General features: G+C 43.1%; 5 protein-coding genes across 7 annotated transcripts; 3 read left to right on the top strand and 2 right to left on the bottom strand.

Moving 5' to 3' along the window:
• Window positions 1-2,010: 2,010 nt before the first annotated feature.
• On the bottom strand, window positions 2,011-29,556 carry LOC103190298 (basic leucine zipper and W2 domain-containing protein 1). 3 transcript variants are annotated; one of them, XM_042336465.1, is made up of 12 exons: window positions 29,368-29,556; window positions 21,544-21,615; window positions 20,269-20,445; window positions 13,899-13,993; window positions 13,238-13,303; window positions 12,744-12,879; window positions 10,606-10,715; window positions 9,231-9,401; window positions 6,638-6,784; window positions 3,347-3,485; window positions 2,769-2,891; window positions 2,011-2,107 (listed from the first exon to the last, which is right to left on the bottom strand). In XM_042336465.1, the coding sequence occupies exons 1-12, from the start codon at window positions 29,408-29,410 to the stop codon at window positions 2,079-2,081; spliced, it is 1,308 nt and encodes a 435-aa protein (XP_042192399.1). In that variant the 5' UTR covers window positions 29,411-29,556; the 3' UTR covers window positions 2,011-2,078. The 3 variants fall into 3 exon arrangements, with proteins under 3 accessions (XP_042192399.1, XP_042192401.1, XP_042192400.1); XM_042336467.1 differs by lacking the exon at window positions 29,368-29,556 and adding an exon at window positions 24,599-24,650; XM_042336466.1 differs by lacking the exon at window positions 29,368-29,556 and adding an exon at window positions 24,376-24,429.
• A 15,312-nt stretch (window positions 29,557-44,868) lies between these two features.
• On the top strand, window positions 44,869-70,119 carry LOC103176865 (protein mono-ADP-ribosyltransferase PARP12). The gene is made up of 12 exons (XM_007890697.2): window positions 44,869-45,441; window positions 51,227-51,362; window positions 53,812-54,067; window positions 55,379-55,486; window positions 59,197-59,317; window positions 62,232-62,400; window positions 63,977-64,094; window positions 65,534-65,630; window positions 66,150-66,246; window positions 66,845-66,975; window positions 68,426-68,577; window positions 69,592-70,119. The coding sequence occupies exons 1-12, from the start codon at window positions 45,104-45,106 to the stop codon at window positions 69,852-69,854; spliced, it is 1,986 nt and encodes a 661-aa protein (XP_007888888.2). The 5' UTR covers window positions 44,869-45,103; the 3' UTR covers window positions 69,855-70,119.
• Window positions 70,120-75,888: 5,769 nt separating this feature from the next.
• Window positions 75,889-186,316, top strand: nbeal1 (neurobeachin-like 1). Its single transcript, XM_007890696.2, has 55 exons — window positions 75,889-76,016; window positions 105,165-105,256; window positions 110,841-111,002; window positions 111,243-111,324; window positions 112,896-113,023; window positions 117,921-118,003; window positions 126,893-126,978; window positions 128,728-129,034; window positions 129,776-129,882; window positions 133,219-133,299; window positions 137,048-137,131; window positions 138,833-138,931; window positions 139,518-140,098; window positions 143,440-143,572; window positions 144,924-145,043; window positions 145,965-146,268; window positions 146,836-146,921; window positions 147,808-147,897; window positions 148,576-148,759; window positions 149,988-150,121; window positions 153,302-153,461; window positions 154,663-154,765; window positions 155,406-155,562; window positions 155,726-155,884; window positions 156,797-156,956; window positions 157,294-157,382; window positions 159,128-159,772; window positions 160,525-160,700; window positions 161,358-161,517; window positions 161,736-161,864; window positions 162,535-162,840; window positions 163,485-163,634; window positions 163,919-164,076; window positions 164,986-165,110; window positions 166,446-166,566; window positions 167,648-167,796; window positions 169,045-169,178; window positions 169,612-169,713; window positions 170,082-170,177; window positions 170,788-170,912; window positions 171,466-171,606; window positions 173,196-173,326; window positions 174,084-174,193; window positions 175,188-175,305; window positions 176,556-176,653; window positions 177,610-177,726; window positions 178,949-179,038; window positions 179,376-179,485; window positions 179,853-180,025; window positions 180,725-180,819; window positions 181,984-182,100; window positions 182,202-182,363; window positions 182,848-182,996; window positions 183,947-184,082; window positions 185,935-186,316. Exons 1-55 carry the CDS (start codon window positions 75,966-75,968, stop codon window positions 186,037-186,039), a joined length of 8,250 nt encoding a protein of 2,749 aa, XP_007888887.1. The 5' UTR covers window positions 75,889-75,965; the 3' UTR covers window positions 186,040-186,316.
• A 43,272-nt stretch (window positions 186,317-229,588) lies between these two features.
• LOC103176927 lies at window positions 229,589-266,693 on the top strand. The gene is made up of 23 exons (XM_042336219.1): window positions 229,589-229,612; window positions 229,866-229,973; window positions 231,939-232,061; window positions 232,847-232,954; window positions 234,910-235,032; window positions 235,818-235,925; window positions 236,865-236,972; window positions 238,452-238,640; window positions 238,724-238,837; window positions 239,767-239,877; window positions 243,707-243,856; window positions 244,089-244,151; window positions 244,357-244,482; window positions 245,763-245,942; window positions 246,026-246,130; window positions 253,431-253,544; window positions 254,088-254,228; window positions 255,052-255,135; window positions 260,041-260,193; window positions 261,061-261,255; window positions 261,975-262,388; window positions 263,905-264,318; window positions 266,004-266,693. Exons 1-23 carry the CDS (start codon window positions 229,589-229,591, stop codon window positions 266,490-266,492), a joined length of 3,744 nt encoding a protein of 1,247 aa, XP_042192153.1. The 3' UTR covers window positions 266,493-266,693.
• Window positions 266,694-268,911: 2,218 nt separating this feature from the next.
• On the bottom strand, window positions 268,912-283,070 carry stradb (STE20 related adaptor beta). The gene is given in 12 exon segments (NM_001292680.1): window positions 268,912-270,275; window positions 270,845-270,887; window positions 272,348-272,586; window positions 273,398-273,502; window positions 273,979-274,150; window positions 275,345-275,468; window positions 275,872-275,980; window positions 276,959-277,080; window positions 277,247-277,334; window positions 279,875-279,946; window positions 280,196-280,251; window positions 283,000-283,070. Coding segments are annotated over 11 exon segments (1,236 nt in total). The 5' UTR covers window positions 280,208-280,251; window positions 283,000-283,070; the 3' UTR covers window positions 268,912-270,125.
• Window positions 283,071-288,358: the final 5,288 nt, after the last annotated feature.

Below are 288,358 nucleotides of genomic sequence, written 5' to 3' on the forward strand. Positions count from 1 at the left end.
GATGACATCGCTGAGGGAGCATGTAAACAAGGAAAGGGGGGGCAAAGGATGAAGGTTTGGGGTACACCACAAGCAGAGACGGGGAAAAAAACATTGGTGGAGAAGTGTTTTTTCCAGTTAGTTAATTAAGACTAACCAGATGAGTGCAGTCTCATTAAGATGGATGAGAGCTGAAGGACGATGACATGATTGACTATTGAATGCAGCGGAGAGGACAAGGAGGCAGAGGGAATCCTGGTCAGAGAGAGAAAGGATTTTGTTTGTGATTGTTGCACAGTTCTCTGTGCTGCGGGCAGGGTGGAAACCAGAATGGAGGGGCTCGAGGAGGGAGAGGTGTGGGCGAATGTGTTGATTTGCACATTTCTGTACTTTAGTAAAGAAAGGAAAATTAGAATGAGTTATGAGAAGTTAGCACCCTCTGGTGCACAGACCAAATAAATGCAAGAAGTCAAATTCCTAGGCAGGCTGGTTGATAGTTGTTTAATTTTTGGTACATATATAATCAAAGTTAACCAGTTATCTTAGTTTAGGGAAGGATCACCATTAATATTTCTCTGGAGAAATTTGCTACCCATGATTTGAGAAAATTCCTTCAACCTACAATTCCTGGTAGTTTTTACTTCAGTTGCAGTAGATGGTAACAAACTCAAGGAAATAATGCCAGCAAAGTTTATGTCCAGAACCATTTCCACTTTTATGTATGTTGAAATGGGAAAGATAAAGCACATGAATATGCTTAAAACCAAAAGCCAGGTTTTATCTAATATCCCATTGTATATACCTTGATACACAGCTTCTTGAGAAAGTAGGTTTAAGAAGTTGAACTTCTTTACATTTGTAAAAGGACATTAAAATAATTTAATCTAAAACCATTTAATGTATTGTATGGTTACGTACCAAAAAATACCATGGTCTCTTTCCAATTTAAATTAAAATGTTACATACTACTAGTTCAAACTTCATAAAGCACTTCAGGTTTAAAGTTTTTAGTCAGATAAATAGTCAAAAGATATGAAAATGGTCCTTTCCGTTTTCTGCACTTCACCGTCCTGTAGATTCTGAGTTATTTCAGTTATAGAATGAATACACGTCTGAATTATCCATCACCAGTTTACTTGGAGACCAGCGTAGGTGATGGCTTCACTTTGGTTCTAGTGCTTGTTCTGAATTAATTACAGTGAAACTCACATTAATCTTATCTTTATAAATCGTTTTACATGCATTCAAATCCCATTCAGGTACCACTTAAGATTTCTTTGCAGTAATCGTATTAATCATTTAACTATTAACGCTGCTTACCTATCCTCCATTACTCCCATTTACCGGATGCATTGAATCTCAGAAATGGGGTCCTGACCCATCGATGCATGTGCACGTACTGTATTGAATCACGGGAAACGTAGTCTTGATCTTTCCCCACATGTGCAGAAGGAATACATTTTCCGTGATTCAATGCATCCCAATGATTGCCAATAAGTGTGCTTGCATTGAATTGCAGGGAACAGTCTTGACCCTTCACCGCATGCATACTTAAAGCATGCATTGAATTACACATTTGGAGGGTAGATTATTGATTCAATTGGATTTTGTACAATTTATACAAATTTGCCTGCAACTCAGATTTCGCACAAGTCATATTAAATGTTATGGTCCCAAACTGATACGACTTATGTGAGTTTTACTGTATTACGAATTGTGACCTCTGAGAACATACAGTTCTGGAATACATCCTCATTATATACCCAAAGCATTTATAAAATGGATACTTTACTGATGAATAACTCCCTTTATTCCCAATACCCAGTTCAACTAGTCAGAAGTAAATGTGCAGCTGACTCAGTTGATATAAATTTAAATTCAGAAGATGTCTGCAATAACTGTTATAAATAGAAACACTGAATTAAAATGAACCAGTAAGATCACTGTAAAGCCCTTAATTTACATTTAGATATTATGGTAGAAAATACAGGAGGTAAGAGGCCCAATGAAGACAATTTATGAACTCTGAAATTCAATTCTACAAACCCTGTGGTTTATTAAAAATACAGAACATGATTTCAACTGACAGTCTTCCACCTTCAGTCCTCTTCACTTTCAGACTCTGATTCTGTGGAGAGGAGAATACATTTACCATATAGACAAACTTCAGGCCTTCAATATAGAACATATGAGCTAATAATAATGTTAGATGTGCGTCTTGATTTCCTCTTCATTCTGATACTGACGATTTCATTCTACTTACTCAAAGCAAGCAAAATGTAGCCTCGTGTCTAACTGTAGGCATTGGCATACAATTAACACGTTTTATATTGTCAAGAAGTCCACTGCCTGATCCATAAGAAGGTGAGCAATTACAATTGAATTACTTTTACACAGAGGTGATAAATCTGCAAGATGGCAGAGGGGCAGAACGTGTAGCAGTTTTCACATGTCATTTTTAGTTTCCAAACAGCCAGTTAAATTTGTAATGAGAGATTAGATAGTAGGCAACAGTATGCCAAAAAGGACAGGAGGGGTAGAAGATGCTTTTTGGTCTTGTGCACGGCTATATGATAAAAACTACCAATCATATCCAATTTAGAGAAATTGGCAGACAACATACTTGTAGATATTTCACAACCGGCCTGACTGTATTATCTTCACCATATTCAATGTCTCATTTTGGACCAATAGGTCTATGAATATTTTTAAGTGTATCTCAACTGTGTCCTTAGAGAAAGTATACCATCTTTAATAGTACAAATTTAATCAAGACTGTCCAATTTTACCTTCTTCAGCATTCTTGAGCCACTCAACAAATTTCTTCATTTGCTCAAGGAAGATGCTCCTTCCTTTTGCTGTACTGGGTTCTTTGTACCATTTCAAGATGGCTTCTTCACTCAGAACATCAGCTTAAGGAGCAAAGGACATGACAATCATAATACTGTCAAAAGAAAAACATTTTTCTCTAATCCTATTTGTAACGAGTAAAATTCCACCAAATAGTTACATTTCAAGCAATTACATCCTAATGTTTCCGAATCATGCTGAGGTTTACCTCATTCTCAGAACACAAATTTTAACCCCAAAACTTGCATGTATATATAGCCTTTCATGAAAGATAACAAGGAATAGAAAGTCAATCACAAAAATAATCAGCGCTCGGAATGGCCTCTAATTACTTCCAAGCTAAGAGGAGAAAAAAACAGCAATCATATTTAGATGTTCAAAAGATTGCTTTTGATCTGCTCAGATTGCTTAGGTGTTAATCGATTGCTTTCACTCTACTTATTTGTCCAAGAGTTCATCTGATTAAATTATTGCCTTTTAGTTTCTTTCACAGTATCTGCGCTCCACAAACATATACCTTTGTAGAAAAGCACCACAATTTTCTGAAAGGTCTTCATAAATTGAATGTTGTCATAACAGTATTCTTGAATCTTCAGCAGCAAAGTCAGCTCAGACTGACCTTGGGTTGTAAAGGCAGCTAGAAGAGGGCTGTATTGCTGAAAGATCAAAAGAAAGACAATTAATACATGACGATGTATTTTATATGGAATCTGGTTTATCACATATGTAATAGTCAAGACCATCTGTACTGATTTCACATCGCTTACATGTTCACCCTCAAAGCAGAGTTACTGCACTTTATAGTGCTTTGGAATGTCCTACCATCATCAACAACATGTGTTTATATAGCACCCTCCACCCAGGGTAGCGTCTCAGAGCGCTTAACAGTGGCGGAGCCTGATTCCAAGCCTGGGGGAGGTGGCCGTAAGCATGGACGGGAAAGTCATCATTCAGGGCTTGAAAGAGGGGAGAGAAGGGGCAGGGGATTGAGGGGAAAGTGTTCTAGAGTTTTGGGGGTTAGTGGCTGAAAGCACGACTTCCGATGGTGGGGCGGAGGGTGTGAGGGAGCCGGAGGTCGGTGCCAGTCAAACGTACGTGAAAAGTGCTATGCCAAATGTAAGGATTAATTTTATATGGCAAATAAAATTTAAATCTTTCAGGGTATTAGCTTGTTTAAAAGATTCAAACACTAATTTCCCATTAAAGGAATTCCAAACCACTCCCACCTGGTTGAACATAAGTGGTCCAGGATTGACACTTTCATACAAATTACATCCCATGATATGAGTCTTCCCAGGACAGTTTCCCCACACAACCTTTATCCTTGCCTGGTAAATTAGGAGCATCCTATCAGGATTACATATCATCTCTTGCACTCTTGGATGTATTCTAAATTATCTCTTCTTGTTCAATTTGATGCAACAGATTTCAAAAATGGGCCACTAGCACATTTATTTCCCTTTGTGCGACATATCGTGATCCAGAGTGCTTCCATTCCAACTGCATCCATTTCAAGCGCTCTGGGCACTACCCCGCGTGAAGGGCGCTATTTAAATGCAAGTTGTTGTATCAGTTCCCACATCATCTCACGGGCCACTTTTCACGTTTTTCACGTTTTTCAAAACAACAGGCCTGGACTCATAAATAAATTCTATATGCTACAGGGAAATTATAGTTTAGGTATTACATTACATCTTTTGTCTCTTGATTCACCCAGTTTTTCATGTCTAGTTTTCATAAGTCAAAGTGAGACTTGAATCTTCTGCCCTGAAAGGCTTATATAATTTTTTTTTTGAATGAGGCGATATTCTATACATAAGTAATCCGGACCACCGCATTACTAAGTTTGAAACTTGAATAGGAATCCTCTAGTGCGGCCTCCTAGCTCTACTATACCTTGTTTGGAAGATCAAACACAAAAATACCAGAACTATAAAAATGTATTGAAATAATTGAACTTTTCCAGGAATAATTTAAGCTCAGTGATAATATCCAGACAGGCCATAATAAGAATAATAGCCCCCAACACCCAAGTGTCCATGTCCACAATCTTTCCCCAGTTAAAAAATGCAGCCGCTAAAACTGAGAGCTTATAAATTCATAGAGGAAAAGGACTGGTCAAAAAGGAAATAACCTAGCAGGAGAATTTACCTTCTCCACATTAATAATAACAACAGTATTAATCCTCACATTTGTTATAGCGCCTTATCACTTTGTTGAGATGATTCAAAGAGCTTCACAGTGAACCGTTACTCCAGTAACATTCAGGCGTGCAGACGTGTGCATTTGACCACCACAGTTGGGAACCAACAACAAGATTTCACTTATAGAGCGCCTTTTACGTCGAGAGGACGTCCCAAGGCGCTGGACAATTGGGTCGGGACCCGAGCAGAGGGGAAATGGTCAGGTTGAGGGGTGGGAAGGGAGGGAGCGAGGAGGGGGTAGAGAGTCGAGAGGGGAGCTGAAGGCACAGTCAAAGAGAAAGGTCTTGAGACCGGCCTTGAAGGAGGAAAGGGAGGAGGCGGCGAAGGCACTGGGAATGGAGTTCCAGAGCCTAGGGGCTGAGGCTGAAGGCCCGGCCGCCGATGGTAGGGCGGTTGGGGCGGGGGATGTGGAGAAGACAGGAGCCAGAGGAACGGAGGGTACGGGCAGGTAAGTAGGGGGATAGTAGGTCGGAGAGGTAGGAGGGAGCGAGGCCGTGAATGGCCTTGTAGGTGAGGATGAGGGTCTTGAATTCGATCCTCTGGGGGATGGGGAGCCAGTGGAGGCGAGCGAGGGTGGGAGTGATGTGGTCCCGAAGCCTGGTGCGGGACAGTACACGAGCTGCAGAGTTCTGAATGACCTGCAGCTTGTGGAGGGAGGTGCCGGGAAGGCCGGCGAGGAGAGAGTTCCCATAGTCCAGCCTTGAGGTGATAAAGGCGTGGACCAGAGTTTCAGCAGCGTGAGGGGTGAGGTAGTGCCGTAGTCTTGCGATATTCCGGAGGTGATGGAAGGCGGTGCCAGTTGTGGCGCGGATATGAGGGAGAAAGGACAGCTCAGGGTCGAACCGAACACCGAGGTTCCTGATGGCTTTGAGAGGTGGAGAGTGCAGCCTTGGATGCTGATGGTGTCAGTGCCAGAGGTGCGGAGGCGCTGACGTGAGCCAATCAGGAGGGCCTCAGTTTTGCACAAGTTGAGCTGAAGAAAGTTGTCTCTCGTCCAGGACTCGATGTCGGACAGGCAGCTGTCAGGACATTGGTGGTTGTGGAGTTGAGGGTAGATGAGGAAAGGTAGAGTTGGGTGTCATCCGCATACATGTGGAAGTTAACCCCATGTCTGTGGATGATGTCACCAAGGGGGAGCATATAGAGGGTGAAGAGGAGGGGACCGAGGACAGAGCCCTGAGGGACACCGCACGAGACAGTGCGGGGGCTGGGGAAAAGCCGTTTGTGGAAACAAAATGAAGACGGTGGGAGAGGTACGACCTAAACCACTCAAGGACAGGGCCTTGAAGGTTGAGGTGGGAGGACAAGCGGTGGAGGAGGATAGTGTGGTCTACCGTATCGAACAAGATACAACTAGTAATTTACAGTATCTGAGCAACAGCACTCATGCTCAGAGCTTAACACCAGTACTTAAGAAAGTCAAAGTAATATCTTTTGAGCCAATTCTTTAAGCCTTTGGCTAATTTGAAACAAGTACCCTTCCTGAATAATTTGATGCAATTGCACAATCAGTGTGACTTGTAATTCTCCAAAGGCTACATTACAAATCTGACTTTTGCAAGATGGATTTTGCATGATGGAAGATGTATTACAAATAAAGTTACCTTTAAGTGCTTAATGGCTTGTTCCGTTATTAGTTCTTCCTTCTTATTCCATTCCACCGCAGCCATCACACTGACCCAGACAATACTTATTGTGGTCTGCTCAGAGATGCCGCTTTTCTTCATCTCTTCTTTGGCATATGTGATAATCTGTTAATTAATTAAGATATTTTAAGCACTTTGTTCGTTTTACGTCAATTCTAATCCCTCCCCTCAAATTGTCCTATTTTTATTTCCTCTTTTAGATGAGTTCATATCTGAAATGGCCTGTGTACATCCCTGCTAAATAAGCAGTGTGAGCTGTTACTCCTGTAACATTCAGGGAATTGGCTCCCCACAATGCATCTAAATACAAGAGAACAAAACCCACCGAAACAATGAGTAATTTCTGCGAACTTGTGGGTTGCACACCATTTAGCATCCACTTTAAGCAAACCTCCACAAAAAACAGTAAAATATATTTGACAGACTCAGATTTTCCATTTTAAGATGAAAATCTATAGCATTGCAAGGATTCAAATTATACAACATTTTCCTGAAATAAATAGTATTCATGAAGGAATAGTTTTCCAAGAGTAATAATACAATAGTGTTAGGGTTATCAAGGTTAGGGTTAACAAGGTAAACAAGCTCTATCTTGCTACAACCTAAGAACAGTAGCAATTTCATGAGAAAAATTATAATATAATAATCCTTGCATTTGATACAGTGTCTTACCACATCTTCAAGGCGTCTCAAAGCGCTTCACAGAATACACTGTAAAGTGCAGTGACTTGTGTATTTTATGGGTGAAACGAGGCAGACAATTGCACACATCAGTTGTGGAGTGAGTGACCAAATTATTATTATTTTTAAGGGATTAGTACCCCCTGGAAAGCAATCCGCCAATCGACTAACATCGGGTTCCTACTTACTGCTAGGTAAACAGAGGAAAAATACCTGAAGCAGCACACTGATGTTGTTGTTTTACGTGGCTGTCAGCAATAGAGCAGGGCTTTCTGTGATCAATATATAAACTGATGCTAGCGGAAATTTAAAAACAAAATGTAAAGCTGCAGCTTGTAATGACAGCAAGAGAAAGAAACCTTTTTTACCAAAGGACACAGTTAATATAATTATCTTGTTCCTATAATTTCTGCATGGTCAAACTCAATCTATTCATGGTATGTATACTGAGTAGAAACATAAATATAGTATCAGTTATAGGTGGGAAAGACAAATTTATTCTCAATAAACAGAAGTGTGTGTGAACATCTGTTTGAGGGCTCACTGTCTGCAGAACAACTTTAATTCATAATTGCGCAAGTTGAGTCCAGGCCAGTGGTTACCAGGATTCCGCTGGAAAACTGGTATGCTATTAAAAGGCACAGACTTTAGGCAGGGTCATCGGTTCAACTGGAAAAAGCACAATCTACCTGAAAGAACTACCTCAAGCAGAAAAAATACAGAATTAAGATTCATAAAGCATATGATGAATGTGACCCAATTGGCATATTAAGCCAAGTATGCGTAATACATAGGTATCAAATTCACAAGTTAGTACTGCAGACAAATTATAGCAGTTTACCACTCTGTCTTTTTTGCTCCCATAGGCTGCTCAATTGAAATAATTGTACAGATAAACTTCAACTGAAAGCTCAACTGACACTATTAAAATTGATTTTAAAAGTTGCCTTTGTGTTTCAGGATCATACCTATGGTTAGATAACTTCGAAACATTCAATCTCTTCATTAGTGTTAGCCAATACAATGGGAAATTGCACACTCATTTTGGAGCTAACAGTTTCTTGACAAGTGCCAAATGGGTTGCTTGGATGGAATGGTAAAAATGCATCTTTACATTTTGTCCTTGATAAAATGGTTTGAACTATTCAATGTAAGCTAGAGAAATTTCCATGTATAAGGTGGCTTACAACTCTCAGTCTGAATCCTCTTAAACATGGTAATAGGTTTCCACATAAATTACCTAGCTGACCAAAAAAAAGGTCTGATGAAAACATTCAAATCGCTCAGCAAGCTCAGTATGAGTAGAGAAACCAAATTAAAGAGGAGTCTTACTTAAGAGAGGTATCTGAATCGATAGTGGAAATCTAAAGCTTCCAGGGCTTCAAACAACTTGCCTCACAGTGAGGGCCTTGCATTTCAAAACAAAAAAAGAGTAACACCAACGAATGTTTTCAAGCCTAGACAAATGTGAGTATCTATTAAGTTGGACTCTATACCATATAAAGGAGACAAGGGAAGCATCTAGATTTAAAACTTGATGCTATCCGTTCCTGTCGTAGAACATGCCATTTCCATCAAGGTGTTATAGCAAGTGGCCGATTCCAGAAATGAAAACATAATTCAGTAAATTCAAGTTTAAAACTCAACTAAATTAAAATCCTGTACCATTTACAATATATTTTATAAGCTTTACAAAATTAACTGATTTGGAATTAATTGAGATAAAAGAAGTTGTGTAATGCTTTTAAAATATTTTGTACAAAATTATTTTCCAAATTGCTCTGATATAATCTTGATAAAAGGTTTACTAATTCCAAGTTAAAAATTGCATTTGGTCTAAGTGAAAAATTGCACTAACTCATCCAGTTACCTCTTTGATAGGATCACCACGAGCCATTTGATCTTGGAGCTCCTTCTGTATCTCCTTCCGTGCTCCAAGAGATTGTTGGCCACGGACAAAGTCTGAAAGTTCCTTTAAGTCTGCATCAGTGAAGTACTTAACAAAATGATCATAGTTCTGCTTGTTAGGCGGGAACAATTCCTGTAGAACAAAAACATTTAGAGGGCAATATTTCAGAATTACATTATTGTTTCTCTTTATCAAGTGACAAAACTGTACATTTTAAACGTCTCAATAGGTCAAATTGAGTTCTCCAAAAGAAAACATCCAAATCCAGATTAGGAAGGTGCTATATTGGACGGAATACACTTAACACTGTGTTTACTCCTTACCTCTCCCACAAACTATAAATTTTAAAAACCCAAATACAGAATCATACAACTTTTAATCTGTAGCTGTAGCTTGCTTAAAAATAGTCACTACACTTTACAATAAATCCTGTAAAGCACTTTGATATCTTCCCATCATAGGAGTCATATCAAATGCAAGGATTATTATTATTTATAATTTCACACTGTTTATGTACTCAAAGCCTTTAACCACTGCAGAAAGTTGAGTAGTATCAATCCAGATTGAACAAAATGGGCAATTCAAACAAAATATTACATTTTCTACTTATTTTTTTCCAAAGGTTACTACTGTATCTACTTTTTAATCTCTCCTAGAAACTATAACATTTTAAAGCGCAAACACCCACAAGCGAGAGACCTGGGTTCGATTCCCGGCATGGCGAAATGTTGGGCAAGTTTCCTTACTCCACACGCCTGTGTTTACCTAGCAGGAAGTAGGAACCCGGTTGTTAGTCGATTGGCGGATCGCTTTTCCGGGGGTAATAATTCCTTCAAAAAAAAATAATAAATTGGTCACTTCAATCCATGACTGTTTGTGGAACACTTCTGTGTGCAATTGGCTGCCACATTTTGCCCACGAAATATATAGTCAATTCCACTTTACAGTATATTCTGTGAAGCTCTTTGCAACGCCTCAAAGACATGATAAGGCGCTATATCAAATACAAGGATTATTATATTTATTATTAACTATTTTTTTCTCCTCTCTCTACACTCCCCTCTCCAGGCCCCCATCAACCACCACTTTAACAATATGTTGCAGTATGACTTTGCCCCTTCAAACAGCTTTTCCAGAGACATTTTGTTTTACATGCAACTCTTAAAAAGATCAATCACAGATTGGATCTGCCCATCTTTACTGATGTGGCTGAACATTAAGCTATGGATTTTGTCCAAAACTTATCAACATAAGAACAATCATTGTAATACTTTCAGATATATACTATTTTGAGTCTTGAGCATTGTAGTTTTAAATGGTTGATTTTGGTACTCACCAGTAATCTGCTGTTCATGCCAACTTTTCGAAGGCTTCCTCCAACAGCATTAATGTCTTTCTGTGATATCCAAGATTTGAACAATTTCACAGCAAATGCTGCCGAAACACCTGGAACAAGCGATAGAACAAGGTTTGGCAATTAATTCATTCTTTTGTTTGTGCCAGTTATGCAACCAAAGTCAGTTTTTTTTTTGGAGGTACTTGCAGTTATAAAAATGGTTAAATCCTTATATTGATCAGAAGAAAATGTCAAGGCAACAGATTTAGGAACCCAAGTCACAAGATTAATATTAACTGACTATAGTTCAACCTCTGCATGCAAAAAGCTATATATATATATATATGCCATCCATTTTAGGACATTGGTCACGTACAAAATCCCACTTTGCCCAGTTTTGAATAGAATATAAACTCAAATTTAACAGCGTCAGTTCACAAAGATATTCTATGGCCATGTTAAAAGCAAATCCGAGGTTGAAGTACATTCAACTAAGAAATATTGTGCCTATTGCAGGTAACCTAAAGCATTCATCTTCAGTTGATCTCAATACAAACAACAGTACAGAAAATTGACACTCAAGACGACAAGATCTACATTTTAGAAAAGCTTGGAGCAATGCAGTGCAGATTTAGAACAAATGCTTATCAAAAGCACAGCTGCCTTACACATACCAGGGAAACCCTCCACATATTGAAGTACACCACCACATCACAAGTAAAATGGGCAACAACTTTTTATGCCCAATCACGCTACAACACAAGGAGATACATTCCAGTCAGAAAAAACACTGAAAGTGGGAAATGTTTCAGATTTGATCTGAGGAAAGGTAAATTTCTGAACAAACCAACACATCCTTTTAGTGAAATAAAACATTATTTGGTAAGAATCTACGCACACAAATCAGGCAACTGAATGCAAGAATAAATAAATAAATATTGGAAGGTAAAGAACATCAATTTAAATGGGATTAAAGTACAGTAAAACTCACAAAAGTTGTGTCAGTCGGGACCATAACATTTAAGATGGCTTGGCCAAAGTATGAGTTCCAGGCAAACTCGCATAAATCGGATTTTATATGATTAACCCATGCGGGGACAGGTTAAGACTTCATTTCAATGTAATATTTGAAACAAGCGTGGCCAACAACATTCGGTAAGCAGCACTGAGTTAGGAGATGATTTGCTATTCATCCAATTTATAAAATACGACTCATGCAAAGAAATCTAAATGTTTTTTGGTAGGAAATTAATAGCCAATGGTGCATGTATGACATATGATTATACGATTTAAATAGATAAGACTTGTGTGAGATTTATTGTTAAACATTTCATTGGAGGAACTGTGCAGGTATGATGGTGCATATGGCCACTTTTGTATTGACGTTCTAAAGTTCCACTGAGAACTCCCGTATCAAACATTCATTGTTCAAGTTTTACTCTTCTTCTTTGAAGCCATTACAAGTATTATAAGAACAATGGTGAAAAAAGGATCAGCAACAAAGTACCCTAGATCTGGTTGTCAAGAAGATTGACTTGCGCTTCTGTTACATCGTATTTCTTAAAAGGATAAAGGACCCAATGGGAGGAAAAAAGGAAAGAATGTTCTGTTCAAAGTAATTGCCCTAGCTATAGAAGAAACATCTATTTAAAAAAAGTATTTTCCCTTTAGCAACGAACACTCCCCTCAATCCATCTCCTCAGGAGATGCAGCGACATTTAACAAATTGGTGCATCTCAGAAAGGTTGAGTTTAGTTTTAAACAGACACACTTGAGACCAATAATACCAAGCCAGAGCAATAATTTACAATGATCGGTTGATGGTCATATGGCTTCTAAATCACCCTTCCTGAGCCCAAAGTAACCACTTCTATATGTGGCCAACTCCTCCCTGCAACAAGTCAAGGGACCAGTCTAGCAACCAAGGCTCAGTATTCCTGGGCTATAAATGAGGTTTCTCAGCACTACCCAAAAATATTGGTAGGGAAGTGGTTTGAAAGAAAGTTGGATCTAAATTTTGATTAATTAGTAGTATACCCAGCTGTACATCCTCAATATCTTTAACCAGATATTGAGGATATACAATTATTTATTCTGCAAACAGTGGAAACCTTTGAATGACAAATTGTAGAGTTTACCTTCTTTGACCAGGTTTTCATTGAAGAGGCTGCTCAGAATGGAAGCAGACAGTGTTCCATTGCTCAACAATATTCCAGTCAGCATGGCCAGCTTGGTTCGCTCAGATTCTGTAAAACCTTTCAGGAATAGCAGCAGCTGAAACAAATCAAATTTGGAACATCGTAAATGCAGCTGTAATGACGGTGTAATAGTCTGCATTTTCAGATTATTTTCTTACTCCTCTCTCTCCCACCAGTCATCTGTACAAGCATCAAATCCCACCTTTCACTTCTCTCCCTCTTTCCCCTGGCCATCTATACATGCCCTTTTCCTTCACCCCCGCCACCCCTCTGTTTAGTCTATACAGGTAAATAGTTCCCCAGTTTTCTCCTCTTCCAGTTATTCTGCAGGAGACAACTCATAAATAACAAATCAAATTTGACACACACAAAAAATATGATGACACAATTTGTAAATTTTAGTTTTTGCAACAGTCACTTCAATAAATTCAAACCTTTTTGATTTCCTCTTCAAATCCTCTCTCCAGGTATTTATAACGCCTGATCAACTTATTAAAAACCTGTAAAATAAAATTAGAATCACAATAACAAGCATCATGTGTGGAGGCCATATAACTAAAACTACTAATTGATTTACAGATTACTACCTTGCACATTTCCTAAAGCAAAGAGAACAACAACAAATTACATAATTTACAGCACCTTTCATGTCGTGAGGACGTCTCAAGGTGCTGGACAGTCAACGATTTGGATTCGAACAGGGGTTGGAATCAGGAGGGGTGAAGGGTAGGGAGGGCATGGGTAGGAGGGTGGCTGAAGGCACGGTCGAAGAGTAGGATCTTGAGACATGCCTAGAAAGAGGCAAGGGAGGGAGCAAGGTGAGACTGTGGGATGGAGTTACAAAGGGTGGGGGCAGAGAGGCTGAAGGCCCAACCGTCGATGGTGGGGCGGGCCAGGAGGGGAACGTGGAGCGGGCCAGAGCCTGCTGAGTGGAGAGATTGAGTTGTTGCTTGCAGGTCACAGAGGTAGGAAGGAGGAAGGCTATGGAGGGCCTTGAAGGCGAGGACTAGGATTTTGAAATTTATCCCCTGAGGGATGGGGAGCCAGTGGAGCCGGGCGAGGGTGGGGAAGACCATAAAAGACAAGAAACCTTACCAGAGCATAAGCACGTATGGTCTCTAGGTTTTCTTGTGCAGCAAATACACAGACATCGGTGCGTGTCACGTTATCAGCAAGGGTACCACCTGGAGCTACAAAGTGGAAAGAAATGAGCAAAAGTAGAAACATACATCTTTTGTAGTACAACCTACTCAACTAAAGACAAAAACCAAACAACAAAAGCATAAATGGATTATAATCCATTTAATGGATCAATTGATCCATTAAATGGATTATAATGGACTATATTTTTGTCAACTTTCAGTTAAGGCTTTCCCAGGACTTGATGTCTGATAAGCAGTCTGTCAGGACAGCAGTGGTCCTAGACTCGCACTTGGTTATTGCTTACCTGTTGACCCAACCTCATGGGCAGCTGAAATATTTTGCTGGGAAGCCAGCTCCACTCCAATTCCACATAAGAAATTGAAATGGATACTCAGCATACAGCATTTTATTGTATTTCAAAAACTGTGGAGCTTTTTCATCTGCCTTATATTTTCCTCCAAATTTAATTTACACCCAGATTCAAATGCATTGTCTACACCTAACTGTTTATAGGATGTGAAACAACAACACCAACTTGGATTTATATAGCGCCCTCCATACCGGATGGCGACTCAGAAATGGCTTTACTTCTAATTAATCTCATTTATAAACTACTTGAGACATTATATGTATAAAACACTATATTAATGAAAGGTTTGTGGATGGGAGTGAGGGAAACTTCTCAGTATAAACCGCTTAAACCAGACACATCCGGGGCAGACATTTTGTCCGCCTTAAACAGCATCCGAGGTTAACCAAAGTCCCTCACCTCTTCCCACCCAGCAGAGGAGCGGAGTCAGCACCTCCTCCCTCCCATTCCCATTGGGCGCAAAAGGGACCAATTAGCAGTGGCTCCAAGGCGATTGACAGCTGGAGTCGCTTGTGAATGGATTGGCATCAATCATGATTTGACTCTCCCCATTCACACCCTTGTTGCTTCCCCATTCCTCTTCCCCCTCACTGATTTGACAGCCCATACCCGCTTGTGAATGGCTGGAGTCCACTGTCAATCAATCATGATTTGACTCCTCCCATCCCCAAGCTGCTCGAGACACAGAGTAAGCAGACGAAAGTGGTGACAATCAGTGCGGCATTTGCCCAAAATAACCAGATTTTGCTCAACTTAACCATCGTAATTAAAATAAGTGTGCATACTTAAGCGGCTTCCACTGTATATAGAAATAAATATATGGTAGTTTTGATCTACAAGGCCATATTACTCATTGTTTTGAACCTAAAGCAACCTCAATTATAAGATAACCACCACCATTTTCAAATATATAATGGGGGAAGAAAGTAAAGAGTATTATATGGTAATTATAGAAGTTAAAAAAAGAATAGGTACATTAAAATGACCCTAATAAACATTTTCCATACAAATAATTCTTCACGGCTGTCATGTCATTGTATTGCATTCTATTATCTCTTTCTCCCCCACTCCCCTCCCCCTCTCTCTACCTGTTCAACATCTACTTCTGTCCTTCCTCCCGCCCCCAAAAAAGTTATGTGCGTGCACACAATATGCGACTGACTGGCACATGCAGAGTCACTATAACTTTGTACATGTGTGCAAGAATGCTAAAAAATTCCACAAAACAACTTGCATTAAATAGCACCTTTATTTAGGATAATATCTCAAGGATGTTAGGGACTCAATTCCCTTACCTAATAATTCCACTTGTGCTAATGCCATTATTTGCCTGGCATCATTAACTGGACATTATTTTGGTTCGTTCATGAACACAAAGAAAATAGCTTTTTTTTAAAAAAACAAAATTAGGGAAAAAACCTCACCTTTACATTTGGAACAATACAATTACCATTTTAAGAAATCTCAGTGGGGGGGTAGGGGGTGGAGGAGAAAGTAGGAGAATTTGTGAAGATCAGCACAATAGACTCCACCCCCCATTTGTCATCCAACTCCTATTCATCTCCAATGCAAGAGTCTTGACTACAAGTCAAGAGACTTGACTACAGTAATCATGACTTAAGATAGAAAGTTACTGGAGAGTCCAGCAGACAATATTAGGTTGTGCATACACATGCACATACAGGATGGAATTAGATTTATAAAAGAGATTGCCAAAATATCACATAATAATGAATCACCACATCAATCAATCTTCACAGCAATGCAGTGAGAATTTTTTTTATTAAAGAACAGGATTTCTTCTATTCTCAATTTGTTGATGGCCATAATTCTAGTCATACTGATTTTCAAGAGAGGATTTATGTTCCAGTACAATTGCCATAGTTTCATCAACATAGCTACTGTGGTACCTCTGCCAAATTCATTCATTCATCCTTAATTATGATGGATGACACAGGTTTCATTGGAATGAATTTTGTAATCAGAATATTAAAATCCTTAAAGACAAAAGTTATATTTGTTTTGGTAAAACGATGGACAAAGACATGGGCTGCAGAGTTCTGTATGATCTGTAACCAATGGAGGGAGTAGCTGGGGAGGCCGACAAGCAGGGAGTTTGTGTAGTTGAGCCTGGATGTTATGAATGCGTATATGAGGCGGGCGATGCTGCAGAGGTGGGGAATGGCAGAGCGGTTCATGGCATAGATGTGGGGTAGAAAAGGCAGTTGAGGGTCAAACAAGACACAAAGGTTCTGGACTGGCTCGGTGAGGTGGAGTGTGCATCCTTGGATGGTGATGTTGTGAGATGTGGAGGCCTGAGATGTGGAGGCACTGACGGGAGCCAACCAGGAGAGCCTCGGTCTTGTTGACATTCAACTGAAGAAAGTTAGCTCTCATCCAGGACTTGATGTTCGACAGACATTCTGTCAGGACAGCAGTGGTACTGGAGTCAAGGGTGGAGGCAAAGAGGTAGAGTTGGGTTTCATCCGCATACATGTGGAAGTTGACCCCATGTCAGTGGATGATGTCATCAAGAGGGAGCATGTAGATATTGAAGACGTGGGGACCAAGGACAGAGAGAGCCTTGAGGTACGCCGCACGAGACAGTGTGGTAGCTAGAGGAGAAACCGTTTGTGAGTGAGGGGTCAATTTTATTTGGGCGATTGTTAGCCAGGACACTTCTTTTCGAATAGTGCCTGGGATCTTTAGGGTCCACCTAAACAGGCAATCAGTGCCTCAGTTTAAGAACAACAACTTGGATTTATATAGCGCCCTCCACGCCGGACGGCGTCTCAGAGCGCTTCACAATAACGGATCCCAAGGCTGAGCCAGGGGGAGAGGGAAGAAGGTGGCCAAAGGCGCGGTCGAAAAGAAAGGTCTTTAGTCGAGATCTGAAAATAGGAAGAGGGGGCAAGGCAAAGGGAGTGAGGAAGGGAGGTAGTGACTGAAGGCACAGCTGCCGATGGTGGAGAGGAGGATTCGGGGGACAAGGAGGAGGCCAGACCCATTGGAGTGAAGGCAACGGGCACTGTTGTGAGGAGAGAGGAGGTCAGAGAGATAGGGGCTGCAGAGGTGTGGAGGGATTTGAAGAGAAGAGTGAGGATCTTGAAATCAATCCTCTCTGGGACAGGCAGCCAGTGCAGTCTGGCAAGGACTAGGGTTATCGGGGAGCAGAGTTTGGTGTGGTTAAGAATAATAATAATAATCCTTGCATTTGATATAGCGCTTTTCACATCTTCTACACATTTCAAAGCGCTTCACAGAATATACCATAAAGTGTAGTGACTGTATATTTGTGGGCAAAACGCGGCAGCCAATTGCACATGGCAGGAAAAATGCGGGCAACAGAGTTCTGGATGACCTGGATTTTATGAATGGTAGTGGAGGGGAGGCCGGCGAGGAGGGCATTTGAATAGTCCAGCTGAGAGGTGACAAACGCATGGACCAAGGTTTCGGCTTTTGGGGTGAGATATTGGCGGAGACGGGTGATGCGTAGGAGGTGGAAGAAAGCGGTGCTGGTGAGGGACTGGATGTGGGGAAGAAAGGATAATTGGAGGTCGAACCTGATGCCTAGGTTGCATACGGGTTCGGAGAGTTTTAGGGGGAGGTCGGGTAGGTGGAGGAGGTGAGAACCGTGCAATTTAAGACGTTGACGAGAGCCAAAGAGTACGGCTTCTGTCTTGTCAACATTTAGCTGAAGGAAATTTGCGCTCATCCAGCGCCTGATGTCAGGCAGGCTGTCAGAACATCAGGGGGTCACAAAGTGAGGTGGAAAAATAAGTTTAACATCTAATCCAAAGGACAGCACCTCCACTAATGTAACATCCCCTAACACTGCATCGGAGTGTCAGCATAGGCTATATGGGTTCCAAGTCCACAACCTTTCTGACTCAGGGGAGTGAATGCCATCACCTGAGCCAGGTTAACACATGGGATCAGTTCCATACTTTGCTTCACCAACTGGGGGACAAGCAAACCAAGTTAATGAACACCCCTGTTGGGCTAAGAAGATGCTTGAGTATTTCTTAACTGGACCAAACATAGTGGTTCGAGCACTCGCCTCGCAAGCAAGAGACCTGGGTTCAATTCCCGGCAGGGTGAAACATTGGGCACGTTTCCATACTCCATACACCTCTGTTTCCCTAGCAGTAAGTAGGAACCTGGTTGTCAGTCGATTGGCAGATTGCTTTTCCGGGGGTAATAATTCCTTCCAAAAAAAATAATAAATTGGTCACTTCAATCCACGACTTTTGGCGGGACACTGGTGTGCACAATTGGCTGCCGCGTTTCGCCCACAAAATACAGTTAATTTACTACAGGATATTCTGTGAAGCGCTTTGAGATGTCTAGAAGACATGATTCGATGTTACATCAAATGCAAGGATTATTATTACTAAGTAACCAAAATATATAACAACTTGAATTTGTATAGCGCCCTCGACGCTGGACGGCGTCTCAGAGCGCTTCACAGTAACAGATCCTGGGACCGAGCCAGGGGGAGGGGGAGGAAGGTGACCAAAGGCACGGTCAAAAAGAAAGGTCTTCAGCAGAGACCTGAAAATAGGAAGGGAGGGAGCGAGGCAAAGGGAGTGAGGAAGGGAGTTCCAGAGCCTCAGGGCATAGTGGCTGAAGGCACGGCCAGTGAAGGTGGAGCGGAGGACTCGGGGGACGACGAGGAGGCCAGACCCGGAGAAACGAAGGCATAATAAGCCATCTATAATAAGCCATCAATAAGGCATATAAATAGCCATCACATTTTATTAAGCCATTACATTTTGGTTCTGGAGGCCTGCTAACCATTGACCAACGTCTCAAACTTAATAATGTTACAATTGCCAGGATACAACTCAAACGACAGGATAAAAACCAAGGGAGAATTAAATCATTCTATGATTTCATTGAATAACTTCACATAAAAAATTATCACTAAGAACACAAAAGCTAGTCAATGGGCTTCGTTTTTGTGAGTTGAAAATGAAATCCATATAACAACGTACTTCAAGCCATGACCCGCTCTGCCTTCCCTTACCTCCGTAACATCGCCCGATTCCGCCACTGAAACACTTGTTCATGCCTTCATCACCTCCAGGCTCGACTATGCAAACGCCCTGTTTGTCGGCCTTCACAACTCCTCCCTCCACAGGCTGCAGATAATCCAGAACTCTGCGGCCCATGTCCTCTCTCACACCAAACTCCGTGACCCCATCTCCCCCATCCTCGCCTGACTTCACTGGCTCCCTATCCTTCAGAGGATGCAGTTCAAGATCCTGGTCCTCACATACAAAGCCCTCCAAGGCCTCGCCCCACTCTACCTCTGAGACCTCCTAATCCTCCTACCAACCCGCCCGTTCCCTCCGCTCAGCTGGCTCCGGCCTGCTCCTCGTCCCCCGACCCACCCGCCCCACCATTGGCGGAAGAGCCTTCAACCACTTTGCCCCCAAACTCTGGAATTCCATCCCCCAGTCACTCCGCCTCGCCCCCTCCTTAGCCTCCTTCAAGTCCCGCCTCGACCATGCCATCGGCCAGCCCTCCCCTACCCTCCCCCCTCCCGACCCCAGCTTGGTTCTGAAATGCTGTACTCTGTTCAGCGCTTTGGGATGTCCTTCTAACGTTAAAGGCGCTATACAAATGTAATGTTGTTGTTGTACTTCAATGATGTAAAAGTAAACTAAACACACTGAATTCCAAAATTCAATTCCAGGCAAGAGACTCAATATAGGGGAGCTCCAGTAAGCAGTTGAAAGAAATTAAAATTAAAAGGATTAGGTTACTGTCCAGATAATTTTACCTGAAGAGGTAAACATTTTAAAGGAAGGAATGTACTTCATATGTCCAGAATTCCTTCTACAGCTATACCAAATATTGCCCTCTTTCAAAACAAGGACAATTGGCCTCTAAAAACTGCAAAACAAGATGTCAAAGAACCGTAAGAGTTCACATATGAGTCCTCACCCAGCATACCACCAGCAACCAGGATATCAAATAGTGTCTCAGCATAGCGACGATAATCAAGCTTTGCTCCAGAAGCGTCAAGAAATCTTGCTACAGCTTCCAAATCACTGCCAGTTTCATTCAGACCCTGGATGATGGAATCTTGAAACTGAGTAGGCTCGAACTTCTCTTTTTCATCTGCAGAGACATTGTGAACAACAAAGTGTATTGGTACAAGTACTTCCATATTGTAAATTACATGCAACCCTGAATCCTATTGCATCGACAGCAATATATCCCACATATAAAACTTGAGTCAAAGTAGTTTACAGTTATCAATTAATGGCAATGTCAATCACAGTGCAAGCTTATTGTCTTGTTACAATACAGCAGCCAACAAACTATTATTGTGTAGAGCTCCACCTTGCTAAGGTGTTGATGTGAACCATTGTAGCGATGTGGTGGAGAGAGTGGAAGAGAAAGACATGGAATAGAGTGTGGGAAAAGGCAAACAAATTAAAAGACTCCAGGAAGCTTACAAGCTCCCACACAGCCCCCTCTCCCGCACAGCTATCCGCTGATGATATAAGTGGCTAGGGAGATGGATACAAAAATGGGCAAAGGGAAGTTGCTCAAGTAGAATCCAAGGCAATCTATTTTCTGATAGTAAAAGTAGCTTATACACCCGCAATCATAACTATTTGTGAGAAAGCAGTTAATACAGTAGAACCTCACTAATCTGGTCACCCAAGGGACTGGGCAAAAGTGACCTACTTCGTGAGGTGACCTGATTACTGAACAGGTCGGATGATTCAGGTCACTGATGTAATGTTAAGGGCATTGGTAATGGGCAAGGGTGATGAACATTCAACAACCATACTTTGCAATCTTATTAAAATAAAGACATTGTCACATTTGAAACAAAAGCCGTCATGTATTCAGCCTTCCTTTTGAGAATGCATCCAACTTGTGTTCTGTCAATGCCATAGATCACAGCTAACAGTCTATGACTTTTGCTCTCACTGTTTTTGATTAAGTCCAATCTCTCACATAAGGACAACTCCTTCCGTGGTGGCATGTTTACAGCACTAACCAAAAATTGCCCACAGGAGCCCAGGTTAGGCAATTGTGAGATGGCTGGATTACCAAGATGACTGCAAACCGGGTTTCTACTGTATATCCATAGATTTACAGTATGCAACAAGAAAATCTACATTCAACAGGAAGGTAGAAATGATTCAAAACAAAATTTGTGACAATTTAATGCTTCAGTAACAATGCTTCCAATAACATTACCTCTTTTCCTTGGTCTATAATGAACGCCAGTTAGTAATGGCTTTGGCTGCTTTGGATTATTCATAAGACACTCTGAAATGTAGAAAAAACGGTTATAACTTCACACAAAAATAATCTAGGGTTAATTACAGAATTCAGGACCACTATTTCTAAGACTAATAACATAATTTGAAGTTAGAACAGAATATGTATGCTATTCCATAGCAGCAGCAATTTAGAACATCTGCCAGCATAGTGATATTTAAAATAGCCAATTTGACAAAATGAAAGTAAGCATAACGTAATCATGTTTCCTCAACGCTGCTACTGAAAATTAAAGTCATGAATACTTTATTTCTAACAATAAGTGACTTTTTTTTCAGATATATTATATACATGATGCTCCAAATCAATAATATGTTTGGATGAGAGAATGCTTTTACTAAACAAATGCTCTATTAGTGGTGACTGTCTTTTTAAAAAAAATCTTCTACAAAATGTGCTGACTTAGAACACGTCTATTTTAAATGCTAACATCAGTTCAGATATAATACTGGGAGGAATCTGCAGAGCCTTCACTTCAATCCAAACATCTAGTGACCCAAACTCAATCCAGGAGACTAATTTCTCTTGGTTTGCTTTGCAATTCTATTCAGGAGGCAGAAGATTTGTTTCAATGTTACCTCGCCCCCAGCTTTTTCTCCATCTTAGTTCCATTAATGAGCCAATTACAAAGGAAAACAACAACAAGATTCCATTTATAGAGCGCCTTTCACGTCGGGAGGACGTCCCAAGGCGCTGTACAGTTGGGTCAGGACCCGAGCAAGGGGGAAATGGTCAGGGTGAGGGGAGGGAAGGGAGGGAGCGAGGAGGGGGTAGAGAGTCGAGAGGGGAGCTGAAGGCACAGTCAAAGAGAAAGGTCTTGAGACCGGCCTTGAAGGAGGAAAGGGAGGAGGCGGCGAAGGCACTGGGGGATAGAGTTCCAGAGCCTCGGGGCTGAGAGGCTGAAGGCCCGGCCACCGATGGTAGGGCGGTTGGGGCGGGGGATGTGGAGCAGACCGGAGCCAGAGGAACGGAGGGTACGGGCAGGTAGGTAGGGGGATAGTAGGTCAGAGAGGTAGGAGGGAGCGAGGCCGTGAATGGCCTTGTAGGTGAGGATGAGGATCTTGAATTCGATCCTCTGGGGGATGGGGAGCCAGTGGAGGCGAGCGAGAGTGGGAGTGATGTGGTCGTGAAGCCTGGTGCCGGGAAGGCCGGCGAGGAGAGAGTTCCCATAGTCCAGCCTTGAGGTGATAAAGGCGTGGACCAGGGTTTCAGCAGCGTGAGGGGTGAGGTAGTGCCGTAGTCTGGCGATATTCCGGAGGTGATGGAAGGCGGTGCCAGTTGTGGCGCGAATATGAGGGAGAAAGGACAGCTCAGGGTCGAACAGAACACAGAGGTTCCTGACTGGCTTTGAGAGGTGGAGAGTGCAGCCTTGGATGCTGATGGTGTCAGCGCCTGAGGTGCGGAGGCGCTGACGTGAGCCAATCAGGAGGGCCTCGGTTTTTCGCACGTTGAGCTGAAGAAAGTTGTCTCTCGTCCAGGACTCGATGTCGGACAGGCAGCTGTCAGGACATCGGTGGTCGTGGAGTTGAGGGTAGAGGAGGAAAGGTAGAGTTGGGTGTCATCCGCATACATGTGGAAGTTAACCCCATGTCTGCGGATGATGTCACCACAGGGGGAGCGTATAGAGGGTGAAGAGGAGGGGACCGAGGACAGAGCCCTGAGGGACACCGCACGAGACAGTGCGGGGGGTGGAGGATAGGTGGCATATGCTTATGCGGAACTCTGTTAGGTTTGTATACTCTTGAGTATGGCTATGATTCAACGAGGTGTGTGACACACGGGGAAACCTACACATTTAAAAAATTCCCCACGTGAAAGAGTACTCTCTCCCTGGAGGGATGCACACTGCTGGGGTGGGAGCAGCTGGGTTGGGAGAGGTGGGAACGTGCAGGGAGGCAGGGAACAGGCAAGGGGTGGCAGGGAGAGGCGGGCAAGTTGCCAGGGAGGGGTGGGCAAGGGTGCCAGGGAGAGGCAGGGGAGGATGCCAGGGAGGGGCGGGCGGGCTGCCAGGGAGGGGCGGGCGAGGGTGCCAGGGAGGGGCGGGCGGGGGTGGCAGGGAGGGGGCGGGCGGGGGTGGCAGGGAGGGGCGGGTGGGGTGCCAGGGAGGGGTGGGCGAGGGTGCCAGGGAGGGGCGGGCGGGGGTGCCAGGGAGGGGCGGATGGGGTGCCAGGGAGGGGCGGATGGGGTGCCAAGGAGGGGCGGATGGGGTGCCAAGGAGGGGCGGATGGGGGTGGCAGGGATGGGCGGATGGGGTGGCAGGGAGGGGCGGATGGGGTGCCAGGGGGGGGCGCATGGGGGTGGCAGGGAGGGGCGGATGGGGGTGGCAGGGAGGGGCGGATGGGGTGCCAGGGGGGGCGCATGGGGGTGGCAGGGAGGGGCGGATGGGGGTGGCAGGGAGGGGTGGATGGAGTGCCAGGGAGGGGTGGATGGAGTGCCAGGGAGGGGCGGGCGGGAGTGCCAGGGAGGGGCGGGCGGGAGTGCCAGGGAGGGGCGGGCGGGAGTGCCAGGGAGGGGCGGGCGGGGGTGCCAGGGAACGGGCGGGGGGAGGGACCGATGGGGTGGTAAGGAATGAGGGGGGGGGGGGGGGATGTTTGTGCAGGACGGGCACAGTTCGCCAGCAGCTGATCCCGGTTGGTGGTTGGCTGAGGGGGAGGGCCGGTGGGAGGGGTGGGGTGGGCCGGGCAGTTGGTTGGTTGGAGTGGGGGGGGAGGGCCGGAGGAGGGGTGGTGGAGGGTGAGGGAGACTTACCGATAAGAAGCCCGCGGTGACAGCCAGTGACGCGGACAGCACAGCACAGCGGCGGGCACCGACTGACTGTTATAAGGTGTAACTGGTCGCCGGCAGCGAGAGGCTGTGCGCACGCGCGGCTTTGGGACCGCTCAGACTCTCCCACTGGGGCTCCGGTTGGGGGGGGGGTCTGACAGTGGGAAACCCCGTGACTCAGTGAGCGGCGGCGGGAGGAGAGACTCACTCGGAACTGCAGCTCCACCACCGCCTGAAATCGACGCTCCTCACGTGACTCGGGTCTCCGATCGTCCGTTATCGCGACGATCCTTTTCAAGGTTTGAAAAGCAGAACGTTCTGCGGGGCCCGAGCGGGTGACTGTGTTGACCTCCACGTATGTCCTGCCCGCCGCACCCTGGCCGCCTGACTGACTGACTGACTGACGGGCTGTCGGGCCTGGGCCGGGCCCGGGCCTCGCCCTCACGAGGCTGGTGTCGCCTGACGTGGTTTTGACTGTTGACGCGGGAAAAGTCACCAAAAACCAACAGCAGCCAATGGGGGCGGCAGGAGTGGCACAGAGGGCAGGGCGGCATCGGGCTGGGGAGGGGAGGGGGGCACAGAGGGCAGGGCGGCATCGGGCTGGGGAGGGGAGGGGGGCACAGAGGGCAGGGCGGCATCGGGCTGGGAGGGGGGCACAGAGGGCAGGGCGGCATCGGGCTGGGAGGGGAGGGGGGCACAGAGGGCAGGGCGGCATCGGGCTGGGGAGGGAGGGGGGCACAGAGGGCAGGGCTGGGGAGGGGGGGGGCACAGAGGGCAGGGCGGCATCGGGCTGGGGAGGGGAGGGGGGCACAGAGAGGGCAGAATCAGGGTTGGCAGTGACAGACTGGCACAGGTTAGGGCAGCATCTGTGGTGGGCAGCCTCCGGGCTGGGGAGAAGGGGGTGTTGGCTGGGCCTGGGCACGAGGCGGGTTCAGGGGGTGGGGAAGCGGAGGCGGTTAGGGACGGGGTCGGAAGGCACAAGTGGGAAATGGATAGTCGGCAACAACAGTGAGGAAATTAAACCGGTTTGACACTGGTTCACAGGGTCTGCGCCGCCGTGTGCAGTGCATCAGGTTGAAAGGTGTGCTTTTTCACTGCTCATTTTGCAAAAAGGGTCCGGATGACCGGTGCCCCCCTTTTTTTTGTCGAAATGGGACAGAGTAAAACTGGGTTGATAGTACTTTTGAAGCAATTTCATGCATTGCATTTTTAAAGCACTTTTAATTTGAGTAGATTGATTTTGGTAATATAGAAACAGGACCGGGACATCCAGCCCCTCGAGCCTGTTCCGCCATTCTATAAGATCATGGCTGTATGTGTACCTCAAGTCCAATTACCCGCCCTTGCCCCGTATCCTTTAATACCCTGACCTGACAAATCTATATCCACCTCAGTCGTGAAGATGTGAATGGATCCAGCGTCCACAGCCTTTCGAGGAGAGTGTTCCAGATTTCCTCTACCCGTTGGGTGAAAAAATGCCATCTAATTTCACTCCTAAATAGCCAAGCTCTAATTTTAAGATTATGCTCCCTTGTTCTACCAGAGGAAATATCTATCTACCCAATCCAATCCCTTTATTATTTTGCAAATGTCAATCAGATCACCCCTCAACCTTCTAAACACAAGGGAATAGAGACCAAGTTTATGCAACCTGTCCTCATAATTTAACCCTTTTAGCCCTGGTATCATTCTGGTGAATCTGTGTTGCACCCCCTCCAGAGTTAATATATCCTTCCTGAGGTGTGGTGCCCAAAACTGAACACTACTCCCAATGAGGTCTGACCAAGGCTCTATATAGTTGAAGCATCATTTTCTCATAATCCAGCCCCCTCGAGATGAGGGCCAACATCCCATTAGTCTTTTTGACAACTTTTTCTACCTGTGAGCTTGTTTTTAGTGATTTGTGTACATGGACACCCAATTCCCTTTGTTCTTCCACAGTTTGTGCTTTTAGTTAGAAATCGATCTGCTGTTTATATAATACAAATGTACTCTGATATAGAGCCTTTCAGGTCGGGAGAACATCTCAAGGCATTTAAAAGTCCAGGCTTGGCCCCCCGAATTGGTTGTGGGAGCAGATGCCTGAAGGTGTCAACGAGTTAGGTCTTGAGACTGACCTTGAAAGAGGTGAGAGTCGGAGTAACGCAAGGATGGAGTTCCAGAGAGTGGGGACACCGAGGCTGAAAGTCCGACTGCCAATTTAAGGGTGGATAAGGGGGTGGGGGCGTGAAGTAGGCCGGTGCCCACTGAATGAAGGGAGTGGCTGGGTCTAAGTATTTCTAACCTTTCTGTTTTATTTCATATTTCCAGTATTTATTAACAGTAATTTTTAGGCAGGAAGGATTTTAGTCCATCTAACTTTCCATACAATTCATTTGATATATCATTTAATAACCCAGGAACCTGTAGGTCCTTTGTGAAATCTTGTTCCATTACATATGATGGTGGTTCCACATGCCTGCCACTCCTTTACAAATAAAAATTCAATACTTTATATCCTCTTATCATAGTAATTTGAGTTTTTTTTTTCTTTTTATCTTCATTATAGGAATAGCTGATCCTTTGGACCAAGTTTAGTAAAACCTCAACATGAGCTATGTAATATTTTTGTAATACTTGAATTTAATATAGTGCCTTGAAACAATGTCTCAGAACTCCACACCATTAAGCTCAGTTACTTATTGTAGGCAGATAAGGCAAATAATTTACATTTGATGCATACCCAAGCAATATTGATACCAGACATTTAACAGACCATAATGAGGGCTTTTTGGAGGATTCAGATGAGGGAAGAATATTAATCATGACTTCCTCAATATAGTGCCTTGGATATTTTTAAATTGGGGGTCAATGATTTTAGGAGAGGAGATTGTGTTGCAGTGAATGTGTTACAAAAATCTATCAATGAATTAATTCAGGAATAACTAATCTGTCTTTGCTAGAACAATTGACCAGAGTTTGAAATTGGTCACTAGGGGCAAGATTTATCCCACTCAACACCCCATAGCCCTAATGGGTAGGTCGGTCATAGCTGCACAAGCAGTGGGAAGGTCATACAGTCAAAGATTTTGAATGGTTTGGTTGTCATGGTATAACTTATCAAACAGAATATTGGAAAAGAGCCACAATGAGCCAATGATTTATTTAAAACCTCAGGGATTTTGTCTGTGACTGAATTCTTGATGGAAGGTAGATTAGATATTGCTTCCAATGCTTGTATAGTAAAGTTTACAGCTGGAGACTTTTAATGTACTTCCTTTACTAGAGTTCTCAGAGAGCATAATTTAATGCCACGCCTGCCATCCTTAAATTTCTTTTTGAGTGAGATTACCAATTTAGTGCCAATTACTGTTCAATTATTGGAAGTGTGTGGTGAGAAATTGTCAGATACACCCAAGAGTTATGAGAGCACTAGGGAGGTGTTTTGCAAGTCCCAGGCTTGTATCTTCAAAAACTCCCTAATAATGGGTGACATTCCTTGGAAGTGACTGGAGAGAAGCCTTGTGATGCTTATCTTCAAGAAGGGAAACGTGGAAACTCATGGAGACTTGCTGAAGCATGGTGCAGTGGAAAGAACTGCAGCGTGGGGATAGGAACTTGTGCTGAACCGGGTTCTTACTTACTGCAAGAAATCCAGTCCGTGTTGAGTTTGTTCTCAATTGGAGTTGTATGGGAGGCTAAATTAGCCCCAGGAAAAGGAGGGAAGAAAACTCCCTGGGGTCCATGCTTCTTGTCCCTCTTCATCACCCTCTGCTGGTTTGTGTGTGCAGCAACAGGGTGGGGAGAGGTCAGGATGGGTGTGATTCCATGATGTAGTGTTCTATATAATCATCTTAAATCTTAACTTGAATCATGCCATTTGTTAAATATTAAAACACTTCTAATGTATTTTAAAGAGGTGTTTTAATGTATTTTAAAGACGGTGCTAATCTGCTGTATAGTCAGCCTGGTGATCCATGTAATTAATCAGATTTTATAAAAGCACTAATGAATATTCTGTATCTAGAAGAAGTTAAACCAGGAAACATATTTAGATGGTTAAGGTACCCAATTCGTGCAAAAGCATATCCATTGCCATTGCTTTGGCAGCAGGTTTGCAGTGATACTGCAAGGCTTGCCACTCGCACTCTGACCTCTCCATCCATGTTCTCCTACACTGTTCCAATAAGCCACAGCACCTCATTTATCTGGTTAGGGACCTTACTGCATTATTAACACCTCTCTAACCCATCATTCCCTGTCTTCTACCCCATTTTCTCCTTTGCCTTCCTTGCCCTGCCTTCCCCCTCTCTCTCAGCCCTTAAAATCCTCTCCCTCCCAACATGCCCCAGTTCTGACGAAGGGTCGTGGACCCGAAATGTTGACTCACTTTCCTTTCTGCGTAGATGCTGCCTGACCTGCTGAGTGTTCCCAGCGACTTCTATTTTTGTTTCAGATTTCCAGCATTTGCAGTATTTTGTGTTTTGCAGTGAAGTCTTTTCTTTTGTGTGTCTCACAGTATCAACACTTTGCCTGGCTCCTGTGTACAAAGACACTCTTTCTCCCTCTCCTCCCACACTCATTCATTCCAACTCCAAGATTGCTCATTTTTAACAGTTTTATACAATACACCTGCCAGGAACTGGATTGAAACTTTTATTTCACCAACATAGGCGGGATTTCAACTTAGGTGGAGTTCCACTGTTGTGCATGTCACCTTTGAGACATCTCAATGATGTATTAAGACACTATATCAAATGCAAGGATTATTATTATTTACCTCAACCCCAAGGAGTCCCTGACCCCATTCTCTTCCCTTCCCACCCCCCTGTACAGAAAGGGCACTGCTTGCAGCGAACCTCAAATCAAAATTAACAAATAACGATTGCATTTAGCATTGCTCCTTTTGGGCCGGCACATTGCTGAATATACGAACATCCATCCTACTCTCTCATTACAGTGTAAGCAGCAACAAGTTAATGAAAGTCTTGCACTTACTCTTCAGTTTTTTCAATGAAGGCTTCAGCTGCTTTTGGATCATTCTTCAGAAATATTTGATAAGGGCTCAAAGATTTTACAAATCCTAAGGCCCATGATATTGGTATCTTGCGAATGCTGGAAACATTGTCAACTCTAAAAGAGAAAATACAAATAAATATCAACTTTGAAGCACACTATTGTGGAGTCCTGTAGCTCAGTGGTTGGAGCACTCACCTTGCAAGCAAGAGACCTGGGTTTGATTCCCAGGCAAAGTGGACCTTTGGGCAAGTTTCCTTACTCCACACACCTCCACAGGAGCAGGAAGTAGGAATCCGTTTGTTAGTCGATTGGTGGATCACTTTTCTGGGAGTAATAATTCCTTCAAAAAAAATAGTAATAATAAATTGGTCACAAAATCCATGATTGTTTGCGGATGTTTTCCAATTTTTTTGCAGAATCCGCCACAAACCCCTCTGCTACATCTGCACCCATCCCCTACACACACCCTCTCCCCAAATGAGCCACTGCATCAGAGTGTCGACCTAGACTTTCAGGTCAAAGACACATTATGGGGCATGAGTCCACCGCCTGAATATGAGCAATTAATTATTTACTCGACAGATTGAAGACATCATGGTGCTAGCAGGCATACAGCAAATCACAAGTGGTGGGAAAACGTAAACTGAAGAGAAAGATTTCATTTTAAATTCATCTGAAAGTTATTATTTAAAGAGCTCAGTGGATCCATGTAAAACCACGATTTGTGAACGGAGAAAAGTTAATAAAGAACTAATTTCTTCTTTCCAAACCTCCCGTGATTGTTTTTTGAACAGATTTTTTTCTCATGTCACAGTTTCTATAAATTAGTGTAAATTGATTCTGAGAGAATTTCTGTGCTGCAATTTACGGGCAAGGTCCCAGCAGTCAGAATCTGGAAAAGGATCAAGGCATTTTGAAGCATTTTATTACTTTTAATCTGTATCAACAGAAACTCACAATTGCCTTTCTAAATATTTTGTCTGATTCATTTGAATCCACAACTCACTGATTCAGAGGCAACTGAGCCACGCTGACACTTGATTGATTTTATGCTTACTGACTGTGAGAAGCAAACACTTTCTACACATCACCCGGTTGTATCTTATTACATTAAATGCTCACCTTTTTCAGGAGATAGTCGAGGATGAGGTTCCGGATTGCTACAGGAGGAGGGAACCTGTACTTCTGATACAAGGCAACATGTCTTTCTCCTTCAAACAATCGCATAGACATAGTGATTGGAAAAACAGCAATCCTCTCTCTGTCTGACAGATCCCTGCTTCTGTGAGAAGTTGCTTGGTGAGTCAATAATTTAACTTGCAAAGGACAATAATTACATTATTTTACCATTATTATTTTATTTTACCATTAAAATATACAGTCAATTCACTTTACAGTATATTCAGCGAAGCGCTTTGAGACATCTCGAAGATGTGATAAAGCACTATATCAAATGCAAGGATTATTATTATTTATTATTATTCAAAACAAAAGAGATATATCAATGTTGCACTATATTTTTTGACTATGTCCCAGCACTGCCTGACTCATGACAGTACACAAAATATATTGGTTTAGTTGGCAAACTTCAGACACTGACTTGCACTGGCCATCGGAGTAATTGAATAGTAGAATTCTAACACACTCCTGCCCTCTTACGATGTCTGAATTGTTCCTTTGGCTTTTTGCTGCTATTATATTATTTCATGGCTGTTTTGTGGGACTTTTCTGTGCATAAATTGGCTGCTGTGTTCACCCACAAAATGTTTATCGCTTTTACCCTGTGAAGAGATTTGAGATGTCTCAATGACATGATCAGTCTTTATATCACATGCACAGATTATTAATTATTATAATTTTCCTAGTTTTTAAAAAGAGAGCAATATTTGGTATGGATGGTATGTTTGAGAGGCTGAAGGCTTGACCACTGGTGGGCCAGGCAGGGTATATGGAACAGGAGCCCGCTGAGCAGAGGAAGCAGAAAAGTCTATATGGACTACCTCCAGAAAAAGGTGAGTGTTTAATGGACAGAAGCGTGATGATTGAACTGAGAGGAGAGGTGAAGCTGGAGGATAGAATGGTCGACAGAGTCGAAGGTGACAAAGAGGTCAAAGAGAACAAGGGACGGGGAGATCTGGTCACAAGTGGACAAAATGTTGGTTATCAATTTGACCAAGGCTTTTTCTGTACTGTACCTGTACTGCCTTCCTGTTTGGCCGTGCCTTTGGTCATCTTTCCCCTCCCATCCCTCTGGGCTCCCACTCTCAGCTCCGGTGATAGTCAGGACTATCAAGTGCCTCCGGACATGAAAATGCAAGGGGGCCATAAATGTAAATGTGTATTGTAATTTGCATTGTACTCATTAAGCAATGTACAATACTTAACGTTTATTTCTCATCAGAAAAAGGCTATACATTTACAACTAAAAATAAAAAATCAGGGGGTGGGTGGTATACTGCATCCAACAAAACATTTAAAGTTTGAAAAATAGGTAATTGCCACAGAGGAGCCTGAATAGCTTGCATGGTGTGACAAAATGTGAAGTTAGAATCAGCCAAAAAGGACTTGCCATTCAATATGCATTATCCCCAAGAAGAAAAACTTAACAATAGACACAGGTTGGTCCAAACAAGTTTCCTACTAGAACAAGAGTTCGATCAATCTAACTTTACTACTAATTTACAGATTTGTAATGAAATTATTTTTAATATTTTGGCTATTATAGTCTTAGAGAATAGTATAGGTATTAGTGTTGTGTTTTCTATATTACATAATCAAATTTCTTTTGACCAACAGCAACTTGCACTTATATAATGCCCTCCACGCAAGGTAGCGTTCAAAATGGCAGAGTCTGACTTCAAGCCGGGAGTGGGGGTGTTGGGGGGGTGGGGGGAAGTGGCCGTTTTCAGGTGGGACTTGAAAGAGGGGACAAGGCGGAGGGATTGAGAGAGAGTGTTCCAGAGTTTTGGGGGCGTAGTGGCTGAAAGCGCAACCTCTGATGGTGGGGTGGAGGGTGCGAGGGACAAGCAGGAGGCCGATGCTAGTCGAGCGGAGGCGCCAGGTGGTGGATTGGGGAATGAGGAGGATGACAGAATGACAGAAAATAAAATCAGGAAAACAAATACATAACTGAGGAATTATTTAACAAGGTCCATTTGTACTGATTGTCAGAAGGTGACATACACCAGTTGTTTGTATTTTGTTTTGCAGCATTTGCTCACCTTTTTCTGCAGATAGTCGAGAATACAATTTCAGATTTCATCAGGAGGCGAGAACCTGTACTTCATGTTCCATTTCCTCAAAAAATTGCATAGACATGTTTGTCTGTAAACGAAAAATCTCTTTTCTGACAAGGAATCTCCAGTCGACAAAGTCCAAGAATCCTATTTCTCTTGGAAAGAGACGGGAGCTTGAGAATGAGAAATAAACACTTGCTTGTTTTTAAAAATAGCCAATCAACAAAAACAACAACAACTTGCATTTATATAGCACCCTTCAAACACGTTAGCGTCTTGGAGCACTCAACAGTGGCTGAGACTGAAGGGAGATGACCATAAGTGCGGTCTTCAGGCATGATCTGAAAATGGGAAAGGAAGTGGGGAAGGCGGAAGCTGCAGAAAAGGCATTATTACCTAATCCGGAGAGATACAGTGGCTTCATCTCATTAACTTATTGAGTCCGCTCTCTCAAAACAACAGGCACCCTGGGCTGCATTTGTACCCAACATGATTTCCACATTCATAACTTCATTTTCTTTTCAATCAACAACAGCAACAAAATTAAATTTTTATAGCACCTTTCATGCCAGGAGGATTTCCCAAGGCGCTGGACACTCAGTGTTTTGGACCTGAGCTGGGGTTCGGGATCGGGTAGGGTGGAGGGCAGGGTGATCAAAAGCACGGTGGAAGAGGAGGGTCTTGAAGAAGGCGAGGCGGAGGCCCTGCGGGATGGAGTTCCAGAGGGTAGGGGCAGAGTAGCAGAAGGCTCGCCCACCAATAGTGGGGCGAGCGAGGCGCAGGATATGAAGTGGGCCGGCAAGGCCACCGAGTATCACAGGCAGACACAGTTTCTTTGGCTTCTGCATACCCAGAACATCTTGCTACACATCCCTTTTCTTACATAACTGCACCAGACAAAAGCAAGGACATTAGATAAGGAAAGCATCTAGCATAGTTAAGAAAGTCACTTGTGTACAATTATCAACAGGATTTCATTTAAAGGTACAATAACAAAATTACATTTGTAAAACGCCTTACACGTCGGGAAGATGTCCCAAGGCGCTGGACAGACAGAGTTACAGAGCTGAGCTGGGGGTTGGGGTGGGGGTGGGTGGAGGGCAGGGGGGGGAAGCAGGGAGATTGAAACAACAGTACAAATATTCAGCAATTTTTCATTATAGGCAAAATGCATAGCAATACAACAGCACAACTCAACAGAGTTTCATCAGGGATCCCTAACTTAAGGCGTCTAACAGAAATACCTTTTCTTCTTCTTCTACACTGGAAATATACAACTCTGATGGCCGTAAATACTTATTTCCATAATATTTATTTTCATAAATTATCTTCTGAATATAATATTTCAATCGGTCTCTCTCTGAGCTGACTCAAGAGGAGACTTCGTAGAGATGTACAAAAGTTGAAATGGGATTGAAAAAGTAAATCCAGATCAGAACGTTTATCAAAGCAGTAGAACAAGAGAGCATTTAGTGTTGTAAAGGGCAATATTAGGACAGACACCAGGAAGCTGTTCTTTACCCACAGGGTAATCAACAACTGGAACAGGTTGGCCAGGAAAGGTGGTAGAGGACAGACACTGGACTCATTTAAAAAGCAGCTTGATGCATTGTTGTGGAGGATGTTCTGGAAGGCTGAGATTTTAAACTAAATCATCAATAAATACAAACATAAGGTTTGGAGACTGCGTAGTAAGTTAGAACACTGCACATTTCACTACTTGAACTAGCATTTCTATGTAATGTAGGATAGTGGAATTAAAGTTTTTTTTCTTTCTGCTCCTTGAGGGACAGAACTTGCTCTTTGGTATCAGAAGTACTTTTTCCCTCCTGCTGCTCGAATCTGAAACCTCATACTCAACTTCATTACCTATACAACAACAACAACAACAAGATTCCATTTATAGAGCGCCTTTCACGTCAGGAGGACGTCCCAAGGCGCTGCACAGTTGGGTCATGACCCGAGCAGGGGGGAAATGGTCAGGGTGAGGGGAGGGAAGGGAGGGAGAGAGGAGGGGGAAATGGTCAGGGTGAGGGGAGGGAAGGGAGGGAGCGAGGAGGAGGAAGAGAGTCGAGAGGGGAGCTGAAGGCACGGTCAAAGAGAAAGGTTTTGAGACCGGCCTTGAAGGAGGAAAGGGAGGAAGCAAGGCGAAGGCACTGGGGGATGGAGTTCCAGAGCCTCGGGGCTGAGAGGCTGAAGGCCCGACCACCGATAGTAGGGCGGTTGGGGCGGGGGACGTGGAGCAGACCGGAGCCAGAGGAACGGAGGGTACGGGCAGGTAGGTAGGGGGATAGTAGGTTGGAGAGGTAGGAGGGAGCAAGGCCGTGAATGGCCTTGTAGGTGAGGATGAGGATCTTGAAATCAATCCTCTGGGGGATGGGGAGCCAGTGGAGGCGAGCGAGGGTGGGAGTGATGTGGTCCCGAAGCCTGGTGCGGGACAGTACACGAGCTGCAGAGTTCTGAATGACCTGCAGCTTGTGGAGGGAGGTGGCGGGAAGGCCGGCGAGGAGAGAGTTCCCATAGTCCAGCCTTGAGGTGACAAAGGCGTGAACCAGGGTTTCAGCAGCGTGAGGGGTGAGGTAGTGCCGTAATCTGGCGATATTCCGGAGGTGATGGAAGGCGGTGCCAGTTGTGGTGCGGATGTGAGGGAGAAAGGACAGCTCAGGGTCGAACAAAACGCCGAGGTTCCTGACTGGCTTTGAGAGGTGGAGAGTGCAGCCTTGGATGCTGATGGTGTCAGCGCCTGAGGTGCGGAGGCGCTGACGTGAGCCAATCAGGAGGGCCTCGGTTTTTCGCACGTTGAGCTGAAGAAAGTTGTCTCTCGTCCAGGACTCGATGTCGGACAGGCAGGCTGTCAGGACATCGGTGGTCGTGGAGTTGAGAGTAGAGGAGGAAAGGTAGAGTTGGGTGTCATCCGCATACATGTGGAAGTTAACCCCATGTTTGCGGATGATGTCACCAAGGGGGAGCATATAGAGGGTGAAGAGGAGGGGACCGAGGACAGAGCCCTGAGGGACACCACATGAGACAGTACGGGGGGTGGAGGAGAAGCCATTCGTTGAGACGAAGTGAAGACGGTGGGAAAGGTAAGAGCTAAACCATTCAAGGACAGTGCCTTGAAGGTTGAGGTGGGAGGACAAGCGGTGGAGTAGGATAGCGTGGTCGACCGTATCGAATGCTGCCGATAGGTCGAGGAGGACGAGGAGACAGAGGGAGCCCTGGTCACAGATGGTCAGGATATCATTGGTGACCTTGACCAGGGCAGTTTCTGTGCTATGAGCAGCACGGAAACCTGACTGAAGGGTTCCAAAAAGAGAATGGGTGGAGAGGAAAGAGCGCAGTTGGGAGGCGACAACTCTTTCCAAGACCTTGGAGAGAAAGGGGAGGTTGGAGATGGGCCGGTAGCTTGATAGCTGCGACGCATCAAGGGAGGGTTTTTTCAGGGTGGGCGTGATGATGGCAGTTTTTAATGGAATGGGGACAGAGCCAGAGGAGAGGGACAGGTTTATGATGTCAGTGATATAGTGAGCATGTAAAATACAGTGAAAGCCTCTTTAACTGAACGCAGTTAACCCCTGAACCCAGGTAAACTGGACAACCCTCCCAGCCCCGATTCAGTTGTATTCTTACCTAATTTAAATATGCTGGTTAATTTGGACAAAATGCCACACAAGCTGCCGCTGTGTCAACTCGTGGCTTCTGTGTCTGAAACGGCTCCATTCAGCCATGAGCGGCTCCAGGATGGAGATGAGAGGAATCAAGTTGTGATTGATTGACAGTGAATTCCAGCCATTCACAAGCAATTCTAGGCTGTCTGGAAAAAGCCTTCATAACGCCCCGGCTTTGGTCACCTTCTTCCCCCTCCCCTGGCTTGGCCCCAGGATCGTAACTGCATTAGAGATAATAAATGTAGAAGGAAATCCAAAATGCACATGAAGGACATTGAGCAAAATGTGGAACAAGCGATGGAAATAGATGAACTGGTGAGAGAAGGAGTTGGCTCCATGACTCAGAAAAGGAGGTATGTCTGGCCATATACTGGCCTAGACAAAGGCCAAATCAAAAGGAGATCTGTGAGAAAAAGAGCACGCTTTCTGATGATGTCCAGCGGGGAAGAAGGAATGCTATACTTGTAGTAGAAATGGACTAATGAAACAATGGATGGAGGTTTTTTTTTGTAAACCAAGTTGAGAATTTCATGCATCCCAACTACACACTGTAGCACCTTCTGGCAGCTGGAGCCCCAAGCCTCAGTTTCCTCATCAGCTATCTGGTGGACATGTGGACATCTTCAAAGTACCTTTACCGGACAGCTTGCGACGTGCCAGCTGCCTTGATGTTCTCATGCAGCCCACCTACACATGGAAATCCCAGAGATAGATTGTTGGAATGGAATGTGCATTCTCTTCCTTCTTACATAATTTCGATGGCAGGAGCCAAGGCTTGGGGACCCGAGAGTGTGCGTTGGGAGTACTGCTGTCTAATCAGGCTCCACCTCCATCCTTGCCTAGCTCCACTGGCTTCCCAGCCCCCAGATGATTGGATATGTTAAAAAATCGACAGAGAGGAGGTACTAAAAGAACTGTCGGTTCTCAACATATTTAAGTCATCTGGTCTGGATGGGATGCATCCTAGGTTACTGAGGGAAGCAGTGGAAATAGCGGAGGCTCTGGCCACAATCCTCTTTGGACACTGGGGTGGTGCCAGAGGACTAGGAGATTGCAAATGTTACTCCCCTGTACAAAAAGGGGCAGAAGGATAAACCTGAGAACTGCAGGTCAATCAGCCTAACATCAGTAATAGGGAAACGTCTGGGAGACTATAATCTGGGACAATACAAATTCTCACTTAGAAAAATATGGCCAACAAGGATTTGTTAAAGGCAGATCATGTCCTATAAACTTAATAGAATTTTTTGATGAAGTCACTGAAAGGGTGGATGAAGGTAGTGCAGTAGACATAGCTTATCTAGATTTTCAAAAGGCATTTGACAAAGTGCCACGTAAGAGACTTATAAACAAAATAGAATCCCACGGTATTAAAGGGACTGTGGCAACATGGATCCAGAACTGGCTAGAGACAGAAAGCAGAGAGTGGTAGTAAATGGTTGCTTTTCTGACTGGAGGGAGGTGTGTAATGATGTCCCTCAGGGATCGGTATTGGAACCACTGCTCTTTCTGATCTGTATTAATCTGGACCTGGATATAGGGAGCACAATTTCCAAATTTGCAGACGATACTAAGCTAGGAAAAGTAGTCAATGCTGAGGAGGATAGCACTGTTGTGGAATAAAAACTATAGACCACACAACAATGAACAGTAATCAGTACAGGTTTTATTACGAGCTTTATTACAAGCTTTATTACAAGCTTACCGGTAAGGGGAAGCACCCAATCAGGTTACCAAGTCACCCGAGATGGTACTTTTTCTTGACAGATTATGTGGCATTTTACAACCAATGATTATTTCTTACCATGACCCGTGGCAATTCTGCAGCATTTTCACATCCAATCATAGCAATTAACAGTTTTTCTTTGTTTGCTATAATTTCACATACTCATATCAGAGTCATGTGATCTTACCTGACCCTAAAGAGTGGTACCATTTGGTTTTAACAATCATCTCTTCTCGTCTGGAAAAGGGTTGGAATGTCTAAGACTTTGTGTAAAGACCTTGAGGAAGACCACCGTATAAGGCTATGTGGCAACACTGTGTACGTGCTTCAATTATCTACCACGTGAACCAACCATGCACGTTGTCAGGGTTGTATAACCTCTGTAGGCTGATGATACTTTTAATGTCACCTTCCACAGCACCAGACTCCAAGAGGACTTAGACAGATTGGTAAAATGGACAGAAATGTGCCAGATGAGATTTAATGTGGAGAAATGTGAAGTGTTGCATTTTGGTAGGAAGAATGAGAAGAGGCAGTATAAGCTGATGGTACAAACTTAAAGGGGACAAATGAACAGAGAGACCTGGGGGTCCACGTAAGCAAATCTCTGAAGGTGGCAGGACAGGTAGATAAAGCTATTAAAAAAGCATATGGGATACTAGGTTTTATAAATAGGGGCATAGAATTCAAGAGTCAGGAGGTTATGTTGAATATTTATAAAATGCTGGTTAGGCCAAGGTTGGAGTACTGCATTCAGTTCCGGGCACCGCACTTTAGGAAAGATGTTAGGGCACTGGCGAGAGTGCAGAGGAGGTTTACCAGGATGGTACCAGGAATGAAGGACCTTAGTTATGAGGAGAGGTTAGCGAAACTAGGATTATTCTCCCTAGAGCAGAGAAGATTAAGAGGGGATTTAATAGAGGTTTTCAAGATCATGAGAGGATTTGATAGGTTGAACCATAAAAAACTGTTTCCACTGGCATGTGGGTCAGTAACCCAAGGACACCGATTTAAGATAGTTGTTAAAAGAAACAGAAGGGAGGTTAGGAAAAAATGTTTCACCCAGCGAGTTGTTCCTTGTGGAGTCCTGTAGCTCAATGGTTAGAGCACTCGCTTTGCAAGTGAGAGACCTGAGTTCAATTCCAGGCAGGTCAGGGCGAAACCTTGGGCAAGTTTCCTTACTCCACACGCCTAATAATAATCCCTCCAAAAACCAAAAACAATAATAAATTGGTCATTTTCAATCTACGACTGTTTGTGGGACATTGCTGTGCGCAAATGGCTGCCGCGTTCACCCACAAATATACAGTCAATTCACTTTACAGTGTTCTGTGAAGCGCTTTGGGATGTCCTCCCAACGTGAAAAGCGCTATATCAAATGCAAGGATTATTATTATTATTATTATTATTGTTTAGATCTAGAATGCATTACCTGAAAGGGTAGTGGAAGCCGATTCAATAACAACTTTTAAGAGGGAAGTAGATGAGTATTTGGGGAGGACAGGATTGCAGGGCTATGGAGAGAAAGCGGGCCAGTGGGATTGAGTTGGATTGCTTTTTTAGGAGCTGCGCAGACCAATGGACCAAATAGCCTCTTTCTGTCCTGTATGATTCTATGATTGAGTTTAGGATCCACGTCGTCACCTTTAAGACCCTCCATGGTCTTTCTCCTCTCTATCTCTGTGACCTACTAAACTTTTATCAAACTATCCGCTCCCTCAACTCAGTGGGCACTGGCCTGCTTCATGTCCCCTGCCCGCTTCACCATTAGGGGTCGAGGTTTCTGCCTTTCATTTTTTCATGCACACGATACAGCAAAAACCCACCCAATTGGGCGTGAATCTGCTAAATCTAGCCAAGTTGTATAAGTTCCGTTATTTTGAACTACTGGATATGATTGCAGAAGCGGTATTAAATAAAACCAAGGAGATTTCCAGTGTGAGCTGGGAGGTAGCAGCAGAATAGGGGTCCCGGGGATCAGGGCCGGCAGGTAGCAGTAAACAGGGCCAGGGATTGAGTGGGAGCGGTGGCCATTACTGGGCTCAGCCAAGGAGCCACCATTTAAAGATCTCCCGCCTAAACCAATGGCTGAAACTCCTGCGTGACATCACTTCCGCTGCCAGATTTCAACCACTGAAACTTGGTGTTGTATAATACCCTTTGTCTATAAGTGCCTGTCTCCTTCTCCTTCTCTGTCTGTCCCCTGCAGGCTGCTTGGTGTTGTTTCCCAGGTTGGGCAACCTGGCCAACAACACAATGAGTGCCCTGCCCACTTTCCTCCCTCTGCGCTACCTCTGCTCTACTCCTCTGCGTTGCCTCTAGCCCCCGCTGTCTCCACGTCTGCGGGCTGACTATGACCCGCTAACCGCTTGCCTCACGTCTTGGCTTGCGCATCTTGACTGCCAACCCAGACCTGTCCTTCCCCAAAAATGCCCCCATCCCTGCAACTCTGCTGCTTTGTCCTCCTTTCTCTCCGTCCTCCTCGCCTCCTATCCCCGCTTGACAGTCCCACAGCCTCCCTCTGCTCCAGTTTGGGAATCCTCCACCTGGCTCACTGTTGCATTCGGCGTTGGCTGTCCAGCAGCAGTCACACTGACTGCCCCATTCCCCACCATCACCGCAAGCCCCGCCGGACACAGACCCCAGGGGCCTACCTCTCCTCCCTCATCCTCATTCCCACTCTCCCTACCAATCACTCTATCACCCTTTCCCATCTCACACATTCCCCTGTCAACTGTCCCCTCTGCACCGGCCTACAAATTGTCCACTTCCTCTGCAACAAGACTCAGTAACCTCATTGTTGATGAAAATATCGACATCATGGCCCTCACTGAAACCTGGATCACCCCAAGTGACACCTTCCCCCTCACTGAGGCCACACCACCCGTCTATACCTCCCAACATACCCCACATCCCAACCGCCGTGGCGGTGGTGTGGCCCTCATCTCCAAGTCCTCACTTTCTCTATTCCCTTACTCCTCTGGCTCATTCCCCTCATTCGAGCACCTTACACTCTACCATCCCTTGAATCTTTCCCTCAAAATTCTCCTCATTTACTGCTCCCCCCAAAATCTCCCCCACCTTCATCTCTGACGTCTCCGCCCTTCCTCCCCATCTCCCACCCACACGCTGATCAGCACCCATCCCTCCCTCCACATTTTCGAAACTGTCTCCCTGTCCCCTCTCATCACCACCATATTCAGCATTAAACACTCCACCTGTTCCCTTGACCCATTCCCCACCCCTTTCCTTACCTCCTCGCCCCTCTACTCTCCAACACCATCAATCTCTCCCTACCATCTGGCACCGTTCCCATCCCCCTAAAAACAGCTATAATCATCCCCATCTGAGAAAACCTTCCCTGGACCCATCCCTACTTTCTAACTACAAGCCCATCTCCAACCTTCCTTTTTTTTCAAAGGTCCTTGAAAGAGTTGTTGCTTCCCAGATTCGCTCCTTCCTCTCCTACCATTCACTTCACAACCCCCTCCAATCGGGTTTCCATGCTGCACACAGCATGGAAACTGCTCTAGTCAAGGTGACAACCTTTCCATCAGTGACCAGGGCTCCATCCGCGTGCTCATCCTCCTCGACCTCTCTGCTGCCTTCGTTAACGTTGATCACTCCATCCTCCTCCACCACCTCTCGTCTTACCTTAACCCATTCTGTCCCTGAATAGTTCAGGTATTATCTCTCACACTGCCTCCAATTTGTCTCCGCCAAGGGTTTCTCTTCCAGCCCCTGCACAGTCTTGTGCATTCCTCAGGGCTCTGTCCTCAGTCCTCAGTTCCCTCCTCTTCAACTTCTAAATGCTCTCCCTTGGTGACATCATCCGCAGACATATGGTCAATTTCCATATGTATGTGGATGACAACCAACTCCATCTCTCTGCCTCCACCCTCGATTCCAAGACATTGACGGAGGCTAATGAGTATGGCTTCCGTCTTGCCGCTATTCAGCTGCAGGAAATTTGTGCTCATCCAGACCTTGATATTCATCAAACAAGCTGACAGAACATCTGTGAGCTGGGAGTTGGTAGCTGGAGAAGTAGATTTGGATGTCAACCGCATACATGTGGAAGTTGATCCCATGTCTGCGGATGACATTGACAAGAGGGAGCAAGTAAATGAGGAAAAGCAGGGGATGGAGCCTTGGGTACCCCACAGGTGACTGGGCGGGAGTGGGAGAAGAAATCGTTTGCCATGATGTCTTGTTGGCGGTTAGTCAAGTAGGACTCGAATCATGCAAGTGCAGTCCCACTAAGGTGGATGAGAGAAAAGTGGTGGAGGAGAATAGTGTGATCAATTGTGTCTTCTTTCCTGCAGGTCTGAACTCCTCAGTCTCCTGGGCTCTCCCTCAGACTCAGCAAACCTGTGTGCAACTTAGGCATCAGGTTTGATCCCCAGCTTTCCTTTCTACTCCACATCCATTCTCTGACCGGAACTGCTTTTTTCCACCTCCGACACATTGCCCACCTCTGAAGAAAAACAGCCGAAACGTTGTCCACACCTTCGTCACTTCCCGGCTGGACTGTTCCAATGCCCTACTCATTGGTCTCCGGAGCTCCACAATACACAAACTACAACCGATTTAGAAATCTGCTGCCCAGATTCTCACCCGCAAAAAAAAACTCTGTACCCCCATCATACCAGTCCTTGCCAGGCTGCACTGGCTTCCAATTACTGAATGGATCGATTTCAAGATTCTCAAACTTGTTTTCAAATCCCTTCATGCCCTCGCACCTCCTTACCTATCCGATCTGCTTTCCCCTCACTCCCTCACATGCTGCCGCCCCTTGGCTGGCTCCTGCCTCCTGTTTGTCCCTCGTCTCCTCTGCTCCACCGTTGGTGGCCGTGCTTTCGCCCACTATGCCTCGAATCTCTGGAACTCTCTCCCTCAATCCCTCCACATTGCCCCCTCCCTACCCAATTTCAAATTGCACCTAAGCACTTTTTTTGATCGTGCTTACTGTCACTTCCCCACTCCCTCACCCCTGGGTCGATGCTACCCTGCATGAAGGGCACTTTATAAATGCAAGTTGTTGTCGTTGTTGAATAATTCCATAGGACTTTTAACATTGCACCTAAATAGGCAAGAAAGATGGTATCTGAAAGATGGCTCCTCTGACAATGTTCCTTAGCACTGCATGATGTCACCCCCTTACGCTGTTAGCTCAAATTCCCAACACAGTTCCAACTCAAGAGGAAAGAGTACTATTACCTAAACCAGGCTGAAGGCATGATGCAATACAATACAAAATTATATTTGTACAGCACCTTTCACATCGGGAGGATGTCCAAAGCCGCTGGACAGTCAGAAATTTGGACCCAAGCAGGGGGAGAGGGTTGGGGTATGGGAGGGTAGAGGGTAGGGAGGGTGGCCAAAGATACGGTCGAAGAGGAGGGTCTTGATATGTGCCTTGAAGAACAAATGATGACTTTAATAATAATAATAATAATCCTTGCATTTGATATAGCGCTTTTCACGTCGGGAGGACGTCCCAAAGCGCTTCACAGAATAGACTGTAAAGTGAATTGACTGTATATTTGTGGGCGAACGCGGCAGCCAATTGCGCACAGCAATGTCCCACAAACAGTCGTAGATTGAAAATGACCAATTTATTATTGTTTTTGTTTTTGGAGGGATTATTATTAGGCTCTGTGTGGAGTAAGGAAACTTGCCCAAGGTTTCGCCCTCTGCCTGGAATTGAACTCAGGTCTCTCACTTGCAAAGCAAGTGCTCTAACCACTGAGCTACAGGACTTTGGTTAACTCACTGTGTTCTGCTTTCATCAACAAATGAAAAGTGATTGCCCAAACATTTCACTTTGAAATGGTAGCTTTCTTTTCATTACTGTTATTCTTTAAGAACATAAGAACATAAGAATTAGGAGCAGGAGTAGGCCATTCGGCCCCTCGAGCCTGCCCCACCATTCGAATAAGATCACGGCTGATCTTCTGGCCTAACTCTAATTACCTGCCCTATCCCCATATCCCCTAATTCCTCTATTTTTTAAAAGTCTATCAGTCTCAGCCTTGACGATGTTCAAGGAATGAGCATCAACAGCCTTCTGGGGTAGTACCCTCTGAGTGAAGAAATGGTTCCTCAACTCTGTTCTAAAAGGCTGACCCTTAATTTTAGGATTGTGACCCCTGGTTATAGATTCTCCTACCAGGGAAAGTCCCTCAGTGTCTACTTTATCAGCCCTTTAAGAATCTTATATGTTTCAATAAGATCTCCCCTAATTCTTCTGTAATCTAGAGAATACAGCCCCGGTTTATTCAGCCTATCCTCATAGATCAGTCCCCTCATCCCAGGAACTGAATGTGAATCTATGCTTTACATACACTTATGTTTGGGTTCAAGCCCCACGTTGACTTGAACTCACATCATCTAAGCTGACATTCCAATGAAGTGCTGGGAGTGTGTTGTGTTGTCGGAGATGCCGCTATTCAGATGAAATGTTAAACTGAGGTCCCGTCTCTGCCTGTTCAGACTGACATTAAAGTTCTCGTGGCGCTACACGAAAAGAGAGGGGAGTTTCTTGCGGTGTCCCGGCTAATAACCCCCCGATAAAATTGGGCAGCCACATTTGCCTACAAACATACAGTCGTTTCACTCCACGTGAAGTACTTCGTGCGAAATACTTGGCGACAAAGTCCTGATGTGAAAAGTGCTGCACCGAACAGTGATTATCAGAGACGTATTACAAATTCCTTCAATGTACTCCGTTTCCTTTTATTGCGATCTGACCAAGAAGCCGCTTTGGTTGAGCAGTTTGGATGTGACCTCCTGTGTGCGTTGTGCAGAATAACAGCACTATTGCGGTGAGTCGGGAGCCCCGAGGAACCAATCCCGCGGAACAGACCCAGAGAACAGGATCTGGGTCCACCCTCCGAGTTTCGGTTTCCATTTCCTGGAGTGCGAAGAATCGAGAAGAAAGGGGAAGGGCGACAGATACGGCGTTTACATTGGCGATAAGTCTGGAGGAAAGGGGCATTTTTTTAAAAAAAATAGCAGCAGCAACAACAACAACAACAAGAAGAAGACCGAGAAGCGGTGGTGGGGGTTAAGGGAAAAGAGCGATGGACGTGAAACGGGTGAAAGATTACACCACGAAGGCTGTGTGTGCGTACGGCGGCGCTCTGGAGTACAGCGCTCTGCGGAGGGCAGTGGCCAAGTCCGTGACCGTGTCGGACACGGCGCTGAGTCGGGTTGTGGCCGAGGCCCAGAGCTTCGCGCTGGTGCCGCGCTCCGGCAGCGCAGTGCCGGGCACCCGCATCGCACAGGACACCCTCGTCCTCGCCGTCACCGCGGTCCGACTCTGCAAAGAGTACGTGAGGAGGGGCTGCGCGGGGCCCTGTGGGCAGCTCCACCTCTGCAGGTATTTCGTCTACGGCAACTGCAAGTTCTCCAAAGGAAGGCAAGTGAGTGCGCGGCGCGTTCTCCCCCCACACCCCCTCCCCACCTCCCCCCGTCACCTCCCGCCCTCCCCCTCCCACCCCGCCGTCACCCCCGTCCTCCGCCCTCCCACCCGCCCGTCACCCCCCCCCCCACTACCCTCCCGCCCCGCCCTCCCCCCACATCACCTCCCGCCCCCCCATCCCTCCCCTCCGCCCCGCCCTTCCCCCCCGCCCATCACCTCCCGCGCCTCCCCCCCCGCCCCCTCCACCCTCCGCCGTCACCTCCCGCCGCCCGTCACCCGCTCTCCGGCCTCACACCTGCACCAGCGACAGAGAGCGCTTCACTGCAAGTCAGTCAGAACAGCTCTCAAACTGAGGCGGGGTCAGACCCCCCCCTCCCCCCCCAGGGTGGTCATGCCGGGGGCAGGTTGCTCAAGCAACCGGCGGAGCCACCCTGAGACGCGAGAGACGCTCAGGACCTCATACCCCACGACCGAACTGCCGCGGTGGCGGTGCGGCTGTCACCTCCCAGTCCCTCACTCGCCCCCCCCTCGCTCCTCTGGAACCTTCCCCTCCTTCGAGCACCTTACCCTTTATCAACCCTCCAAACTTTTCTCAAAATTCTCCTTATCTATCGCCGCCACCCTCCTCCTCCACCCCTCCCCCCAGCCCACACCCACTCTCCTCCCTGACATCTCCACCCTTCTATCTTTCCGCTCCCTCTGCTCCAAACGCCTTCTCAACCTTAGAGAACTTCAAGCTTCACTTCATCCCCGTCTGCTCTACGTCTGCTGACTTCTCCTCTCTCCTCTCCTTCAACCTCTTCTTCCACATCCACTCTGCCACCCGGTCATCCTCTCGACCTGGTGATCACCCAGGGCCTCACCGTCTCAAACCTCACCATCACTGACAAAGCCATCTCGGACCATTACTTCAGCTCCGTTAACTCCTCAATTCCTCTCTCCACTACCACCCAACCCACCTCCATCTCCTACCGCCCCTGAGGAAAAAAAATCTCCTCCCACTCCCTCTCCGCTGCCTTGGCATCATCTGAACTCCTCCCCCTCTGGGCTTGCTCTCACAATGACCTATCGTCCTCGGTCACCCTCCTCCACAATTCCCTCTCCCCCACCCTTGATGCGTTGCTCCCCTCACTTTCCAAACCGTCTCCTACTCATGAAAGTCACCCTGGTACACCAACCAAATCCGCTCCTTTTAAGGTACAGGTGTGTGCCGCTGAACGTACCTGGCTCAAATCCAACTTAACGGTCCATCGGCAGATCTGGCTGGACCTTATCAAATCTTACCACTCCGCCCTCGCAATTGCTAAACTGTCATTCTACTCCAAGACAATCTTAGAGGCCAAGGATAACCCCAGGCTCCTCTACTCCATCACCAACAGGCTCCTCCACCCACCCTCTCACCCCTTGCCCATCCTCAACTCCAACGCCAACTGTTGGACTTCCTCGAAACCAAAGTTGAGGGGATCCGCTCAGCTGCCTCTACTTCCCCCTCATTTCCCAGCCCCTGCCCATCCCTCCCTCCACAATTTTGAATCCGTTTCCCACTTCTTTCTCATCACCACTATAACCTGCATGAAACTGACCACTTGCTCCCTCAACCCCATCTCTACCCTCTCCTTACCTCCATCTTCTTGCCCCTCTACCTCTTCCTGTCCACTGGCACCATTCCCACCCCTTTAAAAATGGCCGTCATCACTCGTATCCTTAGAAAACGCTCCATGGACCCTTCCTTGCTCTCAAATTACCACCACATCTCCAACCTGCCTTTCTTTTCCAAGGTCCTGGAACAAGTCGTTGCTTCCCAGCTTCGCTCCTACCTCTCCCGCCACTCCCTCCATGAACCCCTCCAATCGAGTTTCCATGCCATCCACAGTCCAGAAGCAGCTTTGGTCAAAGTGACAAATAACACTCTATCCTCCTCCACTGCCTTTCTCACCTCCAGCTTCATGGTTCTGTCCTTGAATGGTTCAGATTGTATCTCTCACATCGTCTCCACTTCATCTCCACAAACGGTTTCTCCTCTAGCCTGAGCACCATCTCATGCAGCGTTCTTCAGAACTCTGTCCTTGGTCCCCTCCTCTTCAATACTTACATGTTCTCTCTTGGTGACATCATCCACAGATATGGGGACAACTTACATATTTTTGCGGATGACATCCAACTCTATTTCTTTGCCTCCACCCTTGATTCCACCCAGGACCACTGCTCTCCTGACAGATTGTTTGTCAGACATCAAGTCCTGGATGAGAGCTAACTTTCTTCAGTTGAACATCAACAAGTCCAAGGCCCTCCTGATTGGCTCCCATCAGCACCTCCACACCTCAGGTGCTGACAACATCATCATCCAAGGATGCACACTCCACCTTACTAAGCCAGAACCTTGGAATTTTATTTGACCCACAACTATTCTTTCTACCCCACATCTGTGTCATGACCCGCTCTGCCTTCCCCCACCTCCGCATGTCGCCCGGCTCCGCCACTGTCTCACACTGCAGTTTGCCGAAACTCTCATACACACATTCATAACTTCCAGGCTTGACTATGCAAACTCCCTACTTGTCAGTCTCCACAACTCCTCCCTCCAGAGGCTGCAGATCATCCACAACTCTGCAGCTTGTGTCCTCTCCCATACCAGGCTCCGTGCTCCTATGACCCCCATCCTCTCCTGACTCCACTGGCTTCCCATCACTCAGAGGATATAGTTCAAGATCCTGGTCCTCACCTTCAAAGCTCCACCCTACCTCTGCGACCTCCTACCCACTTGCCCGCTCCCTCTGATCAAAAGGCTCCGGCCTCCTTTACATCCCCACCTTGCCCACCCTACTATTGGCAGGCGGGCCTTCAGGCTCTACCCTCTGAAACTCCATCCTGCAGTCCTTCTGCCTCGCCTCCTCCTTTCAAGACCTGTCTCAAGACCCTCCCCTTCGACCGTGCCTTCAATCACCCTTCTCCCCCTGCCCTCCACCTTCTCCGATCCCAACCCCCAGCTCACGTCCAAAACACTGATTGTCCAGCGCCTTGGGAATGCCTGACGTAAAAGGCATTATACAAATGTAATTTTGTTTGCTGCTGTTGTTGCTTTTCTTGGTTTATAAATGGGAAACTGGTAATAACAATAATCCTTGCATTTGGTATAGCACCTTAATAATAATAATAATAATAATAATCCTTACATTTGATATAGCGCTTTTCACGTCTTCTAGACGTCCCAAAGCGCTTCACAGAATATACTGTAAAGTGAATTGACGGTATATTTGTGGGCAAACGCAGCAGCCAATTGCGCACAGCAATGTCCCACAAACAGTTGTAGATTGAAAATGACCAATTTATTATTGTTTTTGTTTTTGGAGGGATTACCATATCAGAAGGACGTCTCAAAGCGCTTCATAGAATTTACTAAGAAATGGAATGACTGTATGTGGGCGAAAGGCTGTAGCCAGTCGCGCACAGCAATGAACCACAAACAGCCATTGAGTGAGTAATAAAATCTCCCAATTTTATTTGGGGTCTTGTTCACCATAACACTGGGAGAAACTCCCTTCTTTTATTGAATAGTGCCATGGAATCTATAACGTCCACCTGAACAGGCAGACGGGACACGGTTTAACCTTTCATCTGAAGGATGGCACCTCCAACAATGCAGAAACTCCTAAGCACTGCATTGGACCAGGGTGGTCTAAGATGACACTCCAATGCAGTGCTTAGGGGGTAGTTGCTGAGGGACTGATGCCTTATTTGAGACATGTCCATGGGTCGCATAAGCAATATTTTTCTGTTTCCCTTCCAGAAACATAACAACATTCACACAGCGCCTTTTTCATGTTGAAAGGATGTCTCAAAGTGCTTGAGCTGGGTACCTGAGCTGGGGCATGGGAGCCGAGCGAGGTGGGATGGGAGGAGAAAAGTTGGCTGAAAGCACGGTCAAAGAATTAGGTCTTGATGTACCTTGAAAGAGAGGAGGGAGGGAGGGAGTCAAGGGACTCCTGAGCTGGGGAATAGAGCTCCAGACAGCAACAGCATCAACAAAATTACATTTGTATAACACCTTTCATGTCGAGAGGATATCCCAAGGTGCTGGACAATCAGTACTTCAGACCCGAGCTGGAGATCAGGATTGGGGAGGATGGAGGGCGGGGGGGGGGGAAGGAGAGTGTCCGAAGGCATGTTCGAAGAGGAGGGTTTTAAGATGGGTCTTGAAGGAGACAAGGGAGGGGGCAAGGTGGAGGGACTGCAGGTTGAAGTTCCAGAGGGTGGGGGCAGAGTGGCTGAAGGCTCACTCGCCAGTGGTAGGGCAAGCAAGGCGGGGGACGTGAAATTGGTTGGATTCCCCTGAGTGGGGGGAATGGACAGGGGGTAGGATGTTAGGAGGTCGCAGAGGTAGGGGGGAACAAGGCCACAAAGGGCTTTGAAAATGAGGACCAGGATTTGGAACTGATATGGTTCAATCCTCTGTGTGATGGGAAGCCAGTGGAGTCGAGCAAAGATTGGGGTGATAGGGTCGCGGAGCCTGTTGCGGGGGAGGACATGGGCTGCAGAGTTCTAGATGATCTGCAGCCTATGGAAGGAGGAGTTGGGGAGACTGAGGGACAAAATGGAGATGGTAGGGCAGATGGGATGGGGGATGTTTGCTGAGCAAAGGGAATGGCCAGGTCGGGAGGTCACAGAGGTAGGCTGGAGAGAAGTGAATTAGGGTTAGGGTTAGGGATTGAGGGAGAGTTTTCCAGCGTTTTTGAGTGTAGTGGCTGAAATGGTGGGGCAGAGGTTGCAAAGGACAACAGGAGGCCAGAGCCAGTCGAACGGAGGAGCCGGGTGATGGATTGGGGAGTGAGCAGTTTGGAGAGGTAGGGAGGTGCCAGGGAGTGAATGGATTTGAACACGAGAGTGAGGATCTTGAAGTCAATCCGTTCGGTGATGGGGAGCCAGTAGAGCTTGGCCAGAACTGGTGAGATGTGGTAACAGAGTTTGTTCCGGGTCAGTATGTGGGTGGCAGAGTTTTGAATGACCTGGATCTTGTGAATGGTGGAGGTCGGGAGACCAAAGAGGAGTGCATTGGAGTAATCCAAGTGGGAACTGACAAACACATGCATGAGGGTTTCGGCTGCATTTGGGGTTGGAGGCGGGCATTATGGCAGAGGTGGAAGAAAGCGGTTCTTGTCAGGAACTGGATGTGGGGGAGGAAGGACAGCTGGGGGTTGTACCAGATGCCTAGATCGTGCACGGGTTCGGCGAGTCTGAGGGGGAGCCCAGGGAGATTGAGGAGTTTAGATCCGCAGGCGTGAAGACGTTAACGGGAGCCAAGGAGTATGACTTCTGTCTTGTCCATATTCAGCTGCAGAAAGTTTACGCTCATCCAGGCCCTGATGTCTGCCAGACAAGCTGATAGAACATCGACGGACCTGTAGTTGGTACTGGAGGAGGTAAAGTAGATTTGTGTGTCATCCGCATACATGTGGAGGTTTACGTCGTGTCTGCGGATGACATCGGCCAGAGGGAGCATATAGATAAGGAAAGAAGAGGGCCTAGGATGGACCCCTGGGATATCCCACACTTCACTGGCAGTGAGAGCCAAGGGGGTGAGGATGGGAAAGATAACCTAAAACACGATCATAGAGGTACGTCTTGAACGAGGTGAGGAAGCTGGGTCATCGCCACCTGCATTCTCAAATATTGAATCACGTTGGTAACTGGATATGGTTGTGACAACTGTGGGAATTGCACTCCTAACATATGTTCATAAACTTTCTAAACTTTTCATTGTTTTTCCATTTCATTTCCATTTCAGAAAAATCTGCAACTTCTCACATAATATCACCAGCAACCATAATGCTACAATCATTCAAAATAACTGCCTTTCAAGTCTGGACCCGAAGGAATTGTGTCAGCTCCTGCTTCAAAACGACCTCTCGCTCCTCCCTGAGGTGTGCACTCTGAGTTAGTTCAGACTTGTTCCTGTTTTGTTACATGTAGTGCTGTCCAGCACTCTGTTTGAAGTATACGTTATGTACTTGTATGTGCATCAAGCTGAGATCAGGAAACTCACCGCAGAACATCCGAAGCTCAGGATAGAGCTTGGAAATTAACCTGAGTCCTGCCTGGATAAAGGTGTCTGGACAGTCACTAATTGTGAACAGTGGAAAATGTTGGCTGTGGTTTTGTATTGACTAAGATGCAATCAGAGTATGTGCAAATGTACAGCCTTTGTGGGTGCTCTTCCAGTTGATCAAAGCAGATTGATGACTTTATCTAGGTAATAAGCTGACTCTAAACAGCACAAGCTTAGGTTTGAACAAGCTGCAGTAACTAGTATATACATTTCTCCTCTTTTGAATTTGATAACTTGTGGGCAGCTCCAAAAGTGTCAACAATTGCTAACCCCCATCCCCACGACCTCAGCAAATGAGGGGAGCACATCACAGATCAGCCTCATGAGGATTATGTCCTCACTCAAACCCACACTGTTCATCAGCAATTACTCAATCTTAAAAAAACATGGGAACATTGGCTACATTCTTCTCCTCCCCACTCACTCTAACCCCAGTACTGAGTGGTAATCAGGCTGATAACCAGCATCAGTCATTGTAACCCATTATTACCTATGATAATAATTCTGATCCTTATATTTTAAATAGCATATGTAAGAACATAAGAAATGCTAGACGAAAAAACACCAAGGTCCATCTTATTCGCCTTTCACCTTCCCGCAGTCGCATGCACATATATCTCAAACTACCTATGTACTATATCCCATAATGTTATTTCCTAAAAGAAAACTATCTAATCCTTGTTTGAAAGAATCAACACTTCCTGCTTCAACTGTCTCCCTAAGGAGCCTGTTCCACAGGTTCACTATTCGCTCACTGAAATAGTGTTTGCGTAGATTCCTTCTGAATTTACCCCTCTTCAATCGCAGGCTATGTCCTCTTATTTTACTTTTCTGGACAAGTTGAAACAGTCTATCATGATCTATATTGGTTGCCCCTTTAGAATCTTAAAAGACAGCAATCATGTCGCCTCTCAATCTTCTCTTTTCCAGCGTGAACATGCCCAATTTACTTAGTCGCTCCTCATAGTCCAGTCCTTCCATTCCCTCAGTCATTTTGGTTGCCCTCCTCTGTATCTTCTCGATTTCTCCAATATCCTTTTTGTGCTATGGCGACCAGAACTGAACACAGTACTCTTAGTGTGGTCTCACCAATGACCAGTGGCACGATTACCCCATTATTTTGGTTTGCTATTGATCTTTTGATACATCCCAACATCTGGGTTGCTTTACTCACTGACACAATGATTGTTGGGAGAGCTTCAATTTATTGTCAGTCAGGACCCCCAGGTCCTTTTGATTTTCCATACATATTATTTACCTTCTGTTCAAATAATAGTCCCTTCCAGGATTTTTTATCCCCATGTGAAGTTCTTTACATTTCTCCACATTGAATTTCATCTGCCGCCGATCTTCCCAATTCCCAAGTATGTTCAGATCCTCCTGTAACCTATCTTGTTCAACTTCGCAATCTACCACTTTCATTAGCTTGGTGTCATCTGCAAACTTAGCCACTGTGCTTGCAACTCCTAGTTCCTAGTTCCAGATCATTTATAAAAATATTAAACAAAAAAAGGTTTTGTTAGTTGGTAAATTACTGTGTCAAATGGTAACGTTCAAATGAGATATATAACTCTTGATTACTAAGCGGTATTAAAGGGAACTTTATTTTAATGTTTAAGATCTGAAGATGTTTTGATACTCAATTATCGACAACTAGAAAGTTTCCCTGCATTCAAACCTAACTTTGTGCTGTTCAAACTTTGTGCTGTTTACCCAAATAACTGATCAATCTGCATTCTTGGAACTGGAAGGAACCCCCACAAAGCATGTCCACTTACCCACACTCTGACCACCTCTTGGCGACAAGACCACAGCCACTACTCAGAATGAATGGCTTTTCTGACATCTTTATTAAGGAAGGTCCTAGGTTTATTCTCTAATTCTGTGGTCAGCTGATCTGAACGTATGTCCAAATAAAAACACTAAGTACACTTGCAGCAGAGAATGCTAGAGAGCAATTTAAGCAACACTGATTTCCTATTCTCCCTCCCAACTTGGGGCATAATTGTAAGATCCTTTCTGATATCACCTGTAATTAAGAGCACAGACTGTGGATTGAAACTGGGACCTTCTGGTCTGTATGGCTCAGTTACCTACTACCTAAAGTCTGAATAATTGGGGACTCTAAATCTTTATTTATTACATTTCTTGGTTTTGTTGCTATATAAATATCACTTATGCAACTTCTACTTGAGCAAACTTTGCTAAACACATGAACTCATGTTAAATTGGAAATTTAATTGTCACTGATGCTCTCTTTACAGGTCTGCTTGTTCTATAATAAGGGTCCTGGTCTCAATGGTGCCTGCAACTTCAAGGAGTCTTGCACTAAGCTTCACATCTGCCAGCACTTTATTCAAGGCACCTGTAAGTTTGGCTCCAAGTGTAAACGTTCACACAGCTTTGAAAGCAATGGCTCAAATGCCCTGGAGCATCTGAGCATGGAGTTCAACCAGGCACTCCCGAAGATATATTCAAATATTTACAACATCAAAAACTGCAGGTCATGTGACAGCAAAGGTAACTGGGCAGGTTGGGGTTGTCCTGATGCAGGCATTTTACTTTAAGCCTTCTTGGAGGGTAATTTTACAGCATTTGCAAATTTCAAATCATGGGGTACCCATTTTCATTCAGTGATCCAATCTTGTGTCAGAAGTCTCCTTTGGCCACAATCTAGCTTCACAAAGAAATTAGATTGGATTAAAGTTCCTGAGGGTTGACCTGTGGTTGATTGTGTACAGAATTCACTGTTTGTGAATCCTTTATAAATCCTGTCAATTCCTATCCCTCCCCCCATATTTTAGTTGAGTGCCTGTCACAGACTGCCTGTCGGACATCAAGTCCTGGATGAAAGGTAACTTCCTGCAGTTGAATGTCAACAAGACCAAGGCCCTCCAGCTCGGCTCCTGTCAGAGACTCCATACCTCGGGCACTTACAGCCTCTCCCTTTATGGATACACTCTATACCTCAAACTCCTTATGCAAACTCCCTGCTTTTTGGCCTCCCCAACTCCTCCCTCCATAGACTGCAGATCATCCATAACTCTGCAGCCCGTGTCCTTTCCCGCACTAGGCTACGCGACCCTAACAGCCCCATCCTTGCCCAACTCCATTGGCTTCCCATCACACAGGGGATACAGTTCAAGATCCTGGTCCTCACCTTCAAAGCCCTCCATGGCCTTAGCGCTTAGCGGACTCCAGCCTGCTTCACATCCCCCGCCTCGTCACCCCACCATTGGCAGTTGAGCCTTCAGCCACTCTGCCGCCACCTTCTGGAACTCCATCCTTCAGTCCTTCTGCCTCGTCTCCCTCCCGTGTCTCCTTCAAGAGACGTCTCAAGACCCTCCTCGTCGACTGTGGCTTTGGTCACCTTCCTTCCCCCCCACATCGCCCTCCACCTTCCCCGATCCCGACCCCCAGCTCAGGTCCGATTGTCTGATTGTCCAGCGACTTGGGATGTCCTCCTGAAAGGCGCTATCCAAATGTAATTTGGTTTTGTTGAGTGTATGCTGGTGTATTCTCAGATCTTTATATGTGTGGTTGGTTTAGCGTTCTCATGTTGTTATGTATGGTGTAGCTCTATGAATTTGTGTGCAATATAGTTGTGATATATCTGTGTGTCTTTGTGTGGGTGTGTGTGTTTCCTGTTACTTTTTTCCCACACGAACATACTCTTGCTATTGCAACTTATTGTTTTCTTCACTGTTTAATCCTGGAGAGGTGAATAATGAGCACTTCTTTGCATTGTGATTTAAAACTATTTTTATTACTATTTAATAACAACACCGAATTTCTACCTGTATTTCATCCTTTTCCTCCCATTATGCACAGAGAAGACTTCCACAGCCCCATTCAGTGACTCCCCGATTAGCCCTAGCACAGATGTGGAAAATGAAGAGATTTGTCTGTACTACGTCAGGAAGAACTGTGGCTTTAAAGGTACTGAAACTTGGGTCATGTGAGAGAGGAAGGGGAGAGTGACGAGAGCAGGTGAAGTAAGAGGCAAGTGAGTGGCAGTAAAGTGGGGGGGAATCTCTTAAGCGCCTTGGGACGTCCTCCTGACGTGAAAGGCGCTTTATAAATGGAATCTTGTTGTTGTTGTTGTTGTTAAGGTATTTTTGATGCCATCCATCCAGTTTTCAAAGATCAATCTCACCCACAGGAGGATGAAAAGATTAGACAAAATCATTGAGGTTAAGAGATCCACTGGGTATATTGTGCAATCCTGTAGCATATTGGTTAGTGCTCTCGAATCGTTTGATTCTCGCACAGGGTGAAACATTAGGCAAATTGACGGATCGCTTTCCAGAGGTAATCCCTCAAAAAAAAATTGTCACTCAATCCACAATTGGCTGTCATATTTCACCCACAAAATACATAGTCAATCCATTTTACAATATGTTCTGTGGAGCACTTTGAGATGTCTCAACAAGATAAGGCGCTATATCTCGGGTCAATCTTCTTGAGGTGTTTGATAATGAATGAAAAGCTGTGCTGAGGGTAGGATTTTGAAGCCCTCATGGTATTAGCCTGCAGTCCCAATTTGGAAGCTGACCTCCTGCAATTTTTAAAATTTTTCAAAATTCTGCACAATCTTACACTGTACAGCAGTGGGCTTGAGTTTAAGATCACGTAGAAATTCAGGTCTCATATGAGGACAGGATCGTCATTCGGCTGTAATTGCCCAATCAGCTGCTGTCATAGATTCAGTTCATGTGTGAGGAATAGTCATTTGTGTTATATACTGTAACAAAATATACCAGAAGCTGGGCTATTGACTCAACTCCCTGCTGAGCTAGTCAACCATGAGACTAGTTAGTATGAGGTGTCGATGAGCATTGTTCGGCTTTCAAAAGGTTGCACTGGAAACTGGGATAGATGAGATCTTTTCAACTGGAGTCATAAACTAAGAGCTGAAGTAACTTCTCCAATTGGTCTCAAGTAGTCAGAGCTGAAGTAACTTCTCCAATTGGTCTCAAGTAGTAAAATAATTCAGAGCTGAAGTAACTTCTCCAATTGGTCTCAAGTAGTAAAATAATTCTTTCTTAAAGCCCTTTTATTGAAGGTGCACCGTAAAATCTTATCTTTGAGTATCTGTGAACTATGTTAATTGAAATTCAGTGGAAAACCGCAGTCTTCGTAATTGCAATAGGCTCTGAATTAGACTGGAACTGTGACTTCTTTTTAAGAAGGTATTCAATCCTGTAGTGTTAATATTGTCTGTCTAGGTGCCCGAGCTGAGCAAGACAGTCAGGTAGAACTCACTCACACCCAGGGGATTGAGTTTGTGTCAGGAAGTAAGACAAAAGTGTAAAATGTTACTGATTTGAAATAAATAATCCTTGCATTTGATATGGCACCTTATCATGTTGTTGAGATGTCTTGAAGTGCTTCACAGGATATACTGGTGGATTGACTGTGTATTTTGTGGGCGAAACTTGGCAGCCAACTGCGCACAGCAGAGTCCCACAGATAGCTATGGAATGAGTAACCGATTTTATTTGCGGGATTTATTGGCTGGGACACCGGGAAAAACTCCCTCTCTTCGAATATTGCTGTGGGACGTGAAAGGCGGTCTATAAATGCAATCTTGTTGTTGTTGTTGTAATATCCATTTGAACAGGCAGGATGGACTTCGGTTTGATGGCTCATCTGAAGGATGGCACCTCCAACAATGCAACACATCCCAGCACTGCATTGGAGTGTCAGTTTAGACTATGATAATAATAATAATCCTTGCATTTGAGATTGCGCCTTATCATATCTGCAAGACATCTTAAAGCGCCTCATAGAATATACACGACAGCCAATTGCTCACTGCAGTGTCCCAAAACTATCGGGGATTAAGTGAACCAAATTTTTTTTAACAAAGGGTTTATTACCCCTGGAAAAGTGATTCGCCAATCGACTAACAACCAGGTTCCCAATTATCTCTCTGACCTCCTCTCTCCTCAAAACAGTACCCGTTGCCTACGTTCCTCCGGGTCTGGCCTCCTCCTCGTCCCCTGAGTCCTCCGCTCCACCCTCGGCGGCCGTGCCTTCAGCCACTATGCCCTGAGGCTCTGGAACTGCTTTCCTCACTCCCTTCGCCTTTCTCCCCCCCTTCCCATTTTCAGGTCTCTACTGAAGATCTTTCTTTTCGATTGCGCCTTTGGTCACCTTCCTCCCCCTCCCCCTGGCTCAGTCCCGGGATCCGTTACTGTGAAGCGCTCTTGAGACGCCATCCGGCGTGGAGGGGGCTATATAAATCCAAGTTGTTGTTGTTACTGCTAGATAAACAGAGGTGTGTGGAGTAAGGAAACTTGCCCAACATTTCGCCCTGCTGGGAATTGAACCCAGGTCCCCTTGCTTGTGAGACGAGCGCTGTAACCACTGAGCTCCTTTCGCCTCAACCTTCATGGTTATGTCCTGAATGGTTCAGATTGTACCTTTCAAACCGTCTCCACTTCATCTCCACAAACAGTTTCTCCTCCAGCCCTGTACCATCTCATGCGCTGTTCCTCAGAGCTTTGTCCTTGGCCCTCTCTCTTCAATATCTACATGCTTTCTCTTGGTGCCATCATCCGCAGACAAGGGGTCAACTTCCACATGTATGTGGATAACACCCGACTATATCTCTGCATTCACCCTCAACTCCAGGACCACTGCTGTCCTGACAGAATTTCTGTCAAGACATCAAGTCCTTCATGAGAGCTAATTTTCTACAGCTGAATGTCACCAAGACAGAGGCCCTCCTGAGGGGCTCCTGTCAATGCCTCCACACCTCAGGCTCTGACAGTATCACCATCACCATCCTGCACACTCCACCTCATCGAACCAGTCCGGAGCCTTGGCATCTTATTTGACTCTCAACTATCTTTTCTACCCCACATCCATTCCACGACCTGCTCTGCCTTCCCCCACCTCTGCATCATCACCCAGCTCTGCCACTGTCTCACACCGCGGGCCGCTGAGACCCTCATACACGCATTCATAGCATCCAGGCTCAATTACGCAAACTCCACATGTATGTGACCTCCCCAACTCCTCCCTCCTTAGGCTGCAGATCATCCAGAACTCTGCAGTCCATGTCCTCTCCTGCACTAGGCTCGGTGACCCTATCACCCCCATTCTCACCTGACTCCAGTGGCTTCCCATCACACAGAGGCTACAGTTCAAGATCCTGGTCCTCACTTTCAAAACCCTTCATGCCCTTGCTCCCCCCAACCTCTGTGACCTCCTAATCCCCTACAACCTACTTCATGTCCACCCCTCGCCCACCCTACCATTGACGAGTAGGCCTTCAGCGACTCTGTCCCCACCCTTTGGAACTCCATACCACAGTCCTTCTGCCTTGCCCCCTCCTTTGCCTCCTTCAAGACCCATCTCAAGGCATTCCTCTGCGACTGTGCCTTCGGTCACCCTCCTTCCCCCCTGCCCTCCACCCTCCCCAATTACGATCCCCAGCTCGGGTCCGAAACACTGATTGTCCAGCACCTTGGGACATCCTCCCAATATGAAAGGCGCTATACAAATGTAATTTTGTTGTTGTTGTAAGCTCCAGGGCTCCTGCATTCCAAGTACTGACACAACCTTCTAACTTAGAGGCGAGAGTGCTACCACTGAGCCAGGCTGTCATATGATAAATTATGTTTCTTCTTAACTCACAGATAAATGCAGGCTGGTACATTACAGTCTCCCATATAGATGGCAGGTTTATGAGGGTGCATGGAAGGATCTTCCAAACATGGAGGAGATTGAAAAGGCTTACTGTGATCCGAAAAATACCAGGTATGTTGAGGTCTAGAAGAGGTAAACATGGGGTTGTTGCATATTGCTTTAAAACTAAATTGGTAATTGGAGAAGCAAGCAGGGAGCATAAAAAGATTCTGGGAAAATGACTGGGCAGAGTTTTGAAGAGAGTCAAAGTGGAAAGTTAAAATCACAGAATTGTACAGCACAAAAAGAGGCTATTTGGTCCATCGAGTCTGTGCCGACTCTTTGAAAAGAGCAATGTAATGTCAATCCCACTCCCCAGCCCTTTCCCCATAATCCTGCAAACCCGTCCTCCTCAAATACCCGTCCACCGCGTTTTTAAAAGTAGTTATCGAATCGGCCTCGACCACCCTTTCAGGCAATGCGTTCCAGATTTGAACAACTCGCTGCGTGAAAAAATTTCTTCTCACCTCCCTTCTGCTTCTTTTAGATACTATTTTGAATCTGTGACCTTGAGTCACTGACACACCCACCACTGGAAACAGTTTTTCCCTTTCTAACCTATCAAATCCCCTCATGATTTTGAAGACCTCTATTAGATCTCCTCGTAACCTTCTCTGCTCCAATGAGAATAATCCTAACCTCTCTACCCTTTCCTCATAATCAAGGTCCCTCATTCCTGGTACCATCCTCGTAAATCTCCTCTCCACCCTTTCCAATGCCCTAACATCCTTCCTATAGTGTGGTGCCCAGAACTGGGCGCAATATTCTAACTGAGGCCTAACCAGTGTTTTATATAGGTTAATCATAACCTTCTGACTCTTGTACTCTATGCCCCTATTTATAAAGCCTAGTATCCCATATGCCCTTTTTACAGCTTTATCTACCTGTCCTGCCACCTTCAAGGATTCATTTACCCTAACCCCCAGGTTTCTCTGTTCTTTTACCCCACTTAAGATTGTATTACCAGCCTATATTGCCTCCCCTCATTCTTTCTACCAAAATGCATTACCTCGTATTTCTCCACATTGAAAGTCATCTGCCATGTGTCTGCCCATTTTACCATTCTGTCTATGCTTCCTGCAGTTGGCTACTATCCTCTCACTGTTTACTAAATAAAGGAACTAAATTGTGTTATGGATTGACAAATAATATAGGGGTAATGCTAATGTTATAAAGAGAAGTGAAAGAAAGTAAGATTTAGAAAGAAACATCTTGCATTTTTATTGTGTCTTATCACATTGAAATGTCTCAAAATGCTTCATAGATAGTTGCTCTGAAGTGTTGTGACTGTTTCTATAGGCAAATGGGGCAACCAGCAAAGTACCACAGTCGCGAGTTGAATGACCAGTTAATTTGTAGGATTGTTGATCGGACACTGAGAGTAACTCTCTTCTCTTTTTGAACAATCATTGTGTCATCCTGGCTCAATTAGTAGCACTCTTTCAATCAGAAGGTTGTGGGTTCATGCCCCAAGTTGGGATTTTGAATTTCCAGACTAGGCTAAAATTCCAATGTAGTGGCAGGAGAACTTTGATTGTAAGAGTTGTCATCCTTCAGATGGGACATTAAGCTGAGAATTCATCTACCTATTCAGGTGGATGTGAACAATCCCAAAGCACTACTCAAAAAAAAAGGGAGTTTCTCCTAGCGTCCTGGTCAATAATCTTCCAGATAAAATGGGATTCACCTTGTGGCTGTTTGTGGCACATTGCTGTGTGCAAATTGCCTATTGTGTTCACCTATGAATATAATAATAATCATTGCATTTGATATAGTGGTCTTATCACATCTTCAAGATGTCTCAAAGAGCTTCACAGAATATACTGTAAAGTGAATTGACTGTATATTTTGTGGGCGAAACATGGCAGCCAATTACACACAGCAGTGTCCCACAAATGGTCGTGGTTGAGTGACCAACAGACAAATTGGTGTCACACCCAGAGTAAGAGGAGGGACATTTCAGGCCAAGGTGGCCAGGCAGAGGGACAAAAGGTTTGCTCTTAAAGGTAAACAATCGACTGTGAATAATTCATGAATAAGGGAACAAAAAAAAACGAATCCAGCCTCTTCACTTACAGTACTGAAAAAAGGTACAGAGAGACGATCAACAAAAATGTTTTTTTTTCTCACTTGCTAAACTTGCAACCGCCCAACCAGTTTAATCCTGAATGTCCATTGAAAATGAAAAAGTCACACAAAATTCTTTATAAAGACAATGCTCTGTTGCATCAGCACTTAGCAACGTGCTGCTGGCAATAAGACTGACGCACGAAGCCTCAACCCGAGAGTCAAGCTCCTGTTTCAATTGCATGTGTTTTTTTGTATTATTTGAGTAAAATTACATTTAATAATTTAACTTGGAACCACAAAACATTGAAAACCAGTCCGTTCTAATGAAATGTTGAGGAGGGAATCATACTGAAATCTTCAGAAGATCCTTTGAAAGATGTTTGCAATCAGTACACTTTAATCTCAAGTAAAGACTTTTCACCTCTTAGAATGATTAAATCCTTCTGAGAAGATTTTCTGTGAACCTTGAACTGAGATGACAAGTTGACTGTGTGTTTGGAGAGAAGCATGCAACATTTCAAACGTGTGCTTAGAATAATTTTAAAAATTATATTTAGTTCAAAACAGATTAAAAATGTGCCATGCATTATTTTCCTCTTTCCATTTTGTTATTATTAATAATAATATAATCATTATGATACGGTCTTCAACACTCACAATCACCTGAATACAGCTAACTGGTACAGTTGTTCTAGCTCCATGACCATGGGAATAAATAAATCCTTAGATCAGTTCATGTTAGGTTATCTCCAGGCCTGAGATCTGATGCTATTTGAAAAGATTCTTTGACATTGACCTTTGACTGGCTTTAAACGCAATGCTCTCCTTTTGGTAAAGGACTTTTTGTTAAAGCTGCAGTTTAACTATCCTGATTTGCTCCAGTTCCTAAAACATAATCTGTTTGTTTTTGACACAGTTTGAGATCCCCAAGTGTTGATTTCAAAACAATGAGGTCTATTACGAAGCAGGTCCGACGCCTCTCCACTGCTTCTTCCGTGACCAAGCCTCCTCATTACATCCTGACCACTGAGTGGCTCTGGTATTGGAAGGACGAATATGGGAATTGGATTGAATACGGGAAGCAGGTGAGCTCAAAAGGCAATGACTATTGTTATTTGTAAGGTTATGTTTTAATATGAAATTATCTCATTTCGAAGTAGCTCTGACTGGTGCCTGTGGATCTATGCACAGTATAAGAACATGCTAGGTGAAAGAAGACCAAGGTCCATCTAGTTCACCTTCCACCATCCTGGCAGTTACTTGACAACTTGTGTTCAAAACTATATACTGTATCCTGTTCTAGCGTTTTTGTTCCACCCACTACACTAAATTCTATGACCTTTAGATGTACCCTGGTTGAAACCCCCGGGTGTAGCAGATGGAGTTGTGAGTTTTCCAATTTTCAGTTCTAGTCTATGTTACATTTTCTGGTCTCTCTTGGAACTGCATGGGGAGGCTAAGATGACCCTGGGGGTTTCGCAAGGTTGGAGAGAACCACCATGAGTTCCTGATGCCAGTCTCTCACAGCACTCTCTACAGAGAGTTGTGTGTGACAGCCAGATGAAGAAAGGTCAGGCTTGACTGTGACACCCTCAACAGTCAAGCTTCTTGTGAACACTCACAGTCAAGGCTCACACATGAACAAGAATGCTAAAACTTCATTAAAAAAATTAAATAGCTCCTGTGATAAATCAAACTTCGCCAAAGCTATATGTGTGTATATAAAAAAATTTACCCACAATCAACATTAGGGTCTTTGTGACCTCTGGAGTTTGGTTGAAAGGACATTGTTTCTGAAGTACCTCACACTGAGGTGGAAAGTGCTGAGACCAAAGATGGCCAGGATCATTATCCCACAGACAATGGCCAAGTTCTCTCACATCTTGAATAAATCTTTTGAAACTCTGACCTAACCTCAATGGATAGTTAAGATCAAAGGTCTTTTTTTGGATTGGGCAGTCCTCTGGAGTGGTTCAATTGTGGAGGATTCAAGTCAGATAAATCTTTTGAAACTCTGACCTAACCTCAATGGATAGTTAAGATCAAAGGTCTTTTTTTGGATTGGGCAGTCCTCTGGAGTGGTTCAATTGTGGAGGATTCAAGTCAGAAAGAAAAAAAAGATGCAAAGAGAGAGAAATGTGTTTCCTTCCTATTGAAAAGGAAAAAAAGACAATTTTGCAAAGCAAGCTTCCATTTTTTACATGTCACTTTTGAAGTCAGTGTCTAAATTTATATATTTTTTAGCATTGAGAATTAAAAGCTTATTGTTCTGTAATTTTGTAACCTGCTTTGTAATAGACCTCATTGTTTTGAAATCAACACTTGGGGATCTCAAACTGTGTCAAAAACAAGCAGATTATGTTTTAGGAACTGGAGCAAATCAGGATAGTTAAGTTGCAGCTTTAACAAAAAGTACTTTACCAGGTAGTTGATATGTTTCAATCCTTATTTCGTGGAGCTATTTTATTGTCATCCTGGGTTAGTCTGTGTTTGATTTTTTTATCTGTATAAACACTGCATGCTGCAGAATAAGCTTGGGAGAAGTGAAGCTGGGTTAAACTAAAATTGGTAGTGAGCAAGAAAGAAACATTTGATAGAGATTAGCCAGGAAATTGAACATTTTTGACAGCTCCTAACTGTTACTATGTGCTCTGTCAATAGGAGGGGAAACACAATGCCAGTATAACCTCCATAGAGCTGGAGAAGGCATATTTGGCAAACCCCAATGGACAAGTGGAATTCAGTGCAGGCAAATACCAGTATTTCCTGAACTTTAAAGGTACAGTGATGAAAAAGCCTTGGATTTATATTACACAAGAGAACCATAGACATTTACAGTACAGGTGAAGGTTATTCAGTCCATCTGCCTATGCTAGGTCTTTGAAAGAACAATGGATTCAGTCCCAATGTCATTTTCCAATACACAGAGAAAATCTTTTGGATCAGACTGTCACAGGTATTTGTTAGCTTTGGCAGCACTCTTGCTTCTGAATCAGGCTATTAGGGGTTCAAACTCCTAAGTTTGGTCGAGACATGAATCGCATCCCCCGATTCAAAAAGAGAAGAGTGTTACCCCTGGTGTCCTGGCCAACAATACCCCAAATAAAACTGGTAATTTATTTCATAGCATTGTGGATCATTGCTACGTGCACATTGTCTGTTGGGTTCACCTACAAATGCAGTCACTGCACTTTACAGTATATGTTGCAAAGAGTTTTGAAATGACCCCTTGACATGAAATGGATTTTACCAAATGCAAGGATTATTATCGTCTTTGTGAGACATTCCTCTGTTTAAAATAGTTCTTACATTTGCTTACAAAATATAGTCGTTACACTTGACTGCAATTACCAGTGAACTGTTTTGAGATGGTTTGAAGTTATAAGTCTTGTATGAAATGCAAGAATTATTTATTGTTACCAGTGCAGCAGTGTAATTATTGAAGAACAATGCCTTTATATAGTGCCCTTCGTGTAGGATAACATCTCTGAAATATATATGGACGGGGTTGGATGGTGAGTGAGGGGGAGAGGTGGGGGCTGATCATGGATGCATTCAAGGAGATAGGATTTGAAGCAGGACATAAAACCAAGAAAAAGGGGTCAAGACATAGAGGGGGAGGAAGGCAGTGCCAGAGGTTAGGGGCATACAAACTTAAGGCTTGGCTGCAGATGGTGGCATGGAGAGGGATTGTAATGTGCTGCAAACCCAAGTTAGCTGAGCAGAGGACAATGGGAGGAAAATGTTTAAGAGATAAGGGGTGCCAGGAAATGAATGGATTTGTAGGTGAGGCTGAGGACCTTGAAAGCTACCCTTCGGCTGAGACTCAAACCTAGGTCCCACCTGCCTGTTCAGGTGGATGTTATAGATCTTATGGCATTATTCAAAATGAGAAGGGAGTTTCGCCTGGTGTCCTGGCTAAGAATCCCCAAAATAAAATTGGTCATTCCATGTTTGTGGGATATTGATGTGCCCAACTGGCTGCCGCATTTCGCCCACAAAAGAATACACAGTAATCCACTTGATAGTATATCCTGTGAAGTGTTTTGAGATGTCTCAAGATAAAGTGCTATATCAAATGCAAACATTATTATTATTATCTATCCACTGGGAGCCGTGGAAGCTGGTGAAGAATGGGGTAATGGACGCGCGAGAGAGAAATAGACCACTAATTCTGAAGTGCTTCTATTTCATCCCTGCTATGCTATCTCTGCTTAGACATGTTTCAGAAAAATGTTCTTCTTGGGACACTGAGGGATGTGAAGAGAAGACCAAGGTTTCTTTCTGAGAAGGCTGTGGAAAGCCAGATAAGGAGGTACAGTACAGATAGTCAGCTTTTGAGCTCAATCTCTGCTCCCCTGAGAGCAGCGTTTTGTATTGCTGGTTTGGAACCAGTGCCTGGAACTTGGATCAGGCTTTCAACAGATTGACTGCCATGTTGGCCTCCAAAAACAGCACACATACACTTACACAGAAATGACACTTGTCTTTACCTGTGAAACAATTTGAGACACTTTGACATGTTTCCATAAGTGAAAGTTCTCTCTTTCTAAGTGTTACTCAATGATCCCGTATTTTAGACTTTTAATATTGAATAAAATACAAGATCGGACTGTGGTGTCTCATTGGTTCAATAGCCTGGCAATACCCACTGTCCATAGTGCATGTGTCTAATGGCCTCTGGAGAATGACCATTGCTTGCAGATTCCATACCCCAATAGAAAGGGATTGATACATTGGCTACAGGGGGCAAAGGTTGGAAAAAGATAAAATGAGAAACTTCAATGTGCATTAAACAAAACTGAGACCCTTAATAGCTTTTTTTCCTTGATAGTTCAGGAAAATCTGGACAGGAGCTATCAGGTGTCGCTCAAAGTAAATCCATTCCAGCACACTGGGATATGTCGGCGCAGTCAGATGTGGGATACAAGGTGAGAAATACGCTGGTGGTATCTGCATTTAGACCATGTCTGCTGCATTAATTATGGCCATTATCACTGCCACTTGGGCATTGCTTTGTGATAGCAATACAATAAGTTGCAATTATATAGCACCTTCATGCAGGTAGCATCTTGGAGCACTTGAAGGATATTTACTTCTGCATGCGGTGCCAATATGTAACATTGCTGGGCAAAGTGTGTATGTATTTGTCTATATGTCTCTTTGTGGGGTGAGGAGAAGTTCTTGAGGAACCTGGGCATTTTGGGTAAAAGTGTTGTGCGTAGTTAGATTTAAAACAACAAAGGCAAGCTGGTGAACTGGAAGACAAGCATGTTGTGTGTGCTGAGGGGTAATTGGTAAATGTAGGGTCAAATTATACCCACTTTCATTTTCCACTATGGTTATTATCTCACTAAGCAGAATGTAAACACTGCTGGAACATTACGCATAGAAGATTTCAATGTTTAAACTGGGCAATATTGGAATAGGAACACATTCTATATAAATGTGAATCGGATGAGGCTGAGTGATTTTAACTTGATTTACAACTTGGTTCTAACTGATTGTAACTAACTTCCAACTCTGCAGGTCATTCAGCTCCAGGAGTCTTCTGAGGAATACAACCAAGTGCAGACTCTCTTCATGCGGACTATGAGCAGCAGTACCATTCGGAAAATTGAACGAATCCAAAACCTGCCTCTTTGGGAAGTTTTTCAATGGTTTGTAGTCTGGACTACATATGGCATTTTCTCCTCTTCTCTCCTGAAGGCTGGTACTTTATTTCACCATGGGGTACTGTCAGTTTCACTATCTCGCCCAAGTGGCCATGATTCATGGGTGAGTCTAGACTGTGATTGCCTAAGCAATAAGAGGTATCACAACCAAGCAGAAAACTGACCTTCACCTATTGTCCCCACACTCGCTTTCCAGCAGAGTTTTTGTTCACTAGCGAGGAGCGGTTACCATGAAAATTATTTCTATAGCATCTCTACTACCACTGCTTCGCTGGTTAAGATCCTGGATGGAACCCAGGACTTTCTTGGTTTGTAATGGCTCATTACAAAAATATAAATAAATTAAAGGGAAAGGGAGGTTAAAGGGGAAGCAATGGACCCATGAGCGAATCTTGTGATTCACAACAGCTCTATTTTCTTGTGTGATCGCGAGATTTCATTCATCAAGTAAGGATTCTGTGCCACTGATAACTTGATGAGGGTATTGCATTTCCTTTTGTAGCTTGGGTTAGGAAAAAGCACAGAATGTGGTTCTTCCATACTTTGCATCCCCATCAAATTGACTGCCAGTTTAGCTCAGCTGGTAGTGCTCTCAACTTTTGTCAAAGTTATCAATTGAAGCCCCACGTCAGGACTTAAGCTCACATTTTAGACTGTCACTTAGTGAAGTACTGAAGAAAATTGAAGCATAGGAGTGCTATCCTTTCAATGAGCTGTTTAACCCAAAGTGCCTTCTGCCTGGTTTGAAGAGGAGAAAGTTTTTCATTTGTCTTGTCACAGTGCCTCCCTTTTTCAAATTCACCTCAAACAAATTACAGTAAAACTTACATAAGTCTTTTTTTACTAAGTCATAGATTCTCCGAGTCCCATTTAGTATCTTATCAAACCACTTAGATTTCTTTGCACTACTCAAATTAATTACCTCGTAACTCATAACGCCGATCCCCTATTGCTCATGCCCTTACCAGCTGCATTGAACCATAGGAAATGTAGTCTCAACCCGTCACTGCTTGCATACTTATTGGCTGCAGTGACAAACTACCACATGCGCACTTACTGGTTTTGTTAAATTATGAATGTTTAATGTAGATTATTGATTAAATTGGATTTTCTACAACTCGTGCAGTTTGCCTGCAACTTGGTCTTCACATAAGTCATATTAAATGTTATAATCCCGACTGATGCAACTTATATGTGAGTTTTATTGTAATTGGTTATTCACACACAACTGTGTGTGTGATATTAGCACAAATTAACTGCTGGATTTATCTGCATGATGGGCATTATGCTTCAAAGCAGCTCATTGTGAAAAGTACTTTGAAATGTTTAAAAAAATGCATGTTTTTGCTTGTGTACCATTGAATTTCCTTTTGCCCAAGTGTTAGCTCTTATTGAAGATCTGAGTCGCATTCCTGATTTATTTTTCTGATATCAGGCAAAAGGAGCAGATGAAGAAGAGCAATAGTGGCAAGGACGTGAATGAGAAATCTCTCTTCCACGGCACAAATTCCTCCATTGTTGACGCCATTTGCCAGCAAAACTTTGACTGGAGGATCTGTGGTGCCCACGGAACGTCATACGGAAAAGGTATGGGGAAGAGATTACACATTTTCAATCTTGTGTTATACTGTATACCAATCATATTTTAATCTGATTTTCTGGCACCATTGCAACAAAATGTATCCTATGAAAATTGTATAAAATCTGCACTTTTAGACATTATGTTGACTGTAAGACATGTAGAAAGTGTATGTCACTTCTACGCCTGTGTTTGAGTTCGTTCTCTCTCTCCCTCGAAAGTGTTTGAGCGTTGAGTAGTCTGAAATATCTTTCTTCGTAGATCTGGCTCCACAGCAAAGAAGTATTGAGAATTCATAACTGATAGTAGCTTATTGATAATCGCATTCAAGAGAGGTAATGGGGATGGTGTCAAATTAGGAATTGGGCAGTAGAGAAACTCCTTCTAAGGTTGAGACAGAATAATAACAACTGCCTGATATATACCTTATCTGGAAGTATCAATACTTGATGCTGACAATGAGTCTGAAATGGCAAATGTTCCATTTTCCAGCAGTAACATCCCTTGGATTGATGAGCACAATTATACCCTTCCTAACAAAAAAAGACATTTATAGATTGTCAAATGAGAAGCAAAATCTGGGGAGGATTTTCAGTACAAAGTATCCTCTTGCCATTGGTATAATTTGAAAAATGTATTTGAGATATCTCCTAGCTTTCCCATGCCCCCTTTGGGGAGACTCCCCACTTGCATTTTTTAGCAGGGAATATCTGGATTACAGGCAGGACTGGGAATCCTGATTAAATTCCTCTTGTTGACCCAGGGCCAACTGTAGACACAGTGATCCTGCTGAGAACAGCTAATGGTACAGCCCAAGATTCTAACCAGGAGCTTGTATGGCGTATTACACAGGCCCCTTACTCACTAAACCCCTTGACGCAGCTGTTTTGTCTACTTTAACCTGGAGTACCAGTATACAAGTTTAGTGGTGATTCAGTCATCTTTCTTTTGAGGGTCCTGGGAAATCTTAGATGTATCACAATGCAATCAAGTCAGTTTCTCTTCCTTTGTTTTTCCTTTAGGGAGTTACTTTGCCAGGGATGCATCCTATTCGCACAATTTTTGCAAATCTACGCAGTCCACTAGGATCATGTTTGTGGCACGGGTTTTGGTGGGGCAGTTTACCAAAGGAAGTAGTTCGTTCCTTCGACCACCTTGCAAAGATGGCACCACCACAAGATTCTACGACAGTTGTGTTGATGACAACTCTAACCCGTCTATATTTGTTGTGTTTGAGAAGCACCAGATCTACCCTGAATACATTATAGAATACAGAGAAAAATGAATAAGTTCCTGTAGATGCAGGATGAGCTGCTTCCAATGAAAACCTTCTTTCATATTGGAGATACTAAGATGCTCAAAGTTTTACTGTTGTGATACAACTGTATTAACCCAATCTGACCAGGTTGGCATTGTACATTATCACGAGTGACAATGCCAGCCTGTTGCAGTTGACCTGTGACCAAGCTTACATGATAATTTTGGTGATCTGTTTGGTGAAATGGATTAACACAATCGAGTGATTCTGATTGGAAGTGGACAAGCCTAACTAGTTTCTGAATATTAATGATATGAATCACTTTGTCTGATGAGCTCCAAAGCAGCACTTCCTTAATATCTTCACTTAGTTTATTCAATTACATTGAACCATAGAAGCGACAGTGCTGAAAGAGACCATTTGCCTGTTTTGCCCATGCTGGTGCAATCTCCTCATATTCTGAACAGGTCGATGAAAGGCAGACTTTTAAAGGGACACAATTTCTACAAGGTTATGGTGAGGGAAGACACAGATTCCATTTTGGCCAAGAAACTTCATGTACACTGAAGCAGTTAGCCATTGGATTATGCTTGGAGAATGTGTTGGATGCTGCACAATAAATGGGGTTGCTGTTGTTAGTTTTTGATATTTGATGATAATAGATATAGATTTTATTTGGGATTTTAGCCATGTTTGACCACATAAAAGTTCATCACAAATGTCACTTGCTGCATGCTGCACAGACAGTGACGCAAACATCACTTTTTGTCGCAACACACAGGAATGAATGTTAGAGGGACTGCCTGTGCAGCGCAAGGAGGTGAAATCTATGATGATCTTTTGACCTGAATGTTGACCATCATGAAGTGAATGACTAAATATTTATCTGGGGGAGTGTTGGTTCGGATCCTGGGAGAAAATTCCTTCCTTTGAATAATGTTATGGAATCTTTAATGGCCATTTGAACAGAAGGGACCTCAGTTTAAAGATTCATCCAAAGGACTGTGTCAGTATCTCTGACAATGCAGTACTCTATTTGAGTGCCAGCAGACATAGAGCTCAAAGCCCCAAAGTGGATTTGAATGCACAACCTAAGGCAAGTTTGCTACCAACTGAGCCAGGCTGAACACCTGAATTGAGAGCTGAGAATTCCTCTGATGTCCTGGTCAATATTCTTGCTTTCTACAAATTAAAAAAAATGTTCATTCACCTCATTGAAATTTTGTGGAATGTTTCGGATGTAGGTTAGCTGCTATGTGTGCCTTTCTAACATTAAACTAACACTGCATTTTACTTGCCTTTTTTAATTAATGGGCTGCTCAAGTCCTTCTAAACCAGTTAAACTTTCCTGGGTGATTGATGTCTTGGTGCCCATTGGTCTTCCTGACGTGAAAGGCGCTATACAAATGTAAATTTGTGTTTTGTACAGTACGTTTATCTATATAACAGTGTTAGGCAATAGATGCCCCGATTACTTTCAGTTCTGGCACTTTCTGCACTTCACTTCTTTCACTTACTCCCACTCATATTCTTGAGATGATCATGATCTCCAAAATGCTGCTGCTAATCAAGGTGATTCCTAGATGTAAGTAGAAAGCAGCTGTGGGAGAAACAAAGTTATCTTCCTTTACCCCTCCACCAAGAAACAAATCTGGAATTTGGCTGGAATATATATAGTATGTCTCTTTAAGGAATGGCTTGATCACTGTATATGGATCATGTGATCCTGGCCAGAAGGGGGAGCCATAATAAAGTTTAAATTTTTCATCCATCAGGTGTGCACTTTTGCTGTGATTTTTTAACTTCTTGCTCTGATGTATGTCAATGCAATTTCTCTGCAGTGTGAAGCATAGTATAAACATATAACCACTCAGGCAATAGTTCTGTATATTTTGGCTTTCAACAGGATGAAAGATATGCATTTTCATAAAACACCAAATACTAGGACCTGGAAGTTATGCTGTTAATTTTTTTGTTAGCTGGTTGTCTGACGTGTAGAAACTCGTCGTCATGCTAAAATATCCGAACCATATGTATGCCACCCACTCATGGAATGAAATACATACTCACTCCTTTAAAGGATACATCCTATTTATGTAATTCTGGAGCCTATTAGGTGCAAGGTGGGCAAGAACCAATGCTTGGGGATCCCAGAGTGTGTGTTGGGGTGCTGCTCGAGTTTAAACAGCTTAGTGCAATACAATACAAATTTACATTAATAAATCACCTTTCAAGTCCAGATGATGTCCCAAGGCGCTGGTGCAGTTGGTATAATAATCCTTGCATTTGATACAGCGCCTTATCACGTCTTCGAGATGTTTCAAAGTGTTTCTCAGTCTTAAGTGAATTGACTTCATATTTTGTGGGCGAAATGCGGCAGTCAATTGCGCACAGCAGTGTCCCACAAATACTCATGGATTGAGTGACCAAATTATTATTCTTTATTTATTAGTGCTTTGACTTGCAGGCTCAACAGGAGCTCAGTGGGAAGAATCCCAACCCCTGGTCTGACCCTCCCAAATTCTACCAATGAACCAGGCTGGCTGGTCTCGTCAGCAATAACATGGAGTTCTGCAGACAGGCCGGGCTCAGTAATCTGAGTACTGAGACCACCAGAGGTTCGACTCGATTCCAACATTGCGTTGCCTGAGTACTTTAGCTCCAGGGGAATCCGCTTACCTCCCCTTTCCACGGAAGATAGTCACTAATCAGTCATTTGACATGAAACAAGCACAGGTTTTAGCCCTCATATACATTTTGGAATAAGTTTTAACTTTACTTTCAGACACTGTTTCACTGGGTTGTACTATAGCCAAATATATGTTGGGTAAATAAAACACACAGAATCTACAATAATAATTTTTGCATTTGATATAGTGCCTCATCGCATCGTTGAGACGTCGCAAAGCGCTTCATGGTGAATTGACTGTATATTTTGTGGGCAAAATACATACAAATATTTTTCTCACCCTCTCCTTCCCCCCCCTTCTCTCTTTTTCTTCACTCACTCCTTTTTCTCTCACCCCTTTTTCTCTCTCAACCCCTCTATCGTTTCCACTCTCACCCCTTTTTTTCTCTCACCCCTCTATCATTCTCTCTCATTCATCCGTTTTTCTCCCTTACCCCCTCTAATCGTTTTCTCGCTCACCTGTTTTTCTCTCTTTCACCCACCTCTATCTTTTCACTCTCACCCTTTTTTCTCTTTCACCCCCTCTATCTTTTTCTCTCTCTCTCTCACTCACCCCCTCTATCTTTCTCTCTCTCTCTCACCCCCTCTATCTTTCTCTCTGTCTCTCACCCCCTCTCGCTCACTCACCCCCTCTATCTTTCTCTCTCATCCCTGCTATCTATCTCTCTCTCTCTCTCTCTCACCCCTCTATCTTTCTCTCTCAGCCTTCTATCTTTCTCTCTATCTCTCAGCCCTCTATCTTTCTATCTCTCAGCCCTCTATCTTTCTCGCTATATCTCACACCCTCTCTCTCTCACCCCCTCTATCTTTCTCTCTCTCACCCATTCTATCTTTCTCTCTCTCTCTCTCTCACCCCTCTTTTTCTCTCTCACCCCCTCTATCTCTCTATCTCTATCTTTCTCTCTATCTCTCACCCCTCTATCTTTCTTTCTATCTCTCTCTCACCCATTCTATCTTTCTCTCTCTCTCACCCCTTTTTCTCTCTCAGCCCCTCTATCTTTCTCTCACTCACCCCCTCTATCTCTCTCACCCCACCTGTCTCCAGCTCATCCCCTCTATCTCTCTCACTCACCCCCTCTATTTTTCTCTCACTCATCCCCTCTATTTTTGTTTCTCTCTCTCACCCCCTCTAACTTTCTATCTCTCTCACCCCCTCTCTTTCTCTCACTCACCCCCTCCACCTTTCTCTCACTCACCCCCTCAATCTTTCATTCTCTCTCTCACACCCCCTCTATCTTTCTTTCTCTCTCTCTTTCTCTCTATCTCTCACCCCCTCTATCTTTCTCTCTGTCTCTCTCTCTCTCACTCCCTCTATCTTTCTCTGTCTCTCACCCCCTCTATCTCTCTCTACCTATCTCTCTCACTCACCCCCTCTATCTGTCTCTCACTCACCCCCTCTCTCTCACCCCTGTATCTCTCTCGCTCTCACCCTTCTATTTTTCTATCGCTCACCCCTCTATCTTTCTCTCTCTCAGCCCTCTATCTTTCTCGCTATATCTCACACCCTCTCTCTCACCCCCTCTATATTTCTCTCACCCCTCTTTTTCTCTCTCAGCCCTCTCTTTCTCTCTCTCAGCCCTCTATCGTTCTCTCTCTCAGCCCTCTATCGTTCTCGCTATATCTCACACCTTCTCTATCTCACCGCCTCTATCTCTCTCTCACCCCACCTATCTCTAGCTCATCCCCTCTATCTCTCTCTCACCCCCTCTATTTTTCTTTCTCTCTGTCATCTCCTCTCTCTCACCCTCTTTCTATCTCTCTCACCCCCTCTTTCTCTCACTCACCCCCTCCATCTTCCTCTCACTCACCCCCTCTATCTTTCTCTCTCTCAGCCCTTCTATCTTTTTCTCTCTCTCTCACCCCCCCTATCTGTCTCTCTCACACACTCCCTCTCTCTCACGCACCCCCACTGTCTCTCTCACCCCCCCTCTCTCTCCCCCCTGCCCCGTCTCTCTCTCTCCCCCTCTCTCACACCCCCCTCGCTTTCTCTCTCTCTCCCCACCCCTCTCTCTCCCCCACCCTCCATCTCTCACACCCCCCTTTCTCCCCCACCTTCCCTCTCTCGAACCCCTTTTTCTCCCCCACCTTCCCTCTCACACCCCCTCTCTCCCCCACCCTCCCTCTCTCCTCCCTCTCTCCCCCACCCTCCCTCTCTCACACACCCCCTCTCTCTCCCCCTCGCTCTCTCACCCCCCCCTCTCTCTCCCCCCTCCCTCCCTCACCCCCCCCTCTCCCCACCCTCCCCCCACCCCCTCTCTCTCTCCCCCACCCTCCCTCTCTCTCCCCCTCCCTCTCACACCCCCCCTCTCTCTCCCCCCCTCCCCCACCCGCCCTCTCTCACACCCACCCTCCCTCTCTCACACACCCCCTCTCTCTCCCCCACCCTCCCTCTCTCACCCCCACCCTCCTTCTCTCACACACCCCCTCTCTCTCCCCCACCCTCCCTCTCTCACCCCCACCCCCTCTCTCTCCCCACCCTCCCTCTCTCACACCCCCTCTCTCACCCCCCCTCTCTCACACCCCCTCTCTCACACCCCCCCTCTCTCACACCCCCTCTCTCACACCCCCTCTCTCACACACCCCCTCTCTCTCCCCCCTCCCTCACCCCCCTCCCTCTCCCCACCCTCCCCCACCCCCTCTCTCTCTCCCCCACCCTCCCTCTCTCTCCCCCCTCCCTCTCACACCCCCCTCTCTCTCCCCCCCTCCCCCACCCTCCCTCTCTCACACCCACCCTCCCTCTCTCACCCACCCCTCCCTCTCTCCCCCACCCACCCTCTCTCCACCCCCCCTCTCTCCCCCCCTCTCCTCTCCCCCTCTCTCTCTCCCCCCTCCTCCTCTCTCCCCTTCCCCCCCTCTCCTCCCTTCCCCCCCTCTCCTCCTCTCTCCCCCTCCTCTCTCTCCCCCCTCCTCTCTCTCTCCCCCCCCCCTCTCTCTCTCCCCCCCCTCCCTCTCTCTCCCCCCTCCCTCTCTCTCTCCCCCCACACTCCCTCTCTCATCCCCCTCTCTCTCCCCCACCCTCCTTCTCTCACACCCCCCCTCTCTCTCCCCCCCCCCCTCTCCCCTCCTCTCTCTCTCCCCACCCCTCCCCCCCTCTCTCCCCTCCCCTCTCCCACCCCTCTCCCCTCCCCCTCTCTCCCCCTCTCTCCCCTTCCCACTCTCTCTCCCCCACCCCCCCTCTCTCTCTCCCCTCTCCTCTCTCCTCCCCCCCCCTCTCCGCCTCGCTCTCAGACGGGCGCGGTGATTGGTCAGACCCGCGCAGGCGCAGCTCAGTCCGGTGGGCAGTTGGTCTCGCGCTGACTGTCCGCGACTTGTGGGCGATTTGGGGCCGAACAAACCCCCGGAGCCGCGGGGGCGGCAGCGCGGACACAGGCCGCCCCTCCATGGAGCGCCCGGCAGTCGGCGTGGCGGGGTGCGGCACTTGAGGGAGGGACCCCGCGCCGCCGCTCGGGATGGCCACCGCGGAGCGGCTGTACGAGCTCTGGATGCTGTACTGCAACAAGGTACAGACCACCAAACCCACGGAGTGTGTGAACAGCGCGCGGCGGGTACACAGGCGCGCCCCCGCCTTCAGCTGCGTGTGCACTGCACTGCGTGTGACCCTCAGCAGCGGGTCCTGGACTCAGCGCAGTATACAGAAGCTTCACAGTAATGTGTGACCCGCAATGCCAACACTCGGCACCTCCACAGCCTATGCGAACCTGTAGCTGTTGCAGACGGTTACATGTGAACCTGTTGCTATGTACTGACTGATCACTGTGTACATAATACCTGTTGCGGTGTCTGTGACCTGTGGCTGTGGTGTACTGTACACTCTGTGTACACAGTAGCTCTGCACTAAGTGTGGCAGCAGTTGAGTGGATACTGTGCACACAATTTATGGTGTTTAACTTTTGTATGTGTGATGTTGTGCACATTGTATTTGCTGTATATGCCTATTTAGTGTGTAAATCTGCGGCTACTAATCACACTGCATTCAGAGGGTTTACCTATAATATGTGTGAACTGACAGCTATGTATATATTGTATATTGTACTCTATTTACAGCGTTTGTCAATAGTATGTGTGAACCTGAAGTAATCTACAGATGTGAACCCATAACAAAGTTATATATACGGAATCTATTAATTATGTGCAAAAGCATATCGATTTGGGGAGTAATTGGAGGTTGGATATGAACTTGTTATCATTGCAGCTGACATTGGTTATTACGTGAAGGACTCCTAAAAACCTTTGAACTTGCCAACGATCAGCACCTTCCCTACCCTCCACGTTTCCATCTCTGGAAAGTGTTCGTTTGCTTTGAGAGTGTTTTAGAGATGGAGCACAGCACAGAATGTACAATTGAAATGGCTTTCTGGGTGAAATGTGAGAGCGCATTTATATTTGTATAAAGGTAGTGGGACCTGCTGAAGAGGGAAGGAGTGAGCTGTCTGAAACTTCCTTTGGAAGCTCAATCTCTTGGTCAATGCCTTGGCATGGATATAACAGGACTGGAAAAGGTTATGTTAAGGCAGGGTATAAACTAGAAAATGTTGAAATCATCCTATTTCTCCCCCCCCCCCACACACATACAATCGAGCTCGGGCTCCCACTCCATCTTTGCAAAGCACCTTGAGATGTTCTCACTGTGCGTAAGGCTCTATTTAAGTGAAAATGATTGTCTTTGTTTCTAACAGTTGGCTTTGACTGTAACTTGTGCTGCCTTAATATAATGAGTTTTTAACAAATGCTGTAGCGGTCTTTACGGAGTTTGACTGAGGAGAATTTGCAGCCAAAACACCACCAGGGAGAAATTCCATTTGGGTCTAGATTTACTCTGTAATATTTTAGACCTTTCACAATTTGACAAATTGCTGAATTCAATCTGAACCTTGTGGTTAAAAGTCTTATAGAAAAAGGGCTTCGAAATGAAGTCTACATTTAACAAGTTGACAAAAGTTGCTTGGAAACGCACTGTACATGCTGCATGATCACATATTCTAGTAATTGATTTTGCTCAAATTTGTTGACCCAAACAACCAAGTGCTAGTTTTCAAATCGAGCGTTGTGTTGAACGTCATTAAATGGGCAAAAAATGCAATTTTTTTCAAAGGAGCAAGTAAAGTAGTTGAATGAAACACATTTCTGTTTGTATTCACATGAACAGTTAAAATTAATAGCATTTGTCCAACCAACATTTCAGAGTGGTGTGGATGAAAGTGATTTCAGTTAGTTCAATGGGGAGCTTTTGACTCGGCGGAGCAACCAGGTTTCCCACAATATGTGGGGATTCATAATTGGAGCTGGTAATAGAAGCAAATAGCAATTCCTACTGGTAAGTGGAAGTGCAGCACACTGGCTGTCCCTCAAAATGCCTCTCTGTCTTGATTTAGTTCAGGTTAGAATTTCCACTGGTTACTGTAAAATACTTCTGGCATATGTTGCTATTAGCAACTCTGATTTGCAAACATCACTGTACTTGTCCAACATTAGCCCAATGGGTTTGTGCGTTGGTCCAACATTTCCCTGATATTTAAACATGTGTACAAGTGACTATAGTTTTGGGAGTTTCTGTATGTAGTGTTAGGCAGATCTGCAGTATTCCAGGACACTGCTGATGACAGGATCTGGAAAGGCAGACTAGTCATTGGGTGGGGGTGGTGGACAAGAAGTCATGCCACTCAGCTCCTACTAACCCTGCAAGCCAGAGCCTAACAGGTAAGGTCATCCTAGCTGGACAAGCAGCGGGAGAGCTTGCCAGACAGTGATATCAATGGCAACAATAATAATAATCCTTGCCTTTGATATAGCACCTTATCACGTCTTCTAGACGTCTCAAAGTGCTTCACAGAATACACCTCAAAGTGAATTGACTGTATATTTTGTGGGTGAATTGACTGTGCATTTGCGGGCGAAATGCAGCAGCCAATTGCGCACAGCCACAAACCATCGTGGATTGAGTGACCAAATTCGCCAATGTTCTATTCGCTTGTCTGGCAGACATGAAGCCCTGGATGAGCGTAAACTTCCTGCAGCTGAATATGGACAAGACAGAAGCCATCCTCCTTGGCTCCGGTCAACATCTTCACTCCCGCAGATCTAAACTCCTCAACCTCCCTGGGCTCCCCCTCAGACTTACTGAACCAGCGCGCAACCTAGGTGTCCAGTTCGACCACCAGCTGTCCATCCTGCCCCATATCCGGTCTGTGACCAGGGCCACTTTCTTCTCCCTCCGCCACATTGTCCGCCTCCAACCGTACCTTATCCCAAATGCATTCGAAACCCTTGTGCATGCTTTTGTCACCTCCCGCTTGGATTACTCCAACGCACTCCTCGCTGGTCTCCCCAGCTCCACCATTCACAAGAATCCAGCTCATTCAGAACTCTGCCACCCGCATACTGACCTGGAAGAAACTCCGTAACCACATCTCAACAATTCTGGCCAAGCTCTACTGGCTCCCCATCACCGAACGGATTGACTTCAAGATCCTCATTTTCGTGTTCAAATCCATTCACTCCCTGGCACCTCCCTACCTCTCCGACCTGCTCAATCCATCACCCGGTGCTTTGCTGGACTGGCACCGGCCTCTTGCTCGTCCCTCACACCCTCCACCCCACCATCGGAGGTTGTTCTTTCAGCCACTGCGCCCCCAAACTCTGGAACACTCTCCCTCAATCCCTCCGCCTTGAACATTTTACTGTTTGACCGTACTTACAGCCACCTTTCCCCTCCCACCGGCTCGGAGTCAGGCTCCGCCACTGTTAAGCGCTCTGAGACACTATCCTCCGTGGAGGGTGCTATATAAGTGCAAGTTGTGGTTGTTTATTTTTTTCTTGAGGGATTATTATCATGAATAGACTGCAAAGTGAATTGACTGTATATTTTATGGGTGAAACGCAGCAGCCAATTGTGCACAGCAGTGTCCCACAAACAGTCGTGGATTGAGTGACCAAATTATTATTTTTTTGAAGGGATTATTACCCCCAGAAAAGCGATTCGCCAATCGACTAACAACTGGGTTCCCACTTACTGCTAGGTGAACAGAACCATGTGGAACAAGGAAACTTGTCCAATGTTTCACTTTGCCTGGGAATTGAACCCAAGTCCTCTTGCTTGCTAGGCAAGTGCTCTAACCACTTAACTACAGGACTCCACATGTATTTTTAGCTGGTGAGACTCCAGCAATACTCCAACACTGCTTTCACTGCTTTCCTAACTTTTCTTCTTATCTGACAGCCAATTTAGCTTTCCAAACTAACATCTGTTTTCTGTCACAGCTACTGAAGTTTTTTTTTACTGAATTGATGAAAACTGATTGGACTGACTAATTTTCCTTTCTTGTCCCAGATCATGTGAAGCAGTTTAGAACTTCTCTCGGGAACATGCAAGTGTTTCTGTCCTCGACTGGATCTCAGTTCTAGTTGCAAGTCCCATTCGTTCAGCATTCATAACCCCATGGCTCTTACCGATTTCACTTCTGTACTTTTTGCAAACTTGTTCTGTACAATTCATGAACGCCACTCCAGGCCCTAAAGATTTAAGTGTTTACGTACAGTCCGATTTTAATCAGTATGGTGTTCTGGGACCCTACCCTGCGTAAAGGGTTCTATATAAATGCAAGTTGTTGTTGAGATGAGAATCTTTTGCAGGCAGTTAATGACAAATTGCTATGTGGCTTGCAGTGAGCTCCATTCATTAAATTGGATTACATACTAGCCGGTCTTGCAATGGTTGAAGTAACTGCTTCCTTTAAGTTACTTCTATGCTTTTTATTGACTCATTATTTGATTTAAGGACTCTACAAGTCAGCCTTGTAATGGAGCAAACAAAGGCAGATGCTAATCAGGATGCCCTCCCATCCAGTAAGAAGGCCTTAACTTTCAGCTTCAGTGCTTTGTTGCCATACGAGTTAAACATCCAAACTTCAATCTTATAACAATAGTGGACATAGGAAGTGAGTGAATATGGAGTTTACAACTCATCCGGGTATCTGGAAACGTATCATGATGGGATCTCTAGTCTGAACTAAATCAAGTCAGAGATGTTCTAAGGTTGGGTGAAGGGAGGTTATGATGACACAGAGGAAAAATTTGAATTGTGCAGTTCAGAGGACTGTAGAGGTGAAAAGATTGGAAGAGATCTTTCAACCTTTGAAGACCCATAGAAGAAAAAGTTTAGTATTGTTCTAGTGTTTTTTTAAAAAATTTCCATTATATTTGAAAGTCTTTACCTCAGATGGACCCTTGTATAATGCAGGTTAATTGGGTATAACCCTATGTTATAAAGGGCATTTCCTAAGCAACCCTGGTCAATTTTTTCAGGTTACTGCTGACATCAATTTCTATGTGCTGCCAGTAGTTTGAGGTTTTTGTGCCTACACGCTGTACACAAGAAGCCGGCCAGCAAGCACCAGAAGCCAGAGATGTACTACAGTTCTGGGTCACAGCATGACCAGGCTATAAACAAGCTTGCTCTATGCTGTATTAGGATTTGTTATAACAGGGACCAACTGCATAATTTAGAAATTAAATGGACAAGTGGCAAATTTAATGCGGCTAAATACAAAATGATAGGATTGGGAATGAGACTAAACTGTGGAAATATCAACCAAATTGTGTTAGCCTACTCGACATTTTAAAAAAAATTCTGATGTGAGCAATTCAGGAAGCATTAAAATACCAAAGAAACTGAGAAATGAGACTTGTAAATCGGGAGAGCAATGTGCATGTAAAATATGGCCCAGACTTTCACATTATAAAATCTGAAAAGGGACGGGAAAGTTAGGAGAGAGGAGGAGGAAGCAGAGGAAGTCCAGCTAAGCGTGGGAGTTGAATTAACATGATCACAGAAGTACCGTGAGTTAGAGACTATCTCTGCCGCTGGATAATTTTGTTGTGTGTTGCTATTGAGTTAACAGAACAGTAGATAATTATTTGGGGAGGACAAGTTTACAGGGCTATGGGGAGAGAGTGTGGGAGAGGGGATTGATTTGGATAGCTCTTTTCAAAGAACCGACATAGATATGATGAGCCGAATGACCTCCCAAGACTGTAATATCATTTATGGGGTTCAGTAGGTTTTTTTCTAAACTACTCAAGCTCTGTCTTGTAATAATTCTCTGATGTACCTTGTTCAAAAATGAAACATTAGTTACTGCGTTGTTCACTGTGGTCTTACTTAGCAAAAAATAGCCAACAATGGTTGGTTAAGCAAAATTTGCCAACAAATACATTCCCTTACAATACAGGCGTAAAACTTTACAATAAACTCCTGTGAAGCCCTTTGAGACGTTTTGATAAAACACGCTATAACAAACTCAAGCATTATTATTGTACATTAAGGCCTGTCTGGTAAGTGGCACCAACCAACTAATCGTTTCCTGATTTTTAGGTCTGCCCTGCCCGTTCTGTCTGCATTGAGTATCTGTGATACCTACAGCTGTTTAACAATCTTGTGTCGGGGTTACGGGAGAAAGAGGTTGTGGTACATTTCAGTGCAATTTATTTAGGTTCAAATATCAATGCTGACTTGTAATAATTTCTACAATCATGAACTATAAGGTATCTGAACAGGCTAATGATGTAAAGCTCAAATGTTCCCTTGTTGAAGCTGTCAGTACTTCGGTTGCCACGTCAGCTTGTGGGAGCTTCCAATCTCCTGGGTCCTTGTGAATTCTTCTGAAAGAAATTAAGTGACCATCTGTAACTTGTCAGTTTCCCAAAAATACGAAGAATACTCCAATCTCAACTTTCTAGGTTGTGTTTGGCCAGGGAATGGCTTGAGAAGGAAGATTAACAAATTAGCATTCCTATGGGAAAAATATTATGAATTCCAATTTTACATAGAATAATTACTTTGCGGATCAAAAGATAGGCAGCAATATTACAGGCCACTGTTACACTGGCCTATACCCTTGAGGTGGGACTAGCAGATGCTAGTAATGTATCTAAATATAATCTAGGTTTGCATTTAATTTAGTGCCCATAATGTTGAAATGCCCGAAAGTGCTTTACAGGGAATTGCTGTCAATTGCAGTGACTGTGTATTTGTAGGCAAATAAATTATCAAGATTCACAGAGCACTTGAATAAATTAGAGTAAATGAATTTCAAGATCAAAAAGCATGGACGCAAACAGAAGACAGTCAGTTTTGCCTGTTTAAAAAAAAATGGGAAACAGTACCCAGGTGTTCAAGTAAACTCAGGAGGGGGTTTTGGAAATCCTTCCAGCTCTTTCACATCTCCTGTGAGTTTAGAAAGTGTCAGGTTGACATCAACAATTCTAACACTGCCAAACTGCTATTAATTGCATGTAGCAAGTAAGTAGATTTATTCTGCTTGTTAAACTAAGCAGAAATGTGGAGAGAAGTTGCATTTAATTTTAAATTGCGTTCTAAATTGTGCTCACAGTCCCAGACCCCGAGCTTAAATATTACCTTTTGATTTGATACGATTCTTTTTTGGTCAGGTGTCTGATACATGCGGAAACCCATCACCATGCTTAAGAGTATCCAGACCAAACTGAGAATTCCATGCATCCCACCAACACATGGAAACTCCAGCAATATTTATTAGAATGCGCCTCTTCCTGGAGGATCGCATCCTGCTCACCTAACTTCGGAAAGTATTAGACTCAGTTTGGCAAGAGCTAAGTCTTGGCAACTCCAGAGTGTGCGTTTGGGTACTGCTGGAGTCTAACCAGCAAAAACCACATGGCTTGCCGTTGATATCACTGTCTGGCAAGCTTTCCTGTTGCTTGTCCAGCAAGGACCAGCCTACTTGTTAGTGCTTTGGGATGCGGGGTTAATAGGAGCTAAGTGGGCTGACTCCCTGACTCCATTGACTCCCAAGTCCTGTCGATGAGCCAAGCTGGCTGTGCTGTCATCAGAAGTGTCCTAGAATACTGCGGACCCATATGGCTCAGGAACCGAACTACTGAGACTGCAACAGAGGGCTGGCCCGATTCCAGCATCCCATTGCCAAGCATGTCATCTTGGAGCCAATTCAGCTCCAAGGAGACCCTACTTACCTCTCCCCATGCCCAGCAGTTTATCAGTTAATATAACAAAGCTCACATAAGTAGTATTAGTCAAGACATAACATTTAATATGACTTACGCAAAGTCAGCGTTGCAGGCAAACTGTACAAGTCATATAAAATCCAGTTTAATCAATAATCTTCGCTGCGCATGTGTAATTCACTGTAACCGCTAAGTACACATGTGGTTACTGCAGCCGGTAAGTGCGTATGCTGTGATGGGTCAAGACTACATTTCCCATGATTCAATGAGTCTTGACTGGCTCGCTGCATGCACACTTGGCAGCAAGCATTGGAATCAACAACAACAAAATTACATTTGTAAAGCGCCTTTCACCTCGGGAGGACGTCCCAAGGCACTGGACAGACAGAGTTTCAGAACCGAGCTGGGGGTTGGGGTCGGGGAGGGTGGAGGGCCGGGGGGGAAGCAGGGAGGTCAAATCACAGTCGAAGAGGAGTGTCTTCAGATGGATTTTGAAGATGGCAAGGGAGGGGGCGAAGCGGAGGGACTGTGGGATGGAGTTCTAGAGGGTGGGGGCAGAGTGGCAGAAGGCTCGCCCGCCAATAGTGGGGCAGGCGAGGGACGTGAAGCAGGCCGGAGCTTGCTGAGCGGAGGGAGTGAGCAGGATGTTAGGGGGTTAGGAGGTCACAGAGGTAGGGGAGGAGCAAGACCATGGAGGGCTTTGAAGGTGAGAACCAGGATCTTGAACTGTATCCTCTGTGTGATGGGAAGCCAGTGGTGTTGGGTGAGGATGGGGGTCATAGAGTTGTGGAGCCTAGTGCGGGAGAGGACATAGGCTGCAGAGTTCTGGATGATCTGCAGTCTGTAGAAGGAGGAGTTGGGGAGGCCGATAAGCAATGAGTTTGCGTAGTTGAGCCTCGATGTAATGAAAGCGTGTATGAGAGTTTCGGGGGTCTGTGGTGTGACACAGTGGCAGAGCCGGGTGATGTTGAGGAGGTGGGGGAAGTTAGAGCAGGTTGTGGCGCGGATGTGGGGTAGAAAGGATAGTTGAGGGTCAAACAAGACCCCAAGCTTCTGGACTGGCTTAGCAAGGTGGGGTGTACAACCATGGATGGTGATGCTGTCAGCGCCTGAGGTGAAGAGGCGCTGATGGGAGCCAATCAGGAGAGCCTCGGTCTTGTTGACATTCAACTGAAGAAAGTTAGCTCTTATCCAGGACTTGATGTCCGACAGACATTCTGTCAGGACAGCAGTGGTTCTGGAGTCAAGGGTGGAGGCAAAGAGGTAGAGTTGGGTGTCATCCACATACATGTGGAAGTTTACCCCTTGTCTGCGGATGATGTTACCAAGAGGGAGCAAGTAGATATTGAAGAGGAGGCGACTAAGGACAGAGCCCTGAGGAACGCTGCACGAGACGGTGTTGGGGCGAGAAGAGAAACCGTTTGTGGCGATGAAGTGGAAGCAGTGTGATCTGAACCAGTCAAGGACAGAGCCTTGAAAATTGAGGTGAGAGGAGAGACGGTGGATGAGGATAGAATGGTCGACGGCGTCGAAGGCAGCAGAGAAGTCAAGGAAGATGGGGAGGCAGAGGGAGCCCTGGTCACAGATGGACAGAATGTCATTTGTCACTTTGACCAGGGCTGTTTTGAATCACACTGAATCATAGGAAATGAACTTCTTCTACTCATGCATCGATGGATCAAGACAACATTTCCCGCAGGTCAACGCAACCGGATAGCAAATGCACATACTTCAACAGGTTCGGACCTAGTTTCCCATAAATAATTCAAAATAAACAGTAAGTGCGGGAGTAAAAGAGGGTAGGGGAGCAGCGTTATGAGTTAGGAGGTGATGAATATGAGCAGTGCAAAGAAATCTAAGTGGTTCTGATAGGTGATGCTGAATGGACTCGGGTGAATGTGTAATGAATATATGATTTATAAAGATAAGACTTATTCGAGTTTTACTGAACTCCATCCCACATTCCCTTCGCCTTGCTCCCTCCCTTGCCTCATTCAAGGCACGTCTGAAAACCTTTCTTTTCGACCGAGCCTTCGGCCACCCTCCTACCCTCCACGATCCTGACCCTCCACTTGAGTCCAAATCCCTGACTGTCTAGTACCTTGGGACATCCTCCCGACATGATAGGCGCTATACAAATGTAATTTTTTATTGTATTGTAGTGTCTGAACTTCGTTACTAATTCTTGTGGTTCTCAGGGTTTAAGGTTGCTGTTACTCAAAGCAACTAAGTAAATTTTAAGAGACTAAAGCCAGCAGGAATCAAAATCAAAGTCACAGTCTAGATACGAAGACAACAAGTACTACACCTAAATCCCCACGATTATCAGCCCAGCCATGACCTCAGAAATCCTACCACCAAATTGCAGGGGGAATAGAAATTAAGAGGAACCCAGAAGCAATTCAGAACAGCATTCAGAAAGTTAAGCAGAGCTTTCCAGTTTGATCTCTGGACTTCATTAATGAAATTTACAGAAACTCTCAAGTCCACTCATTAGAATCACGCAGTATTTTTGTTTTAATTGAGAACTCAGCTATTTTCTTAGCACTTCAACTTTTCAGTCATTACTTTGCTGTACAGACTGAGTTTTCAGGGCCAGCAATCTCAGTAAGTCTCTTGGAAATTAAATTTTTTCAACTAAGTTACTGGATTTCTTTTCATGCTCTAGTTCCATGACACCCTCAAAATGCCTCAAACATGCTCGTCAGCAGTGATACAGGAAAGATTGAACCCAGGTGGACCTGAAACTAAGCATTTGTAGAAACTAGGTATAATAAGCACCTCAATTTATTTTACAGCAGATTTCCAAATCATAAACTTAATTACTGAAAGCAAGGAGCACCGACCCTGATCAACTTTGTATGGATCTGGCATAATTGTGACATTCTATCCAAACTCCTTCACAGGTCAGCACAACTAAAAGCTTAATCCAAAATTTCACACTTTACAGCCACAGGACACCTAGTGAAGTACCCTGACAGACAAATCCAGCCCACAAAGGTACACCAATACTCTCCTCCTCCTCGTAAGTGACTTCAACCTTCACCTTTTCCTGCTCTGTTGACTTCTCCTCCCTAATCTCTTCCCTCAACCTCTCCCTCCACATACATTCCGCCACCCACGTCCGCGGTCATCCCCTGGACCTGGGGATGGTCACTCGGGACCTCACCGTCTCGGATCTCACCATCATCGACAAAGCGATCTCGAACCATCACTTCATCTCCCTTAACTCCTCAATCCCTCTCACTACCGGCATCCAACCCACCTCCATCTCCTACTGCCCCTGGAAGAAAATCTCCCCCCCTCCCTCTCGGTTGCCTTGAAGTCAACTGACCTCCTTTCCCTCTGGGCTTCCTCCCACAATGACCTTTCCTCCTTGGTCACTCTTCTCCACAGCGCCCTCTCCTCCACTCTCGATTCCCTTGCTCCCTCTTCTTGAACCGTCTTCTAGTCACGTAAGTCACCATGGTACACCAGCCATCTCCGCTCCCTTAAAGCACAGATGCGTGCTGCTGAACATGGCTTACATTGAGCGTAAAGGTCCATCAGCATATCTGGCTGGATCTCATCAAATCCTATTGCTCTGCCCTCGCCTCCACAAAATTATTGTTCTACTCCAATACAATCTTGGAGGCCAAGGACAACCCCAGGCTCCTCTTCTCCATCACAACTGGCTCCTCCGCCAACCCTCTCACGCCTCACACATCCCCTCCTCCAATGCCAACCGCGAGGCGATGCTGCACTTCCTCGAATCACCCGGCTCCCCACTGTCTCACACGGCAGGCTGCCAAAACCGTTATACATTCATTATTCATTACATCAAGGCTTGACTATTGCAAACTCCTTGCTTGTCGGCCTCCCTAACTCCATCCTGCAGTCCCTCCAGCTCGCCCCTTCTCTTACCTCCATCAAGACCCATCTCAAAACCCTCCTCTTCAACCATGCTTTCGATCACCCTGCTTCCCCCCTACACTCCACCCTTCCCAATCCCGACCCCCAGCTCGGGTCCGAAACTGTGAATGTCCAGTGCCTTGAGACATCCTCCCAACGTGAAAAGCGCTATACAAGGGTAATTTTGTTGTTATTGTTCTTTGTGGCCAACACTGAATTTCCTCCCTCCTGATGCAATGTAGATTTCCAGATGGTTGGTTACAGCATTTTTGGAGAAGGGGAAATTTATGGAATACTCCAGGAAGAGTTCACAAAGAGATATTAAAAAGACTTCTTCCCCGTCTATAATAATAATCCTTGCATTTGATATAGCGCCTTATCACATGTTCTAGATGTCTCAAAGCGCTTCACAGAATATATTGTAATGTGAATTGATTGCATATTTTGTGGCAAAACACAGCAGCCAATTGGCACAGCCGATCCCACAAACAGTTGTGGATTGAGTGACCAATTTATTATTGTAATTTTTTTGAAGGAATTATTACTCCAGAAAAGCGATCTGTTACTAACTTCCAGCACACTCTAATGGTCTTTGCGATTACTTGTTCCACCCCCTGGGGCTTCTTCATCCTCTTGTTAGCATTAGTGGTAAATTTGGAGCTGATGGTGAATGTTTTTTGTCTTGACCCTTACCTCTTCAAATCAGGAGAACATGTCAAAGCACTTTACAGAATATACTGTAAAGTGTAGTGGTGACTGAATATTTTGTGGGTGAAAATAGGATTAGATATAAAATATAAACTAAAAACAGAAGTTGCTGAGAACACACAGGTCAGACAGCATCAACGGAGAGAAGAAAGTAAGTAAATGTTTCAGGTCGAAAACCTTTCGTCAGAACTGACAGTACTTCCTGGTGCTTACCTTGCTCTATGAGCTGCTTTTGCTAACTGGCCTATCTATGGTTGCAGTTTATCTGTCCAGTTCACCTCCCTGCTGCTAGGACTTAACTGCTCAAACTTGTGAGAGCCCGGGGTTCCTTGCCCGTAGGCATTTGGCTGAGTTGTGTAGGATTGAATTCCGGGACAGAGAAAGGTGTGTAAAAAAAATTATAATCTCCACTCAAAGATGGGGCCATGCAGAATGTAACAATAATAATAATAAAAGTAATAATAATTCTTGCATTTGGTTTCGCGTTTCACAAAATGTATGCAGAAATGTGCCTTTATTCATAGATTTTTCATAGAATGTTACGGCACAGAAGGAGGCCATTCGGCCCATCGAGTCTGTGCCGGCTCTTTGACAGAGCAAGTCACTTTCACTAACCCCAATCACCAGCTTTCTCCCCATAACCCTGCAAACCCGTCTTCCCCAGATACCTATCCAGTTCTTAAAAGCTGTTATCGAATCGGACTTCACTACCCTTTCAGGCAGATCATTCCAAATTGGTAGATATCTTAAGACTTTCTGGCTGAACTTCTACCAACTCTACCTTGTAGGGTGAAATATTCAGTTTGGTTGGGGTGAAGTACTACAAGTATGTAGCTTCTCCCTCATTCTGCTGCAGGTGACATTCTTTGAATTATTTGAAGGCATAAAATAGACATTGTGGAATAGTGTACCCAGCTCAGTGATCCCTTAATCATGTCCCAACAATGCCTTCCCAACAGGACACAGTATTAGTAACAAATGATGCTCTGGATTCCATCCCAACCTCTATAATATAATGGTCAAAGGATGCCCAAAGTCTAGCCATTGAGCATTAATAATAATAATAATCCTTGCATTTGATATAGCACCTTATCACATGTTTGAGAAGTCTCAAAGGGCTTCAAAGAATATATTGTAAAGTGAATTGATTGCATATTTTGTGAGGGAAATGCGGCAGCCAGTTGTGTCCCACAAACAATCGTAGATTGAATGACCAATTTAAAAAAATTTTTAAAGGAATTATTACCGCCGGAGAAGTGATCTGCCATTTGACTAACAACTGGGTTACTGCTTACTGCTAGGTAAGCAGAGGCGTGTGGAGTAAGGAAACTTGTCCAAAGTTTTGCCCTGCCAGGAATCGAACCCAGATCTCTCTCTAGCGAGGCAAGTGTTCTCACCACTGAGCTACAGGACTCCACTAATTAATGTGCATGTAGTCTGTAATCCAACAGGTTCTGTATTATGCCAATATCTGAGAAAGTGTGTAAAGTATCATATTCAACAGAAAAGCACTGCAAATTAGCACTTAGCTGCTGTATATGGAAATTGGAGGAATATTTTTCTTTCCAACACACCATAAATTTCCGAACATGTGCTTTTTAAACAAAAGAATGGTTGGAGGTGTCACCTTTGACTACACTTTCCATCCCCCCATTGAATACAGTAATAATAATAATCAATTTTTAAAAATAATTACATCACCAACATTGCAGTCTGTGGAGAAATCTCCGAAGTTTAATTTAGAAAACTAATGCAGAGACCATCCCTTACTTCTTTTCCCTCTGCAAGAAAAAGCATGTAAATATGTATTGAGGAGTAATAGCCATGTGCATTTTCTTTGAATGCAAATAATAATTTCATATGCAGGATTTCTTAATTTCACAATCCAAGTAATACTGGCAGTTTCCTTAATTGAAATGCAAAAAAGTATATTTGTCACTTAACTTGAAATGTTCCTCTATTTTGTGTGTGTCTGTGTGTGTGGGTATGTGACATCCACTGGAATGTAGTATGGAATGTCGCATGCCCTGAAGTGTTTAAGCAGTGGAACAACTGGTTGAGATAATCCAATTCCAAAGGTGCATAGCAGGAGTGTGGTGTTGTTTCAGCAGAGAGTCCTTTTGTAATGGAAAGTTCAGAACCGCATGCTTGGAAGAGGAGGGGTTAAGGAGATGAAGTGGAGAGAAAGATTTGAAAAATTCAATTTGTGATCAATATTTTTATCTAACACCCCTTCCTTTCCCCCAAGTGCGAAGGTTTCACATGATACATTTATACAGCAATGAAGTCAGTCTTTTTGAGCCAATGAGTTGTAGAAAATGGTTTTCATTGGATTTCGACAAGCCCCCTCCCTCAATTCTATATCCCTGTTTTCAAAATCCTAACGTCTGTGATGCACATAGCACCATTTGTCAAACATGAGGAATGTTAAAATAAGGGATTGAAAAATTATGGGATCTTCAGGTTATAATTTATATAGAATATTATAAGTAACCCATCATCTTATGCCCAAGCTTTTCTTTAGACCGGCAGTATTTTATTGATGAAATGTATAATGATTTATCTTATTTGCTTCCACCTTTTTTTAATGGTGAGCTCTGAGATTTGCATTTCTCTTTCCATACTGAGTCCTGTTTCCTGCTTTCCACCCTTTGACCTTTTGGAATTTGCATTACCGGAGTTATATGATTCAATTAAGGATTTGGCCTTGAGTTTCAGACTTCCTCTAATCATGTTTTTTTTGGTTTAATAAATAATTGCTTCAGAGTAATAAGTGCCAGTAACAGTGGACGCCCCAGCGGAAGGACAGCTTCAAAGAACAATTCTTCAGAAGACGACCTAAGTGACTGGTCTTTGAAGGGTTTACTGTTAAATAACGTTGCAGTGATAGTTTAGTGTAATACTACAGCTTGTTGCAGGTCAATGTGATTCAATCCAGCCACAGTGTTTTCCGCTAGTAAATACTAGTACACTTTCCAACTACAGTTAAAGAGGGTGTCTTAACACATCCACCCACCGCAATCCTTTTCAAAAATTAGTTCCAAAGTTAATTTGTTTTGTCTTTTCCTCGCTCAAAGTTGTTGAGGTGCATTTCAATGACTGGCAGGGCTTTTAAGTGCATTCCCGCATGGCTGATTTATCCTGACCAGATAGTAAGTCTTAGTGGACTGTTACAGCCATGGAGGTTGCTGTTGCCAAACCTGATCCATTCTTCATCTGGAGTAAGTTTCCTACTTCATCTGGCATTCACACATGTGAACTTTCCAGGGGTCAATAGATAGGGATCAGGACCTGAAACTTAATGGTTGCTGAAAACAGTTACAGGATTTCCCTACTGAGATATAATTATATAATAAACCAAGGCAAACTCAGAGATAATGTACAATCTGGGTGTATCTTTCATACATTTCTTTCCTTTTCATATTCTTTAAACCTAATTAGTGGACAGATATGACTTCCAGTGGCTTCATTCAAACACTGCGTGCATAAGAGGGCATATTCCATACATTAACATGTGTTTGACAGCTTTGCTTTCCTTCTCCCTCTTAACAATGGGTTCAGTAATGCTAAAACTCTGAATGTTCAAGAGTAACTTAGAGCCATTAAACTTTACTGAAGCAGTGAAGATATTCTTTATTACAAAGCTTCACTGTTTGCTACAGCAGAGTGGGGCATAGATTTGTTTCTGATTCCCTGATCCTGGTTATGCTGCTTGGTGGAAACTATGGGCTTGAATTAAACTTTTGTTTAATGAAAGGAAAATTGGAATTGAATCACCCTTGGCTACTCTTATAGACTTTGGAGCAGTTTGCTTGCTTTTGTTTGTCTTGGGGATTGGAGTTCAGCAGCTTGGTAAGGTGGAAGAAAAATGAAATTTCTTTCAATAAAATATTATGATAATATTCCTTGCACTGGATAAAGCAACCTAATCGTGTTGCTGAAACATCTCAAAGCAATTTACAAGATTTACTGTAAAGTGTAGTAACTATGTATTGTATAAGTGAAGGCTGCAGCCAATTTATGTACAACGATATCCCACAAATAGCCATGACATCAATGGCCAGTTGTATCTGGCAAATTGTTGGCCAGGACACTGAGAGAAGCTCTCTTTTCCAATATTTTTTATCAACCTGAGTAGGTATATGGGACCTCTGTTTCAAGTCTCATCCGACGCATCTCTGTAGCACTCCCCCAGCATTTTACTGTAAGTGACAACCTATACTATGATGCCCCAACTTTTTTGGTTCAGTTAAGAGAAATAACATTGTGAGTTCTCTACAGCAATGTTGTGACGTAACTTTACGTTCACCAATTCACCTGTAAATAGCATTCTGCAATCATGTTGTACTTTTATATTGTTGCTATGAATTACAATTATTCATAATATTTCCCCACTAGTTTGACCCATGGCAATTTCTCTTTGTTTCCTGCCCCCCAAACTATTTCTGAAAGTGGTGATTCGCGAAAGGAATCCATTAGCACCAGAAAGTCACAATTTCCTCACCCTTGTGGCCCTTCTTCACCTGCGAATGTGGGTGAGTTTTGGCAGCCTATTCAACAGTGATAGAGGAAGGGAAAAGAGGACATTCTGTGATTCCTTCTGTGCTATATAATTCTATGACATCACTGTCCAACCTGCCCCTGTCCTTGACAGCCCTTTGAATTACGTAGGGACTTGTGGCACAGAAATGTTTAATAATTATTTCTTTGAACTTAAATCCAAGAATGAGGATGAAATGGATTTTTAATAAGAGTGTTAAAATATGTGAATAAAATGTAAGTAAGGTCTACCTTTGTTGTGACCTTCTTTCTCAATGAAATCTTTTTGTGTCCTGGATGGTAGGGTTTTTGATGTTTTTGGTTCACCTGTTTTGGACAAAAAGCATAGAATCCTTTTTTCTGCCAAAGTTTGCTGTTTGTACCATAATGTGGTAATAAACCTGGAACGGGTCATGATCCACGGTGAGCTTGCTGATTCTAGCCAATTGGTTTGGAGCCAGTTGGCTTCGGCCTCAAGACAAGACTAGAAAATTGTGTTTAATAAGTCTTTGTCCTGGTTTCAAATGCATTACGTAATTCATTGTTCAGTATAACCATAGCAATTTTAATCCACATTCACATGGCCAAGAGGACAGATGGGATGGATGAAGACTGATGGTCATGCCTTGCTTGCTTACAATGCTCCTGTTGTTTATATGAAGCCCAGTTTGGAACAAATGATCAGGCTCCTTATGCTCAGGTTTGGAAATTGGGGCCATGCTTTATCCCTTAGTGTTCAGTTGTTGGGGCACTGGGGTTTAGGAAGGCAGAAATAAATTCTTCTCTTCATTTCTTAATATATAATTAATCAAAAATTCAGTAGAAACTGAGTTATTTTTTTTACACTATTCCCACAGAGATATGAAGAGGTATGTGTAACCATGATCTACAATCTGAAAAATACAAAGTAGAGGTTTAGTGCTTACTCCCAAGACACCGGGGACACAAAGGATGAGAAAAACAATTCTTGTCAAGATTAGTGAAGGCAAATTAATTTGCAATAAAAATTAGGAATTTTGAGCTGGAGGCGCTGGAAAGTATTATGTAGACGTTACAGGACAGAAAAAGGCCATCTGGCCCAAGTCTGTATTAGTATTTATACTCCACCTGAACCTCCACCCCACCTAATCCTCTCTCCCTCTATTCCTTTCTTCATTTTCTTTATTTTTTCCACCGTGCTTTTGATCTCCCTGCTTCCCCGCCCACCCCCCTGCTCTCCACCCTCCCCCACCCCGACCCCCAGCTCGGGTCCGTAGCTCTGTCTGTTCAGCTCCTTAGGACGTCCTCCCAACGTGAAAGGCACTATAAAAATTAAATTTTGTTGTTGTTGTTTCTCTTCATCGATGCAACGCATTGAACAGAGTACTGCTGGTTACATTTGGCATTCTTGAGGTTGCAATATGTCTTTTTGATGGGAAAAGCACAGACTTAAAACAGGGAGTCTGACTGGCATTCCCCGATTTCTCTGAAATGCAGATCCAATTTAGAAATCCAGTTCTGCAGAGCAGCTGAAGACTTATGGAGGAGCATCCACACAGAAGTCTCTGTGTGGAACATATTGAACTTATTCAGTTTTTCCCTCTTGGCTCAGATTAGTTTTAGTCAGTGAAAGAATGCTTTGCCTGTCGTGAGCCGCAAATTAAAAAAGAAAAGCTGATAAACAGGAGGGAGGAGGAAGTATCTGAATTGATGCCAGAGAATGGTCATGAAAAGGGGCTCAGAAAAGACAGGAATTTAACTAGCCTTATAAATGTGCACTGTGCTGTAGTGAGTTTGAATATGTAGTTTGGGGTGGTAGTACTTACTTGGTAGTAAGTTGATGGGTGAAATATCTTATTATTAAAATTGCCTTAACCCTGAGACATTTTTGCACTATAACAGATCATGTTGAGGCTTTCTTTACAATATGCTGTACATAGATTTCAAGTCTTGTGGATTTTAACACCGATGACAGAAAAATTGAGACATGGGAAGAAAGCTATATGTATACTAAATGATTTGGAGTCCTGTAGCCTACTATTGGTTAGAGCACTATCCTCACAAGCGAGAGGACCAGGGTTTGATTCCCGGGTGCGGCAAAACCTAGGCACATATCCTTAGTCCACACGCCTCTGCTTACTGAGGAGGAACCCGGTTGTTAATCGATTTACTGACCACTTTCTAGGGGTATTAATTCTTTACAAATAAATAAAGAAATAAATAATAATTTGGTCACTCAATCCCCGACTGTTTGTAGGACACGGTTTGTGCAATTGGCTGCTGGGTTTCATCAATAAAATATACAGTCAATTCACTTTACAGTATATTCTATGAAGCGCTTTGAGACATCTCAATGATGCGATTAGGTGCAAGCATCAAATGCAAGGATTTATTATTTGACAAGCAATTCTGAATTTTTATCACTGCATGTTGTATGAAATGCCTATGTTATCACTGGGTATACAGATTGAGATTTCAAACTGTATATTTACTTAATGAGGAAAGATTGGAGGCTGGGTCTGTTTTCATTGGAACACAGAAGATTGAGGGGGTAGAGTAAATAGGAATAAGTTTTCCATGATAGGGGTGTCAATGACTAGGGGACACAGTTGTAAGGCAGCCACAAGAATTAATTTAAATAATTTTCAGATTAGAATCTGAAGCAGAAACTTGGTGGAGTAATGGAGATGTGTGACGTGAAGCAGGAAATTCATAATAATCCTTGCATTTAAAAAGTTTGAGTGGTCAATCGTTTTGTAAGATGCTGGTATAGGAGGAAATAATAATGCAGAGCTGTGTTCTGCTGAAACTGGGCCACCAGCCCGAAGATCTTTCAAAACCAAATGCGCTGCACTCCAGGTGCTTACAGGTGGAAGAAATCTGTATTTCATTTTATATAATAATAATAATCCTTGCATTTGATATAGCGCTTTTCACATCTTCTCAACGTCTCAAAACACTTCACAGAATATAGTGTAAAGTGAATTGATTGTATATTTGTGGGCGAAAACCGGCAGCCAATTGAACACAGTAGTGTCCCACAAACAGTCGTGCATTGAAAATGACCAATTTTTTATTGTTTTGTTTTGGAGGGATTATTATTAGGCGTGTGGAGTAAGGAAACTTGCCCAAGGTTTCGCCCTGTCTGGAATTGAACCCAGGTGTCTTGCTTGCAAAGCGAGTGCTCTAACCACTGAGCTACAGGACTCCACATTTTCATTGCAGCGTAAAGTTCAAATGTGTGGTGTAGCACAGGGTGACTAAATGTCCTGACTATCTTTTTCAGGACAACCTTATATCTTGGGTAAAGAGCCCATTTGGAAGTGGAAGGAAGCCATGTCCTGTTTTTATAGATATGTTAAACATAACCTGGATGGCTTCTGTTTGAGGTTTTCATGAAAATTGGAATGAGTAGATTTACATTGAGTTAAATGCAAAATGTTTCAAACTTCGCAAAATTGCAAAAGCTTCTGCTTGGGAAGAGCATGCTGAAAGGCACCAGATATTTGGGTCGGGAGAATGACTGGTATTTGTTTTCAGAGGTTTTACTACTTTATGGTCTTGAACTACTCTGCTGGCAGATGAACAGCATATTGGAGCTATTTCTCAACTGTTTGCAATCAAGTGATCCCTGCCGGCCCCCAGTCCTCTGAAACTAAGCTTACTGTTCAAATCCTGAACATTACCAGCCACTTCATTGCTCTCAGTCACAGTATTTACCAGTGAGAGACAATCCAGGGTTTAAAAAACACAAGATGAGAGACACCAACATGAAATCTCCATTTCAGAACTTGCTTCAATAGTTGATTTTTGCTGGAATATTGGAATCCGAGCCTGTCAGCTTGTTGGAATTCTTATCCCTGTAAAAAGTCTATTTCTAGACTGTGTGCAGGAATGTTTTTTCCATATTTGCTGACATTCAAATTGGTCTGGGCAGATTTATTGAGCCCAAAAATGTGAATTGGTTTTAGTAGAGCTGGTTCTATTTAGGAAGTTGTTGATGCAAATCAGCTGCAAAGTTTGCCTTCATAACATGCCCTTTATTTCTAATTAATGTCGTATTGTAAATCACTTTGATATGTTTCTTTTTTGTGAAAGGTGCTACATAAATAGTAACTTGTCTTTTATTGAGTTTCAACAATAATAATAATAATAATCCTTGCATTTGATATAGCGCTTTTCACGTCAGGAGGACGTCCCAAAGCGCTTCACAGAACACACTGTAAAGTGAATTGACTGTATATTTGTGGGCGAACGCGGCAGCCAATTGCGCACAGCAATGTCCCACAAACAGTCATAGATTGAAAATGACCCAATTTATTATTGTTTTTGGTTTTTTGGAGGGATTATTATTATTAGGCGTGTGGAGTAAGGAAACTTGCCCAAGGTTTCGCCCTCTGCCTGGAATTGAACTCAGGTCTCTCACTTGCAAAGCGAGTGCTCTAACCACTGAGCTACAGGACTCCGACAATGTTTATTTCAGTAATGCATATTAAAACAGCTACCTTTAATGATCAAGCAAAATCTTTTAACACTCCAATTAGCACGTGGAGAGCAGAGGGCACATAGTGATAGAGTTCTGTAACATAGTCTCGGTCAGGGTGCTCCAACTGGCAGCCCATGGGCTGTACCCACTCTGGGGGATGATTTTGTCTGGTCGGCAAACTATTTCTAACTGGGCCACCTGCTCCCTCTCTGGCGAACCGTCCTTTCAATACAGCATCTCAATGCGCTGGGAGTGGAAATAATTCTGCCCGTTGCTGCAGTCCGTCAGGGAGTTCCTTTCGAGCTCAGGTGAAGGCAAGCGGGTCTCCTGACCAAGCCAGTCTTGCTGATTATAAGCCATCCTGCATTTCCACTGCCAGATAGTGAGCCACGGAGCTGATTGAGAGAAAAGGGAGAGAGAGAGAATGATTGAGAGGGAAAGAGGAGGAGGGAGAGAGACAGTGATTGACGGGGCGAGGGAGAAAGAGTGATCGAAGGGAGATAGGCAGGGTGAGCGTGTAAGAGGGTGTGAGAGTAATTGTGTGAGAGAGAGAGTGGTTGTGTGTGTATGAGGGAGAGAGAGCAAGTGGGGAGAGAAACAGAGGAAGGGAGAGAGCTGGGAGAGAGGGGAAGTGAGGGCAGCGTTTCGTGGTTCACTTTCAGGACAGATGGTCAGAGGCTTCTTCGGCTGCCGTGGGATAGGGGGGAGACTGAGGACAGACATTGAGCGACGAGTCGTGCAGTTTTGTTACATCAAGTTCCTCCTTTCCCCAGTGAGAGAGTCTACAGCTTCCTCCCACCCCCCCCCCCCCACCCTTCCTCTGCGATCTCCCAACCCAGCCATTCCCTTTGCCCAGCAAGCAACCAGCTTGCTTCATGTCCCCACCATAGAGTCCTGTAGCTTAGTGCTTAGAGCACTCGCCTTGCAAGCGAGAGGATCTGGGTTCAATTCCCCCGCAGGGAAAAACTTTGGGCAAGTTTCCTTACTCACACACCTCTGTTTATCTATCAGTAAGTAGGAACCCGGTTGTTAGTCGATTGGTGGATCGCTCTTCTGGTGGTAAATCGGTAAACCCTTCCAAATTTAAAAAAAAAATTATTTAGTTACTCAAGTTACGACTGTTTGTGGGACACTGCTGTGCACAATTGGCTGCCACGTTTCACCCACAAAATCTACAGTCAATTCACTTTACAGTATATTCTGTGAAGTGCTTTGAGACGTCTAGAAGACCTGATAAGGCGCTATATAAAATGCAAGGATTACTATTATTACCATCGCTATTTTGCCCCCGCTTTCTGGAGCTCCATTCCTGGAGACCCACCAACTTGCTCGCTCACTTCTTTCATCCCCTCTTTCAAGGCACATCTTTGACAATGGTTTTGGTCATCTTTTCCCCTCCCTATCCCACCTCACTCAGATCCCACCCACAGCTCAGGTGTCCAGCCAGCAGTGTTGAGCGTTTTGAGACGTCCTTCCGATGTGGAAAAGGTGTTGTGTAAATGTTGTGTTATATTTCTACGTGATATTTGCCTCTGACTGGGGATGTCGTTGAAACAGATAAGGGGCTGTAATGAATGGACTTTGAACTGTGAAATCAGCATTTATAAAGTTATTACTTTTAAACACAGACACAGCTGCCAAACCCTCTTTGCCTCTGCCCTCTTATATGTTCTTGGTCTTTAAGTCTAATTTCAGTGCTACAGTATTTTTAACTGACTTCAGGATGGTTTTTTTTTGAAAAGGAATATATATTTTTAAGTCAACCAAAGAAGAAATTCAGTCAAAGGCTGCAGTTTAATGTCTGTTTTCAACGAACATGAATAATTTCCTTGTGGCTGTGCTCTCTAATCGCCATTAAACCAGTCGTATTCACTGCTCAATCCCAACCTTCTAGAATTCTGTACGTCCTTCTGTTATGCTGTGTAATGGTTAAAACCAGTTCAGGCAGAGGTTAGTGTTACCTCATTCCTTTAGCATCCGGGAATGTGTTTTTATGACCTCATGTTGGCACACGCACAGGTCTGCCTCGTTAATGCCAGTACTGCTTTGTGCTGCCAACAAAAGTGTGAGAGTCACCCATGCTCTTGTTTTATTTGTCCCCTTACTTCCCTCCCCCCGTCTCATGTCTGGGATAAGAAACTCAAGAGACAAAATATTTGAAGGTGGCAGGACAGGTAGATAAAGCAGTGTTTTTTTTAAAAAAAGCATACAGGATCCTTGGTTTTATAAATAGGGGCATAGAATACAAAAGTAAGGAGGTTACTTCTTCTCCTGTGCTGTATGATTCTATCGGTGGGAGAGAGGGATTCATTTGGATAGCTCTTTCAAAGAGCCGGCATGGGCACGATGGGCCGAATGGCCTCCTTCTGTGCTGTATAATTCTATGATTCTATGACATGGTGAATGAAATCTTTGACCCCACCCCCTCATGGTGAGGATTATTTTAACCTGCATTCATATGATGTGGTTCATAAATATCATCAATGGTGTATGCACCACTGATCCTGGAGTCGTAACTTACGGTGAATCAGGAGATCACGTGGTGATTGGGAGCAGCAAAATGTAACTTAACATTTTTGGAATGCTCTCAGGGTTAAGCAGGAAGTTGTTGTAAAAAAAATCTTGGAGCAATTTTGGAAATGCGCATTTTAAAAGGGAATTGCTTCAGTCTGATATGCAATTAGAAAAGTTTGCTTGCACTGTATCTGTTTGGTTCTTCTAAATTTCCTGTGTTTAATATTTCAAATTTTTGGTCAGAAACATTCCTCGGAGATGTAGATTTATTTTGCTCTGAATTGGGAGTAGCATGCATAGCATATTGATTCTTAATACCAGGGGCACGTCGATCAAGTGAATACTGCTATGAAGAATAATGGACTGTATTAAACAATTAAACTCTAGAGGCTAGCTAGTAAGTGTACAGATTTGTAACAGTTAGCAATTTGTTGCCGTTTTATTTTTAGTACAGATCTTTGAAACCAGCCAGAAACACCTCCTTTTAGATATGTTGGCCTGCATTCTGGGAGTGCTTTTCTGTACTCTCTTTAAACTAAACCTTTATCCTTTGTGAACATTCCACACACATCTCCAGCAGTCTCTGGTTAATTCTATGTCTAGATGAGTGCAGGGTATGATCAAAACCAAGAAGAGTGGTAGTACTAGATATTTTCTGCCCGAATACGTAAGCACTTAACCAAACTTAAATGGTCATCATTGTTTAGAATGATCCTTATAGAATCAATGACAGCAATGTGTTCGCTAAAATAAGATTATGATTGAGGCAGTGTTGCTAAATTTAAGTATAATGTTAATGCTCAAAATACTTTTGTGGCTCACTAACCATAATACTAAGTAATCAAACTTACATACGGACAGATATGACTTCCAGTGGCTTCATTGAAACACTGTTTGATGGCATATTCCACACATTAACATATGTTTGGCAGCTTTGCTTTCCTTCTCCCTCTTAACAATGGTAAGCATTTGTAAGGTTTAATTTCCTTTATTCTTAGGGCTATTTTGTTGCGCTTGTTGTACATATTTCAATCTTCTTGGTTAAAAATAATATTTTAAGACTAACCCTAGAGGTTCCAGTGGGTTGTTCTGGACCAGGCAATTTTAAGGCCTGTTCCCTGCAGTAGCTCTGAACCTGATTCAAAGCAGGATAAACATGATGTCGGGCTCACTGTTTTCCTCTGCCCCAAAGCCAGTCCTAAGGAAACTTACTGACTTTAATGACTTCAGACGCTACTTATTTTCAGCATTGGAATCTTTGGAACTCTTGATCTGTGCCTCACCTCACTTCTTGTTATATATGAACATGTGTAGGCCATTTTGCTGATCCAGCCTCCTCTGCCATTTTATTAGTTTATAGTAGCTCTATTTCCTAACCTCATTGCCCTGCCTTTTTTCCAAATCCCTTTCCTCTTAGTTACCAATTACAGTATTTCCTCTCTGCCCCCACCCTCTGGAACTCCATCCCACAGTCCCTCTGCCTATAATAATAAAATCCTTGCATTCGGGTCCTTGGAGACCTGTCTTAATTCCCTTTGCCTCGCTCTCTCCCTTGCCTCCTTCAAGGCATGCCTCAAGTCCCTTCTCTTCGACTATGCCTTCGGCCACCCTCCTACCCTCTGTCCTCCACCCTCCCTGATCTCAAATTCCTCTGCTCGGGTCCTAATCCCCAACTGTTGAGTGCCTTGGGACGTCCACCTGACATGAAAAGCGCTTTACAAATGTAATATTGTATTGTATCTGTGCTGTAATTTCTGTTGATGATTTGGAGGCTCCATGCTAACCATTTGGTACGAGGAATTTTGAAGCTGATTATTCGGACACACACCATGGAAGGCAGAATCAGGAATTATTTCAATATAGCTGGGTCCCTCCTGCTGTCCTCCAGGGCAGTTAATTTTGTTCTTGAGCAATGTTAGGTCAGAGGTGGATTGATTATGGCTGTGATGCTTGATGTTTTATTGCAGGATTGAGGCGAGAGTCTCAGAATGTGTTTTTAACCGCGGCTCATGCTATTTGAGGAGCGGCAGAGCAGAAATGTTGAGGACTTTGCCAAGCTATTACACAGAATCTCTTGAGGCATATAAGGGGGAGAGAACAGAAGGGGAAGAAACTGGAGAAAGAGGACCATGTGCCTTGCTGCTTCCTACATCTGTGACCTGCTAATCCCTTACCGATCTCTCCTCAGGGGACTCTGGCCTGCCCCTCGTCCTGTCTGCCCCACCATCGGCAGTCGGGCCTTCAGCCTTTCTGCCCCCACCCTTTGGAACTCCATTCCACAATCCCTTCACCTCACCCCCTCCCTTTCCTCCTTCAAAGCCCATCTGAATACCTTCCTCTTCGACTGTGCCTTTGGTCACCCCTTCCCCCACCCCGCCTTCCACCCCTCCTAATCCAAATCCCCAGCTCAGGTGCAAATCCTTGCCTATCTAGTGCTTTGGAACGTTCCCCCGATGTGAAAAATGCTATACAAATTTAATTTGTTATTGTGTGGATGTTCACTACACTTGCTGCACTTCTGTGCCAATCTTCTTATGCACATCACTAATTTAGCACATTTTCATGCTTGTTGACAGTTTGTTCAGTCTGATTTTCAAAAGCAGATTGTTTATTTCTGCATATGTTACGGTAGTTTTCAGAATTTTGGTTTAACATTGATTTGGTCATAAATCAGCGTTTTCAGGAATAGTTTTTAGCTGTCTGTTGCAAAAAAAAAAGAATTGAATGGAAGAGTTGTCATGGTAGAGAATGCAAACCAAGCAAGAGGGAAAATAACCTGCAGTAGCAACCAAGGCAGACTGGATTAACCGGTCAAAGATAGTAAATGAGCAGTATAACTGCTTTAGATTCGAACAGTCAACCTCTAAAATCTCCTGATAATCTTGCAGTGACAGCCAACTGTGGCTCACCAGCTGGTGCTTTTAATATTCTTATAAACAACAGCAGTTAAATCTCACTTTTGGTTTTGAGTGTCAGTTCATTGATATCATACAGTTGCTATCCAAAATATGTAACTGTTGGAACATTACAGTCAATCTCATACAGTTGTGCTCTGTGCTTCAAGTTAGTGAGACAGACTTCTGCCTTTTATTCCAATCAGGAAGGTGTGCTGTGATTTGGATAATAATAATCCTTGCAGTAGATTTCATGCTTTTCAAATCTGAAAGATGTCTTAAAGCACGTCATAGGATTTTCCATAGTGTATTGATCATGTATTTTGTAGGCAATTTACCTTCAGCAATGTCCGACAGAATGAAATGAGTGACCAATTTATAATGCTCATTATGATGGAATGACCAATCAACATTTGTGAAAAAAGTTTTCAAAACTAAACTGCTTAGATGACAAATTCTTTGCTATTGTAAATAACAATAGTTTAGAATCAGGATTGCAGTTAGCTGAAAAACCTGTTTTGCATTGGGAATAACCTGAAAATCTTAGAAGATTAAGTTCCTTAAAGGGGAAAGGGGTGTTGGTTGTATAGTTCAACAAACATTTCGCGCATCAGTTTTGTTCAGATAAACTTTACCTTCCCTGAACGGAATTTCCCTGGTGTTGGTGACAAGCAGTTAGTTTTTAAAAAAGGTGACTGTGAAAGGTTGAAGAGATTCACTTCCGGATAAACTGGCAGACCTCAGTTGCTGCTTCAGTTGCCAAGATTAGCTGAAACAATTCAAAACTCTCCAAGGATTTCTATGACTGCGTCAAAAGGACAAAAAGGAAGCATTGAAAAATGTTAATTTGTTGCCAAACCGAGTTCCTCTCGGAGTTTGGTGTTCCTGAAATGGTGTCTAGTTCTGCCTTCAGATCTCAAGACTTCCAGTTCACACACTGAAGCTGTACATGTGGAACTTTAGAGATGGTGACTTTATTTATTAACATATTGGTTTCAAAATCCACATTCTCACTTTTAAATTCCATACTCCACCAAATCAGAGCAATATCTACTGTTGCACCTTCCTGTTTGCACTCTCAGCTCTACTGACTCCAGTTTACTGTTCATCCTCCTCCACACCACCATCAAGAGGCTAAGGCTTCAACCACATTTCCTTGCAATTATTTTCCACTCTTGCAAAATCACTTTTCTTTGTTACCTCTTACCCTGCCTTTTAAAATATTCTCAAGCCACATTCTCTCCACCTTCACTTCCTTCTAACTTGTTTTTCTTGTTCCTTATCAGGCTTGCTTATCAATGGCCTTTTTCATCCTATATTCTTAATGCAGACAGTTTGGGGCTGGTGTTTTGTGTTGGTGGTCAACAATGCTGAATTGGCAAGCAGAGAAATAAGCAAGTTAAAAATAAAGGCAAACCAAAAAACACAAACTTGTTTTTCTGGGTTTAAATTTTGGCTATAAATCTATGGTCCAGAATAGTCTGAAAGAACTGCGATTTAAACGCTGGATGAGGAAATGTGACATTTCTTTGGAGAACTAGAAAATCGACTGAAGAGGAAGAAGAATATGCATTTGATATAGTGCCTGATCATGTTGAAGAGATGTCTCAAAGCGCCTCACAGGATTTTACTGTGAAGTGTGTGACTGTATTTGTAGGTAAATGTAGCAGCTGATTTACGCTGAGCAATGTCCCATAAACAGCAATGAAGTAGGTGACCAATTTTATTCTGTCTATTATTTTGATTTAATTCAGTGTTTAGAATAGCTGACCTGAGAGTACTCATGTGGCAAATCATCCTTGACAGATATTGTAATGGTTATACTTATTGCAATCCGATCTGTCTCGGACCAAGAAACAAAACATAAGACATTCTGAAATCTGGGGAAATATTGCTGATAATCCATATTAGTTGATGTCATTGTGGGACAGTAAAATGGACAATGCTTGCTTACCTTTGCTGCAAATGCCCCTTGAGTAAATCTCACTAGTACTGTTAAATGTTCTACAATCACACAAATATACACATCTGTGATTTACAGGCAAGTACAAGTACTTGTACTTATTCTGATATTTCTTGCCAGGTTTTGCTATTTCCTGGTCGGTGCTGATTTTAGGCATTCTTTCGGCCCTTGTAGAAGTTACAATGTGCTACTTTCTGCTACTGTTTTGGTATGGGAGGTTTGGGGGACTTTGCTTCCTACATCCTAACCATCCCACACCAGAACAATTATGCTTTGGTCCAAGAGGGCTACAAGGGTAAGAGTAACTCTGACTTGATGGGAGTCTCTCCAAGGTGCACCATCACCGTGCATCAAGTGCTGTATGCATTTCTCAGCTTGATAAATGTAGTGGCCATTCCAGAGATAGGATTGCAAATTTAGGAATAATTTAATATTTTGTGGAGTTTGGCACTAATGTGTCCGAATAAATTGAAACTACAGGATGAAAGCAAGAAAATTGTGCTCATGTACCAAGTTCCCAAATCCCATGCAAAACATTTTGGAGAAAACATAAGCCCTGATGATGTGGATTTGGAGGCAGGTCTGCTACTTGCATCCTCCTTTCCCATATGTATAATATGTGAAATAGTTTGTTTGATAGCAAAACCATAACTTGCTTGTCTCTTTTTGGTTACAGAAGGACCCAGACTATCTTAAGTTGTGGCTGGAGAGCTTCATCGCCACATATGAAAAGTTTCTGGATGTTGACTTTGAAAAGCCTCCCACAAGGTATATTTGGGTTTCAAAATTAATTTTAAGAAAAATATATTAATCCTTTCATGAAAACAAACTGATTAAACACATCTCTGCCAAATCGTTTATTGTGGCAGAGTGACAACTGGTGCTGATTTTCACATTGAAGATGCATTGTAAAATTGTAGATGTCTGTTGATTGTTTTTGCTTTATATTTGTTGTCCAGTGGTTACAGGCAGGCATATTAGAAATCATGCTATGCCTGTTACAAGAAGTAGCAGTAATAGGATTAGTTTGAATTAGGGTGCTCACATTATTTTAAAGGGTTTCTATTTTTTCTCACCCATTTTCCGCTTTTCTAAGACATGTAAACCTTTGTGTAGCCCTTGCCAGGAATTGTCAGCAGGTGATTTGACCGTGTGAGTGAGGGCCATTACAGCCAAGGTCGATCCTGTCCCCTCTCAATCCTGACTCACTTGATCACCTTCAGCAGGGGTCTCTGGATAGAGATTGGGAGTGAAAACCTGGCTGATTTTCAGCCTTAACCAGGTGCATTGAGGCCAATTCTGTGGTGGGAATACAGTTACTGTTGTGCAGTTGGAACTGGGGAGGGGGAAAAATATTTTTTGAAGAATTATCTTGTATGCCTAGGGACTTCCAAAAGAATAATTAATTGGAATTTTCAGAAGGTATTGGATGAGGTGAAAAGGTAATTGTTGCATGTAACACTATTGTAACAACCAGACTTCTCAGAAGCTGTGGTGACTTTGCCTCTCAAAGTTGGGGTTGTAGACCACAAGAAGTATAAACAGGAAGTATTTAAATAATAAGCATAAGGAAAGGATTGGCTTTCAAGCAATCGATTATTTCAGATTTCCAGCATTGTGGTTTTGCTTTTTATCCCTATCTATATCGCATTCCAGCTGCTGAATTGGACCCACCTATCACCACACTCTCCACAACTGATTGGCATAAAAATATATCTTCAGCTGTCAATGAAATTACATACTACTTAAAGTAATGCACAGTAGTCTTTAATTCAAAGTCAGCCTGATAAAATTCTTGCCTCCCAACCAGCTGGCGGTGGATTCAGAACAGAGCAGCAGCTGGCTTGAAGCCTAGTGCTGGGAGGTACTGTACACAAGAGTGGCCTGACTGAAACAATTCAGATGATGCAACAGACTGCAAGAGCAAAGCTCAAACAACTTATAACCCAAATTCAAGTCTGGATATTCCAGGCAATGTAGTTCCCCCCAATTAAACCATGATATAATAGTCTTCAGATCTCTTATTCTTAGCACAAAATACACAAGTATGTTAAAAGGCAGGAACATTTTTGGGGGGAGAGTGAGGGCAGTAGGGGGGTTAGGAGATCGCAGAGGTAGGTGGGAGTGAGGCCATGGGAGGACTTTGAAAGGGTGGACCAGGATCTTGAATTGTATCCTCTGTGTGATGGAAAGCAGTAGAGTCGGGCGAGGATGGGGTCACGGAGCCTGTTGCGAAAGAGGACATGGGCTGTATGTTCTGGATGATTTGCAACCTATAGAGGGAGGAGTCAGGGAGGCCGACAAGCAGGAAGTTTGCATAATCGAGCCTGGATGTTTTGAATGCGTATATGAGGGTCTTGGCGGACTGCGGCGTGAGACAGTGGTGTAGCCGGGCGATGTTGCGGAAGTGGGGGAAGGCAGAGTGGGTGATGGTATGGATGTGGGGTAGAAAGGACAGTTAAGGGTCAACCAAGATGCCAAGGACTGGCTCAGTGAGGTGGAGTGTGCGTCCTTGAATGGTGATGCTGTCAGTACTTGAGATGTGGAAGCGCTGACGGGAGCCAATCAAGAGGGCCTCTGTCTTTGATGTACAGCTATAGAAAGTTAGCTCTCATCCAGGACTTGATGTCTGATAGGCATTCTGTCAGGAGAGCAGTGGTCCTGGAGTTGAGGGTGAAGGTAAAGAGGTAGAGTTGGGTGTCATCCGCATACATGTGGAAGGTAACCCCATGTCTGCAGATGATGTCACCAAGAGGGAACAACAACAGCAACAACAAGAAGATTACATTGGTATTGCGCCTTTCACGTCGGGAGGTCGTCCCAAGGCGCTGGACAGAGTACAGCATTTCAGAGCTGAGCTGGGGTTGGGGGGGGAGGGGAAGCGGGGGTTGCCGGTGGCATGGTCAAAGAGGAGGGTCTTGAAGCGGGACTTGAAGGAGGCTAAGGAGAGGGCGAGGTGGAGTGACTGGGAGATGGAATTCCAGAGGTTGGGGACAGAGTGGCTGAAGGCTCTCCCGCCATTGGTGGGGCAGGTGGGTCGGGGGACATGGAGCAGGCCAGAGCCGGCTGAGTGGAGGGAGCGGGCGGGTTGGTAGGGGATTAGGAGGCCACAGAGATAGGGTGGGCGAGGCCATGGAGGGCTTTGTACGTGAGGACCAGGATCTTGAATTGGATCCTCTGAAGGATAGGGAGCCAATGAAGTGGGGGAGATGGGGTCACGGAGTTTGGTGCGGGAGAGGACACGGGCTGCAGAGTTCTGGATTATCTGCAGCCTGTGGAGGGAGGAGTTGGGAAGGCCGACAAGCAGGGCGTTTGCATAGTCGAGCCTGGAGGTGATGAAGGCATGAACAAGAGTTTCAGCGGCCTGAGGGGTGAGGTGGTGGCGGAGTCAGGCGATGTTACGGAGGTAAGGGAAGGCAGAGCGGGTCATGGCTTGAATGTGGGGGAGGACAAACAAGAAATAAGAAAAGGTAAGAGCTGCAACTACCAATAGATTTGCAAGTTATTAATGAGACATGAAGAGTGTGCGTTTTTTTAAATGTGGTCTGAGCAATGTTTAGGTTCATCTCATTGTGCAGCATCTAATTGTGATGCAGATAGTTTCACACTAACTGGCGGCAACTCTCACCTAACAGTGTATGCAATCTGGAGGAAACTATAATCTCATGACAGGCTGTAAAATAAACTGTTGTTGCAGCGTGATTGGCATTACAACACTGTTTCAGTAATTCTATTGTGGGAACCTTGGCACCCAGTTGCCTCCACTGTAAAGATTTAAGGATATAAAGAGATTTACATTTCTACAGGCAAATGTTAATAAGTGTCAGCCAGACCAAGAAGCAACTCTGGAATCAGTTGAAATGTTTTCGCCTTCACTCAAATTGTCCTTTGTGTACTGGGACTTGCTTTTGCAAGATGAGCCAAAATGTTAATTGATCAGGATGCTGGGATTCAGCCAGAGGTGGGGATGAGAGAACTATTGATTTGTAGTACGGAGATTACCATATGATGCACCAGTGTCTCTCCACATGTTGAATATCCCCAGCATTTCCCCAAATAAAGCTGGATTGAAAGTCAAAAAATGGCAGGTTCATTTTGTTTGTAAGAATTTAATTTTAAGATGATACTAAACCCGATTCTCTCTCTGACCTGGTTAATTTCCCTTTCCCCAATCCCCTGAGTTGGACTGTCTGGTCGTTGCTGTATAGGTCCAGGTGTTTGAGTTCATGAAAGGGTTTGGATAGATTGATGTGAGGATGTGCATTTCAAGAAAGCTGATACGTTAAGGAAAATGCAATTAAAGGTAATCTGAGTTCCATACAAAGTTCTTTTTATTTGTACAATGAATAATGGCTTTGTTCAGCTTTGGAAAGAATAGGTAAACATAGTTGGGGCTGCCATATTCCTGCCTCATTTCTACTTTGTTGGTTTGAATCTCCAACTGAGGCAAGCAAACACAGTGACAGGACTTAAATCTCCTAAGCTTTTTGGTTCAGAATTGAGCCCTGAATCGTTCGAGCAAAATAATTGCCCTATAAAGCCAGTATTTTTATTGTTTTTATTCTGCAGTATCATTTGAGCCTGGGAAGTCCATTCCACTGGCTGCTTTCAATACTGCTTTCCTAACTTAAGGCCTACGCCAAAATAGCTCTTTAATCTTAAGGAGGCCTTTAATCTTTTGGAGGAACCCAATGCAGAAAAAGAGACTGTCCTCTCCTTACTAGGTCTTGCTTTCTTTTTGAGGTCTGAACTGCTCAACCTCCCCGGGCTCTCCCTCATATTCACTGAACCCGTGCGCAACTTACGCGTCAGGTTTGATCCCCAGCTTTACTTTCTACCCCACATCTGTTCCCTGACCAGGACTACTTTGTTCCATCTCTTGTCACATTGCCCCCCCCTGTTTGTACCTCACAACCAAAGCAGCGGGAACCCTCGTCCATGCTTTTGTCACTTCCCATCTGGACTATTCCAATGCCCTCCCCGCTGGTCTCCCCAGCTCCACCGTACACAAAATTGAACTAATTCAAAACTCCGCCGCCCGAATAGGCACCCATTCAAAACTCGGTACCCTCATCACATGAATCCTTGCCAGGCTCCACTGGCTCTCAAATAGTGAATGGATCGATTTCAAGATCCTCGCACTCGTTTTCAAATCCCTCCCTACCTGTCCGATTTGCTTACTCCCCACTCCACCACCTGCTGCCTCCACTCGGCTGGCTCCAGCCTTCAGCTGCTATGCTCTGGAACTCTCACCCTCAATCCCTCTGGATGGAGGGCAGATAGGGTTAGGGGTAGGAGGGTGGCCCAAAGCGCGGTCGAAGAGGAGATGAAGGAGGCAAAGGAGGGAGCAAGGCGAAGGGACTGTGAGATAGAGTTTCAACGGGTGTGGGCAGAGAAGTTGAAGGCGTGACCGCCGATAGTGGGGCAGACCAGGCAGGGGATGTGGAACCTGCTGAGCAGAGGAAGCAGACAGGTTGATATGGTGTTAGCAGGTCACAGAAGTAGGAAGGAGCAAGGCCGTGGAGGACTTTGAAGATGAAGATTTTGAACTGTATCCTCTGGGGGATGGGTAGCCAATGGAGCCGAGCGAGGGTGGGGTTGATGGGGTCACGGAGTCTGATAGTGGGGGGGACAAGCTGCAGTGTTCTGGATGATCTGCAGCTTGTGGAGGGAAGAGTTGGGATGGCTAACAAGCAAGGAGTTGGCATAGTCGAGCCGAGATGTAATAATAACAACAACAGCTTGCATTTATGTAGCGTCCTTCATGCAGGGTAGCATCCTGGAGTACTTTAACTTTGCAGCCCGGGGATCATCCAGAACTCTGCAGCTTGTGTCCTCTCCCGCAACAGGATCCATGACCCTATCACCCCCATCCTCTCCCAGCTCCATTGGCTTCCCATCATGCAGAGGATACGGTTCAAGATCCTGGTCCTCCATGGCCTTTCTCCTCCCAACCTCTGTGACCTCCTAACCCTCTACCAACCTGTCTGCTCCCTCCGCTTAGTGGTCTCTGGCCTGCTTTACATCCTCCGCCCCACTATTGGCAGATGGACCTTCAGCCTCTCTGCCCTCATCCTCTGGAACTTCATCCTCCCAGTCCCTCCACCTCACCCCTTCCCTTGCCTCCTTCATGACCTGTTTCAAGATTCTCCTCTTTGACCGTGCCTTTGGTCACCCTCCTATCCCACCCGCCCTCCACCTCTTCTGGCTCCAACCACCAGCTCGTGTGCGGATTTCGGTGGTCTTATGGGAGGGGCAGTGGAAAGTTCAAGCGCTAGGCTTGATGTAGTACTTTCCAGTAATATGTATTTATAGAGGTATCTAAATGTCTTTCTGCTTGATCCTCTCTTAGATTGGATGAAGTCCCGCCAGGCCTGTCCTTGCTGCCTGATAACATTCTGCAGATCCTGAGGCAGCAGCTTGTGCAGTGTATGCAGAAGCTGTCGGATGGGCTTGAGGAGGAACAACAGACCCTGGCACTGATTCTCGTCAAATTTCTCATCATCATTTGCAGGTACAATAACTATTGTGAAGTGCAGAAAGTAGTATGTAGACTTTTCAATTACCACAAAAAGAAAGACATTCTTAACATCCTTAGGGTTGAACATCATAAGAGGTAATTCCTTGTTCCTTTAGGGAAATGAAAAGTGTTGCATGTTTACATTTTAAGGCTACATTCTTGCTAGTCATGGCCGTTTTTCACTGATTTAATTTCCAAGTTAAATTTATAAATTCATGTTTTCCTTTCCAACAGGAATCTGGCTAACGTTGAGGAGATTGGAACATGCTCCTACATTAATCATGTTATTACTATGACAACAGTCTACATTCAGCAAGTAGGTGATGACAAAAGACTTGCTTTGCAGCCCTTTGTACTTATTAATTCTTTATAAGCACCTCCATTCAGACACAACAATGAAATGCTGTGTGCACACAGACAAAGATTTAGCTCAATAACTTCTCTGATTATTTTGGAATTAATTTCAGGAGATTTGTTAAAACAATTCTGTCTGTTTAGCACTATAATAAAATTCTCAAAATAGAGATGAAAACCTGGGGAGAAAGATGTAAAACTGGTAGATCTGCTAAGATGATAGAAGATTAATTCACTTGTGAGTACAGGTAGTTTTTTCAAACCTGATGTCCTCAAAAAGCATTGCCAAACAAGAAGATATCAATATTTTTGAATTTGGTTTTCTTGAGGCTGTTACCTCTATCTTCCTGTTGAATTTCAATGGGGAGGGGCGCTATATGTTTTGGCTGCAGACAGGCTAAGTGGTCATTGTGCTCATATCTACCATATATGGAATAGCAAAGCAGTTTTGTGTTTACTGTCCTTCCCCCAATCAATGAGAAAGTTGCTGCCACTCTGTTAAGTAGCTTCTGTTTGGGGCTAGCTATTTATTTTACAAATGTGCTACAGACCTCCAGTTGCTAAAGGGAAAGATAATGACAATAGGATCTATGAAACGTGCTTAGCCTAACAGAACACACAGAATTCTAGCTGGAGTCATCGGATGTTTGATTATATGAGATCAACTCACTCTAAATGAGTGTTGAAATTGGTAAGGGATTAGCCATTTCTCTGCTAATTTCCCAATTCACTAGATTATCTCTCTGATCAGCAGGATCTATAAATATATTAGAAGGGAACCACAATATTTTGGGAAGTAGAAAGGGGTGGGGAGAAGACATTGCGTTCTAATATTTTCAGTTCACAGTGAGCACCTTCCTCATGATCCCTCGTGATGGGGTAGTTATCTATTCGCAGGTTTATATAAATTTTAGAGGAGGAGAGAGAGCAGATGAGGAACAGAAGGACTGATCGGCTAGAATATCCAGTATAAATATGTTTAGTTTGCTGATTTAAGTTCAAGATCCTGATCCTCAAATTCAAAGCTCTCCATGGCCTTGTTCTCCCCTACCTCTGCAACCTCCTAACCCCCTACCAACCTGCCCACTCCCTCCGCACACCAGGCTCCGGCCTGCTTTAAGTCGCCTGTCCTACCATTGGTGGGCGGTCCTTCAGCCACTCTGCCTAACCCTAACCCTCTGAAACTCCATCTTGCATTCCCTCCGCCTTGCCCCCTCCCTTACCTCCTTCAAGACCCATCTCAAGATCCTCCTCTTCAACTGTGCCTTCGATCACCCTCCTTCCCCACCCCTGCCCTCCACCCACCCTGATCGCGACCCCCAGCTTGGATCCGAAACACTGATTGTCCAGCGCCTTGGGAAGTCCTCCTGACGTGAAAGGTGCTATACAAATATAATTTTGTTTTTGTTGTTGGTTTAACTGATAATCAGACAATTATTAATTATGTTTGTTTGAAAACTAACAAGTAATAAATTAGTAACCGTGACTAAATGTTATTTTGTAAATCTGTTTTGACATTGTCTTTTTAATAAGTTGAAGAGCAAGACGAAAGAAAAAGAAATGGCAGACCAAACATCAGCTGAAGATTTTGCAAGACATGCTCTTACCTTCTGCGAGAGCCTTTATGACCCATATCGAAACTGGAGACAGCGAGCAGCTGGGTGAGTGAATCGAGATAAGTAGAAATTGTTCTTCCACTTTATCTAAAGAGAAAAAAACAAAAATGGATGGGATGTCTGTGTCAAAACCACTGTACCAAAAAAACAGAAAAATTGTCATCAATGTTAGAATTACTGGGGGGAAGTGTGAAGGCTAATCCTATCTCTGCTCAATTCTCGGTGCTCTGAGATGCTATTTTGTGCTCTGGGGTAGGGCTCGTAGATCATGAAATGTCTCTGCAACACTCTTACGCTTAAGACTTGTGACTGGTTGAATGACCTCAACGAGTGATGCAGATTAATCCAGATTAGGCCTCATTCTGCCAAACTCTCAACTAAATGCTTAATGTTCTCTGGGACAAAATATAATAAATACTATAGAATGGATGGCAGCAGTCAGTTTTGAAATGAGGAACAGAAGACCATTCAGTCGATCAAGCCTGTTCTATCATTTTATTGACACATGACAGATCCTTTATTTGTATTTGGGCTCCATTTTCTATAACGCTTAATATTCTTGCTTTGGAATTATCTACTCTATTTCCCTACTAAATCTCTCACATGTTGAAGATTTCTTGTTCATAAGAGCAAGTTATTTGTAATTGTCTTACAGCAAATTGCTGAAAAATAGATTTCTTTCATACGCTAACTATTCTAAATATTCATATTGTGAAATGAAAATACCAATTCTTTCCTTATAATTATCTGATCGGGTTGCGGAAATCCCAATTATTGCCTTTTGGCTGTGAAAGGCATGGAAGTGATGGTTTGAAAATTATAGTAATTTTGTTCCGGATGAAAATATATATGTACCAAATTTGATCGTCTTGGGCAGTAATGTGATTTTTTTGTCAGGCATTATTTTGTCTATTGCAAGCTGTTTGACTTCTGTAGCTGTTAAAGGGATGGGGAAAAAAAAACATTGTTTTCTGGCATCTTCCCTACTGAAGAATGTAATTGTATGTTGCTTCCTATTTATTTTGAGATGGTATAATCCCCCAATTACGTGTGCCATTCATTGTCAAATTATAAGATTTCTGTGGTTAAGAATTTGCCCTATTCATTGTGCTTGAGATAATCACCCTAATTAAGGGCCCTAACAAGTTCAAGTTGCCGTCAGACTTTGAATTTGAAGCACCTGCATGTCTGGAGGGTCAATGTGTGGCTCATGATCTTGACCCAAATCCAATCACACACGGCTGTACTTGTAATTGAAGTCCTATCTGTATGAGATTGCGGATACTCAAAGCTTTAATCTGTGTGGATACATTTTTGTTTTGAAGTAAGGCAAAAGTAAACCCATGAGCTGGTAACCCCATGGTTCTATTTGCTCAATCTGTCCAGGTTTTCTTTCAGAAAAAGCACTGATGCTGATTTTATTTTATGAGTTTGCCTCAAAGGCATGCTAACTAACTATAGCAGAACTACAAAAAGGCTGGGATCAAACTGCCTGATATTCAGGTGCATCTTAAATTATAATAGTGCCTTTCACATTGGGTAGACACATCAAAACACTTCACAGGATTCACTTTGGCGTGCCTGAATTTGTAGAAGAACGAGGTCTGTTCACAAACCTGCACCCAGCAATGTCCCACAAACAACCTGGAAGTGAATGACAATTTTATCTGGAGAAGTGCTTTTAGGACACGAGGAGAAACTCCTCTATCATTTTAAATGGTGCCACGGGATCTACCTGAACAAGCAGACAGAACCTCAGTTTAATGTCTATACTGTTTCATCCAGCAATGCCGCACATCCCCAGCACAGCATTGGAGTGTCAGCCTAGACCGTGAGCTTGAAGTACTGATGTTGGGCTTGAATCCACAACCTTCTGACAGAGGCAAAAGTGCTACCAACTGAACTAGGCTGCTACAGATGAAATAATGTTACTGTAAAAATAAATATTGAATAGTTTTGTGCAATGGTGTCTTGACATCACGTTATTTATGCATTGATGTCAGAAGTTTACGCTTTCACAAAAGTTCAATTTGCTGCAAGTTCCCACTGGCAGTGCAGAGGTGATATAAACTTGCTGGATGTAGGGCAAACAGTTGTTGAATTAGCAATGTAAAAGCAAGAGATAGAATTATATAGCGCAAATGGATCAGCTTTTAGGTATCAGAATCAGTAGTGGCAGAGTTTCCAATCTATCACGTGTTTTATCCTTTTTTGGTTCTAGTTTTCTCCCTCCTTGTCCCCACCCTTCACATTCCTGAGAGCTAGTTGCCCTCTCGTACTCCGCCCCAGTGACCATTGTGTGTGAATCTTGGCAAGCCACCAAAATCTTGGCAAGCCATCAACTGTCGGGAGCTGAGTCTGGCCTCTCCTGGCCTGGCGACCTCACAGGTGTCCAATCAGTATAAGGAACAAGAACGCTTATGTTGGAAAGGTAGGGGACAAATTTAGCCTCCCCTTGAGGTCTCAGCTGAAACCAGCAAACTCAATATGGCATATTCCTGGTCCATATGCTGCAGCTTTGTCCATTTTATCCATTGCGGCTGCCTATATGTTTTGATTTCTTACATTTCTGTTTTACCTGGTCTTTCAACGAGGAAGAGTTTGCACTGAATTTTTGTAACATCTTCATTGGGGAGTACAAGTTTGCAGGGCTATGGGGAGAGAGCAGAGGAGTGGGATTGATTTGGATAGCTCTTCTAATAGAGCCGACACACACAATGGGCCGAATGGCCTCCTTCTGTGCTGTATGATTCTATGATCTAAAAGGCAGATTTCTGTGGTCTCTAATCGTGTCTCAGTGCCAGTTGTCACTTTGTTTCAAGACTACTACTACTACCCCAGATGTGCAGTGCGGGGGCTGGAGGAGAAATCATTAGAGGCAGCAAAGTGGAGACGGTGAGAGAGAACCAGGCAAGGACAGGGCCGCGAAGATTAAGTAAAGAGCAGAGGCAGTGTATGAGGATGGAGTGGTTGACAGTGAGGAAGGCGGCAGAGAGGTTGAGGAGGACAAGGAGGCAGAGGGAGCCCTGATCACTGATGTTCAGAATGTCATTAGAGACTTTGACCAGGATTGTTTCCATGCTGTGGGCAGCGTGGAAGCCGGATTGGAGGGGTTCAAAGAGGGAATGACAAGAAAGAAAGCAGAGCTGGGACGCGACGACTCGTTCCAGGACCTTGGAGAGAAATGGGAGGTTAGAGATGGGACGGTAGCTGGAGAGGAGGGATGGGTCCAGGGAAGGTTTTTCAGGATGGGGGTGATGACGTCTGTTTTTAGGGGTGTGGAAACTGAACGGTTGATGACATTGGACAGGAGAGGGGCCAGAAGGTGGAGCTGGGAGATGAGGAGAGAGGTGGGGATGGGATCGAGGGAGCAGGTAGTGGGGGAGAGAGAGATCGGGTTGAAGGAGTATAGGGTGGATGGGTGGGGGAGATGGGTGGGTGCTGGGTCATGAGGGAAAGGTGATGGCGGTGGACGGGGCAGAAGTGGCTGAACTTGATTTTGGATTCGATAACATTCATACATTGTGTTTTTCAATAAAATTTGCACCTAATTATCTACACCAGGGAAATGCTGTTCTTGTCCTTTTACAAGGAAAGTTTAGTACTTAGTCTTGGAGCCCATTGTATGGCACAGGTCCAATCATCTGTCCCCTTCTGTGTTTAAATACTATCATGCGCCAAAAGGGCTGAGTCTAGAAACTGTTGCTTGTGGCTAATACACATATGGTGAAGTATTTTATTCTACCTGTGGAGCCATACACTGTCTGACTAAAGAACCATTAAATGTGAGAAAATAGCCTTCAATTATTTCCCAAAATACAGAGCTCAAGAGCTTTTCTTTTAGTGAGTGTCATTATTAAATAATAAACTAACTTATGTCCTGCTGGTATCAAGATACTTTTTACAGACTATAATCATGTGATTTATTGAAGTTTAATGGACTGTACTCTGGTAGAGTTAACATAAATTGGAGAGTGGCTGTTTTGATGGGTCAGAATCTTGTCATTCCTGGGTTTGAATCTCCCAGAGAGGTGAGATAAGTCTGTCCCAGGTGAAAAGATTTTGGGCAGTTGCAAACCTGTTCTTAGGGGATGTGTAATATTCCTCTGAATAGTTCACCCTCAAAATATATATTCAATTCACACTGTGAAATGCTTTGAGCTTGATAAGGCACTATAACAAATGCAAGGATTATTATTATTATATTTGAAATACATAATAAATCACTAACAATCTGAAAAAGACTCAGGTACAGCTCCATGGATAGCAGCATCAATTACAATGCAGTTCATAGCGTGTCGCAACTGAGCTCAGTCCTACACCAGATCTCAGGTGTGCGGACCTTGCGGATTTTAGTTTTTTAGGGACTCTTACACAGGTCGTATTGTTGCTTTGGGTAAGATGACTGATTTACTCACTTTCTCCAGAAATCTAAGCGATACGTTTCATTTTGATAGCTGCCTGCATGGAGCCAGTGAAATCCCATATTTTGTCAACCTGAGATGCAAAAAGGATGCTCTTTCCCTCTTGGATGCCTCTATGTTTCCTTAGCCGAGGCTGTATTAAGATAATAATAATAATAATAATAATCCTTGCATTTCACGTCGGGAGGACGTCCCAAAGCGCTTCACAGAACACACTGTAAAGTGAATTGACTGTATATTTGTGGGCGAACGCGGCAGCCAATTGCGCACAGCAATGTCCCACAAACAGTCGTAGATTGAAAATGACCAATTTATTATTGTTTTTGGTTTTGGAGGGATTATTATTAGGCTCTGTGTGGAGTAAAGAAACTTGCCCAAGGTTTCGCCCTCTCTGGAATTGAACGCAGGTCTCTCACTTGCAAAGCGAGTGCTCTAACCACTGAGCTACAGGACTCCAAAAGATAAGGAGTGGTTCTTTTGGGTTTGTTGCTTACTGTTTAATTCTTTCTGCCCTGCAGTGAGGTAGCCAGTGTGGTGGAGAAGAGCAGACAGAAGTACAAGGCAGCTTCCCTGACTGTGGAGTTCATTCCCTTCTTTTACCGTAAGTAGTGCTATGATGTGTGTGCATTCCCAACAATTATTTGCCCATCATTCCAACTGTCCATTACATTCCCTTTCCATAAACCTATACAGTGTGTTTTTGTTTTGGGGCTGTCCAGCCTACAGCTAGCTGCATAGAGCCAGTGAAATAATAATAATCCTAGCATTTCATATAGCGCTTTTCACATCTTCTAGACGTTTCAAAGCGCTTCACAGAATATACTGTAAAGTTAATTGACTGTATATTTGTGGGAGAAACACAGCAGCCAATTGCTCACAGCAGTGTCCTACAAACAGTCATGGATTGATGTGACCATTTATTGTTTTATACCATATTATGTCAGCCTGCGATGCTTACTCAGTACAGATTGAGATTCAAACCTGTGACATTCTGGTCTGTATGGCCTTGTGTTCAACTACATTTTCCTTTGGTGCCTCATGCCAATTGTAGAATACTGCATCCCTTCCCTGAAATCAAATTGTGCCATGTCAGGAATCAGACCCAGCAGTTCAAACTTTGACTCCTGTAGTCCAATGCCTCAAGGCAGGGTGTGCTCAACCAATGAGCTCTCAGGGCTTTGGATTCTTCATTAGGAAACACAATAATGTGATTAATCCTGAAAAGATTTTGCTGGTTCGGCTTTCACAGTGACATTGTCCTAGTGATGTAGACGTGATAGCTGTGGCCTTCCCACAATGTCTGCATTCTCTTGTGTTTTTTCGATGTCAATCCAAGGCAGCCTGTGCACAGCTGTTCTGTGTGGGAGCTCATGAATTTACACATGATTAACGCCTGTATAATGATTTTGGAAACGTTAGCTTCACAGGAAGGGGGGCACCTCATTAGAGGTTTTTGAGCCCCTTGGGACGTCCTCCCGACGTGAAAGGTGCTATACAACTGTAATCTTGTTGTTGTTTTGAGTGAGAGCTGTGAGCAGATTTTCCCAATTCATCATGTTATTGGAATTGACCTCATGGTTTTGCTTAAAACATCTGCTTTGGCAATGGTTCTGACTAATAATAATAGCAATTTTCTTCTGTAAGGTAGAAGAACTTTAAATATCTGCCCCAAATACATTGGCAGATAATCAAGTCTGTGTAAAAACCCCAGCTGATACGATCTTCAGGTAGACCTTTACTTCTGCACTCCACAGATAAAGGCAGGTGTCTTTGATTGAGATGGGTTCTCTGGCACTCTGTGGCAGGAGACCCAGGATAGTTGTTAAAGCATTTCATTTGAGATGTTGCAGTATTCTTTCACAGTACTTTCAAAATGTAATTTCATGATGGTGAACATTTTCTAATTGCTACAGTATTGTTTCTGGCACTACTGTTAAGTCATCTTTTTTGAAAGACTGAAGTGATGACTTATTCTGCTTTATTTTGCCAATAGATGCTTGCACTTTGTTATTCTGCATCATATTGAAAACCACTACCCTCCCCTGGCCTCTATGCTTCCACGATACGGGGAGTCTGCACTATAACCCACCTCACTGGTGGAGGAGACTCGGTGAAATGGTTATTTTAAGACCACCTGGTCAACAATGGAGCTGCCTCTGAAACTGGTACCGCCATTTGTGATCTGCCCACATTTGCACTTTGATCGCTGTGCCTGCCTAATCTCTTTGTGGTTAAATACTGACCAAATTCACTTTAGATTTCTGTGGGTTGGTAGGTACTGCCCTCGGGTCCTGCAGTATTTCTACAGCGAGGTATGTGGGTTAGAAGAAACTACCTCAAACCTGTACACAACAATTTACATTTATATAGAACCTTTCAAAGTAAAGTGCATTATCCTTTAGTGCCTCATGCCAATTGTAGGCATGAGGCACCAAAGGATCCCACAAAACTGACTGGGAGCCTGAGTGGGGTGTTAGATTTAAATGAAATTAATAGGTTGGCATATATCTGGAGTGAATCAACAACAACAGCAACAAGATTCCATTTATAAAGCGCCTTTCACGTCAGGAGGACGTCCCAAGGCGCTGCACAGTTGGGTCATGACCCGAGCAGGGGGGGAAATGGTCAGGGTGAGGGGAGGGAAGGGAGGGAGCGAGGAGGGGGGAAATGGTCAGGGTGAGGGGAGGGAAGGGAGGGAGCGAGGAGGGGGAAGAGAGTCAAGAGGGGAGCTGAAGGCTCGGTCAAAGAGAAAGGTTTTGAGACCGGCCTTGAAGGAGGAAAGGGAGGAGGCGGCGAAGGCACTGGGGGATGGAGTTCCAGAGCCTAGGGGCTGAGAGGCTGAAAGCCCGACCACCGATGGTAGGGCGATTGGGGCGGGGGACGTGGAGCAGACCGGAGCCAGAGGAACGGAGGGTACGGGCAGGTAGGTAGGGGGATAGTAGGTCAGAGAGGTAGGAGGGAGCAAGGCCGTGAATGGCCTTGTAGGTGAGGATGAGGATCTTGAAATCGAGTTTGTGTTGTAATATACGGTAAAACTGAAGGGTAGAGAAAGAGGGAGACAAACATACCAGTAAGAATTGGGAAACCAATACTCTTTCCATTCTTCTGCGTTATGTTTTTATAAAAAATAGAAGTTTTCCCACCTGGACTTGCTTATCTAGATTTCAGCCCCAGAGGAACTATGCATGAAGGGCATTCTTGTACTGTTCAAATTTAGAAGCAGTTTATCAGAGATTGAAATATTTTGTGTTTCTCAGCCTTTCAGACTTTGGCACAAACTTCTGGTATTTGACATATCAGTTAGCTGACTAAGTACATAACCCACTACAAATGGACCTTTGTATTCAGAGCTTGAGAACTGCTTGAGATAATTACCATGACGATAGTTGCCTCTGCATGTTGGAAATGTTGATGAGGAAATTGTAATGTGAATGTGGTGGTAGTGCTCCAGAAATAATACTTTACCACCCACCCTGTCAAGAGGTGTGTTTCAACCCAGCCTCCAGAGGAAGTATTGCTGTAGAAAGTAAAATAAATGTCAGACTGGCTTAGTTGGTAACGTTCTCGCCTCTGAGTCAGAAGGTTGTGGGATCAAGATCCACGTAGTAACTTTGAACTCATTAGTCATAGTCAAGGCTGACCCTCTGAGCAGAGCTGGGGGGCGCTTCATTACAACAACAACAACAACAAGATTCCATTTATAGAGCGCCTTTCACGTCAGGAGGACGTCCCAAGGCGCTGCACAGTTGGGTCATGACCCGAGCAGGGGGGAAATGGTCAGGGTGAGGGGAGGGAAGGGAGGGAGAGAGGAGGGGGGAAATGGTCAGGGTGAGGGGAGGGAAGGGAGGGAGCGAGGAGGAGGAAGAGAGTCGAGAGGGGAGCTGAAGGCTCGGTCAAAGAGAAAGGTTTTGAGACCGGCCTTGAAGGAGGAAAGGGAGGAAGCAAGGCGAAGGCACTGGGGGATGGAGTTCCAGAGCCTCGGGGCTGAGAGGCTGAAGGCCCGACCACCGATAGTAGGGCGGTTGGGGCGGGGGACGTGGAGCAGACCGGAGCCAGAGGAACGGAGGGTACGGGCAGGTAGGTAGGGGGATAGTAGGTTGGAGAGGTAGGAGGGAGCGAGGCCGTGAATGGCCTTGTAGGTGAGGATGAGGATCTTGAAATCAATCCTCTGGGGATGGGGAGCCAGTGGAGGCGAGCGAGGGTAGGAGTGATGTGGTCCCGAAGCCTGGTGCGGGACAGTACACGAGCTGCAGAGTTCTGAATGACCTGCAGCTTGTGGAGGGAGGTGGCGGGAAGGCCGGCGAGGAGAGAGTTCCCATAGTCCAGCCTTGAGGTGACAAAGGCGTGAACCAGGGTTTCAGCAGCGTGAGGGGTGAGGTAGTGCCGTAATCTGGCGATATTCCGGAGGTGATGGAAGGCGGTGCCAGTTGTGGTGCGGATGTGAGGGAGAAAGGACAGCTCAGGGTCGAACAAAACGCCGAGGTTCCTGACTGGCTTTGAGAGGTGGAGAGTGCAGCCTTGGATGCTGATGGTGTCAGCGCCTGAGGTGCGGAGGCGCTGACGTGAGCCAATCAGGAGGGCCTCGGTTTTTCGCACGTTGAGCTGAAGAAAGTTGTCTCTCGTCCAGGACTCGATGTCGGACAGGCAGGCTGTCAGGACATCGGTGGTCGTGGAGTTGAGAGTAGAGGAGGAAAGGTAGAGTTGGGTGTCATCCGCATACATGTGGAAGTTAACCCCATGTTTGCGGATGATGTCACCGAGGGGGAGCATATAGAGGGTGAAGAGGAGGGGACCGAGGACAGAGCCCTGAGGGACACCACATGAGACAGTACGGGGGGTGGAGGAGAAGCCATTCGTTGAGACGAAGTGAAGACGGTGGGAAAGGTAAGAGCTAAACCATTCAAGGACAGTGCCTTGAAGGTTGAGGTGGGAGGACAAGCGGTGGAGTAGGATAGCGTGGTCGACCGTATCGAATGCTGCCGATAGGTCGAGGAGGACGAGGAGACAGAGGGAGCCCTGGTCACAGATAGTCAGGATATCATTGGTGACCTTGACCAGGGCAGTTTCTGTGCTATGAGCAGCACGGAAACCTGACTGAAGGGGTTCAAAAAGAGAATGGGTGGAGAGGAAAGAGCGCAGTTGGGAGGCGACAACTCTTTCCAAGACCTTGGAGAGAAAGGGGAGGTTGGAGATGGGCCGGTAGCTTGATAGCTGCGACGCATCAAGGGAGGGTTTTTTCAGGGTGGGCGTGATGATGGCAGTTTTTAATGGAATGGGGACAGAGCCAGAGGAGAGGGACAGGTTTATGATGTCAGTGATGTGTGGGGCAAGAAAATGGAGCTGGGAGATAAGGAGTGGAGTGGGGATGGGGTCAAGGGAGCAGGTGGTTGGTTTTAGGGATAGGATGAGTTCAGTGACAGAGGGTGGGGAAACGGGTACGAAGGTGTGTAGGGGAGGATGGGTAGGAGTCGGAGTGTGGGAGGGAAGGGGTGGGTGGTGGGTGGAAGTTGGAGGGGAAGTGACCGCGGAGCGGATTCCCTTGATCTTGGATTCAAGGAAATCCAGCATCTCCTCGCAGTGAAGGTTGGAGGAGATGACCTGCGCGGGGTGGCGGGGGGGACGGAGGAGTCGGGATGTGGTGGAAAACAGTAGCCTGGGGTTGTTCTTCGCCTCCAGGATTATCCTGGAGTAGAAGGACGACTTGGCCGAGGCTAGAGTGGAGCGGTAAATTTTGAGGAGGTCCAGCCAGATTTGTCGGTGAACCGTTAGGCCAGATTTGACACAGGTGCGTTCAGCAGCCCGCACCTGGCATTTCAGTGAGCGGAGGTGGGTGGTGTACCAGGGGGAGGAGCGGGAGTAGGAGACAGTGCGGGAAATGATGGGGGCAAGAGTATCGAGTAGTAGTGGAGATGCCGTTCTCGGATGACACGTTAAAACGAGGTACCTTCTGCCTATACAGGTGGACATGAAAGATCCTATTCTATTCAAAAAGAGAAGAGTTTCTCAAGGTGTCCTAGACAGCAATCCCTAGATAAAATTGGACATTTTATGGTGTTTATGTGTCACATGTTCGCCTGCAAAATACATAGGCACTGCTCTTTACATTAAATTGCAAGTGAGGAGCAAGATGGTGAGGGAGAAAATAAATGGGACTTGCACACAGCCATAAGCTTTTAAATGATCATGGCTTATGTATTTTAAATAATGCCCTTGTTAAATATAGCTCCTCATTCTTTGCAGGATTATTAGGACAGAGAATAACTCGTATACTGCAACTGTAATGACACACCTTGCACGATAAAGATAACCAGTCATTTAAGACTTTAAGCTCACGCATGTAAAAGTACTGAAAAGAATGTAATGCACACCTGTCTACCTAACCAGAGCAGGAATGAGATCAACTGAGATTTACTGGACATGCGAACAGGGTACAACAACAACAAAATTACATTTGTAAAACGCCTTTCACACCGGGAGGACGTCCAAGATGCTGAACAGTCGGGGATCAGGACCCGAGCGTGATGGGGGCAGGGTTGAGGTGAGGGAGGGCAGAGAGGTAGGAGGACGGCTGAAGGCACGGTTGAAAATGAGGTACTTGAGTCGTGCCTTGAAGGAGGCAAGGAAGGGAACAAGGCGAAGTTACCTTTGGGCTAATGTCAGTTCAAAACATCTGGGCAACTGCTGCGTGTTGTAAGGGCAGCCAAAGAGGTTTTGTCTATCTGAAACAGCACAGCCTGGTGCAGTGTGGCTTGATTGGGACTCCAGGGTTTAATTAGAGCATGTTTGTGGAGGGGAGGAGGAGGGCAAGAGATGCTTCTGCGATTGTTCTGTGAGCGCAGCTCTGCTGTGTATCATAACATTGTGCTTGTGTTACTTTTAGAGTATGGAAGGGAATCTAGATGGGTCGGGGAGCTGAATATCTTTGGTATTAAGGTTATCAAATATAACCAAATCAAACCAGAATACCAACTGAGAGTCACCACGATTATCTCAGAGTACATTTTCAACCCTGAAGGGGGTTGCTTGGTCATTCTTATTTGTGCCATTGATATCTATATTTTTTTTAAGTTGCTCTTCTTGTTCATCTCATTTTCCATCTTTTTCTCTATATCCATTCTTACCACCACTTGATTATGGAACAGTTTGGAGGCTACCATTATAAACTGCCAGGTGGGTTTTCTCTTCCCAGTTTCCCAGTGCTGGTTGCCTTCATGTCCCATGGGATCCTTCACAAATCACAGTTAACTAAAAGCACAAAATGATTAAACACACACAAGTTTATTGCCAGGTGGGTTTTCTCGAGTAAACATGCTCAGTTATTAGAACTGAGTTGAGAAAACATTTCTTCACTCAAAGGCTAGAGAATTTATGGAATTGTCTACCCCAGAAGGCTGTGGATGCTCAGTCATTGAATATATTCAAGACTGAGATCGATAGATTTTTAAAAACTAAAGGGATTAAGGGATACGGGGCTAGGGTGGATAAATGGAATTAGATTAGAAGGTCAGCCATGATCTTGTTAAATGGTGGGGCAGGCTTGAGGGGCTGAATGGCCTACTCCTCCTCCTATTTCTTAGGTTCTTATGTTCTAAGTTTGTATGAAAGCATTACTCTTCAAATTGATCAGAGTTGACAGTTGTTTGGTGGGAAAGCATGTGTAGCAATTATTTTTTCTCCATGATGTTTCATTGTAGGTTCTTTTTCCCTCTCATTATCAACAAGTAAGGTCCAAACAGTATCAGCTTTCTATCGCTGAGCTCCTCTCATACAACAACAACAAGATTCCATTTATAAAGCGCCTTTCACGTCAGGAGGACGTCCCAAGGCGCTGCACAGTTGGGTCATGACCCGAGCAGGGGGGAAATGGTCAGGGTGAGGGAAGGGAGGGAGCAAGGAGGGGGGAAATGGTCAGGGTGAGGGGAGGGAAGGGAGGGAGCGAGGAGGGGGAAGAGAGTCGAGAGGGGAGCTGAAGGCACGGTCAAAGAGAATTTTTAGGGGAAAGAGCCAGTGGAGTAGGGGGGATAGGGGGATAGGGCAAGTGGTGTCCTTGAGATAAGCTGAAGGATTCAACTTTGGTGCTGTTGTTTATAATAATTATATCAACATTTTATTCAAAAGTATTTGCATAACCACAATGGCTTTTGTGTGATCTGTTTGAAGTTCTCTTTGCAACAGCATCCTTATGAGAGAGAAGAACATAAAATCCAGGTAGCTTTGGAAGAAAAATGTGTATGTGTTGCTGTTAACTGCTGGGTTATATATCTCGATTTACATTAAATCTGATACAAAGAACCATCTGACATGATGTAGTGCAGAGTGACTTTTTTTTTAAATAAAAAGGTATCCTGACATCATCCATTTATCAAATCAGCATGACTCATGGGTTTAAAGAGTACAACCCCAATGGCAGCAAAGTAAATCTGATAACAGCTATTACTTGTGTCCACCTTGCAGCACAAGTCAGGAATACGGTTGACCAATGTGATTATTTTCTTTGCCATTTCCCCCCCACACACACACACTAATGCGTATACACAGATTGTTCATGAGGTTAGTGTTTTTTCCAACAATATCTCCAAAGCAGCAGCTTGTAGTAACACCATACACCTTTCACTTAGTAAATAAATTTGTGCTTTGACACGCCGCTGTGCTCTGAGCTGCAGCAGTTTACAGAGGAAGATCTGATTTGTCCAGCGTGGAGAGCGCAATATAAATCCAGGTTGTTGTTGTACATTCTGCTCCTCTTCACATCAAATTGATGGCATGAAAATATTACAGGAGAAAACTGAAATTAAAATAACAGAAAAAGGATAAAAAAACTTTCAAATGGAATATGACTACATGGGGCAGAATCGTGCACATTCAGGAGGAAAATGAAGGTAATGGAAATTATTGTAGAAAGGTAAAGGATTACATTATCTCGGAAATTCTCATGCATAAAACCTAACTCAAGCTTTATCATGACAGCTTAAGCTGTTGTAACAAGTATCATTTGTCATTAGGGCTAATTGCAAATAAAATATTTTAAATATTTTTATCTGCATTCTGTTCAATGTATATTCCACAGTGCTTTAAAATAGATGTGTTGGTTACCTAGACTTCAGGGTGTGGGAGACTTGCTCTTTCCTTCTCTCCCTCAGCCATGGTAAATGGCTCCTATAATGGTTTGCTTGATCTGCCTGATCGGGTGGACATCGAAGTTCCCATGGCACCATTCTCCTGGTGTCATGGCCAGCTTCTCCCCACATAAAATTGGTCTTTCACCTCATGGCTGTTTGTGGGACATTGCTGTGTGCAATTTGGCAGCCGTGTTCGCCCACAAAATACAGTCACTATAATTTGCAGTATGAGCTGTGAAGCGCTTTGAGACCTCCTCCTTAAGTGAAAGGTGCTATAATAAATGTAAGGATTATTATTGTCATTCATGTTTTCGCCAGAATAGGAAGTGTGTTTCATTGTAAGCAAACTTTGCCTTCTCTGTGTTTTTCAGAATGTTTCCAAGAAAGTGAGCATCTCAAGGAGAGTCTCAAGTGCTGTCTGCTCCACCTCTTTGGTGCTATTGTTGCTGGAGGACAGGTAAGGAAGGAAGTGAAGCTGAGGGAACACATCGCATTCACAGATGAGAGATACAGCAGGGCACTGCACTGCACCACACCACCAAGGAGAAATTGCAATGATAAGAACGGGACTAAACCGTAAATATAGAATCAAGATCAAATGGAAAAATCTAAAGTATTTTTAGGAGTTGTGAAAAACTGTTCTCAAAAGAATAACTGACTTAACCAAAAATAAATTCAGTACTGCCTCTATAGCAAAAATAAATAAACCAAAAATAATCTACAGGCTGCTGGGTGGGGATTGATGATAAGCACACATTACACTGATTCTTCCAGTCCAGTCACCCTTATCTCCAAATGCTGATTTAAGCACTGGCAGAATTCGAGCTGACTATGGCAGGCCCGTTGGAACAGTATCCAATTGAATGGTTTAATAACTCATTACAGGCTCCCCTGATGATAGATAAAGCCAGCAACAACCTCTTCCATGTGGAAGAACACGGAGTGTCTGATTTCTTAGAAGCATTTAGTGCTACCACTGAATAACACTTCTGAATCCCAAATAAGCACACAATTGGAGGCTAAGCAATTTTTATGCATTATTGTGTGTAGATCTATGAGCTTGACTGTCTCTCTTTTCCTATGGCGGACAATAAGATTGATGAAAGGAATGAAGTAGAAAGGGGCAGGGAGGAGAAGGAAAGGTAGGACAGTGGGAGCTACAATTAATTGGATCAACAGCAACTTGCATTTATATAGCCCCCCTCATGCTGCCTACAACATTGTATAGCAACAATATATCTTAAAGCCAGAAAATATCAGTGATTCCATATTTAATTTTCATTCATTTTCTTTAATGACATTCCATTCCTTCTTCCATTGCTTTTCCCTAATTGCTCGAACTATCTTCAAGATACAAAGTTTTCTTTATATAATTAGTTATATTCTGAAAGACCTCAGTCTCTACCTAAGTGGACAACAGCTCCCAAACTGCAAGGTCTGTACCAGATGGAAAAAAAAGTGTGTTGATCTAATCCTGCTGTTCTGTATTTCATCGTACTGGGACCCTGTGTACAATCAGTGGGCTGAATCAATTATTTTCAAAGCATACAAACACATGAGCAGATTATCTGTAAGCTGCTTTAGAGAATGCTCAGGAAGAGAAAATGCATTTCAGTACTTTACTAAAAAATGGGAGCTCAGTGAACTTATGAATGGAGTGCTGCAGTAATATGAAGAAATTCTGGTAGCATTGCCGTTTTCGTTCAAATGTGTTTGTTTCTGAAAGTCCAGGGGAAAGGGATCAAGGTCAATTGGTAAGAGTAGGAGATAAAACAAATGATTCGGCAAAGAGTGGTTTGTTGAAGCCAAGCATGAGTTTTTAGGAAATCTGCAGGTTGTAGGAGGAAGGGAAAACTGAGGGAAGTGAGGAGGTGCTGAGTTTTGATTTCAGAAGCGTGTGAAGCAACGCCAAATCAATAACTAAAGTGCAGAGATCCAGAAATGTACAAGACGGGCAAGGGGATACCCAGGGAAATGGACATGCTGTAAAATGCTACTGGGGTGATGGATTGGACCAGAACTTTGAAAGTGATTGATGCTATGAACAGTAAAGTAGTGGCCTTTCACAACCTTGCTATGAGCACTGTAAACAGTGAAACCTTTTCAAAGCAAATGAAAAATGGCATCTGTGATCTATTGTAAATGTATCTATGCACCAAGCTCTGTGTCTTCTTTAAAGAAAATGATTCTATTGGTGTAATTTCAGCGTAATGCGCTCCAGGCAATCTCTCCAGCTACAATGGAAGTCCTGATGCGGGTTTTGGCGGACTGCGATTTATTGGATGACAAGGATCCGGATGATGTGAGTCATAAATTGGAGCTGACCCTGAAATGCCTGACCGAGGTGGTTCATGTACTGCTTACCAGCAGCTCTGATCAGAGACAGGTGGAGATCAGCACTATCCTGGAGAACTACTTCAAGCTGCTCAACTCCGATCACACTGCATTGCTGGTTAATCGCAAATCTCGGAACTGGGAGAGCAGTTTTATTGCACTACAAATACAAATGCTGAGTAAGTACACGTGGGTGTTTTTTGCTTACAGGCAATGCAGTTTATCAGTAAACGAATACACTGCCACATAGAATATTTGTGGATTTGCTTGCAGAATATTCCCTTGTGGAGAACTTCCAATTCTAACGCTGCTCAACATAGAGCAAAGGAGTGATGGTGAAACCTGGGGGCAAACCATCCAGCATTCTTCTGGCATACTTCCTATTTTATCAGGTGTAGTAGGAGTGGAAAGATATCTGTTAATCACCATAGATGTCAATGGAAGAGGGAAGTAATGGTCACTGTCAATTAAAAAATCCACCCAGTGGCTGAGTCCTTGCATGGGCTATCCCATTGTCCTTTCCCTCAGGAGACTTGGATCGTATCCAACCCAGACTGAATGAGATGAAAGTCTTTTCTTTGATGGCTATAAGGTATCCTATAGTCTTGGTTCACAATCCAGTGTGGTCCCACAGCATAATTTGATCCTATTTGTTAGTCTTGCACAGCTCATCTTATATAACCACTTGTTTTTTCCCTTGGATCCATTAGGAATTGTATTAGCTGGCAGGGTAACTATGTATCTCTACTAGCCTAAATTGTACCCCAGTATAAAAAGAGGGCAGAAAACAGACTTTCTGTTGATCAATTCATTACCCTATGCTGAAGAATACAAGATGTCTCGGAAAAACAGGTACTTAGAGACTGATTTATAGTCTGCTTCACTGAAAATTTTTGATGTTCTGGATTTTCTCTCCACAGATACAATTCCACAGATATTAAACTGCCCTGACAGACCTGTCCTCCAGGCCATCTTTCTGAATAGTAACTGCTTTGAACACCTGACACGACTTATACAGAACAGCAAGGTAGGCTGCAGCTAACACAAGTGATTCTTTGCATTATAATTCAAATTAAGGCCTCAGTCCCTCCCGGGGGGTTTCTTGTCAGTTTATGAAAGGAATGAAAGTATGTTGTGATCTGAAGTGATTTCTGTCCCAAATCTACTCTAGTGATGTGTGATTGCTGCTCCTGAGTTGGTGCCTTGACTGGGAGGTACTCGGGCAGTGCGGATTTAATCCTGTTGTATTGTTAATTGGACATAATTGGGATATCGTCCGAGTGAATGGATGATTCCTACATGTAATCACTTTATTCAGGATAGGTCCATATATCCCTTCAGAGCAGACTTTAGTGCTTTACATTTTGAAGCCCCTTAGTTTCTGCTGTTTGCCTCTTTGTCCGGATGAAAAGCTGGTCATGGCGTTCCACTGTCAGCATTGCTACTCTCAGTAAGAATACTTGAGATGTACTTGAGAGCAGTTTCATGGCTTCCTTCCCAATTGAAGGGGAGGAGCTGGTTTCTGTTCTGGTTTCCTTTGAGATCAGGTTCATTTATCTGGGGAGCAATCAGTATCCCCTTGTATCCTCATACTGTAGCAGCTCGTCCACTCTGTCTTCGTAACTGATTTGTATCAGTTGACATTGTTGGTGACACAATCACTCTATTGTGCTATGTCTGTACTGCATCACTGGCTGTGGTGGCTTTTGCAGTTATCCTTAGATGGTATGTGTTTCCCCAACATTAAATTGGTGGGGAAGTGTTTGGAATCAGATATTCCCAGCCGTTCAAGAAGTTCTGATTTCCCTATATTAATCATGGTGATTATACTTATTTAATAAACTCTCCACTTTAAAGTAAAATAAGCTTTGAAGCAGACATTCCAAAGTGTATGTGTGTCTCCTGAATTGTCGCCTATGTTTGCCTCTAAAAAAACACCATCGCTAGACTTTAAGATGTTCTTCTGTCATGAAAGACACTTCCCTGCAGCACTTAATTTGCTGTATTTTAATACTTCCAAAGTCAAATGAACTTAACCATAAAATAAGCATTCCATTTTGAGCATCCTCGTTGATTTCAGTTTCACTGTACAGCATTTCGATTTTTTTTATTTGGATAAATTTACAAGGCAAAACACTGCCTTTTTTAATATTGAATAAATATTTAATGCTTGAAGGGTATTATGGTTGAAATTTAAACTCAGCTATTCCATTTGAAAGGCAGTCTCTTTAGGATGTGGACCAGTGATTTTGACAGCACCAGGCAGTCAATTTAATGCTGTAAACTGTTCTGCGCTAGTTCAGTTCTAAAATTTCCTGATACTTTGTTGCTCAACAAATAAAGCAAAGCTGATGCATTAACATTGCTTCACAGCTAAATATCATAGAGCCTGTCTGAAAACATAAGAGGTTTTCGATTGTCAAATTGTGGTTGTTTTGACTTTTCGTGCCAATGTAGCTATGAAACTGCATGGCAATTGTATGGTTTAAGATAAACAAAACTTAATTTACATGACAGCCTTACAATCTGACATTGCTGAGAATTTATTCAAGAATAAATCCACAGAGTCATTTAGGAGGATGCATAGTGTGTTATGGGGTGCATAATGCAGTATGTGGAAATGAATTATTTGGATCTTTTTCTGATTTAGAATTTCTTTTTTCCAGTTAGAAGCCTGTGTGTGTTTAACAAAAAAAAGTGCAGATTTTAAAGGAGTGATTTTTTTTAAGCTAAGGGCTGTAAAATGGTACATGGTTCACTGTCCTTACAGATTGCTGTACATCTTGAATGTTCTTTCTGGCCAACTGTACTATAGGTTCTTTTGGCCACTGTTTAATCAAACTGAGCTCCTCTTTAAGAGTCAACTCTTCCTCTTCATATCATTTGTGTCGCAGCTGTATGTGTGTGTATATAGGTAGAATTTGCCTTAACGTCAAAAGGTTAAACATGTTTTATTTAATTGCTTAGCATCGTTCTTCCCTTGAACTTTCTGTCTGCTTGCCACTGATTCTGTCCCAATTCTTCTTCTACTTTTGTTTCGGCCTCAAGCTGCTTGCCTACCCTATGTTGCAGTTTTATTTGATATCTTATTTTCTGTAAAACCATCACATTCTGACATTTAAACCACAATTGTCTGAAAACTACAATAAATGGCTCTATTTTATATGACTATTAAAATAGAACTGATCTAACTCTCCTATCTTTCTACTTGTTCCCTCCCATCCAGTTTTATTCCTATATCACAGTTTTCTTCCTCATGCTACTGATATTAAAAGGCATCCGCAATCAGTGATGAAACCTTTGATATCTATAGGCTAGGAGTAAATATTCTATAGCATTTCTAATCTGAAAATGTAATTTGCACAATACCTGATGTGCTGTCTTACATGCTGAGAAACTGAGAAATGGAGGAGGTGGGATCAATCCTCGAGACAGTATGTTTTTCCGACTTCACCCATTGACTCATCCTGTGAGAATCACCCAAAGAAATAACAGCAGACATGCCCTTTGGGAGAGTGTGAAAAATAGGCACATGTATAACTTTAAAGGCAATCCAGCTTGTCACAGTTACAAAACAAAACCACACTGATCTGCAAAGAAGACTTAATATTAAGCATTATATGCAGCACTGCTCCCTTTGTCCACTATTCTTTAAGAGCAGTTTTTAAATTTTCCAATTGCAATAAATGTAATGAATGAATCAAGACTGTCAGTATTACCACAGTTTGGAAATGTATAGGCATCTAAGACATGAAGTACTGTTGTATTTTGCTTATTATGTTCTACGGAGCTTCTGGACAAACTTTAAAAGGAACTACAGTATTCTGCGGAATTGTTAAATGAAATGCTGTCGTGGAAGATAACTGCCTACTCCACCTACTGATGTATCTGACCTCTTGGTACTGTGCTTCATATTTTAATCTGACCAGAGCATGACATGGAATCATGTTCTATTGTGATATTTGCAAATTAATGATCAAATAACAATTTTGAGTCTCAAAAAGAGACTCATCCTGGTAAATGGAAGGATGACATTCCAAGATGTGGACTCTGACACCAAGATGTGGGACTCTGACACAACCTACAATTAAAACTGAGTTCCTGTGCATTGTCGCAATAACTGTCCAGAGTCCCTTTGCGAATCTGTTTGCGAATATTGCAGTTTAGACCACATTGTTTACCACAAATTTATTGCTGAACATCTCTGATTGGGTTGCTTTGTTCTCAATTCATTGAACTAATCTTTGCTTTAAGTTGGCTAACCATGGTTCTTCCTTCTTAACAATGTTCAGAGAACCATGCCCCCACTGTAATAATTCCACTTGTATGCGCCTTTCATGCTTGTGTTGTGTTCATTTAACAGCTATTTGTAAGTTCTAAGGCAGCAGACAAGAGTGAGAAAGATCTTGCCAACAAATTACTGACAGAAATGAATGTGAACCAGGTATTAACTGAATCATTGTTTCAGTTGTAAATGACCAGCAATAGGAGCAGCCATGCCAGTATGTATCAGACAGGCTTAACCACAATTATGGCACAACTATAATTGTTGGGACCAATTGGTTAGTGATTTAACAGGCGATTAGTGACTTAATCACACAAATCAAAGGCTCCTTCACTTTTTTTGTCAATGTGCCAGGCTGAATATAAGAAGTGAACAAGAAAATATTTCTACTTATTTTGCAGAAATAACATGTTTCCCCTCGCTTCAAACCAATATTATACAATGTTACAGCCTAATGGCGAAAAAAGGAAAGCCAATATGTTTTTCTTCATGAATTATACACAGATGTTACATTACCACAAATGTTTCAATGGATGCCTTTTATTTGTTAACAATATTTTTTTCCACCATCTCCCCTTTACCTTCCCATCACACTCTAGCATAAATGCTCCCTTGTTGGCTTGCAAAATGTTATACTACTAAGTCATAAACAAAAAGGTAACTCAGTCAAAGTGTCTGCCTATTTTTTTTTATTCTTACCTGTTTCTTTTTGTTTGAGAACCAATTATTCCAATAATCATCAACACATCCCACAGTTTTGCAAATCTGAGCTAACTATCCTTCCAGTTACAATCCAACCAAAGCCTCATTATAGCCAAGGGATTATAAAAACCCTTCAGAGGTACTACTGTAAGGCAAATGGTGAGACTAGTTTTGAATTTTGCTGATGCTTGGGCATGTGTAAAATTAAAAGGTTGTTACAGAAGGTCACTCCCTTACTGCATATCCTGTTATTTTTTATGAGAAAGGGATAGAATTTGCTTGTGCAGGCAGCCGTCTTACCACATTTAAAAAAATACAGAGGAGTAAAGAACTTTTTCTGCAGTGAAACTGGTCTTAATCACTATGTGTCTGGAACAACAATTGGTCCAGTATCCATCAAACCATTTATAGTGCAAATCTGTGTGTGTGAGCGCGTTCTCTAAAACATTTGAAGTCAGTGCCAAATAACCTTCCTTGTTAGTTTTGGATACCTTTGGAAGGGTAGAATTTAAAATTCTGTAAATATTAGATAAGTGAAGCCACGTGATTAATCCTCATTCTGGATTAAAGAGCTTAAACACCAGCAAAGTAGCACAAATGTTGCCTGTGTGTCGTATTTAGCTGTACTCTGAACATATCTGCTGAGCATCAAAAGCAGTCGTGAGTCACTTTTGCCCAATTTACAGTGCCAGTTTTATAGCAGATTAAATCTGGTATTTAGTCCCCTGTTGTCAAACATGAACACACAACCAGTCATCCTCTCTCTTTTCCTGTCCTTGAGATCTCCTCCCTCCAGCTGTAGTGAACGACACTGGCATTACACAGTATAATTGAGTACCTGGTCAACTACCAGAGGAAGCCGTTGGTCTCTTTCATTCCCCAGAAAAAATGAATTCATGTATATCTGTACTCAAAATAATTATTTATATATAAATTGACTTGTTCGTATTTCAATAATGAGCTTTATAAACGTCACTTAACACTTACATGGGAAGCCCCTATCAATCTATGCTCATCCAAGCTCACATTCCTATTTTGCATTTGTTGAAAAAACACTACCTGCTATAACTCTTTTACCAAAGGTAGCAGTTAGTTTTGATATGACCTCTTTGCAAATTACATACTGCATTTATTTTGTGGGGGAAATGGCAGAGCTGTACGCCGTACGATACTTGCATGGCTGCTCCGAGTGCTGCTAACTTGGGGTTTACCGCCTTTGATTTGTCTGCATTGTGGTGGTGGGCGGGTAATTACTCTGACTAGCGAGCTGAGTAGTGCGTAAGACTGAGGAGCAAAACATCAATTTGTTTCCAGTCAGTGTTGCTGTATAACAAAGTGACCCGGGTTCCTGAGCAGGTGTGGCCAAGCCTTGAATCTGCTGAACTGTTCATTTAATTCTTGATTCCATTCACTGATTCTGAGGATTGCAGCAGCATTTCATTGAAACCCAACTGTTCAGAATTGATTCTTTTATTCTTTGTTTTTAATAATTTAATCCTATAATTGAGTTCTCCTTGTATTATTAAGAACTACATGATTCGTCTTCCCCCTTTCATTTTTTTCCTTCATAATAATAATAATAATAATGATCCTTGCATTTGATATAGCGCTTTTCACGTCGGGAGGACGTCCCAAAGCGCTTCACAGAATAGACTGTAAAGTGAATTGACTGTATATTTGTGGGCGAACGCGGCAGCCAATTGATCTTCCAATGAATTAGACCTTTCCTTTATGAATGGCTAGGTAAGTGCGATAGTCAATCCTGAATAGTCAATCCCGTTTCCATGGGGATTGAAGGGAATGACTCTCCGAGGACTGGCTGAATGCTTAATCAAAAGAAACTTTTGGTTATGGAGATGCGTTATATNAAAAAATTATTGTTGCAGCCTATGGAAAAGGTTTAATCTCTGAACTTTGCTAAATTGACTGCTAGCAGCTGGTGGAAGCAAGGGCCTGTGGCCTCAGGTTTAAATAATGACAAATTGGGAGAATGTACCACAGAGCAGCTGATACCCATCGGTTCATAGGCCGGTTGAAGCCTGAAGGAATCAGAGCACCTTTAGGAATTCTTTTTCCCAAAACTGATAATAATAATTATATATTAGGAATATAAATGTTTCTGCTGTCCTCATATTGATTATAAATATTGCAAAAATTCTGAATTTCCAAATGCAACTTTTCTGAATGAATATTTTATGGATTAATGTTTCCCTTTCCATTGTGCTTGTGAGCATGTTTGTCATAGTAACTATAGCTGCTGCATGTTAGAAGCAAAGTGGGTATTTAAACAAATACAAATGACAGCGAGCTGTAAATGTGATGGTGCACATTGTCTTTACTGGGCTCTATATTAACACAGCTGCACTACTGTACGTGAGTGATGGGAATTGTTGTAGCATGCATCATGGTTTCTTGTTGCAGATAATGTGTTGGAAGCTTGTGTTGCGTGTTGGTTTGGGTATTGTCAAGACTTGTCATTCCTACTAGTACTCTTATAGTACAAAAGTGAGCATTGGTTCTGGCTATACAATTTGTAAAACATATTAATAGCAAAAGTAGGAGAATCATGCAAAAGGCTCCAGTGTAAATATATTGGGTGAAAGCTAAGTAATGGCTGGTGAAACTTGTCTTCAATCTGCCCAATCTAAATCATCGCCTTTTCGACTGCTTTCAGACTACTGTCAGACACATTCCGGTCGAGGGTCAAATTTGAAGTGTGATGTACTTCGTAATCTGACAGAAAGTTGTCACAGGCATTCGGTTTGTGTTGGTTTTGAATAAAAACAGAAGCTACCTTCTGCACTAGCTGGTCTTGAACCAAATAGGAAAGTCAAAAATTTGACTGGTAAATGATGTTGCTTTTCTGTAACATAATGTCTTTATAAAAATTGAAGAGCAATGTTAAACTGCGTAAACCTCGTAAACCTACGCTTGCACGTATAAGGTGATGAATTCACTCTGACATTAAAGAAGAGCAACCAACAGAAATTTTGATGAGTATCTCTTGAACATGTCCCTAAGAGCTGCAACTTATTGTGTGCTAAGCTCAGTGCTAGTTGGAAGACTCAATGTCAAGTCTTGATTGTTGGTGTTAATCTTCAATTTTCTTAGTCTTATAACAGGGAGCTGGGGAATGAGCACTCACTTCTTTCCTGTCATCATAGCTTTTGCAAGTTCCAGTTTAATGGTTGAATTACTGTTGTAGGTGTTTCAAGGTCGCCTGGATATCATGGCTGTAGCTACGATCAAAGCTTTGACTGCAGTGATGCACAAATCTCCAGCTGCTAAGGTAAGCTGAATGTGAGGGTTGGGGAGAAATCAAAATCTCCAGTCAGCTATTTGAAGATTGGTGATATTTTACTTTGAATTTAACTGTTTAAAATAGGTTCCCTTCCTGCTCCCAAAACCATAAGTAGCATTTTCTTTCCCTCAACAGTATAACTTTATGCATTTTTTTTCTTTTAAAAAAAATTCTGTTTATCAGAAGGAGTCTTACCATATATGCAACTCTTTTCTAGGAATCTAGTTAGAAATCTGATATTTTAAACTTTATGTACTGCTCAATAGGATGTGCACATAAGTAGTCCTAGATGATCCATTCCAATTTTCTCCCCCTTTAGTATGTATAAGCCTGGCTCAGTTGGTAGCACCTGTTAGAAGGTTGTTCGTTTGAGTCCCATGTTTGAAGTTTGAGCTCATAGTCTAGGCTGATGCTCCAATACAGTGCTGGATAAGCACTACATTATTGGAGGTGCCGTCCTTTGCATGAGACAGTAAACTGAGGTTTCATCTGCCTGCTCCAGTGGACATTAAAGGTTCCATGGCACTATTTGAAAAGAGAAGAGAATTTCTCCTGGTCTGGCCTGGTAAAATTGGTCATCCATTTTATAACTGTTTGTGGGGCATTGTAGTGCATGAATTGGATTGCTTTCACAAATACAGTCAGTGCACATGATAGTAAATCATACAAAGTGCTTTGATTCGGAAATTATTATTAATAATAAATATCCACATATTTGATACAGTGCTTTTCACGTCAGGAGGACATCCCAAAGCGCTTCATAGTATATACTGTAAAGTACAATGGCAGTGTGTTTTGTTTTAAGTGAAGAGGGTTATTGCATGACTTCCACTCATTGGTGTCTTGGCCAACAATTCCCTGGATCATTGAATAACATATTTCTAACCTAGAGGATACCAAGATTTCAACATGGGTGTAAGTACTGGAATTGTTTTTTGCAGGGGAAAGAAGCTGTTTCTATTAAACACACATTGTGGAGTCCTGTAGCTCAGTGGTTAGAGGACTCGCGTTGCAAGCCAGAGACCTGGGTTCGATTCCCGGCAGGGCGAAACCTTGGGCAAGTTTCCTTACTCCACTCGCCTGATAATAATCCCTCAAGAAAAAACAAAACAATAAAATTGGTCACTTCAATCCACGACTGTTTGTTGGACACTGCTATGCGCAATTGGCTGCTGCATTTTGCCCACAAATATATAGTCAATTCACTTTACAATATATTCTGTGAAGTGCTTTGAGACGTCTAGAAGACGTGAAAAGCACTATATCAAATGCAAGGATTATTATTATTATTAACGCCTTATAAAAGCATGGGTGAGCCTGCAAACGGATATCTTACTCCTTCATAGCACTGCAGTTTGGCTGTTTCACCATCAGCGCTGTGCTTTCAGCCACCATACCCTGAAACTCTGGAATACTCTCCCTCAATCCCTCTACTTTGCCCCGTCCTTCCCCATCTTCAAGTCATGCCTGAAGAGCTTCCCCTTAACAACTTGCCTAATAAATGCAAGTTGTTGTAGTTGTTCTTTGTTGTGTTACCCATTTCTCCTTTTCAGTAGACTGCATTGAGTGAAGGTTTTAGAACCTCTCTTTTTACACAGTAACACACAAAAAAAAGTTCCAATACTGGTTAATGCACTCACCTGAATTTCAAAACAGTTTCACACTTTTTCTGTTACATTTTGAAACCAGGAAGTCTTTAAAGAGCGTATTGGTTACACACAGCTGTATGAGATCCTGAAGACCCTGGGTGAACCATCACGAGATCTGCTGAAGGAGCTGATGAACATGGTAAGATGGAAGACCAGGATTTTTATAAGGCCTCGGGCATTGCATGGTTTACCATTGTTGCTTGACTACTGGTGCAGGTTACAAGGTTTCAATGGCTTCACTTAGAAATGTTACTGTATCCTCTCCATGATCCAAGTGTCTATTTCAGATTAGATTATCTGCTCTGTTTTATCGTTATCTCCTTTGGATGTTCTTCTGTCACCACCCACTGGTAAATTCTTCCTTGTGTTTGATTCTTAGACTTTTTCCTCTGCCTCTGATATCTGTGCATGTGCCAGAGTGGAAATAGCTTCTTGTAACATTCTCATTGTAGTGTTCTCTTGTTTCCCTCAACTCTGTCCAGTGGGAACTGTATTCAGTTAAGTTGTTATATGTTCCTAAGCGATAGAAGGGGCAATGTTGATGTAATTATCAGCTTTTCTGGTTTCTATGGTCAATGCTAAACCAGCTACTCAGAGAGACTACCATTAAAGAGAACTCTTTCTCTTTTTAATGTAACATTTCCTGCTGTTTATAATGCGCATACATAGACTTATGAGGGAGACTCAGAAGTTCAAGAACTTCACACATTATTTCCCACTTGCAGGCTGTTGAAGGTGAACACACCTCTGTTGGGATGCTGGGGATCAACAATGTCCAACCACTACTACTGCTCATTCAGTGGCTCCCAGAGATGGACTCGTTTGAGTTGCAGATTTTTATCTCTGACTGGCTGAAGAGGATCTGCTGCATCAACCGGCAAAGCCGAACATTCTGTGTGAACGCCAACATAGTGAACCGGATCCTAGAGACTCTGAACTGCCACGCCAACCTGCACCGCACATGTGCGGAGAATTTAATCACACTGCTGGGGTCTTTGGGCAGCCAGTCGCTCAGCTCAGGAGAAATATTCCAGTCAATGAGGTTACTAAGGACCGATGATCCTAAACAACCTCATCCCTATGTGATTCCTATGACGTGTGCAATGCTGGGCATGGCCCGGAAACAAGGCTTGGATAATGCACTACAGTATTTTAACTTGTCCCATAGCATGGCAGGGATCATGGTGCCAACTATTCAACGCTGGCCTGGTTATGCCTTTAGCTTCTATGCATGGATGTGTCTTGATCAGGATCAACGTACTAGTGGACAGTTCAACAAAGGAGGCAAGAGGAAACAACTTTACAGGTAGGCCAACAATATGAAAATCCCCTCCCAGTACTGAAGGGCCATTTTGTGTCAACCTGGCTCACTTGGTAGCATTCTCTTCTCTGAGTCAGAAGACTGTGGGATCAATTCCCATGTTGGGACATCAAACTTGTATTCAAGGCTCACACTGCAGGGCAGTGCTGAAGGGGGTGCTGCATTGTACTCCAAAACAAAAATAAATTGGTCATTTTCAATCCAGGACTGTTTGTGGGACACTGCTGTGCGCAATTGGCTGCCGCGTTTCGCCCACAAATATACAGTCAATTCACTTACAGCATATTCTGTGAAGCGCTTTGAGATGTCTAGAAGACCTGAGAAGCGCTATATCAAATGCAATGATTATTATTATTATTGTGGGAGATGCCTTTTGGATGAGACTTTAAACTGAGCACTCGTCTGCCTGTTCAGGTGGGTGCTAAATTTCCCATGGCACTGTTCAAAAAAGAGGGGAGTATCTCCGGGTGTTCTGGCAAACAATCCCTCCAAATAAAATTTGTAATTCTCTTCATGACTGTTTGGGGACATTGCTACGCGTAAATTGGCTGCCACGTTCACCTACAGAATACACAATCACTATACACTTAATCCTGTGAAATGCTTTGAGATGTCCTCCTGATGTGAAACATGCTTTATCAAATATAGGATTATTATTGATTGTTATCTGGCCTTTGGTGTGTATCATAGTTCTCTGCAAGAGCTGCTGATTCCCATAACCTCTATATTTTTCTTTTTCAAATATTTGTCTGTTTCCCTTTTAAAAATGATTATGGTTTCTGCCTCAATTTTTGGGCCTTCATAGCAACTTCAGCTTTTTGGCATGTCTATAAAAAATAAAGTTCTTAAATAACATTCCCCAGATAAAATTGAACATTCACTTCCATGGTTGTTTATAGGATATTGATGTGCGCAAACTGGCTGCCATGTTCCTCCTTTGCAGTAAATCCTGTAAAGCACTTTGAGGTATTTTGACAATGTGATAAAGCACTATATCAAATACAAGGATTATTATGTCCTCCAGTTACTGATTCACTGACTGGTTAAAAATAGTATTAACACATCTATCTTTGCCTCTATAGATCTGGTTTTGAATGAAGGAGAGGAATGATGATCTTAAATAGATGTACTATGTAACAAGAATGTCATAATGTGGTCTGTTTAGGAGTCAGGCAATTGCATAATAAATAATGTAATTATAATTGTATCATTCCGAAATGTTCATAATTCCAATGTTTTCAAGAAGAAAATGGCCTATTTGTAGTTTCATAGAACCTATAAACATGTGACTATCCTAGATCCTATCTCTAGTCCCATATTCTGGCCCTTTCCCCATATCCAACAATAACAACGTGGATTTATACAGCGCCCTCCAAGCCGGACGGCGTCTCAGAGCGCTTCACAGTAACGGATCCCGTGGCCGAGCCGGGGGAGGGGGAGGAAGGTGACCAAAGGCTCGGTCGAAAAGAAAGAAACTTTCTTCTCCCTCAACCATGTGTCTAATCCTGTTTTGAACATGCACATGTTTGCCACCCTAACAACCGACTGTGGCAGAGGATTCTACACTTGGACCATTCTGTATGGAAAAAAAAGCCTCCTAATCTCAGTTCTGAACCCCTCAGCTATGATTTTAAAACTATGCTGTCCAGTTCTAGACCCCTTGATCACTGCAACTAATCTTTCCCTGTCCACCTTATCTATGCCTCCCATCATGTTATATACCTTTATTTGCCTCTGTTTACCTAGCAGTAAGTAGGAGCCTGGTTGTTAAGTCGATTGGCGAATCGCTTTTGGCAATAATAATCCCTTCAAAAAAGAAAATAATAATTTGGTCACTTCAATCCAGTTTGTGGGACATTGCTGTGCGCGATTGACTGCTGCTTTTCACCCACAAATATACGGTCAATTCACTTTACAGTATATTCTGTGAAGCGCTTTGGGACGTCTAGAAGACGTGAAAAGCGCTATATCAAATGCAAGGATTATTATTATTATATTCTGTGAAGCGCTTATGTATGATTGAGCGCCGGTCACACATATCATTGAGTTATTTTTCTGATAAGCATGCAGTAATGGCAATATAAATGGCCGTATTTGTGATGAACCTTGTTGCCAATGGTACGTATCCATGGCGACAGCAGATTGGACTCAAAGCTGAATAAAATGAATAAAATAAACAGCATAAACTAATAATGAAGGTCCCTCCATTGATTCCTTACAGAATACTGAGCAATAGTAAAGTTACAATTGAAAGAGTATTTCAGATTTAATTGCAAAATAATAATTGTTTGAGAGTGAATGCAGGCAACATTCTTACTGGGATGTTCAGGTGACAACCATTAGCCAAGGTACAAAGCCGAAGCTGTTTCCAATGATCGTCAAAACCCCCAAATGAGATTACAGCATTGATGTTACTCCCATTTGTCTTTGATGTTTCTGACTAATGTGTTTGCACCAGTTTTTTTGAGTTGTTTCACTAGCAATTTGGAGTTTTGCCCTGCATCTATCCAAATTGTACATGTTTCTGCAAGTCCTTAATATTGAAGCTAGGCAAAGAGCACAGTATATATCATAGATTACCCTGGAAGAGCACAAAAAGTACTATTCATGTTTTATTTAACTTATAGATGTTTTGGTGTCAGAACAAAGTTAAAACAAGTTCATTCAGTAGCGTTGTGATAGAAGAAATCATTTTACCGCAGACCTGAGTGCTTTTTATTTGTGATATGGATCTAATCATTTCCTCTGATAAAACATCTATACAAATGTGGGTTTTTATTTCCACATCATGGTGCACTGTGTTCAGCAACAACAATTTGTATTTATTTAGCGCCTTTCATGCCAGGAGGATGTCCCAAGGGGGCGATCGCTGTTCATACGTTAGTGTGGAGTGAGAAAGTTTAAATAGCATTGCCAGTATCTATGTTATATGATTTGATGTATTCAATATACTTTGTTAGCTGGTTCTGAGTTGCATAGCAGTACTTCTGCAGATGTGCTAAAGCATCATTAAAAAACTAAGGTTGAATTACTGCCTTATCAACTACGACAAATTACATTTGTATAGCACCTTTCACAACAGGAGGACTTCCCAAGGTGCTGGACTCAAAAAAAAAAGTTATTCAATATTAAATGGCAATTTTTTTCTGAATGTTTTTGTTTGACTAGCACTCTGCAGGAAAGATTAATAGAACTATTAATGCTAGAGAGCAAAGTGTTCGTATTATGTGACTTCGACAATTGGCGTCCAAAAGCTTATGTTTTTTCAGATCAATGTTTTCCCCTCTCTCAATACAAATATCTTAACTTCCACGCCTGNTTTTTAGTTTTTTCACAGCCAGCGGGACTGGATTTGAAGCATTTATCACCTCCTCAGGAGTTTTGGTGGTAGCAGTGTGTACAAAGAAGGAATATATGACCGTCATGTTGCCTGATCACTGCTTCTGTGATTCCCTCTGGGTAAGAGCTGGATTCCTGCTCTCTGAAATGAATGTGTGTGTTTGTGTTGAGACCGGAATCTGATAGTAGTGGTCGCTCAGCTTGGCACACTTATTGGATCCACCTGACCTGATGCTCTTCCCACATTAAATTATCGCTATGGGTGTAATAAGCTTTGGTTTTAGTTTTTGCCCACAAAATATACAGTAATTCACGTCATAATATATTCTGTGAAGTGATTTGAGCTATCTCAACAATGTGATAAGGTGCTATATCAAATGCAAGGATTATTATTCTAATTTTTGGTTTTATGGACGTTGGTTTAATTTTCAGGCCAGCTCCAGTAGCTGGTTTACAGATTAGATCAATGCTACATGACATAACTGGTCTAAATGTAGCCGATTCCAGGTCACCTTGTGGCTATCTTTTACTGAAACCTATAGATTGATTCAATAGTACATACTTCGCTAGCCTGTGGAGACAGCCCATTTGATGTTGAAACAAAGTGGTAGCTGGTACTGTCAGAGGCACCAATGTGTAGGTGATATTCTGCACTTCAGGAAGTTTTGCTGCTCATTAAACCACCAGTGGTGCTATTTTTGTTGCTATCAGAATAAACCCATTTGAGATTTGCATTCAAATTCATTGTTATGCAAGTCTAAAACAGTTCATTGGTTGATCTTGTGTCCTTGTTGAGGAGCAGCCAAATTGAACTCTCAATTCAGCTGCTCCACATCCTATAACACCTGCAAGAAAGGTGGTTGGACACTGGAAAAAGGATGGTTCAGTAAAACTACAGCTGGCATCGCAACCAGAAATCTACGATGTAGATGAAATTCCCAAAACACTTGATCTACGAACTACACTTTGTGGAGTCCTGTAGCTCAGTGGTTAGAGCACTCGCTTTGCAAGCGAGAGACCTGAGTTCAATTCCAGGCAGAGGGCGAAACCTTGGGCAAGTTTCCTTACTCCACACACCTGATAATAATCCCTCTAAAACCCAAAACAATAAAAATTGGTCATTTTCAATCTACGACTGTTTGTGGGTCATTGCTGTGCGCAATTGGCTGCCGCGTTCGCCCACAAATATACAGTCAATTCACTTTACAGTGTGCTCTGTGAAGCGCTTTGGGATGTCCTCCCGACGTGAAAAGCCCTATATCAAATGCAAGGATTATTATTATTACACTCAGTTCTCTCTGCCTGGCCATTAGATTGGTGTCCATAAATAGATGTGTGTGTGTGTGTGTGTAGGGGTACATATCTGTACTAAAGTAAATTTGATAAGTACGGGCAACACAAAGATACTGAGGTGCCCTGAAACTAATGTGTGCAATCACAAATTAAGTGTGATGTTCTGTGTGTTTCACAGCATGGTATTGCAGTGCTGCATGTACCAGGGAAACGTCCCTTTGGACACAGTCTGGTGTACATCTATGTCAATGGGCAGCAAAAACTTTCTGCACCTCTTAAATGCCCTACTTTTAATGAGGTAAGGTTCTTTCTAAACCAAATGTTTCAAACTACTGTTTCTTTTGTTTCTCAGTTTAGAGTATTGAGTTGATTGTATAGACGCACATTAAAAACAGAATGCAGCAGAGGTGATAGAAATTGCACAGTAAAGCTGTAAATAAAAGGCAAAAAAATTCATTTTGAGTGGAATAACCAGTCCCCGTGGTGTACAGCAGAATTAAATTATGGGAATATATTGTGCTTCAAGAAGGTTTACTGCCAGTGTGAGTCATGAGTGGAGTCAGTGTTTAGAGGACTTGCCTCGTAAGCAAGAGACCTGGGTTCAATTTCCAGCAAGGCAAAATATTTTGGGCAAGTTTCGTTACTCCACACGGCTCTGTTTACCTAGCAGCAAGTAGGAACCCGAATGTTAGTCGATAGGTGGATCGCTTTTCCGGGGGTAATAACTCCTTCAAAAAAAAAACTAATAAATTGGTCACTCAATCTCCGACTGTTTGTGGGACACTGCTGTGTGCAATTGGCTGCTGCGTTTCGCCCACAAAATATACAATATATTCTGTGAAGCGCTTACAGACATCTCGAAGATGTGATAAGGCACTATATTAAATGCAAGTATTATTATTTAGTAGGTCACCATAAGTTATATGATTACCTGCTAACTCTCTTCAGAGATGGTTGCCACCATCTTCAAAATCTGCCCCCAATTGATCAAATTTACAGTGCTCTAGTTTGCCTATTCCTGTGCTGTGTCTGTTGATGAGGTTCTGACAATTTCTGGTAACATTCTTTTAGTATTCACTAGCACTGGAGTGCACTCAGTAACTCCCCCCAGCACAGTCGTTTTCTGCTGTACCTCATCCATTGATAATTGTCTTGGTCATTGTTGATTTCAAGTTTTTCTAAAATGGCAATGAGAATATATGATTCTTCCCCTCCCCAGCCTTTTACCTCGTGTTGTATTGGATCAGCTGGTCACCGGACTACTACCCCTCCTCCCTCTCAAATCCCAGACCCTCCGTTCTCGTTGTCTGCCTCCTCCGGACGATCATCTTTGGGCGCGATGCTTTCCTCTCCGACCTGGGGTGGTCTCCTGGGAAAACCCGAGTCAGTCACAAAACTGATTTCGGCAGGAACTCAGGACAGCGAGTGGGGATCCCCTACTTCCCTGGAGGGTCAACTTGGATCTGTTCTGGTCTTTCATGATGCACTGCAGCCCTCCCAAATCAAAGCGCTGTATTTGGCAGGTGAGTAATTAATTTCTATTAAATAATTGCATGTAGCCATCCATTTTGTGTCCAGAAATTACAAGACATGAATAAAGGCTTGTCCTCTAATATTGTTTTCTCTCTTCTGGCCTAGATTTTCAATCTCTCTTTCTACCCTCTTTTAATGACACTGACATGACCATTTTTCCTTCAGACTCTGTTGTTCCTTCCAAGCATTAAATATGTTGGTTAATATTCTCTCCCTTTGTCTAGAATACTTAGTGTGCTGAAATCAAAACTCATTGCACTGGTACGCTTAATTCATCCTTCCCCAGACAATGTCCTTATCTCCCTCTTTTGCTTTTCTCATACAATTTTAAAACACATGCTTGGTGTCACCGATACATGTCGTCTCAGTCCATCTTGAATTGTGGTGATGCACTGTGCCAGCAACACCTTCATTTGTCTTCGCTCTCTCATCCTCCACACACCATAGCAAACAATGCAGTTAATCTTGGGAACGTTTTTTTGTTAACATTAGGAATGAAGATCTGAAGTGGTGGAATTACAGAATGTGTGAAATGTCTTGTTCTTTGCTCTCAACAGGGCCCAACTGCATTGCCCCATTCAAATCTCAGGATACCGAGCTTGCAGACCTTCCAAATAAACTGCTTTTGCACTACACTCCGAAAGTAGGTTGTATATTTAGCTCATGATGCTGTTCTTCCCATAAGAATGGATTCACACTCAGAAGTTGGGAATGTGTCCCAACTTTGCTCAGTTGGTAGCATTCTTATCTCTGAGTCAAAAAAATAGGGGGTTCAAGCCCCACGTTGGGACAAGGAACTCGTATAATATAAGCCTTTTCAGGTGGATGTTAAAGATCCCATGACACTATTTACAGAGAGAAGGGAATTTCTCCTGATCTCCTGGCCAACAATCCTTAGAATAGAATTGGTTAATCACTTTTGGCTGTTTTGGGACTTTATTGTGCACAAATTGCTTGCTGCCTTCTCCCTCAAAGCACACTTTACAGAACATTCTGTGAAGCACTTTGAGGTGGCCTCTGATGCAATAGGCGCTGGAGCAAAAGTAACGATTATTATTATAATTGTGAAATAGGAAATGTGGGGAAACTCCACAGTTCTCAGGCGAATTGGCGTAAAATACATTTTAAAATGTTTCAAGAACTAATAATGTTCGCAAATGGGTTGTTAGCTTTGCTCAGTTTGTGGCGCATTAAAAAGCAATTCCAGGTGTACAAATACACAATTGCACAATTATACAAATAACACTACAATTTACATAAATCCTGTGGAGCACTTTGAGACATCTTGATGACCTAAGGTGCTATATCAAATGTAAGGATTACTTTTTTTGTTAATAATTATGAATTCTTTGAAAGACTTTGAAATATCCTTCTGATGTCACTGTGACAAATACAAGGATTATTAACATTCTGTTAAATGCAGCAAAAGCTTATTATTATTATTATTATTATTATTAGGCCTGTGCAAAAGGTTGCTCAGTGCTCACAATCTGTATCGAGTAGTTACTCAGCTTTCTGCAATTGTACAGGCCTGCAAGAGTCCCATCTGCCTTGACTTGTCTCCGAATCTCTTTCATGGACGACTGACAGGGCATAAAGTGGTCAATTGGGACATTAAGGTAAGCACGTCCGTATTAATTGCTGTTTCCATAGATGTAATTGAGTTAGGCACTCTGGGGAGGTTTCCAAGCTACCATTGCTGAACAGGGAAATAGTATACACATTTTAAGTCACTGGTTTATCCTGCAGTGTGATAATTCTGTTGAAACAGTTAATGTAGGTTATTAAAGGATCTGTACAACATATCAAAGGTTTAATTTTTTGATTCTGCCTGATAAGAATAATTTGATTGCCTACTTTAGCTTTTTGCTTTGTTCGAGTTGTTTTAATCTCATTCTTCCCAGTTATGAAGCTGCCTCTGTTGTTTCCACTTAACCAGAACGTAGTATCACAGAACCCCTGTTGTCATCCGAGCCATATCCTCTATAATATCCCAATGAGAGGTCCCTACTGATTAGAGTAATGTGCTTCTAATCTTTTGTTTCATAACCCCACCACATATTGGGACTTGACTGTGACAAAGTCTCTATTCCATTGGCAAAGTAGTTGACCTCAGCTGTTGAGGGAAGGAAACCAGTACGTCAGTATTGATGTGAATTTGAGTTGAGTGTGTCAATGGGACTGGTAAACCTCCTTGTCAGGATTTGGATTTGAATTCTATTTGCGTCACAAACTGGCTAACTACAGGTAGCCAACAACACAGGAGTTGATTTTATGTTTTCCAATTTGTTTTGCAGGACATGATTAATTGCATTGGCGGGCTCAATGTTCTCTTTCCATTGTTGGAACAAATTAGCAACCTCGAAAGCCAGGTCACTGAGAAAAATGGAGATGGTCGTGGGGCGGTTGACTTTGTGAGTCCTGACGTAAATTCTCCTTCAGAAAGTGACTGGGTGGTGGTTCCATCGACTAGAGCTTCTGGTAAGTTCTTTATTTAAAGGTGGATTTTGCACTCCATTGTATAGTCTTGGCTGTCTTGTATCTATTACCAGATTACCAGTGATCTCTATTACCAGATTATAGTATCCATTTGTTTGTCACTGCTACTTGCCTGCACTTTCCCTCTCCAATCTTTCCTGGAAGCATTGCTCTGAAAGTCTAGCCATGATATCTAAACATGGAAGGTGCAATGTCACTGTTATGTTTCTCAGAGGAAGTTTCTCAACTCAGGCAAAAACACACTTGGCTCTTCACATACACACATTCATAACATCCAGGCTTGACTACGCAAACTCCCTGCTTGTCGGCCTCCCCAACTCCTCCCTCCATAGGCTGTAGACCATCCAGAACTCTGCAGCGCATGTCTTCTCCCGCATCAGGCTCTGTGACCCTATCACCCCCATCCTCGCCCGACTCCACTGGTTTCCCATTACACAGAGGATACAGTTCAAGATCCTGATCCTTACTTTCAAAGCCCTCCATGGCCTTGCTTCCCCCCTACCTCTGTGACCTCCTAACCCCTTACCACCCTGCCCTCTCCCTCCGTTAAGCCTGCTTCAGAACCCCGCCTTGCACGTCCCCTCCCTCGCCTGCCCTACCATTGGCGGGCAGACCTTCTGCCACTCTGCCACCACCCTCTGGATCCATCCCACAGTCCCTCCGACTTGCCCCCTCCCTTGCCTTCTTCAAGACCTGTCTGAAGACCCTCAACAACAATTTGCACTTATCTAGCTCCTTCCATGCATGGCAGCGTCCTCTTCGACCATGCCATCGGTCATCTTCCTCCCCCCGACCCCCCCCCCCACGCTCCACCCTCCGCGATCCCCATCTACAGCTCAGGTCCGAAACATTGACTGTTCAATGCCTTGGGACATCCTCCTGATATGAAAGGTGCTATACAAATGTACTGTTGTTGTTCTTGTTCTCCTTTATTTTTCTTTCATTTCTGATGTGCTCATGAGGGCACCAAACAGTTTATTTGCTTCCATGCTGCATTACTAAATTATTTGTTTAAATTAGACCAGTTTTACTTCATGGATCTAAACTAACTTCATTGGGGAGATTATAATAGATTTTGAACATTTATTTTTTGACTGGTTAGTACCGAGTGGGGAATATCTAGTACTTGCTTTGCTGCTAACTTTGTTTTATAATGTACTGTAATGTGTCACTGGCTCAGCAGTCTGATAATTGCTGTATGCGATTTCAGAGGCAAGGCTGGAAAAGAACGTCATAGCTACCTTTCTCCTTACTATAAAGCATTTTATCCGAAGACATCCCATCAACCAGGAGAACCTGATTCACTCCCATGGAGTTGCCACTTTAGGTGCCTTGCTGCAGAAGGTAAGGGAGTTCTGTATTTTCAAATTAGTTACAAAACCTAATTGCTTTGCAGGCTAAGCCTTGGTGTAATGCCAGGCCTCTAACTCCTCCAGAGAATGATGCTGCACAGTCTTTTGTTCTTCCTGTGAAGCTTTAGAGACATAGATTAGACTTAGGTTATACAATCAGGATTGCTGGTTGAAGAGGAAAACTGAGCTCCTTACCCATACAGTGAAAAAATATCATTCTATGAACTAACATTTGCTGAAGATCTCGTGGAACTATTTGGAAGAAGAGTAGAGAGATAGCCTGGTATCTTGGTCCCTCATCCACATTCACCCAAATCATGCATTACATTTGGCACATTGATTAGGCTCCTTATTTACAGATCCTTCAAGATGCTGGATTATGTGCGACACTAGAATCTATTGTATTGTCCTACCTCACAAACCACCAGCACTACATCTGCACAAACGGCTTCTCCTCCCACACTCACCTGGTCACCTGCGGGGTACCCCAAGGATCCATCCTTGGCCCCCTCCTCTTTCTGATCTACATGCTCCCTCTTGGGGATGTCATCCGCAGACATGAGGGACACTTCCACATGCAGGCGACACCCAACTCTATTTTTCCACCTCTCTTTGGGACCCCCAGTCCCCTGATGTTCTGTCAGCCTGCCTGTCAGATCTCAGGGGCTGGATGAGCGCAAATTTCCTTCAGCTGAACGTTGACAAGATGGAAGCCATACTCTTTAGCTCTCGTCAATGTCTAAAATCTCACGGCTCTAACCTCCTCCACCTACCCGACCTCCCCCTAAAACTCTCTGAACCCGTACGCAACCTAGGTGTCAGGTTTGACCCCTAATTATCCTTCCTCCCCCACATCCGGTCCCTCGCCAGCACTGCTTTCTTCCACCTCCGACGCATACCCCATCTCCGCCAATACTTCTCCCTAAAAGCCGCTGAAACCCTGGTTCGTGCCTTTGTCACCTCTCGGCTGGACTACTCCAATGCCCTCCTCGCCGGTCTCCCATCCACTACCATCCATAAAATCCAAATCATTCAAAACTCTGCTACCCGCATTCTCACCTGCACGAAACTCCGTTCCCCAATCACCCCTGTTCTTGCCAGACTGCACTGGCTGCCTATCTCAGAGAGGATTGATTTCAAGATCCTCACCCTTGTATTCAAGGTCCTGCGCTCCTCTGCACCCTCCTACCTCTCTGACCTCTCTCCTCAAAATAGTACCCGTTGCCTTTGTTCCTCCGGGTCTGGCCTCCTCCTCGTCCCGAGTCCTCCGCTCCACCCTCGGCAGCCGTGCCTTCAGCCACTATGCCCCGAGGCTCTGCCTTCCTCACTCCCTTCGTCTCGCTCCCTCCCTTCCCATTATCAGGTCTCTGCTGAAGACCTTTCTTTTCGACCGCACCTTTGGTCACCTTCCTCCCCCTCCCCCTGGCTCGGTCCCGGGATCCGTTACTGTGAAGTGCTCTGAGATGCCGTCCGGCATGGAGAGCGCTATATAAATCCAAGTTGTTGTTGTTTATTCATAGTTAACAAGTTGGCTTTTTTTCTCTCACTGAGACTAGCTGAATCCTGGGTGAGATGGATGCCAAAGAGCCCATGACACAGTTCAAAAAGATGAGTTTCTCCCGGCGTACTGGCCAACAATCTCCCAGATAAACTTACTAATTCACTTTATTGCTGTGTGGAAATTGGCTATATTGCTTGCCTACAAATACAGTCTCTACAGCAGTTACATTTGAAGCGACTGTTTGTGGGACATTGCTGTGCGCAATTGGCTGCCGCGTTCGCCCACAAATATACAGTCAATTCACTTTACAGTGTGTTCTGTGAAGCGCTTTGGGACGTCCTCCCGACGTGAAAAGCGCTATATCAAATGCAAGGATTATTATTATTATTATATGTTTTGACATTGCAGGTTCTAGATTCAAAGCAAGGATAATTTTTATTATTATTGCGACCTCCATTCTATTGCTCCAGATGTACTGCAATGGGTAACGTGGCAACAACCTGCATGCTCAACTTACTGTAACCAAAAGAGGATTGGTATAGAATTGCAGAATGGTACAGAATGCAAACAGGCCATTTGGTTCATCACACTTGCTTTGGTGTTTTGCTGTACGTGAATCACCTAATCAGTTTCCATTCTCCTGCTTGCTCTGCATATCCTTTAATATCCAGTTCTTATAATATAGAAATCAGCATAACCAGAGCGGGCCTGGCAATCACAAGAATGTTTTTTCGCTCTCTCTCCCACCGCCCCCACACCCCAACTTCCCTGAAACATATATGTGAAATGATTTGCTGACTTCATGAGTGAATTCTCATTTTTCATTTTGCATCTTCTTGTACATTTACAATGTCTTTTCCTTATCCTTTTCCACACCATATGCCTTCATTTGTGTTTTTCAAAGTGATGCATTTCTGAGCATACAGGATATACAGCAACACAACAACAACTTGCATTTATATAGCGCCCTCCATGCCGGGTGGCGTCCCAGAGCAGTTAACAATGGGGAAGCCCGGTGCCGAGCCACGGGGAGGGGGAAGGTGGCCATAGGCACAGTCGGAGAGGAACGTCTTCAGGCGCAACCTAAAAATAGGGAAAAAGAGATCAAGGCGAAGGGATTGAGGGAGGGAGTTCCATAGCCAAGGGGCATAGTGACTGAAGGCACGGCCAACGATGGTGGAGCAGAGGATTCGGGGGATGTGGAGGAGTCTGGATCCAGTAGAGCAGAGGCAGTGGGTACTGCTGGGAGGAGGGAAGAGATTGGAGAATTTGGGTGCCAAGGTGTGGAGCGATTTAAACACTAGAGTGAGGATCTTGAAATCAATCCACTCTGACAGGGAGCCAGTGGAGTTTGGCAAGGACTGGTGTAATTGGGGAGCAGAATTCAGTGCAGGTGAGAATGCAGGTGGCGGAGTTTTGCATGAGTTGAATTTTGAATAGTGGAGGAAGGGAGACTGGCGGAGAGGGCTTTTGAGTAGTCCACCTGAGAGGCATCGACAAGGGATTTGGCAGCTTGTGGAGTGAGGTATTGTCGGAGATGGGTAATGTGGCGGAGGAGGAGGAAAGCGGTCCTGTTCAGACACCGGAAGTGGGGGAGGAAGGATAACTGGGGATTGAACCTGATGCCTAAGTTGCGCACGATATAGATATGAGGTTTCCTCTTTTTGGCAGGTGTCCAGTGGTTTAGCCGATGTGAACATGCTGGTTGCTGTGCAGTTACTGATTGAGCAAGTGAGCATAGAGAAGAACACACAGCTTCTACATCAGATGTACCAGTTCCTGCTCTTTGATTTTCGTATCTGGAGCCATGGAGACTTCCCGTTCCGAATAGGCAAGTATACTTTCTGCTCATGTTTGCGCTGTTGTGGAGCAGAAGCTTTACTCTTGTTTGATCGGGTGTTGGACAGACTGAACTGGAGTAGCCTTTCAATCTTCCAATTCTCCATAAAGTCAGTCAACAACAACAACAACTTACATTTATATAAGCGCCCTTCACGTGGGGTAGCGTCCCGGAGCACTTGTCAATCCAAGGATGAACTGATGATGTTTACCTCATTAGATATTTGGGCAAATACTTTGCACGTTTACTGTCCAAAACGTTTGGATATGATCGACGGGTACATGATCATCATTGATTATTTAAAATACAGCTTCTCCTCTGGATTGGGAACTGGGATCATATACCCTACTGTAGATAGAACTGAGTGGGTTAACAATGTATCAGAACAGTGGATTTTCACCTCTGCAATGCAGGTTTGAACCTAGCTAGGTTGATTTATATCAGAATTGCATGTTGCTCCCATTGATGCTGTGTTTTGTTTGTAAAACACTGCAAGGTGAGACAGCAAATCTGATGTGAACCAGCAACTCATGAAGTCTGGATTATTACTTAAGTGCTTTCATAGTACAAAACAGCTCTGCAAAACTGCTTATGGAGATTGCTCAAGCCATCAGTCATTGCTGCAAAGTCCATATCTTTGGTGGTTAGGCTATAAACTCCAATAACATTTTAGAGTTCAGAAGCCTCTTAATTTCTATTCAGTGTTATTAAAGAAGTTATTGTTGCACACCAGGGTCCGCGACCCCATCACCCCCACCCTCGCATGGCTCCACTGGCTCCCCATCCCTCAGAGGATAGTGTTCAAAATCCTCATCCTCGCCACAGCCTTGCCCTCTCCTAGCTCAGTGACTTATCAACCTGTCTGCTCTCAACGTTCAGCAGGCTCTGGCTTGCTCCACAACCCCCACCATACCCATCCCACCATCAGCGGTCGGGCCTTCAGAACTCCATCCCACATTCCCTTTGCCTCGCTCACTCCCTTGCCTCCATTAAGGCAAGTTTCAAGACCTTCCTCTTCGGCCACCCTCCTGCCCATCACTCTCCCTTACCCCAATTTCCATCCACCCTCCCCGCGCGGGTCCAAATCCCTGACTGTCCAGCGCCTTGGGATATCCTCCTGACATGAAAGGTGCTATTCAAGTGGAATTTTCTATTGAATTAGCACAAAAGCCTAACCAGTTTTCTGCTCCAGGTCATATTCAATATTTGTCCACTATCATCAAAGACAATCGAAAGTTGTTCAGGAAGAAGTATGGTGTGCAATTCCTGCTGGATACTATCCGTATGTATTATGGGTAAGTCCTTTTTAATTTGCCATACTCTATGTGTTTAATAGTCACGCATTTTAGAAGCACTGACCTAGAACATTACACACAGTTATGGTCAACATAACAAAAGACTTGGTGGTACAGTAGTGCGGAGGAGAGTAATGATAATAATCCCAAATGTAAGAGAGATGGGTAGAAAAAATGACTAGATATGGTAGACCTCTTTCAACAACATCAGATTGCAATTAGATAGCGCCTTTCACATCAGGAGAACGTCCCAAGGTTCTGAAAAGCCTTGAAAAAAAGGATGCATTACTGAGGTCTATAGGATGCTAAATGTGATGGAGAAAGTAAACCCAGAACAACATTTTCAGATAGTTGAGGTAGTAGGTCAAAGGGACACGGGTTTAGGGTTGTGAAGGGTAATTTTAGGATATACTGAGTATTTACAACCGGAATATGGTTGATGCCAGGATGCTGGACACATTTAAGAAGTGGCCTCATACTGTCATGTGAAGATGGCAAGCCGGTTATTCTGGAACGATGAGGTCAAATGGATTGAGACATCTTCACTCAAAACAAACTTCTCCTGTGTAAACTACCATCCCTTCAGTGTGGTGCGCAAATGACTAACTGTGTGGACGGGGTTTCTCTGCTTGTCTTCCAGCAACTCGAATAAAGACAGTGACCTGTCCTTGGATGATGTAAAGACAATACGGGCTTCACTTTATGGACTCATTAAGTACTTCATCAACAAAGGGGTCACCCAAGAGGAGGTCCAGAGCATCATAGGATATATAGCTGCTATAAATGATGAGGAGCAGGTAAGCCAAACCAGGCACTGTGGTTTTTTTCTCATTATTGTTTTCCTTCTTCACCACAATTTTTTTTCTGTGAGACGTTAAAGCGCTGCTATACTGATGGAGGGATCGCACTCTTTGCAATTAGATGTTGCTGTTCTGACGGAAGATGTTTTGTGTTTTCCAGCTCTGTGGAATCTTGGAGATTCTGCTGAACCTACTGCAGACGAGTACAGCTCGTGACCAGCTCTTCCTGCTGCTCTTTGAACCAGGCCATGCCGACATTCTCTACTCGCTGCTGCTGAACAGCAAGTACTCTGACAAGCTGCGGGAGCTTGTTTTCAAGGTATTTTGTGTTCCCTATTAAATGCATCTAGTCGCAGGAGTGTTTCCAGATGTTGCTGGACCAATGTTAGACACCAAAAGTCTGCTGTATGCCTCTCCATGTAGGAAGCCAGAAATATGTGACAATTCCTCATTAACGTGACCACACTTTAGACAGTCTTATTCTATACACGGGTGAGTTACCACAGGGTCTGATTGTACTTGGTTAATTCACATGTCAGACAAAATGTACACAAATGTTTAACTTGCTACATCAGGGTTGTGTAACGTGTATCAGACTATGGGAAATCTGCATGACTTGCTACTTGTTCTCAGTTCTTCATACCATCCTGTATTCTCAACAACCACAGACATTACATTAATAACCTTGTTACATTCTGACTTTGGTACATTTGTTTCAATATGTTGGTTTTTGCAGCACTTAATAAACCTGTTTTTTAGGAGTGTACGAGTTAAAAAAATAGGAAGAGGGACAGCCTGATCTCAGCAGGCAGAGGCCCTGCCTGCTGAGAGGCATGTATGTGGATATGATTTTTCTGGCCATTGGTAAATGTACTATTTTGAGCAGCAGGAATATTGTATTACCCAAAGGTGCCGTGAAAGAGTTTTGACAGGGTTTGAAGGCAGAGCAAGGGAACAAGATGGAGGGATTTGGGGAGAGAGGTTGAAAGCGTGGTCGGATGAGGTTATCGGTTAGCAGAGTGGAGGGAGTGGGTGGGTTATAGGGCGTCAGGACATTACAAGTTTAACAGTGGGCTTCCCTGAGAAGAATGCCATTGTGTGCGAGGTGGCAGGTGGTACTGCCTGTACCTTACTCAGGATAAATCATCGCCCTCATGGGAGTATGAAAGAGAAGGGAGATTGCCAAGTCTTACGTTTTTCACTAAAGTACTTTTTTCCCTTTTGTTATTAGATGTTCGAGCGAATGCTGAAATGTGAGAAGGTTTATGAAAGGAGCAAGCAGCGCATGAAGCTGAGGGAGGTCGGTTACTCCGGTCTCGTCATGCTGCTAAGTGATGTTCCCATCACCATTTCCCTCGTCAAGAACCTTTTGCAACAAATCCTGCAAGCAGGTAAAAGGAAAGCTGAGAGACACCAGTTTGAAGGATTTAATGGCCCCTAATTTTAGTGCAGCATGATTCATTACACACTGAGATTAGCTCATGAGTATAACTAGAACAAAGAAACTCTTGGAGCAAGGAAAAGCCAATTGACCTCTCAACCTTTCACTACTGTGGACTTAACTTCATCCATTCCTATCACTTAGGGAATGTATTGTAAAGAGCTCCTGAACTCGGAAAGATGATCATGTAAGATGATTATCACCTTCCTTTCCCTGCAAGTGCAGCTCTCTCGACAACGTGGTAGTGTTTGTTACTGCCAATTTTACTTTTTTTGGGTTTTCTTCAGATACTGTGGTGAATTACAAAGACCTCATGGCAGTGGTGCATCTGGTTCACAAAGCGAACATTAACGTGAGACTTGCAGTTTGCAGGAAGGTCAGTCCTATCTTAGTAGCTTTGAATCAGACAGGCTTTGTTTGTCATGGAAAATGCCCCAAGTACTATTGTGTATTTATTTTTGGTGTCAGGAATGACTTAGTGTATGATTTTGACCAGGAGTTTTCCATACCCCCATTACATCAGTCCTCGCCAGACTCTACTGGTTCCCTAACACAGAATCAACTTAAAGATCCTCACACTCGTCTACAAGTCCTGTGACCTCCCTAACTTTCCGACCCGCTTATTCCCCGTTGCTTCCACTCAGCTCAAACATCCACTCTGGCCTCTTGCTTGATTGCTTGACTTTCGTCCTCTCTGCTCCACCATTGGTGGCTGTGCTTTCAGCCACCTTGCCCTACACCTTTGGAATGCTTTCCCTCTCTGCCTCCCCCCCCCCGCCTCTTCTGTTTCAGATCTTGCCGGAAGACGCCTTGCTCTTTGACAGTGCTTATAATAATAATCCTTGCATTTGATATAGTGTTTTTCACGTCTGCTAGATGTCTCAAAGCGCTACACAGAACATACTGTAAAGTGAATTCACTGCATATTTGTGGGTGAAACGTGGCAGCAAATTGCGCACAGCAGTTTCCCACTATTGAATAACCAAATTGTTATTTTAGTTTTCTCTTGAGGGATTATTATCCGGCGTGTGGAGTAAGGAAACTTGCCCATAGTTTCGGCCTGGTGGAAATCAAACCCTGGTCTCTTGCTTGCAAGGCGAGTGCTCTAACCACTGAACTACAGGGCTCCACTGATCACCGCTTCCCCCTTGGCTTGGCCTCAAGCTTTGCCTCTGTTAAGCGCTCCGAGACACTTCACTGCATGAAGGGCGCTATGTAATGCGAGTTGTATTCCTCTTTTTCGAATTAAATGGACTATAAAATTCTGTGACTAAACTGAGTAACAGACGATATGCTTTCATTTTGGGGACGTGTTGTAAATTTGGCCAACATGAATTGGTGGAAGTCTCCTCTTTCCTATGCTGGCTCTAAAAGTCTGAAGTGAAGCATGATTGGGCAATCTCAGCCCAGATTTCAGTGGGTGGGGGCCCACAGGACAAGGCTACTCTTAAATCGGCACTAAATTATCAGTCTCACTCAGAGAAGCCACAGGATGCTGGGCTCGGAAATGTAGATGTACAAAGCAGGAGAGGAGGGAGCAGGGAAGACTTGAGGTTGCTCTTCTGAGGTTGGGATAATAGCAGTCAGCAGCAGTCTTGCTCTGCTTTTAGGCTGTGAATTGTATTCATTTGCCATCCTTTGGTATTATATCATGAAGGACATTCAGTCTGTGGTGTGCAATCCTCAGGTCAGTTCACTGCTAGTTGTAGTAAGTTTATTGATGGTTGTTTGGAGGATATTGCCTGGCTGCTGAGAATTGCCCATAAAATGAGGTCACTGCACTTTACAGTATCCTGTGAAGCGCTTCTTGAAATGTCTGAATGACAGAATAAGATGCTTTATCAAATGCAAGGATTATCTTTATTAGTTTTAAAATAGCAAACGTTTTTGCATATTTCTCTTGAGTTATTCTACTCATGAACAATCATAGTTCTGTTGCACTTGTGGTTTTGTATTGGTTTCCTCCGCGAACCTTATTGTAAAGCAATCTTTTAAATGGAGTAGTGTTTGTACTGGGTTGGCCCATGCAAAAGTGAGCACGTTGTGCTTTTACTATTAGAGCAACCATTTATGATTCACTGTCTTCTCTCTCTTTCCCACCCTCCCCCGAAACTGTTGTAGATCTATCGACTCTTACAGTCCCAGCAGGAAGCAGCCCAGCAGCTGGCGAAGCAGGTTGCCTGGCAAGAAACACTTGTGCGATTATTCCTGAAAGAGAACGCAGAGAACAGGGACAGCGCTGGGGCAGACAGCTTAAGTCCCAATAGTTTGGACCTCAGTAGGCAAGCAGATCCCAGGCACTCAGAACGCTTGAAAAACATCAACGTAGGGTCTCCGATGAGGGAAGAGGGTAGACTGTTGGACAACGATGCAGCAGACGACAATGTGTCTAAATTCTTTGGTAATAAAAGCTTTGATGGACTGGCTGACAATAAATCCATTGACTCAAGCCATTCTTCTGAAATCCTGGTGGAAGATGAAGTTTCTATCGGCTCTCCTCTTACAGAAAGTTTAGAGGGAGCTCAGGCCCAGACTGAGATTTGGCCTCCCAAAATGAGGGATCTGATCTTGGACTTGTCAAGCACGGTTTCTTATGAAATGGGAGACAGTGAAAGCCAAACACCAGGAAGCACGACCAGCACCCCATCTCCACTGGAGATGGCCAAACCATTTCCAGGCCACCACTTTGACAGGGAATCCAGCACTTCAGATGAGTCAAGTTACTTAGACGACGCCTCGATTTACGACACTTTTGGAAGTAGAGAGGTAATTCATTCAGCTATTTTACTGCCATTTAGTTGTGTCTTATTTTTCCGAAACTTGTGAATGCTGAAAACCTGAAATAAGCTGTGAATATTAACAGCCCAACCAATATCTGACAGAGAAACTTATGTGAATATCAATCTGTCCGTTCCCTCCGCTCAGCAGGCTCCAGGCCTGCTCCACCATCGACGTTCAGGCCTTCAGCCTCCACCCTTTGGAATTCCATCCCATAGTTACTTCGCCTCCCTTGCCTCCTTCAAGGCACATCTCAAGACCCTTCTCTTCGGCGACCCTCCTATCCCTACTCTCCCTGCCCTCCACCCCTTCTGATCCCAACGCCCTGCTTGCTTCCAAATTCCTGACTGCCCAGCGCCTTGGGACTTCCTCCCGACATGAAAGACGTTATTCAAATGTAATTTGTTTTGTGTCGATTCTCGGTCAGAAGCCTGGAATTCTGTTGAAGCACTGTAAACAAGAGGTCAGCTTGTCTCTCTTTTTGCATCTTTTTGAAATGTTGCAGACTTGTATACAAAAGGTGATATGATGTACAATTAATTGGACTGTTTAAAAGGGAGATGGATGGATTCTAGGGTAGCAAGAGATGTGGAGAAAAGAGTGAGATGAGATTAAGAGGCCTGCCATGACCTAATAAAATGGCAGAACTGGGGCAGTTAGCTGCCTGTGTGCTGTGTTAACCTGACTGAGAGCTAGATTTGCTGACCCTTGCTTCAGTTACATTGTACTTTCATTCCCAGAAGTGCGAGGAAGAGTTGAGTCGAATCCTGATGGACATGCTGCTTTGCATCATGTGGCGTGGGCTGGATGGGTCAGATGATGCCTCTTGGATTGAACGAGGACAGGTCTTCTCAGCACTGACTAAACTGGGGACAGCAAACGAGTTGCTTTGTCCATCAGATGAAATTAAACTAAAGTTAGTAAGCAACAAAAGCACTTTGGGATTTGAGCCTTTAATTTTAATTTCTCCCTTTACAAATTTTCCTGTTTGGAGTCTTTGTTAATCTAGAGATGGTTAGTATTATAGGATTATCATTGCGCTGTTTTAACTTTACAATATGTAAATTCTCAGTCCTTTAAAGAGGACAGCAACTTTTTTAAATTTGCAAAACAGAAGATTGATTGAGTGTTTTTGTAAATGAGAGGGATTTGCAAACGTCATCACACACAAAAGAGGGAAAATTCAACCTTGATCCACCTGAAGTTCTCTCCGTGTTGAGTTTGTTGATTAGTGCTTATATTACGTGTGTTGGTGAATAGAATCATAAAATTATACAGCACAGAAGGAGGCCATTCGGCCCATTGTGTCTGTGAAGGCTCTTTGAAAAGAGCTATCAATCCCACTCCCCCGCTATCTCCCCATAGCCCTGCAAACTTGTCCTCCCCAAATAATTATTTGCTTCTCTCTTAAAAGTTGTTATCGAATGGAGATTTATAGGGGCAATTTCTTTTTCAAGTACTTTTTCAAAAGAATTTAGTCAGGAGTTTTGGGCTCTGCAGAGTGTAGTTTTTGCTAAATTTAGGGGATGCCTTATACCAACCTTGGGGTGCAAATCTTATTCTTTTCTTTCAGCCTTCTTGAAAAGATGTTGGAGTGGACCGTGACTGATAACAGGGAGGCAACAGCAGTCACGCTTCCAATTCACACTGAGAATGCAGTGCGATTGCTGCATGTTGTTCAGGACTTTCTTCAGGCTGAGGGGCTGGTGAATCCTGCTATGTGGACTGATAAGGTACTTAATTCCTCTTTTGCAGTGTTTTGTTGCTGTGCTTTCCATTCCCCCTCCTTTTTGTCTAGGACAGTGGAGGGATTAAATCCTAGTTAGTCCCTGTTCCTCATTTTAGGAAGCCACCACAAAACTGTGCCGGTACAATTGCTGCGATATCAGCTTGTAAGCATTCTCTTCCAATTAACCTGCATTATATACGTGTGGTTGGCTCCGTTGCACAGCTTTTGGAGGAGATGGTGACGCTAATGGATAGCTTGTTGGTGTGGTACTCATCCGGCCCAGAATGGATGCAACTCTCGCAGGTGGGCGTGCGGCTTCTCCTTGGCTTCATCGCACAAGATAACATACAGGTAGACAAAGAGACTCTTCCTTCGTAATTACAGTGCATCCCATTTAAAAGCTCCCCTCTAGGTTTCACCCATGCAATCATGCAGACATTTCCTTACAGCACACCTGGGAAAGAGAGCTCATGGGTGCAAATTTTCAGAATACAAGTATTATTGGGGTGGATGTTTGCGTCCACATCCGTCAACATTTCGGATCCACGACCAATTTTATGTGGTGGATTGTTTGCCTGGACGTCGGGAGAAACCCTTTTTTTTATCTTTAACAACCACCTGAATAGGCAGACAGGATGTTGGTTTAATGTTTCATCCAAAGGACAACATCCTCTCCACTATATTAGAGTATCAGTGTACTATACACTTAAAGGCCAGATGTGGGGCTTGAACCTACAACCTGCTGACTAAGAGGCAAGAGTGCATTAACTACATTGATGAATGTATCCCCTCTTTTTTTTGTCAGCTGTAATGATTCTATTTGAAATTACCCTCGGATATACCAGACAAACTGAAACCCTAACCCTAACCTTAAGTGGAATTTTTAGTAATTGGATTTGGAGACACTTGAGCCAGGCGATGGCCTGTGTCAGATGTTCAGATATCTTGTGTGCAAATATTATTGTTTCACCATTGGGTTCTGTCGAGTAATCACTGCTGTCTCTCTCTGTCTTGGAATCAGGTGTGTGCCATGGCGGCAGCGAAACTCAACACAATACTTCAGACTAAAGTCATTGTGAACCGAGATGAAGCTTGTTTCCTTTTAGGGAAGCTGGAGGGAACCCTGACCAAGTCCATCAAGGAGAAAACCGAAACGTATTCCTTCCTGATCCCAATCATACGGACTTTAGTGTCCAAAATCTACGAGCTGCTATACATGAAGTTGCACTTACCCTCTCTCCCCCAAAGCAACGGCAGCCCTTCTTTCTTTGAGGACTTTCAGGAATACTGCAAATGCAGTGAATGGCGGGATTACATTGACAAATATGTACGTAATTTCCTCTTACTTCTGAATGTTCCGCTCGGTCCCGGTTGCATGTTCTTCATTGAAGATTGTTGTTTTCCCTGTTGTAAGTTGGTCATTTTAAAATGCCTCTGAGAAGAGCTTCTCTGATGGCTTGCTGTATAAATGCACCATCTGGAAGGTCATGGTCATGGGTTTGAATCCTGATCTATGCTGAGTCAGTTCATCTCTGCCAGGGTAGCATTTGGGTCAACAATTAGCCTCAAGACCTCAGAGTCGTTTAAGGGAAAATCAGTCAGGATTTCTGTTCCTGATTCCTAAAATTTCAAATGGGCTTAGCTTTTGCATCATTGCTTCAAAATTTAATTGGAAATATTTTGGAAGCCAAAAATATTCTGATCACTATTGAAATACAGCACTGGAACATCCACAGGTATGAATGGAATTGGCATCATCTCCAGTTGGCAAATATATTACTATCAAGATTCACAATAAATAGTGTCTGTTTGACATGATCTATGGAATTGTACCAGAGTGAAAGAAAGGGGGGGTTAGCGCCTTTAGTCGAGGGAAGGGGAAAAGAAAATGGTACGAGAAATATGGGGCTGTGGATGAGAACATAGCTGTTCAAAGTTGACTTGAGCTATTGTGTGGGGTCTCCTTTGTAGATCATTCCTTCAATGAAGCAGTACGAAGTGGAAATGTTCAGCAAGGGGCACGAGCGCATGGCAATCTTCTGGAAAGAATGCTATGAGACAATGATGGTGAATTTACACAAAAGAGATCGTGAAAAGGGGGAGAGCAAGCTCAGATTCCAGGTGAGTGGGGTGTGGTCAGCATGTACTTGTGTTTCTTCTGTTGTTTTCATCCTAAAACGGAAAGTTTAAGGTTAAGGCTGTGCTGAGAACAAAGCTTAACGTGAACATTTCAAGATGTATCGGATACATGTTACACATCCTTTTCTGGTTTTAATTTTTTTGGCTGAAAAACGTATCCCTTTGAATAAAAGTCGAAAACAAACACTGAAATAATCTGTTAAAAATCCTGAGTAGGTTGCAGGTGCAATAAATAATGACAGGCCCTTTGTTTTGTCTTTTGCTAGGAGTATTTTGTTGAACCATTCACTCGAAAAGGCAGGCAAGAGAACCTGCGTTACAACAGCATGTTAAAGCAACTCAACAGCCAGCACACAGCAACAGTGAGGCAGTGGAAGGCTGGCCAACACTACCTAACCTGTGAGAGAGGACCATGGGCTGACAAGTATGTGGAGTATGAGGGTTGGGTAATGTGGTAATTCCAGTTAACTATACCTATTCTCCTGACAGAACTTCACTGTTTTCATGTGAGGTTATTTTACAACATCATCTCACTTTTAGGAGGAAGTTTTAGATATCTTAAAAAAGGAATAAGTTGCAAGGGTTTTGGGAAAAGACAAATAAATGCAACTGAATAGATTGCTCTTTTAAAAAGGCAGCACTGAAACAATGGACCACATGAACTATCGTGCTGTACATCTCAGTGGTTCTAAAACCTATTATCGAATGTAATTTTTGTTCCGGAACCTCACTTAACTTGCCTTACTTAACTTGTGATCTTTAACAGTGAGCATCGCAGACTATTCAACTGCAGGAAACCTTGCAGCTGATCCTAATCCTGTCACTGCCCGACTTCCAACACGATCAGCAGAGAGAAACTGGAAGATACTTTCCCTCCTAAGTCCAGGGCTCACTGAGGTCAATTGTTTTACCTCAATCTTTGTGCTGTCTGAGACCAGTTAACTCAGCATAAATTAGCAATCGAACTACAACCTAGTGGTCTGACAGTTATGTACTGCAGTGGGCTTTTAACAAATGGGCGAATAGTGTATTTACTGCGTTATTATTCTGCAGGAAGAATTCTTGAATTGCTTGAGATCTCAGCAAGTTACCATCTTAATAAATCAGCCCCAACCAACGTTAATCATTTAGACTTTTATGCTGACCTTAACGTTTGAGCTGCTCAACAGTAACAGAGAGGAAATTATTTGTTTCACATCATAATATTTCTTCTTGAGGAAAGTGCTGCTCTCTAGGACATGACTCTGCATCAGAGGCGCTATATAAATAAATGCAAGTTCTTGTTTCCCACCATGAAATATTATGTCATTTCACCTATCGCCTCGATTGACAGAAACCAGGCTGCTGTCTACTGGAAGTTGTCCAGTGTGGAGAATTATTCCCGCATGAGGCTCAAGCTGATCCAGAACTACAACTTCGACCCCCATTCCGATGCAAGTGCATTACGCGATAATCTTGGTGAGTGACTAATAATATTACAATAATCACCGTCCTTGCATTTGATATAGCGCCTTATTACGTTGTCCAAATGTCTGAAAGCACTTCACAGGATTTACTATACAGGAATGACTTTGTGCTTTGCAGGCAAATCCTGCTGCCAATTTGCACACAGCAATATCCCACAAACAGCCATTAAGTAAATGATCAATTTTATCTGGAGGATTGTTGGGCAGGATCCCAGAAGAAATTTTCATCACTTTTAGATCAGTACCATGGGATTTTTTAAATCTACCTGAACAGGCAGACAGGATGACACCTTGAACAATGCAACACCTGTCCAGCACTGTATTGGAATGTCAGCCTGGACTATGAGCTTAAAATCCCAACAAGGGGCTTGGTAGACTATTACCCGGGACAAGGTTATGTCTTTGTTTAGTGTCAGTCTATGTATGGCATGGACCAGGGGTACGAGAACCAGACCAATTTCACATCTCTGCTGGAAACAATGAGGGAGGGGAAGAAAGAGATGACTTACCATTACACGCAAGTCTACAGTTTGGACGGTTGTGATCTGCTCCATCATAGTACCCAGTACGTTTACCCGGAGGTGTAAGCTACAGGAGATCAGCAGCTGAGGCAGAAAAATGAGACTGAAAGGATTTTTCATAAAAAAGGGTCAGCATAAACCTGATGGATTGAATGGTCTTTTTCGGTGATGTAAATTTCTATGGTTCAGTGTTTTAAAGTTTTCCATTTCATAGAATCATAGAATCGTACAGCACAAAAAGAGGCCGTTCGGCCCATCGAGTTTGTGCCGGCTCTTTGAATAGAGCAATTAATGTCAGTCCCGCTCCCCAGCCCTTTCCCCATAACCCTGCAAACCAGTCCTCCTCAAATACCCGTCCACTGTGTTTTTAAAAGTAGTTATCGAATCGGCCTCCACCACCCTTGGATGCATTCCAGGTTCAAACAACTCGCTGCGTGAAAAGATTTCTTCTTACCTCCCCTCTGCTTCTTTTAGATACTATTTTGAATCTGTGACCTCGAGTCACCGACACACCCACCAGTGGAAACAGTTTTTCCCTTTCTAACCTATCAAATCCCCTCATGATTTTGAAGACCTCTGTTAGGTCTCCTCGTAACCTTCTCTGATCCAATTATTAGCCATTTTGCACAAAAATAATTTAAAAACAAAGAACTTTTATGTTGAAATTTGTCTTGGGGCCAGTTAGAGCTTCACTATTCAGTTGGGACCTATGCAGCTAGAGCTTCACTATTCTTGTTGGTTTGTACTCAGGTGGCATGATGTGTTGCTGTCTCAGTTGCTGACTTCCATCTGTTGTGTTTATCCAGGGGTCCAGCATACTGTTCCTACCAATGACACCTTGCTGCTGGAGGCAGTGAAACAAGTCAAGGTCAGTGACTTGCAGGATGATCGATTAGCAGATGAAGACCTGAGTGTTCTCAGTAACATGTAAGTATCAATTGTTTAAAAAAGGGAGCATTTTAGTGGGAAATATAAATTAAATAATGTTAATCACACTGTACAGTACTTGTTCAGCTAGATGCCTTTAGGGATTTGGCTCGTATTGCTGAGGCTATGTCATTTTTTCCAAATCTCAACGGGAATAAAGACAAATTGGTCAACCATACAACATGTTTTGGATTGCTACATATTTGCTGGGCTTTTTCAAATATCTTCTCCGAACTAGTATAATTCCAGGGAGACAAGTTCCTATATGCAGCACAAAGGAGATGCGTTCAGAGTTGTGAAGAGCAAGATTAGGACATATGTTTAAGTATTTTGTTACATACCGGATACCGTTGCTTACAAAATACAGTCACTGCACTTTGAGACATCCTCTTCTGTGAAGAGCTTTGAGACATTCTCCTGATATGAAAGGCATTATTTAATAAATGCAAGGATTATTGTTTATTTACCAACAGTTACAGTGGTTGAGGCCAGACATTCATTTTTTTAAAAAAAAGCTAAAGTTGATATTCTAGAAGAATGAGATCAGAGATCGAATATGCCACACTTTAGCCAATCCCATCTCATGTAGTTTTGTACTTCCATCATCTGTTCAGTCTCATTGTACGAAATCGCCACCTGGTGGCAGAGATGTTTGAACCACTGGATAATGACACAAGCCTTTCTTTGTCAAACAGATGATAGTTTAGATACTGACTGCCATCCTATTCCATCTTTAGGAGGCAACTTTACTGTGTCAAGATGACCACACAAGTCCTTTCACAAGTCTTGCCTTTTGAAATCAAATTTTATTTTTTAATCAGTTTGCATCCAACTGGTGTTCTGTAAGTCAATGAACATTTAGGACAATTCATTTGAGAGTGTTATTCTCAGAATGAAGTCTGGGAGCAGAAAAACTTTGTCAACAGCAAAACACCCATAGCAATGAATTGTGGGCCTGGCTTTAATACAGCTATTTACTCTGTGGCATTGTCTTTAATCTCAAGATGATATGTGCTATACCTGTTTCAGGGGATTTCATCCCAGTTGAATGCAGTTTTAATCCCTTTCTTGTGTGACTCAGGAATGAGAAAGAGGAACCAAGTCAGAAGGAGAAGCTGGTCATCTCCGAGGACTGTGAACTAATTACCATCATGGATGTGGTAGCAGGCCGCCTGGATGTCACCACCCAGCACATCTATTTCTTTGACGCTAGTGTTGAGAAAGAGGAAGGTAAGAAACAAGAAGGATACCCAATGAACTAGTGGGTCGGTAATTGGGTTACACATTCTTATTAAAATTTCCTGTTGTAAATACAGTAGCTTGACGAGGAAGGACATTATTTCATTGGCGACCTGGTACTCTGGAAGTCAACCACTTTTTAACTTGGGGAGCCTGCTGGCTTTTTGGACAAGTGTACAATGAAGGTGGAGGCTGTCACGGTTACCCTATTCTTGCAGTCTTTTGTAAAATGTAAATAATATGTATAATGTTATTTAAATAATACGTATAATAGTATTTAAGGGACATGGGCAAGCCTGCCCCTTTAAATGGGTTCTGTAAGATTCCAAGTTGCAGAAGCTGCTTACAGCACAAAGTTAGCAGCAGCGAACACAAGTTACAACAAAGTATATGTCCAGAGCTGCTTGATGGACAGTCAGTTAACAAGCAGCCGCAGAGTAAAATAACACGTGGGCGCCAGCGCGAGAAAAATCCTCGCATTCGCATCATGCAGTGGGTGGAGCCGCACGCGGATATAAGGCAATGCTCGGTGCTCCTCGTGGTCGCTAACTAATCGCCGTCATCTGGGACATACTGACGTGTACAGGACTACTGTACAGTCAAAGTTGGTTTCATGTTCCTTTACTAATGCAGTATTATGCTGCCAGTTGTTATAGTTATGTATGATCGTTATGTTTTCTCCTCTTATTGTGTATCTTCCATTGTTGTGTTCTTTATATACAAGGTAGCCTAGAGTAACTAGGTTCCTGCAGAATGTATCCTTGAGTCACTGTCATGTTCTAGACAAGAAAAGGAGAAAGCACTTTGGAGAGTAGTTGTCAACATCGGAGTTCTACTAGTGTGAGCAGACTCCGATTAGACATTCCAGTTACCAGGCATTGGGGTTAACTTGGGAATACCTGTCTGTGGTGACTTTGACTTGGTTGAGTCACCTTTGAAATAGGGTTAGAAGAGAAGCAGAGGCTACTTAGTACAAAAGCGTTAATAAAGTTCGCACATACATCAAGGGTTGAGAATCATTGAAAGGTGTTTGCTGGTTTTCATGCCTGTTATAAATATGATTGGGATTTTATGGATCCACCACATACTGGATTTGCTCTATGCTTTTAATCAGTTAGTTGATCATTTCCAATTAATCCAACTATATCTGATCTATTGGAAACAAGGAATTATATTGGTCAGAAGCTGCACCATCCAGGCTCTTTTTACTCTTTTTATTAAAAATTTTTTGTCTTGCAGGGGTCGGGTATGACTTTAAGTGGCCGCTCTCCCAACTCCGTGAGATTCACTTGCGGCGATACAACCTAAGAAGGTCGGCGCTGGAAATCTTTCTAATCGACCAAACCAACTACTTTTTGAACTTCAAAAAAGAGGTACATCCCAAGCAGCCACTATTGCAGAGCTGTAATGACGCTTACCGTGCCTTTCCAAAAGCTACTAGGACCAGCTTGTCCAAGTGATGCAAATCTCAAATGAGCTACTCTTCTGGTTGTGTCTTTCACTCCTAGCCTCCTCCCCCATCTTCACGTTAAAGAGCCATTGGAATAAAATACCACAAAGTTGCCATGGGAAATCTGGGTGCAGTAGTAAAGGGCTGTTATAAATCTTGTATGAGCAGTGTGCAGGAGAAGTACAGACTTAAATATTTTCTTTTTGATACTGAAATATTAATCTGAAGTATTGAGGACCTTAGGTAGAATTGCTGTCCCCTCCCCAAGATACTTGTGGTGCATTTTGGAAGATGAGTTGTAAGCATGTGTATTATTGCTGTTGTCTTTTATTCTCATAAAGTAATTGGTTTCATAGGTGAGGAACAAAGTCTACAGCCGGATATTGTCCCTCCGGCCTCCAAACCTTTATGGCACTCGATCACCCCAGGAGCTGCTGAAGGCATCAGGGCTCACACAGGTACAGTCTTAAATTGTCAAATGCAAACACAACCTTTATAACGCTCTCTGTGAGCCCGGCAACCATATTTCATATTGTGATACAACATGGGATTTTCCACATTTCTCAATCCTTGTGCCGTAAATTAACAGCAGGCTCCACAATGAGAAATGGTAGACAGTCTATTCCATGAATAAGGAATCACAGTGGAAAATCTGAAATTACACCTCCTGGTGCAATATTTTACTGCCGCTCAATTTAGAATTTAGATTTAGACTCTAACCAGTTGCACAGCAACTAATAACAAGGTTCTCTTTGAGGTTAGGTAGGTAAACTCCTGATGAAATGTTCATTTACATTCAATTTGCTCTCCTGCCCCTCCATTCCAGAAATGGGTGACCAGAGAGATTTCAAATTTTGACTACCTCATACAATTGAATGCAATTGCGGGAAGAACGTACAACGACCTGGCCCAGTATCCTGTGGTATGTTGCAGTAACCTTTTTCAAACACAAGTTAACAACAAAATGCATGGTACAGTTTAGCCTGTTATTAATCTTTGTCTCCTGAGGATCACACAGCAGTGAGCGCGCATCCATCTGTCTACCTTTTGTTACTCATCTTCAGATTGTGTGACACTAGTTGCCAATTGAAGGTGTGACTTCTCTTTAAACCAGCGCAGTCTTTGATTCAGTAGCAGTTTTCTTACAACTGAGTGGCTTGTTGGACCACTTCAAAAAACGCTGAGACTCAGACACAAAATGTGGCACTGGAGTCTCTGGTGAGTAGGCCAGATGTGGATTGCAAGGAAGGAAGATTTCTTTCTCTAAAGAACCTCATTGAACTTCTGTTGTTTTTACACAATCTGTCTTTTTTCGGATAGTAGCTCAAATTAATTTCATTTGAAATTTTAATTTAATTCAACTTGTGCAACTTGGATTCAATGCCTTGATCTTTGGGTTGCTATTCCAGTGATATTACACTACCATCCCCTTAGCTGATTTGCCCAACAAATAGGTCCCTGCAGTGGTGTTTGGGATCGTAGAAGTCTCAGTTCATCTTCTGGTGAGTTTGACACTCGTTTTTTCCTTTCAGTTTCCTTGGATTCTCAATGATTACACTTCAGAGGAGCTGGATTTAAACAACCCTTCAGTCTTCAGAGACCTCTCCAAACCAATTGGAGTTGCTAACAAAAAGAATGCCAAAGTAGTCCAAGAAAAGTTAGTGCCAATGTTACTCTACAGCCGCTTTGCCTGCTCCCGACTAGTGTTTCTCTGTAGCAGGGTACTCACCCATCCTCTACCAGTGCTACTCTAAAACAGTACACTGCTATACACTGTAGTAATCAATGATGGTTTCTGTAGATATCAGTCTAATCAGAGCTGACAATTTCCAGGGCATTTGTAACCTGCTGCATGGTTTCTTTTGTTTTCTCAAACACTCTGATATACTCACTCACGTGCACACGCGCGCACACATTCTCTCACTCTGTAAAACTCTGTCCTGAAAGACGAGATATATTGTGACAATCTATGTCGGCCCTTTTCCAAATTAGCAAAACCATCATGTGATCCTCAAGTACGTGAATGTATATTTTGTTTCACACACAAAATATATAGTCAATTCACTTTACAATATACTGTGAAGCACTTTGAGACACCTCGGAGACATGATAAGGCACTATGTCAAAGGCAAGGCTTATTATGATTTATATTCTATAGCCTGGCAATTGCGTATTCTCACAGGCTCTGTTTCTTCTCCATGATGCTGCAGGTTTGACTATTTTGAGGACCCAACAGGAACAATCGACAAATTCCACTATGGGACACACTACTCCAATGCAGCTGGTGTGATGCACTACATGATTCGAGTGGAGCCCTTCACAATGTTACACATCCAGTTACAGAGTGGCAGGTGCTTGCTCAATGCTCACATTGTCTCTCAGCAAGTGCTTCGGAACAAAGCGAATAATGAAATAACGTTGCAGAAGAGTTTTTCAGTGTCGATGGAGATCTCATAGTTGGGAGAGAAGGAAAAGGAATTTGTGGTTGTGGCCCATAGGCATGGTCAGAACAATATTTTTAAGAGCAGAGTGAGAGGTGCAGGCAAAGAGAGTTTGGCTTGATGCTCAGCTACCGATGGTGAAACTGCGTGCAAATTAGTTCAGAGTTGGAGGAATCGTGGACACTACCAGGAGAATTAAGTGAATAATTCAAATTTTAGGGGGTGGGGGGGAAGAGTGACTCATTAAATGAGAACAAATGCCCAGTGCTATAGATGGTATTGGTGGGGGTGTCAGTTATTGAATCACTGCTCCTACTGAAGCATAAGTGGGGAACAATCATGAGTGGTATCAACCTGGCTCAGTTGGAATCAATTTTGCCTCTTGAGTTGTGGATTCAAGTCCAATATCAGGACTTTGAACTCGCAATCTAAGCAGGGGAGTGCTGCATTGTTGGAGGTGCCACCTGTCACATGAGATGTTAAATTGAGGTCCCATCTGCATTTCAACATCTGCATATGTTGGCTGTTACCAATTCCATGTCATCCTACTCACAAAGAGAAAATTAGTTTCTGTCAGTGACCTGGCCTACAATCCTCCAGATGAAATTGGTCATTCATTCACTTTATGGCTGTTTTGGGGATAAAAATTGTTTGCTATGTTCTCCCATAAAATATAGTCACTGAACTTTACAGTAAGTCCTGTGTCGCACTCTGAGGCATCCCCCTGACATAAAAGGGCTTATAACAAATGCAATTATTTTAAATATTTGAGGCAATAAGCACTGTCTGTCTTACAAAGCCTTTGTATTTCTGCCACAGAGTTGAACAGCAGTTCTTGTGCATTTTATTTTATGCTTAATGCATGTTTTGTAAGTTGAGCACCCTTGAGAGCAAGACAAGTGACACATGTGGAGCCCTGAGACTTGAGGGAAAGTTGGAAAAAATGTAGGCTTTTAAGTGGGAAAAGCCTGGGGGCATCACAGCAGGCTATCTTGGTAGGTATATTATAATACTACATAATTAGAGAAGCAGCAGCCATGAGAGGATAAAACCTGTTCATTGGTGGTGGTTTATTTGGAAAGGATGAGCACAGTGATGTTACATTGCAGGAACTCTTATAGTAGATAGCATTTTAATTGATATTTTTAAGCAGCTAATCATAGTTTAGTGCTGCAGTTGTTTTGCTACAGACTAACTCATTGATTATCAGAACAGTATGTCTAAACCTAAAAAACAGCAATGGCAATGAAATGTTCGCTACTGCTGGCCACAAGAGGGAGAGAAAATTCGCAAGGTCCTATTCTTCAGCACATCTGCTGATTACTAGCGTGTTCTCCCCTCCCAAGGTGTGATTCAGAAGATGACAATAAAATTAAACTTTGCAAGATTTATTTTTGGCTTTCATAACAAGTGGCTTAATTTGCTCTATACTGTGAGAATTTAATGATTTCTATGCATGCTTACTAATGTTTGGTATCTTTGATTCCTGTGTCTGTCAGGTTTGACTGTGCAGACCGGCAATTCCATTCCATTCCCGCAACGTGGCAAGCGCTCATGGAAAATCCCAATGATGTGAAGGAACTCATTCCGGAGTTCTTCTACTTTCCTGAATTCTTAGAAAATCAGAACAGTATGTAGTTGCTCCTAAGCTTTGTCAGGCGGTGGTGGGTAGGGGCGTTGGGTCTATCAAGTGTGTGTAACGTTTCATACAATGAATAGCATCCTTGGAAGTGTGTGTCTGTGTGAGGGTGGAGGGGAATTTGCAGGATTGAAAAAGAACCACAAATCTCAAATCCTACAGGCTCTTAGCTGACCTGCTGGAACTCCACTTTGAGGCCGAAGTCCTGCTTTCTTTGACCACAACTGAAAATTGGAAATGTGGGTTGGTGTCCTACTGAAATTCCAACTCATCCAGATGTTGCCAGATGATGAATCTTTTTACGAATCTCACAAATTAACCCCTTATGCTGAGTGTCATTTAGTTTCAAAAGTTCCCTGTGTACCATGCTGTCCAGTACACTCACTGTGGGCTTGGGCTCTGTTGTGATCCAAAGGAACAATGCAGCCATTGTTGGTCTTAAATGAACCAGCAGAACCTGGGAGACCCATTGGCCACGTCACCTCCTGCAAGTGTTGTCAACTGCAAGTTATTGGCTGTGCCGGAGTGTGTCCTGCAGTATTTCATCTGACCTTTCTGAAGATGCTCACGTGCAGAGGGGTTAGAGAAAGAGGATACAGTTAATCCAGTGATTTTTTTAAAATCTTAACTCCTCACTGACAAAAGTTTGTCTCTAAAAGCCAGTATTGCAGAAAATGCTAGTTTTGCAAATGTTTCTGAATGCAAAGTGAGACATTGTGGTAATTAGTGAATTTCTCGTCTGTTACAGGATTTGACTTGGGGCGCCTACAGATTTCCAAGGAACGAGTCAATGACGTGATACTTCCAAAATGGGCCAACTCTCCCGAGGATTTCATTTACAAGCATAGGAAAGCCTTGGTGAGGGTTGCATTCTCATTGTAATTTCATTGTTGGGTAAATGCATTCAGCTATTATACTTCCCCGCACTGTCCTTCCTCACCGGTCTCCCATCCACTACCATCCATAAAATCCAACTCATTCAGAACTCTGTCGCCCGCATTCTCACCCGCACAAAACTCCGCTCCCCGATCACCCCAGTCCTTGCCAGACTGCACTGGCTGCCTTTCCCAGAGAGGATCGATTTCAAGATCCTCACCCTCGTATTCAAGTCCCTGCAGTTCTCTGCACCCCCCTACCTCTCTGACCTCCTCTCTCCTCAGCCCAGTACCCGTTGCCTTCATTCCTCCGGGTCTGGGCTCCTCCTTGTCCCCCAAGTCCTCCGCTCCACCCTCGGTGACCGTGCCTTCAGCCACTATGCCCCGAGGCTCTGGAACTGCCTTCCTCACTCCCTTCGCCTCGCTCCCTCCCTTCCCATTTTCAGATCTCTGCTGAAGACCTTTCTTTTCGACTGCGCCTTTGGTCACCTTCCTCCCCCTGGCTCTGTCCCGGGATCCGTTACTGTGAAGCGCTCTGAGACGTTGTCCGGCATGGAGGGCGCTATATAAATCTAAGTTGTTGTTGTTGTCCCTTTATCAGGAGATTGAATGAACTACCTGATGTTTTGGTCATTTCTTTGAGCACCTGTTGTGTAGTTTTATGCACTTGAAGCAATCTTTAAAGAACTGAAGCTACTAAAAGAAGCTACAACACATCTAGGGATAAGTACTTAGAACACTTGCTTTAAATAGACCCTCACTTACCAGCGAAGTTACTCTTGCTGCAGTGATGGAGCAATTTGGGCTTATGCTCTCGTTGTCTGACCCACGTTGTCAGTCTCCTTTTGCAGTGGGATATAATAAGACAGAAAGGGAAGAAAGTCTAAAAATCTGGTCACCAATCGCATGCAAACCTGCTTCCTTCTCCCTCTGTTAATGGACATGGATTAATTTCAGTACAATTTCTCTTCTTTTAGGAGTCCGAGCATGTGTCTGCTCACCTTCATGAGTGGATTGACCTGATATTTGGATATAAACAGAGGGGACCAGCTGCAGTTGAGGCACTCAATGTTTTCTACTACTGTACTTATGAAGGTAAATCCTGACTGATTTAGAGTGGGTGTTTTTAATGATAAATTCAAACATAATCTTTGGTCTTGCTTCTCTTACTCCCCTCCCCCCACCACACACAAAAAACACAAATCTCTTCAAGGTTTTCATGTCTAACAGAAAAACAGATCCAAAGCAAACCAGAGAGGTTTGTAATCCATATTGTTAACTCAAACAGAATTTCAGGAGTGATTTGAAGTACTCATAGAGGCTTCAGTACAAACTGTTCTTTGCCTAATGTTGCCTCTATTAAGCATATATGATAGCAGCTGGGATCCTGTACTGGGCCCTTTGCCTACCTCACTGATGGTAAAGACTGATGTGCTAAAACATTTGCAGATGAAACGTTCCAGTTCAGATTTTGCATTGTGGCCAGATCATGATCTTCCTCCAACTTTCTTACTAACCTGGGCCAAAGTGCTAATGTTTCCATGCTGTAAATGATATTTACCGTATTCTGTCTCAAGGCGACAGCACTTTCTGTCATCTTTCCCCACCCCCCTCAGCTCCCACCTCCATCTTGGGTGCCCAGCCAGCAGCATCCAGCACTTTGGGATGTCCTCCTGACATGAAAGATGCAATATAAATGCAGATTTCTATTATATTCCATGGAGTGGCTTTTCTCAGGTATATTATTTGGACAAAATAGCATTTGGTTGTTTAATATAGCGCTTTTCATGTCTTCTAGACATCTCAAAGTGCTTCACAGAATATACTGTAAAGTGAATTGACTGTATAGTTTGTAGGTAAACGCGGCAGCCAATTGCGCAGAGCAGTGTCCCACAAACAGTCGTGGATTGAAGTGATCAATTCTTATTGGGTTTTTTTCTTGAGGGTGTAAGGAAACTTGCCCAAGGTTTTGCTTTGCCGGGACCAAACCCAGGTCTCTCACTTGGGAGGCGAGTGCTCTAACTGAGCTACAGGACTCCTGTCTTGGGAATGTTTGGAGGAAAGTGAAAATGATTCTGTTTTTGAGCAATATTGCCACCTTGACTGAAATTCTTGTTCCACTCTTCAGGTGTTTATTGTTAATTGCTCTAAATCCTCAGATGCATATAATGAGGATTGGCTCAATTTGTTTCAAAGTTGGCTGTGGTCAGAAATGCTCATTCCACAAATAAAATTGTAGCTGTGTTATTAAACATTTTGGGAGTTGGATTGCTTATGGGAAGCATATGATTTTTAGATAGAAAATCCTGTAAGTTGTTAAGTTGCTTATTGTTTTACCATTGCAGGAGCTGTTGACCTGGATGCAATAGCAGATGAGAAAGAGCGCAAGGCACTGGAAGGGATGATCAGTAATTTTGGACAGACTCCTTGTCAGCTCCTCAAGGTACCATCGGAATAGATGCACAATGTTTGAATTCAAATAATAGCCTTTGCATTTGATATAGGGCTTTAAGTCAGTGTCTCAGTGTCTCATAGTTTTTTTTCTAGTCAGTGTAGTGCTTGCATATTTATAGGCAAACTTGGCAGCTGATTTGCACGCAGTAATGCCCCACAAACTAGTTATGAAGTGAGAGCATTTTTTTTTAATCTGGAGGATTGTTGGCCTGGACACTGGGAGAAGATCCCTTCCCATTTTGAATAGTGTCGTGGGGTCTAAAATATCCACCTTAGCAGGCTTATGGCACCTGACAATGCAACCTTCCCCCAGCACAACACTGAGACGTGGGAGTACTGCCAACTGAGCCAGATTGACAACAGTTTATAGAGAGGGAAAAAAATGTTTCTGGATTGCTACAAATGTGTAACTTGTTGTGAATATCGCGTACACTGAATTGCTTGCTCACTTGATGATTTTGATTCTCAAGTTAACTCTCAGGCAGATAAATCAATCGCTTTGAACTGAAGTGGAACCAAAGCTTTGCTCAAACTCAGAACAATTTCCTTTTAGTGTAGATTGAACTTAACTAGCAAGTGCTTTGAAATTCTTTACAGTGGATGTGAATAGGAAACAGTTTGGTCCATCGGAATTGTATATTGCAAAGTGAACTGAAACTCCTCAGCGTTCAGTAATTTCATTGACATCTAAACTTGATAATAGCTTGAATGCTTATATTAACTGTGACATGAAGGAATTTACATTTTTTAATGCTGACTTTCTTAGATTTCTGAATGGGAACTGTAATCCAAACATTTTCTGATTGGGGGGCAGTGAACTATTTTGGCAAGGTGAAAGCAAAATAAAAAGTCATCAAATTTCTTGGTATTGTGTTATGAATAAATAAATGTGTCGTATTAGATTTGTTGTGCAACAATTAACTTTCTATGTCTATCATATAATAGGAACCACACCCATTCAGGCTGCCTGCTGATGAGGTTTTGAAACGACAAGCCAGAGTGGATAATTGTGTTCTGAATGTCTTCCAGCACCTCACTGAACTGAAGTCATTCTTTGTGGAGGTAATGGCTGAACGTTTTTTTTTAATCAGCCATGTGTCTGATATATGTGGAAACTCATCACCATGCTTAAGAGTATCTAAACCAAACTGAGAATTCCATGCATCCACCTGTAAGTGGAAATTCCAGAGATGTTTATTGGAATAGAGTGCGCACTCTCTCCCTGTTTACTTAATTCTGGAAAGCATAAGGTGCAATTTGGCAAGAGCCAAAGCTTGGAGACCCCAGATTGTGTGTTACAGTATTACTGGAATCTAATCAGCTAAAATCGCAAAGCTTGCAATTGAGTACATTGCCTGGCAAGCTTTCCCACTGCTTGTCCAGCTAGGACCACCGTTTTGCTTAGGTTTTCATTTGCAGACTCTTCCCACTCAGAAAGCTGAGTGGGAAGAGTCCGTGCCCCCAGTTACTGGTCTGCCCTTCCAAGTCCTACCATGAGCCAGCCTGGCTGTGCTGTCATCGGCAGTGCCTTCAGAATTGCGGGCCCACCTGGATCAGGAACCGGTCTACCGAGGCTGCCACATTGGTGGACTCGATTTTGACATTCTGTTGCCAAACATGGTACCATGGAGTCAGTTCAGCTTCAAGCAGACCCTGCTTACCTCTCTCCCCGCCCTACCCTCCACCCCCCAGGAAGGTTGTAAGACATATTTTGAAAGTATATATTTATATTATGAGTAAGTCTAATACACAGTATTTCTTAACTGCTTTCCTTAACAAGTAATCAGAGTTGTGCAAATGGAGACTCCTGTTACTCTTGGTGACAGGAAGTAGATCACACTGACTTGAGGGAACACCAGTCCAAAGCAATCTTTTTCAGGAGCTGATCAATGAGAAATCTGATGAGGTTTCTTTAGCAATATAGGTTAGGTCCATTAATCTAAGTTTCTCAGTGATGGAGATACACTAAAGGAATGTAGTGTCACACTCAAGGCAAAGATCATCATCACTGGAGTATCTCGCTTGTGCCCCAAAGTTCTCTTTACTTAGCCAAAAAGAACTCAATAAAAATAAGATATTTTGATGTCTTAATGATCTTCAGTTCAAATGATAAGAACTTGATGCAGACATGAAGGGAATAGGAGAAGTGAATGCTCATGTGGATTATGAACACCAGCATGGACTAGATGGGCCGAATATCGTGTTTTCATGCCATAGTGCTTTTGACAGAGGAAATTGGGTGGATGATGATGTCTGACTATATCCTGTTTGGGTTTTTTTGCAGGGGATCAGTGACAATATTCCAATAATGAAAGCAGTGGTGCCTAAAACCCAAGCTCGTTCGTTCATGTCTCAAGGAAGCCCTGATATCCTGGTGAGTTTGTCATCTCTTAATTTGGACTGTATGTGTGCTGTGTTGGAATCCCAACTTAAAGGAGGACTCCAAGTCACTTTAACATTTGAAACATAAAGTTTAGTGCAGGAATTAGCCATTGTGGCCAATAAGCCAGTCCAGTTTTAGCTTTCAAATTGAATGCTAACTTCTTTTGTACATTTCTAATTTGTAACTTGTAACCTAGCATTTGAAACTGGTCCAGTAAGGTCAGGTTTCACCAGATGATCTGTATTTCCCGTGTGTGATGCACTAAATACTTGTGCAGTTTGGACAGGTTTCACCAGATGATCTCAATGTCTGTACTTTGGCTCCACAGGTTACTTTGAGCCACAACTGCCTGATAGGAACACATGGATGGCTGCCTTATGATAAAAACATTTCCAATTACTTCACATTTATCCGGGACCCAACTGTATCCAATCCAAAGTAAGTGATTCCTACCCTTGTGTCACCCTTGTAAAGGGATTGAATGGTTGCATTCATACTCAGTGAAACATTAAGTGTGTGTGTGCTCCAATCTTCTCTTAACGTTATTCTACCCCCAAAACAAAAATTGGTTCTAAGAAACCTCAACCCATGATGGAGTATAAGCATGGAAATAATTGACAGCTTTGACTTAGTTTATCTACCATGTATGTTGTTCTAATTATTACTGTCATTTTGACTGATGCTTCCTATTTAAAACAGTAGTGGTGATAACAGTAACAATGAAACCTTGCAAAGAAGGTCAGAATTGAGAAACTGTGACATTATGCATTGATGTAGTGGTTCATAGGTGTATGTTTCCTTTCAGGACCCAGCGCAGTGTGAATGGTCCCTTTGCTCCAGGCCTGGAGATGAGCTCAAAGTTGTTTGTCATATCGCATGATGGGAAACTGCTGTTCAGTGCAGGTCACTGGGATAATAGCGTTCGTGTGACATCAGTTACAAAGGGCAAGCTTGTCGGGCAACATGTCAGACACATGGGTAAGTGTGGGTTCTGCACACCTTGTGATGCAGTAACTGTTGTGTGAAGTCTCGGGGCTTCGGGACATTTTCCAGCCCCAGTAAACATATGAACAGGGCAACATTGATATAGAATAATGCAGATGTTACGATGAATGGTCATTCCCAATCCATTGTGCAACTGGTAGCTCAGGGAAATGTCCATCTAATCACTGATGCTACAATGAGTATTTGTGCGAATTACTATGTTGTGTTCTTCACTCCTCACACTGCTGAAACACTGGTCCATGCCATTATCACCTCAAGGCTGGACTATGGGAACTCTCTCCTCATCGCCCTTCCCGGCACCTCCCTCCACAAGCTGCAGGTCATTCAGAACTCTGCAGCTCGTGTACTGTCCCGCACCAGGCTTCGCGACCACATCACTCCCACCCTCGCTCGTCTCCACTGGCTCCCCATCCCCCAGAGGATCGAATTCAAGATCCTCATCCTCACCTACAAGGCCATTCACGGCCTTGCTCCCTTCTACTTCTCCGACCTAACAAGTGAGTTAGTAGCACACATTCAGCTTAAAGGGTATGATGTTGTATCCATTACAGAGACCTGGTTACAAGCTGGGCAGCACTGGGAGCTAAATTCTTTCTTTCCTTGAACAGTTCTTGAAGGTTGAATGTTTTCAATCATTCCTTATTGTTTTGTTCTGACTCCTTTGTTTATTAGATATTGTGACCTGTTTGGCGACTGACTACTGTGGCATCCATTTGATATCAGGGTCGCGTGACACAACATGTATGATCTGGCAGATTTTGCAGCAGGTATGAGGGTATTGATTGAAAAATACAAGCGGAATCAGTGCCATAAGAACATAAGAATTTGCTAGGTGAATGAAGACCAAGGTCTATCTAGTTCACCTTCACCATCCTGGCAGTCGCTTGACAAGTCGAGTCCCAAACTATATACTGTATCCTGAGATATTATTTTCTAGCAGAAATCTATCTAATTTGTTCTTGAAACAAACACCATTTTCTGCTTCCACTGTCTCCCTAGGGAGCCTGTTCCATAAGATTTCAACTCGCTCACTGAAGTAGTTTCCACAGATTTGTTCTGAATTTACCCCCCTTCAATCGCAGTCCGTGTCCTCTGGTTCTACTGTTCAGTACAAGATAATAATAGTAATAATAATCCTTGCATTTGATATAGCGCTTTTCACATTGTCTAGACGTCTCAAAGCGCTTCACTGAATATACTGTAAAGTGAATTGACTGTATATTTGTGGGCAAAACACGGCAGCCAATTGCACACAGCAGTGTCCCACAAACAATCGTGGATTGAGTGACCAAATTATTATTGTTTTTTTTCTTGAGGGATTATTATCAGGCATTTGGAGTAAGGAAACTTGCCCAAGGTTTCGCCCTGCTGGGAATCGAACCCAGGTCTCTCTCTCGCTTGCGAGGCGAGTGCTCTAGACACTCTGTAGTTTCCTGGCCACTTTGCTACCTTTTGTAAAAATAGGAGTAACATCTGCCTTCCTAAACCTATGTCCTTGTTGTTCTGTCATGATCTGTCCTAAAGTACTGATCTGGAATTACATTTTAAATCCTGTTTAAAATGTTATGTACCTCTATGACGTCCCCTATGAAGATCTTCTCTCAAGACTGAATAGCCCTAAATATTCAGTCATTGCTCATAGCTAATTCCTCTAATACTGAGGATTTCTCTTGTTGCTCTCCTCTGCAGTGCCTGGGCTACCCCCATATTTCCCCTCCACACCCCCTTTGGTACTGACTCTCAGTTCAGGTGCCCAGCCAGCATATCAAGTACTTTGAGACATTTTCCTGATGTGAAAGGTGCTGTCAATTGTATTGCATTTGTCAAGCTGCTTTCAAATGTTGTTTTACCTGAAGGGCACCTATATAAATTCCCGTGATCTTTCTAACAGGGAACTCCTTATAATATTGTGATTATCTCTGTTTGATTAGGGAGGAATACCTGTTGGCCTTTCACCAAAACCGGTGCAGATTTTGTATGGCCACATGGAGGAAATAACCAGCGTCACTATTAGTACAGAACTTGACATGACTGTTTCAGGCTCCAAGGTGGGTTTAACAGCTGTTATTACTGAAGAATCTAACATCCCAACAAGTTGGTAGGAGGTCCTCTGGTTGTACATACAAAATACAGATTATGTGTTTTACAGGATGGAACTGTGATCATACACACTATTCGGAGAGGACAGTACATGAGGACTCTGCGACCACCATGTGAGAGTTCACTTCCCATTTCAATTCCCAACTTGGCCATGTCATGGGAGGGACACATTATTATCAACACCATCATAGAAGGAAAATCCAATCTTAAGGTACAGTTCGTGCACCAACTACATGGTATTTGTTCAGGAGCAGAAACTGTTGCTGCCACACTTCTCCCTCCTGTGATGACTCAGAAAGTGCATTCACATTCCCAGCATGTTGTTTGTCAGTGAAACACTTAATGCCTTCTCTGAGAAATCTGTTTTCAAGCTTGTGCCTGTTGGATACGGTAGAATGGAAAGTGCTTGCAGCTTTTAAATTGCCTTGAAGCTGCTTGCTGCTATCCATTTCAAGGTTATTGTGTGTTAATGTTAATCCTGACCCCCAGCTCGGGTCCGAAAAACTGACTGTCCAGTGCCTTGGAACGTCCTCCTGAAGTGAAAGGTTCTATACAAATGTAACGTTGTTGTTGTTGAACCAATGCAGACTCCTGATAATTGGACAGAGGAATCTTGATTGAGCAGTGATGTGATATACATTTAACGGCGCTTTTGTTCCTGACAAAATAACTGGCATCCTTTCACTTTTATGCAGGATAAGAATGCTCTACATTTGTACTCTGTGAACGGGAAGCACTTACAGAGTGAGATGATAAGGGAGCAGGTGTCTGACCTGTGTGTCAGTGGAGAACAAATTGTTCTGGGCAGCGTGGAAGGATTTCTGTCAATACGAGACTTATACAGGTGAGATTAATATACCAGGAAAAAGTAACATTCATCACCAATAGGTGGCATATTGCACTGCTTCATTTCAGCCCAAATAAATTCCTTAAAAAGCTTGAATTTAACGGGGATCTATATGGTAGGATTTCATAATGAATAGGTGGAATCACTGCAATCCTGTAAATATGGGAGAATAGCTCATTTTTAGTTCATTAAATGTTGAACTGAGCTAAATGGCCAAAGAACATGATGGAAATGCTGCACTTGACTGAGTTTTCAGATACCTCAATGCCCAAAATGAGAATTGCGCTCAAATTATACCGTCAAATTGAGAAGCATTGTTGCCAGCAATAGATCAATGAACAGCAAGTGAGTACTAATAATAGTACTCTGAAATCAAGGTTTCATTCTTAAAGCACAGACCATTAAGAAGAGTACAAATGTCCCCATGAACTTCTTGGCTTGTTTGATGGGAAATCCAAGCACATTAAAGGAACCATCAGGGAATAGATCCCGTATCAATTCACTCTTGTTTGTGCCTCTGTAGTAGAAACACAGCACAGTGCTACACTTTAAGCCGTTTTCTATGAAAGGTACACGTTAACTGGAGGTAGTTAATCTGCCGATTATGGATAATGAAAGGTTTCTTGAGCCTTTCTAGTTCCTTCAACACAACAAATTTATTTCTCCTTGCTTGTGTATTAAACGGTACCTGGTTATTTTCTCCTCCCAGATACTTTCAGTGAGCACAGATTTAGTACTTTGAATCACTCTTCCTGTCTGATTGATTAAAGGGGTTCTTCTTTGAACCCTTTTCACTGCATTAATCTATACTAATAACCATAGTGACCAAGACAAGATGCAATACTCAGGTGCTGTTTTTCATAGGCTTTGTGTGACCACCTTTACGGATGGAGAGGGGATTGTAATTATTGGTTAACGCTTTATATTATTTAATTGCTTCATTTCAGCTTGAAGCTCAGCGCTGCTCCATTGGCAATGCGGTTGCCAATCCACTGCGTGTCAATCACAAAAGAGAACAGCCACATCCTGGTGGGGCTGGAGGATGGCAAGCTGATCATCGTGGGAGTGGGGAAGCCAGCTGAGGTAAAATCTGTGGTCATGAACTGTGTGTACCAGGCAGTGGAGAGTACCCGTCTCCTCTTTCTGCCACAGCTCTGCCTAAAGCCACCCAGACAGCCCTTACAGCAGTGCAGCATGTTCCAGATTGTGATGCCAAAGAAACTAGATTTCAGCTATGAGGGTTGAGGATGGTTGGGACTTGGATGCTCCCTTCTTTGTTTGAGGAGGAAAAGAAGCAGTAATGAGGAAAGAGCAAGAGGCATGAAGAAATTCATAAGGAAAGAAATATCAGTAACATGGAGAGGACAGGCCCTTTAGATAGCTAGTTGTTCAGTTTATTAAAAATCCATTTGTGTGTTATCAGAACTAGAACATCTAATTTTAAAATGTTTTCTATAAAAAATACATTTCTCTTGATGGAAAATATTTGGGTGCCTTCACTCTGCTATAAAGAAGACACAAACAACAATATTGCGTATTTATAATATAGCGCCATTCACTTAGGATAACATCTCGGAACACTGTAACAGGCACTTGATTGTTAAGAGAACAAAATCTATATTTTTTTGTTACCAAAAAGTTTGAAAGCTGATAGGATTAGAATCAATTTTAAAGGAATAATGTGTTTTTCTTACATCTTAGGCCAGGTCAGTAAGTAGAGAGTGGAGATCTCATTCCAGTATATCAATATATTATGATATACAATTGCCTTTCGAAATGACAGTCCCTGTGTGTTTACAAGAAAGAATTTGCTGGAAATTTGGCATATTGTTAAGTGAAAAATTAGCTTTGGTGTTGCAGCTCTCTATCTCGAAGTACCCTTCAATCTCCAGTCAATTGCAGGAGCTCTTCCCATCATTTTAAAATGAGGATAGAAAGTTTGAATCGTCTGGAATTTCACTTGTTGCACAGGAATCCTCTTCACAGGTTGTGAATTTCCCTTATTCATTCCCAACCCATTGGTTACATTTGGGCAGTAAAATGAAAGGAATTTAATGTTTTTGTTTCAAATAGAAATGTCTTTTGTAAACACTTTACACATTTCACATTCAGCAGACTCGAGATATTCTCTGGGATGCAGACAATTTTTTTTTGCAAAGAATCATTCAGTCTGGTCTCGCCGGCGGCTCAGTGACTATGCTGAGTGAGCTGATTTCAGTTGAGGTGGTAGTTTTTGTCTTGGCATCTGTGGTCAAGGGACAGGAAATATCCAGATCTTTTTGATTTCCATCCAATTAGCTCTTTTGGAAGGCATGTGTGAAGTTGTGTCATGGCAGGACTTGTCTCGGTTGTGATGTATGATTTGGCTCAAGACTTCCAAATGAATGGACATGTAAGAGAGGAATAGAAGGCAACACTTTGCATGAGGCATCACCTTTAGGAGAGAAGCATAGAAAATGAGTTAAAGTTAAACCTGCTTTGGTCTTTTAATTTCATGGAAACTGAAAAGGGGTATCCTGTCCATTCAAATCGCCCACAAATATACGGCCAATTCACTTTACAGTCTATTCTGGCAAGTGCTTTGAGACGTCGAGAAGACGTGAAAAAGCGCTATATCAAATGCAAGGATTATTATTATTAAATCACAAAGCTCATTATGGAGTAGCAGGGTAATAGACTTGCTTTCACTGTGAGAACCAAACAAGAAATCTGAGGGTGTAGATTTGACCTTCCAAGACATTTCAAGAAACATTTTTTACATTGGGCTAAATCATTTTATTTTTGAAAACACTCAGTTGGACACAGAGGGGCAAACCAGAATAATTTTGAGCTGTATTACTCCCAACCAACTCTTTATTTCTAGCTCACAGAGAAATTGGTCTTCATTCTCTAAATTGATGACCTTTTTCTGCTTTCTCTTTCTTTCATGGGACAGATGCGTTCAGGGCAAATTTCCAGGAAACTCTGGGGTTCGAGCAAGCGTCTGAATCAGATCTCATCCGGGGAGACGGAATACCATCCTCAAACCCAACCCAAGTGATGGAACTGGAGGAGTGAAGGGAAAGCCTGCGGCTCACTAGCCATTTTTTCTTCTTTTGTTTTTGGTTTCTTTTGTTTTTGGTTTTTGTCTCGGATTGCTACCTAAATGAAGCTATGCAGCAAATCTGCATGTTGATTTCTGATCATGTAAGACATTGTGTTTCAATGGGACTTTTCCTCTGGAGATTTTCTCCTAAGGTGGAGATGATGGACCCAAATTGTACCCCAAAAAAACAGAGTTGGTTGCGTTTTTTTTAAATATCAAAATGTTTTTATCTTGCTGATTTTCTTTTTTTTAAACTTGCCCACCCCAGCATTTTGAGGACCATTTTTAAAAAAAGGATCAACAACAAATTGCATTTACACTGCACCTTTCACTCGGGAGAACATCCCAAGGTGTTGAATCAAGTATGTTGACATCTTATTTTTAAATGTCCCAGCTTTATGATTGTCTTGGAATCCTCGAGGGCAGTGGTTACCTGCTGATGCTATATACTTAACCGATGCTTGAATAGTTCATCTCACCTGCTTTTCTTGAGAAGAGAAAGCGCACGGTTTCATTGTGTACCTCTAAAAGACGGTAAGACACTAACTACCAGGGTGTGGATGTTAAAAGCTCAGGTGATAACAGTGTCTGTTTTATTCCTTGCAATAGCTTCACCTCAGAATGGGAGAAATAAAGGCCTCAATTGCCACACACCTGGAATGTTACAGTAAACCCATATCGTCACATGGTTTGCTCCTTCTCCCCCACAAAACCTTTTAAATCATTAGAAATTGAGAATGCTAGTTCACAGTGATATAATGTTTTAATTCATTGTGTAGCAGGAATCTCACTTGTAGCAGTCTATATCATTATACAAATCTGAATGAGTTGGGCTTTTTCTCGCATGTACTGTTGTTTCTATGTGCACTTTATATTCTAAGCATAATTTATAGAAATCGAACTTATTTAAACATAAGATTTTTTCCTTCAAATTACTAGTTTACCTGAAATGTAAATCGCTTTCATAGCTGCTAGAGGAAGGAAACTACTAGAGGTTTTGTAGCTGATTTGTATCTGATTTATTTTCCTTCTCATTCCCTCCCACCACCACCATTCAATTCTTAATGCAGAATGAAATTCTGCTAGTTTTGGTGACTGTGGTTTGCCCACTGGCCCATCAGAGCTGAGAATGTTTTCATGCTGGTCAGTACCCAAGCATAATTGCTAGACTTTGGCGAATGGCATTTTTGGAGCCCTCCATAGGTTGACATATGGAAAAGGATTGTGTGAAATAGCTAGCCTTTGGAGGGGTAGAAAGCACGAGAGAAAGTGTAAGTTTAAACACAAGTCATACCTTCTCCTGATGTATCGCAACCCACAGGGAGAACCTACAGAAAAGGTTGGCAGCCTTTCCATCTCAAAGCCGGAAGATGAAATTCATGTGAATGAGAATTCATGAGCACTGCAAGTTTGCACTATTCAGTATCTGATTTGTTGTATTTGGAGTAGAGGAGGACTTAGACCTTTTGTGTTTGAAACATACCAACTGCTTACTCCGCTTTCTGTTCTGAAATGTAAGTGCTGCGGTCAGTTAGAGATTCAATGAATGGGCTTTCCTGTGTTGATCCAGGAAAAGGTAGTCATTCGTTACAGAACAATGATGCCATCCTTTTGCCTGAATCTGAAATGGCAGAGATGCCAGCTGTACTCTTATTCAAGAGGAACTTTTTTGCAATCAGAATGAAAAATACATCGCCATTTTAAAATGTTTTTTTTAAAAAAAAGCTATCTCAATTTGATTGGGAGTTTCAGTCCTTTATGCATTTCTCTGTTCATTACCCCACCTAGAAACTAGGGATGATCCTGATTTGGAATTCTGCCACTTTCCCTTGCATTGCCATCAGGCAATCCCTTCATTTGAAAATCCGGGGTGGCCATCTTTGTATACCGTTATGTACGTGTTATATACTATTTAGAGTGCAATGTGTGCAATACTAATGCATTTCCTTAAACGGCATTCCCACTGTTCTCACCTCAATACAGCTGGAAAGTAAATGTGATAACTGTTTTCATTCATAACTGAACACCATTTCCTATCTAAAATGATAGACTTTGATTACATTGCAATTTTGTTTATGAAATTTATTTAATAGATTATTAGGAAGAATTTTTGAAGTCACTGATGTTTCCACTGAAATCCTTAACTACAAGAAGGTAGTTACCTAATCCACTCACCGCCCTGTGTCGCTATCTTTCGATTTCATCTACCGTGTATAAAATGGGCTCAAAAGCTATCTAAGAATAATCTCTGTAATGTTTTGATTCTTGTGGTTGGGTCAACCCATTGATTTGTTGCTTGAAAGGCTTGAGTAAGGCCACAATGGAAATGTGCCAACGGTGAGTAAAGCATCTCCCTTTCATTGCCTGAGCAAGTAAATGCAACTGCCATTGTAACGAGTTCCCCACCGGTGACATCCACATCCTGTTTGTTTGTGCATCTGGAATCATAACATGACATAGGTTTGGATTGCAATGGTGATATGAGCAGTTAATGAGTTCATGTTTATATGATGGATTCCTGTAAATCTACAGGAACTGATGCCCTGAAAGTGGCATTTCTCAAAGTGGGTTCATATAGTTGAGGATGTAAAATCAAGCTTCTTGGGGCCAAATTTATGGCATTTTAATAGCAGGAGGTTGTGTTAAGTTTACTTCATCCAGCTGAAAATATACAATAAATACTTTTAAGGTGTGGATCGCATTGAACATTACAATCCAGTTTGGGGTATTTCTTTTATTTAAATACTGACAACAAATTGTGACACAACTCAAAACCAAATCTGATCTATAAAGCAACAAATTGTAATCTGAACTAACGTGTCTGATACTGACTCAGTTTCTATTAGAATGTACGGGGAATAGTAGGGTGTTAACTGTTTCATAGTTTTTATCGATTTATCAAAGCTGTAAATGTATTTTAAGAAACTATTCAAGGCAATATAATTAATATGGCAATATAATATTCAGAAAATATGATAGATTTTTTTCCCAAAAATTCCTTTTTTAAGTTTTACCGATGGATTTTTTTTCTTGTGTGCATTTCTTTTTTTTGTGGGAGAGGGGTATTTTATGCCAAATGTGTGCTTTCAAAGTTCATTTTTCCCCTAATTTGTGCAAGTTTACTATGTAAAATATTGTTATTACTGGTTGTGCTTTATACATCTGCTGCATGTTTCCAGCCACTGTTCTGTGCAGTGCCCTAGAGGTGATGCTCCTGACGGTTTTAGCTTGTTCTATCATTTAACAGCTCACTTCATTGTTTGTACATTTTTCTGATTGTTTTATATGTATAGTGTGGTCATTGAAAGGTGGGACGTTTTGCACTTTTCAAGTACTGCAGATTGTAAAATTTAAAAACTTGAACACATTATCTGTACATAATAAATTATTAGATTCGCTTTGTATACAAGACCAATGAGACTAAGGGCAGCAAAAATGAATGGGGTAATGGGTGTGGTGTTTGAGTATTGTGTAAATATTAACACATTGAAGATTGAAGCAACATTTTTGCACCAGAATAAATTGTTTTGAAATGAATGTTTTTTTATATTCATAACATTTAATTTATAGCATTTTGTCACTTTGGAATATCTCAAAAGTACTGTTCAAGCCATCACTGTCAAATGAAGTGGCTGAGACAGGGCACCATTCGTGTCAGTCCACTATGAAGTGAATGGCGATTAATCTGGAGGGTTGATGTTCGAGAAACTCCCCTTTTTGAATATTGCCGTGGGATCTTTGACATCCACTGGCAGTTGGGACCTTGGTATAACGTCTCATTGAAAGACAGTATCTCTAACGATTAAACACTCGCCCAGCACTGTACTGGACAGACTATGATTTTGTCACCATATGGGATATTTTACTACTTTTAAGAAACAGATGCCAATCAATGCATATTGACCGTGAGAATGTGAGTAGTGGGAGACCCTGTTGAGATAGCAACATGAGCACAATCCCAATGTGAAAATATTTTAACATCAGAAAGCTGTCAAGCCTGGCTGTAAGTATTTCAGAACAATGTATGCAGTTAACAGCAGGGCTCCATTCCTTTTGAAAGAAGTTTAGAAAAAATTGTTTTCCAAATTTCTCACACTTAATCTGCTAAAGTCGTAAGATGTTCCATGCTCAACTGTACCCAAGACAAAGGCCAAGTGCTTTCACATCTTGAATTGAAGGAGTCATTTGAAACTTCCCTGAAACGCTTAGATGAAAGTTTTGCCTGGTGTGCCTCAAAACCTCGAGGAGAGAGAGAGAGAGAGAGAGGACATCTGACCTGATTGTTTTCTATCCCATTTTCCTTAGCAAAACAAATTGTTAGTGAAGCTAATATTTTTGCTATTTTGTTTCATTCTTTGATTTACTACTTTTAAAATCTATGTATGTACAGATCAATATACAGTGTAAGCCTCTTTCTTTGGTTGCCGGTTAGCCCCAGACACTGGGTAATTTGGACAAAACACCCAGCCCTGATTCATTTGAATGAATCATTCACCTGTTTTAAATCTGCCTGTTAATTCAGATGAAATCCAGTTAATCTAGAAAAAATGCCGCTCTGGACGCCATTGGTGTCGACTCACTTCTGTTCCATTCAGTCACAAGGGGTTCCAGGATGGAGATGGGAGGAGTCAAATTGTGATTGATTGACAGCAGACTCCAGCCATTCACAGGCGACTTGGAACTGGCAATCAGTGAGGGGGCGGAGGAATAGGAAGAAACAAGGAAGGGAATGGGAGTCAAATCTTGATTGATTGACTGGGTTGAGTGCCCATCCATTCAAAAGTGGCTTCAGGCTGTGGATCAGCTCCGAACCGCCTCTAACTAGTCCCCCTCCTGGCCGATGGGAACGGCAATGGGAGGGAGGTGGTGCCTCCGTTCCTTCACTGGATTGGAAGAGATAAGAGAACTACAATTAACCTCAGACGCCGCTGAAACCGGACAAACGGGCCACACCCGATGTGTTCAGGTTAAACGGCTTCCACTGTATCTAAACATAAATATTTAAACAATCAATTAAAAGTTTACTGTTAAACTGGAAAAAGAGTTGGTGTGAATGCTGATATATTTCAGTCTTCATTTCACAGAGACTGAGGAAAGGGTTAATCTGAGCTTGATCATTTGAGCCTGTTTAATCACGTCACACAAGAATAATACTTACATTTGGATTTAGTGTGTTTCATATTCAAGGTGTGCCATAGGATATACAGTAAATTGCAGTGAGTTGTATTTTGTAGGCATACACAGCAGTCAATTTGTGCACAGCCATGTCTCACAAACAGCCATGAAGTAAGTGAGTGGCCGATTTTACTTGTGCAATTGTTAGCCAGGACATCAGGAGAAACTCCTTTCTCTTTTTGAATAGTGCCATGGGATCTTTAACATCCACCTAAACAGGCAAATGGTACCTCAGTTTAACATCTCCAACAGTGCTGCATTAGAGTGTCAGCTTTGACTGAGTTCCAAGTCCCGACATGGAGCTTGAACCAACAGCCTTCTGACTCAGAGGCGACAGTGCTACCAACTGGGCTATGCTGAAGTAGCTCGGATATATAACCGAATGTTTTCAGAGTAAGCATAGAACAACAAGATTACATCTGTATAGCGCCTTTCATGTTGGGAGGACGTCCCAAGGCGCTGGATAGTGTACAGCATTTCAGACCTGAGCTGGGGTCAGGGCGGGAGAAGGGAGGGCAAGGGGGGTGGCCGATGGTATGGTCAAAGAGGAGGATTTTGAGACGGGACTTGAAGGAGGCTAAGGAGGGGGCGAGGCTGAATGAGTTTGGAGGTCACAGAGGTAGGGTGGGACGAGACCATGGAGGGCTTTGTAGCTGAGGACCAGGATCTTGAACTGGATCATCTGAAGGATAGGGAGCCAATGGAGTCGGGCGAGAGTGGGGGAGATAGGGTCACGGAGTTTGGTGCGGGAGAGGACACGGGCTGCAGAGTTCTGGATTATCTGCAGCCTGTGGAGGGAGGAGTTGGGAAGGCCGACAAGCAGGGCGTTTGCATAGTCGAGCCTGGAGGTAATGAAGGCATGAAGAAGAGTTTCAGCGGCCTGAGGGGTGAGGTAGTAGCGGAGTCGGGCGATGTTACGGAGGTGAGGGGAGGCAGAGCCGGTTATGGCTTGACCAGAAGAAACAAAGTCTTGTGGAGCTGAAATTTGCAGAAAACAAAAAAGGGGTGACTGAGGTTATTCAATATGGATAAGCCAAATTGAAAATTTGTCACCCATATTAAAAAGAAAATGCAAAATGAGAAGGTTTGGCCAAGAGAATAAGAGGAAATCAAGAGAAGTGGAAACATAGAAGTGATGTTTTTAAAGCATTTTTATTGGCGTCAAGCTCCGTCACTGTTAAGCCTTCCAAAACGTTATCCTGCGTGAAGAGTGCTATATAAATACAAGTTGCTGTTGATATTGAAGTGTGCGTTTTAATAGTACAATAGTATTAGATTTATTACTGTAAAAGCTAATGAGCATTATGCTTGTAATATTCTGACTGTTTTCACATTAAGGTGCATAAGCTGGTCTGGAAGAAATGAACCGCTGCTAAGCCCAGGAGCCCCACCATTCTCTTCTGATAAGTGCTGAAAGTAATGCATTCTCTCTGAGCAAGGAGTAGTTCTAAATTATTATGATGCAACTGATGAGGTGTGTTGCTAACGGCTTCAGTTCAAAACACAACAACCAACTGTGTAAGCTGAAGAAAGGCTGGTGTATTGGAAAGGTTGACAGGTTTGGTTCACCAATGTTACCTGAGAAATAATGCTGACAATGGAGAACTATGGACAGCCTTGATTACCCATTGTCTATGTGAACAAGGAAATATTTGTGTCAGCAGTGCATCTCTCAGCCACCAACAATTTGGAAGTCCAGGCTCTCCTGTAATCATTCAATTAGAATGGCAAACCTGAACCTACCAAGTAGCACCCTGAACCCCTCTTCAGTAACAATAAAAAACTTTTTAGTATCACAAGAGAAATTGGGAAATGTATTACCACTTGATACTATACACCAACAGAGCCACATGGGTGAAGGGAGTGAAAAATTAAGTCCCAAGTGGCCGTCGCCTAAAGCTATGGAAACTTCATTCCGACGAGCCAACATAAACACCAAAGCTTCCACTAACAAGGAGAGGAACCCTGGACTTCTACAGGTAAATCTGTAGTTTTATTATAATAACGATCCAATTTGATGTGATGTCTATATATTTAGATATCTTAAAGAACTTCATGGGCAATTCTTCTGTGTAATGACTGTAGGCAAGCATGTCACCATTTTGCCCACAGCACAGTCCCACAATCATCATTTTTATCTGCACAATTATTTGCTAGGATTCTAGCTTGAATAAGTGTCGTGGAATTTTAACATCTGCCTGAAAAATGCCAGCAGAGACCTCTAAAGAGGTTACTGACTAATGTTCAGCAGCAGAAATCCTGACTTGCCTCCTCAGAAGCTGGTAGTGCTCCATTGTTGCTCTGGATAAGATCAGCTAACGTAAAGCATTGAATCAAAGCAAACATAAGCGAGCAGAGAAGGTATGGGAGGGAAAGAGATAGAGAGAAGGAATGAGGATGGGTGGAGATTTATGTGGGGTATAAATACCGGCATGGACTAATTCAAAAAGAATATTTTAACTACAGCTATTTTTATAATAAATAATAATAATAATACTTCTGTTTGATATAGCGCCTGATAACGTCATTGAGACGTCTCAAAGCGCTTCATAGAATATACTGAAAAGTGCAGTGACTGTATTTTGTGGGCGAAACATGGCAGCCAGTTGCACACAGCAATGTCCCACAAATAGTCGTGGATTGAGTGACCAAATTATTATTATGTTTTTTAAGGGATTATTACCCCTGGAAACGCGATCCGCCAATCGACTAACCGGGTTCCTAGTTCCTGCTAGGTAGACAGAGGTGTGTGGAGTAAGGAAACTTGCCTAAGGTTTCGCCCTTCCTGGGAATCAAACTTAGGCCCTCTTGCTTGTGAGGATAGTGCGCTCGCTCATTCCATATATGAGAAACATTTAAGTAAATTTTTATATATTTCCAATGAGGGTGTGGTAATCCCTGTTCTGCTTTTGTATTCTATGTGTACATTACCCTCGTGCTAAGCTTTCAATTTTGTTGTAGCGCTTCATGGGAGTTTCCCAAGGAAAGAAAGATGAGGAAGAAAATGTTGAGTTGCCTCAGTCATCTGATATCAAGCCGATGGCCCTAGATGAGCCAGTAAGTTAGTTCATATTTGCAGCTCGTAGATGTCAGACCATAGATACTATAGAATTGTGGATGACGGGTGGGTTGAGTCATTCATATTATAATGGACTCTAGTTATTTATTTCTGACTTTCCTTTATAAAGGATTTCTGACGTATATAGAGACCTGTTTTTTGTAAGTAAACACAGCATCCAGGATACTGATGGCCATCCATTTTCCTTCAATTGTCAAGTCTATTCTCGGCCAGAGTTGCTTGGGAAAATTCTTAGTGAAAGTGCAACAGAGAGAGAGGGAGGGAAAAATGTAGCCACCCTCAATTCCTTGCACTTTTCTTTCACTGACCTCAATTATAGTACACCCCTCTTTCCATCCATCCTCCACCTGCGGGGGGCCCCTCCCACACACACAACCCCAGCCACTGCTTCCACTAAGAGCAATTAACTCAGATCAACAATCAAACCTGACACCTTACTGTACAGCATAATTTACAGAGTTTGTACCTAAGTGTCTCAAAGCAGAGATAGGGACACAATTTCTGAGGCCCAGATCTAAAGTATGTGGAGGGTGAGGATTATTCCCCTTCAGGTCTGTAAACTTTCTATTTCTGTTGTCTTGACTTTTAACTATTTTGGTTGCAGATTGGTTGCGTATCGTTTCATATCAGACACTGCCAGGACTTTACCAATACATGTATCCTTTTTCTCAGCTCGCAGATCTCACTGTCTGGAGGTACTTACTGCTGATTTTCTCAATATACTATATTTGAAAGATCAGTCTTCAGAAAGCAGGTCTTTGGACAACAGTAAATTTTCTTGGCATGTGTTATTCTGTAAATACAGATACACTCCGTTGGCAATTCAAACCCTCCAGATAAAAGCTCCTAAAAGAACAGAGGGCACAGCAAGATTGTGACCAGGGCTCCCTCTGCCTCCTCGTCCTACTTGACCTCTCTGCTGCTTTCGATACCGTTGGCCACTCTATCCTCATCCACCGCCTCTCCTCCCCTCAACCTCCAGGGCGCTGTCCTTGACTGGTTCAGATTGTATCCCTCACACTGCCTGCACTTCATCTCCAGAAACAGCTTTTCCTCTAGCCCCTGGACCGTTTCATGCGACTTTCCTCAGGACTCTGTTCTTGGTCCCCTCCTCTTCAGTATCTATATGCTCTCTCTTGGTGACATCATCTGTAGACATGGGGTCAACTTCCACATGTATGTGGATGACGCCCAACTCTACCTCTCTGCCTCCAGCCTTCACTCCAGGACCACTGATGTCCTGACAGAATGACTGCCAGACATCAACCTCTGGATGAGAGCTAACTTTCTTCAGTTGAACGTCAACAAGACCTAGGCTCTCCTGATTGGCTCCTGTCAGCACCTCCTCACCTCAGGCGCTGGTTGCACACCCCACCTTGCTAAGCCAGTCTGGAAGCTTGGGGTCTTGTTTGACCCTCAACTATCCTTTCTACCCCATATCCGCGCCATGACCTCTCTGCCTTTCCCCACCTCCACAACATCGCCTGGCTCTGCCACTGTCTCACACTGCAGACCCCCGAAACTCTCATACACGCTTTCATTACATCGAGGCTCAACTATGCAAACTCATTGCTTGTCGGTCTCCCCAACTCCTCCCTCTACAGGCTGAAGATCATCCAGAACTCTGCAGCCCGTGTCCTTTCCTGCACTAGGCTCTGCAAACCCATCACTCCCATCCTTGCCCAACTCCACTGGCTTCCCATCACACAGAGGATACAGTTGAAGATCCTGATCCTCACCTTCAAAACTCTCCATGGTCTTGCTCCCCCCTACCTCTGCGACCTCCTAACCCTCTACTATCCTGTTTGCTCCCTCTGCTCAGCGGGCTCCGGCCTGCTTCACGTCCCACACTTTGCTCGCCCCACTATTGGCAGGTAGGCCTTCTGCCACTTTGCCCCCACACTCTGGAACTCCAACCCGCAGTCCCTCCACCTCGCCCCCTCCCTCGCCACCTTCAAGACCCATCTCTAGATCCTCCTTTTCGACCGTGCTTTCGATCTCCCTGCTTTCCCCCATGTCTTCCACCTTCCCCCACCCCGACCCCCAGCTCGGGTCCCTAACTCTGTCTGTCCAGTACCTTGGGACATCCTCCCAACGTGAAAGGCCCTTTACAAATGTAATTTTGTTGTTGTTGTTAATGAGTAGAAACTATTCGAGATGTGGTTTGGCTTTACGTATTATTAGACTATCAACCCATATCTTTGATATCTAGGATCAAACTTTTTTTTCGGTCTCAGACAATTTCTTTCTACAATTCCCAATAGTCTTGTACCCTCTGAGAAGCACATTTTAACTGGAGCTGTTTATCCTATAATCTTTACTCTCACTGCATGCTACCTACTCCCTTAGGACCACCATTGGTGGCCATCCCTTATTGTCCCAAAGTCTTTTCTGAATTCACTTTACTTTGCCACCTTTCTCTTCATGCTCCTCACATGAGCACAGCACCAGCATCCTATGGACCCCACTGGACAGCATGGAGAACCATCATTGCAGATGAAGGGAGATTTGCTTAGAGTAATCAGTGACTTGCTCAGGGATAATTGAGATCTTTGAAAAATTGGGATTATTTTCTTTAAGGAATTTATTGTTGCAGTGGTTCTGAAAAAGAGAATGCAGCTGATCATCCGTATCACTGTGGGGGATAAACAGAAATGCACGATGCCTCACCACATTAAGGATCTCTTGAAGTTGAAAAAATCCAAAATGCTTGTTCCTTTTGAAGAAGTCAAGTACTTTGTTGTTCAGGTACAGAACTGTCCAGCGCATTACAAAAACTGTAAGTGGTTGTTCAAGATATAGATAAAGGAAGAACTTTTTACAGATCTTATCACATTTAAGGTAACCTGTGTGGTGAGTAGTTTTGCAGGCTAGTTTAGCAGCGATTTGCGCCAACCAGATTTTACAAACAACCATAAGGTGAATGACAAAATAAACTGGAGAATTGTTGGTCAAGACATTGGGATTGGTGTTTGAATAGTTATCACAGGATCCCTCATTCTAGCTTCATTTATAAAATAATACTGCAGGGGCAATGTGCTGGAGAGCTTTTGCCAGTAATGGACCAGTGCCTTAGAAGAAGAGGAGACTATTTAGCTGCTTTAACTGTTACTAAACCTGTTCCTAATTTGTTAGGTTCCAAGGCGTGTAACTGATGAAAGGAACAAGATCACTGTGGAGCTGATTGGAATTGAACGGCGCTCTGAATTTCAAAAGCTTCTTGGTCGCGCTGAGCTCCACCTGATAAATATTATTCGGGTAAATTTGAGATTATTCGTCTTAAATTTGAGAGGGTTTCGGCTGCCTGAGGCCTTCCCAACTCTTCCCTCTACACGTTGCAGATCATCCAGAACTCTGCAGCTCATGTCCTCTCCCGCATCAACCTCCATGAGCCCATCATACCCACCCTCGCTCAGCTGCACTGGCTCCCCATCCCTCAGAGGATAGAATTCAAAATCCTCATCCTCACTTTTAAGGCCCTCCACAGCCTTATCCCCTTCCGCCTCTCTGACCTGCTGACCCCCTACCAACCTGTCTGCTCCCTCCGTTCAGCAGGCTCCGGTCTGCTCCAGGTCCCTCGCCTGACCTGCCCTCCCATCAGTGGCCGGGCTTTCAGCCTCTCTGCCCCCACTTTTTGGAACTCCATCCCACAATCCCTTTGCCTTACTCGTCTTACTTGCCTCCTTCAAGGCACAACTCAAAACACTCCTTTTTGACCGTGCCGCCCTCCTACCCCCTCTGCCCTCCCTCATCCCAACTCTGCCCCCCCTCGCTCGGGTCCTGATCCATGACTGTTCAGTACCTGGGACGTCATCCTGATGTGAAGGGCGCTTTACAAATGTAATTTTGTTGTTTTTGGTAAAGATTCTCCCAGTTGAAGACCAATGTTGGACCAAGACCAGGCTATCTTCTGGTGAAGAGAATTTTATTAGAGGGTGCAGATCATAAACCTTTTCATAAAATAGAAGATTTGTTTAATACTTATAACTACAGAGGTAGTGTGTATTAGCGAAGGTCACTTCCAAATCTTTGTTTTGATATAAAACTATCTGCTTGCTTTTCAGAATGTTTCAGTTACAGAAAAATATGAACTGGGGATCAAGAACTTGGTAAGTGTTTCATTTAGTGGCATGGGGAAGGATATAAGCGAGAGAGTTGTATGTGAGAGAGAGAGAGAGATGGACATGTTGCCTAAAAGCTTGACTTCCAATGGTGGAGAGGAGCGAGTAGTAAACAAGTAGAAAAACACAGGGCAGTGGCTGCGCTGAGCTGAACTGTCGGATATTTACAAGTTTTCACAGATCGAGAGAAAATGTCTAGTAACTTGAAAATAATCCACTGAGGTAGATGATGAGGTGCTTGACGTTCAGTACCTTGTTCTATGTGGGACAAGGCTTGGGCCACAGAGATAGGGATATGTTTGAGTTTTGAAGAGTGGAGTTATACTTCCTCCAATAATGTATCTGGTGTTACATTTTTCAGCGTGTCTGTAACCTTGAGCTGACCATAAACTTTGCCTATGGATGCTTTGGATACAATTTCTCTCATCAGGTATGTTCCAGTTAAATTCTTGAGGAAGATCACTTGTGCAGCAAACTCAATATCCTTGTTGCAATCATGTATTGTTCAACTGTGGCACTGTATAACCATTTATCACCATGAAAAGAAACCCCAACTAGTGTGAGTTTAACGAACATGCCAACCTTGCAAAGGATTGGTTAATAATTTCCAATAGAAATTCCCTTTCAATAACTTTTCCTGCAGGGCCAAATGTGAAGGAGGTGCAAACATACTGAGGTACAGTGAGGTAATAATAATCCTTGTATTCGATTTAACATTATCATGTTGTTGAGATGTCTCAAAGTGCTTCACAGAATGTATTGTAAGTGGATAGACTGTGTATTCTGTGGGCAAAAGGATTCATATGCCTGAAATGAAGTTACAATATGTCATTACAATTCGAGGATTACTCAGTAAAATTGTTTTTGAAAAATGAATCATAGAAATATGATATAGCATTTTATCATGTGGTCAAAGTGTCTGAAAGCACTTCACAGGATTTTCCTGTAAAGTGTTGTGATTGTGTACAATTTCAAACGTTATGAAATAAAATATTTGAAATTTATAAAATATGCACTGTACAACTTGTATACCACCTTTCACCATAGGGAAAACATCTTATAGGATTTTGCAAAGATAACAGGGGAAACAAAGAGGGGAATTTAAGGATGTTGGGCCAAAGGTATAGTCAAAACGATTTGTTTATTAGAGTGCTTTGAAGTTGGAGCAAAAGCACGTAACGGATTTGGGGAGAGTTCTAGAAAAGCAGCATAATGGTTGACGGTTCAAATACTAACAGTGATCCCCTTTTATCTTCATAAAGTGCTTTGAGACATTTGTGCTACATGAAAGATGCTATTAATGTGCAAGCGTTCTGGGCTAGATTCAGCCACAAGTTCTGAAGAGAGAAATGATAGCGTGCTAACTTGCCGTACTGCACAATTCCCCAACCCTCCAGTTATAGGTTTCTATTATAACATATTCAGCATTTTAACATGTCTGTCTGTCTGCATCTTAAATATCTCCACGGTTCACTTTAATGTTGTTGGATATTGATTGATTATTTATCCATACATATGTTGCACATTTTATTTATTATATTTTATTATATTACTGTAGAGCACATTGACTTGAATGTAAAATACTTGAATCCTGAGGAGTGCCTCATAATAAGCATTAAATGTTGTTACTTCAAAGCATTGTGCTGTATGTTATAAATGCTTACTCTTTCATATCAGCTGAAGCAAATGGAGAAAGACAAACAAAAAGTCAATGACCGATCGATCTTCCTCCGAATGCCTCCACAGGAAGATAGGAGAGACAGTACCTAGTAAGTAAATTACAATGTCAATACTGTACTAAAGAAATGATCCTGTGGCAGAAGACAAAATAAATAAGCATGGATTTTATTGCTCTTGTCAATTATGGGGTGGTACTCAAGAATTTCCAATGTGATGCAGTCAATGTTAGTACAGGTTTAGGACTATTAGATGAAGCAGTATAGGTAATTAGTTGTACCCAAACCTTAGCTGTCACCCTTCCAGAGGGAATGCACACTTCATTTGAATAACTGAGAAATTTCTATATGTAGATGGTATACATATGTGGAACTCTGTCTAGTTTGGATACTCTTAAGCGTAGTGATGTGTTTCTGTGTGGGTAACACACCCGACTGACCAGAAATTCAATCGGGTTTATCATCCAGTTGATGCATCGCACATTTCTACGTGTGACTTTAACCAGTTATAACATATTGTAAGGCACCATTTAGTATGTTGTTTGCAAAATTGGGCATTTTATCTTTCAAGAATGTGGATACACCGAGGGAGAGTTCAGAGAAGAGTGCCTAGAATAAATCTGGGATTGAAAATGCTAAATAATTTGTCTCTCGCACAAGATTAAACAAATTATGAAAGAGTAGATGCACAAGTGTCGTCAGAAAGGGTGAGCTTCAGGAACTGAATGGTCCTTCCTCACTCCATGCTTTTCAATGTTGAACTTTTCTTATATAGTAATGTGCTTAGCTACCAGCCTATGCCATACCCAGAGTTCCTGCCTGAAGAACTGCGTATATCTGTGGGGCCCCTGAGCAAAGAGAGAGAACATCTAGCAAAGCAGCCACCTGATTTTATGGAACCCTTCATGAGAGTGCCCCCAAAAGTCATGAACCTGATAAAATTGAGAAAAAGGCAAGTAATCTTTATTTAGGTTTGCTTTGCGACCACATCGTAGATGTACCTACATAACAACATTCTCTATCATAAAAGTTTATAACTTATTATTGAATTTATTATTGATAACCCTCCCTTTTTTTGGATTGAGTGATTCATTAGGTTATGACTGCCTTGGAATTCACACTGACATTAAGGTAACCACCACTCCTGCTTATAATTCCTACTTGTCCAAATTCACCCCAATGTCAAATTGTCAATACTAAATTGTTGTTTACAATAAACAAATAATAAGAAAAATCCTTTCATTTGATACAGCACCTGACCTTCATGTTGGGAGAACCTATCCAAGCATATTATAGAATATACTGTAAAGTACAGTGACTTGTAGGCAACCATGACAACCAATTTGCACAAAGCAATGTCCCACAAACAGTTGTGAATGAATAACCAATTTGTGGGATTGTTGAAATTCCCTTCTCTTTTCAAGTGGTGCCATGGGATCTTTAATCTTCACCTGAGCAGGCGGAAGTTTCTCAATTTAATGCCTCATTTGAAGAACGGCACCTTTGACAATACAGCAACCCCCCACCCCATTCCAAACACTGCATTTACGTGTCAGCCTGGACTGTTGGTTCAAAGTTCCAACATGGGACTTCAATAGCATAAGCAGATTTACATTTATATAGTGCCTTTCACATCAGGTGAATGTCCAAGGTACTTGACAGTCCTGACTTGGCACTGGAGCTGGGGATGGGAGCCAAGGGAGGTCAGGGAGGGAAAGATAACCAAGGCACAGGCAAACAGGAAGGTCTTGACAATCACCTTGAAAGAGATAAGGGAGTGGGAGCAGATAGGCTGAAAGCCTGAATGACAATGCCTTGCCTCTTCCCTTTCCTCCTTCAAGGCCGGTCTCAAGACCTTTCTCTTTGACCGTGCCTTCAGCTCCCCTCTCGACTCTCTACCCCCTCCTCGCCCCCTCCCTTCTCTCCCCTCACCCTGACCATTTCCCCCCTGCTCGGGTCCTGACCCAACTGTACAGCGCCTTGGGACATCCTCCCGACGTGAAAGGCGCTCTATAAATGGAATCTTGTTGTTGGTGGTGGTGATGGTAGAGTGGGGACATGAACAAGCAGGTGTCTGCTGAATGGAGGGAACAACTATTGTTTGGGAATGTCAGGGTGGGGCAAGACCATGGAGGCATTTGAAGGTAGGGTCAAGAATCCTGAACTCGATGAGGGATATGGAGTTCGGTGATAGGCTTGGAGGAACGGACATGGATTGCAGAGTTCTGGATATCCTACAACTTGTGTAGGGAAGAGTTGGGTAGGCTGGCAAGCAGAGTTGGCTTACTCAAGCCTTAATGTGATGAATGCATGGATTAAGGTCTTGGGGATCGTAGCGGAGAGTTAATAGCGGAGGCAAGCAATATTACCGAAGTGCAGGAAAGCTGAGTTGGTTAGAGCACAGATGTGGGGTTTAAAGAACAGTTGGGCATCAAACAAGACACCTAGCTCCCGCACTAGCTCAAAAAAACTACCGCAAAAGTGGTAGTTTTTCATGTGTGAGTGTAAGCAGTGACTAAATCACTAGTGAAGGTTCGAGAGCTGTGCCTGAACATAAGAGCTTGGCTCCCAGCCTTCTTTTCCTGGTTCCTCTACTGTTATTTGGGTCATGTACTGAACAATGGCACTGTGGCACTGAACCCAAGTCACATGTCTCCAGGAGGAGAAAAAACTGAAGGGGGATGAAAGTTCATATCAGGTGAGGCTCCATATCCAACCTAGATTATTATTAATTGTTCTAAGTCAGGCATTCAAAATACACAGATGAAGCGAGATGAAACTCTTGTTAAGTCTCTTTGTTTTCTCATGGAGAAAACGCGCTGCTGCTTTAAACCTTTGACATGCATCAAGACTTCTGGTCTGCTGCACAAAGTAACACTGCTTCTATGCCTAACTCCCCTTCCTCAAACCGAGACTCCATTCCTAAAGGGATCCTGGTCTCTTCTGTGAAATGTGAGTGTAAAACCTCCTATTTCAGACTGGAAAACTTGAGGAATGAATGTGACAAACAGAAAACTCAAGATCAACGGATGGATTATATGGAAAGGCTGATTCTAAAGAAAACTGGAAGAGCTGGAAAGTTGTTGAGATCGGAGAGAAAGTTTACCAAGGCAAGATTATCGAGTACACTTTAAAGCTTAAAGTAATGCTCAGATTGTGAATAGAATAGAGAATCTACAACTTTCTGTACCTTTCCCAGGTCGTTCATTCCATGGTCCAGATATAAATTGGACCAGTTCACCAGTTATTCAAATTTGGGCCTTTCCAGCCAAGTTGACCTAGAGAGAAAAGTAAAGTCCAAGATTGGGCACCAGTGTTAGTGTTCTAAGGCATTAACATCAAAAGCAGAGTCATACAGCTCTTGAAATGGAATCCCATGATGGACCTCCGCCTTTGTAACTCATTAAAAATGCCAAAACTGTTAACTCAACATCTCTTTTATCTGCGAGTATTCCGCTCAATCTATTAGTAGAGCTCTGTTCCCCTATTACTAGAATGCAGTATGTCTGGTGGAAAGGAGGTGGTTTGTCAATCTGACAAAGCCCTAAACTGTAACATCAGGAGAGAAGCAAAGGGAAAATAAATTCAGTAAGATTCACCGTTTTTACGCTCCCCCGCATGAATGGCCCTATAAGTTGTTGTTTGCTTTTAGACCAAAAAAAGCATCTGAACTCTGAAGACTCATTCCAGGATCTCCTTCATTTCAGGCAGGGGGATCATCAACAGAACCAGAATCTAGTCAGTTTACAAGCTCTATTAGAGTTTCAGGTATGTCACAGAGCAGAAAATGATGCTAGAGAACCAGAGGGTATTTTATAAGGTTTTCATTGCTGCGCTTTACCTGATAATCTCATTGCATTGTAAGAATGTAAGTACCTCAATGCATTCTGTACTGTGTCCCATGTCATAATTTTAATATACCTGGCATCCAGCCCTGATAGATGTTTCAAAGGCATTCCATTTGTGATAAGGCGCACCCTATTCTAACAACCCTCTCTGCAAAGAAGAATTCCAATTTCCTCTCCTTTTTTTCTGGTGATGATCCTCAATTGATAACCTTTGCTAAGCCCTCACTGAGTAGGCTTTCCCAGTGTTCTTTTGTAAATCAGGTATAACACCCTTGGTTGTGACTTTGAATCAGAAGGTTCTGTATTTGAATCCATTGAGTACCATGTCTAAGGAAATATTTTTTGAAATGAGGATAGAGGGTGTGGGGGTGTAAGCAGTGTCTCCACAGAGTTGAACTAACTCCGAGGATACACAAGTGTTAAAGCCAGGCAGATTGGCAGTAATGCAAAGTACTGTTGATGACTGATCAGTATGACTATCAATAAGACTAGAAGGTTTGGATATTTCCTCAACCCTGCAAAATAAAGCCTTAATTTTTTTTCATGAAGTGCGCTTATGTAGACAAGTTGCTCCTGGAAAAAGGAATACTTTCTCTATCATCGACATCAAGCTTTCGTGGATCAAGGTATAGAAATTGCATAACATGGCCCAAAGAATCATTGAATGAGGCCATTTCACCCATTGTGTTAGTATTGTTGCTCCTCCAACAAAGGCAAGAGCAAAGCCACTTCTCTACAACTAGTGCCATAGAAACAATCTCAGAACAGCTTTACCAGTGTAATATTTCTATTTCTAGCACCACCAATCAGACTGACTGTGTCAGACTACCAATTAATGACTATATAGTGACATTTATTTTTGTTTGAGTCACTGTCAAGTCAAAACTGGATAGATGTTATAAAAGACACTGAAGGGATTGCATCATCGTATCAGTCTTATTTTTTGTGGGTGTCTGACTCAAGCAGAAAACCATGCTTAAAGGGTATCCAAACCAGACTGATTGATTGTTCCACACTCGTATGCCATCTATCTAGGTATGGAAATTTCCCTGTATGGAATGTGCATTCCATACTTACCCTGGATGAACGTATCCTGCTTACCTAATTCCAGGGAGCATTTTGGGTACAGGTTGGCGGGAGCCAAGGCTTGGCGACGCAACCCAGAGTGTGAGTTGGTGTACTGCTGGAGTGTAACCAGCAAAAATCACACAGTTTCAAGAACATTATCTAGCAAGCTTCCCAATACTTGTCCAGCTATGACCACGCTATCCATTAGGATTTTGATTTTCAGGGGTTAACAGGAGCTGAGTGGAAAGGATACCTGCCCTCAGCGAATGTCCTCAGACTAGATGCAAACCCAGACTTAATAATAATTATTATTATTATATAGACCTCAGCCTATGAAAAGATGGTGTGCTGAACCTACTTCACCTACTTCTTCCTTGATTGTCAAGGAAGACTTCTTGACTTGACTTCTATGGATCATGTTATATTTGCCTATATTTCGATTAATAGCTTATTTATTCCAGCTGATGATCTTTAGGTCACTCTGCTCTCTCATCCAAACAGAATCATTTGACGCATTTTTCGGTGTGAAGTCGGTATGTACCCCAAGATATTCTTTTGGAATTCTATATTCTCTCAGTAGAAAAATGTACAACAACTTGCGTTTATATAGTGTCTTTCATGTTGAGTAGTGTCTTCAGGTGTTGCTTCCCGGCTTCACTCCTTCTTCTCCCGTTACTCCCTCAACGAATCCCTCCAATGGGGTCTCGGTGCTACCCACAGCACCGAAACAGCCCTGGTCAAAGAGACAAATGATATTTTGTCAATCTGTGACCAGGGCTCCTTCTATCTCTTCGTCCTCCTTGACCGCTCTGCTGCCTTTGACACTGTTGACCACTCTATCCTCCTCCACTGCCTCTCCTCTCACCTCAACCTTCATGGTCCTGTCCTTGACTGATTCAAATACTTTATTTCACACTGTCTCACTTTGTCTCCACAAATGACTTCTCCTCCAGCCCTGGCACTGTCTTGTGTGGCCTTCCTCAGGCTGCGTCCTTGGTCTTCTACTCTTCAACATGTACATGCTCCCTCTTGGTGACATCAACCGCAGACATGGGGTCAACTTTCACATGTATGCAGATGACATCCAACTCTTATCTCTGCCTCCACCCTCGACTCCAGGACTACTGATGTCCTGACAGACATCAAGTCTTGGATGAGAGCTAACTTTGTGCAGTTGAATGTCAGCAAAACTGAGGCCATGCTACTTAGCTCTACTCATTGCCTCCACATCTCACCATCCATGGATGTATGCTCCACCTCAACAAGCCAGATTGGAAACTTGGCGTCGTGTTTGACCCTTAACTGTCCTTTCTATCCCAAATCTGTGTTATGACCCGTTCTGCCTTTCCTCACCACTGCAGCATAGCCTGGCTCCTTCACTGTCTCTCCCCTCAGACTGCCCAGACCCTCATCCATTCAGTTATTACATCTGGACTCAACTACGCTAACTCCCTGCTTGTCAGCCTTCCCAAATCTTCCCTCCACAAGCTGCAGATCATCCAGAACTCTCCAACTCTTGTCCTCTCCTACACCGGCTCCGTGGCCCTATCACCCCCAGCCTCACCCGGTTCCACTGACGCCCTCATCCCCCACAGCATGGAGTTCAGAATTCTCGTCCTCGCCTTAGAGGCTAGCACTTTCACCTCTAGGTCAGACGGTTGTGGGTTCAAACCCCAAGTTGGGGATTTGAGCTCATAGTCTAGACTGATACTCCAGTGCAACGCCTTTTCAGGAGGATGTTGAAGCTCCCATGACACTATTCAAGGCCCTCCACAGCCTTGCTCCTTCTCTGACTTCTCTGACCTGCTAACCCCATATCCAACCTGTCCGCTCCCTCCGCTCCATGGCCCCTGCCCAGCCCGCCCACCATCAGCAGTTGGACCATCAGCTTCTCTGCTCCTACCCTTTGGAACTCCAACCCACAGTCCCTTCGACTTGCTCCCTCCCTTGCCTCCTTCAAAGCATGTCTCAAGACCCTCTTCTTTGACTGCGCATTCAGCCACCTTCCTACCCTCCACCCCCCTGATCCCAAACCCCTGCTCAGGTCCAAATACTGTTGGATCGTCACACACTCATTAAAGAAACCTCTTTCATACCATGGCATTATTTGCAATCTGGTACTCCAAGTGCTTCTGTGCAACAAGTACTAAGGCCAATTGATGAGACCTCACCCCAACAGCACTCTACCTCCCTTTTTGAGCGTACTTATGGTCATCTCCCTCTAACCCTGGCTCGTTGTCAGACTCCTCCACTGTAAAGACACTATATAAATGTAATTTTGTATTGTATATGTTTGAACAAATGTATTGGGTCCCTCACTTGCTGTTTCTCTCTCTCTCAATCAATCACTCTTCCCTCTCTCTCAAAAAACAAACAAAAATGTCATTCAGTCCACGATTGTTTATGGGTCACTGCTATGCGCAATTGGCTGCTGCGTTTGGCCATCAAAATAAACAGTCAATTCACTTTACAGTGTGTTTTGTGAAGCATTTTGAGATGTCTCAACAATGTGATGAGCTACTACATAAAATTCAAGTATTATTATTATCACCTGCTGCCTCCAATCCCCTCACCAATCTCTCCATTCATAAAATCCAATTAATTCAAAATCTACTACCTCTACTACCAAAAATCCTCACTCAGACTAAACTCTGCACCCCCTTCACCTCAGTATGTGCCAGGTTCCACTGGATCCCTATTGTGGAACAGAATGATTTCAAGATCCTCACACGCACATATAAAATCACTTCTTGTCCTGACACTGCTCTGCCACGCCGCCCTGCTTACTCCCCATTCCTCTACCCATCACCTTCGCTCAGCTGCCTCCGGCCTCCTGGACACCTCTCAACCCCACTATTGCTTTAAGCCACTATGCACTGAAAGTCTGGAATTTACAACAACAACAAATTACATTTGCAAAGCACCTTTCACATTGGGAGGACGTCCCTCTAGGCGAAGGAAGGTCTCTAGGCGGGATTTGAAAGTGAGGAGGGAGGAGGCAAGGCGGAGGGATTGAGAGAGAGAGTTTCGGGGCATAGTGGCTGAAGTCACGGCCACTAATGGTGGAACGGAGGGCATGAGGGACAAACAGGAGGCCAGAGCCAGCGGGTGATAAAACTAACTTATTGTCACAGTAGACAGTACAGAATGGAACTCGACAGTGACATACTCTGTGGTTGAACTCCCCAGTGGTACACGCCCAGCTATGTGCAGAGTTAACTCTAACAAGCACTGATGTCTCATCAATTGGCCTCAGTATTTGTTGCACAGAACCACTTGGAGTACTGGATTGCAAGTGATGACATGGTATGAAAGAGGGTTCTTTAATGAGTGTGTGAAGATCCAACAGTATTTGGAACTTTGTTGATCGTTTAATTTTTGCTCTTGCAGATAATTCCTTCAAGTTTGTATTTTGAAGTGAAAAAGGATGACGACTTGTCTAGCAAGTTCTTCTCAAGCCTTCCCTCACTGAATTACAGCAGCACATCTTTGACAGGTGTAAGTACGGACTGAATAAATTATTAATCTGTGTACCCGGCACAGTGGAAATTTGATAATCTATAATAATAATAATAATCCTTGCATTTTATATAGCTCCTTACCACGTCTTCGAGATGTCTCAAAGCGTTTCACAACATATACTGTAAAGTGAATTGACTGTGTATTTTGTAGGTGAAATGTGGCAGACAATTGCTCACAGCAGTGTCCCACAAACAGTCATAGATTGAGTGACGAAATTATTTTCCAAGTTTATTTTGAAGGAATTATTATCCCTGGTAAAGCGATTTGCCAATTGATTAGCAACCGGGTTCCTACTCACTGCTAGGTAAACAGAGGTGTGTGGACTTAGGAAACTCACCCTGCATGGGAATCGAACCCAGGTCTCTCGCTTGTGAGGCGAGTACTCTACGATCAGATAGAGACGCCAACTCCAACCAATGTTAGACGTTGAAAGACCAGGGTGTCAGCCTGTCTAAGTAGCACTTTTGCCTCTAAATAAGAAGGTTGTGGGTTCAATCCCCATATCTCGCCTAATAATAATCCCTCCAAAACTAAAAACAATAATTAAATTGGTCATTTTCAATCTACGACTGTTTGTGGGACATTGCTGTGCGCAATTGGCTGCCACGTTCGCCCACAAATATGCAGTCAATTCACTTTACAGTGTGTTCTGTGAAGCGCTTTGGGACGTCCTCCCGACGTGAAAAGCGCTATATCAAATGCAAGGATTATTATTATTATTATTATTATTATTATTATTATCTCATGTCAGGACTTTGATCTCACAGTCTAGGCTGGGTGAGTGCTGCATTGTAGGAGGTGTCGTCTTTCAGATGAGACTTTAAGCCAGATCACATCTGCCTGTTCAAGCAGATGTTAAAAATCCAATTGTACTATTCAGAAGAGAAGGGAGTTTCTCCTGGTGTCATGTCCAACAATCCCCCGGATAAAATTGATTACTCACTTCATGGCTGTCTGTGGGGCATTCTTGGGGCATTACAGTAAAGTACTGGTAAGTGCTTTCAGATTTCTCGGCAATGTGATAAAACGTTCTATAAAATCATAAGGACTAATAAATGATTTATATCATTGAGGTTCTACTACAGAATCCAGTTTTGGTTCTGGCAAATTGGAAAATTTAGTGAATATAAAGTCTTGAGGCTATATTGAAGAAAAAGCCAGTAGTATATGAAAGCTCGCCAAATATTAAATTACATCTACAGAGGTTTGAAGTTGACTATCCTGCAGATTGCTAAATACTAATTTCAGATGGAAGGGTAGAGTGGACAGTTGGCCAATGCCAACAAAGAAACGTCTCATTGGAAGTTTGTCTGGAAACATCACTGCCAGCTGTGTGATGAACATGAGCTTCTGGAAGTAAACTCCCGGCGTATTGGTATCCGGAATTTGTACCTCACCAGACCAGGCCCCAAACCGAAAATGTTATTATAAATTCAGTGCAAGAAACATTTCCATGGGCACACATGTGTGTAGATTCCTGCTAGCCCACGCCTGCTTCACCGTCCTCCCAGGCCTTCACTGGCCAGGGATGTCAACTTTGACTGGGTTTGAATCCCACGAGCAGAAGGTAACTTATTCGCTATCTTTTGCTCGGAGGATTTAAACAATTACAATGCCAGGACCAGCATTTTTGAAGAATGCTTGTAAATGCTGGTAGCCAGAAACTCCAGATCTCCCCCCCCCTCACCAGTTTGGCTAGCCAGGGTTTAAGTGCTTTTGTGCATTATCTGCTGTAACCAGGAGTGGCCTGAGATGAGGACTGTGAAAGGACTGATATTGGTTTTGACTCTGGTGGTTTTTGTTACCACAGAACAACATGGAACTGGCAACAGATTTTCTGAAGTCTGTTGGATGCTCCACAATCCTGATTCAATATATAGAGTTACATTGTTTCATAGAGTGATATGGATTAGAAACAGTTCAATCAGCCCAATTAATCGGTGACACTGTTAATACTCCACTGTTAATACTCCCCATTCCTCATATTTCTTGCACTTATAATAATAATAATCCTTACAGTTGGTATAGTGCCTTTCGCATCAGGAAAATGTCTCAAAACATTTCACAGGCTATACTGTAAAGTAGAGTGACTGATTTTATTGGGGCAAAAAAAATAAATCTGTTACCTTCTCCTTCATGTATATGTTTAAAGTTTGAAATACATTGATGAACAAAGTGGCTGGTTAATTCTGTTTGAACTATGTGCAGCAAATGGGGCTGTCTGTGACTGATCATTTGGATTTTTGCTCCAGCAGTTTAGTTTGTCAGATACGGATATGTCAGAAACAGATCTCAAACCGAGTACAAGCAATTTAATATCGCATTCAAGACTACCCTCGCATCCTGAAGAACCATCAGATCCTAACTCAGAGAAATCCTCAGCAATTAGAAGTCCTGTAAGTTACCATGTAGACAGAATTAGTGAGCAAGTGTATCCTCGTTCATCACTAATCATTGGATTCTTGATCTTCCAGAGTCATGCGAACCAGGAAGAGAGGGAGAAGGACAAAGAAGCCAAGCAAACAAAGCCCAGCATCTTGCCGGAATCAAGTACTACCATAACAATCCCAACTGCTGTGAGTGTGGAAGCAACTCTTATTTAACATTTCCCCAATTTGACTTGATGAATTGTAGCAATAATCAAATGAGTGCAACCTATGAGGATACCCAACAGCAACAACAACAAAATTACATTTATAGAGCGCCTTTCACGTCGGGAGAACGTCCCAAAGCGCTGAACAGTCAGGTGTCAGGGATCGAGCATGGGGGAGGGGTGATGTAGAGGTGAGGGAAGGCAGAGAGGTGGGAGGGCGAAGAGAAGGCACGGTTGAAGAGAAGGGTCTTGAGACCGGCCTTGAAGGAGGCAAGGGAGGAAGCGAGGCGAAGAGACCGTGGGATGGAGATCCAGAGTGTAGGGGCAGAGAGGCTGAAGGGCGGGAGACATGGAGCAGGCCGGAGCCCGCTGAACAAAGGGAGCGGGCAGGTTGGTAGGGAGTCAGCAGGTCAGAGAGGTAGGAGGGCGCAAGGCCATGGATGGCCTTGAAAGTGAGGATGAGAATCTTAAACTCGATCCTCTGGGGGATGGGGAGAAAGGACAGTTTACATAAGAGGTTCCAAACCAGACTGAGATTTCCAGTCCACCTGCACACAAAAATTTGACTGTATCTCAAATGGAATGTGCACTTTCCCTGGAGGGATGAACCTTGCTTACCTGAATGCTGAGAGTATTAGGCACCGGTTATCAGAGCCAAATTTCGGGGACCTCTGAGTGTGTGTCAGGGTAAATGCTGGAGTTTAACCAGCTAAAACTGGACAGCTATTCAGAGCGCTGTCTGGAAAGCTTCCCGCTACTTGTCCAAAGCTTTAATGTGTAGGTTGGGCCTAGCTGGACAAGCAGCAGGAAGCTTGCCAAATAGTACTCTCAATGGCAAGCTATGCTGTTCCGGCTGGTCTAATTCCAGGAGCACCCCAATACACACTCTTGGGTTGCCAAGCCTCAGCTTTTGCCAAAGTAAGCCTAATACTCATCAGAATTAGTTAACAAGGTGCATTCCCTCCAAGGACAGAGTGCACATTACATTCTAAACACAGGAACTTTTCCATATGTATGTGACATTCATATGTGGAACTCTCAGTCTGGCTCAGATACTCTTACACGTGGCAATGGGATTCCGCATGTGTCAAACACCCGGATGACCAAAATATCATAATGCCCCTTGTACCTTACAATCAATACCTTCAAGGTCAGCTTTTTAACTGTGCAGAGACAAAACACTGCACTTGGAGGAACCTAGACTTGTGAGTTCAAAGTCACGTTCTAGTGCTTGAACCCATTCTGATGCAGAGGTGAGTGTATAACCAATTGATCCAGGCTGACGCCAAGTATACTGTACGTTAGATGATATGACCAGGAATACAACAACATCAACAAGTTGCATTTATATAGTGCCCTTCATGCGGGGTAGCATCCCGGAGTGCTTGACAGTGGCGTAGTCTAACACCGAACCAAGGGGAGAAGGAGAGGGGAGGTGATGGTAAACACGATCAAAAAGGAAGGTCTTTAGATGGGATTTGAAAGTGGGGAGGGAGGGAGCAAGGCAGAAGGATTGAGGGAGACAGTTTGGAGGCGTATTTCCAAGAAAAGTAAAAAGGATTGATGTCTCCTGAAATTGCTCTAGTTGCTGTTAGCACTACAGATGGACTTCTGAGAATTTAATAAATTCTGGTGGAATCTCTGCAATCCTGAATCAGCACGTGCTGGTTGACAGTATTTAATCAGCTTGTAATTAGATGCATCCAATGAAGCTGCTTAGGAGACAGTCTCGAAGCAGACAAAGTCACATAAATATTGGCAACTGATTATTTTGATTGTTGCTCCTGCAGGTTAGCAGCATTCCTAATTACTAGTACCATTGGATGTGACGGTGGATAAAAGGTCAGCAAGCATTCTCAAAACACACTTAAGCAGTGGCCCACAGCCTTCAGAAAGTTTGACCATTCACACATTGGTCAGTCTACTTTCTGAAACCCCCTTAGTACCATCTTCAAGATGGTCCTCAATAGATGCACCTTCAGTAAGTTCATAACAATCTCGTAGTTAACAAGTAGTGAATATGTTTATTCCTATTCACAGCTGATATTTGACTATTTTTACTATTACACACTCAGGTTAGGGCAGAGCAAGTCAAACATAATGAAAAGGATTGACAACAAGATGTTCAACTCTTCCCTTTGGTAGAGGAATTTGTTACAGTGGGGCAAGGCTTAAAATCAAAATTAATATAGTTAGAACTGAGATCAAGGAGCATTTCTTCTCTCAGACTTGTCAAGAGATGGAATGCTCTGCCATAGAAAGTACAGAGGCAGAATTGATAGGGATGTTTAAAAAAGAATTGGACAGATACTTAGAGTTATTGAGGGATATGGCAAAAAGGCATGTCTCTCATCTCTGTAACATTGCTGCCTCTGCTACTCCTGCAAGACTGACGTGACTCAACACATTTTCATCACAGCCAGGCTTGACTATGCTAACGACCTGCTCGCTGGTGTTCTCCCCAGCTCTTCCCTCCACAAGCTGCAGACTATTCAGAACTCTGCAGCCCATGTCTGCTCCCACACCAGGCAATGTGGGCCTATCACCCCATCCTTCATTGGCTCCACTGGCTCCCCATCCCTTACAGATTGAATTCAAGATCCTCATTCTCACTTTCAAATCCCCCCACAGTCTCCACCCAACCTACTGCAGCCCTCCCTTTCTTCAATAAACATTGGCCTGCTTTATGAACCCCGCCCTATCTGCCTAGGGTTAGCAAACGTCTTACAAACCCTAACACAAGGTAGGTACCCCTTAACTTGCTGTCATTTGTAACTTTAACTACCTTACACTAGGTCTGCAAATCCAAGCTATTAATATGTGCAGCGACCAGGAGGGATCCAGCACAGACCTCAGAGGCACCATTCATTTTGATCAAGCTTCCCCTAGCAGCTGCCTTCTGCTTCCTTCCCTCCAACCATTTTCTATATCCTTGTCTTGCCCTTGATAATTATATTTAATAATAAATAGGTGAAGACCATGAGGGTGTCAGAGAGCGTTCTATAGCTAGACTGGGTTGTGCTTATGTATTTGTGCCTGAACATTGTATTTGTGGGTCACAGGTCTTTCCGAATGACAGTCAGATGCTTTTCAGTTCAAAGAACTTTGTTAGCCTGCTCCTGGAAAATACAAAGAAATTCCAACCACGCTCAAGATTGCTCTCACGGAACAAAAAAACAATCTTAAATATAGCAAAATCTGCTTTACAGCCCAAACAAAAGACCCGATCAATATTAGACAAATCCTCTGTAAGTAACAAGTTTTATCAATTTTCACCATGAATACCCAGATTTTTGATGAAATGTGATTGATTTAAAAAAATGTTTTTCTCTGGAAAATAATTCTCCAACTTTCTTGGCTTTTTGTCAGCCATGGGATGTGTTACATCCATTAACGTGCAACTTGCTTTCTCAAGATGACCTCTGAACCCTGCTGTGGTGCTCAGATGGCCTCAGCACAGCACTGTACGGTGCTGAAACATGCTAGAGCTATGTCCTTGGTGCCAGAATCACCTACATTTGTTGCTCGTGATCTGAGTCAAGGAGTTGTTTAGAGTCATCCTGTGTTCTCTGCCTGGCTTTACATGGACAGAAAATTAAAATTAAAATCAGTGGCAGATTTTTACCCAATTTACCTGTGTTCTTTTTTTGGAACAAATTATTTTCCCCTTGTACGTTCTCCTTTTTTTTTGACTTGGAAAAGAAACCATAAACCACCTGAACGACCAAGGTTTTGACATTATAGATAAAAAATGACTTCATGGATTGATCATTGAATTCTTGCTCTTCCAGATTCGTAGTCCTCATCTGTCTGAAGATGCCAATAAAAGTGATCAATCTATGAAAAATGATAGTGTCCAGATTTCAAGGAATGTCTCATTGAGTTCAAAAACTGTAAGTCTAGAGCTAACTTTTAACACAGAACCATATAGAATCAGAAAGCCATTCAGCCCATTGGGTCTGCGCTCCATCTTTGAAAGAATAATCTATTCAGCAACATTTACCTGCCTTTTCCCTATACACTGTAAATTATACCTTTTTGGATGATATCAATCGCTAGATATAGTGATACCTAATATAGCTATCGATCGAATAGTCCTGGACCATCAAATGCCAGTTAACTTTGTTGTGTGCAGAAGGTGCAGTCAATAAAACTGGCAGGGAGAGAGTCCCATGGTCAGATAAACATGCACATTGGTATTTATGACTAATCATGTATATTTTTGGTTGTCCAGGTTCTTATTGACGATGATGATGATGATGATGATGATCTTAAATCAGCAAAACAAAAAGATGAATCCCAGAGAACCTTCCAGAGGCCAAAATCAATCTCTAAGTCATCAATCTCAAGACATTCCTCAGGAAGCTCACAACGAACTTCCCCAAAGTTAAAACGAACTTCAGTAAGCTTCCACCGAGCCTCAGACAGCACACGACAAGGCTCCATAAATTTAGTACGGACTTCAGTAAACTCACGACGTTCCTCAGTAGCCTCAAGACATGCCTCAATCTCACAACGCACTTCATTGTTTCCAGAACCTTCCGACACACAATTATTGTACAAATATGCGGTATGTTAATCCTCAAAAAAACTACCCGTCATCCCTTCAAACTTTCCGACTATTGGCTAATCTCCAACATGCCTTTCCTATCCAAAGTCCTGGAACTGGGCAAGGAACATAAATCATAGAATCATAGAATTATAGAATTATACAGCACAGAAGGAGGCCATTCGGCACATCATGTCTGTGCCGTCTCTTTGAAGAGAACCATCCAATTCAATCCTACTCCCCCGCACTCTCCCCATAGCCCTGCAAACTTGTCCTCCCCAAATGAACCAGGACAGTGTCGCTGAGTGAACTCAACTCTATTCCCATGTTTCTCTCCTCTCCCCACTTGAGCCCCTTGAGTCTGGCTTCTGTAGCAGAGTGAGTATCTGTACAGGTTGATGGTGTCAGTTGTTGAATTGAAAAGGCTCTGACAGGAGCCTAGCAGGAGGGAAGGCCTAGCCTTGTCCACATTTAGTTGATGGAAGTTACAACTCATCCAGGACTTGATGTAAATGCAAGTTGCTACTATTAGCGTTAAGAGTTATAGGCAAAACACGTGGCGAGTATGTACATGCTCATTCATGACTGATCATTGTTTTCTTGATTTTCCGGAGTGATCATCTTCCAAATAAAAAGTATCAATGGAAAATGACCTACACCAGGTACATTTTGATCATACAAAGCAACAACCCAGCAGGCTGGGTACATTCCCAGTGACTTATGTAAGGCTAGATCAAACTTTTAATATGTGCCCAAATTCAGCAGATGGGTTGAAGCAATAAGTGTTTATGTTGGAACTGCAGATCCCACCTCTCTTTCTCTCCCTGACTCTGTCTCTCTCTCTGACTCCGTCTCTCTCCGACTCCATCTCTCTCTCTCCCTCTCTCTCTTACTCTGTCTCTCTCTCTACCTGATTTTGTCTCTCTCTGACTCTGTCTCTCTCTCTCCCCCTGACTCCGTCTCTCCCTGACTCCGTCTCTCTCTCTCTCTTGCCCTGATTTCGTGTCTCTCTCTCTCTCCCTAACACCGTCTCTCTCACTCTTCCTACTCCATCTCGCGCTCTACCTGAAGTTACTGACCATTTTGATCTGGGTAGCTCCTTTCCAGCATCTGCAGTATTTTGCATTTTGTTGATCTGGGAATTGTTGGCTAGGATACCATGAAAAATACTGTTTTTTTCAAGTAGAGCCATGGGATCTTCAGAGGCCAAGTCCAACCTGTCAGGCATATGGGATATTACTTTTATGTCTCATCCGAAGGATAGCACCTCAATCAATGCAACTCCCCGCCCACCCCCCCCCCCACCAGCCCCCACCCCGGCATTGCACTGGAGTGTCAGCCTAGAATATGTGTCTTGGACCTACAACCTTCTGCTACCAAATGTGAGCCTGATATGTACAATAGGCACAGCTAATAAGACTGTCTGGGAAAGAGGCTCATGGAGTGTCGCTGATTCCAGGTCACAGAAACTGTCTGGGTCACCCTGACTATGGTATGTCTTTCTCTCCTATCAGAAAGTATTCAGCTTCTCTTTGTCTCTTCTGATATCCTGGTCAAGATCAAGTCCTTCCACTATGATGTCCATTGGAAAGTCCATTACACGAGATGAGAGAATTCCACAGACAGACAACACCGAGTGTGTGCATCTGCGTTAGTGGCTAATCGTTTGGATTTTTCGTCCCTCAGATTCCTTTTGATGATTTACATTCTGATGAGACAACTGATGATCAATGGAGACCGATGGACTCCAAAAGCAAATTTCCACTTGAATCCAAGAAGGTCACAGTGAGCTTTGAAAACCTCATACTGCCTGGACAGAATGCATCAGTGGCCTCAAAACCAATTGCAGTTGATTCAATTCCGGTAAGTTAAGATCCAAATACAGAATAAGTAGGTGGGTGTGTGTATGTGCTTTGAGTTCTCAGTGGAACTATCCTCTGTATCTCATACTTTTTGAAGGTGGTGGGGGCTTATCTGGTCCTCTATGTGTCCAGCAAGGAAATAATTCCTTTAAAAAAATTAATAAATTGGTCACTCAATCCACAACTGTTTGTGGGACACTTCTGTGCGCAATCGGCTGCAGCGTTTCGTCCACAAAATATAGTCAATTCACTTTACAGTATATTCTGTGAAGTGCTTTGAGACGTCTTGAAGATGTGATATCAAATGCAAGGATTATTACTATCTTTGTGAACAAGAGCCTGAGTAACCCCCTTGACTGCTGTAGGTTTTCATCCCCTACCAATAAGCAATCATCCTCCAATGTTTCTTCTTATTATTCGAACCCCTTCAGTCAGGTTTCCGTGCTGCCCATAGCACAGAAACTGCCCTGGTCAAGGTCACTAATGACATCCTGACCATCTGCGACCAGGGCTCTCTCTGCCTCCTCGTCATCCTCGACCTATCGGCAGCATTCGATACAGTCGACCACGCTATCCCCCTCCACCGCTTGTCCTCCCACCTCAACCTTCAAGGCCCTGTCCTTGAGTGGTTTAGGTCGTACCTCTCCCACCGTCTTCACTTTGTCTCCACAAACGGTTTTTCCTCCGGCCCCCGCACTGTCTCTTGCGGTGTCCCTCAGGGCTCTGTCCTCGTTCCCCTCCTCTTCACCCTCTATATGCTCCCCCTGTGGTGACATCATCCGCAGACATGGGGTTAACTTCCACATGTATGCGGATGACACCCAACTCTACCTTTCCTCCGCTTCCCTCAACTCCACGACCACCGATGTCCTGACAGCTGCCTGTCCGACATCGAGTCCTGGACGAGAGACAACTTTCTTCAGCTCAACGTGCGCAAAACTGAGGCCCTCCTGATTGGCTCGCGTCAGCGCCTCCGCACCTCAGGCGCTGACAACATCAGCATCCAAGGCTGCACTCTCCACCTCTCAAAGCCAGTCAGGAACCTCGGCGTTTTGTTCGACCCTGAGCTGTCCTTTCTCCCTCATATCCACGCCACAACTGACACCGCCTTCCATCACCTCCGGAATGTCGCCAGACTACGGCACTACCTCACCCCTCACGCTGCTGAAACTCTGGTCCACGCCTTTATCACCTCAAGGCTGGACTATGGGAACTCTCTCCTCGCCGGCCTTCCCGCCACCTCCCTCCACAAGCTGCAGGTCATTCAGAACTCTGCAGCTCGTGTACTGTCCCGCACCAGGCTTCAGGACCACATCACTCCCACCCTCGCTCGCCTCCACTGGCTCCCCATCCCCCAGAGGATTGATTTCAAGATCCTCATCCTCACCTACAAGGCCATTCACGGCCTTGCTCCCTCCTACCTCTCCGATCTACTATCCCCCTACTTACCTGCCCGTACCCTCCGTTCCTCTGGCTCCGGTCTGGTCCACATCCCCCGCCCCAACCGCCCTACCATCGGTGGCCGGGCCTTCAGCCTCTCAGCCCCTAGGCTCTGGAACTCTATCCCCCAGTGCCTTCGCCGCCGCCTCCCTTTCCTCCTTCAAGGCCGGTCTCAAGACCTTTCTCTTTGATCGTGCCTTCAGCTCCCCTCTCGACTCTCTACCCCCTCCTCGCTCCCTCCCTTCCCTCCCCTCACCCTGACCATTTCCCCCTTGCTCGGGTCCTGACCCAACTGTACAGCGCCTTGGGACGTCCTCCCGACGTGAAAGGCGCTCAATAAATGGAATCTTGTTGTTGTTGTTGTTGTTGTACCCGATCTCCCCCTAAAACTCTCCGAACCCGTACGCAATCTAGGCGTCAGGTTCGACCCCCAATTATCCTTCCTCCCCCACACCTGGTCCCTTACCAGCACCGCTTTCTTCCACCTCCGACGCATCGCCCGTCTCCACCTCACTCCAAATGCCGCTGAAACCCTGGTCCATGCCTCTGTCACCTCTCGGCTGGACTATTCAAATGCCCTCCTCGCCGGTCTCTTCTCCACTACCATTCATAAAATCCAGGTCATACAAAACTCTGCCGCCCGCATTCTTACCCGCACCAAACTCCGCTCCCTGATCACCCCAGTCCTTGCCAGACTGCACTGGCTGACTGTCCCAGAGAGGATCGACTTCAAGATCCTCACCCTTGTATTCAAATCCCTCCACTCCTCTGGACCCCCCTACCTCTCTGACCTCCTCTCTCCTCAAAACAGTGCTCGTTGCCTTCATTCCACTGGATTTGGCCTCCTCCTTGTCCCCCACGTCCTCCGCTCCACCCTTGGCGGCCGTGCCTTCAGCCACTACGCCCCGAGGCTCTGGAACTCTCTTCCTCACTCCCTTCGCCTCGTCCCCTCCCTATTTTCAGGTCTCGCCTGAAGACCTTTCTTATCGACCGCGCCTTTAGTCACCTTCCTCCCCCTCCCCCTGGCTTGGCCCCGGGATCCATTACTGTGAAGTGCTCTGAGATGCCATCTGGGTGGAAGGCGCTATATAAATCCAAGTTGTTGTTGTTGATATCAAAATCAGGACTCCCGTTGAGAGCAACATTGCGTATATTATAAGAATCGAGGGAAGAGATAGCAGAGGCACTATTGCACATATATAATAACTCATTAGAAAAGGGAGTAGTGCCAGCGGACTGGAGGATAGCTAATGATATACCTATGTTGAAAAAGGGAGATAGAACAAGCCCAGGGAACTATAGACCTGTCAGCTTAACACCGGTGCTAGGAAAGGTAATGGAATCCTGACTGAAGGATGTAATAGAAAAACATCTAGAAACGGAAAACATAATGAAGAATAGACAGCACAGATTTCAAAAAGGAAGGCCTTGCTTGACCAACCTCCTTGAATTCTTTGAAGGTGTAACAGAAAGAGTAGACAAGGGTAATGCGGTAGATGTAATATATTTAGTTTTCCAAAAGGCATTCGATAAGGTACAACATAATAGACTAATGAATAAGGAGTAGAGTCAGGGGAAAAATAGCAGAATGGATAGCAAGCTGTCTGCAAAACAGAAAACAGAGAGTAGGGGTAAAGGGTAGCTACTCAGACTGGCAGGGAGTGGGCAGTGATGTTTTACAAGGATCGATATTGGGACCATTGCTGTTCACAATATATATGATTTGGACTTGGGAATCAGCAGTGCAATGTAAAAATTTGCAGACAACACCAAATTGGGGGGAGTAGTTAATACAGAGGAGGCCTGCAACAAATTACAGCAAGACATTAATAAGCTTGCTGAGTGGGCATTTAAATGGCAAATGCGTTTCAATTAAGAAAAGTGTGAGGTGGTACATTTTGGTAGAAGGAATAGGGAAGTCGCATACATCCTGGAAAATAAAAAACAAATTGGGATAGAGGAGCAAAGGTATCTAGGGTACACATACACAATTTACTAAAAGTAGCAACACAGGTTAAAAAGGCCATAAGAAAAGCGAACCCGGCATTGGGGTTCATTCCTAGAGGATAGAAATGAAAAGCAGAGAAATTATGGTAAACTTCTATAGAACCTTGGTTAGACCACACTTAGAATAATGTGCGCAGTTCTGGTCCCCACATTATAGAAGGAATGTAGAGGCACTGGAGAGGGTGCAAAGAAGATTCACAAGGATGATTCCACAACTGAGAGGTTATACCTATCATGAAAGGCTGAATATATTTGGACTCTTTTCTCTTGAAAAGCAGAGGGTAAGGGGTGACCTGATAGGGGTCTTCAAAATGATGAAAGGTTTTGATAGGTAGTCATAGGGAAGATGTTTCACTTGTGGGGGAGACCAAAACCAGGGGCCATCAATATAAAATAGTCACAAATAGATCAAATAGGGAAGTTAGAAGAAATTTCTTCCCACAAAGAGTAGTGGGAATATGGAACATGCTACCACAAGGAGCTGTTGAGGCAAATAGCATAGATGTATTTAAGGGAAAGCTAGATAGTTACATGAGGGAGACATGAATGGAAGGTTATGCTTGAAGGCTTAGTTGAGGAAGGGCAGGAGGAGGCTCATAGACCAGTTTGGACGAATGGCCTGTTTCTGTGCTGTATATTCAAATGTATTCTAATGTATTGCAGCAAACTTGTGCAATAGGTGCAGCCAAATGAGGCTGTATGGGAGAGAGTGTCACTTGTATTTGTTCTCTTGCAGGTTGGTTTGGATACTTTCAGTGCTAATGGTACGACAGAATGACAGAACCCAATAAAAAACAATCAGACTCGGTGGTTATGAACAGCACATTCAGCTTTTAGAACATAAGAACATAATAAATAGAAGCAGGAGTAGGCCATTCGGGCCCTTGAGCCTACCCCGCCATTTAATAAGATCTTGGCTGATCTTCTAACCTAATTCCATTTACCCGCTATCCCCATTTCCCTTCATCCCTTTAGTTTTTAAAAATCTATCGATTAAAACAAATCAAGATATTTTCATCGCAAATGGCACACCTCTTGCTGATTGAAGTTAATGAATCAAAATGTGCTTCAGAGGTATCTTCGATAAGTTAAGGGCCACAAGTAGTGAGTCAATATATCTTTAATCCTGACTGATTATTGAACTTTTGCTCTTGCAGATTCTGAATATAATGATCACAAAGGTCGAGAAGAGTGGATGTGAAATGAATAAGATGTATTGTTCTATATTAGTTGAAATAACAAAGATTTTTATTAAAGGACCAAGGTTTAAGGTAATTGTCCTTGGTGGGGGTTCTGGCACATCACAGAAGATGCCTACTTCTGCATTTGCAACTCATCATTTGACATTGGAAGGACACGGGCCCTGCCCCTGTCAGTTCAGAGAAGATTCATGCCAGTCAGGATATTCTGCGAAGCACTTGGAGAGTCTCAATGACGTGATCAGGCGCTATGCAAGGATTATTATTATTATTGTACAACCTGAACTTCTCAAATGTGGCTTCCTGCCATAGATTTCTAAATCTGCAGGCTGTAGCGTGTTGGTTAGAGCACTCATCTCGCAAGCGAGAGGACCCAGGTCGATTCCTGGGCAGGGCGAACCTTAGGCAAGAAGCGGAGGGTACAAGGGACAAACATGAGGCTGGAGCCAGCTGAGTGGAGGCAGCGGGTAGTGAAGTGAGGGGTAAGCAGGTCGGAGAGGTAGGGAAGTGTGAGGGCATGAAGGGATTTGAAAACGAGTGAGAGGATCTTGAAATCGATCCGTTCAGTAATTGGGAGCCAGTGGAGCCTGGCAAGAATTGTGTGATTCCTTCCCATCATTTCTTTAAAAGAGAATTGGAGATACCCTCCAAATTGGCATGGCCTCATTCTATGGACTTAATTTACCCATCCCCCCCCCACACACACACACACCCCACTCCCGACCTACCAAGACCACATTCACGCTTTCATCATATCCAAGCTTGACTATTCCCATGTTTGCTGGACTCCCCAGCTACTCCAAATACCAGCTGCAGACTATCCAGAACTCACTGACCAACCAACCTGTCTCCTCTCCCACACCAAGCTTTGCTCGGCTCCATTGCTTCCTCAACCCACAACTGATCTGTAGCTCAGTGGTTAGAGCACTCGCCTTGCAAGCGAGAGGACCAGGGTTCAATTCCTGACAGGGAGGTTGGTCAAGTTTCCTTACCCTACATGCCTCTGTTTACCTAGCAGTAAGTAGGAACCCAGTTGTTAATCAATTGGTGGATCACTTTCCAGGGATAATAATTACTTAAAAAAAAAACACATTTGGTCACTCAATCCACGACTGTTTGCATCTCGTGCTTTTTAATGGTGGGTGGGGTATATTTAGTCACTGTGGGGCTTTCTGCAGGGTGTCTGCTTCTATCACACATACAAGAGACTATTTTTCCTTACAGCCAAAGCAACAGTCTGGGAGAGAATCCCACAGTCAGACAGTCATGTGTGGCTGATTTGTGTATTTGTATAAACTCAATAACCAGGAGCACCAAATAGTTTGGGTTGACGATGGAATGAATGGTATTGATGAGCCAAACCATTTGTTTATTCTGATCTTAAGAGTTTTGAAGCGAGGGGAAGCATGTGACCCTCAGTCAGGCTTTTGCAGCACCATCTGCAGGACACAGACCAAAGAATTGTGGTCAAGGTGAAGACCTTCCCCTATGAGGAACATTGGAACAAACTTATACAATAGATACAACAAAAGCAGCAGTCTAGAATCTCACATTCAGACAGAGACGTGCGTGATTGATTTGTGAATGAACAAGAATCTTGGCCTCAACCGACCTTTCTGGTAACTGATTTGCAATTGATCATTTTTATTTGTTCTCACAGGTTGGTTTGGATATTTTTGATGGTCAGGATACGACAATATCTGATGAAAAGCAGTCAGACACCACACCCAATGTCTCAGCGAGCCGGATAATTTCCTTGGAGTCTGAGGTAGGTGAACCAATTGCCCTGAATTCCACTCAAAGATCTGCCACGGAGGATGTATCTCCATTAAGTTACAGGCCACAAGCGGTGAGTCTTTGTATCATGACAGATGATTGGAAATTTGCTCTTCCAGACACCGAATAATATTCTAAAGGCAAAGTTCACCGGGATCGAGGAGATGAATGGGAAATGGATGATAAAATGCATTGTTCTATATTAGGTTAAATAATAAGGAATTGTCTGAGATTGTATAAAAAGGCTAGGCTCTTGGGCAATTGGCCCTTAGTAGGGGTTCACACCACAAAATAATAATAATAAATAATAATAAATAATACTTTATTGCCTAGCTTCTTACCATGTCATCGAGATGTCTCAAAGTCCTTCACTGGATATACTATAAAGCGGATTGATTGTATACATAATAATAATAATCCTTGCATTTGATATAGCGTCTTAACATGTGCTCATTCCATTCAATCTACCTCTGGGATTTCATGTGTAGGTGGGATGCATGGAAATCTCAGCTCGGTTAGGATACTCTTAATGATGGTGTACTCTTAATAGGATACTCTTAATGGTGATGAGTTTCCACATGTGTCAGGCACCCAGCTGACAAAAAACATGGATGGAACATGCTCGATAGCCAGTAGTGGAAGCAGAAAGAGTTGATTAGGTCATTAAGCCCAACGTGCCTATGCCGGCTTTTTAGAAGAGCTATCCAATAAGCCCTGCTCTTTCCCCTGCAATTTTTTCCTTTTCAACTACGTATCCAATTCTCTTTTGAAAGTTGTTATTGAATCTGTTTCCACCAGCCTTTCAGGCAGTGAATTCCGGATGGATATCTCAGTTTGGTTTGGATACTCTTAAACAGTGCATTTTAAAAACAAATGAGATAGATTTCTTTCAGGAAATAATATTTTGGGATACAGTATATAGATTGGCACATGACATGTGCATGCGATTACCAGGATAGTGGAAGGCGAACTGGCTGGACCTTGGTCTTCTTTGGTTTAGCAATTCTTATGTTCTTATGTTTGGTGAATAAAAAACTTCTGGATCTGTGAGATGTAAATGAGTTTCTGATAGATGTATATTTACATCTACAATACATTTTTGATGTTAGCCAGAGCGGTCTGAGATAAATGTGAAAGGACTGATATCTCATGATTTGTCTCTGGTGGGTGTTGGCACCATAAAATGACGTGAGGCTGGCAACAGATTGCCTGATATATGATGGATGCTCCTCAATCGTAGATCAGCAAGTGCTAATTATCTCTGTTTCAACTGTGTTCCCGCTCGGCGAGCTCCGACCTGCTTCACGTCCCCTGCCTCGCCCGCCCCACCATTTGCGGGTGGGCCTTCAGCCCCTCTGCCCCCACTGTCTGGAACTCCATTCAGCTGTCCCTCTGCCTCATCCCCACCGCCTCCTTCAAGACCCTTCTCTTCGACCCTCCTGCTTTCGATTCACCCTCCTTCTCCCCCTGCCCCCACCCTCCCCAATCCCGACCCCTAGCTCAGGTCTGAAATACTGATTGCCCACTGCCTTGATATGTCCTCCCGACGTGAAAGGCACTATACAAATGTAATTTTGTTGTTGTTGTGTGCAACAAGGGCAGTCAATAAATCTGACCGGGAGAGTTGCACAGCCATCAATACCATGATTGTGTGCATTTGCATTAGTAACTAATCATTTGCATTTTTGCTCTCTACCAACTTCGAAAAATGAGAATAAAAGGCCAGAAGATGAGCAGTTCATATGGTCCAAGGCCAAGCAAACATCAGGCAGCCTCTCAAACAAATCCTCACTGAGATCCAGTCGTATCTCACTGTCTAAATTAAAATTACATCAATAGATTCAATACCAGTTATAAGACATGCCTCAGTAGATGTAAGTAAATTAAGGGTCACAGACAAAGCACCAGTGAGTGTGAATCTTCAGTCACAACTGATTATTGGCTCTTTGATTTTCCAGATTGGTTATCATACGATTGAACGCAGCACAGAGGAGGAAGAGGATACAATTAAAACTGTCCACAGCCGGCCCCAACGATCTAGCTGGCTGCGTCTGAGTGCTGTTACACCATTGGTAAATAATGTAAGTCTGGAGATAACTGTTATTTACCATAGACAAGTATAACTGATGATTAGTAGCAATATCCACATGTACCTAATATAATATAACGTGAATGTACCACAATCCACCAGATCACAATAGAGACTCGCATGAAAAGTCCCATTTGATCCCATGCTTTCAGAGTTCCCACCATACCATATTCCCGTTATTGCTTGAAGCTGTTTTGTGAATGAAACCAGTGTTCATTGTAATTGTTAATTACCTTCTGGGTAAAGAAATATTTCCTGATGTCTGACCTGAAATTGCATGTTACTACCTTGAGCACTGGTGCCCTTTTGTTCTGCACCTCTGAAAAGGCATTGTTCACTCAAAGCTCAATAAACAGGAGCATCAAATAGTTTGTGTTGACTATGGAATGATTGGTATTGATGAGCCAAACCGTTTGCTTATTCTGATCTTAAGAGTTTTGAAGCGAAGGGAAGCATGTGACCCTCAGTCAGGCTTTTGCAGCACCATCTGCAGGACACAGACCAAAGAATGCCTGGGTTTACCGTGATCGCAGTTTGTTTTTGTCCCCTGTTAGGAAACATTCAGCCTTATCTTTGTATTTCTGATATTGTGGTCAAGGTGAAGACCTTCCCCTATGAGGAACATTGGAACAAACTTATACAATAGATACAACAAAAGCAGCAGTCTAGAATCTCACATTCAGACAGAGACGTGCGTGATTGATTTGTGAATGAACAAGAGTCTTGGCCTCAACCGACCTTTCTGGTAACTGATTTGCAATTGATCATTTTTATTTGTTCTCACAGGTTAGTATGGATATTTTTGATGGTCAGGATACGACAATATCTGATGAAAAGCAGTCAGACACCACACCCAATGTCTCAGCGAGCCGGATAATTTCCTTGGAGTCTGAGGTAGGTGAACCAATTGCCCTGAATTCCACTCAAAGATCTGCCACGGAGGATGTATCTCCATTAAGTTACAGGCCACAAGCGGTGAGTCTTTGTATCATGACAGATGATTGGAAATTTGCTCTTCCAGACACCGAATAATATTCTAAAGGCAAAGTTCACCGGGATCGAGGAGATGAATGGGAAATGGATGATAAAATGCATTGTTCTATATTAGGTTAAATAATAAGGAATTGTCTGAGATTGTATAAAAAGGCTAGGCTCTTGGGCAATTGGCCCTTAGTAGGGGTTCACACCACAAAATAATAATAATAAATAATAATAAATAATACTTTATTGCCTAGCTTCTTACCATGTCATCGAGATGTCTCAAAGTCCTTCACTGGATATACTATAAAGCGGATTGATTGTATACATAATAATAATAATCCTTGCATTTGATATAGCGTCTTAACATGTGCTCATTCCATTCAATCTACCTCTGGGATTTCATGTGTAGGTGGGATGCATGGAAATCTCAGCTCGGTTAGGATACTCTTAATGATGGTGTACTCTTAATAGGATACTCTTAATGGTGATGAGTTTCCACATGTGTCAGGCACCCAGCTGACAAAAAACATGGATGGAACATGCTCGATAGCCAGTAGTGGAAGCAGAAAGAGTTGATTAGGTCATTAAGCCCAACGTGCCTATGCCGGCTTTTTAGAAGAGCTATCCAATAAGCCCTGCTCTTTCCCCTGCAATTTTTTCCTTTTCAACTACGTATCCAATTCTCTTTTGAAAGTTGTTATTGAATCTGTTTCCACCAGCCTTTCAGGCAGTGAATTCCGGATGGATATCTCAGTTTGGTTTGGATACTCTTAAACAGTGCATTTTAAAAACAAATGAGATAGATTTCTTTCAGGAAATAATATTTTGGGATACAGTATATAGATTGGCACATGACATGTGCATGCGATTACCAGGATAGTGGAAGGCGAACTGGCTGGACCTTGGTCTTCTTTGGTTTAGCAATTCTTATGTTCTTATGTTTGGTGAATAAAAAACTTCTGGGATCTGTGAGATGTAAATGAGTTTCTGATAGATGTATATTTACATCTACAATACATTTTTGATGTTAGCCAGAGCGGTCTGAGATAAATGTGAAAGGACTGATATCTCATGATTTGTCTCTGGTGGGTGTTGGCACCATAAAATGACGTGAGGCTGGCAACAGATTGCCTGATATATGATGGATGCTCCTCAATCGTAGATCAGCAAGTGCTAATTATCTCTGTTTCAACTGTGTTCCCGCTCGGCGAGCTCCGACCTGCTTCACGTCCCCTGCCTCGCCCGCCCCACCATTTGCGGGTGGGCCTTCAGCCCCTCTGCCCCCACTGTCTGGAACTCCATTCAGCTGTCCCTCTGCCTCATCCCCACCGCCTCCTTCAAGACCCTTCTCTTCGACCCTCCTGCTTTCGATTCACCCTCCTTCTCCCCCTGCCCCCACCCTCCCCAATCCCGACCCCTAGCTCAGGTCTGAAATACTGATTGCCCACTGCCTTGATATGTCCTCCCGACGTGAAAGGCACTATACAAATGTAATTTTGTTGTTGTTGTGTGCAACAAGGGCAGTCAATAAATCTGACCGGGAGAGTTGCACAGCCATCAATACCATGATTGTGTGCATTTGCATTAGTAACTAATCATTTGCATTTTTGCTCTCTACCAACTTCGAAAAATGAGAATAAAAGGCCAGAAGATGAGCAGTTCATATGGTCCAAGGCCAAGCAAACATCAGGCAGCCTCTCAAACAAATCCTCACTGAGATCCAGTCGTATCTCACTGTCTAAATTAAAATTACATCAATAGATTCAATACCAGTTATAAGACATGCCTCAGTAGATGTAAGTAAATTAAGGGTCACAGACAAAGCACCAGTGAGTGTGAATCTTCAGTCACAACTGATTATTGGCTCTTTGATTTTCCAGATTGGTTATCATACGATTGAACGCAGCACAGAGGAGGAAGAGGATACAATTAAAACTGTCCACAGCCGGCCCCAACGATCTAGCTGGCTGCGTCTGAGTGCTGTTACACCATTGGTAAATAATGTAAGTCTGGAGATAACTGTTATTTACCATAGACAAGTATAACTGATGATTAGTAGCAATATCCACATGTACCTAATATAATATAACGTGAATGTACCACAATCCACCAGATCACAATAGAGACTCGCATGAAAAGTCCCATTTGATCCCATGCTTTCAGAGTTCCCACCATACCATATTCCCGTTATTGCTTGAAGCTGTTTTGTGAATGAAACCAGTGTTCATTGTAATTGTTAATTACCTTCTGGGTAAAGAAATATTTCCTGATGTCTGACCTGAAATTGCATGTTACTACCTTGAGCACTGGTGCCCCTTTGTTCTGCACCTCTGAAAAGGCATTGTTCACTCAAAGCTCAATAAACAGGAGCATCAAATAGTTTGTGTTGACTATGGAATGATTGGTATTGATGAGCCAAACCGTTTGCTTATTCTGATCTTAAGAGTTTTGAAGCGAAGGGAAGCATGTGACCCTCAGTCAGGCTTTTGCAGCACCATCTGCAGGACACAGACCAAAGAATGCCTGGGTTTACCGTGATCGCAGTTTGTTTTTGTCCCCTGTTAGGAAACATTCAGCCTTATCTTTGTATTTCTGATATTGTGGTCAAGGTGAAGACCTTCCCCTATGAGGAACATTGGAACAAACTTATACAATAGATACAACAAAAGCAGCAGTCTAGAATCTCACATTCAGACAGAGACGTGCGTGATTGATTTGTGAATGAACAGAGTCTTGGCCTCAACCGACCTTTCTGGTAACTGATTTGCAATTGATCATTTTTATTTGTTCTCACAGGTTAGTATGGATATTTTTGATGGTCAGGATACGACAATATCTGATGAAAAGCAGTCAGACACCACACCCAATGTCTCAGCGAGCCGGATAATTTCCTTGGAGTCTGAGGTAGGTGAACCAATTGCCCTGAATTCCACTCAAAGATCTGCCACGGAGGATGTATCTCCATTAAGTTACAGGCCACAAGCGGTGAGTCTTTGTATCATGACAGATGATTGGAAATTTGCTCTTCCAGACACCGAATAATATTCTAAAGGCAAAGTTCACCGGGATCGAGGAGATGAATGGGAAATGGATGATAAAATGCATTGTTCTATATTAGGTTAAATAATAAGGAATTGTCTGAGATTGTATAAAAAGGCTAGGCTCTTGGGCAATTGGCCCTTAGTAGGGGTTCACACCACAAAATAATAATAATAAATAATAATAAATAATACTTTATTGCCTAGCTTCTTACCATGTCATCGAGATGTCTCAAAGTCCTTCACTGGATATACTATAAAGCGGATTGATTGTATACATAATAATAATAATCCTTGCATTTGATATAGCGTCTTAACATGTGCTCATTCCATTCAATCTACCTCTGGGATTTCATGTGTAGGTGGGATGCATGGAAATCTCAGCTCGGTTAGGATACTCTTAATGATGGTGTACTCTTAATAGGATACTCTTAATGGTGATGAGTTTCCACATGTGTCAGGCACCCAGCTGACAAAAAACATGGATGGAACATGCTCGATAGCCAGTAGTGGAAGCAGAAAGAGTTGATTAGGTCATTAAGCCCAACGTGCCTATGCCGGCTTTTTAGAAGAGCTATCCAATAAGCCCTGCTCTTTCCCCTGCAATTTTTTCCTTTTCAACTACGTATCCAATTCTCTTTTGAAAGTTGTTATTGAATCTGTTTCCACCAGCCTTTCAGGCAGTGAATTCCGGATGGATATCTCAGTTTGGTTTGGATACTCTTAAACAGTGCATTTTAAAAACAAATGAGATAGATTTCTTTCAGGAAATAATATTTTGGGATACAGTATATAGATTGGCACATGACATGTGCATGCGATTACCAGGATAGTGGAAGGCGAACTGGCTGGACCTTGGTCTTCTTTGGTTTAGCAATTCTTATGTTCTTATGTTTGGTGAATAAAAAACTTCTGGGATCTGTGAGATGTAAATGAGTTTCTGATAGATGTATATTTACATCTACAATACATTTTTGATGTTAGCCAGAGCGGTCTGAGATAAATGTGAAAGGACTGATATCTCATGATTTGTCTCTGGTGGGTGTTGGCACCATAAAATGACGTGAGGCTGGCAACAGATTGCCTGATATCTGATGGATGTTCCTCAATCGTAGATCAGCAAGTGCTAATTATCTCTGTTTCAACTGTGTTCCCGCTCGGCGAGCTCCGACCTGCTTCACGTCCCCCGCCTCGCCCGCCCCACCATTTGCGGGTGGGCCTTCAGCCCCTCTGCCCCCACTGTCTGGAACTCCATTCAGCTGTTCCTCTGCCTCATCCCCACCGCCTCCTTCAAGACCCTTCTCTTTGACCCTCCTGCTTTCGATTCACCCTCCTTCTCCCCCTGCCCCCACCCTCCCCAATCCCGACCCCTAGCTCAGGTCTGAAATACTGATTGCCCACTGCCTTGATATGTCCTCCTGACGTGAAAGGCACTATACAAATGTAATTTTGTTGTTGTTGTGTGCAACAAGGGCAGTCAATAAATCTGACCGGGAGAGTTGCACAGCCATCAATACCATGATTGTGTGCATTTGCATTAGTAACTAATCATTTGCATTTTTGCTCTCTACCAACTTCGAAAAATGAGAATAAAAGGCCAGAAGATGAGCAGTTCTTATGGTCCAAGGCCAAGCAAACATCAGGCAGCCTCTCAAACAAATCCTCACTGAGATCCAGTCGTATCTCACTGTCTAAAGAAATTACATCAATAGATTCAATACCAGTTATAAGACATGCCTCAGTAGATGTAAGTAAATTAAGGGTCACAGACAAAGCACCAGTGAGTGTGAATCTTCAGTCACAACTGATTATTGGCTCTTTGATTTTCCAGATTGGTTATCATACGATTGAACGCAGCACAGAGGAGGAGGAGGATACAGTTAAAGCTGTCCACAGCCAGCCCCAACGATCTAGCTGGCTGCGTCTGAGTGCTGTTACACCATTGGTAAATAATGTAAGTCTGGAGATAACTGTTATTTACCATAGACAAGTATAACTGATGATTAGTAGCAATATCCACATGTACCTAATATAATATAACGTGAATGTACCACAATCCACCAGATCACAATAGAGACTCGCATGAAAAGTCCCATTTGATCCCATGCTTTCAGAGTTCCCACCATACCATCTTCCCGTTATTGCTTGAAGCTGTTTTGTGAATGAAACCAGTGTTCATTGTAATTGTTAATTACCTTCTGGGTAAAGAAATATTTCCTGATGTCTGACCTGAAATTGCATGTTACTACCTTGAGCACTGGTGCCCTTTTGTTCTGCACCTCTGAAAAGGCATTGTTCACTCAAAGCTCAATAAACAGGAGCATCAAATAGTTTGTGTTGACTATGGAATGATTGGTATTGATGAGCCAAACCATTTGCTTATTCTGATCTTAAGAGTTTTGAAGCGAAGGGAAGCATGTGACCCTCAGTCAGGCTTTTGCAGCACCATCTGCAGGACACAGACCAAAGAATGCCTGGGTTTACCGTGATCGCAGTTCGTTTTTGTCCCCTGTTAGGAAACATTCAGCCTTATCTTTGTATTTCTGATATTGTGGTCAAGGTGAAGACCTTCCCCTATGAGGAACATTGGAACAAACTTATACAACAAAAGCAGCAGTCTAGAATCTCACATTCAGACAGAGACGTGCGTGATTGATTTGTGAATGAACCAGAGTCTTGGCCTCAACTGACCTTTCTGGTAACTGATTTGCAATTGATCATTTTTATTTGTTCTCACAGGTTAGTATGGATATTTTTGATGGTCAGGATACGACAATATCCGATGAAAAGCAGTCAGACACCACACCCAATGTCCCAGCGAGCCGGATAATTTCCTTGGAGTCTGAGGTAGGTGAACCAATTGCCCTGAATTCCACTCAAAGATCTGCCACGGAGGATGTATCTCCATTAAGTTACAGGCCACAAGCGGTGAGTCTTTGTATCATGACAGATGATTGGAAATTTGCTCTTCCAGACACCGAGTAATATTCTAAAGGCAAAGTTCACCGGGATCGAGGAGATGAATGGGAAATGGATGATAAAATGCATTGTTCTATATTAGGTTAAATAATAAGGAATTGTCTGAGATTGTATAAAAAGGCTAGGCTCTTGGGCAATTGGCCCTTAGTAGGGGTTCACACCACAAAATAATAATAATAAATAATACTTTATTGCCTAGCTTCTTACCATGTCATCGAGATGTCTCAAAGTCCTTCACTGGATATACTGTAAAGCGGATTGATTGTATACATAATAATAATAATCCTTGCATTTGATATAGCGTCTTAACATGTGCTCATTCCATTCAATCTACCTCTGGGATTTCATGTGTAGGTTGGATGCATGGAAATCTCAGCTCGGTTGGGATACTCTTAATGATGGTGTACTCTTAATAGGATACTCTTAATGGTGATGAGTTTCCACATGTGTCAGGCACCCAGCTGACNAAAAACATGGATGGAACATGCTCGATAGCCAGTAGTGGAAGCAGAAAGAGTTGATTAGGTCATTAAGCCCAACGTGCCTATGCCGGCTTTTTAGAAGAGCTATCCAATAAGCCCTGCTCTTTCCCCTGCAATTTTTTCCTTTTCAACTACGTATCTAATTCTCTTTTGAAAGTTGTTATTGAATCTGTTTCCACCAGCCTTTCAGGCAGTGAATTCCGGATGGATATCTCAGTTTGGTTTGGATACTCTTAAACAGTGCATTTTAAAAACAAATGAGATAGATTTCTTTCAGGAAATAATATTTTGGGATACAGTATATAGATTGGCACATGACATGTGCATGCGATTACCAGGATAGTGGAAGGCGAACTGGCTGGACCTTGGTCTTCTTTGGTTTAGCAATTCTTATGTTCTTATGTTTGGTGAATAAAAAACTTCTGGGATCTGTGAGATGTAAATGAGTTTCTGATAGATGTATATTTACATCAACAATACATTTTTGATGTTAGCCAGAGCGGTCTGAGATAAATGTGAAAGGACTGATATCTCATGATTTGTCTCTGGTGGGTGTTGGCACCATAGAATGACGTGAGGCTGGCAACAGATTGCCTGATATCTGATGGATGTTCCTCAATCGTAGATCAGCAAGTGCTAATTATCTCTGTTTCAACTGTGTTCCCGCTCGGCGAGCTCCGACCTGCTTCACGTCCCCCGCCTCGCCCGCCCCACCATTTGCGGGTGGGCCTTCAGCCCCTCTGCCCCCACTGTCTGGAACTCCATTCAGCTGTTCCTCTGCCTCATCCCCACCGCCTCCTTCAAGACCCTTCACTTCGACCCTCCTGCTTTCGATTCACCCTCCTTCTCCCCCTGCCCCCACCCTCCCCAATCCCGACCCCTAGCTCAGGTCTGAAATACTGATTGCCCACTGCCTTGATATGTCCTCCCGACGTGAAAGGCACTATACAAATGTAATTTTGTTGTTGTTGTGTGCAACAAGGGCAGTCAATAAATCTGACCGGGAGAGTTGCACAGCCATCAATACCATGATTGTGTGCATTTGCATTAGTAACTAATCATTTGCATTTTTGCTCTCTACCAACTTCGAAAAATGAGAATAAAAGGCCAGAAGATGAGCAGTTCTTATGGTCCAAGGCCAAGCAAACATCAGGCAGCCTCTCAAACAAATCCTCACTGAGATCCAGTCGTATCTCACTGTCTAAAAAAATTACATCAATAGATTCAATACCAGTTATAAGACATGCCTCAGTAGATGTAAGTAAATTAAGGGTCACAGACAAAGCACCAGTGAGTGTGAATCTTCAGTCACAACTGATTATTGGCTCTTTGATTTTCCAGATTGGTTATCGTACGATTGAACGCAGCACAGAGGAGGAAGAGGATACAATTAAAGCTGTCCACAGCCGGCCCCAACGATCTAGCTGGCTGCGTCTGAGTGCTGTTACACCATTGGTAAATAATGTAAGTCTGGAGATAACTGTTATTTACCATAGACAAGTATAACTGATGATTAGTAGCAATATCCACATGTACCTAATATAATATAACGTGAATGTACCACAATCCACCAGATCACAATAGAGACTCGCATGAAAAGTCCCATTTGATCCCATGCTTTCAGAGTTCCCACCATACCATATTCCCGTTATTGCTTGAAGCTGTTTTGTGAATGAAACCAGTGTTCATTGTAATTGTTAATTACCTTCTGGGTAAAGAAATATTTCCTGATGTCTGACCTGAAATTGCATGTTACTACCTTGAGCACTGGTGCCCTTTTGTTCTGCACCTCTGAAAAGGCATTGTTCACTCAAAGCTCAATAAACAGGAGCATCAAATAGTTTGTGTTGACTATGGAATGATTGGTATTGATGAGCCAAACCGTTTGCTTATTCTGATCTTAAGAGTTTTGAAGCGAAGGGAAGCATGTGACCCTCAGTCAGGCTTTTGCAGCACCATCTGCAGGACACAGACCAAAGAATGCCTGGGTTTACCGTGATCGCAGTTCGTTTTTGTCCCCTGTTAGGAAACATTCAGCCTTATCTTTGTATTTCTGATATTGTGGTCAAGGTGAAGACCTTCCCCTATGAGGAACATTGGAACAAACTTATACAACAAAAGCAGCAGTCTAGAATCTCACATTCAGACAGAGACGTGCGTGATTGATTTGTGAATGAACCAGAGTCTTGGCCTCAACTGACCTTTCTGGTAACTGATTTGCAATTGATCATTTTTATTAGTTCTCACAGGTTAGTATGGATATTTTTGATGGTCAGGATACGACAATATCCGATGAAAAGCAGTCAGACACCACACCCAATGTCCCAGCGAGCCGGATAATTTCCTTGGAGTCTGAGGTAGGTGAACCAATTGCCCTGAATTCCACTCAAAGATCTGCCACGGAGGATGTATCTCCATTAAGTTACAGGCCACAAGCGGTGAGTCTTTGTATCATGACAGATGATTGGAAATTTGCTCTTCCAGACACCGAGTAATATTCTAAAGGCAAAGTTCACCGGGATCGAGGAGATGAATGGGAAATGGATGATAAAATGCATTGTTCTATATTAGGTTAAATAATAAGGAATTGTCTGAGATTGTATAAAAAGGCTAGGCTCTTGGGCAATTGGCCCTTAGTAGGGGTTCACACCACAAAATAATAATAATAAATAATACTTTATTGCCTAGCTTCTTACCATGTCATCGAGATGTCTCAAAGTCCTTCACTGGATATACTATAAAGCGGATTGATTGTATACATAATAATAATAATAATCCTTGCATTTGATATAGCGTCTTAACATGTGCTCATTCCATTCAATCTACCTCTGGGATTTCATGTGTAGGTTGGATGCATGGAAATCTCAGCTCGGTTAGGATACTCTTAATGGTGGTGTACTCTTAATAGGATACTCTTAATGGTGATGAGTTTCCACATGTGTCAGGCACCCAGCTGACAAAAAACATGGATGGAACATGCTCGATAGCCAGTAGTGGAAGCAGAAAGAGTTGATTAGGTCATTATGCCCAACGTGCCTATGCCGGCTTTTTAGAAGAGCTATCTAATAAACCCTGCTCTTTCCCCTGCAATTTTTTCCTTTTCAACTACGTATCTAATTCTCTAATAAGGAACATTGGAACAAACTTATACAATAGACACAACAAAAGCAGCAGTCTAGAATCTCACATTCAGATAGAAACGTGCGTGATTGATTTGTGAATGAACCAGAGTCTTGGCCTTAACTGACCTTTCTGGTAACTGATTTGCAATTGATCATTTTTATTTGTTCTCACAGGTTGGTTTGGATATTTTTAATGGTCAGGATATGACAATATCCAATGAAAAGCAGCCAGACACCACACCCAATGTCTCAGCGAGCCCGAGAATTTCCTTGGAGTCTGAGGTAGGTAAACCAATTGCCCTGATTTCCACAAACAGCGAGTTTATATTTGCTGTTCCACACACTGAGACAAGTTCACCGGGATCGAGGAGTTGAATGGGAAATGGATAAGACGTATTATTCTGTATTAGGTTAAATTACAAAGAATTGTGTGAGATTGTATAAAAGTGCTAAGCTCTTGGAAATTGACCCTCTTGGGGATTCACACACCTCAAAATAATAATAATAAGTAATAATAAATAATGCTTTATCACCTAGCTCGTTATCATGTTATCGAGACATCTCAAATTGCTTCATGGGATATACTGTAAAGTGGAATAACTGTGTAATGTCTTATGTACTTTATTAAAGTCTAATTCTGAATACTCCATAGCCCTGATTCAGCATGTGCTGGTTACCTATGGTTTAATGTCAGGGGAATAAGGGCAGCTAATGAAGCTTCTTGGCGGAGGGAGAAGGAAGGAGTTCCCATGGCAATGTTCATATATCTGTATTTGCACCTCATAATTTGACCGATCAAGTGTCAGCTTGGATCAGTAGCACTGTTTCCTTTGGGTCAGAAGATTATGGGTGATGTACCATGTCAGGATTTGAATGAGAGTGGAGAGTGATTGCCACGATGATGAGATGATAAAGCAAGACACTACCTTCCTATCCAGTGGATGCAAAATACCCCATGACATTATTTGAAAAGAGGTTTCCTCTTATAGAAAAAAAGTAAGATTACGTGCTGTTGTCAATCCATTACCAGAGAAGTTTCATACTTCAATCAGTCACTGGAGCACCCCACTACTTCAAATGATTATTCTGGAACTGAATGCAAACAGGATGTTTTGCCCCAATATAAAATGATCTCATCATGAAATTTTGATGTATTTTATTTCAGAATGGTTTCAAGTTTATGATTTATTAAATCTGAACATGCAAAAGTAGGTTGTACAATCTGAACTTCTTAAATGCTGATTTCCTATATCTACAGACTGACAACTCCAAGTAGTTCTTGCAAATATTACCAGTTTTTTGAATAGAAGACTACTGAGATATATGAGATGTAGATGAGCTTCTGATAGATGTATGTTTACCTATTATTGATGTTTACATCTATCAAAACCCCTGATTGTCCAGCTCCCTCTTTCCGGCGAGAAGGGCTTTATACAAGTGAAATTTGTTGTTGTTTGTGATGTTAGCCAATGTGGCCTGGAATAAGTGTGAAAGGACTGATATTTTATGGTTTGTCTCTGGTGGTGTTGGCACCACATAATGACAAGGATCTGGTAACAGGTTCCCTGAAGTCTGATAGATGCTTCTCAATTGTAGATCAATAACAACAACAAGATTATACTTGTATAGTGCCTTTCACATCGGGAGGACGTCCCAAGTCCCTGGATAGTGTACAGAGACGGTGCTGATTATCTCTGTTCAAACTGTGTTCGAGTGCAGTGAATAAATCTGACCAGGAGAGTTGCACTTTTGCTCTTGCAGGTTGGTCTGATTGATTTTAAAAGTACAAATAAAAGATCAGATCAGCAGTTGCAGATTAAGGAGTTTAAAACCTCATCAAGCCGCTCAGAGTTTTTAAGCAAGTGCTCAGCAAGCTCTAGACATTCCTCACTGCCTGAAAAAAATAAACCAATTATCTCAATACCAGTTGTAAGACATGCCACAGTTCCGGTAAGTTAAGGGCCAAAGGTAAAGCAAGCAATGAGTGTGTATATCTTCAATCAGGACTGATCACTGAATTCTTGCTCTTCCAGAACGATAAAGACATAGTGGAAATAATGGATGAGAATCAATATAAAATGCCCCAACCGACGCAACGCCGGGGTAGCTGGCAGAATCAGACTGACCTCACACTAATTTCACATATTGTAAGTCTGTACGTAAGCATAGCCAAAGTCCTAGGTAAGTCCATGTTTGATCGGTAGTTTATTTTCATTTTTTCTTGATTTATGGCATAAATCAAGAAACATTCAATCAAGAAAATGTATTTTGTTGACTGACCTTAAAGGTTGGCCACCACTGCCATTCCTTTAGGGCTTGGACAGCCCCTTTTAGTTGCGCTGACCAGAAATGTATGCATTCCAGAACATTGAGCAACTTGAGTACGGCTTCTGATCTCAATGGATTTGGCAGTATAGCTCAGCATTCTGTTTGCCTTGTTTATTGCTGCATTACACGTTTTTGACCTTTATGTGTTGCTGAAACCAGATGTGCAGATTATAATAACAATAATAATCCTTGCATTTAATATAACACCTTATCACATCGTTGAGACGTCTCAAAGCGCCTTACAGAAGATATTGTAAAGTGGATTGACTGTGTATTTTATGGGCAAAAGTCGGCAGCCAACTGTGCACAACCCACGAACGGTCGTGGATTGCAAGATTCCCCTTGCAGGAAGTCACACTGGTAGATCCCTTGTCTTCCCTGGGCAGATGGTCAAATTTGTTGATGCAATTATCAACAGGAAGAGGAGAGAGAGCATAAATATAGACATGAAGCCGAAGTGTGACCACAGTGGTCACTGAATTTGTACTTTATTGTCTCAGTGGTGTTACTCTGTGTATCTGGTAGTTATCTGGTAGATGGGGGTATGTAGCAAATCTGACCCTCTGCCAGGCTTCTGCAGTGCCATCGGTTCCTGGACACAGGGTATCTGGTTTACTCTAACTGCTGTACATTTTTCCCTACCATCAGGAACCACTTGGCCTCTCTGCAGTGAATAAGAGAGTCCCACAACCAAACAAAGCCGCATGTGAGCATCTATGACTGATCATTTGGAATTTTTCTCTCACAGCCTGGTATGGATGCTGCCGATGATGAAACAATAATATCTAAAGAAAAGCCATCAGGATCGTTGTACCAGGACACCACATTGAGCCATGCAACACGCTCACAGAGTACCCAAGTAAGTCCAAGACAATTATTGGTGCCTCCGGAAGATGCGCTCAAATTCCGATATAAAATCTGCCTCAGTGAACATTAAATTCATATTTTTTGCTTGATTTCTCATTTGTTAAACCGTTTGCTTTGTTGTGGAATCTCTGCAACCGCAAGCCCTTTTGTTAAGTTAGCCGACTTCTTCACCCCTCCCGATTCCCGTAGCGTAGAGGTTAGAGCAGTCACCTCGCAGGGTGAATCCTGGTAAGTAAGCAGTAAGTAGGAACCCGGTTGTTAGTTGATTGGCAGATCGGTTTCTGGGGGTAATAATCCCTTCAAAAAAAAGAAAAATAATAATTTGGTCACTCGATCCATGTCTGTTTGTGGGACACTGCTGTGCGCAATTGGCTGCCTTGTTTCGCCCACAAAAATATTCAGTCAATTCACTTTACAGTCTATTCTGTGAAGCGCTTTGGGACGTCTGGAAAAACGCTATATCAAATGCAAGGATTATTATCATAACATATCTTCAGTAAGTTAAGGACCACAAGAAATGAGTGAATTTGTTTAATCACAATAATAATCCTTGTATTTGATATAGCGACTTCTCACGTCGTCGAGATGTTTCAAAGCACTTCACAGGAAATGTTGTAATGTGGAGTGACTGTGTATTTTGTGGACAACGCGGTGTCACAGTACTGGGAGAATTATATGTTCCTTTCCTGGGCACTCTGAATATAATAATAATATATCATGTCATGATCCTTCACTTCTCGTTTTTGTCGAAGATATGAGCCCAGTCAGAGCAATTTCAAGAACTACCCACAATACTTTATTTATCTTAAACTATTCACTTTTATTCAAACAAGTAATAGTAAACAATAGTTTTCCCGAATGCAGCACAGCAACACAAATATAAAACACTCTAGGAGATAGGCAATACTTTAAAAATACTTAAACTAAATATTGTTAAAGCAGAACTTTAATACAACAAACAATCTTATACTTTAAAACCTACTGAGCCTCAATAAACAAAGCCCTCTTGGGAAACACAGAATTGATAATTTGACAAGTTTACCTGTTCTGGGAAGGTTTCAATCTGAGTGGCATTAGATCCACCTCAGACACTTACTCACTTCCTCCAATTTAGCTAAACGTCCATCTTCTATACCTCAATTTAATCATGTGAATTTAGTCTTTTTATCTGTCCTTTATTCCTTACAACCAAAAGCGGAATTCAAAGGTTGTTTTGTCTAACCATATTCAAAGTTTGATTAGCCAATTATATTCTCAAATTGGTTTATCCAATCATTTTTTCATACAGAGGCGACCCCGTAGGTTATCATGTTTTAACCTCACAGAGATTTGGGAGATTTTTCAAGGTACCCCGGTACCAAGTGTCAAAAGTTCATCTTGGCATTTAATTTCCCTCTTTTGACCTTGAAGTCATAAAATCCTCATCTTACAGTATCCCAGACATTGAAACACCAACCTCGTGCATCCATCAAGACTCTTTTACCAACATTTGGCCAATATTGGTGTATCTATCTCTTAATTGACAGCATCTGGAATCCATCATTGTGGACTCTGATTCACCTCATGATCAGTAGTATTTCTTAATTTTAATTCTTATTTACAATCTTTAACTTTCAGCGCCTTGGGACGTCCTCCTGACGTGAAAGGCGCTCTATAAATGGAATCTTGTTGTTGTTGTTTATAATTCCTTTATTTTAATCTTTCGTTACAACTGCCTGTATCAGCCATAGTTCCCAAAGCATATTTTTATCCACACGCCTAATAATAATCCCTCCAAAAAAAAAAACAATAATAAATTGGTCATTTTCAATCTACGACTGTTTGTGGGACATTGCTGTGCGCAATTGGCTGCCGCGTTCGCCCACAAATATACAGTCAATTCACTTTACAGTGTGTTCTGTGAAGCGCTTTGGGACGTCCTCCCGACGTGAAAAGCGCTATATCAAATGCAAGGATTATTATTATTATTATTATTATATTTTTACTCGAAATCTCTTCAAGTGTCCCTAATCTCTCCCTTTATCCCTACTTTTGCTCCCTAGCTAGGCACATACAAAGTTAATTAATATTTTATAATACCTCTCCCTTTTCCCCCTCTTGCTAAACAAAAGATTAAAATAAAATCATGTTACACTACCTCACAACAGCAATCAATATGTACATAGCAATGTCCCACAAACAGCCATGGAGTGAGCGACCAATTTCATTTGAGAGATTGTTGGCCAGAACACTGGGAGAAATTCCCTTCTCTGTTCAAATAGTGCCATGGGATCTTTAACATACACTTAAACAGACAGACGTGACCTCGGTTTTACATCTCACCTGAAGGACAGCACTCCGACAATGCAGCACATCCCCAGGACTGTATTGGAGTGTCAGCCAAGACTAGATGATTCCAAGTCCTGATGTAAGGATTGAATCTACAACCTTCTGACTCAGAGCGAGACTGCTCCCGAGTGTACTAAGCTGACGCACATTATATTTGTTACATTATATTTGTTAAATTAATCATGGCTGATTATTGGATTTTTGTTCTTCTAGATATTGAGTGATATTCCTGATACAAAGTTCACAAGTAGAGTAACTATGAAATAGACAATACGAAAGTTCATAGCCACTTAGTGATGCAGCCCATACATTTATACTGTGACCAAATTAAACAGGATGTTATATTCAATAATATAATTATATTATAAAATTATGATTTATTTTATTTAGAAATTTTAGGATTTATTAACTACAATTAAAACAACTTGGATTCATACAGGACCCTTCATGTAAGATAATTTCACAAAAACAAGATTGGATGCTGAGTGAAGGAGAAAGTTTAGTGTGGGTATTCTCACCTACACTAAACTCCGTACCCCCATCACACCAGTCCTCGCCAGGCTCCACTGGGTCCCTATCACAGTACGGATCTATTTCAAGATCCTCTGACTCGTCTACAAATCCCATCACGCCCTGGCACCTCCCTACCTCTCTGACCTGCTTTCTCCCCACTCCATTACCCACTGCCTCGTCTTGGCTGGTTCTAGCCTCCTGCATGTCCCTTGTCCCCTCCGCCATCGGTGGACCTGCTTTCAGCCCCTACTCGCCAAAGCTTTTGCTCTCTCTCCCAATCCCTCTGCCTCACCCCCTCCTCCTCTTTTAGATCACCACTGAACCCCTTCCTCTTCAACCATGCTTTCGGTCACCTTTTCATTTTCCCCAACTCGGCGCTGTTAAGCGCTCCAAGATGCTGCCCCGAGTGAATGGCACTATGTAAATGCAAGTTGTTGTTGGTGGTGTTGAAAGGAGATGGGAAAGGAAACCTTAAGCGCAGTCAGATTGTTAATTTTCAGGCAGATTGAAAGTTAATTTTCAGGCAGAGTGAATGAGACAGAGGGGTAGAGAGCGGGATTTTCAGGCATTTGGGGCGTAGTAACTAAAGGCTCGTCCAGCATTGGTGGCACAAAGGAGGTGGGTGCCCAGCAGGTCCAAGATAGCTGAGTTGAAGGGAAGACCGAAATATGGGGTAAGAAAAGATCACAGAGATGGGGAGATCCTAAAGCATGGAGGGATTTAGGTGAGGCTGAGAGCCTTGAAGTTGATCCATGACCAGAAGTAGTCAGAGATAAGTGATGTCTCTTAGCATGTCTCTTGAGATGTATTTGCACCACAAAATGACTTGGAGCTGGCAACAAATTGCTGAAGCTTGCTGGATGCTCCACAATCCTGGGTCAGCAGGTGCTGGTTATCTCTGTTTAAAGTATGTACAACAGTCAATAAACCCACAGCCATCTATGCCACCACGTATGTGCGACTGATTTTTGCTTTTGCAGGTCGATGTGGCTCCTTCGGAAAGTGAAAATAAAAGATCAAAAGATCAGCAGTTCCAGTCAAAGGGCTTTAAAACCTCAAGCAAGTCCCCAGTGCTCTCTAAACGTTGCCCGAAATCTGCAAAGAAGACGTCAATTATCCCAATACCAGCTGTAAGACATGCCTCAGTGGATATTTCTCCATTAAGTTAAGGGCCTCATGTAGAAAAAGCAGTGAGTGTTTCTTCTGATATCCTGATCAAGAACAGGATTCCCACTACAAGGACAATTGAAACAAACCTGTGCATTATGTGCAGCAAAAAAGGCTGTCTGGGAGAGAGCCCCACAGTCAGGCAGAATTGATCTGTGTATTTGTGACATTTCATTTGCAATTGTTCTCTCTCAGGTTGTTCCAGATACATTAGATGATGAGGATATGACAATATTCAATCAAAAGCAGTCAGACTCGGTGAGCACAGACACCAGACACCGTGCCTCAGTGACCCCAATAACTTCCTTGAAGCTAGAAGAAGGTGAATTAATTCCCCTCAATTTCAATATAGAATCTGCCTCAAATGATGTATCTCCGGTAAGTTACAGGCCACAGGGAAACAAGGAATTTGTCTGTATATTTAATCATGACTGATCTTGGGATACTGTATTTGTTCTTCCAGACTCCGAGTGATATTCTGAATACCAAGATCTCAAAGGTGGAGGAGGATGAATATAAAATGGACAATCTGATAAGAATAAACGCTAGTGTGCTTAATTTAAATACTCACTCAAAGACAACCATTGATGTAAGCGTGACGCTAACTCCTAACACATATCCAAATTCAATTTGGAGCAATATACAGTTAGCTTAGTTAGCTGGGTGACTGACACATGCAGAAATGCATTACTATGCTTAAGAGTATCCAAATCAAACTGAGAATTCTACATATGTATGTCACTTAAATTTCCCTGTGTCCGAAATGAAATGTGCATTCTTTCTTTGGAAAGTCACAAATTGTTTACCTAATTCTAGAGAGTATTAATAATACTAATAATCCATGCATTTGATACAGCGCCTTATCACATCTTTGAGATGTCTCAAAGCCCTTCACAGAATATGCTGAAAAGTGAATAGACTGTATAGTTTGTGGACAAAACATGGCAGGCAATTGCGCACAACAGTGTCCCACAAACAGTCATGGATTGAAGTGACCAATTTAATATTTTTTATTTTTTAAAAAATAATTATTACCCCCGGAGAAGCGATCCGCCATCAACTAAAAATCAGATTCCTACTTACTGCAAGATAAACAGAGGCGTGTGAAGTAAGGAAGCTTGCCTAACATTTCGCCCCGGGAGGGAATCAAACCCAGATTTCTTGCTTGCGAGGCGAGTGGTCTAACCAATGAGCGGATGCAGATTGGCAAGAACCGAGGCTTGGGGATCCGAGAATGTTATTGGGTTACTGATGTAGTTTAACCAGCTAAAACCGCAAAACTTCTTGCCATTGGGAGCCTTGGTCTGGCAAGTTTTCTGCTGCTTGTCCAGCTCGGATCACCCTTATAGTATTCAGAGATGGAGATTCCCACCACAGCATGTCCTTGTTTCACCTGGACAAAAGTTCAAATTGGTGAGAAGAATGGACGGTACCTATTCACAAGATAAAGGGAAAGAGGGTGCAACAGATTAGGGTTCTAATGCAACGATATCTTAAAGCATAAAGCTAAATCAGGATTGCCAAAGTTTCTAGCTGACTAGAGAGTTGATAATGATGTCTGGACTTGAGTTTTGGGCCCCTCATCCTCAATCTAAGTACCAAAAGGGTAGCAGAAATGCCTCTGGGATGTATCTCTAATTGATTTTCACCTCTTTGGTAAAGAAAAATTACTTTTTGCTCCTATCTTTCTGTGATATAAGTTTTCCAGGTCTGATCTATTGTCCGCAATCTGGATCAGAAGTGCTGGTTTTCACTGTTTGAGCTACAATCGGTGCAATCAATAAGTCTGACTGCGAGAGTGTCCACATCTATCAATACCATGTATACATCTGTATGTGTGACTGATCATTTGTATTTTTTCTGTCACAGCTGGTTCCAGATTTCAATGAGGAGGATACAACAATGTTTGATGAAAATGACTCCCAGGACTCACACTTGAGACATAGCCTTGAAGGGAGTTCAAGGAGTACTGGAGATTCAATGCTGCCTGAAAAAGATAAATTAATCTCAAAATTCAATGCAAGGCGTCCCTCGGTGGATAATTCTCCAGTAAGTTAAGGGCCACAGGTGGAACAAGTATTGATTGTGTGTATCTTTAATTATGACTAATAACAGGATTTTTGCTCTTTTAGACTCCTAGTCATCTTCTGGGTGTAAAGATCTCAGCTCTTGATACTCATGGAACGACCCTTACTGAAAACAAAGAAGAAGGGTGGCTGAAGGAGGCGAAAAGTAATGTAAGTCTGGAGCCAACTCTTAACGTATACTGAAATTCAATTGATGAATTGAAGTAATTTGATAGTACAGTGGTTATTCTGATTCCAATCTGTGGCATGTCACACTGGTAACTTCTTTAATAATAATAATAATCCTTGCATTTGATATAGCACTTTTCACATCGGGAGGACGTCCCAAAGCGCTTCACAGAACACACTGTAAAGTGAATCAACTGTATATTTGTGGGCGAACGCGGCAGCCAATTGCGCACAGCAATGTCCCACAAACAGTCATGGATTGAAAATGACCAATTTATTATTGTTTTTTGGGTTTTTTGGAGGGATTATTATTAGGTGTGTGGAGTAAGGAAACTTGCCCAAGGTTTCACCCTCTGCCTGGAATTGAACTCAGGCGAGTGCTCTAACCACTGAGCTACAGGACTCCACTTTTTGTCTCACCTGGGCAAAAAAATCATTTTGGTTTCCCCTTTATGGATCTGACCTGTCACCGAGCATCCTGGAGGCGGCTACAATCAGGCTGGTCCTTGTATGGGAGATATTTTCTGGAGGTTTTTTTTATGCCTTTAGGCAAACACAAAGAAGAAGATCTGGACCAATTAGTAAACCTTGCTTTGGTAGAACTGTCGCCTCTGAGTCAGAAAGTTGTGGGTTCAAGTCTCATGTTGGTACTTGGAATCACATTGTCTAAGGCAGCTGACACTCCAAGCAGAGCTGGAACTGTTGTTGCTTTGGCAGAAGTGCTGTCCTTTCGATGAGACGTTAACCCAAGGGCTCATGCCTGTTCAGATGGATGTTAAAGATTCCATGGCACTATTTGAAAAGAGGTGTTTCTCCTGTTGTCCTGGGCAAAAGATGCCCCAAATACAAAAACTCTCACCCCCAGCTCGGGTAGCCAGCCAGCACTGTCGAGCGCTTTGAGACATCCTCCCATCGGGAACAACAACAAGATTCCATTTATTGAGCGCCTTTCACGTCGGGAGGATGTCCCAAGGCGCTGTACTGTTGGGTCGGGACCCGAGCAAGGGGGAAATGATCAGGGTGAGGGGAGGGAAGGGAGGGAGCGAGGAGGGGGTAGAGAGTCGAGAGGGGAGCTGAAGGCACGGTCAAAGAGAAAGATCTTGAGACCGGCCTTGAAGGAGGAAAGGGAGGAGGCAAGGTGAAGGCACTGGGGGATAGAGTTCCAGAGTCTAGGGGCTGAAAGGCTGAAGGCCCGGCCACCGATGGTAGGGCGGTTGGGGCGGGGGATGTGGAGCAGGCCGGAGCCAGAGGAACGGAGGGTACGGGTAGGTAGGTAGGGGGATAGTAGGTTGGAGAGGTAGGAGGGAGCAAGGCCGTGAATGGCCTTGTAGGTGAGGATGAGGATCTTGAATTCGAACGATCCTATATAAATGTAAACTGTATTATATTGTACTCACTGGAGCACTCCATTACTATATAATGCCTCGCAAGCGAGAAGGGTCAGGTTCCCGTCAGGGCGAAATGTTGGACAAGTTTCCTTACTCCACACGCCTCTGTTTACCTAGCAGTAAGTCAGCACCTGGTTGTTAGTCAATTGGCAATCGCTTTTCCAATAATTTGGTTAAAAAAATAATAAATTGGCCACTCAATCCACGACTGTTGGTGGGACACTACTTGCGCAATTGGCTGCTGCGTTTTGCCCACAAAATAACATAACATAACATGTAGGAGCAGGAGCAGGCCATTCAGCCCTTCGAGCCTGCCCCACCACTCAATTATGGCTGATCTTCTAATCTAACTCCAGCTAATAACCTAACCCTGCCTTATCCCCATATCCCTTAATCCCTTAATCCCTTTTGCAATAAGAAATCTATCTATCTCAGTCTTGAATATGTTCAAGGACAGAGCGTCAACAGCCCTTTGGGGTAGCGAGTTCCATACATTCACCACCCTTTGAGTGAAGAAGTTCTTCCTCAACTCAGTGCGAAAGGGCTGCCTCTGATTTTAAGGTTTTGACCCCTGGTTTTAGTTTCTCCAACCAGGGGAAACAGTCTCCCACTATCTACTCTATCATGCCCTTTGATGATCTTATAGGTTTCTGTAAGATCCCCTCTAATACTTCTATATTCTAGAGAATATAGGCCCAAATTGGTCAGCCTATCCTCGTAACTCATCCCCTTCATCCCTGGTAGTAACCTAGTAAATCTACGCTGCACCCCCTCCAAGGCAAGTACATCCTTCCTGAAATAAGGAGACCAAAACTGCACAGAAAATTTCAGGTGTGGTCTCACCAGGGCCCTATACAGTTGCAGCAAGACTTCCCTACACTTATACTCTAATCCTTTCATAATGAATGCTAACATACTGTTAGCCTTCCTAATTGCTGCTGCACCTGCAGACTAACTTTCTGTGATTGATATACAAGGGCACCCAAGTCCCTCTGATTCAGTCAATTCACTTTACAGTATATTCTGTGAAGCGCTTTGAGACATCTCGAAGATGTGATAAGGCCCTATAACAAATGCAAAGATTATTATTATATGTTTATACATTAACGTGTATCCAATAATACCTGCCGCAAATCAAATTTATTGTGTATGTTAATTAGGAATAGTTGCAAGGCTACAGTTTATCAAATTGGAATACACAAAAGTAACTTAGACAGTCTAAATCTTTACATCTGAAAACTTAACTAGGAAGTCTTTTACCCACTGACTCTGAATGGTCCCATGAAACCTCAACCTTCTCATAGAATCATGGAATTATACAGCGCAGAAGGAGGCCATTCAGCCCATCATGTCTGTGCCGCTCTTTGAAAAGAGCTATCCAATTCAATCCCACTCTACCACACTCTCCCCATGTGCCCTGCAAACTTATCCTCCCCAAATAATTATCTACTTCTCTCTTAAAAGCTGTTATTGAATCGGCTTCCACCACCCTTTCAGGCAATACATTTCAGATCCGAACAACTTGCTGTGTGAAAATATTTCTCCTCACCTCTGTTTCTTTGTATGATCTGCAAACTCAGAAATTGTACTCCCTATTATCCAAGTCCAGGTCATTTATATAGATCAAAAACAGCAGTGATCCCAATACTGATCCCTGGGAGACAACACTGCACACTTCCCTCCAGTCAGAAAACCAACCGTTCACTGTCCCTTTAATACCATGGGCTTCTATTTTGCTTACAAATCTCTTATGTGACACTTTATCAAACACCTTTAGAAAATCCACATAAACTACATCAACTGCACTACCTTCATCCACCCTCTCCATTACTTCATCAAAAAATCTCTGTGAGGTTTGTTAGACATGATTTGCCTTTAACAAATCTGTGTTGGCTGTGCTTTATTAACCCATATTTTTCTAAGTTAATTTATTTTGTCCTGGAATATAGTCTCCAGAAGTTTCCCCACTATTGACGTTAGGCTGACTGGCCTGTACTTCCCTGGTTTATTCCTCTGCCCCTTTTTGTACAGGGGAGTAACATTTGCAACTCTCCAGTCCTCTGGCACCACCCCGCTGTCCAAGGAGGATTGAAAGATTGTGGCCAGAGCCTCCATTATTTCCACCCTTATTTCCCTCAGTAACCTAGGATGCATCCCTTCTGGTCACGGTGACTTATTTACTTGAGCACCGACAACATTTTTAGTACCTCCTCTCGGTTTATTCTTATCTTATCCAATTTCTCTACCCTCACCTCCGATACTGTGGCATTGACTACAGCCTCTTCTTTTGTGAAGACAGATACAAAGTACTTATTCAGTACTTCGACTTCTGCCTCCACAAGAAGGTTTCCTCTCTGGTCCCTAATTGGACCCACCCTACCTTTGACTAACCTTTTATTCTTTATATGTTTATAAAATACCTTAGGGTTCCTTTTATATTACCAGCTAATCTTTTCTCATTCTATCTTTGCCCCTCTTATTTCTTTTTCAGTTCTCCTCTGTACTTTCTATATTCTATTTGATTATCTTCTGTATTTTGGACCTGACATTTATCATAAGCCTCCTTTTTATGTTTTATTTTAATCCCAATTTTCTTACGTATCCAGGGAGGTTTGGATCCCTACCTTTCCGCTTTGTGGGAATGTATTTATTCAGTCCCCAAACTATTTCCTCCTTGAAGGCTCGATAGCTGATTTACCTACCAATCTTTCTTTCCAGTCCACCTTGGCTAGGTCTCTTTTTAACTCCCTGAAATTAGCCCTCTTCCAGTTGAGTATCTTTAACTTTGCTTATTCCTTGTCCTGTTCCATAAGTACTCTAAACCTAATGATATTGTAATCACTGTTGTCAAGATTCTCTCCTACTAAAACCAACTTCACTTGCCCCACTTCATTCCCCAGAACTAGATCCAGCACTGCTTCCTTCCTTGTTGGCTGGAAATATGCTGATCCAGGAAGTTATCCTTCACAGATTTCAGGAATCCTTGCCCCTCCTTGCTCTTTACACTGTTATTTTGCCTGTCTATGGTAGGATAATTGAAGTCCCCCATTATCACTACTTTTGCATTTTTCTGAAATCTGCTTGCAGATTTGCTCGTCTATCTCCTTCCCACTATTTGGTGGTCTGTAGTATACACCTAACAGAGTAACAGCTCCTTTTCTGCTCCTTAACTCTCACCAAATAGATTCTGTTTTGGGATCCTCTAGCACATCATCCTTTTCCAGGGCCGTAACCATGTCTTTAACCAATATTGTCACCCCCTCTCCTTTTTTCCCTTCCCTATCCCTCCTGAATACATTGTAGCCAGGAATATTCAGCTCCCATTCCTGCCCTTGTTTGAGACAGGTCTCCGTTATTGCCGCTACATCATAACCCCATTTGGGACCTTGAGCCTGCAGCCTCCAACCTTATTTGTCACACTCTGTGCATTTACGCATATGCACTCCAAGACCGACTTAGTCTGCTCTGCATTTCTCCCCCGTCTAATCCCTCCTTTTTCTGGATTGCTCCTGATTACATTGCTATTCATCTCTCCCAGCTCTCCATGTAACTTGTTTGTTCTCTCTAATGCTACATCCTGATTCCCTTCCCCCACAAAATTAGTTTAAACCCTTACCCACAGCACTAGTTAACCTCCCAGTGAGGACATTGGTCCCAGCCCTGTTCAGGTGTAACCCATCCACCTTGTATAGAACTGGTCCCAATGATCCAGGAACCTGAAGCCCTCCTTTCTGCACCATTTCACCAGCCATGCATTCATGTGTTTGATCCTGCTGTTTTGATACTCATTGCACGAGGCACTGGGAGTAATTATAAATCACCACCTTTGAGGTTCTACTCTTTAGCTTTTTTCCTAGCTTCTGATACTCTCCCTGTAAAATCTCAGCCTTTTTTTCCCTATGTCATGGATCCCAACATGGACCATGACTTCTGGATGTTCCCCTTCCCCCGTAGAGCGTTTTGCACCTGTTCTGTGATGTCTTCAACCCTGGCACCAGGAAGGCAACATACCATGCGAGAGCCATGTCTTTGGTTGCAGAAACGCCTGTCTACTCCTTTCATCATTGTGTCCCCAATGACAATTGCACTGACACTCTTCCCTGTCCCACCCTGTGCATCTATTCGCTTTTGACTCCCCTCCCCAGAGGTGTCATCACCTTGACCAGTATTCAGTACAGAAAACCGGTTTGTGAGTGCCACGCTCTCAGGGGATTTCTGCACTGCCCATCCCCTCTTCCTACCATGCTGGGTATTCACCCACTCACTCTCCTTCTGAACCCTTTGTGGCTGTGGGGTGACCACCTCCTGAAACGTTCGATCCATGAACTCTTCAGCTTCCCGTATGCTATGTGGTGACACCAGCCACTCCTCAAGCTCAGAAACTCTGAGCTCAAGCTTGAGCAGCCAGAGGCACTTGCTTCACACGTTTCTGTCTGGGGCACACAAAGCATCCTAGAGTTCCCACATGGCACACATTGTGCATGCAACTGTATTCCCAGACATGTTTAATATTATTTTAATATAAATATTAGATATTTTATAATTCTGCGCCTCTTTCCCCTTCTGCACTGAATTCCCATTCTCACTTAATTCCTTAACAGAATTCTCACTCTGTTCCACCTCACTCAGTTTGCTCCTCATGCTGCTGGGCTTTCTGCTCCCATGATATAGAATCTATGTAAATGACCTGGACTTGGGTATAAGGAGTAGAATTTCCAAGTTTGCAGATGATACTAAGCTAAGAAAAATAGTAAATACTGAGGAGGAGGGTAGCAGACTGCAAGAGGTCATAGACAGACTGGTCACCCAAGGACACTGATTTAAAATAGTTATTAAAAGAAACAGAGGGGAGGTGAGGATAAAACTTTTTACACAGTGAGTTGTTCGGATCTGGAATGCTTTGCCTGAAAGGGTGGTGGAACCAATTCGATAACAGCTTTTAAGAGAGAAGTGGATAATTATTTGGGAAAGACAAGTTTGCAGGGCTATGGGGAGAGTGTGGTGGAGTGGGATTGAATTGGATAGCTCTTTTTCAAAGAGCCGACACAGACATGATGGGCCAAATGGCCTCCTTCTGTGCTGTATAATTCTATGATTCTGATGCATCAAAACCGACTGGAAGCTATGCTATGAACATGTCCTTCTGATTCATCCCTTCTGCAGGTTGACGTTAAAGATCCCATGACACTATTTAGCAGAAAGTTTCTCCCGGTATCCTGGGCAATAATAAAAACTGGTCATTCACTTCTCATCTGTCTGTGGGACATTGCTGTGTAAATATTGGCTGAAGTGTATGCCTACAAATGCACTGAAGTACATTGAGACTTTTTGATGTGATCAGGTGCTGTATCAAATGTAATGGTGATTATCATTATATTTCTTTGTATATTTGGAAATGTAACCAAGAGTGGCCTGAGATAAGTGTGAAAGGACTGAAGTCTCATGGTATTAACCTGCTGGGACCAAACAGAATGACGTGGAGCTGGCAACAGACTGCCTGAAGTTTAAACAGAGGTAGTCAGGATTTGAATAAGCAAGTGTTGGTTATCTCTGTTTAAATGGTTTTCAATGGTGTTCGGTGCTCAATGCAACAATTGAGATATAACCCAATGGCCAGGCAAATGATCCTTTTGCTCTCGCAGGCTGACAGTGTTGACAATGATGAAATTCACACAACAGATTCCGCAGACAGTATTACCAAAAACAAAAACTGTTTGCTCTCCCAAAGTTTTGAATTGTTAATGCCTCTGCCTGACTTAAACTTCGCATCGGCATTAAAAGACGCAGCAAGGTGTACCTGAACGGACATTTCCGTACGTCAGTCCAAAGGCAGATCACGTTGCGTGTTAGTTTATCTCCATTCATGACTGATTATTGTATTGTTATTGTTTCAGATATTTAGTGATCTTGTGAGCAGGAAGGTCACAGCGGAAGATAAGCTTCAAAAACCAGTACCCATGAAGATAACCAGCAGCACCACACAATTTTCCAATCCCTTCCCAGTGACTGTGAGTCCGGAGACAAATTGCAACATGTAATGAATGAAACTGATAAATTGCATCAATATTCTTCTGAATAAATCTCAAGATTTATTTTAATTCCATTTCCCCACCTTTCCTCTGTTTAGTTCATACTTTTACTTTTTGTCTGTCTATCCTTCCATCCCCCTGTCCCCCTGTCCGTCTGTCTATCTATCTGTGTCTCGATCTCCCTTTTAAACATTCCAATCAATTCTGCATCTACAGCCTTCTGAGGCAGTTAGTTCCACATTCTCACAACCCTCTTTGAAGAAACCATTTCTAATCATCTTAGCTTTAGTTTTGGATCTCTCTACCAGAGTGAAGCATCTATTCAGGATGGCAATTTCCTTCATTTGTTTAAGCATCTCATTTAAATTACCTCTCAGCTATATGGAATGGAATCTGTATGCAGGTATTGTCTCACTGTGCAGCAGATGAGCTTGTCCACAAGAGAGTCCCATGGCCAGACAAAGCCATCTGTATGTGGATCTGTGTTTGTTGCTCCTCATTTGGATTTTTTGGCACTTGCAGAGTTATTTGATTCCTGAGGTCTCCCAGCAACCGAAAACTTCAAGCATTTTCTCAGCACGCACAAAAAGGTTCTCGAAGGAATTTAATATTTCAGCGACCTCAAAAAACCCCGAAAGTAACGGCACAAACGACTCAACTCTTGTAAGTCAGTAGACACAGATAGAACAAGTAGCATGTATGTGGGTCTGGATTTGTGTTTAAGCTCCATTTGCACACATAAAAATGTTTTCTGTACTTCACAGTAACTTTTTATTGGGAGCTTTGAGAGGTTTTAGTATTATAAGATGACATATTAAATACAAATTTTATTTATTTATTTTATTTTGAATCAACATCCATTTGAAGAACTAGTTGTTGAACCAAGGTTCCATCTGCCTCGGTGACTCACGTGGATTTTAAAGGGTATCTTGCTGCTCACACATGTCCTGGCTAATATCCTTTCCTCATTCTAATTCACCTTAAAAAATCATATTGATCAGCTGTTTTTTCTCAGATGTTGCTGTAGCAGGTTGCCAACATAACACTCTGACCATTTCAGATTATCCTTGTATTCTGGAGCATTTTGAAATGTTCTTTTACATGAAAAATATTGTATCAATGGAAGCTTTTGGATTTTTGCTTTGCACTGATGTTTTCTGATGAGGCTTCAAAGAAGATCATGAGCAAAGACATGAATTCTGAGGGCCTTAACATCTCAGCCCACTGTGTTCGCACAACACAAATCTCATTTCACATAAATCCTGATTCAATACTGCACAAGATCAGTCTGGGAATCCAACAAAAAAGCATTTCTGGTCATGCCTCATCAAACCAAGTTCAGATAAAAACAACAACATGCACTTATATTGCGCTTCTTATTCAGGGTAGCGTCCCAGAGCGCTCCCACAACGATGCTACAAGCAGAACCAGTAATTTGTATGACCAGCTATATTGATGACTGATTGTTGGATTCTCGTTCCTCCAGATACAATCTCATTTTATATCTGACCAGATCTTGGGTGTACAGGATCAAGAGATTACCAGTCTTCACCCAGAAAGCTCAAGTAATGTAAGTCTAAAGCTAACAAGTAACTAAACTGATCTGATGAATTCTAACAGTGTATCAATAGTTGGTAGAACTGTGGGTGTGTAGATTTCTTCCTGCAGTGTGTCACACTCACAACTGATAACTTCCTTGCCTCACTAGAAAAGTTGAAGGAAAAATTGGTGAGAAGAGGTGTAAGGTGTTTATTTATCCAAAGGGAGAGGGAGGGAGGGGATACTATTTCATGAAACCAAACACAGACCATAGCATCACAGATCACAATCATGCTGATACTTTCATAAGAGGTTTTCTGTAATTTTGTTAGGTCCCTGCAATAATGAAACAACACTAATAAACCATGGAAGCAGACAATTTATTGCTTTTCTTCTTGAATAACAATGAATTACAACACTCTGATTTCAAATTGGAACAAGGAGAATTACTAACATCCGTAGATTAGATTACCACCAAGGCTGAAGATCAAATACACTTTGGAGTTCCATGTGGAGATTTGAAGAGAGCCCTGACCCAATCTCTCCAACAAGGCTAGACTTGATTTATTTATTTATTTGAAGGGATTATTATTTCCGGAAAGCAATCTGCCAATCGATTAAAATCTTGTTCCTACTTACTGCTAGGTAAGTAAAGGCGTGCGGAGTAAGGAAACTTGCCTAAGGTTTTGCCTTGCCCGAGAATCAAACCTGGGTCTTCTCACTTACGAGGCAAGCTCTCTAACCAATTCACCACTGCACTATAAGATCATGGCTGACCTGTATCTCAACTCCTCATTTATCTAATTGACCCAACTTTGCTCCATGTTCCTTCATACCCTTACCTAACAAAAAATCACCTGCTCCCTTGACCCACCCCTCATTGTTACTGACCACGCAGCTTCCTTCCTCATGCTCCTGTTAACCAGTATCATCCAGCTCTCTCTGTGCACTGGTACAGTTCCTCTTTCCAATCGCCTTCCTTCTCCATCATTCACCTCCCTACTCCATCTCCATGATTCTGTCCCAACATCACCTGCTCTGCGACTATCTCTCCCCATGGGCTGCTGAGACCCTCATGCATGCCTTCAGCAGATCCAGGCCTGATAATTTCAAAGCCCTGCTCACCAGTCTCCCCATATCCTCTCTGAGCAAGCTGCAGACCATCCACAACTTTATAGTTCTCTCCTCCACCAGGCCCTGCATGCTCATGACTCCATCCTCGCTCAGCTCCCCATCCCCCACCAGATCAAATTCTCACTTTCAAATCCCTCCACCGCATTCCTCTAGCTCTGCTAGCTCCTGCTCCAGTCAATCTCTCCACTCAGGATACACTGAGCAGTTTCATGATCCCCCCTCCGATCAGGTATCCCACTTTAGTCATTTTGCTCACACTGTTCTTTGCTCCTTCGCCCTGCCCCTGAAACCCTTCTAAAGAATAGAGGGATTGAGGGATATGGGGATAGGACAGGTAAATGGAATTAAGTTAGAAGATCAGCTATGATCTTATTGAATGGCGAGGCAGGCTCGAGAGGTCGAATAGCCTACTCCTGCTCCTACATCTTATGGTCTTATGGTCTTAAACTTGTTTTTGCTGGCTTTCAACTACCTTCTTCCCCCCTCCTCAGCTCCCTTTCAACCCCCACCCCCTACTCCCACCCCACCCAACCAAACAGCTTGGGCTCCCAATCTATTGTGTGAAACACTTTGAGACATAGAAATATAAATTGAAATTAAATACCGATATAAAACAAGAGAAAAGTCAAACTACTTTAAACTTATTAGGGCGTTAGGAAAGTACATTTTCAAATTGCATCTTGTCGGAGCCAAACAAATGCTTTAAGTAGATCATTGACAGATGATCTGTTGAATACCAAATCGGTTCTTTTTTGAGTATAGATCGGGAATATGTAGAAAATCAAGAGATGGTAGATGAGTTGCGTGGAATTTTCACAGCAGCTTTTACACATAAAGACTTTGGTCAAATGTGCTCAGAGAATCTTCCATTCAAGACATCATTACAGGCTGGGATTTGGAGAAGCCTAAAGAATTAAAGTGTGTACAAAGTACTTGAGGCAGTTGGGGCAGACCGTGGAATTCTTAAGGAAATGAGGGAGAAAAGTATTGAGATGAAGACGCCGTACGACAATTGGAAGACGCAAGATACTGAGGATAGCAAAGCACATTATAGAGAATGCAGGAGTGATCTTAAAAGAATGATAAGACAGGCTAAAAGATAGCATGAGAAGAGGTTAGCGGATAACATAAAGGGGAATCCTAAAATATTTTACAAAATGACGACAATCTTGTTGTGGAGGCAGAGGGCGTGGCTAATGTACTGAACGAGTACTTTGCATCTGTCTTCACAACGGAAATGGATGCCCCAAATTCCGCATTATTGGATGAGAGGGTAGAGGACATAGATCAGATTACTATAGACAGAGAGGAAGTTCTGAAAAGATTGACTGGGCTCAAAATTGATAAGTCACCAGGACCAGATGGGTTTTCACCCAAGGTTGTTGTGGGAGATACGGGTTCAAATAGTAGAGGCTTTGGCCATTATATTTCAATCGTCATTGGACACAGGAGTGGTGCCAAGAGACTGGAGAGTGGCTAATGTTACCCGCCTCTACAAAAAGGGGCAGAAAGACAAACCCGGAAATTACAGGCCAGTCAGCCTAACGTCGGTAATAGGAAAGCTACTGGAGACCGTAATCCAGGACAAAATAAATCTCTATTTAGAGGAACACGAGGTAATTGGAGACAGCCAACATGGATTTGTTAAAGGCAAATCTTGCCTAACAAATCTAATAGAATTTTTTGAAGAAGTGACTGCGAGGGTTGATGAGGGAAATGCGGTGGACATTATTTACATGGATTTCAAAAGGCTTTTGACACAGTATCGCATAAGAGATTAATAAACAAATTAGAGGCCCACGGTATTAAGGGGACAGTGGCAGTTTGGATTACGAACTGACTGAGTGATAGAAAGCAGAGGGTGGTGGTTAATGGGTGTTTCTCAAAATGGAAGGAGGTGTGCAGCGGTGTCCCCCAGGGATATATCTTTCTGATATATATTAATGATCTGGACTTGGGCATAGGGAGCACTATTTCCAAGTTTGCAGATGATACAAAGTTAGGTAGGATAGTAAATAGTGAGGAGGACTGTAACCAACTGCAAGCAGACATACACAGAATGGTGGAATGGGCTGACATGTGGCAGATGGATTTCAATGTGGATAAGTGTGAGGTGATACATTTAGGTAGGAAAAATGATAGGAGGCCATTTAGATTTGGTAGCTCAATCTTAAGGGGTTGAACGTACAGAGAGATCTGGGTGTTCAAGTAAGCGAATCATTAAAGGTAGCGGGGCAGGTAGATAAGGCAGTAAAAACGACATTTGGTGTACTGAGCTTTATTAGTAGGGGCATGGAGTATAAGAGAAGGGAGGTTATGGTTAATCTATACAAAACACTGGTTAGGCCTCAGCTGGAGTACTGCGTCCAGTTCTGGGCACCTTACCTCAGGAAGGACATTAAGGCACTGGAAAGGGTGCAGAGGAGATTCATGAGAATGATACCAGGAATGGGGAACCTTAGCTATGAGGACAGGCTGGAGAAGTTAGGACTTTTCCCATTAGAGCAGAGAAGGTTACGCAGGGACCTGATAGAGGTCTTCAAGATCATGAAAGGTTTCGACAGGCTAGATAGGGAAAAGCTGTTTCTGCTGGTAGGTGTGTCTGTGACCTGTGGTCACAGTCTTAAGATAATAATAATAATATAATAATAATCCTTGCATTTGATATAGCGCTTTTCACGTCGGGAGGACGTCCCAAAGCGCTTCACAGAATATACTGTAAAGTGAATTGACTGTATATTTGTGGGCGAACGCGGCAGCCAATTGCGCACAGCAATGTCCCACAAACAGTCGTAGATTGAAAATGATCAATTTATTATTGTTTTTTGGGTTTTTTGGAGGGATTATTATTAGGCGTGTGGAGTAAGGAAACTTGCCCAAGGTTTCGCCCTGCCTGGAATTGAACCCAGGTGTCTTGCTTGCAAAGCAAGTGCTCTAATCACTGAGCTACAGGACTCCACAAGATATCTACCAAAAGAAGCAGAGGGGAGGTTAGAAGAAATTGTTTCACTCAGCGAGTTGTTCGAATTTAGAATGATCTGCCCGAAAGGGCAGTGAAGTCTGATTCGATAACAGCTTTTAAGAGAGAACTGGATAGGTATCTGGGGAAGACGGGTTTGCAGGGTTATGGGGAGAAAGCTGGTGATTAGGGTTAGTGAAAGTGACTTGCTCTGTCAAAGAGCCGGCACAGACTCGATGGGCCGAGTGGCCTCCTTCTGTGCCGTAATATTCTATGAATCTATGAATCTATAATGCTTTAGGAGTGTACAGGAATGGAGTTGGACCTGGGAACTGCAGTCAGCAACCCATTTTTCACATTAAGCAATTTTTCAAAGCGGGATTGGTGCATCAACCAGAAGGTAATAGTAGTCTGATTTACCCCTGGAGAGGGGGAAATGATTCAGTGAATTGTATTGGATGATCTAAATGTCATTCAGTTAGTTCTTTTCATCACCTCAATGGAACCATCCATTGAATGTGGAGTAGGCAGACCAGACAATTTGGCCTTTTCCTAACAGCTGTTTGGTTTAAAGGAAGATGAAGCAAACCAAGTGTTAGACAGCTTTCTGGAGAATGTGAAGGAAGCACCTGTATGTGCATTTGCAGGTGTATGTGCCAGCAGCACATTGTGGTCTCTGAGCTAATCGCATGTAAGCAGATTAATCATCTGCTGAGCAGGGCTGCTTCATAAATTAACCTTTTACAGTACATCCAGCACAAAACCTCTCATATTGATAACAATGAACCTGCTGAACTTACACGCCTTTGTAACTGATCATTTGATTTCTTTTTGCTCTTCCAGTTCAAAATTATTGATCTCCTTAAGAATTCAAGTGACGCACAACATCTGGAAGTCGGTCTGATTCAACCCAGCCCATCTGTTTCCATGATGGACTTGACAGAAGACCGTTTATTATACCCGTACAAGTCCTCAAGCAACTCAAAACAATCAGAAGTATGATGCCACCTTAACATGTAGTTGAATGTTCTCATGAATTGCATCAATTAAAATCATTTCAATTCAACTGTTAATAATTGTACAGTTATTCCTAAACTAAGAACACAAGATGTGCTGCCTTGAAACTCCAATTTCTTAAAAGCTGGGCACAATGATATAATGGTGTTCAAAGGCTTACTCATAGGAAGGTGGGTAGAGAGAGCAACTGCATGATAACATAGCCAAAGCAGATACCAGGGTTCACATGTCACAATCACGATTTTCTACAGAATCCTCTGGTTTTGTACTATTTACTATCAGATTTCTCGGGACATAGCTCCGAAGCAGTGCAGTATAGCATAGGTGGAATGTCCTATCATGCTTGAGCGAGAAGAGAATAAACGGGATTAGGAGCGTTGGAGGCTCATATTAGAATACAAACACTGGATAGACTAGTTAGGTTGAATGCCCCGTAGTGTTCTGTGTAATACTGTACTATCCATGAATTGTTTGTTTTGCTGTAACCTGTGGAATTTACCATCTGATAAATCTGTAACTTCTACTTGCTAGTAATGACTGTGGATCTGTGCTGCACACTTCATATTGGGTGGCTTAACAGAGTGGCAGATAACTCATGAAATTAACCCTGTTTGTTCGCGCCACAGAGAGACTTGGAGAAATTGTACTGGGCTATGAGCAGGCAGGCAGCATATTTCTCATAACCTAATTGTTTCTCTGCAACCCTGGTTTAGTAAGTGATTAACTCTGTGTGTGGAGGCGGTGCTGGGTGTGTGGTGGGGTTGTACAGACAGAAGAAGCTGTGTTTATGTCTGTGTGAAGAGCTACGCATGTTGGTCACTGATTATTACATTATTTTTCTTCCAGAGAGCTCATGATGAGAAATCAATGATCCTCAATGTTCAGAACCCAGAGGTTTATGAGCCTGAGATTAATGGGCCAGAGGTTCAGGGGCCAAAACTTGAGGAGCTCAAGATTCAGAGATATGGAGTTCAGGAACCTGAGCCTAAAATTCAGGAGCCAGTGCCGAAGGTTCAGGGGCCCATGGGTCAGGAGCAGGAAGTAAGTAACAAGACCCACACGTCCTGCAGCTCAATGGTTGCAGCACTCGCCTCACAAGCGAGAGACCTGGGTTTGATTCCCGGCAGGACGAAATGTTGGGCAAGTTTCCTTACTCTACATGCCTCTGTTTACCTAGCAGTAAGTAGGTAAATCGATCCCGTGGACCACTCCATCTTCCTCCACCACCTCTCCTCTCACCTCAACCTTCATGGTTCTGTCCTTGAGTGGTTCAGGTCTTATCTCTCACACCATCTCCAATTTGTCTCCGCCAACAGTTTCTCTTCCAGCCCCCGCACAGTCTTGTGTGGAGTTCCTCAGGGCTCTGACCTCGGTCCCCTCCTCTTCAACTTCTACATGCTCCCCTTGGTGACATCATCCGCAGACATGGGGTCAACTTCCACATGTACGCGGATGACACCCAATTCCACCGTCGATTACAGGACAACTGACGTCCTGACAGACTGTCTGTCTGACATCAAGTCCTGGATGAGAGCCAACTTTCTACAACTGAAGGTCAGCAAGACCGAGGCCTTCCTGATTGCATACCTGCTGGGCTATATGACTGAGGCCCTCTGCATACCTGCTGGGCTTTACTTGGCTTTCGGTCACCCATATCCCACTGTTCACTGTAAAGGTGAAAGCTCTGTGCGAAGTGGTTGGGAAATTTCATGAATAAACTTGATTCCTATTTCTAAGCTCTCTCATCCTTTTTAATCCAGACAGGGTTAACAAGGGCACATGATTCAGAAGAAGGGCGCGAAAATGATCTTGGGGTACCTGATGCGCCAACGGATGTGCTTGTGACATTCACAAGCTATCCAGAAGTTGCAGAACTACCTGAAATTGTGGTAGTGCCCCTTAGGGCAACGAGCAAAGAGAAGACCCAAGGTACAGTTGAGGCCAAGACACTTAAAGCTACAAAATGCAAACGTCAAAGGACAGTGAAGCGTGAATTGACTAAACCTTCAGTCCACCCCCTGGCTGAGCATGAGGACAAGGATCAACCAGTCATAGTGAAAGATGAACCAGACAAAATAATTCGGGCCGCACTGGAAGAACTTGAAGTTGAAGAAAAGGCAGTAGAACAGAGGGTTTTAAAATGCAGGCCAAGAAACTCAGTAGAGCCAAAAAAGGTATGAGTGTCCAGAGAAGTTTTAGCAACTTTAAAATTTATATGACTCTTAAATAACCAATTAGTGCTATTCTCCTTGTGGGGTAGGTAAGCGGGGTGTGCTTAGAGCTTAACTGGCTCCAAGGTGATATGTTTGGCAATAGAATGTCAGAATCAAGACAACCCTCTGTGATGGACCTGGTAGTATAGTTCCTTAGTCAGGTGGGACCGCAGTATTCCAGGGTACTGCTGATGACAGCACAGCCAGCCTGGCTCATCAGCAGTACATGGAAAGACAGACCAGTCACTGGAGGCAGGGACTCCTTCCATGGGGGAGAGTGTGCATTCCATTCCAAGAAATATTGATGGAATTTCCATGTATAGATGGGATGGATGGAACTCTTTGGTTTGTATAATCTTAAACACGGTGATGGGTTTCCACATGTGTCAGAAACCCAGCTGACCCCCAATAATGTGATTCTGCCATGGACAATGTTCTTTTTTGTCTTACGCACACAGAACCATGTCTGATGTTCAATTAATTGAATAACAGCAGCAGATATGAAATGTAAATCATTTCATTTACTATGGCACCTTCATGTCGTAGTATACCACTGCCCCCTTCTCTACTGCAAATTGTGTGTTAGCTGATATCAGCCATGGTTCTACAATTAGCCTTAGCTCTTCTGAGTTAGGGAGGAAGCAGTCAGCCAGAGTCGCTGCTTCTAATCACTAACTTATTTCCCGCTCCTCCCCCTGGCCTGGTGGATGATGCGTAGATGTGGGTGTGGACGGGATCCAAGTTGGCTGTGTAAATTATTGTGTGTCAGCATGGCTCATTTGATAGCACTCTCGCCTCCTAAATCAGAAGGTTGTGGATTGAAGGCTTACATCAGGACTTGGAATCCGGGTAGTCTATGCTGTTGCTGAAGTGCAGTGCTGGGGTTGTGCTGCATTGTCAGAGGCGCTGTACTTGGGTTGAGATGCTAAACCGAGTCCTATCTGCCTATCCAGATGGACATTAAAGATTTCATGGCACTAGTTAAAAAGAGAAAGGAGTTTCTCCTAGTGTCCTTGCCAACAATCCCCTAAATAAAGTTAGTCATTCACTCCATGGCTATTTGGAACCAAGTTAGTTGTTGCATTTGCCCACAAAATACACACAGTTACACCACTTTATAGTATATCCTGTGAAGTGCTTTGAGACATTCGAACATCATGACAAAGTGCAATATCAAATGCAAGAATTATTGTTATTTGTGAATGACAATTTGTGGAGGACAACTGGCATTTGTGGAACCATATTCAATAGATACAGACTGAAAGAATTATAAAATGTTAAGATGTTTACAATTGTTGGGATAAGTTTGCACGCACAATAAATAGTGTTGTGTCTCCCAACATCACTCGTAAAAACAGCAGTATCTCCTCTCACATAAACTGCAGCTCACTTGTTTGGTTTAAGTGTTTTGAGGGAAGGGCAATTACATGAAAATATAGTCCATTGTTGCGACTAAACTGTTCCTTCTTCAATACAGAACCATTCACAAAGAAACACTGACTCGCTGCAAACAGGAATAATGACGTTTCCAGTAACAATGATTTCAGGCCCACAAACCGAACCTATGAGCTATGCAGCCAACACATCTACAGCCAGCTCATTTTATCCAGCAGGCAAGAACCAGTCCCATCCTGGGTTACAAGAATCCACCGAGAAGAAACAGCAACCTCAAAATACTGTGGAAACCAGAAAGGCATTTGGTTTCAGAAAAGATGAGCAAGCCGCTGTACACATCCTGCCGAAGGGTCTTGATCTGGATTCCCCTATAGCGGAGACAGATAGCATTGGAATTTTGATTCCCTCGGTGCTGAATGAACTGGAAGCAGAAGAGTGGAAAAAGAGCTTCAAATCGGAGAGAAAGATGCGTGGTTCTTCAAGAGAAAATCAAAAGGTATGGAGAATGGATGTGTTTGCTGAGAATTCTAGTAATATTAAATTCAACATTAGTCATGCTATTTCAGTAAGCACTATGGCTCCTGAGAAATGAATCTACCTTCTGACTTCTTTTGACAAATAATTTATATCCAGTAAGCAAACCCATTCCCATCCCTCTAGTCACCTGAGCCTGGCTCAGTGGATAGTACTAAGTTGTGTGCCAGCCTGGCTCAGTTGGTGGCCTTTGAGACAAAAGGTTGTAGGTTTAAGCCTTCATCTCATGTAGTCTAAGATGATACTTCAATACAATACTAGGAGTGCACTAGATTGTTAGTGCCATCCTTCAGAGAAAGACATTGAACCAAGTCCCATTCTGCCTGTTCAGGTGGGTGTTTAAGATCCAGTGGCACTACTTGAAAAGAGAGGGGAGATTCTCCTGGCCAACAATACCCCAGATACGTTTGGATATTCCCTTCACTGCTGTGCGCAAATTGGATGCCTTATTCGTCTATAAAATTCACAGTCACTAACTACATTTTATTGTAAGATTTTGTCAGGTAATAGGTATGAAGGCTATAGAGATGGCATTGCTCCAGTGTGGGCTATTGGAAAGCCAACTAGGGTTGAAGATTGAAGATGTAGGGATCAATAAATATTCTACAGCTTCCCTTATAAAAGATAATAATAATAATCCTTGAATTTTATATAGCGCATCTTCTAGATGTCTCAAAGCACTTCACAGAATATACTGTAAAGTGAACTGACTGTATGTTTTGTGAGCGAAATGCAGCAGCCAATTGTGCCCAGCAGTGCCCCACAAAACCAATTTTTTTTTTGAAGGGATTATTACTTCCAGAAAAGTGATCTTCCAATTGACTAATAACCAGGTTCCTACTTACTGCTATTTCATGAAATTAACTATTTGAATTAACATTCGTCTTCACAATAGGAAGCAGAATGTAATAAACGGGAAAAGGCCTTTCAGGGGAGGGTGACCAGTAGTGTTGTCCAACTGGATTGCTTGCTGTTTGCATTTTTCGTTTGAAATTTGGAGAGGAGCACTTTGTGTGTATGAAATTATGCCGTTTGACGTTCTGCAGAGCATCCAGTGTGTAGACAGATTGGCCATGCAAACCACTTCAGTGTCCACTGAAGAAAGACCTTAAAATTTGCACAGAAATCTCCAGACATAAATAATTGATTGCTGATGCTCTGCCATATACTAGATGTCATTGTCTTACCACACTAAAATAAAAACCCTAATGGAGCTCCTGTCCTGTTATTTATGGCTCAGTTAGTAAGACTTACGTGACTGTTTAGTTTACATTGTAAATTGGCAGTTTAGTTGAACCCTTGGGCTGTGATGAGGTGGCTGATCTTAAACATGAAAGGTGGAGAGCTGCTACAATTAGCCTCCATGCTCCTGGTCCAGAGAGTAGGAGGAAAAAGACAGCTGTCGGACAACACATGTTGTGAATGACAGGACAGGATTGTGTTTGGCAGAGATGGCCTCCACATTTCAGGAGCCCACTGGCCCTCACTTGTCTGTACTTGTAAATGAAGAATGGCCACCTAGGCAAGGTATAGAGGAGGGCCAGCACCCATATGTCTGAATGGGCCAGCACCTTCAGGAGAGGATTGAGGGAGAGGGGGGAAGTGAGGGAAGGAAAAATGTTAATTATTCCTCTTTTTAAAAAAAAGATGCATTGTTCAAAACGAAAATCAACGATTCGAAAATTAGTGGTTGCAGATCGACAGAAAAACATCTTGTGCTTCTTGCCGCCTGGCCGAAAGAAGATTACAAAAGAAGATTATCCAGTGGTTCTAATACAATCCAAGGAACAACAGACGACTCTTATCACAAGATCCAAAAAGGAGAGAGGAAAGTCGTGGAGTGAAGCCTGCCATGTAGCAAAATCTCAACATTCTCCAGACAAGAAGATTTTCAAGACCAATGTAGTCAGAACATCGGGGTCTTCCACAGGTGATCCACTGACTGTGCATGACCTTGATGTGGAATACCCTGCGGACAGCAAGTACAAACAGTTGGTGACTGCGGCACAGAAAGAGCTTGAAATGGAACAGCAGCAGGAGAGTGTGCAGCAACAAAGCGAGCAGGAAAGCGGGCAGGAGGTGAACCCCAACATCAGCAGGTCACACAAGGGGCAGGAGCAGAAGCCCCCATCATGAATGCAGATTCGAGATGAAGATGGGAAGTCTCATCAGTCATGTTCAACCCCATATGACATGGAGACTTGCTATGTTTTCCTCAAAACCACACAATGCAGCAGATGAAAGGAAAGTACACCATATATCTAAAGTTCTGCATGTATTTATACTCATATACAACCCTGCTTTACGTATTTGTAATAAATAAAGCTTAAGACTATTGTCCAGAGAACGCTTCAGTCTTGAACGCATTTATCGGTAATATTCAGTGAGCTCTCCTCACTCCACACAACACCTTGGGCCCCAGTGTATTCAAGTTCTGAAATTTCATTTGTCCTCATGTTCCACTGCAGATTAGAGAAAAGCATTCCAGAATGAGAAGTTGGCATGTAAACCAGATCGGATTGGTAGGGGGCCCTTCGACCCACTTTATCTTGTCCTTCACAGTATCTATCCGATCATCCTTGTAGCACAGCATTGAGCCGTTTTTTTAAATGGGTCCAATGTCCTGGCCTCAACCACCATTCTTAATAAACTGTTGCATTGTTAATTACCTCTGGGTAAAGAAATACATCATGGCACCTGTCCTGAAATTGTTCTTTGGAACCCTGAACCTGTACTTTTTCTGCCGTTTCATTGCATCTGAAAGTATTGTCTCAGTCCCATTTAAAATCTTGCTCATCTCTATAAGGTATTTTCTATTCTTACTTCCTATATGTAGTTAGTACCTTGCATTTATCTGTAGTGAACTTCATTTGTTCGTCATCATTCCACCTGAATACCTTATCAATCACTCTTTGTAAGACTGTTGCTACCTGCTGTGATTCCACAGTTCCCACAACTTGGTGTTATCTGCAAATGTAATTACCTTACATACCTCTGCAAATCCAGGTCATGAATACATAAAAGAAACCAGAAGGGGTCGCAGTATGAACTGAGGTGCCCTACTAATAACGACCCCTATTTTGACATAACTGCCTAACAATGATCCTCTACTTCCTACCCTTCAGATAATTTTGAATCCATGTATTGCAAGTGATACCCAATGACCTGTCCGTGAAGGAGTCTTTCATGTGTTGCTTTGTTAAATTCCTCTTGGAGGTCCAGATATACTATGTCACATAGCTTTCAACTAGGAATTTGGGTTGTTACCTCATCAAAAAAAGCTCAAGTTGGTCAGTCAACCTTCTGAACCTATGCTGCTGTCTTTGATTAGATTAATAGTATACAAGCAGCTTCCATTTTCTTTCTGATGGTTGTCTCCATCATTTTTCCAATTATTGAGGTCAGGTTAATGGGTCTATAATTGCTGTGTGTAGTTCTGTTACCTTTCATGAACATAGGATGGAGACAGTTGTGCGCCATTGGCTACCGTGTTTCACTACAAAACAGTCAACTAACTGCAGTGTATTGTGAGAAGCGCTTTGAGCATCTCGAAGATGTGATAAGGTGCTGTATCTGTAACATCAGCTTCACTTGTGTCAAAGTTCTGGAGCTCAAATGCTGCTTGCTGAATGTTGACAGGCATACTTTATAGTGTCCTCCTTAGTTAAAAACCTCCAAGAAATAGTAATTTATTATGTTCAATATCTTCTGCTCAATTTCTTTTGGGCCCTTTTTAATTCCCTTTGTGTTTTGACATTTTTCCTGAATACCAAATTAGGATATTGAAATAATGTTTTTGCATTTGCTGCTTTGTCCCTGCTTTATCCTTCAGTTTTTAGTACCCAGGTTTGGAATCCACATTGTTTAGTCACATTTCATAGTGGCCTTAATTATGTAAACTCTCCCCATTAATGTTGTAATAATAATCCTTACATTTGTTATAGGACTTTATTACATCTTCGAGACATCTCAAAGCGCTTCACAGAACGCACTGTTAAGTAAATTGACTGTATTTTGTGGGCGTAAAAAAGACCTTTACTGTAGATATATTCAAACCATTGTTTGGGCCATTATGTGGTCTGTGATACAAATGTATTCCATTATGTCTTCATTTTATTAACTGTCATGGGTGCTCACATAATAAATATAATGAACATTTTAATGTGGGATAAGATTAGAAAAGTAAAATTGGCAAACCTGGATCTAAATACACCCACATACTCAGTAAGAGTCCTGTAGCTCAGTGGTTAGAGCACTCGCTTTGCAAGTGAGAGACCTGGGTTCAATTCCAGGCAGAGGGCGAAACCTTGGGCAAGTTTCCTTACTCCACACGCCTAATAATAATCCCTCCAAAAAAAAAATAATAAAACTTGTCATTTTCAATCTACGACTGTTTGTGGGACATTGCTGGCTGTCGCGTTTGCCCACAAATATACAGTCAATTCACTTTACAGTATATTCTGTGAAGCGCTTTGGGACGTCCTCCCGACGTGAAAAGCATTATTATTATTATTATAATGTAGCATTGGTTGGAAAAACAACTGAAGGTTGAAATACTGCAAACATTTATATTTTATTCATTTAAGTATTTATTTTCAAATTGTGCTCCTCATACAGACATGATCTGCTGAAAATAGCAGCAAAGTAGTGTTGTTACCTGAAGAAACATGTTTTTTGATTTGTCCAGTTTAACCTGCACGCCAAGATAAAAGTTAGGTGAAACTCTTGCTCCATTCCCAATACATTCACTCCAACCACATTTTGTAATACTGCGTGCATTCCATGTTAAAATAGACTGAAGGCACTGTGGTATATATACTTGTAGTAACTGGTGAAAGCAAACAGTGCAAACACCTCTGGACTGTGCTCTCCTTCTCCCCATTTAACATATGGAAGCTATAAATGGCATAAAACATTTTACATTCTGTTTGGATGAGAGCTTTGAGAATATGGTTACTCTTCCCCCATTTTAAATGGAAACAAATAAAAATTGTATCATTCTACAGTTTGAGAGACATTTCCCCAATTCTCCATCTTCCCATATTCTGCAACTGGAGTTGAGGAGACATCTCTAGCTAACTTATCTTTCGGTTTCTTCTCTATTTTCCTCTCTATGCTCATCCACCCCTTTCCCAATAAGCTCAGGAGCACAACTTGTGGAGACGTACAGCTAAAAATCTTTCTAAGACATATCTCATCAATACACCAACACACTGCACCACTGGGCTGCCTAGTCCTTTCTTTAATAATACATCCAGACTGGTTATAACACTGTTCCTGCAAGAAAATAAAAGGGACACATTCTAAAAATATTACATTTGTACATATAGCCAGTTTGGGCACCTTGGCAAAGCTGAGATCCCACAGCACCATTCAAGGACATGTCTCAACACTTGAGTATAAAAATCACCACTTGTAATGGTGACATTGCTCCAAATGGGTACCACAATGAATTTGGATCAAGCTGGATAAACGACTGCTCTCAGTATACAGTGCTGAATTCCTGAAGTGCAAATCACGGGTGTTCAGTGACATGTAACTCATACAGTGAGTGGCCTAATTCTGTGCATCAGATTCTCTGGCTTGAATCACTTCTTGTATTGATACACCGGCAACAACTACAAAGCAAGTGGTTCCCATTTAACCAACTCAATCTTGTCCCAGCGCCCTGGAAAAGGCGCTGTATAAACGCAATGTTGTATTGTGCATGTATGTGTGTATATTTTGAAGGTGAGAGAAGAGGTTGGAAAAAAAAACAAAGAGATTTGGTTAAAAGTCCCAGTCATCGTCCAGTTCCTGCATGGGACTGATGGGAGCGTTTCCATTTTGCTGTGAAGTCTCTGCCGTGGCTCGAGCACTAGACAGGGGCATCGCTGGTAGAAGGAGATTCAGCAGCATTGCTCTGGTCTGTTTTTTCACCTACAGAAAAATAAAATTAAAGCTGAGAGCAAGGTTCGGCAACCTTCTCATAAGATTGTCTTTTCTTAAACTTCCTTTTAAACCTAATTTACCGTATGATGGTCTGAATCACCTGCACTGATGGTCTACACTTAATGCTTAAAGGAAACATAAGAAACAATCGCTTGTTTTGTGTGAATTGTTTTTAAAATGGAGAAATTCTATCCTGCCAAATGCAATATGTCCCTTATATTTGCTCACATCATTTACACCCCCATTGGAACCGAATGAAGCAATAATTAAGAGGAAATCAGAGGAAATAGAGGAATATTTTTGCTGTGTTGTAGTTTCTATATACAGTACTGGAATCACTGGTTCATAACCAAAAATGATTACGGCTCAACAGGAGGTGCCTGAATGGAGTTCAACGGTAGTGGCAATACTGATTACTGACTATACAATGTGGCACTTCCAACTTCCAGGTAAAATTCCAGTGTAGCCTGCACATTACCTTGGGGAACACTAACGTATGCTAAGACATATATATTGAGGTATGTACCCTGAATAAAAGCCAGGGATAAAACACCTACCTGTTTGAAGAATGAGTGATTTAACAAGGCCCTTGCTGTTGGTCTAGAACAGAAGAGAAGATTTAAAATTTCACATCAGAAGTTTACAGCTTGTATATCTTATAAAACACCAATAGTCAATCAGCAGCGAAGGGAATTTTTTGTGAAAAGCAGTGATTAGCTTGTGCAATAATCTAACAGCACTGGTGGCAGATTAAGAAGTTTGCAGCTTGAATAAAGATTCAGGTTATCAGGTGAGATCAATGCGTACAGACTGAAAAGAACAGTGTCCTGTGGAACATTTGCTGCTGAAGGATGCTGTCTACTTATGGAAATGTAATAAAATAGTAATAACTTGCATTTGATAAAGCGTCTTATCACGTCATCGAGGCGTCTCAAAGTGCTTCAGGGAATATACTGTAAATTCTAGTGACTGTTTTGTGGGTGAACCATCACAGCCAATTGTGCACAGTAGTGTCCCACAAACAGTCGTGGATTGAGTGACCAAATCATTATTTTTTTTAAGAAGGATTATTACCCACAGAAAGCAATCTGCCAATCGACAATCAAGCAGGTTCCTACTTACTGCTAGGTAAACAGAGGAGTGTGTGGAGTAAGGAAACTTGCCTTAGGTTTTGCCCTGCCCAGGAATCGAATCAATTCCGGGTCCTCTCGCTAGCGAGCCGAGTGCACTAACCATTATGCTATAGAACTCCATGTATGCATCTCTCTCTCTGCATGTGTGTGTCTCTCTCTCTCTCTCTGTAGAATGAGCTCTCTTTCCCTGGAGGGACACACACTGCTTACCCAAATACGGAAAGTATTAGGAACAACTTGGTGAGAGCCAAGTCTTGGGGACCCCAGTGTTCAATGGGATACTACTGGAGTTCAATCAGCTAAAACAGCATAGCTTGCCACTGAAAGCAGTGTCAGGCAAGCTTTCCAGCTGCTGCTTGTCCAGCTAGGACAAACTTACCCATTAGTGTTTTGGCTTGCAAGGTTAACAACAACAAGATGACATTTGTGTAGCACCTTTCACGTCAGGAGGATGTCCCAAGACGCTGGAGAAGTTGAGTGGGAAGACTCCCTGCTCACAGTAACTTGTCTGCCCTAAATCCTGCTGATGAGCTAAGCTGTCCTGCAGTGCCCTTGCTCAGGAACTGGATCCATTGTCAAACGAGTCACCTTGGAGCCAGCTCACTCCAAGGAGATCCTGCCAAATGATCTTCTTTTCCTGTTCTGTGGATTCTCTTTCTAATGCTGTACCAGAGGTAAGTTCTTCACTTCCGGTAAAAGCTGATGGAATAAAATTGGGTTCCTAAACTGCTAACTGTCTTTAGAAACTGGGGAGAAGGATACCATGTGCCTCCTGCAGCAGAGGTGTGGGGATCACATTAAAAACAGAGACTTTCTCTTAACGAAAATTTGGATTTTCAGATGGATTGGATGGATTGATGGATTCAGATGTTTGTTTTACAAACAGATGGATGTAAAACAAAAAACAAAAAAAGGCAACAGACCCACCGATTCTCCGGATGTCTCTGCAGACACTGCTCTACAAAGTTGTGAAAGTTTGCAGAGAGGTTTCTGCACATGGCACTCTGGGATTGTTCACTCGTGTTTGTTCTCATCATACTGCTGGTAGCAACACTCTCATCGATGCCGGAGTCCATGCCGGAGCAGGAGTTCTTCATCCTGAGTTCCCTTGGAGGAAAAGTGAGGTCCAACATGCACAAGGAGCCCTTCAACTTCTGGAGAAGCATCTGGGAAATATTAGAAGGATTAGGCAATCTGCTCCATCCCCTTACTTCAACTATAAATGCTGCACTTATGTATGTGTGTTCATTTCTTTTATCAAAGTGAGGGTTGTTAGAGCTAAACCCTTTTCCAGTTTCAGTTCCCCAAGTTCCCCAGCTGAATAGTAATGTTCCCTAGAGCAACATCAGAAGAGCTTCTAAAACGGTTCCATCCAGCATCCTTGGTGCCACGTTCGTGCCTGGTTGCCCACACAACCCTTGCAGAGAGATTATTATTATTAGATTATTATTGAGATTAGTGCCATCAATCTGGGCTAAATTCTAGTCTAGATCTCAGAATAGTTTAATCCACACAGATCCTGCAAAACCTTTTTATATTTGCTGGAATCTTTCACAATGTCATACATTGTGGCTCATACTAATGGCACTATTCTCCTGTATAGTACTTTGTTCTACAGGTAGTCAGACTATTTTCTTACATCTGTTGCAGCAACTAACCCTTCTTCCCAAGTTTGCATTTTTTTGCTGCGTTCTCAGACCCCAAGTGCCGTAGTATGGAACTCATTCCCTTCTATAGCCACACTGAAAGCATCAATAAAGCTCAGGTTGTATGTAGCATTGCTCTGATCAATGTTGAGCAACTCACCACTGAACAGTGACAGCAATCATAGGAAAGAACTTCACCTCGTGAGGAAAATTATCAACTTTCTCTGAACCATTTTGCATTTTATTAGCACCATTACTGTGAAAATGGATCAAAGCACTTTACAATTACTACGACATCAAATGTGCGGAGGTTCGGGTCAAAAGAGATTACCTGGGTAGGACGCATACCCTGAAAGGGAACCTGGCCTCTAGCCAGCTCGCATGCTGTAATCCCAAGACTGTAGATATCAGACTTCACATCATACCCGTGCAAATCCTAGTGTGGAAGGAAAGATGGGATTTTAAAAGCTAAAAGCTTTTAAAAGCTTGCTTCAGGATTTTAGAATTGTACCACGCAAGTTATTCATTTAACCCCCTCCTCTATCACTTCATTCCAATACTCTTATATTTTTATGTTACCAATATTTGTCTAATTCCCTTTTAAAAGCTCCATGGATTTTACTTCAAACACCATTTTTGTTGGAGCATTTCATTTCTTAATAACCTTTTGTATATAAACTTCACAACCTCTCTCTTGGTTTGCTTTGATAATTTTAATTTCATGTCCAGTCCTTGACAGACTGATCAGTGTAAATGCAGGGAACCTTTTTATAACACCCTTCAGTATAACACCCTTATGAGGTGGGCAACTAAGGTGACATTTTGAGACATTGAAACATGAAAATCCCAAGATTTCAGTAACACAAGAATAATGTTCCATGTTGAAAAAAATTGCAAGGAGCTGAAATTTACCTGTTGAAGAACTTCAGGGCTCAGCCATGGCAAAATAGAAGCACTGAACTCTGGAAAATTGTGAACAAACTTTGATCTTCGCCCCTCTGTTACCATGCTGCACAGACCATGGAGCCCAGAGAGGTAAACATGCCCATCCCCAGATATCAGAATATTGCTGGGTCTTACACTTCTGTTGAAGAGGAATTTGGAGGATAAAGTCACTTGTCAGACATAGGATTAAACTCTTATTTCAGCTTGAGCAATGAAAATAGATAATGCAAGCTTATCCCATTGGAGAACCACAGAGACAAACTATAGAAGAGAGTCAAATCACATGCATCATATTAATAAAAAAACATGTGTTGCCCAATTTCATTTCCACAGAATGAATAAGTGGCATTGTATTGGTCCATCACAAGAACTTCTGTCATAATAGGCATCCTTGCAATTTTAAACAGCACTTTATGACATCATCAAAACACCTCAAAGCACTTCAGTTTACTGTAAAGTGTAGTGACTGTATTTGTAGGTGACAGATCAGGAGGATGTTTATGCATCTCAAACCAACCATTATAAAATTAGGCCACTTCCAGTGAGTGCAATCAAAGGAAATAGGGTGAAACATTGCACCCTAGGGAGTACATTCTCCCCTTGCTGCAGCCACCATCAATTACCTTCTGTATTTCTCAGTTGTGCAGGAATGATGAAAAGGAGTGACATTTGTAGGACACTGCTGTGTGCAACTGGCTGCTGCGTTCACGCACAAAATATACTGTCAATTCACTTTACAGTGTATCCTGTGAAGTGCTTTGAGACGTCTCGAAGACATGATAAGGCGCTATATCAAATGCAATGATTATTATTACATCCTATTCAAATGTTTAAAAATCCAGTGAAAGGAGTGAGGATGAAAGTCTCCCTTTTTCCTGTGCTTGAATCAGCTTGGTAAGTTCCTGAGTGAAAAGGTGTCTCATTGCAATTCTGAGAACATAAGCTTCACCAGACAACAATATCAGCTACAACTGCTCTCAATAAATTGCTCAGTGAGGCAGCAGAGTGCAACTGCAGTTTAAATCCAGAAATGAGTCTGGAGGTGAAATAATGTACAGATTATGAAAAGCAATAATAACCCTTAAATTTGATAAAATGCCTTTCACGGCAGGAGGACATCCATATTTACTGTAAAGCGTAGTGACTGTTTTGTGGGCAAACAGCAGCCAAATTATCCCATGAACAGAACTGGTCTATATCTAGAATACAGCCTTGAAAATGCATTGGAATAAGGGAGAGGAATTCAAAGAGGGGAGAAACTGGCTTTTTAAAATAAAAGGTTTACAAATGTTAGGTAGTGTCATACTTGTCACTAACAAATGGTATCACTCACCTATGAATACATCGCATTTGGTGAATGTAATTCAGTGCCTTTATGACTCCATAAAGTATATGTGAAATAAGGCTTTCATTCATGCCTTCAGTAAAATACGACTTCAGGAGGCCCCTGGCAGAACCTACACAAGGACAGAAAGAAAAGGTCAAACTTCAGGGTAACCTTATTATAATGCGGTCCTCTGGATCCAACCTCAGTGGTTGTGTTAGAAACAAAGCCTGAAACAGTGGACGCCTTCGATGCCACAGAGCACACAGGAAGTATTAGCAACAACCTGACAGCTTGAAAGTTGACCACGTTTTAGCGCAGGAAGCTAACTCACTAACAGTGGCATTTGGGGGTACTGGATGCGTCCACTTAGTGCAGGTCCAAACAACACCAATGCTATAAACAGGTAGCATTATTACTAGGAGGGGCATGGAAGTGAGATAATGGTGTTCACCTGAATCAGCATTTTCTACAACTGTTAAGTGCTTTGCGTAGTGTGAAACTACCAGAAGTCACTGATGCAGCTCTTCTCTTACCATAGGCTGTGAATGGTGTGATGACCCACAGCTCACTGCCCTCAGTGAACACAGCTCTGTGCGGCAAGATGTTAGGGTGCCGGAACAGTCGCCAGAACAGTAGTTCATTCTGAAACCAAACCAGAATTTTCTTGCGAGTTGGTGTTGCACAAGAATATTGTGAACTTATTCGTCGAAAGAATAAGTCTTCCGTACATACCAAATAAACTCAAATTCATAAATTTCTTATTCCAATATCTCTAGCATAATCACTGAACACTACCAGGCAGCCTGCAGCATCAGGCCAGGCAGACCTAGAAGGTTGCAAATTTGAATCTTTGTCTGTGCTGAGAATATCTGATGTCAGCCAGGGCAGAGTTAAGGATGGGGTCAGTAAAAACTGGGCTCAGTGCCTGTGGTTTGGCAGAAATCTACCAAGGTTTCCACTCTGATTTCTAGGTGATTTCTTTCCAGGAAATGCACACGTGTTGATGTTGGGCAAAGACAGGATCAGGTTCGGCTGAGATGCTGTGTTATATTTAATATAGCACCTTTCATGTTTGTATGTAAGAGCACTTCACAGCATATACCGTAGAGTGTAACAACTAAGTATTTTATGGGTGAACACTGCAAACCAATTCACACACAGTGTCCCACAAACTGCCATTAAGTGACCAATATTATTGGGGGATTGTTAGCCAGCACCCCAGGAGAAACGCACTTTGCTTTTTGAATAGTGTCACAGGATCTTTAAAATCTACCTGATCAGGCATACGGGACCTCAATTTAACATCTTATCTGAAGGATGATATCTTAAACAATGCAGCACACGCCAGTACTGCTTTGAAGCGTCAGCCTGGGTATGTGAGTTCCAAGTCCTGATATAGGGCTTGAACTCTTTCCTTCTGACTGAGAGGAACTAACCTACCAGCATTCACTGTTTAGGTTCCCACACACAAAGGATGGCTCGGGTAAAGAAGTGAAAGGTAATCAGTGTTAGTGAAACCATACTCCAGCCTTTTGGAAAGAAAGTAAGTTGACAAAACAAATTACTCGTAAGATGAATGCAGTATTATTTTAGTTTAAAGGACTGATTTGCTTTACTGACCTGGAGCAAGGACAGATTCTCTTCTGAACAAATGTCCATGTTAGTCTGTTTAACAACCACCATGTTTCCCGATGGAATGTGCCTCGCCAGGGTCATTCTGGTTCGGTTACAAAAAGTCTTACCTAGTACAAAATGAAATAGTAAAATATATGCATAGATGTGCACACATACAATCAAGACAGCAATACATTATTTACAGACAGAGATTCCCCAGAGAAAAGAGACTTTGAAATGTAACACGAAGAATCCATATCACTGTTATCACTCTCACCAGAAAAATATTTTTACCTAGTTCAGAAAGAAGCTCATAGTGACTGGCACTGGCTGTGTATATCATCTCTGCATCTCTGACTGCATAGGTTGAAAATTCATCACTCTGTGAAGGGGACAGAAGTCAATTTATTGAATGTACACCTCATTCTATTCTCAAACAAAAGGCAAAAAATGGACACACTCCTCCAGCTGGTTTGCTACAAACAGCATTAAACTCTCTGTTTTGATACTGGCCAATTCCAGAAAAGCAAAACTAGAGGACTGCACCGAATAAACACAACTCTTGTCACAATGCGTTGTGACTCCCAAGCAAACGCCGTAACTCAATCATGTCTGAGATGCTCTGTAGTTACTGTACACGTCTCTCATATCCATAAGTTTCCCATATCTACATTGGTTTTCTTTCATTGCATAGAAACAGGAGTAGGCCATTCAGCCCCTTGAACTTGTTCCGCCATTCTATAAGATCATGGCTGATCTGTACCTCAAGTCCAATTATCCGCCCTTGTCCCGTATCTCTTAGTACCCTGACCTAACAAATTTCCACCTCAGCATTGAAGATGTGAATGGATCCAGCATCCACAACCTCTTGGGGGAGAGTTTCAGATTACCCTTTCAGTGGAAAACTGCCTCCTAATTTCACTCCCGAATGGCCTAGTTCTAATTTTAAGATTATGCCCCCTTGTTCTGGATTCCCCCACCAGAGGAAATAGTTTCTCTGTATCAATCTCTCAAATATCTTAATTATTTTAATCTCCCCAATTAGATCACCCCTCAACCTTCTAAACTCAAGGGAATATAGACCAAGTTTATGCAAACTGTCCTAATTTAAATATTTTAGTTAACTCTGGTATAATTCTGGTGAATCAGGCCAAACCTGAACGCAGTACTCCAGATGAGATCTGACCTAAGACTCTATACAGTTGAAACATCATTTCCTCTCCTTTATATTCCAGTCCCCTTGAGATAAAGTACTCAGGGGGGGTGGGGGGTGAAGAGAGATCATCAGAATAGGAGGAGGCCATTTGGCCTGTCAAGCTCAAGGCTGAATTTTAGCATCAACATCACTGACCTGCCTCTCAAGCAGTCACTGGAGGCAAAGAATCCTCCTACGCATTCTGCTCCTGTTAACCCTGCAAGCCAAAGTTGTAACTCATGGGTAGGGTGGTCCTAGCTGGACAAGTGGCGGGAAAGCTTGCCAGACAGTGGTCTCAATGGCAAGCGGTAGTGGGATTCCTGTAGCTCCATGGATAGAGCACTCGCCTCGCAAGTGAGAGACCTGAATTCAATGCCCTGCAGGGTAAAATGTTGGGCACGTTTTCTTACTCCTCTGTTTATCTAGCAGTAAGTAGGAACCTGATTGTTAGTTTATTGGCACATCACTTTTCCACAGGTAAACAAATCCTTCAAAAAAATAATAAATTGGTCACTCAATCCACAACTGTTTGACGGACGTCGCTGTGCCTGTTTTGCCCACAAAATATACAGTCAATTCACTTTACTGTGTATCCTGTGAAGCGCTTTGAGACGCCTCGAAGACATGATAAGGTGCACGATCAAATGCAAGGATCGTCATCATTATAAAAGCGAACATCCCATTGGCCTTTTTGATAACTTTTTATACCTGTGAGTTTGTTTTTAGTGATTTGTGACACCCGAATCCCTTTTCTCTTCCAGTTTTTAGTTTCTCATTATTTAGAAATATTCTCTTTTGCTATTTTTGGATCCAAAGTGGATGACCTCACACTTCCCCACATTGAATTCCAATTGCATCTGCAATGTGAGGGCTGGAGAAAAAGTGGAGGGCAGAGACAAACAGCCAAGCTTCCAATCTTGAATGTTGTTCTGTGATTTTTATTGGATTGTGCATGGTTGTAGACACCGGGGAAGGGCCGAGATGGCTGCAATTTCCATACAAACACCCGCCCAACAATCTACTCATCCTCACTATTGCAAGTGGCATGCTAAGAATTGGTACCTGGATGAGGTATTGCAAGGGCTGCTGACTCATGGAGGACAGTCCAGAGAAATGATTCTCCAATTGGCTGCAATCCAGGGTAATACGATTCTATCCAGAATGCACTCAGTACAGTATATCTGAGATCCCCTCACATTTTCTTCCTATGCCAAGTTTTCTTCTCTTCCCTACTGAGACCAGACCTGTGATGTAATTTCACAGGCACCAGTGTTATCAGGTACTTTGACCAAGTTTAACCCAATCCCTTCTTCATCAGACATCCACAGGACTGGGTAGGAACCAGGAGTGAAAGCTGGTGATTCATTCCTGTGGAACACCAAGTGCAGCTGCGACCTGAGTCCAGGGATTGAATTTCTTGGTCACAGTGCATTTACCAGTCTCCTCACATTTTACATCAAGAATCGGGCATGGTTTTCAATACAGAGCATTCACGGTAACCATGTATCACAAAAGTAGGAGGGAGGCTTGCAGACTGGTACGTGCACAACAACAAATTACACTTGTATAGCACCCTTCATGGCGGAAAGATGTCCCAGGAAGCTGGATAGTCAGGGATTTTTGGACCGCTGACAGCCTGGTAACTAACTCCACTGGGTCATATTAATGTCTAAGCATGCTGCTATGGCTGCCTGTAATGGTAATTTTAACTCAAAACTACAACTTACAAGATGCAAATGGTCTGGTTGGCCCACATTGTCAATTGATTCTATTGTCGTCCGGGAAAGGCAGTAACAGTCCTTGAAACAGAAAATGAGCACAATGAGAACCAATGGAAACATCAGAGGTGGGCTTGAAAAAACAGATTTGTTTTTGCTGGAATAGAAAGGATTTAGAGAAGATGATAAATAGTGGAAGCGTATTCTCACTGGTAGTAAATCAGTAATGAGGCATAAACTCGGGAATGTTATTGGAGCAGGCAGGAGTAGAGTTTGGAGAAAGTTTTAATGAGAATAAGATATTTTTAATGTGAATATTTATCAACTTACCAGAAAAGACATGGAAGCTTCAAATTCTCCTGGTTATTCACATGAGGACAGCAAAACTGAAAATTAGAAGTATAGATGTAAAGAGCCTTTCTCCTTATTCCCTGGCTTTCTATATGAAAGGGCTTTGGACAAACTCCCACAGACTGATTCACTGAAGGAAGAGTCTACATACGAATTCAGGCTGCTTCTGTGACAACCGTTTCTAACGCATGAAACACAGTAAAGAAATTTTAGTTACGACCAATACAATATGTGAATTAATTGTTCTCTTCCCACTGGCCCTTCAACTTTAGAATCAGATCCAGGCCAATCAAATGCAAGTCTCATCTCTTTTTCTCATCTATATTTTTTGGGACAGGAGAAACAAAAGTGTCCTTTTTGAAATGAGTTTCCAGCAGTCTCATTCTAGTTAGTCATAATTTTCCAAAGCTCTCTATATTCGGGAATTGTGCCCTTTGATTAGAAAATTGCAAATGTCACTCCATCATTTAAGAAGGGAGGAAGGAGAAGCAAGTTAACTACAGACTTGTCAGCTTAACTTCAGTTGTGGGGAAATTACTGGAATCTCTCGTCAGAGACAGAGTGACTGAGCATTTGGATAAGTATGAGCTAATCCGAGAGGGTCAGCGTGGAATTGTAATGGGTAAGTCATATACGCAAATCAAATTGAATTTTTTGAGGAGGTCACTAACATGGTGGATATGAGAGTGTTTAGAGATGTCATCTATATGGACTTTCTGAAGGTATTTGATTAGGTTCTGCACAAGAGGTTATTAATAAAATGAAAGCACATAGAATCAGAGGTAACCTTGTGATGTGGCTCAGTAACTGGTTGGGAGGCAAGAAACAGAGAGTAGGGATAAAGGGAACATTCTCTAATTGGCGGGACACGACAAATAGCATTCCCCAGGGGTCTGTACTGGGGCCTCAGCTTTTCATCATAAAAAAATGACTTGGATGAAGGAATAGAGTTTTATATCCAAATTTGTTGATGATACAAAGTTAGGAGGCACAGTAAATTGTGCAGATGGGAGCAGGAAGTAACGAAGGGACTTAAGACAGATTAAGTGAGTGGGCAAATGAGGCAGATAGAGTTCAATGTGGGGAAGTGTGAGGTCATCCACTATGGATCCAAAAAACAAAGTGGTCAAAAGCATGGTCGTGGAGGAGGTCTTGAGATGGGTCTTGAAGAAGTCAAGGGAGGGGGCTACCTGCGATGTGAGACAGTGGTGGAGCCGGGCGATGTTGCGGAAATGGGGGAAGTTAGAGCTGGTCATGGCACAAGTGTGGGGTAGAAAGAATAGTTGAGGGTCAAACAAGATGCCATGGTTCCAGACTGGCTTAACAAGGAGTGTGCATCCATGGATGGTGAAGCTGTCAGGGCCTGAGCCGTGGAGGCGCCAATCAGGAGAGCCTCAGCCTAGTTGATGTTCAACTGAAGAAAGTTAGCTCTCATCCAGGATATGATGTCTGACAGACATTCTGTCAGGACAGTAGTGGTCCTGGAGTCAACGGTTGAGGCAGAGAGGTACAGCTGGGTGTCATCCAACATCAGGTTGACTCCATATTTGCAGATGATGTCACCAAGAGCGAGCATATAGATATTGAAGAGGAGGGGGACAAAGGACAGAGCCCTGAGGAATGTTGCATGATTGGAGATAAGAAATTTATGAGCTAAGCCATTGAGGAGTGAAATCAGGAATGCTTTCATTTCACACAAACGGTAGTGGAGATCTGGAACTCTCTGTCTCCTAAAAGACTGTGCATACTGGATCCATTCAAATTTTCAAGACTGAGGTGGATAGATTTTTGTTAGGTATCAAGGGATGTGGGGCAAAGGCGGGTAACTGAGGTTGAGATACAGATAGACCATGATCTAATAGAAAGGTGAAACAGGATATTCCTGTTATATCTAATAAAATATATACAATAATATTATATAATAATCCTGATCTTATGTTGCTATAACTCTTACACCATAAAAGATGCGAGATCTATATAAATGGATATTTTTACAAATCTGGCCTACGTTTCACTCTGAGCTATTAATTGTTTTAAAAAATCTGTACTGTCCACATGTTCTCCATAACGTAATTCACACGCTGCTCAGACAGGAGCACTCTGGGACGCTACCCCGCATGAAGGACGCTAAATGCAAGTTGCCATTGCAGACTTTCGTCTTTGAAATAATTTGAGGTGTTCTGCAGTTTTATGTTCAGAGATTTGAATGAAGAAAGAAAGCCCTTTTCACTACCCTCCCACATGACAGCATTACTGAAGACACACAAGCCTTCATCACATCCAGGCTGGACTCCTCTTGCCCTGCCCACAGGGCTTCCCAGTTCCTCCCCACATAGGCTGCAGACCATCCAGAACTCTGCAGCCCGTTTCCTCTCCCCCACCAGGTTATCGCCCCCATCCCCACTTGGCTGCACGACCCCCAGTCACTTGAATTCAAAATCCTTGCCTTCCTGTTCAAATGCCTCCACAAGTCTCATCCCCATTTTATCTGTGGGACCACCTGCAACCCGACTAACGCGGCTACCCGGAGAACACCGGCCTCCTTCATGCCCACTGCCCTCTCTGCCCCCACCACAGGTGGGCGAGCTTTCTGTCAGCCGTTCGGCCCTGCTCTCCGGAACTCCATGGCTGAGCGCCGGGCCCGGGGAGGAGTGGCGGTCGGGGCAATGGTGGCAACAACCGAGCGCGGCTTTTCTCTCTCCTTCCCGGCCTCGGGAAGAACGTCCCAAGCCGTGTCGCCGGCTCTCCCATCTCATTCGACCGTGTGGGTGTCTCTCTCTCACCTTCGCCGGACTCCTTCTTCTCGCACTGTCTCCTCAGGGGGCCGCCATCTTACTGCCCGGAACCAACGCACAGCGCCAGCAGCTGCTCTCACTCCTCCCTCTAACTCCTCGCAGTCGCCCCTTCTGATTTGATGACAAGAGACTCTCCGGAGAGTGAACCGCTTCTTATCTTAGTCACCCAAAGGTCTCGATAGACCCGCCTCCAGGTATCAATCCTATTTATTCTGCGATAGTAAACTGAAGCCGGAGGGGAAAAGTGGTTGCACCAGGAGGTGGGCGGTGTGTGCGTGTGCGCTGGTGTTTTGGTTCCGCCGCTGAGTGCTCTGGTTGCCTGGTAACGGGGGGGAGGGGGGAGAAGCGGCTTCTGTCAGTGACACAACAACAACAACAAAGGTGCAGAGGGAGAGAATAGAAACTGTTTGTAATGATAATTCTTGCATTTGGTATCACGCTTTATCACAGCGGAAGGCCGTCTCAAGTCGCTTCGCAGAAATTACTGTAATCCTTTTTAACACAAAAAAAGGAATCACTAAATAGCTAAGAGGAATTTTAAAGCAAATTATTTTTCCCTGAGGGTACAATATTGACTATAATAGTGCAAACCCTGGCCTGTCCAGCCGCTTGGGATGTCCATCCGACATGAAAGGTGCTATATTAATGTAAATGGTATGACTTGTAAAATAATCTTAGTGTTTGATGCAGCACCCACAACATCAAAACGTCTCTAATCGCCTTGCGGTCTCTTTACTGTCAGGTGTAATGACTGTTTATTTGCAACGAACATGGCAGCCGATTGAACGGCAGCGTCCCTCGAATGGCCTGAGGAACAGCTTGATGGTGCAGTGGAAAGATGGTAGGACTGGTATTCAAGGAAGGATGAGATCAAATGAGATCATCCCAACCTCTCGTGAGCTTGTGAAGCCAAAGAAATGATCAAGTGATTGATTTCTGCTATGTAGCTGCTTAAGAAAGAATTAAATATGTGGAAAATTTTAAAAAGGTGGCAAGATGATTCTAGAGATAGTCTTCTGACGTGTAAAAATCAGTCGAGTCAATAAAGTCAATGCTTATTACACAATAGTCAATACTTTCAAATGGTGGATCACTTTCCCAATCCAAAAATTAGATAATAATAATGTGATCATTCAATCCACATCTGTTTATGGGACACTGCTGTGTGCAACTGGTTGCCATGTTTCGCCTAAAAAATATACAGTCACTCCACCTTACAATATATTCTGTGAAGCGCTTTGAGACGTCACAATTACATTTTAAGATGCTATATCAAATGCAAGGATTATTTTATTATTATTACAGCTACTTGGCAAGTTTATAATAGTAGTAACCCTCGCATTTGATACAGTGCCTTATCACATTATCAAAAAGATCCACAAAATTTATGGCAAGATAAAAGTGCAATGTTTTTGCACACAGGAATGTCTTAGAAACAATCATAAAATGAGTGACCAGTTTTATCTGGGGCATTGTCAACCAAGACACAGGGTGACACTCTCTTCTCAAATAGTACCATGGGATCTCTAACATCCATTTCCACACCTCAGTCTAAATTTCTCATCCAAAAGAATGATCGTTCTGATCCCCCAGCACTGCATTGGAGCTTTGGATTCTGTGAGTTTAAAGTTCTGATGTGGGACTTGAACCCACAACTTGTTAACTCAGAGGGGAGAGTGGTACTGTAACAAATTCAGGAGAAGACAACCAATTGGTTGTGTAATATTCCAAAGTTTTTTAAGCAAGTAATACAAATAGCATCAAGTCGAACAGATTAGCTTAACATGCTTCAAACTGAGACAATAGTTACAGTAAAATCGATATTATTCGATTCCACCAGGAAACTCTTCGATGACTCCGCTTTTCCAAACATTACTTCTTACTTCTCTTCAACCGTGCCTTCAGCTCCCCTCTCGACTCTCTACCCCCTCCTCGCTCCCTCCCTTCCCTCCCCTCGCCCTGACCATTTCTCCCCTGCTCGGGTCCCGACCCAACTGTCCAGTGCTTTGGGACGTCCTCTCAACGTGAAAGGCGCTCTATAAATGCAATCTTGTTGTTGTTGTTCTTTTATGTGTTTTTAACTCCGCCTTCCTTGGTTTGCTTCACAAGCCTCCCTACCTTTGTCTCTGGTTTTCCTCTTATCGTGCTCAAAGACGTGATTACTCAGACCTCAAGATAGGAGGACATGAAATCAGAACAAAAAGGAGACGACCAAGGAATGCAATGTTATCAGAAACTGACCTCAATTTGGTCAAGCCAATATATGTTCTGCTGTCACAACCCTCTCAAGGGCCCTAAACTAGTCATTTGAGATGAACAATCCCATCATGCTTTACGAGATTAGTTGGCCATACCATGAAGGATTATGATAGGTAGGTTACATTCTAAAAGTATATAAAGATTAATTATTAAGCCTTAAAAACAGTAAGCTTTGCAAATATAATCTTACAGTACCAACCGAGCCAAGCTGATACCTGGCATTTTGAATAAAAGGAAAATATCACATGGGCCTGGGAAGTCTATTTTATCACAGAGTATAATGTGCTGATTGAAACCTGCACTTAGAAACTATTTTAGGTGTATGTTTTACAATAAATTAATTAATATTTCTGAAGGAAAATTGTAACTAATGAAATTCCTTCATAACTTAAATGTTATAAGATTAGATTTTTGTACACTCACCAGTGTCTGTCACTACGTAAGTTTACTATGAAGTGTAGTGACAGTGAACATTTGTAGGCAAACATGGGAGTAAATTTGCACAAAGCAATGCCTCACAAATAGAATGACTAATTTTATTTGGGGGATTGTTGGTCACCAGGTCACCTGTATCTATTCGATTGGTGCCATTGGATCTATAGTGTCCATCCTAACAGGCAGACAGGACCTCGGTTTAATATCTATCTGAAGGATGGCATCTCCAACAATGCAAGTACTGCCACAACAGCAATAATAGTAATCCATGCATTTGATAGCATGCCATTCATGGGAGGACGTCTCAAAGCATATCAGTATTCTGGTCAGCAATGCCCCAAATAAAATTGGTCACTCACTCCATGGCTGTTTGTGGGACATTGCTGTGTGCAATTGGCTGCTGCGTTTTGCCCACAAAATACACCGTCAAAACCACTTTACAAAACCACTTCTGTGAAGCTCTGAGATGTATAAATGACCTGGACTTAGATATAGGGAGTACAATTTCCAAGTTTGCAGATCATACTAAGCTAGGAAAAGTAGTGAACAGTGAGGAGGATAGTAGCAGACTGCAAGAGGACATAGATAGACTGGTAAAATGGGCAGACACGTGGCAGATGAAGTTTAATGTGAAGAAATAGAAGAGATGCATTTTGGGAGGAAGAATGAGGAGAGGCTATATAAGCTGCTAATAATAATAATAATAATCCTGGCATTTGATATAGCGCTTTTCACATCGGGAGGACGTCCCAAAGCGCTTCACAGAATACACTGTAAAGTGAATTAACTGTATATTTGTGGGCGAACGCGGCAGCCAATTGCGCACAGCAATGTCCCACAAACAGTCGTAGATTGAAAATGACCAATTTATTATTGTTTTTTGGGGTTTTGGAGGGATTATGATGATACAATCTTAACTGAGAAACTGGGGGTTCACATAAGTAAATCTTTTAAGGTGGCAGAACTGGTAGATAAAACTGTTAAAAAGCATACAGTATACTAGGCTTTATAAATAAGGGCATAGAATCCGAAAGTCAGGAAGTTATGATGAACCTTTATAAAACACTGGTTAGGCCTCAGCTAGAGCACTGTGTTCAGTTCTGAGCACCACACTTTAGGAAGGATGTCAAGGCATTGGAGAGGGTGCAATGAAGATTTACCAGGATAGTACTGGGAATGAGAGACTTCAGTTGTCAGGAGAGGCTGGAGAAGCTGGGATTGTTCTCCTTGGAGCAGAGAGGATTGAGAGGAGACTTGGTAGAGGTTTTCAAAATTATGAGGGGAAAGGTGGGGTGAAAAGTGGATGGGTCGGTGTCTCAGGGACACCGATTTGCAGGGGTTGTAAAATCAGTTGAGATATAATCATTAACATGGCAGTCACAGTGATTGTGTTATTCAATCATTAACATGGCAGTCACAGTGATTGTGTTATTCAAGGTGTTAATTTACTTCTAATACATCAGTGGACTCAATGGCTATTCTCAGATATTTCCCAGATAAAACCATCAACACTCCTTGATATAACAAAACATTCGATTTGTCAATAATGAATAAGGTGTTGCTGGGAACACTCAGCAGGTCAGGCAGAATCTAAGGAGAAAGAAAAGTGAGTCAACGTTTCGGGTCCATGACTCTTTGCCAGATTTGGACCGACGAAGGGTCTTGGACCCGAAACATTAATTCACTTTCCTTTCTCCAAAGATGCTGCTGACCCGCTGAGTGTTCCCAGTGACTTCTGTTTTGTTTCAGATTTCCAGCATCTGCAGTATTTTGCGTTTTGTTTAAACATAAAGCCAAACCTTTGTTTGATTGCTCAACACTGAACCATGAGGATGCATTTAGCAAACAAGGCAATACTTTGCATCCCTACCATATTACCCTGGCAAAAATGGTCTCGGCTGATCTTGCATCATTCTATCCTGTATGAAGGGAGCTATATAAATGAAAATTAAAGAGCAGCTCTTTGGGATGGAGTAAGGAAATTTAAAATGTTTACATTTTGAGAATACTGCAATTACATTTCATTGATTCCTTTTTTTGCGCTGAGACACTACTCCACACGAGGGGGGTGGGGGGTAGATAAATGCAAGATTTTTGTTGTGTTTATTTCAGTCGACAAATACATGGTGGTAAAACAATACAGTAAATCCAGTGAAGTGCTTTGAAATTCCCTCCTGATATAAAAGGTACTGTATCAAATACAATGATTATTTTAGGCGCTGCATAAAATACAATGATTATTAACGCACACAAAGTGTTTGCGCTGGAGACTGAATCACTTTCCTCAGGCATTGGGGGAATTGCAGTTAACAGTCCTTTGCAGCAGCTTTGGCATTCCCACGTTAACATTCCTTGAACATATTCAAGACTGAGATTGATAGGTTTCTAAGGGATATGGAGATATGGAGTTAGGTTAAAAATTCAGCCATGATCTTATTGAATGGCGGGGCAGGCTCGAGGGGCTGAATGGCCTACTCCTGCTCCTAGTTCCTATGTAACAACCTATTGCATTCCCAGAGGCTGGTTCATAAAGCGCTGTGCGAGGTGCAGTTATCGGCTGCTGCCGGGAGGGGGCGAGCGCCTCAGTTTGCTTTGGTTTGTTTTTGCCAGCACTGGTGGACGGCGCGGGGGTGTGGGTCGCTGGGTGATGACG

Source organism: Callorhinchus milii, unplaced genomic scaffold (genome assembly GCF_018977255.1).
Source record: "Callorhinchus milii isolate IMCB2004 unplaced genomic scaffold, IMCB_Cmil_1.0 Scaffold6, whole genome shotgun sequence".
NCBI classification, from domain to species: domain Eukaryota; kingdom Metazoa; phylum Chordata; class Chondrichthyes; order Chimaeriformes; family Callorhinchidae; genus Callorhinchus; species Callorhinchus milii.

Bases quoted from the DNA above. Each gene is read 5' to 3' on its own strand.
- nbeal1 (XM_007890696.2), top strand. From the start codon at position 75,966: ATGGCCACCGCGGAGCGGCTGTACGAGCTCTGGATGCTGTACTGCAAC. The intron at 148,760-149,987 runs GTAAGTTCTTTA...ATGCGATTTCAG, and splicing joins TCCATCGACTAGAGCTTCTG to AGGCAAGGCTGGAAAAGAAC. The intron at 182,101-182,201 runs GTGGGTTTAACA...TGTGTTTTACAG, and splicing joins TGACTGTTTCAGGCTCCAAG to GATGGAACTGTGATCATACA.
- LOC103176927 (XM_042336219.1), top strand. From the start codon at position 229,589: ATGCCTGGGTTTACCGTGATCGCA. The intron at 235,033-235,817 runs GTAAGTCTGGAG...TAGTTCTCACAG, and splicing joins TTACACCATTGGTAAATAAT to GTTAGTATGGATATTTTTGA. The intron at 246,131-253,430 runs GTAAGTCTGGAG...TTATTGTTTCAG, and splicing joins TGAAGGAGGCGAAAAGTAAT to ATATTTAGTGATCTTGTGAG.
- LOC103176865 (XM_007890697.2), top strand. From the start codon at position 45,104: ATGGACGTGAAACGGGTGAAAGATTACACCACGAAGGCTGTGTGTGCG. The intron at 45,442-51,226 runs GCAAGTGAGTGC...TTTCCATTTCAG, and splicing joins TGCAAGTTCTCCAAAGGAAG to AAAAATCTGCAACTTCTCAC. The intron at 62,401-63,976 runs GTGAGCTCAAAA...CTCTGTCAATAG, and splicing joins GGATTGAATACGGGAAGCAG to GAGGGGAAACACAATGCCAG.
- LOC103190298 (XM_042336465.1), bottom strand. From the start codon at position 29,410: ATGATCCAAAAGCAGCTGAAGCCTTCATTGAAAAAACTGAAGA. The intron at 6,785-9,230 runs GTAACTGGATGA...ATTAATTAACAG, and splicing joins GTGGTGATCCTATCAAAGAG to ATTATCACATATGCCAAAGA. The intron at 2,892-3,346 runs GTATATGTTTGT...TTGCTCCTTAAG, and splicing joins TGTGGTGCTTTTCTACAAAG to CTGATGTTCTGAGTGAAGAA.